Here is a 288,358-nt window from a genome sequence, read left to right on the forward strand (position 1 = left end):
ACAATCCTTCTGCCTCAGCCTCTAGGATACTAGGTTTATCAGTTTTAAACACTAGGAAAGATTCTCTTAGCTGAATATGGTGGTTCACACCTTAATCCCAGGAGTGTACAAGTTCGAGTCCAGCCAGAGATACATGGTGAGTTCCAGGCCACCCAGGGCTGCACAGTAATGTCCGACCTCAAAACACACAAACGAAACAACACTCCTATGAGTCTAAAGTAGGTGATTTTGGAGTCTGTATTAAATGTTTCTATTATTAATATTATATAAAGTAAATAAATGAGGTCATCATGTAATATTTGAAAAGATAAAATACTGCTATTTAGCTAACATTATCTGGGCAAAGACGGGTTATTTAAAACAGGTTCTGTTTATTATTCTCTATGCATATCACAAGTGGTAAGACTTTTTTTCTTTATTTTTTCAAACTAATAAAAAGTGAGTATACTACAAAAATTTATAAAATTTTAGTTTAGTCCTAGGGTTTCTTCCTTCCTTCCTTCCTTCCTTCCTTCCTTCTTTCCTTCTTTCCTTCTTTCCTTCTTTCCTTTCTTTTGTGAGAAAATGGAATGAACTCTGAAGATTTCCATGGGTTTCCGTTATATCTGTGTGTTTGGAGGTGAACTGGAGATCGAACCCAGGGCCTTACTCATACAAGCACTTAACCACCGAACTGTTATTCCTAGCCCTGGGCAACTGTGATCTCAAGTCTTAGACTCTTCCCGTCTCTCCAGAAGCGGTTGTGTGACTCCTTCCTTTCATTTTCTTTTCTTTCCACAAACATTTGAGGAGGCTCACACTCTGCAGGCTCCTGCAGCTCAGCTGTGTTGGTTTAGGAACAGAGCAGTCTAGCAGATCCCTGTCCCCTGCCTACCAGATGCCACCTCCCAGCCCCCAGCTGTCAGGACCTAAACAGTCTCCAGACATTGCCAAAGCCACCCCACCCCCACTAGGGAAATGGATGTCTAAATATTGAGTTTAAATACATAATTTTTTCTAAAATTGCTATTCCTAGGTCAAGTTAGAATTATCAAGCATTCCTTACACTCTTTGCTTTTTCACTAGGGAGCTTCTGTGGTTGAAAAGAAAGGCAGATTTTTTTTTCCTCATTCAGAATCTCAGGGTGGAAGAGGCCAGGACCAGAGCTCCCCAAAAGGGAAAAGTCCCTAATATCCCATAATGCATTTCCAATTAATTACGCTTTTCTCTATGACCATTTCTGAAAGGCATAATGAGTTCAGGATGTCAGAGACTGTCTCATGGGGGCAAAACAGAGACAGCATTTTAAGGTCCCAAGAGATATAAGCCTTTCAAGTCCATGAGTCCATTTTTGGTTGCTTTGTAGATGTGCAGTACAGAAACCCTGGCCCTTTAAACACAAAATGTCTTATTTTGGTATATGATTTTGTGGAAGGAATAGAATGGAAATTTTTAAAGAGAAAAAAGGATATTCAATTAGAAAATATTAAATAATTATAAATTGATTGTTTTTCAAAATTATTTAGAGAGAGAGACAGAGGGAGGGAGCAAAGGGAGAGAGAAAGAGAAAAAAGGGGAGGGGAAGGGAGGGAGAGAAAGATGATAGTGGTTATCAGAGGCCTGTAGCTATTTCACATTCAATTAGACTGTTTCTTTAATGTGTTGCCACCTTTAAACTATTTCAGTGTTTTCGATGTGCCAACAGTCACCGTATCTCTTCACTTAGCTGAACTTATTGAATAATTTCACAAATAAACTTTAAGGTTTGTGGGCATTGCAGAGTTCAAGATAATTTTAAAACAAATTTATGGGTTATTTTTTAAACAAATTCATGTTTTTGTTTTGTTCTAAACAAATTTATGGGGTTTTTAAAACAAAAAACCCCATAAATTTGTTTTTAAAAACCATACATTTGTTTTTAAAAACCATAAATTTGTTTTTAAAAAAAATCAAGATAATTTTAGAGTGCACCAGTGAAGTTTAAACCATGCTTGGCCATCACGTGGTGGGGAGGTGGGAAGGGCGGTGGGAGCCCTGACTGCAACTGAACTAAGTACACACTGCCACCTAGTGGCTATAAGATTTTCATGCTCACTAGAGAGGAATAACATGGTCCTCTCCCACGATGGCCGGCTGAGGACAGTGAATCAACATGAAGCAGACATGGATAAAGGAAAAAAGGAACACTTGCCTCGTAGTACTATGAATAGCATTGCAAATTCTGGAAATTCCCATTGATATTTTCTTTGTTTTTCAATGGAATGAGATAATAGTTAAAAATCTCTCATCTTGGGTTGGAGAGATGGCTCAGGGGTTAAGAGCACTGACTGCTCTTCCAGAGGTCCTGAGTTCAAATCCCAGCAACCACATGGTGGCTCACAACCACCTGTAATGAGATCTGATGCCCTCTTCTGGTGTGTCTGAGGACAGCTACAGTGTACTTATGTATAATAAATAAGTCTTTTAAAAAATCTCTCATCTTCCATTCACTAATGTCAGAAATTAATTAATTCTTTAATTTTATCTCATTATTTTTGTGCATGAGTGTTTTGCCTGCATGTGTGTATGTGTACCCTTCACATGCCTGGTGCTCAAGGAGGTCAAGAGAGCCCGTAGGATCCCCTGAAATTGAGTTTCAAATGTTTGTGAGCTCCCTGGTCTAAGTTCAGAAACTTGAACCAGGGTCCTCTACAAGAGCGCCAAGTACTCTTAACCACCAAACTAACTCTCCAGCCTAATTTTACTAATTCTTAAGATGGTTTTTTAGCAAATGCGCATTTAAAACAACCATTTTTGTGTCATTTCACTGTGGGGAGGGAGAAATTTTGTTCTATGTATGTGAACCTCGGTAACATGACATCATCAAAGATCCCATCCTCATTGTACTCAACTGAAAAAAATCATATATTCAAATTCTTATTACCTGCCTTCAATAGCTGTTCACAATTTCTGTCAACTGGGGAAGTTTTTCTTCTGACAATATTTCCAGACAAATGCGGGAGGGAGGGAGACCTTATCACAGCAATTCCAATAACTGTACTTCTAACTTCCCCCAAATCATTCAACATTTCATTCAATTTCCAAGATATAAAACCTTCAGATGTTTCCATCTCGAGGGTGAATGACCTCATCTCTCGTGCATTCTGCTGTTGTGTTTTTGACAACCTGAGTGGGCAGAGGGAAATCCCTTTCCAAAATGGAGCTTCCCAACCTTCATTTTTTCAAAACATTAAATATCTTTATTAAAAGTTTTGAAGGGGCTGGAGAGATGGCTCAGTGGTTAAGAGCACTGTCTGCTCATCCAGAGGTCCTAAGTTCAATTCCCAGCAACCACATGGTGGCTCACAACCATCTGTAATGGGATCCGATGCCCTCTGGTGTGTCTGAAGACAGATCAGTGTATTCATATACATAAAATAAGTAAATAAATCTTTAAACAATAAGCAAAACAAAACAACTCTCACATGGTGACAGGAGCTCTCCAGGGGCCATGACTGGAGGGGTGAACAGCAGTACAGTTGAAGACCACCAGGGGGCTCTGCTGTGTGTCTCCTTTATCCCAGACAGCAAACCTCACCACGCTGCCATTAGCATAGCCACAAGGACGGTCCCGGAGCAGCTCCTCATTCACAGTCCTCCATGTGCTCTGCTGAGTTGGGGGTGGGGTAGAGGTGAGGGTAGGGGTGTGTGGGAAGGTGTGGCACTTAGTGGAAGATTAGCCTTAGAGATTGAAACAAGAAGGAGGGACTCTGTGTTGTGAGGTTGAATCCAGGATTGATACCTCCCAAGACACATTATCAAGAGGATACTAAGGAGGCCATCATGCCCATGGTGACAAAGTAACAATCTGCCCCATAGAAATATAAGAAAATGAAAACACACAAACACACACTATGTACACACATACACTCATGCACACAAACAAGCAGTTGGGTGACACAGCATTTGGAAGAGAACCAGACAGAAACTGCCAAGGATGCAAGAAGTTCTAATAGAAGCTTTAATAGAATGCAAAGGCCAAATAGAAAAATTACCTAACAGCTTCAGTAACAAGTTAGATCAAGAAGAAAGAAGATAACAGAGCTTGAAAACATTTTGAATTGTCAGTGTCAGAAAGAACAAAAGAGAATTTTTAAAAAAGCATGAAGAGAAATGCAAGAGCTTTGAGATACCCTTAAAAAACTGAAATCTCTAAATCATTGGCATACCTGAAGGAGAATGACTATCAGTTAAGGGCATAGAGTCCCTTTTTGGTAAAATAACTGCAGAAAACTTCCCAAATCTTGGGAAAGATATACATTCATGTACAAGAAGCAATTAGGACCTCAGACATGCCCACAGAAGTACGTCATCTCCAAGGGCAGAATATCAAGTAACATTCAAAGGAAATGCATTAGATCAACAGCAGGTTTCTCAGAAGGAACTCTAAATGCCAGGAGGACATGGAATGATGAAAGAAAGAGAATGACAATCAGTCGAGATTATTGTACCCAGCAAGGGTGGGCTTCATAATGGAAGGAGAGGTGAATGCCTTCTATGACAAGAATAAGTAGAGAATTTATGACAACTAGATCAGGATTACAAAAAGAGAACCCTATACCCAGGAGATAAAGAGACTAGTAAATATCATCAACAATGTGAAAGAATCCTCTAGAGAAAGAGACATGTCAATGAGCATTCAGAAAGAAATGTTGCTAATATGTTAAACCATCAAATTTACAAGACCGACAGAAAGAAGCAAACTATTCAGGGCTACTTGAAGAAAATGTCAGGCTGAGTTGTAAATTTTTAACTTTTATAAAAACAAAACACTCTTAGACGTAAAAAGGAGGTTTAGGCCCCAGTGTAATAGTGGTGATTTTAATAGCAAGAATAACTTTGAGTAATTCTGAGAAAACATCCCAAATTTCATAGGAGAGCACAAAATACTTCAAGTTGCCCAGGAAACCATAGCAAAGCCATAGTGGAGCCAAAATAAGACATAAGACAAATTCCTGAATATTGGTATAGAATACCTAGATAATACTTCAAAAGGAGAAAACAAACAAACCCAAGAACTAACAATTGGAATTACATTCAAAGGTTCTGCCCAGAAAGCAGATAACCTTCACTCTGACAACCTACAAAATGAAGGTCTGTGGTGGTTTGAATGAGAATGGCCCATGTTGGCTACTTAGTCCCAGTTGATGGAACTGTCTGGGAAGGATGAGGAGGTGTGGTTTTGTTGGAAAAGGTGTAGAAGGAGTGGGGCAGACTTTGAGGTTTCAAAAGACTATGTCCCCAGTGTGCTTTCTGACCCCTGCTTATAGTTCCATTTGTGTGCTCTTAGCTGTTCCTGATGTCATGCCTTTGCTCTGCCATCATGGACTCAAAACCTCTGAAACTGTAATCCTGGTTAAAAACTTTCTTTTATATAAAAAACAGTTCCATTATCTTTGGCAAATTAGGTTGGCATGAGCCTGATGCAGCTGGTAACATTGTGTCCACAGTCAGGGAAGATGAATCCTGGTGTTCAACTTACTCTCTTCATTTTTAAGAAGAAAAAGCCAGGATTCTGCCCCAGGGAACAGTGCCAGCACAGGGGTCCTCTGTGAGAGCAGCAAGTGCCTACTCTGTGATGCTGTTTGCTAAGAGCAAACTAATGAATAGTAGAGAGACCCAACTGTCATGGGTAGGAAAATCAGCAATTACATTACAATAAGTAGACAGGACGTGCATGAGAAGGGAACAGACTGAGAGGGTGTCTTAGGGTTTTACTGCTGTGAACAGACACCATGACCAAGGCAACTCTTAAAAGGACAGCATTTCATTGGGGCTGGCTTACAGGTTCAGAGGTTCAGTCTATCATCATCAAGGTGGGAGCATGGCAGCATCTGTGCAGGCATGGTGCAGGAGGAGCTGAGAATTCTACATCTTCATCTGAAGGCTGCTAGCAGAATACTGGCTTCCAGACCGCTAGGATGAGGGTCTTAAGCCCACACCCACGGTGACACACCTACTCCAACAGGGCCACACCTTCTAATAGTGCCGCTCCCTGGGCTGAACATATACAAACCATCACAGAGGGATGGACATACAGACAAGGGGAAACCAAAGCACAGTACAGATGAGGGAAAATTTCCCTGCTCTGAGATCTGACGGGTGTAATGGGGAAAACACAATATCATGCAGCAGGCTGCCTTCTGAGAGACTACACACAAAAGTCCAGACAGTAGGATGCATGGCCCTAAAGGTGGAAGAAGAGAATAGCAAAGGAGAGGCCCCGATGAGGGCCACAGATAGGGACTGCAAGGGCTCTGGCATCTTTGTCACTGATCCTGATCATTTCCAGAAGGCAAAAGGCAGTTGTGGATCATGGAAAGTACAGAGTGAACTAGATCCCATCCGAGGGCTGAGAGATGGCTCAGTGGTTAAGAACACTTGCTGCTCTCTCAAGGTTATGTTCCCAGCACCCACATAGAGTGGTTAACCGCAGCCAGTAACTTCAGTTCCAGGGGATTCAATGCCGTCATCTGTACACCTGTACACATGTGGTGCGCCCCACCCCCACACACTCAGGTACATGCACATGAAATAATAAAAAAATCTTTAAATATACATATTCAAAAGTAGGAAGACCTCCCCCTCCCCAGCTTCAGTAGAGAGATTTGACTGAGGGGAGCATTCCTACCGGAGGAACACACGCAGACAGCTGTTGGAGCAAGGGCAAGAGCAAGACACAAGGTCACGCTGTGTTGGTTTACTGCTTTAGACTCCTGTCTTTTCACTAAATGCTAATGGCAGCTGAGGTGGGATCTTTGGATGATGACTGGGCTCTCATCACCGGCACTGAAGGAATGCAAAAGTTAGTCAGAAGGGAGTCACTAGAATATAGCCCTTCTGTATCCTGTGCATCTGGGGAAGGGAAGACTCCCTCTTACACAAAAGTAATTCTGTAACAGCAAAATGTCAGTAGCAACAGAGTTTCATTCCTGTAGCACTATCATGGGAAGACCAATTTCTCCTAGACCAGCTGAGGCGTGAGCAACCGAAGGGACGATACATTGTGACAAGACGGCCATGCCTGTGAATCATAAAGGCTTAGTCATAAAGGCTTAAGCAGTCCTCACAAGTCCCCTCACCATAGGACGTTCTGGGCTATAACCAGATACGAGCTTGGACATTTTAGTGTCTAGAACTGCAAGAAGTAAATTCTTTGGCATAGTCTACCTTGTCTCAACTGCTCAGTTATAACAACAGTAAAAACAGTAAAGAACAATTTCATTTTTTAAAAAAAGAAAAAATTCTTAGTAATAATTTTTAACAACTGTATGATATTTCATTTCATATTTAAGTTTTATTTCTGAACATTAATGCAAGTTTGTTATTCTGAAATGAGTGGGATTAATATTTCAGTAAGATGATGCTTGCCCAGAGTTTAAAATATTTTCATAAATGTGGTTTATGCCAGCTTCATACAGTAGATGGCAGAAGAGATACAAAAGGAAAAAAAAATTGGGCTGGAGAGATGGCTCAGTGGGGCTGGAGAGAGACTGCTCTTCCAGAGGTCATGAGTTCAATTCCCAGCAACCACATGGTGGCTCACAACCATCTGTAATGAGGTCTGGTGCCCTCTTCTGGCCTGCAGTCACATATGCAGGCAGAATGCTGTACATAAAATAAATAAATAAATCTTTAAAAAAAAAAAAGTCACCACTCAGACTTGAAAGGTGCGGTTACCAACATCGTGTGTGTGTGTGTGTGTGTGTGTGTGTGTGTGTGTGTGTGTGTGTGTGTGTACCCATGCACATGTGTATATCTATGAGCACTTTTACTTTGTTTTAAGTAGCCCCTCTGTATTTCAAGTGTCCTAAAGAGAGCACACTTTAACATATGTCCCTGCGTAACACGGACAGTGAAGGCTGAAGTCTGCTTTCCACTGTAAGGTCCCCTATCTAGGCAAAAGGTCAAATGCTCCAGAAGGCCGAAGCTAAAAATAAAGCATGGCTCTTCAGGAGCTGCAGAAGTTATTCAGGGGGAGATGAGTCACACCAAGACAGTGCCCCGCACCCTCCATGCACTGGAGTAACCCTTCACCTGGGAAAGCAGATTGGTTCTTGCAAAAATAGCTTTAATTATAAGACTAACTTCATTCATATGTGGGACAGTTCCTTTCCTATGCCACCTTCTGTCCCAAAGGCCAGCTTCTCCTGGACATCTGAGGTGAAGCTACCTGCTGTGCATTGACATTGCTCCCCAGGGAGAGCAGCCCAGAGATGAGGCATTGTAAGAATCCAGCCTGTATGAAAGCCTGTCAGGGAATTTGGTAGGACTCTGGAATTTATAGGAATGGTAATGGCCAACCCAGAGGGGCAGAGCATGTGTGTGGGAAGGGTTTGTTCCTGATCCTTTCATCATTGCTTTTCTGGAAGCTTCTCAGGAAATCCAAGTAGCTAATACCAATTGAACAGTTTATAAACTCAAAGGTCTCCAGAAAACAAAGAAAAAAAACCCCACCAAGCACTCTTTTTTTTTTTAGTGAACAAAGCATACTTTTTTTCAAGACCAAAATGAAATTATTACTCTTTAGCCTGAGAGAGTGAGCTGGAGTGTACCTGTACCACTTTCCCATATAAATCACATTTGGGTCTTTACATTATTTCTTCTTAAGGATCCCATGGGCTGGGATGTGGCTCTGTTGGTAGATGGCTTACCCAGCATGCATGAAGCCCTGGGTTGGACCCTCGGCACTATATAAACTAGGCACTCCAAAGCAGAGAAAGGAAGAACAGGGGTTCAAGGTCATCTTTGACTACATAGTGAGATTGAGGCCAACCTGGGCTACATGAGACTGGATGTCATTTCTCCTGCTCAGGAGTGCCAGTACCACTCAAGGATCTGCAAAGACCTTGTTCCAAAGTAGAACTGGTTTCACAAGGTTTTAGAGTTACAAAACAAGGCATGTGTCAAACACATTGGCTTACAGCAAGGTGGGGAGATCTTTGCTTAGGTTTCAGCTGCTGTCTGTTGACACTGGTAGGGTTGGTGGATGCTATAGTCTGTCAATACATTCAAGGGGATCACATGATGGTCATAAAGATGTTAGTGCAGATACAGAGGTGGGCAATGAATGCCTATTAAGAGATCTATTGGGCAGGTGTCCCCCAGAGCAGCGGTTCTCAACCTGTGGGTTGTAACCCCTTTGACAAACTTCTGACTCCAAAAATATTTACATTATGACTCATAATAATAGCAAAATAATACTTACAAACTAGCATTGAAAATAATTAGGGGTCACCACAAAATGAGAAGCTGTACTAAAGTGTCACAGCAGTTAAAAGGTTAAGAGCCACTGCTCCCAGAGGAACAGAACCAATATGTATTACAAAGGGAATTCTTTTGATGAGCTCACATAGTCTAGGCTGGGTAGTCCAACAATGGCTGCCTGCATGTTGGGGAGCCTGCTCAGCCCACCAGCATGACGCCTCTGCAGTCCCAATCTAGTACTAAAAGCTCACATTTCTGGAGAGCTGCTGATTTCTGCATACAGCTCAAGGTACACACAATGGTTTATAATCTGAGTGTATTCTGTGGCTTCCACAACCCTCAGCTTCAGCGGTGACCATCAAATACCTTCCCAGCGTGCCTGTTCCACTCGGTTTCTCCATGATCCTTGTGGGAAGACTCCAGCTGCCTCCATCTTGCCAGTGCGTGGCGTCTGTCCTTCCGTGTTGGCCTTCAGGATGTGCAACGTTCACCTTCACTAACCAAAGATCATGAAAGCCCTCCACATTTTCTTCCAAAAGCTTTGTTTTGGGTTTTACATTTGTCTATGTTTCATTATAAGTTAAGTTTTATAGGGTATAAAATACAGAGCAGAGTTGTTTGCTTAGATACTAGGTAGCCAGATATAGGTGTGTTTGCGAGCGGGTCGGCTAATAACCTTGTTGTTGTCTAAGGACCCGCGGCTCCGTTTTCGACGCCATGCTTTATTGAGTTCTGTAGCTCTAGAATGACTTGCAAGTGGGGTGGGTTTGTTAGTTCTCTGACTTAATTCTTCTTTTTCAAAGATGGCCTGTCCTTTCTCTTTCTATGTGATTGTAAGGTCAGCCTGTCCATTTCTAACATAAGAAAACAAACAAAAGCACACAACGTGAAGAGGTTTTTTTATTCGTCCAATAATTTTTACCCTTTTAATTTAGGTGTCTTTTCTTTGTTTTACACCGTTGCTTTGTCTAGAAGCAAGATAGATACCATGGCTCTTCCAGAGGTCCTGAGTTCAGTTCCCAGCAACTACATGGTGGCTCACAACTATCTGTAATGGGAGCCGATGCCCTCTTGGTGTGTCTGAAGACAGCCACAGTGTACTCACATACATAAAATAAGCTTGTTACTCTTAGAAAGAGAGAGAGAGAGAGAGAGAGAGAGAGAGAGAGAGAGAGAGAGAGAGAGAGAGAGAGAGAGAGAGAACGGAAGGAAGGAAGAAGAAAGGACATTTTTCCAGGTCTTAGAGTCATTGAGTCTTTCCCAGTAAGCACGATGTTAGCTATCAGTTTTTCACAAATACCCTTAATCTAGCTGAGGAATTCCTATTTTATTTCTAGTTTGATAAGGATTTTTACATTAACATTATAAAAGGTGCTGGGGGCTGGCAAGAGGGCTCAGCAGGTAAAGCTTGGTGCAAGCTTGACATCCTGAATTCAATCCCTGGGCCTTACTTGGTGACAGGAGAGAACCAACCAATTCCTGAAAGTTGCCCTCCTTTGACCACCACACTTGTGATGTGACACAAGCAGGTGAGTGTGAGCACACACACACACACAAATACACACATATACATACATATATACACATACATACACATACATATACACACATACAAACACATACATACACATACATACACACGTATGTACACACATACATATACATACATAATATATACATACATATACACACAAATAAATTTAATAAAATGTTTGTAACAGAAATAAATACTGGACTTGTCAACAGCTTTTCCCATGACTTTTGTAATTTTTTTTTTTAGTTTGTTAGTATGATTAGTTAAATGGATTAATTTTCTAATGTTAAAATAAAACTCGAATTCTGGCATTAACCCCCAATTGACCATGCAGTGTAACAATGTAATTTTTACTCAGTGTGCTGTTAAGAATGCTTGCACCCATGTGACCTTCCTCTAAGTACCTATATCTGATTTCTGAAATCAGGTGTGATGCTGTCTTCTGAGACTAAGCTCGGACTTAGCCCTGGATGACGCTCTCAGAAGAAACTGCACCTGCTCTCAAGGTCCCGTGTTCACCTCACATGTAAGGCTATGTAAGGCATGACTGTGGCGAGATGAATGGTGTAGGTCAAAGCCAAAACTGTCTTGAGCTATCTTTAGTTCCTTTTAATGGCCACTTTGTATCTCATCTCACATTCCCAAGACTCCTAGACAAAATTCTGAGAATGTGTCCTTATGCTTGACACACCTCTAACTGACACCAAATTTAAAGCTAGACATCTGCTGAAGATGACTCTTAAATTCAGTAGATGTCCTGTCTGCTGAGTTTGCTTACCTGATGTCTTGCTTTTTGCTTGTTTGTTTTGAGACAGGGTTTTTCTGTGTAGCACTAGCTGTCCTGGAACTCACTCTGTAGACCGAGCTGGACTCAAACTTAGAAATCTACGTGCCTCTGCCTCCAGAGCGCTGGGATTAAAGGTTTACGCCACCACTGACTAGCTTCCTACACATTTTTGTGTAAACCTACGTATTTGTGGCCTTCTATTTTGGGCCGATAAAAATTCATTTAGGAGGCCTGCTGGGATAGGTCAGTACTTGCTCAGAACAAACATAAAGACCTGAGTTCAGATCTCCAGCATCAAGTAAAGAGCCAAGCTTGCTTTTAAAAAAATCACAGTGCGGGGAGGTAGAGACAGGAGTGTGTATCTCTGGGGCTTGCTGGTTAGTCAGTCTAGCCTATTGGAGAGCTCCAGATTCCCTGCAAGACCCTCAAATTATAAGAAAATGAACAATTTAGGAAGATACCTGACATCGATCTGTGACCTCAAAATGCACCTCCCCCCACACACATGCATGTACACACACACACACACACACACACACACACACACACACACTCATACACACGTACACACGAAAGGTTCTTGTCAGGAAAGAAAAACAAAGTCATATATCATATAACCCTTTCTGTGGTCAAATAAGTCATTCGGGGTAATCTGTGCTCTTGGGCCATGGTTACTCGTACTTGATTCAGGACCAACCATTTTCTTATTTCAGAGCACAGTATTTTTCATGGACACGCCCACTTTGGGCATTTAGAAAGACTTCCATAGAACTTACGATTGCTCACTTATAAAAATATGTGGTAGAATTCCTGATGGACACATCTAGGCCTGGGGTTCTCTTTATGGGAGTGCATTGAGACACAAGTTCAGTTTATTATACACTACCACATGGCCACAGGGCCATACTGCTATACAGCCACAGGGCCACATGGCCACAGGGCCACAGGGCCACAGGGCTACACTGCCATGCAGCCACATGGTCACAGTGCCACATGGCCACAGGGCCACAGGGCCACAGGGCTACACTGCCACACAGCCACATAGTCACAGGGCCACATGGCCACAGGGCCACAGGGCTACACTGCCACATAGCCACATAGGCTTCTTCTTCCCCAGCAAGCTTCAAAAGTCCTCTCGTGGAATTGTCCTTTCCACATATGTTTGATTGGCAGGGGCTGCCTTAAAAACTTTTATTGCCCTTTAGCATCTGCAGACAGTGGTGGTGTCTTTCTCTCCACAATCCTTTTCTCCTCCTCTGTGATCTTTCTGGCTATTAATCAACCTAAGTGATCTCAAAGAATAGCTTTTCTTTGTCCTGATATCTCTGTTATCTTTGGGTTTGGTTTTATGTGTTTTAGGGTTGTTTATTATACAGGCTGGCTAGGAACTCACTGTTTAGCTCAGGCTGGCCTCAAACTCTGTGAGGCCTGCATTGTGTTTGAGATCCCAAGATGCTAGACGTGTCAAAGTTATGGGATATCTTCTAAGGAGGGCTACAGACAGAGAGTAGAACCAGCCCAAAGGAGACAAATATGTTGCAGTCAGCAAAACTAGAAAGGCGGAGCCATCTAAGCCCTTCAACACCAGAAACAGAATGACAGGATTTGGAGTTTGCCCTGCTGGGTTTCGGTCTTGCTTTGATCCAGTATTTGCTCATGCTGCTCCAAGTACTCCCTTTTGGAACTGTAATGTATACTCTGTGTCATTGTATGTTGGAAGTATGTGATTTGCTCTTTGATATTCCGGGGGTTACAGTGAAGAGATTGCCTTAAGTCTCAGAAGACTTTGAACATTGATCTTTAAAACTATGTTGTGACTGGGAAAGATGAGGACTTTCGAAATCAGACTAAAGGCATTTTGCACTACTATATGGCCAAAAGCCTATGAGGGCCTGAGGGCAGAATGTGATAGTGTGTTTGAGAATGGCCCTCGTAGGCTTTTATATTTGAATGATGGATCCCCGGTTGGTGGAACTATTTGGGAAGGATTGGGAGGTGTGGCCTTGTTGGAGGGGGTGTGTCACTGGGGATAGACTTTGAAGTTTCAAAAGGCCACATCATTTCTAGTCTCCTAGTCTCTCTCTCTCTCTCTCTCTCTCTCTCTCTCTCTCTCTCTCTCTCTCTCTCTCTCTCTCTCTCTCTCTGCTTCAGGTAAGGACACAGGCTCTCAGTTACTGCTTCAGAGCCATGCCTGCCTGCTGCCATGCTCCCCACCATGATGGTTATGGACTCTGGAACTGTACACTCCCCAATAAACGTGTTTCTTCCACAAGTTGCCTTGGTTATTATATCTCATCACAGCAATAGAAACAGACTAAGACAGTGGGAAAACCAGAGCAGAGATTTTTAAATCTCTAGTGATGGATTTGCTTATTTATCCTTAGAAACATCAGTTTTTAATTTAGAAACATTAGTTTTTAATTCTCTCTCTCTGTCTCTCTGTCTCTGTCTCTCTGTCTCTCTGTCTCTCTGTCTCTCTCTCACACACACACACACACACAATCTATTTCTCGTTATATATATAAAGAGAGATGGGACAGGCTCTCATGTAGATGGCATCAAACTCAGTACATACTTCAGTACACGAGGATAATCTTGAACTTCTGATGCTCCTGGCTCTACATCCTGAATGCTGGTTTACAAACTCCTGCTCCCATTTAGTGCTGGAGATGGATGCATCGTCTGTGGCCCTCTAGTGGTCACAATAAATAACTGATTCTTTGACAATTTTCTTCCTTCAATTTTTTCTCTCTCATGTATTACATCCGACTGAAGTTTCCCCTCCCCCCCTACTCCCAGTCTCTCCTGAATACCTCCCATCTCTCACAGATTCTCAGATCCCCCCCATTTCCCTTCAGAAAGGGGCAGGCCTCCCAGGAATACCAGCCAAACATGGCATATCAAGTTGCAATAAGACAGCACATTCCCTCATGTTAAGACTGGATGAGGCAAATCAGTAGGAATAAAAGGGCCCCCAAAACAGGCAGAAGAGTCAGAGACAACCTCCACTCCCACTGTTCGGGGTCCCACAAGAACACCAAGCTACACAACCATATGCGGCAAATTTCTTAATATTTGTTGTATAATATGATGTAGCAGAATATAAAATGACATCATGGTCCTGAGGCATCCAAGACACCCAGCAAAGCAGTATGCATCTAAAGTAATTAATAATATTACAGTTATTATATTTGATATTAGAAACAGTGGTTTATATAAGATAGCCATGGTAAGTAGAAGCTTCAAGGACATCCCTTCTAGGACACATAGAAAGCATGAGATGGGTTCAGGTGTGGTGGCTCTTGACTGTAATGCTAGCAGTTGGGAGGCAGAGGTAGTCAGATCTCTGTGAGTTCAAGGCCAGCCTTGTCAACACAGTGAACTCCAGGACAGCCAGAGATGCATAGTAAGACTTTGTCTCAAAACAACAACAATAACTACAAAAGAAAGCGTGATTGAAGAAATGAAAATGTAAAACGTGTCATTATATCCTCCACAATATTTTTGAAGTGTTTCAAAATAAAGACAAAAAAAAATCTCAGTGGCCATGAAAAGTGGAAATACTTCCAATTTCATTATTTAGAAGAAGCATCAACTTAGATGTTCTGCAGGGAGAATGTGGTGGTTTGCAGAGAACTTACCTGAAAGACAGAATGGCTGAGTCAAGAGAGGAAAAAGATCAACCAAGCCAAAGAAAGGCCGGACCTGATCTCCCAGTTCAATGGGAATGGACTGTAAGGCAAACATTCACTGTTGCCAATAAACAAGGGGTTGTAGTTTAATGACAAAATGTCAAGTCTGCCTAAAAGATATAACAGCTCACATCTCACATGACTTCAGGTCTAGACAAAGTTTCAGGATGTGTAAGGACGGACAGACGGCTCAGGGGTTAAGAGTAGTCGCTGCTCTTTCACAGGATGTGGGGTTGGTTCCTGGCACCCACATGGTGACTTACAACCAATATAATCAGTTCTAGGGATCCTGTACCCTCTCCTGACTTCCATGGGCACCAGACACACGGGGTACACATATACACACACAGGCACTTAAAATAAAAATAAGTAAATCTTTTTTTTAAAAGTAAGGAACATTTGACAGAATGCCAGAGAGAAACTGAGTAAGTAACTATGATGCTTCAAGGTGGACACGGGGTATGGAAAAGAGTATTTCTGCCAATTCAGTTACTCCAGGTCTTTATGATGAAGTGCTACCCGCCTGCTTCATAGCACTGTACCAAAATTATGGTGGGCTCCAGTTGCTCCATTGCTACCAAGATTTTGTTTGCTTATTCATTGAGACAGGGTCTCATGTACCCCAGGCTAGCCTGGAGCTCCCTCTGTAGCTGAGGATGACCCTGAACTTCTGATCCTCTTACCTTTGCCTCTGGAGTGCTGAGATTACAGAAGTGCCCCACCATGCCCATTTCAGGTAGGTAAAATTCGAGAACCACTAGGTTGGAAGATGACGTAATGTATTTTCCTATGCATTTATTTAGCAAATATGCTAAACACCCATTAGGTTCAAGGTATTGTGTTGTTGTTGCATAAAAGCAGCAACTTGCAGTTGTGTTTATACTTTGTCTATTTAATAGAAATGTATGGGCTGGAGACTCATAAGAGGAAGTAGCCCAGTTTCTCTCTCTCTCTCTCTCTCTCTCTCTCTCTCTCTCTCTCTCTCTCTCTCTTATTATCTTCTTAAATAAATGTGCTGATGGAATGAGGAACTGTATAGAAGTTTAAAATTCTGCCCGGTCTTCAGTATATTGCCTTTTATAAACAAGGAAACGCTACCAACAGGAAAGAATATTGATTGATTCTTCAAAAGGCAACTTAATTTCCATTAGAGATTCATCCAGCTGACTCTCCACCTTGCCTTTTCTCTCCTGCTTCCCAATGAGTGACAGCTACATCCCAGGGACTTCTACAGTGCTGAGACTAGGAGGGAGGGAGGGAGGGAGGGAGGGGGGAGGGAGGGAGGGAGGGAGAGAGAGAGAGAGAGAGAGAGAGAGAGAGAGAGAGAGAGAGCGCCACATGGTCTGGAACTCTAGCTGCCCAGGCTGCCAGGTCCTCATGCCTTCAGTCACGGCTCCATCAAGGTCACTTCTGACACTTTGCTCACTTCTGGGCATGGCTCTTCTGGGTAACGGGTGTCCTTGGATACTGAGTGTTACTCTGTTGCTTCTGCAAATATGCTGGGGCAGGTGAAACTTCAGGGGCCATCCAGGGCCTAGTACACCAGCAGACTACATGGCACATGTCCAGAATTTGCTCCTCTGAGCTCCTCCTATTCCTGGATGCTCTCCATGGGCTGCATCTAATTTGGCCCTACAGCCAAACCAGCGAGCCTTTTCTCCCTGGTGTCTTGCTGCCTTCTTTGCCTGGAGCAGACCAGAGCGCTCTTCTTTCTCAGTGACCCCCCATCACTTTCTCTCTCTCTCTCTCTCTCTCTCTCTCTCTCTCTCTCTCTCTCTCTCTCTCTCTCTCTCTCTCCTATCCAGGTCTGGAAATCTTTGAATGGATGGGTAAGCAGGATGTTTTCCCTTTGATATCCTATGACATATTTATTGTCTATATATATTTTTCTTGATTTAAAAAATGATCATGCTAATAATAAAATACATTCTTTGATTTCTGGGCGTTTTATTTTTGCTGCTTCACTGATACAGTGTCTTGATGTATGAACAAAGTCTCCCAGAGCAAAGAGACCATATGATGATAGTAAGAACCTTCATAAGACCAAATTGTTGTTCTTTGCTTAAAAAGGAAATCCCTGATACTGTGTGTGAAACATTCGTTTATAATAATAGAAATAGAATGTTTTGCATGAAACACTAAACAGTGGAGGAACCAGTTCAAAATGTACTTGGAAAAGTCAGTCAAGTAAGATCTAGGTAGCTTCTCTCACAGGGCTGTGTGTCAGCAAAGCCAGGGGATATTAGCTGGAAAGGCGCTACTGTAAGGTCAACCATGCATACATTCTAAATACACCTGTCTTGGATAAAGCAAGGAGAAGGTCACAAGATCCATAGGAAGATCCCTGGGGAGAGGGAAGCTGTATGCCCATCTTGAGGAAGTGCAAGGTCTACCAGTATTAGCATGGGTTGGCATCTAAGGCTGAACAGCTTCCTTGCTACCTTGTCTCAAGGAACCCATGGCCAGCCTGACTCAGAAGGCCTTCAGAGAGCAGTTTCTTTATTATAATTCTTTATTATAATTCAGGGTGTTTCCTGGCTCTCTCTTGCCCTGGTTAATATTTACACTCCAAATTCTTTTAACGGAATCTTTCTCTTCTTTTTCATAAACATTTTAGAAGACATTGAAAATAGACGTTTTGGAAGCTAGAGAGATGGTTTAGCATTTAAGAGCATGTGGCCAGGCAGTGGTGGTACACACTTTTAATTCCAGCCCTCCGGAAGCAGAGGAAGGTGGCTCTCTGAGTTCAAGTCCAGTCTCATCTAGAAAGTGAGTCCTAGGACATCCAGGGCCACACAGAAAACCCTGCCTCAAAAAACAAACAAAACAAACAAGCGAAAGAAAGGAAGGAAAGACGAGAAGAACATGTACTGCTCTTCCAAGAAGATCCAGGTTTGTTTCCCAGCACCAATGTCAGGGAGCTCACAAACACTGATAACCAACTTCAGCTCCAGGGGATCTGACATCTTCATCTGGTCTCTAAGAGCACCTGCACTCAGATTTGCACATGCTGAGCTCCCCGCTACACCACATACACACAATTTATAGCTAAATATTTAGAGGAGTACAGAGATGACCCAGTGGTTAAGGGAGCTTGCTCTTTCAGAGAACCTGAATCGGGTTTCCAGCATTCACAGTGGGTGACTCACGATCTCCTATAACTCCAGCTACAGGGGAGCTGATATCCTGTTCTGGTCTTGAAACACACACACACACACACACACACACACACACACACACACACACACACACACACACACACAGCCTGATGGTTTGTATATGCATGGCCCAAGGAGTGACACTATTAGAAAGGGTAGCCTTGTTGGAGTAGGTGTGGCCTTGTTGGAGTAGGTGTGGCCTTGTTGGAGTAGGTGTGTCACTGTGGGTGGGGCTTTAATATCCTCATCCCGGCTGCCTGGAAGGCAGCATTTTCCTAGAAGCCTCCAGATGAAAATGTAGAATTTTCAGCACCTCCTGCACCACGCCTGCCTGGACACTGCCATGCTCCCACCTTGATGATAATGAACCTGTAAGCCAGCTTCAATTGTCCTTATAAGAGTTGGTCATGGTGTCTGTTCACAGCAGTAAAACACTAAGGCACCCATGCACGCGAACACACACACACACACACACACACGCACACACACACACGCACACACATTAAATTAAATTAAGTTAAAATAAGTAAGTTGTCCCTGTATCACAATCAAGACCATTCGTCCCAAAGCACGACCACAGCTTCTATTTGGATTCATGTCCTACTCCCTGGCTCAGCCTTGCAGGCAGCATGGCCTGTGCATCCCTGCTGTGGGCTCCATCCCAGGCAGTGACCACCTTCTGAGTTCTAGATCATCGGTGCCCTGCAGAGCATTTGGGGACTGGAAGCAACAGTCAATAATGCTGATAGGTGAAAAAGGGTGAACTCTCCTCCATTCTTGGTGGGATTGCAGACTGGTCCAACCATTCTGGAAATCAGTCTGGAGGTTCCTCAGAAAATTGGACATTGAACTGCCTGAGGGATCCAGCTATACCTCTCTTGGGCATATACCCAAAAGATGCCCCAAAATATAAAAAAGACACGTGCTCCACTATGTTCATAGCAGCCTTATTTATAATAGCCAGAAGCTGGAAAGAACCCAGATGCCCTTCAACAGAGGAATGGATACAGAAAATGTGGTACATCTACACAACGGAATATTACTCAGCTATCAAAAACAATGACTTTATGAAATTCATAGGCAAATGGAGGGAACTGGAAAATATCATCCTGAGTGAGCTAACCCAATCACAGAAAAACACACATGGTATGCACTCATTGATGAGTGGCTATTAGCCCAAATGCTTGAATTACCCTAGATGAATAGAACACATGAAACTCAAGATGGATGATCAAACTGCGAATGCTTCACTCCTTCTTTAAAAGGGGAACAAGAATACCCTTGGCAGGGAAGAGAGAGGCAAAGATTAAAACAGAGACAGAAGGAACACCCATTCAGAGCCTGCCCCACATGTGGCCCATACATATACAGCCACCCAATTAGACAAGATGGATGAAGCAAAGAAGTGCAGGCTGACAGGAACCGGATGTAGATCGCTCCTGAGAGATACAGCCAGAATACAGCAAATACATAGGCGAATGCCAGCAGCAAACCACTGAACTGAGAACGGGACCCCCGTTGAAGGAATCAGAGAAAGAACTGGAAGAGCTTGAAGGGGCTCGAGACCCCATATGAACAACAATGCCAAGCAACCAGAGCTTCCAGGGACTAAGCCACTACCCAAAGACTATACATGGACTGACCCTGGGCTCCAACTGCATAGGTAGCAATGAATATCCTAGTAAGAGCACCAGTGGAAGGGGAAGCCCTGGGTCCTGCCAAGACTGAACCCCCAGTGGATGTGATTGTTGGGGGGAGGGTGATAATGGGGGGAGGATGGGGAGGGGAAGCCCATATAGAAAGGGAGGGGGAGGGGGAGGGGGATGTTGGCCCGGAAACCGGGAAAGGGAATAACATTCGAAATGTAAATAAGAAATACTCAAGTTAATAAAAAATAAAAAAAAAAAAGAAAAGGGGTGAACTGATAAGTGCCATTTAAATTCTGACGGAGAAGAGCATGAGAGAACTGACTACATGAGGAGGTATAGAGTGAACATTTTATACAATTATTAGGGGAGGAAGGAAGGTGGGGTGAGATGGCTCCACTGTTAAAAGTAGTTATTGCTCTTCCGGAGGACCTGAGTTCAAGTTTCAGCACCCACATCAGACAGCTCGTAACTACCTGTAGCTCTAGTTCCTGCACACATCTGGTACCCATCAATTCCTGATGCCAAACACATATATACAAAAAGAAAAATGAAAAAAGGTGCTTATTGTAGTTTCACCTGAAGTACTTTGGTTGAAACTCATAGTTTCTTTTTTAAAAAAAGATTTATTTATTATCTATAAGTCCATCATAGCTGTCTTCAGACACACCAGAAGAGGGCATCGGATCCCATTACAGATGGTTGGGAGCCACCGTGTGGTTTCTGGGACCTCTGGAAGAGCAGTCAGTACTCTTAACCACTGAGCCATCTCTCCAGCCCAGATACTCATAATTTCTAAGTCCTGTATTATCGTGTGTGTGTGTGTGTGTGTGTGTGTGTGTGTGTGTGTGTGTGGCAGGGGGGTTGTCTTTTCATAGGGACTTTACCTATATAGGCCATTATAGAAAACCTTCATTCTGTTATATGATGCATAGTATTGAGGAATAACTCAAATAAAGCTACTCTCAGCAAGAATCATGGGAAGGTGTTCATTCGTTTGTTGTGTCTAGAGCAGTGTGGTGTGTGACTGCGTCTATTACCGACCATGGCCTGAGTTTGACTCCCAGACGTATGTTTAAAAAAAAAAAAAATGAAAGGCAGGCAGGCATGGTGGCCACTTGAAATCATAGGGCTGGAGAATCAGACACACGCAGATCCCTTGGGCTCTATAGCAAATCATCTTAGCCTACTTGGCAATCCTGGACACTGAGAGACCCTATTACAAAAGAGAAAAATGGTAGGTGTACCCGAGGAACGAACGTCACCCAAGTTGTCCTCCGTGCAGCACGGGTAAATGAATGAATGAATGAATAAATAAATAAATAAATAAATAAATAAATATTTTAATCTGCTTTGTGCCAAATTGACCACGTAGAGCGTTCTGTGCAGCTGGAGAAGAGGCACAGAGGCTCAGAGCACCGCTTTCTTTATCTGGTGGACCTTTTCTGTTCTCAGTTCCCAATTTGGTAAAAGAGATTCTGTACAATTGCTGAATGAAAACAGCAGCAGCAGCAGCAGCAGCAGCAGCAGCAGCAGCAGCAGCAGCATCAACAACAACAACAACAACAACAACAACAACAACAACACCCCCCCAAAGGACAGCTCAATACTTCATTATCTTTTCTACAGAGCTCGCTGCCCAGCCTCCAGGATATCGTGAGCATTAGAGAGCACGCCCCCATCTTATCTGGATGCTTTGTCCGTTCTGAGGCTGGCAGGAGGCCACGGAGCACTGGGGCAGGCTGGGAGGGAAACACATGTTCTGCCTTGCTCCATTCTCTCGCTGCTCTGTGTAAGTGATACCCGAGTCTTGTGATTTCAGGCAGCCCGTGCTCCTGAGGGCATCTGAGGCCTCTCTTTCCTGAGAAAATCTGCAAGGACAGGGTTGACACTGCTGGGCTTCCGTGGAAATCCTCTTGATTCCAGCTATGCTCCTCCCCCCACTGGGGGCGGGAGAGGGAGGAGAAACATGGTATCTCCGACTCAGAAAATAGCAAAGATTCTGCTGAATGCAACCAAGATGACACGCTTTCTGAATTAATTAATTAATTAATTGGGCTTGCTTATATTCGAGTTAAATGTCTGTTAAATTTTTCCTTGCGCTGTTTCAGTACTAGAGCAGCTTAATAGTAAAAAGTCGAGACATATCAGCTTTTTTTTTTTTTTTAAATCTTTGGTTTGTAGTTCTCCCACAAAGCATAACAATGAAGGAAATAAACCATAATATGGAGATCTCATTAATTTTAAGTCATTGTATAACTTAGTATATGGCAACCTAGAATTAGTCTCTAATGACAAGTAATAGGGGAAAGAGATACCTACTTAATAATTAATGTTGGACGCTGCAGAGGTGGCCCACAGTCAGGCGCCTGACTGCTCTTCCGGAGGATTCGGGTTCTGTTCCTAACACCCGTGTGGCAGCTCTCAACCATCTTTAACTCCAGTTCCGGGGAGGTCTGATGCCCTTTTCTGGCTTCTTTGGGAACTGCAGGCATGTAGTGCACGGAGATCCACCAATACACGTAAAAATCAATAAACCTGTTTTTAAAAAATGATGTTGGGATATCCAAGAATGGTGTAGAGAAAAAGTAAAATTGGATCCGTATATCCTTATCATAATGTTTTTCATTGGTTTGTGTTAAAACTTATTATGTAGGTCTGACTAGCTTGGAATTTGCTATGTAGACCAGGCTGGCCTTTGAACTTACAGAGACGCGCCTGCCTTTGCCTTCAAAATGCTGGCTTTAAAGGTATGTGCCAGCAGGTACAAACATGTGTTAGATACAGTACAAATAACTCAAAATGCTTTTACCAACATAGAAGAAAAGTAGACTAATATACCAATGAGTACTCAATAATCTGTTTATAGAAAATATTTTATACTATTTTATATGTATAGTATAAATTTATTTTATAGCTAAATAAAGTGACACTAGTAGACCAAGATAATAGAACAAAAAATCAAATAAGAAACCAAAATAAAAACTACTCAACATATTTATTGTCTCAAGTATATAATTATATATAATATAAATATTCTGCTTCTGTGCCTATGTTCAAGGAAGACTAAAACTTTGCGCACACACACACACACACATGAAAGAAAAGAAATTCTGTCAAGTTGAAATGCATCATACACACAACTTCATCACAAAATCATGAAATGCCACAACCAACTAAGAGATGCTCGTTTAGGGCAGTGTTGCAGTAGGAACTATGACAAACAAGACCACATTATATGTAGGACTGGTGGGTCCTATTTCTCAAGAATAATTTATTTTATTTAGGTATGGGTATGTGTGAGAGGTGGTAGTGGCAGTAATGGTGGTGGTGGTGGTGGGTCAGAGGACAACTTTCGGGAATCAGGTCTCTTTCTATCATGTTGGACTTGAAGATCAAACTCCGACCATTAGGTTTAGCAGCAAGTACCTTTATCCACTGGTCCATCCAAGTGGCCCAAGAATACCTATTGAATTATTTCAAGTGCTACAAAACTTTTAAAATACCCAAATGTATCCATTCTGTTTGGGGATACTATTAGAAGGAAAGGAAGAAAAGGAAGGTCTTTCAAGAGTGTTTAAGTAGCAACAGTTGTTTTTCATTGCTACAAATAAGCAACATCTCTATTGACCATGAAGTCTATCCTACCTCGAGATTTCATCCCTGCAGACCAGTGTTCATGCTACTAGAAAGTACTCGGCACACTACCAAAGGAGAAAGGTAAATACCAACCTCCAAAACCTTTGATCAAAAATGGTGACCTGCCTGCAAGATACGTGGCACAGAACTTGTGGGAGCAACTAGCCACTATTTGATTTAAGGCCCATTCCATGAAATGAGACTCATACCCAACACTACTTAGGTGACCAAGAACCTGAGACTAAATGGGCCAAGAACCTAGGAGAAAACCAAATACTACTGTTCTGCTAAACATAGCCAGAAAATGACTCTTAATGACATTCTGTTGGTAGTCATGGATCCATTCCTCTCTCAGCCATCCATTATCTGAGAAGCTTCCTCCTGCAGTGGATGGGAAAAGATTTCAGAGACCCAAGCCAGAAAATATGCAGAGCGAGCAACCTTGGAACACTCAGCCCTAAGTGGAATGTCTCCATAAATCCCTCCCCTCAGGGCTCAAGGAATTCTTTGAAAAGGGAGCCAAAAAGAATGTAGGAGCCTGAGGGGATGGAGGGCACGAGAAAAGCAGGTTCCTCTAAACCAACATGACCCACACACGTATGAACTCACTGTGAGTCCGCACTGGGTGGGGCCCCAGAGCTGCAAGTAGTTAGCACAAGCTGCCACTCCTAACCCAGATGCTATAACCACTTGTAAATGAAAATTTAGTTTTCTCCTAGGGATTCTCACTGGGGAGCAAATCACTCTCAAGAGCAGGCTCAGCAGGAGATGGTCAACAGATTAGAAACTCAAAGGCATCTTTGGAAGTTAGTGTTAGTTTTCTCTAAAAGGAGACTCAAGGGGGAGCAAACCACTCGGAAGAGCAGGCTCAGCAGGAGACAGCAAAAAAGAAATTCAGGTGCCTCTTTGAAAATTAATGCTGAGTCCCGGCTCTTTCTTTCTTCCTTCCTTCCTTCCTTCCTTCCTTCCTTCCTTCCTTTCTTTCTTTTTTGTTTCTTTGTTTTTTTATTTTTTAAACTTTAAGGTCCTTTGCATATAATTATTAGATCTCAACTCCAGGGCAAAAGGCTGTCTGAGGTGCCTATTTAACCTATATATCAAAGCAGACCGGCTACCAGGTTCTCCCAGGATGCTCAGTCCTTATCTGTTACAGGGTCCTTTTGGTTGGCCTACCCTCACCCCTATCATAGACTTATCCTGCCCAGGGCCTGGAGTGCCCTTCCCACTATAATCCAGCCAGTTTGGTTACCTGGCATTTTTCCCTTCTACCCTCCTGGCCTCTGGGTCTGTTTCTCCCCTCTCTCTTTCCCCTTTACTCATAAGGCTATCCCGGGGTCTTGTTAACCCTGCCCCTGGCCATGCTTTTCCTCATGTCTACAATAAACCTTCTCCTTTACCATACCTAGGAGCAGTCATGACTTCCTTTTCTAGTTCTTTCATTCAGTTATATCATGGTTTCTGGCTTAGTGTTTTTAATGGAATTCCTATGCATGCAGACATGCATGTTTCTTGTGCTTTTTCCTTTGACTCTTTTTCTTCTGTTCGTTCTGCCCTATTCCTACTTGTTTTGGTTTATTATTGTATCTTACATTGTTCCGTACATGACTGACTGTCTTCTAATGATCTGGTGTGGATCTGGATGGGCATGGGAGAGAAACTGGGAAGAGTAAGGGGAGGGAAAACCATGATCAGAATATACTGTATGAAAAAAATATTTTCAATAAAAGAAAAAAAGGTTGCAAATTTGCTTAATAAATGGAAAAATCATATGCATATAAAAGCAAATAGGTAGACAAGTAAGCATTGAAAGGAAATGGCTTCGGTTACTGCTCAATATTAATAGAGCCAAATGGAGTAGATACACAATTATAACTATGACTAATATGTAGATTATATTGTCTATGGAAGTGCGGTGTGAAACTGTGAGGGACACACTGAACTTCACAGTCCTTGGAGGCGGCTCAAGGTGATACTTGTGTTTCCTTTAGAGGCCACACTTCCTGGTACTCAGTGATTGCTCAGCTGGTGTCTGTTGAAGGAACACAGGGATGTCTTTTGTGTTTGTCTATGCTGAAGTCTTCTTTGACCTCTAGCAACATTGTAACAAGTTCTAGCCTTCTTTCTCCCTAACTCTAACGGGCCCCAACTGCAAATAAATACATCACCTATGTGTTCCTGGCATCCGGCCAGTGACCTCTGCTCTACTAAGTCTTTAGGCTCTGAGGGATACACAGTTGCAGCTCAATCAACACCTAACACGAAGTGTGCATGGATCAGCAAACATTTAAAAAGACTGCCTGCTTTGTCAGATGTCCAAACGAAGGTCAGCAACTGTGGGGAAAGAACAGAGTAAGAGGCTTGAAGTTAGAAAACAAAAACAAAAACAAAACAAAACAAAAAACCAAAAAAAAAAAACAAAAAACGAATTGCCCTCATTCTTGTGGAAGAGACTGCAGTTTGGAAAATATGCAGTTATATTTGAACTGTCTTTAAAGATGTAAGGGAAACTAAACCTCACATCCATCTACTTTAAAAAAATTAATTGCAGTTACTTTCCCGGGATTAGATAGCGCCTAGGCTCCCCAACCTCAAGCTGCCTATTCCAGAGGCAGACACAGCCAAGGATTCGACCTTCCCGAAAGGCTAAGGGCTCTGATCCTTAAGAAGCCACCGGAACCATTCTGCACAGAATATGGTTGAGATTCCATTAAGAGCAGAGCGTTCTTTCAAGCCCTTTAGAGGTCTGTCTACAAGAGAATCCCAGGAGCTGAGAGATAGATGAGGGGCTAATAAAGGAGTGTCTTTTCTTTAGGAGTCCTCGGCTGTGTCCGTGTTACAGGCTGAGTTAACACATCCACCTAGCCACACATCCACATTCACTGCCAAAACGACTATCCACTTAGCGTCCTTGCATTCCGCTTTTCCCGTTGATGGCGCAGAGTGCCGGTGCATAAATATTTCCTAACAGATTGAATGGTTCAAGGATTGAATGGAGAGAAGTCGGAGACAGGACCTTGCCCAATACTATGAGGCAATAGCGGCATAAAAAGATGTTAGTATGTATTGGGGAGGAGTATAATTTATTTGCAGAAACGCAGAACACTGCAGAGGCCCGAATCCAGGCAGCGAGCTCTAGTTGGAAACGCCCTGACAACGGGGAAGGGGTGGAAGCCTGAAACCTTCTTGGCCAAAAGCACAATGGTGCAGGATCGAGGTCAAAGTGCTTCTTTCTCTTGAAGCATCGGCCCGCTCTCTGTCCCCAGGTCGTCCCCAGGCTAAACCATCGTGAGCTATAAATACAACGGCCCACATGCAGCAGAGACATAGTGTTCCCTCGGCTCCCTGGGACAGATAACATGAATTTGCCCTTTAAACGTCCCAAGCTGCAAGCACAGCCCCCAACCCACCCCAAGCTCCCGGAAGCGTCTTCGCCCCCAATGCCCTCTGCAAAGAAGGGGGATGGAGAGGGGCTGTCCAGGGACCGGCCCAGCCAATGCGCGCTGCGCGCACGCCGGGGTCCCTCCTCCTCTCGCGAGACGCGGAGCCGGGGATATAAGGAGGGCTGCGGTCAGGCGGGCGGTCCCTTCGCGTCGTGCAGGGACGGAGACCGGGTGGCGGTGCCTGGCCGGGCGTAGGCAAGAGCAAAAGAGCGGCTCCTTGCAGACTGTGCGCGCCCGGCTTTCAGCATGGGGGATCAGGCTTTGAGCTTCCTTAAGGACTTCCTGGCAGGTGGCATCGCCGCCGCCGTCTCCAAGACCGCGGTCGCCCCGATCGAGAGGGTCAAACTGCTGCTGCAGGTAAGGACGGCTGGGGGCGCGAGCGGGGCGCGGCAGGGCGCGGGGATGCGGGCGGGGCGCGCGCGGCAGGGCGCAGGGATGCGGGCGGGGCGCGGGGATGCTGTGGCGCGGGCGCGCGCGACGCTGCGGAAAATCTGTGCTAGGCCGCAAGCCCGGGGCCTACACGAAGGAGAAGGTGCCCTCTACGCAGATACAGGTCCAGCGTCAGTGACAGATTCCTGGTGTCGGGTGGCACCCGCGTTGGGGTGTCTATATATGGAAACCCACCCCGAAGCCGGTCTACCTCGAGCCAGATCCTGCGCCCGGTACAGCAAGCGGCGTTCCATCCAAGGCCTCTTAGACGGGCCTCACCCTTTGGCCACATCCTTTGCACCTTGTTATCTGCATCCACCTTTTACAATAGGAGCATCCGATTAATCATTGACTGGGGATCGCTCTGTGTCGCGTGCACTGCGCTGTAACTCGACATTGATTTCATTCATCTTTCTATAACCTCTGCGAGATACGAATCAACCTTGGCCTGTATTCACGAATGGAGACACTGAGGCAGAAATTCAGAAACAATATTCAGGATAAATTCAGATCACCTTAGCCATCTTGTCCCCATGTAATTTTCTCCCTGGTCCTTGAAGGGCCAGTCCTCATCATCTGATCTGTCCCAAAGGCAAACGCTATTCAGTGGGGGCATAGTCATTTGGGCATTTAAACATCAACACGAGTGCTCCAACAGATTGGCCACAACAGTAGTAACTCAAAAATCGCTTACCTGAATTACCTGCTTGAAAAATTTCAGACACCTACTGCTAAGACAACCTTGTCTCAAGGGACATTAGAGAGAAGCAGGGGAATTGTCATCTGATCTCCATGTTAAGAGCCCTTGAGGACTTCCAGAAGCCTACAGGGAATTTCCCTCGAATACCCTCATAATGACTAAAAATTGCATTGCTTTTTAGCTTAGCCAAGTAGCTAACATTTACTGGTGTTTTCTTGATAACTGATTTCCTGATACATTAAAAAACAATTGGAATTCTCTCTTGTCTCTTGAAAGGGAAAGATGGGGGAGAATCCCAGACATGGTAGCGCACATTTGTAATCCCAGCATTTGGGAGGCTAACACAGGAAGATCTTTGAGTTCCAGACTAGCCTGGGCTACATAGGATGACTGTATTCTTCAAAAACAAGAAAATAAAAAATTGAGGAAATACAAATCTTTTCCTCCATGTCTTCTCTTCTCCCTGCCTGTCCTACCTCCCCCACCCCCACCCCCAAACTAGGTCCAGCATGCCAGCAAACAGATCAGTGCAGAGAAACAGTACAAAGGCATCATTGATTGTGTCGTGAGAATCCCCAAGGAGCAGGGCTTTCTCTCCTTCTGGAGGGGTAACCTGGCCAACGTGATCCGGTACTTCCCCACCCAAGCTCTCAACTTCGCCTTCAAGGACAAGTACAAGCAGATCTTCCTGGGAGGTGTGGATCGTCATAAGCAGTTCTGGCGCTACTTCGCTGGTAACCTGGCCTCTGGTGGGGCAGCTGGGGCTACCTCCCTCTGCTTCGTCTACCCACTGGACTTTGCTAGGACCAGGCTGGCTGCCGACGTGGGCAAGGGATCTTCCCAGCGTGAGTTCAATGGGCTGGGTGACTGTCTCACCAAGATCTTCAAGTCTGATGGCCTGAAGGGTCTCTACCAGGGTTTCAGTGTCTCTGTGCAGGGCATCATCATCTACAGAGCTGCCTACTTCGGAGTCTATGACACTGCCAAGGGTGAGAGAGGGTCTTTGGAGTGGAAGGAGAGGGGAGGGGGTATGGCGAGAGGATTCTGTGTGGCCTGTCTGTCATTCCACAATGACCTTTGGTCTATTTGCCTTTCCTACCTCTGAGCTAACCTGAGTTCTGAGGAGGCGATGTGATTTGGATAAATCAGTAAGCCAAAGAGCCTGTGTCCCATACTGGTAAATACTGTGGCTTTGAACTACTCAGAGGACACAAAGCCTCCCTCTAACCCAACAACTGTTACTCGGTTGAACTGGAAGCGAGCTCTGTGTCAACAGAGCTGTAGCTTCCTTGGATTAAGGGAAGGTGGCAGCCAACTTTGCTTGGTTACCTGGTTGCATGTAAGGGATCTTTGGGAGGAGCTTGTGGAAGGACAGGGTATGGAGTTGGGTTGGTAGCCTTGTCTTCCCTTCATTTTACCGTGCTGCTGAGAGAAGCACCTGATAGCCATTTGCTTCTTGGCTCTGCTCACAGGGATGCTGCCAGACCCCAAGAATGTGCACATTATTGTGAGCTGGATGATTGCCCAGAGTGTGACAGCCGTGGCGGGGCTGGTGTCCTATCCATTTGACACTGTCCGTCGTAGGATGATGATGCAGTCTGGCCGGAAAGGGGGTAAGCACGAACTCCCCAAGTGTGAATCTTAGCTTTTATCCCCAGAGAACAAGCACTTGGAAGTGCCTAGAGGCCTTGTGTTTTCCAAGTCGAAAGGCAGAAGTTTCTCTGTAAGGACTGCAGAAACGGACACTATAATTTCTCCTTTAGCTTTTTTCCTTATGGGATTTCTTTCTTCTTATTAAAGAAATTGTAAGAACGTAATGAGGTTTTTTTTTTAGAGCTGGCCCCTAGGTATTTAGCATTAACAGCCTGGGTGCATAATCAAGGGCAAAGAAGTAGTTGCCTGTACACTTAAAACCCCTGTTCGCCTCTATAGTGACTGGAAGTGTAAGTGAAAAGGATGTTGGCCTGACCCATCCTGCTTTGTTAGTTTCAGCTTTATAGCTAAAAGCATGAAACTGCCATTCTTAAAGTTAACACACACACACGCACACACATGTACCACCCCCATCCCACCCCCCCATGCACATGCACATACCTCAAATGTTGGGATTTTGGATGACCCAAAAGTCAGACCTTTTATTTTTTCCTCCCTAGTCTTGGGGCCTCATCTGAGACCAGGGCTAGTTTGCTCGCCCATAAAAAGTTATCCAGTGTGACAGATACTCCTTCCTCACACTGCCTTCCAGCTTTAGTCTGACCGGCTGTAAGCTGGTTGATCTGAGTTTGAGAATGAAGGGTACTAGAAGGCAGCTTAACAGTTATTGGAGGAGGAAAGGAATCCTAACTCGCATTTGTCTCCACAGCTGATATTATGTACACGGGGACAGTTGACTGCTGGAGGAAGATTGCAAAAGATGAAGGAGCCAAAGCTTTCTTCAAAGGTGCTTGGTCCAACGTACTGAGAGGCATGGGGGGTGCTTTTGTATTGGTATTGTATGATGAGATCAAAAAATATGTGTAATGCTCAAGTTCACAGGTTCACAGATCCATTGTGTGGTTTAACAGACTATTCTTAAGGAAATAAAAAAAGACAGATCATGGATAAAACCAGACCATAAGGAATACCTCAGAAAAATGCTTCATTGAGTATTCATTTAACCACAAAAGTATTTTGTATTTATTTTACATTTAGATTCCCACAGCAAACAGAAGATAGCTTATCATACTTGTTCAATTAATTAACTGAAGAACTGATGCTGAATAAGTAACTCAATGTGACTCATTAATAAAGACTACTCAGTACACTCCATCTCCCTGAACTCATTAACGACTAACAGATTGAATGCATCAATGCATGTTTTCTAGCAGGACACATTTGTCAGTGACTCTGGTGTGCATGCCCTGTACTGAACACGTTATAGGTTTCAAACATAAGCAGGTCGTGTACTGTCTTAGCACACTTGCTGAAGGCTCAGATGTGGTAGCATGAACAGACCTCCCCTAACTGACTTTCATACAGTCCTTTGGGACTCTGAGCCTTTGCTGAGCTTTCACTCACAGGGGTAAGAATGTTGCATGCTTAGGAAGTGCTCTGGGGTGTTTTTTTTTTTGTTTTTTTTTTGTTTTTTTTGTTTTTTTTTTTTTTAGTTCCTGCACAGAATCCTGATTCCTAGAAATTTTCAAGTGGATGATATTCATTGTCTCGGTTTGGGCTGGGATAACAAAGTGCCACACATTGACTGGGTCATAAACCAACCACTGTATTCCTCATTGTTCTGAAACCTCAGAGTCTATGAGGATCAGTTCTAGTGAGAGCCATCTGACTTCCAGATGGGTGGGCCAGAGCAAGAGAGCTCTCTGGAGTCCGTCCCTCTAGAAGGATACTAATCCCAGTGACAGCTTCACGCTCACATCTAACTTCTTCCTGAAAGCTCTGACTGCTAATCCTACCATCTTGAGGGTTAGGGGTTGGATTCCAGGGCTGGGGGCGTGGGTGGGGATTCACATCCAACTTCAAGTTCACAGAGTCAGTTATCAGGCTAGTTAGTATTTAGCGCTAGGAGCCTCTGAAAATGACCTTGCCTTGAAGCTTAAGTGGGGGAGAAATTGAAACAGTATTGTTATGTAGTTTGATACAGTTAACCTAGATTGGGAATAAAAAAGTGTGTGTTGGGGGGGGCGGTGAGACAGGGGAATGTTAGGAGGACTTTGAAAGAAAATAACTATCTAGGTATACAAAGTATCTGCTTGTGCTTTCTTTCTGTTGTCAGTTTAAGAACTAGGAGAAAAGCTATTTGGATTTGACACTAAGATTTGTGAGCAAGAGAAAATAGGAATTTCAAGGGTAGGACATACAGGGAAATGGCTCAGGGCTAAAAGCACTTAGTGCTAAGGATTCGGGTTTAGTTGCCAGCAACCCCATGGGAGCTCACAGCTGTCTGCAACCCCAGTTCCAGGGATCTCACACCCTCTTCTGGTTTCCTTCAGTCCAAGGCACACTATGTGGTGCACAAACATGCATGCAGGCAAAACACTCAAATAAAATACAGGGTTTTATTATTTCAAGTGGAAAACAAGTGCTGGACAGGGAAAAGAGCAGATACTGGGCAAAATTTGGAAAGCAGGCAATTGTCTGCTTTCTGTATTAACTGGTAGAGCTGGGATTAGGATATCCAGGCCTTTCCAATTAACTCCTTCCTGTGGGTCAAACACTGGCTGCTTTGGTTTTGCCAGAGCAACCAGGAGGGGTGTGTGGGTGGGTGTGGGGTGGGGGGGGCTGTTTTCCATATCCAGAGTTACATCTAATCTCAGGCTAGGCCTCTAAATGGATAAAAAAGATTGGAAGATCTGACAATCCAGTCTCCCAAGGACAGGGAGCAAATAATGCTGCTCGAGCCCTTCCAGATGCATTCTTTACAATCTAGAATGTTAAGTGATGCAAACACAGACAATAGGGCAAATACTTTCGTATCCCATACCTAAGACTGCTGCTTGCAATATTTCCAAAGACAGGCCATGAAATGTGATTGGGGTCTGAATGCAGTGAACTAAGGATAGGTCATTAGAGGCCCACCAAGAGCCAAATTGTTTTCTAGCCTGCCCTCCCTGGCATTCATGAGGAGTTGAGTGAGGAACTGGCTGCGCATCAAGCAGTGCACACACGGTTTGCACATGACCCAGTTACAGGCATTCTGCCTGCTGTAGTTAAACCCAGTGCTCTTTGCTTCAAGAGTCCTGCTGAGCTGCTGCTTCTATAGCCATTCACTCAACAGGAATTCCTAGAATGAGGCCCGTGGCTCAACATCGTGACTAGGCAGGAAGGGGAGGGCAGGCAGGAAGGATTTCCTTTTGGTCCTACTACTGCACCGTCCAGGCACAAAGCTCTCAAGCTGGAAAAAGGGGTCACATTAAGGTGAAGACCTAGAATTCCCAGCCAGACTAAGACTCCACCTCTGGGAGTCTCTTTAACCCAGAGCCATAATAACTAAAGACACTAAAAGATAAATCTTTTTAATCCACATTCGATTTTCAGTGTCTGAGTTGTAATTCTAGAGGGAGGTTTATTCTGCCATATCAGGAGGACTCACAAGGTAGTAAAAAACCAGACTCTAACAAGTTGTCCTTGGACCTCATTACATGTACACTGTGGCACATGCATGGCATCCCTTTCCCCCATAGTAAATTAATTGAAAAAAAAAAAAACCATAGAGATGGCTCAAAACCTTGAATTTCCATTATGGGTTCCAAACAGAGAACCTGGCGCTGAAAAGATGGCTCAATGGCTAAGAGTACTGGCTGCTCTTCCGGGAACCTATTCAGTTTGAAGCAATTTACAAGCACCTGTAACTCTGGCTATAGGGGACCCAACACTGGACCCTGGTCCCCCTGCATGCATATGGTGCATATACTCACCTACACTCAAGCACATGTAAATAAAAACAAAAGACACGACAGCAACAATCATCAGAAGCAAAAGCAACAGAAAACTGAAGTAACCAATGTGCCATCAAAGTGGCATATTATTTCAAAAACTGGTGCCAAATGCAGCAGGTCAAAAACTATGCAAAGGCTTTGGCATCTGTACTGGCTGGCTTTATGTCAACTTGACCCAAGCTAAAGTCATCAGAAAGGAGGAAACCTCAATTAAGAAAATGCCATCTTAAGATCCTGCTGTAGACAGCATCTTGTAGGCCAGTGGCTCTCAACCTTTCCAAGGCAAGCCTTTTAACACAGGTCTTCAATGCTTAGTGACCCCTAATCATAGAAATATTTCACTGCCACTTTTTGTAATGTGAATATCTGATATGTGATATGATATGTGGTGCTGGTACGGCTTGTGATCCACAGGTTGAGAACCACTGCTGTGGTTTGGTTGTTTTTCCTTGGTTAGTGATTGATGGGGGAGGGCCTAGCCCATTATGGGTGCTGGGTTCTAAAAGAAATCAGGCTAAACCAGCCATGAGGAGCAAGGGAATATGCAGTACTAGTTCTCTGCACCATCAGTTCCTGCCCCTGGGTTCCTGCCCTGCCTTGACTTCCATTCTTGATGAGGAAGAATAAGCTGATTAAACCCTTTCCCCCCAAGTTGTTTTGGTCATGGTGTTTCCTCACAGGAATAATAACCCTGACTAAGACACCCTTTGACATGGATGTACCACGAATGATTTGAATTCAGTCTAGCAGTAATGAGGTAAGCAAGGTGTGGTAGTTTGAATGAAAATGGCCTCCATTGACTCATGTATTTAGATGCTTGGTCCCTAGTTGTGAAAGGGCAGCATAAATCCCATTTGTCTCTATTTAAAGATCAGACCTTAGAAGGCCAAAAGACACCAGAGTTAGAAATAGACCAAAAGTCTCAGAAACTAAGTCGTAAGACACCGACTCTAAGAACAGATCCTAAAATCTAGAACAAGACATAAACACCTCTCCCAAAGAACAGCTTAGAGATAACCACAAAAATGGAGAAATATCTTATCTCAAAATGGACCGCCTACACTTGCACAGACCTGTTTCATCATATGGTTAAACATTCATGACGTGAGAATGTAGACCACTGACCACCTGTGACTCCCTAACACCCACCAGTAAAATTTTAGATTACCTAATCCTTCTAGAGAGTTCCTGATTCCCTATAAAAAGGCCTGTGTGCCTTTGTCAGGGGTTGCCATTTAGGAGAATGATTGACCCCCACATGTTGGTTGTTTCTGCAGAATAAACGCTTTTTGGTTTTACTTACTGTCTGAGTCTGGGTTCTTCCTTTAGCAATTTTCAGACCCTTACATTTGCTGAATGGGCTGGGAAGTGCTGGGGTCCCCTTGACTCAATAGTAGAGCATTTTTTTTGGAGAGCAATTGACTCTCCACAGGTCAGTGAGTTGGGACACACCTCTGTGTACTGTGTGTCTTACCTTTGTCTTGTTCTGAGTAGACCTCTGCCTTGTTCAGTGTGGGTGATTTCTTTTGTCTGCATAACCTAGAGGCCAACCTTCTGTCTGGGGAGGGGATGTCAGAGGACGCTCCCCAGGCTGCCTCAGTTGGAGACAGAGAGCTCCATTCTGACATCTGATGCAGTCTTGGTGGAAGCTAACAGGTTCCCAGCAGGTGGAGCCCCTCAGGGATGGGCCACGTTGCTGTACCCTTCAGTTGGAGACAGGACCCTCTGATTAGCAGAGCCCATTTTGGGGAATAGGTTGCCATAGGCTTCCTTCTGGTTTCTTTTCTGATGGGCAGAGCCCTTTTAGGGGGAATAGCTCCATCACCTTCCTTTTAGTTTCTTTTCCTGAACCCCTGTAGGTTTGTTTTCATATTTGTGTTTTATTTGCTTTTTTATTTTCTAGTCCAATCACACTTCAAGGACTTTCAAAATCCTGCCTGGGAATTTGGGCTTAACTCTACAGTCTGGGACTCTACAGTTTTTTTTGTTTTGTTTTTTGTTTTGTTTTGTTTTTTTTGTTTTTTTTTTGTTTTTTTTTAAAATAGGAATAAATGGCCAGCTTTCAGTGTGGGATGGCCAGAAGGAGACACTTTCCACTCCTATCTACTTGGTTAAAGATATTGTGTATGGAAATCCTGGGTACCCTGACCAGGTTCTGTTGTACAAAACTGTTTGACAACATCCTAAGGCCTCTCCTACCTCCTACCCCATTGATATCTTACAGGTCAAGGAGATGGAGCAGCCCCCCCCCCCCATTCCTTCCTGCCTTATTACGGTGCACGCCCATCCCTTGCAAATGGCAGGAGCCTATACAGGGCCCTGGGGAAGCGAGAGGGAACATGTTAGCCCTCTCCCACACAAGCACACACAACAGATTCCACCATAGTTACACTGCCCTTGCAGGCGATTGGCCCCCGTGACGAGCAAGGCAGACAGTACTAAAGGTCTATACAACTAGAAGATGCAAAATCCTGAAACCCTCTGCCCTCATAGACATATCAGACTTTATAATGGTGACGCACAAGACCACTTGAGATGATTGCCAACAGCTCTTACAGGTGGCAGCCCAGCAACTGGTGCAAATGGCCCGCCTACCACTGTACAAGCCAACATTGACACAGCTTTCCCTTTGGTCCGTCATGACTGAGATCCCAACAATGCTATGGGCAAAGAGAGGCTAAAACTCTTTCGACAGATTTTTATGAGAGGTCTCCAGGAGGCTGCTAGAAGGCCCACACATTTGTCTAAAATAAGACAAATTACGCAAGGTCAGGAGAGTCCAAGGACATTTCCCGAGAGGTTACTAGAAGCCTACCGTACCTATGTACCTTAGACCCAGAGACGAGAAAATCAGTCTAGTGTAAACACGACAGTCCCTGAAAACTCCAAAGGCTAAAGAGATGTGAAGATAAACACATGACTGAGCTCCTGACCAGCAAGAAAAATCCTTACCAACAGGGAGGCGCCAGAGGAGAGGTGGACTAGGGCACTCCCCAAGGTACACTAACAGCAGAAGAGACCTTGTCACACAAGGATGGACAGCTTGCCTAAGTATTGTGGCAGCTGCTGCTTTCCTGGTCAGGGACACAGATAAAATTATCACGGGACAAGAACTGATTATAACCACCCCTCACGCCACCAAGGGAGTTCTCAAAAACACCGAGATTGCCGGATATCTAATGCCTGGTTGGGACATTATCAGTCCCTGCTCCTAAACCCACCCCACATTAAATACCACCCTGCCTCCACCTTACACCTGACTCCTCTTCTCTGAGCCTCCTCAACAGCGCTGAGCCACGCCCAGAGCCTAAGGCCAGACCTGACAGACTGTCCTCTGGCCTGATGCAGACATGATCTACTTCACAGAGGAGAACAGCGTCATTCAAGGAGGAACCGGGCATGAGGGAGAGATGGCGGTGGCTCCTGAGTGTAGTATGGGCCTCACCTCTACCTCCTGAGACTTCTGCTCAAAAAACTAAATTATTTGCCTTGACTCAGGCCCTGAAACTGTCAAAGAACAAAATTGCTAACATCTACACAGACAGCCGATATGCCTCTATATATAAAGAAAGGGAATTGCTCACTACAGAGAAAAAGACTATCAAAAATAAAGACAGATTATGGGCCTGTTAGAGATACTATGGCTACCCCAAAGGTAGTGATCATCCACTGTCCAACAATAAATGTTCTAGTTAAACTCATATTAAAATGAATCTCTGTGGTCCATTTGATGATTCTTAATATAAGCCCACTGAGACACCTCAATGATTTGAGATGGGCCTTTCTCAAGGGGGGAATGAAAGGGCGACATAAACTCCGATAGTCTCCATTTTAAGGACCAGACCTGATTTCACAAAGGGCCATAAGACAGCAGTTTCAGTGTCTTATGCTGTCACAAGTGTCATAAGTCCTAGAAACTAAGTCGTAAGACACCAGCTCTAAGAACAGACCCTAAAATCTAGAACAAGACATAAACACCCCTCCTAAAGAACAGCTTAGAGATAACCACAAAAATGGAGAAATATCTTATCTCAAAATGGACCACCTACACTTGCACAGACCTATTTCATCATATGGTTAATCATTCATGACGTAAGAATGTAGACCACTGACCACCTGTGACTCCCTAACACCCACCAGTAAAATTTTAGATTACCTAATCCTTCTAGAGAGTTCCTGATTCCCTATAAAAAGGCCTGTGTGCCTTTGTCAGGGGTTGCCATTTAGGAGAATGATGGACCCTCACATGTTGGTTGTTTCTGCGGAATAAATGCTCTTTGTTTCTACTTACTGTCTGTCTTAGTTAGGGTTTTATTGCTGTGAACAGACACCATGACCAAGGCAACTCTTATAAGGCCAACATTTAATTGGGGCTGGCTTACAGGTTCAGAGGTTCAGTCCATTATCATTAAGGCGGAACATGGCAGCATCCAGGCAGGCATGGTGCAGGAGGAGCTGAGAGTTCTACGTCTTCATCTGAAGGCTGCTAGCAGAATACTGGCTTCCAGGCAGCTAGGATGAGGGTCTTAAAGTCCACACCCACGGTGACACACCTACTCCAACAGGGCCACAGGAATAGTGCTGCTCCCTGGGCTGAGCATATACAAGCCATCTTACTGAGTGTGGGTTCTTCCATGATTTTCAGACCCTTACAGTTTGTGGAACTGTTTTGGGAAGGAGAAGATGTGGCCTTGTTGGAGGATGTGTGTCACTCAGCATGGTCTTGGAGGTTTCAAAAACCCATGCCAGACCCAATCCCTCTCTCTCTGCCTCCATCTTGTGGATAGGATGTAAACTCTTGGCACTCCAGTGCCATGCCTGCCTACTGCCATGCTTTCTGTCATGATTATCATGGACTAACCCTCTGGAACTATAAGCAAACACCTGATTAACTTTCTTCAGGGCTACTCATCTATATCCATCGTTCTTCTCATTTTACCATTTGATTGCTGACACTGCTCAGCCCTGAATACAATCAAGTAGGAAGTCTGCCCATCACATTATTCTGTGGGAGGTGCTTCTGGGGCTCTTGTAATGAGTAGGGATTAGTTAGCAAGTAATGACCAAGGCTGGGGCATAAATGGCCCGGCTTGATATAAGGCTAGGGGCCGTGAGATACTTTGTGTCCGGGAAGTAGTTATGAAAGACAGCCGTCGGAGCCAGCAAGATGGCATGATGGTAGAAAGCAACTGCCACGTACGTGGGACGACACTGAACCACATTCTTGGTGTGGTCCCCAGAACCAACATCAAGGTAGAGGAGCGAACTGACTCCACAGACCGTCCTCTAACTCCCATACATAAACCACAGGGCACAAGAGCAAGCAAAAGCAATAGCTAAAAAAGAAAAGGCATTTGTGTGAAATGTGCTTTCTGAACAAATTCTATTTTATACAATAATATCAATTTTTTTCTTATTTCTTTTCTTTTTTTAGGGCAAACATTAAGTAGCAATTAGGAGTTATGTTGGTTAGAGCTGCTGCCCTGTAGCTCCTCCAGCAGCCATGACTTCACTGGCACTGCCTGGTGAGCTAGGTTTCCAGTGCCAGGCACTGCCTGCCTCCTGTTAAGAGGGTGCAGTTAGTGGGTCAGGGGTCTGCTGGAGAGACATGCCACTGCCGCAGCCGTGTGCCACGCGGGTCATTGCTGTGGATCACGGCTGGGTAAGGCTGCTGGGTGGGCATGTCCTTTGGGAGCTTGACTGACACCTTCTGGAACCATGAAAGCCGGTCCTCGGGGAGGAGGCTTCCAGGTTCGTTTCGGCTCAGGAGCCTCTGGGCCTGGTGTCCGATGGCTGACCATGTGCAACAACTGGTCTGAAGTACGTTGTGTTTTCAGCAGTAGACGCTGACCTTTCACCTCTAGAGGACAACTTGGAAATCATGTCTATATTTGAAAATCAGAATGACCCGACCTACTACAAGCCCATGGTGCTACGCATCCTTCGTGTGTACAGAGGAATGGCACACTGTGGGAGCCACAGGCTCTTCAGGTGGCTTCGGATTGTTTGTTTGAAATATGACCCATCACCATACAGCATGGGCTAGCCTGGAACTCAGTGTAGCTGAGGATGACTTTCAACTTCTTGACCTTCCTGCCTACTGGGCTTATGGGCTGGGAAGGTCAACTCCTACCTTCAGCCCAACGGCATCCATCGTTAAAGCCGCTTTAATGATAAAGCACCCAGCACTAACAACACTCATTCAAGTGCCATGTCCTTTGTATTGTAAGCACCATAACAACTTTACAAACTGAATCAAATCATGTGGTTCAAAGAGATGCTGACCAGGACTGTCATTTTTTTTTTTTTTTTTTTTTTGGTTCTTTTTTTTCGGAGCTGGGGACCGAACCCAGGGCCTTGCGCTTCCTAGGCAAGCGCTCTACCACTGAGCTAAATCCCCAACCCCCAGGACTGTCATTTTAAACAAACTTTCCCAAAGAAATATCACATTTTCAAAAATATAACTAACTGCTAACTTCATTCTAATAGTTTTGTAGGGTTATTTTTTAAAGGTTTGTTTGTTTGTTTGTTTGTTTATATAAGTACACTGTATCTGTTTTCAGACACACCATAAGAGGGCATCAGATCTCATTATAGATGGTTGTGAGCCACCATGTGGTTGCTGGGATGTGAACTCAGGACCTCTGGAAGAGCAGTCAGTGCTCTTAACCACTGAGACACCTCTCCAGCCCCATAAAGTTTATTTTAATTCTAAAAAATATAAATAAAACACAGAATCAAAACTTGGTTCTCTTTAAATCTTTTATTTCTTCAGTAAGCCAAGCTAGTTCTTCATGCCTAAAATATGACAAACTAGAACAGTTTTTAAAAAGATGGTTTAACAGTTTCTTGCTAATCTTTGTTCATGAAAATAAGCAACTCAGCCATTAGCAGTGAGCTCATTCGCTGTGCCGGTGTACAGACATCTACACGCTAAGGCCTTGGCATGTATGACGATACGGTTTTGCGTTGCTAACCAGGGCAAAGGTGCATCTTCAGCTTAGTGTGATCTTAATACTTTGGAGTTGCTGCATTGTATCTGCAGATGAGAAGCAGACCTATCACAATCACCTCTCAAAGCCGCGAGTCGCGTTTCTGATACTTGGGTTGAGCACAAGTGCATGATGTTATTAAACAAGCAAGCCATAGAGTGTTAACTGGAATAGCAGTTAGAGCAGGTTTTGATGGGGACTGAAAGAGTCAGTTGGGGAGGATGAGGTAGTAGCTACTCCTTAAGAAGTAATTTTAATAATTTGAAATCTCACAAAAACTTACTAGAAAAGGAGATAACATTTGACAGAGATGAAAACAGTTCTCAGATCTGTCTCTAGGCAGCAGACCAGCACGCTTTCTAGCTACAGATGTGGGCCTTCCAAGTATGCTTGGTAAGGACCAGCCAGCCAACCATGCAACAGTGCTAAGAGTACATGTTTGTGTTGGTGAGGCTGAAGAGATTAATGTACTCATGACTCCTCCATTGCAAAGGCTTCCTAATCCTACCTAACAGTACCTTGACGTCCATCAGTGAGTTCTGAGTATAACTCCTACCCATCTCTACAGTCACCAGATCTATGCACCTACAATATAACAAGCTAAATTGCTTTTAAAAGATGGTTGCCCTTTACTTGAGGTTGAATCCTTGTCATCAGTAACACTTAGTTAAACTTCTTCCAAACAGTAAAAACTAAGACATAAATTAGCATTTAAAATCAAATTCTAGTTTATCTATGGAACTTGGAGAGACCAACAAAAATGTGCCTAGGCTAATGCCACTGTGAACATAGAAGGTTTTACATATACAAGTTTTTTTCCCACAAAAATCTGCTTTAAAGTGATTCACTACTGAGCAAATGCCAAAATGTTGCATTTTAAATTTAAGTTGTTACAAAAACATTAAAAGGGGTATATAGAGCAGGTACAAAATCTTGTTCACTAAAACAAAGAAATAAATTGTTATAGAATGTTACAGTCCTCCAAAAGCAGCAGAAAAACCCTTAGTCGTGTGTGTGTGTGTGTGTGTGTGTGTGTGTGTGTGTGTGTGTGTGTGTGTGAGAGAGAGAGAGAGAGAGAGAGAGAGAGAGAGAGAGAGAGAGAGAGAGAGAGAGTGTATGTGTGTGTATGCTATGTATATCAGCATTGTTGTGGTCTCACCATTTCCTACCATCACTGCTCTATCTGGAACACCATCCATTAAAGTGAGACTAACAATGTGTGACCTGGTGCTTGGTAAGGGCAGTCGGCCTCCCTGCTACGGAAGGCGAAGCAGGTGTGGCCCACATGCTCCAGTGCTGAGCACTGAACCAGACAGATCTCTCTGTGGTCAGGGAAAATTCATATTTTAAGAAAAGCGTGTCATTGAATATAAAAGGTATTTACTAAAGGCATACTGACAAGACCAGCAATGAAAGGCTATGACTATGAAATATCACACACTTTGTTCTACAAAAGAACAGCCTCTAGGTTGACAGGAAAATATTCTAGTTTTTCATAGTCAACTATTTCACATCTGTGGGTCACTAGCAAGTCCATGAGGATTAACAGACCTTCAAACATGAGACTGAAGACTGGTGCTTCCAGGACTCAGCTAAAGCAAGCCAAGGACATTCACTAACATTAAGGCAGTAGCTGTGACCAATGTGTGATTAGTTTCTTTCTTGTTTGTATTTGGTTTCTCTAATCATTTCTTCCTTACTCTAAGCATTCTATTAATACAATAAATACACAACGACAGCACACACACTAACAGTATCATTTCAAACACTGCTCTAACACACCCTGGTCTTCAAGCTGGGAATGTTGCTCCCTGATCCATAAACACATGCTTTTGTTAATGATGCAAATGATCTGGATCCAAACCAGTCACAAGTCACAAGACTCGAAGCTGTTAAAGCCTCTCTCTTGCCTCAGAATCCTTAAGGGTATTTTACCAGACTGCATATAAACATGAAACAGACGCTTCTAAAGTGAACCCCTCATTCATGGGGTGAAACGGTTTGGAATAGATAATCAGACTTAGGGAGAAGCGTCGTTAGTCAAGCAAGAGCTGCACTGATACAAGCTGCTCATGCTCCTCATCAAGACTACACCAGCTTCTCCATGAAAACAAATTTCAAGTTTTTTTCATTTGGAGTGGAACACTCACATAAGCAAGTGCTGACTCGTGTTACAGACAGTCTAAAGCAGACAGAAGCATGAGGCGCTTAAGTTTACAAGGTAAAGCACCTTAACGCTTACAATAACTGAAACTCATATAGATTAAGAACTATATAGTGAGCGTCTTGGTTTCAACATGGATTACCACCACTGCTGCTTTGTCAGCACAACAGCTGAATTCCTATATCGAAGAAACATTCATGCATACACCTTTCTCTATGAAATAGACATATGGCTCCTATAAATATGCCACTGCATGAAACACTGATTTTACATCAAAGTGTCTTTTGATAACAATTTGCACTGAATAACAATAAATTATACTCATTGCTGTATAAATTGTTGGAAAAGTATGACAGATGTTTGCAAATAGTTATAGTAGTACAGAAAAATACATCGTTAAAACAGGACCAACAGATGAACAATGTATATCATAAAAAAAGGTTTTACAACCAAGCAGTACGAACATTCGGGGGTTTCGGTCTTAGCAAAAAGCCACTGGATGTGTCCAACACTGATCGATCAGTCTTACAACTGAGACCACTGGTTGCACTGGATGTCCTGGAAGCTCCTCCTGAACATAATACACAAAGACAAAAAGTGGTCAAATATTTGAATCAAGTGCACAAGACTTTATCCGGTAAAGTTCATTTCCTAATATTAAGTCCAGACTGGCTTTCCCTCCTCATCCCAGATGGTCTAATACTCTAGTGAATGATTCTCACAGACTTGTGCTTTCCGATTCCTGGTGGGGCTTAAAGCTACTACTATGAGTCAGGTGAAAAGGCCGGCACAACCATTCATATGCCTACTTGACCAGTATTTTGCTATTCTTAAGGCATGATACTAAGTATCAGTTACCAGAATAAGACTGTATCTTAAGTCACTATAAATACATGTTTTAAAATGAGTGATGACCAGTCAATAGCTAAGTCACATGAGCACTGACAGATTATAGCCCTACCAGAGTTTCCATGTTCCTTTAGTAATGGCTTACATTTTTAAGAAAAAGTAGTTTAGACTCCATCAGCTTCTGTTTCTGAGCTTCTGAATGTTGTTGTATACCCAGCATTAAACTCTTACATCTCTAGGGTAGAGAAGTGGCTAAGCCTTTAACATTTTGCAAATGTTACAAGGGGACAAGGTATTAACAAGAGAGTGTTTCAGCCACATCCAAGTAGCCTAGCGATGTGTTCTTTAAACACACATACTGACACTGAAAGACCCTCTTACAGGATCTGAGAAAGTACTGCTGTGTTCACTTGTTTTGTCTTTTGGTTTTCTCTCTGTGCTACTATTACTTATGTACATACATGTACACAGAGTATGAAATCTGAGTAAAATGTAAAAATGTGCCGGTGAGAAATAAAATGCATTCTAAATGTTAGCATTTTAAATCTCTATCATAAGAACATAAATTACACTTTTCATTTTTAGAAAAGATAAAGGACAACAATGGAGTAAAAAATAGTTTTTGATATTCTTACTCAGTGGGCTGTAATGGCCAAGAGTAGATCTCACTCGTCTGACGGACGGTGAAGGGTTGAGGTAACTGATATTCCGATGGTAGTCCATCAGCTGTTCAGAGCGTTTCATGCCAACTGTTGGCTTCACAGCTTCAAGCCGTTTCAATAAAGCCTTCATACAAAATATCAAAGTTAATACTAGATAAATACCAATGACTTCTAGAAACTCAAAATATTCTATAACCCGAAATTCACTAAGGGAAAACAGTGTAAGAAATTTTTCTTACCTGGGCTGAAGAAGAACTTATACCTACTAATTATATTCTAAATATCTGCCCATATACACACAGATAAGTGCAATCTTCTCCCCTCAACAAGGAAGCTTTGCTTTGCAACAGAAGAGACCATTACATAAAACCACGACCATTCAGAAAGCAGAGCTCTGGAGTCCAGGCCTAACAGGTACATCTACAAGGCAACTCAAGGCTCAGGGGACACTGCTGCAGATGGGTAGAAAGACCGAAAAGCAGAGACACTGTCTCCTATCTGTGTCATGGATAACAGACGGGACAACATGAGATGAACAACAATAATAAACACACCAACGTGAACAGGGGAAAGCCCTTGAGGCTTTACCCTAAACCAAAGTGAGCAACTTCAGGAAGCTGAGCATGGGCAAAGTAGTCTTCTCCTGGGCTATCCAATACAAATACAAATGGTGAGCCCTGAAAACACACACAGACACAGACACAGACACAGACACAGACACAGACACAGACACAGACACAGACACAGACACACACACACACAGACACACGCACACGCAGACACACATATATATTTCCTAATTTAATGAATTTATCTAGTTGGGCATATACCTTTCCTCTTTAAATTTTAAGAAAACTGCAGTGCTTATTTATCAGAGGTAAACACTAAAATAATGATGAATATTAAAATTTAAAATGATTTTCTAATTTAAAATGATTTTCTAATAAGTAACACACCAGTATCCTTACTGAACACTCTCTCGCTAAGTCTATTTTTGTCTCTCTGAGGAAAAGGGATACATATCATGTTTAAATGGTAACGAAGAAATCCATTCATTCATCCAACTCTCCATTCATCCATCCTTTAACAAGGAGATTTCAAAATTCAGGACTTAAATAAAACTTTGGTCACTGTTTGGGAAAGAGTCTTGATGTAACAAACCACAACTCAATCTTACCCTAATGGGTCTGCCAAGTATGCAGAAACGTGGGGAAAGAGAGAGGATCCAAGGCAACTGTCCAGATCCAGGGACTATAGCTTGTACTCTACACCAAGGGTAACACAGTGAAGACAGACACAAGCCTGCAAAGACTAGGAGGTGCTGGAGGAGGCTGCGGCAGGAGATAAAAGGTTTCCAGGTACAAAATCAACTTAGGTAGCAGGAATGCATTTTTAGTGTTCTGTATCATAGTAGAAAGACTATCATTTATTTAAAAAAAGTTATTGACTATGGGCTATTAGAGATCTGGCTCAAGGGTAAAGGCTAGACTTTTTACTAAAAATATAAAAAAATTATTGAGAATTTTTAAAGAACTGGAAGAGAGAAGTCTGAAGGTCTAGAATACAAAGAAATGTCTGTAAGGAGATGAAAGTACTACCTGTGCTAATTAATAATTACACACATGCTTACATGCCAACAATCACACGGACTAGGTGTACATAGTACTACCTATGCTAATTAATAATTACACACATGCTTACATGCCGACAACCACACAGACTAGGTGTACATAGGCTCTGTTTCTTAGCCAATTACTTGGCAGATATGTTAGAGCTAGAATTAAAGTAAAATAAAATATAGTAGCTATAACATTGCTTAAAATCTAATGAAGTAAGGATTTTTTACCAGTAATATTGTGTTGTATAATTTTCTAATTGGTTGACATATAACAGTATATCATCTTCAGATTAGGTTATAAATTATATGACAACTAGCAGTATCTTATATTTTCTACTCTTTTATATAAAATGAAAGACATTATGACTGTTTCATAGATCAAAATTATAGAATGGTTCTTTAAATTCCAAATTATGATTTATAAAACTATAGAATTGCCATTTAAATCAGACTCCAAGAATGAATTTTAAATTAATTTATCCAAAACTTTGGGAGGAGAAAGTTGTACTTTTTAATGTTTAAGGCAAAAAGTGTTCTTTTGTTATACATATACATTATAAGATGAACACAATTGTTCTATTCAACATATCTAACAGTTACCATTTGTGTATTTGTGTGTGTGTGTGTGTGTGTGTGTGTGTGTGTGTATATGCACCTGTATGTGTGTTATAAGTGAAAATTATAGTCCACTCTACTGTCTACCAGGTTTCAGGTATGCAAGCTCAGAAAGTTCTGGAGCCCTAATGGATAGCAATGACTACAGGTGAAAGGTCATTACAAAGTAACAAGTATCCAAAAGTCTGGACACTAGAGACAAGGGTCTCTCATGTTTTCCTCAGCTGGAGTAATAGTGAGTTATAGTCAGCTTCCTGTCTGCCACGGAAGGATGATAACCTCAGAAAGAGAAAAATAACATTAAGTGAACTATACGTTATTTCAAGATCTTAGTGTAAGGTTCTGGTCATCCAGCAAATTCAGAATTTTCACTGGTTGTTTTTAAGATCTGAAACTTTTAAGTTTATGAAACACTACTTCTGATTTAAAACTCTTATGGGGGGAGGGAGGGAGGCAGACAGACAGACTGCGAGAGACAGAGATACCTTAAAAAGCAAAATGATAAAAAAAATGGGTAAAAAATGTGGTACATTTACACAATGGAGTACTACTCAGCTATTAAAAACAAAGACTACATGAAATATTCTTAGGCAAATGGAACTAGAAAATATCTGCCTGAGTGAGGTAAGCCAGTCATAAAAGAACACACAGGATATGCACAAAAGCTTGGAATACCTAAGAAAAAATTCACAGGTCATATGAAGCCCAAGAAGAAGAAAGACAAAATGTGTATCTGTGTTCTTCCTTCTTAGAAGGGGGAATAAAATACTCACGGGAGGAAATACAGGGACAAAGAGTGGAGCAGGGACTGAAGAAAAGGTCATCCGGAGACTGCCCCACCTGGGGAATCCATCCCATATGCAGCCACCAAATCCAGTCACTATTGCTGATGCCAAGAAGTGTTTGCTGACAGACATCAGATATGGGTGTCTCCTGAGAGGCTCTGCCAGAGCCCTACTGATACAGATGAGGATGCTTGCAGCTAACTGTCAGACTGAGCCCGGGACCCCAATGGAGGAGTTAGAGAAAGGGCTGAAGGAGCTGAAGGAGTTTGCAAACTCATAGGAAGAACAACAATATCAACCAACCAGACCCCACCAAAGCTCATAAAGACCAAACAAACAACCAACGAGTACACATGGAGGGACCCATGGCTCTAGTCGCATGTGTAGCAGAAGATGGCATTGTCCAGCATCATAGGAGAAGCCCTTGGTCCTGTGATGTCTCAATTCTCCAATATAGGGGAATGCCAGGGAGTTGAGGTGGGAGTGGGAGCATCCTTATAGAAGCAGGGGGAAGAGGAGGGGCTATAGGAGAGGGGAAAGGGATAACATTTGAAATGTAAATACATAAAATACCCAAGAAAAAGAAAATTTTTAAAAAATTTAAAAATGAATTTCACTTAAGTTGTAGAGTCTGCTCCTGGGCACTTGGGGGAATCTTATTTCACCCCTAAACTGCTTCAAGCATGCCCTGCCCTTCTTACCGGAGGGAGGGAAAAAACCTGACACATGATTAGAAGACTGAAATAATCTCACTAGAAAACCAGTATCCTTACTGAACACCCTCTCGTTAAGTCTGTATTTGTCTCTCTGAGGAAAAGGGATACATATCATGTTTAAATGGTAATGAAGAAATCCACTCATTCATCCAACTCTCCATTCATCCATCCTTTAACAAGGAGATTTCAAAATTCAGGACTTAAATAAAACTTCGGTCATTGCTTGGGAAAGAGTCTCTATGAACAAGCACGCCCTCTGCTGGACAAAGCTGCACTTTATGATTTACACACATTTTCTATCCTCCTCCTTTCCTTATTGCTGCTGGAGACTGAATGAGCGACAACACTTTAATATCTCTTCTACACTCCCTTGATTTATTTGGATATAGTATCTAAAGAGAAGAATGCTAATACCTGCCCACTGAAAGAGATGATAGATACTGAAGTTCAGTAGGACATAACACTTTGCTTTGAATTCTAGGACTCCGTTTTAGAGCCTTTACCCCTGCACAGTACTTGTCTTTAATCATGCGGCTCTTGACATCCAACAAGTTAATATAAATACTGGAATATAAATGCTTTAATGATATGCCAAACAAGGACCTTGTTTGTTCATCTACCAGCCACAGACATAGCTACATGCATGCATGTTTGTGTGTGTGTGTGTGTATGTGTGTACACATGCATGTGCTTATATTACCACCAGCCAGCAAACAGATTAAAATGTGTATTAGCTCACACTGAAGAAAACTTAACGCCAAGATGGCTCTGTGACTAGGAGTTGGGGACAGGTGCGATAGCACTTGCACAAAGCTTGTGACCTGAGCTTGATCCCAGAACCTACATGGTCAAAGAAAAGAACTGACTCTTCAAGTTATCTTCTGTCTTCCCATCCACGGGGTGTGTGTGTGTGTGTGTGTGTGTGTGTGTGTGTGTGTGTGTGCGTGTGTGTGCACGCGCGCACGTGTGCACACATGTGTGTTTAAATAAACAGAAAAATAAGGGATTAGATATAAAATAAACATATAAAACAAAGACAGAAATAACCAGTTAGGAAACATGAAAACTATATACAATAGCACAAACATATAAAAATACACAAGTTTTAAACTCATCAAAAAGAGAAGTCAAGCTATCTATCTCATCACTAGTGCTGGTTACATTTTGGCAGTCAGGAGTCTGTGCGCTGGGGCTGTGGTTCTGATAGTTCAGTGACAGCATTTCCAAGACCTGGATTTGACCTCCAGCACCAATGAAAAATCAAACAAAATTAAATATAGCAACATCATATGTAGCTCTGATGTGTAATAAGTTACACTGGAGAAAATACCTGTTCACATGTTAATTATAATGTATATAGAGCAAAGAATAATAAAATATTGGTAGTTTCCCACTCCTAGAAAAATTTCATTTCTGAAGCCGTGTATGGTGCATACTTTTGATCCTACCACTCTGGGAAGCAGAGGCAGGTAGATCCCTGTGAGTTCCAGGCCAGGGACAGACAAACCTTATTTCAAAAAACAAAACAAAAAACCCAAATCATTCCTGGAGTTATAATGAGAGCTGTAAGTAGAAGAGGCTGACGGTCTTCATCTCTGAATATTCATATGAATATAATGCATATTCAGACACTAATGGCTGGCATTTTCCACCTGTAACTCCAGGAGCTTTAAAACTCTGTGCACACACCTCTGATGCCTGCACTGGGAAGGAGGAGCAAGAGGATTAGAAGTTTAAGGCTAGCTTCGGTTATACAGTGAGACTACATCTCAAAATCAAATCAAATCAACAACAAAAAGTGAAACAGGATTACTACTATCTCACCCAGCAATTCCAGTTTTAAACACTTGAAGGAGATGAAGGCTGTGACATGAATAGACAGTTTCATGTCAGTGTTCTTCTGTAACAGACAGGACATCAACTGCCTAGAGTGTCCACCAGCAAATGGAATAAGCAAACTGTTAAGGCACTTACAGTGGGATTTTACTCAGCTTTCAAAGTTTTGATACGGGCTGGAGAGATGGCTCAGTGGTTAAGAGCACTGACTGCTCTTCCAGAGGTTCTGAGTTCAATTCCCAGTAACCACATGGTGGCTCACAACCATCTGTAATGGGATCTGATGCCCTCTTCTGGTGTGTCTGAAGGCAGCAACAGTGAACTCATACATAATAAATAAATAAATCTTTGAAAAAGAGTTTTGATACAAGAAAGTTGGAGAAGCCGTTCACTAATGAAGAGCACTTGCTGCTCCCACAGAGGCCTTGGCTGGAGTCCTCGGCACCCTGTGCTGACTGACGGTCACCTGTAACTCTAGTTCCACTGATCCAGTGCCCTCTTCTGATTTCCATGGACACCAGGCATGAACGTGGTATACATTAATACATATATACATATAGACAAACACCCATAAGCATATAGAATAAATACATCCTAAATTATTTTTAAGTTTGATACATGCTACAATATGATGCATTTTGAAAACACATTGAGTGAAATAAGTCAGCTACAGAAAGAGAAGTATTGCACGCATCCACTCACATAAAATACCTAAAACCGACAAATTCATAAGACAAAAAGTCATTCAAGGACCAGAGGGAATTAGGAATTGGAAAATGTTCTAGTAAAACAAGATAGTAAAACTCAGTTCACTGTAATCATAAAGTAGGTATGGTATGCAAATTATAAAATTAAATTTAAGCTGTTTTTAAAAAAAAATCCAAACCAGATAACCTAACCCTGAATCTGTGCTCTGCCACCTGCTGTCTGACCTGACTGTACTGTGTCCTACTCAGTATCTGTCTCAGACACGCCGGGCCACACTACATGAGGATTAAATGACCTAACATCTGCAGAGAGGAGTAAGACTGCCAATTAAAAGAGGCTTCATGGCCTGAGACACCGCCGGAACCTGAAGGAACAGACCGGATAAACAGTTCTCTGCACCCAAATCCTGTGGGAGGGAGAGCTAAACCTTCAGAGAGGCAGACACGCCTGGGAAACCAAAAGAGACTGCACTCTGCACACATCTCTGACGCCAGAGGAAAACACCAAACGCCATCTGGAACCCTGGTGCACTGAAGCTCCCGGAAACGGCGGTGCAGATCTTCCTGGTTGCTGCCGCCACAGAGAGCTCGTGGGTAGCACCCCAAGAGCAAACTTGAGCCTTGGGACCACAGGTAAGACCAACTTTTCTGCTGCAAGTGACCTGCCTGGTGAACTCAAGACACAGGCCCACAGGAACAGCTGAAGACCTGTAGAGAGGAAAAACTACACGCCCGAAAGCAGAACACTCTGTCCCCATAACAGGCTAAAAGAAAACAGGAAAACAGGTCTACAGCACTCCTGACACACAGGCTTATAGGACAGTCTAGCCACGGTCAGAAATAGCAGAACAAAGTAACACTAGAGATAATCTGATGGCGAGAGGCAAGCGCAGGAACCCAAGCAACAGAAACCAAGACTACATGGCATCATCGGAGCCCAATTCTCCCACCAAAATAAACATGGAATATCCAAACACACCAGAAAAGCAAGATCTAGTTTCAAAATCGTATTTGATCATGATGCTGGAGGACTTCAAGAAAGACGTGGAGAACTCCCTTAGAGAACAAGTAGAAGCCTACAGAGAGGAATCGCAAAAATGCCTGAAAGAATTCCAGGAAATCATAAATAAACAAGTAGAAGCCCATAGAGAGGAGTCACAAAAATCCCTGAAAGAATTCCAGGAAAACACAATCAAACAGTTGAAGGAATTAAAAATGGAAATAGAAGCAATCAAGAAAGAACACATGGAAACAACCCTGGATATAGAAAACCAAAAGAAGAGACAAGGAGCTGTAGATAGAAGCTTCACCAACAGAATACAAGAGATGGAAGAGAGAATCTCAGGAGCAGAAGATTCCATAGAAATCATTGACTCAACTGTCAAAGATAATAATGTAAAGCGGAAAAAGCTACTGGTCCAAAACATACAGGAAATCTAGGACTCAATGAGAAGATCAAACCTAAGAATAATAGGTATAGAAGAGAGTGAAGACTCCAAGCTCAAAGGACAAGTAAATATCTTCAACAAAATCATAGAAGAAAACTTCCCTAACCTAAAAAAAAAGAGATATCCATAGGCATACAAGAAGCCTACAGAACTCCAAATAGATTGGACCAGAAAAGAAACACCTCCCGTCACATAATAGTCAAAACACCAAATGCACAAAATAAAGAAAGAATATTAAAAGCAGTAAGGGAAAAAGGTCAAGTAACATATAAAGGCAGACCTATCAGAATCACACCACACTTTTCGCCAGAAACTATGAAGGCCAGAAGATCCTGGACTGATGTCATACAGACCCTAAGAGAACACAAATGCCAGCCCAGGTTACTGTATCCTGCAAAACTCTCAATTAACATAGATGGAGAAACCAAGATATTCCATGACAAAACCAAATTTACACAATATCTTTCTACAAATCCAGCACTACAAAGGATAATAAATGGTAAAGCCCAACATAAGGAGGCAAGCTATACCCTAGAAGAAGCAAGAAACTAATCGTCTTGGCAACAAAACAATAAGAAAAGCACACAAACATAACCTCACATCCAAATATGAATATAAAGGGAAACAATAATCACTATTCCTTAATATCTCTCAACATCAATGGCCTCAACTCCTCAATAAAAAGACATAGATTAACAAACTGGATACGCAACGAGGACCCTGCATTCTGCTGCCTACAGGAAACACACCTCAGAGACAAAGACAGACACTACCTCAGAGTGAAAGGCTGGAAAACAACTTTCCAAGCAAATGGTCAGAAGAAGCAAGCTGGAGTAGCCATTCTAATATCAAATAAAATCAATTTTCAACTAAAAGTCATCAAAAAAGATAAGGAAGGACACTTCATATTCATCAAAGGAAAAATCCACCAAGATGAACTCTCAATCCTAAATATCTATGCCCCAAATACAAGGGCACCTACATACGTAAAAGAAACCTTACTAAAGCTCAAAACACACATTGCACCCCACACAATAATAGTAGGAGATTTCAACACCCCACTCTCATCAATGGACAGATCATGGAAACAGAAATTAAACAGAGACGTAGACAGACTAAGAGAAGTCATGAGCCAAATGGACTTAACAGATATTTATAGAACATTCTATCCTAAAGCAAAAGGATATACCTTCTTCTCAGCTCCTCATGGTACTTTCTCCAAAATTGACCATATAATTGGTCAAAAAACGGGCCTCAACAGGTACAGAAAGATAGAAATAATCCCATGCGTGCTATCGGGCCACCACGGCCTAAAACTGGTCTTCAATAACAATAAGGGAAGAATGTCCACATATACGTGGAAATTGAACAATGCTCTACTCAATGATAACCTGGTCAAGGAAGAAATAAAGAAAGAAATTGAAAACTTTTTAGAATTTAATGAAAATGACGGTACAACATACCCAAACTTATGGGACACAATGAAAGAAAGCTGTGCTAAGAGGAAAACTCATAGCGCTGAGTGCCTGCAGAAAGAAACAGGAAAGAGCATATGTCAGCAGCTTGACAGCACACCTAAAAGCTCTAGAACAAAAAGAAGCAAATACACCCAGGCAGGAAATAATCAAACTCAGGGCTGAAATCAACCAAGTAGAAACAAAAAGGACCATAGAAAGAATCAACAGAACCAAAAGTTGGTTCTTTGAGAAAATCAACAAGATAAACCCTTAGCCAGACTAACGAGAGGACACAGAGAGTGTTTCCAAATTAACAAAATCAGAAATGAAAAGGGAGACATAACTACAGATTCAGAGGAAATTCAAAAAAATCATCAGATCTTACTATAAAAACCTATATTCAACAAAACTTGAAAATCTGCAGGAAATGGACAATTTCCTAGACAGATACCAGGTACCGAAGTTAAATCAGGAACAGATAAACCAGTTAAACAACCCCATAACTCCTAAGGAAATAGAAGCAGTCATTAAAGGTCTCCCAACCAAAAAGAGCCCAGGTCCAGACGGGTTTAGTGCAGAATTCTATCAGACCTTCATAGAAGACCTCATACCAATATTATCCAAACTATTCCACAAAATTGAAACAGATGGAGCACTCCCGAATTCCTTCTATGAAGCCACAATTACTCTTATACCTAAACCACACAAAGACCCAACAAAGAAAGAGAACTTCAGACCAATTTCCCTTATGAATATCGACGCAAAAATACTCAATAAAATTCTGGCAAACCGAATCCAAGAGCACATCAAAACAATCAACCACCATGATCAAGTAGGCTTCATCCCAGGCATGCAGGGATGGTTTAATATACGGAAAACCATCAACGTGATCCAGTATATAAACAAACTGAAAGAACAGAACCACATGATCATTTCATTAGATGCTGAGAAAGCATTTGACAAAATTCAACACCCCTTCATGATAAAAGTCCTGGAAAGAATAGGAATTCAAGGCCCATACCTAAACATAGTAAAAGCCATATACAGCAAACCAGTTGCTAACATTAAACTAAATGGAGAGAAACTTGAAGCAATCCCACTAAAATCAGGGACTAGACAAGGCTGCCCACTCTCTCCCTACTTATTCAATATAGTTCTTGAAGTTCTAGCCAGAGCAATCAGACAACAAAAGGAGGTCAAGGGGATACAGATCGGAAAAGAAGAAGTCAAAATATCACTATTTGCAGATGATATGATAGTATATTTAAGTGATCCCAAAAGTTCCACCAGAGAACTACTAAAGCTGATAAACAACTTCAGCAAAGTGGCTGGGTATAAAATTAACTTAAATAAATCAGTAGCCTTTCTCTACACAAAAGAGAAACAAGCCGAGAAAGAAATTAGGGAAATGACACCCTTCATAATAGACCCAAATAATATAAAGTACCTCGGTGTGACTTTAACCAAGCAAGTAAAAGATCTGTACAATAAGAACTTCAAGACACTGAAGAAAGAAATTGAAGAAGACCTCAGAAGATGGAAAGATCTCCCATGCTCATGGATTGGCAGGATTAATATAGTAAAAATGGCCATTTTACCAAAAGCAATCTACAGATTCAATGCAATCCCCATCAAAATACCAATCCAATTCTTCAAAGAGTTAGACAGAACAATTTGCAAATTCATCTGGAATAACAAAAAACCCAGGATAGCTAATGCTATCCTCAACAATAAAAGGACTTCAGGGGGAATCACTATCCCTGAACTCAAGCAGCATTACAGAGCAATAGTGATAAAAACTGCATGGTATTGGTACAGAGACAGACAGATAGACCAATGGAATAGAATTGAAGACCCAGAAATGAACCCACACACCTATGGTCACTTGATTTTTGACAAAGGAGCCAAAACCATCCAATGGAAAAAAGATAGCATTTTCAGCAAATGGTGCTGGTTCAACTGGAGGTCAACATGTAGAAGAATGCAGATCGATCCATGCTTATCACCCTGTACAAAGCTTAAGTCCAAGTGGATCAAGGACCTCCACATCAAACCAGACACACTCAAACTAATAGAAGAAAAACTAGGGAAGCATCTGGAACACATGGGTACTGGAAAAAATTTCCTGAACAAAACACCAATGGCTTACGCTCTAAGATCAAGAATCGACAAATGGGATCTCATAAAACTGCAAAGCTTCTGTAAGGCAAAGGACACTGTGGTTAGGACAAAACGGCAACCAACAGATTGGGAAAAGATCTTTACCAATCCTACAACAGATAGAGGCCTTATATCCAAAATATACAAAGAACTCAAGAAGTTAGACCGCAGGGAGACAAACAACCCTATTAAAAAATGGGGTTCAGAGCTAAACAAAGAATTCACAGCTGAGGAATGCCGAATGGCTGAGAAACACCTAAAGAAATGTTCAACATCTTTAATCATAAGGGAAATGCAAATCAAAACAACCCTGAGATTTCACCTCACACCAGTGAGAATGGCTAAGATCAAAAACTCAGGTGACAGCAAATGCTGGCGAGGATGCGGAGAAAGAGCAACACTCCTCCATTGTTGGTGGGGTTGCAGACTGGTACAACCATTCTGGAAATCAGTCTGGAGGTTCCTCAGAAAATTGGACATTGAACTGCCTGAGGATCCAGCTATACCTCTCTTGGGCATATACCGAAAAGATGCCCCAACATATAAAAAAGACACGTGCTCCACTATGTTCATCGCAGCCTTATTTATAATAGCCAGAAGCTGGAAAGAACCCAGATGCCCTTCAACAGAGGAATGGATACAGAAAATGTGGTACATCTACACAATGGAATATTACTCAGCTATCAAAAACAATGACTTTATGAAATTCGTAGGCAAATGGTTGGAACTGGAAAATATCCTGAGTGAGCTAACCCAATCACAGAAAGACATACATGATATGCACTCATTGATAAGTGGCTATTAGCCAAAATGCTGGAATTACCCTAGATGCCTAGAACAAATGAAACTCAAGACGGATGATCAAAATGTGAATGCTTCACTCCTTCTTTAAAAGGGGAACAAGAATACCCTTGGCAGGGAAGAGAGAGGCAAAGATTAAAACAGAGACTGAAGGAACACCCATTCAGAGCCTGCCCCACATGTGGCCCATACATATACAGTCACCCAATTAGACAAGATGGATGAAGCAAAGAAGTGCAGACCGACAGGAGCCGGATGTAGATCGCTCCTGAGAGACACAGCCAGAATACAGCAAATACAGAGGCGAATGCCAGCAGCAAACCACTGAACTGAGAATAGGACCCCCGTTGAAGGAATCAGAGAAAGAACTGGAAGAGCTTGAAGGGGCTCGAGACCCCATATGTACAACAATGCCAAGCAACCAGAGCTTCCAGGGACTAAGCCACTACCTAAAGACTATACATGGACTGACCCTGGACTCTGACCTCATAGGTAGCAATGAATATCCTAGTAAGAGCACCAGTGGAAGGGGAAGCCCTGGGTCCTGCTAAGACTGAACCCCCAGTGAACTAGTCTGTTGGGGGGAGGGCGGCAATGGGGGGAGGGTGGGGAGGGGAACACCCATAAGGAAGGGGAGGGGGGAGGGGGATGTTTGCCCGGAAACCGGGAAAGGGAATAACACTCGAAATGTATATAAGAAATACTCAAGTTAATAAAAAAAAAAGAGGCTTCATATCCAAATGGACACATGAAAACTAAATAAACAAATAAAGGTTTGTGACATTAGTAATTCCAAATTTTCACAAGATGAATCAAATATGGTTAACATGATATACAGAAGGCTACTGTGCAAGCTAGCTCATTGCATCAAAACTCACTTCAGTTATTTTAGTAGTACCTTCGCTCTGTGTGGGGCTATGTTGGGGACAGAGATGATGATAAACACCTAAAATCTGTTACCAGGCCATTTTATACAGACACACACTGGTGATGAAGCATGAGGGTCAGTTTTGGATCTGCCTTAATTTCAACAGCTTTTTCATTCTTCTTTGACCTTATAAACCTACAGAAGTCCGATTTCAGTTTACAACTCTATTTGGTTACGAGACTACCTAGGTTTGGCTCAGGCACTTATTTTGGGTAATTATTTAACCCTGTTAGGTTTTAGTTTTTTCATGGCTATGATACTTTTTAAAAATGCCTACCTCAAAGATTTGTCACGATTCAGTAAGATAATATGTGGAGGATATTTAGAACAAGGCCTAGAAAGAGCTCAATATACAGCAATTACTATGAGATGAACTTTACTGAGAAAAATAAGATACACTATACTAGCTTAAGTGTGAAGATTTTCAAGTCTTGTGTATATATTCTTTAAAATATCAAAGTAACTATTTAATTCAAAACTATGAATGCTGCACTCATTTCAAATTGAGTGCCAAATTTGACATATTCTAGATTATCAATAGATCATGTAGAATTTGCAGGATAGTGGGGTAAAGCAGAGTTAGCCAGTGACTGCATACATTACAGAGGATACATGTATCTGATTCCTGGGTACCATTTCCTCTAAGTGTACAGTGGCTTAACTGATCTAATCAGAGAACAGTGAAGCTTCAGTGTTTTCTTTTAATGACACCTAAATAATCTACCAGTTAATAAACACACATTGTTAACATCTAGACAATTCATGCCACGTATATGTAACTGCATTATGTAACTGTATTGAAAAGTTGGTCGTACTAGGGTTTTCTGTAAGCTGTCCTTACAAGTCAGTACACATGCACTTGCTTTGATGACTCAAGGATGTTGCTTACCATATTTTCTCTTTCAATCCTTTGCTGTTCCCTCTGTCTGTTGAGAGCACTGTGATACAACTTAGGTGGATGGCCGAGCGATCTTCCAGGAATTGTACTTTTGTTTCCTGGTTTTTCAGCCTGTCTTGACAGTTCTTTCAAAAGCCTCTGATTCTCCCGATCAATCTGTCTCACCTCTTCTCTTGTGAAAGAGTAGTTTTTCCTAGGTATTATTGAAGGCTGCTCAAAGTGATGTTTCTGTGGTCCCTTTTTATCTAACTGCAGGAAAGCTATACAAGGGAACAAAAGGGACAATGGTAAACAAAACAAGTACGATGGGCCATGCTTTCATTCTTAATAGTAGAAACTAAGTTCACACAACATAGGAAGTGAGTTAATGACTCATTTGTATAGGAAAAGTTTCAAGTTTTATAATTGCTGGGCCCTTTGAGCATAAAAGCTATGCAAGCCGGTATTCAAAGCAGACTATGTCAAGGTGTGTGACACCAGTTTTTAGGAAGGTAACTTAACAAAAACCCACTCCCGCCACGTCTGCTTTGTTTTCTACAGCAGTTTAATAATGAGGGACTTTAGGAAACTCTAAGTTTGAGTGCACTGATACAATAATTTTACTGTTCAACAAAAACAACACATCCTTGGCAATGACTGAGGGAAGAAATGGCAAAAATAAATTCAGACTAGTCTAGAATTAACAACTTAATCTGAATGTATCACACTATGAATATCGTGGGTTTTAAAATTGTGATTAAGTACTTCTGTGAATGCCAAAGATTCTATTTTGTATTAAGCATAAGCCCAAATGAACACACTATATAAAAGACATTTCTAGCCAAGAAAAAAATTTGCACACGATGATTACCAAATGATTTTTGTTGGGCAGTGATGGGAACTGAACCTAGGGTCTTGTCCATTCTAGGCAAGCACGGTACTGCTGAGCTATGTCCTCTGCCTGAAAGGAATTTTAACATCATGCTTAAAAAGTGTTAGGAAAATCTTCACTAAGCACGACTATTACCACACACTTGTGAAAAGTTTTTAAAACCACCGAGCTTGGGGAATGTTTCTACTTCAGCATATACTAGAGTAGCAATATATTTATCAGGTTACCAAGTGTAGTTTTGCTTTGGTATTATAGTATTTTTAAGATTAAAAAGCCCTACTGTTTTGTGTGCATGCCTGTGCACATTAGAAGAGCCCAGTCAACTCTGTGGAGGTGGCTTTCTCCTTCCGCTTCAGATTCCAGGAGCTGGACTTCGGTTGTCAGCCTTGTCCAGCAAGCAGTGCACATTGCCCAGCCACGCCTACTGTCACCTCCACAGTCCTTACGACAGTCTCTCTCAAAGTAATGATTGTTGTTACCTCACAAAAGCTATTCCTCTTCACATGTCTAGTTTAGCACTGGATTCTGTCCCACACAGTGCTGGAAAGGGGAGTGGTATTTTTAACTTCTGTTTTACAATGGGTTTAATCCAATCACTTGGGCAAATTAAGAAAAGCAGAAATTTTACTTACATTTATACCAAAGGCCACAAAAACTATTGAAAATTATAGGAACAACAAATAAAACAGGAGCTTCCTCTTTAAGAAAAAATATGAAATTAATTGTTGATAATGGCAGTTGAAAACCACACCAAGTAAATAACAAAACTTGAATGATTGCCCATGTTTTAAAAACTACATATACATACATTAAATTACCTCCCTTCTAATAAACACTTATTTTATAATTTTAAAAAGTTTCTATGCTAATTTAGCTATATATGGAATTCTTTAGAATCTCATTCTAAATGAGATTAAGCTACAGTTCCTAATGATACTTTTTAAAAGTAAAAAAAGCAACAGTAAAAAAAAAGTTTAGCTCATCAAACAGCTGCCTAAAGCAGTCTTTAAGCTTTCTTTCATTGAAAACAAAATGAAGCAGATGGATAGTGCTTATTTCTTTTATTATTATTTACTTATTTTTATTTATATGAGTACATTGCACCAGAAGAGGGCATTAGACCTCATTACATGGTTGTGAGCCACCATGTAGTTGCTGGGAATTGAACTCAGGACCTCTGGAAGAGCAGTCAGTGCTCTTAACCACTGAGTCATCTCTCTAGCCCTAGTGCTTATTTCTTGATAGCAGGTATTACTGACACTTAAAGTGACTGTATACTAATTGGCATCAAACATATAATCAAAGTCTTCACATAAAATCTAAAAATGAGGGCTGGAGAGATGGCTCAGCGGTTAAGAGCACTGACTGCTCTTCCAGAGGTCCTGAGTTCAATTCCCAGCAACCACTTGGTGGCTCACAACCATGTAATGAGATCTGATGCTCTCTTCTGGTGGGCCAGCAACAGTGAGCTTATTAAATACATAGAATAAATAGATAAGTCTTTGAGTTAACAATTTTGTATTTATATCTATCTAAACTTATATGTTTACAAATGCTATTTTCTCCTGAATTTTCCTGTGTGAAGCAATGCCACACAAAGTCCTCAATCTGTTTCAACCTAGAACCATAAAGACTAGTGGCATCATTTAACCCCACTTCATAGAGTACTGAAGTATTGTATGGGGCTTTACTTTCATTGCTACTAAAAATAGAGACAACATTTTAAAACGTGTATGTGAAGCTACCAGTGGGAATGTTACGGATGTTGTCTGCACTCCTGCAGTGTTAGTCCTTTTCAGCAGCTCTTCCAGGGGGGCAGGAGGTGAGTGGGGTTGAGTCACTGACAGCACAGCTCTGCTTTGCCTCCTAGCATCTCACAAAGCTGACAGCAATGGTCGTGTACATGTGCAGCGTAATCTAATTCTAGCACTGGAAGGTGGAGGCAGAAGAATCCCAAGTTCAAGGCCATTCTCTTCCACACACTGAGTTCCAGACTAGTCTGGAAGACATGAACCAGTCTCAAAACAAACAACTGTCCTTATACAGACATGGCCTCTGGAGAAAAAACAGCAGCAGTTACTTTTAAAGCTGATTGAAAGAAAAAAGATTTCTTTTAAAAAGCCAACATTAACAAGTTATAAGATCTCAATTTACAAGATTTATTATTTGCCTTCTTAATTAACAACTTGTTAGATGAGAGATTTTGTGACATCCTTTTGTGTTTCCTTTCTTTGAATGTTGGATTCTTACAGCTATAACCAACAAAGTACAGTCAAAATGGTATGTGACATATCTTTAGATATAAACTTTTCTAAAGATTCACTTTATTTTTAAAACTTTACATGTGGGTATATGCTTGCATGTATGCCTGTGTCCTATATTCATGCCTGGTACCCTGTGAGGCTGGAAGAGAGTGTCAGGTTTTCTGGAACTGGAGTTAAAGATGGCTGTGAGCTGCTATACAGGTGCTAGGAATCAAACATAGGAGCCCTAAAAAGAACAGCGAGTTGAGTCATCTCTCCAGTCCCCAAGATTCATTTTATTCTTATTTATGTGGATGTGTATGTCTGTTTGCTGCATGCATGCAGGTGCCCATAAAGTCCAGTAAAGGTATAACAGCCCTGGAGGTGGAGTTATAGGAAGTCATGAGCCCTGATATGAGAGGTCTAGGCCCAGTCTGGGATTTCAAGGCTAGGGGCTCTGTAACACACATGAATGCACATATGCGCGCACGCACGCACGCACGCACCTATAAAAGTATTCTTTATTCTCTCTGGTGTAACTGTTGTCTCTGAAGCTTACTGTCTCCTCCTGCTACCCTAGGCCTAGTCCTGGAAGCTTCCAGCCTCTGCACAATCTAGGCCTAGACGTTTTCGACCTCTGAGACTTTCTGCTGAGCAAGCTCACCCTTCTTAGTTCTTGCTGAGCCGACTGGTTGGTTAACTCAGCTATTCTGGCTTTTCAAACTCCTCTCCAAGCTGGATTTAAATTGGCTTCTTTTGGCCTCTGAGTGAATTGCTCTGCTTGGCCTCATACTAACTCTGGTATTATGTTCTAATCTTCTGGCTCCTTCTCATTCTCTGGCCTGTTCTCTCTCTGCAAGCTGTCTCTCTATAACTGCCCTGGTAAAACTGCTTTCCTCCTTCTCTTCTCTGCACTGCCCCTCAAGCAGCTTCCCTTTCCTCTCTCTTCTAGTGAGAGTTGGGCATACCTCGTTTGTCAAATCTTTCTCTGATTCATCACTCTGTCTGCCTGCCATCCAGTTAGACATCACTCTCAAACATGGGTGCTTCCTTCTACAAACTAACCTTACTTTCACTCTTTGGGATTAAAGGTGCGCACTAAGAGCATATCAGTATTCCAGCCAGAGAGACTAAACATGTGTGTTAAGGGCTGAGTCACACCACAAGAAATGTTTTTTTTTTTTCAGTAAATAACACAATCTAGGGATTCACGGTGTGATAAAAGATTCTGAAACACACACCCTTGTGCTGGGATCCCAGAGCTGTATATACATGCCTGAGAGTAGCTGGAGGCTGCCATAGGATAGACCACAAATCATTACTAGGAAGCCACATACAGGAACTCTGATCCAATCATCTGAATCATCTGAGGTTGCTGCTTTATACAACTTGAATTTTATGATAATTTATTATCAGAACAATAGTAACTACTACAAAGTTTAATACAAGGAAATGGAATGCTAATGGAGCAAACCTAAAGTCAGTGGCTCTAGGTTTGAAACCTGATGGGCAATTAGAGCTGGAAGAGCCTGGAAAAAAACCTGTTAATAGGGGCTGGAGAGGTGACTCTGGCTCAGGGACTAGAGCTTGGCTACCAGCACCCATATGTAGGCTCACAACTATATGTACGGTTAGTTCCAGGGGATTCAACGCTCTTCTGGCCTCCTCTGAGACTTGTTCACATGTGTTACACACATATGCACACATGCCCACAAAGCACTCATACATAAAAGGAAAAACGGTTGTTGATGAAGCCCAAGAGAATGAACTGGCTGTCTAGCAGCACTGCTATGGCGACAAGGAAAATGGCATACTGGTGGGTTTGGGCTAAGACATTTTAGTAGGATTTTGAAAATATAATGGCTTACATTATCCATAGTAAGATAAGGAGAGAAATATGATCTAAACCCAGGAATTGATCAGTTTTCAAACAAAATATAGAGAAAATGTAAGAGACAGGACTTATAGGGTTCAGAGTTAAAACAATCACTCCTCCCTTATCTCCCCCAATAGAAGATGTTCAGAGTACTTAAGAGGTTTACTCACTGAACAACATCTGAAGAATCTTGGCTGAACCTGGACCTGATTTAGGTTCTGGATCTTGAAGTTGAGGCCATCTTTGGATGTATTTTGTATATGGGAGAAAGAACTAGTAGTGGAGAGATTTTTAAGCTATTTCTATAAACAATTTGACAGTCTATTAAAAGGTAGGGTACTTGTGGAGCATGGCTCAAACCCTGGGTTTTATGGTTAGCACAATGTAATACTTTGCATGAGTGTATGCTTGTAATCCTAAGGTTCAGGAGGAGGAGGCAAGGGCCAGACAGTCAGGGCTATACCAGCTACAGCCTGGCTGATACGAGACCCCATCTTTAAAAAAAAGAAAGAAAGAAGGAAAGGAAGAAAGAAACAAAGAAATGAAGAAAGAAACAAAGAAAGAAACAAAGCAGGGTCTGTGGCCTACTTTAAATCTGGGAGGTTTGTAATCATTTCTACAGACACTGGGCATAGTGGTACATGCCTATAAACCAGCAAATGGACTGCAGAAGCCAGAGGGTTACTACAAGTTCAAAGCTAGCCTAGATCTACATAGCAAGTTTTAGGTTAGTTAAGTCTCACAGGAAGATCCTATCTGAATGAAGCCAAACAAACACAAAAGGATTACAGGCCTCTAGAGACTAAGTCACAAACAGCTCTGAGGTTTCTGTATTTTCTGGAAACACTATGCTTGGAGCCCTGAGTATGTGGAATAAGTCTAATTTCCCTGAGGCTACCATGCTTGAAGAAGCTAGGCCTATGTGAGGAGACAAGCGACAAAGACACTGTGAGAGGTGTCTCTGGTTAGCAGCCCTAACCTCCTGTTTGTACCAAGTCCAGGTGTCTGACATGTAGATAAACAAACGCTCAGACAATTCTGTCCCAAGGCACTGAGTTACGTCTATGTTCTATTCTACAAGTGCTAGGGTAATTTTTTCTGTAGCAATAGTTACCGAATATTTTATCCTTTAAAAACACAAACAAACAAACATGGACGCATACTAGAGACAGAGACCTGTGGATCAAGTGCAGCCCACATGCACAATTAACACTAAAAAATACTTTCTGGTGCTTTGGTCTGATTTTTAATCCTCCTTAGTAGCTTGATCTTCATTAATTTATTGTCTAGACAATGTTACATTTTTAGTGTCACTTGGCTTATATACTAAGATGAAACACCCTTTTTTGTGCCCTTTAGTATTTTTCACAACTGTTTTTGTACTAGTAGGGTTGATACTTCTAGTTCTTCTTTTAAAAGAGACATACCTTTGAAAACCCTTCTATTTTCAATCTTCCTAATACGGTTTTGGTTGGATTTTTGTTGATTTATTCTCTCCAAGTATAAATGGTATTTAATGAGTACTTAAAATTATCATAACAGAAGCTGTCAAAATTACTGGGATTTTCCTTTTTACTGTAGCAAAATAAACAAAATCCAAATTTTACTATTCTATTTTTATGTGTACAAGTCAGTGATATTACAATTCATTTTTCATAATGCTGTATGTTGGAAAACTAAAATTCATAATGATAAAAAAGCCAAGTAAACAAAGCAGCCAGCAAATCTCTGTCCTCCTTTTACTAGACCATGGAAATTGAAATTCTGTTTCCGTGAGTTTGACTAAGACCCTCACATAAATGGAATCAAAGGGTGAAATGTAGGTTGATAACATTATGCAGGTGAAGACAGGTACAGGATAGAATGAGGCCTATCATTGGATGAGAAGGAAGGAGGTGGGAGAAAAGTTTTAGAGGAGGAGACTGGAGCAAGAGAGAAGGAGCAGCCGAGAGAACATGGCAGCAGATGTTGAGATTTCACTCTGAACATTTGTAGGTTGTTTTGATTATTCTTAAGGGATGGATGTATAGAGGGCTTTATATGTCTAGATGAATAAATTATCTTATCAATTGGATCAGAGGTTATTGTGTTGTGTGTTCTTTCATGTGGCTATTTGAGTTCAAGAGAGTGTGTGGTGGATAGAGACACTGGGCCACCACAGAATTGGGATGTGTATGTCTGGCCTGGTGGCAACCTGCCTTGGGATCTAGATGAGTAGAGAGATTGTTGCCAGGCTCATAGAGTAGCCATCGGAAGTGTGATATCGGATGGAGCTTAGAGGATGAGAAGCTTTGTTGACTGAGATGAAAATATTCAACAGATGCCATGTGTGCACTACGGTGCTGGATCTAGTGTGGGATAAAAGAAACTGTTTTAAAAATTTTACGGCAACAACATGATAGCTAAAGCTCAAGTTGGGGTCTCATTTAATAGGAGCTGTCCACATTAGTTTTTTGAGATGGCCTCTCACCTGGAGTTCATTGATTTACTCTAGGCTGTCTGGCCACAGAGCCCCAGGGAACCTCTTGTCTTCCCCATTGCTGGAATTAGTATACCAGCAAAACATGCTCACCTTCTCTTCAGTCTCCAGTGTTTGTCTTTTCAAGACTTACTTTACTCAGCACAGTGTCCTCCAGTCTCAGTCACACTGTAGCATGGACTAGCTTTTTCTTCCTTTTTAAGACTGAATAATATTTATGATTCAACTTTTTAACACAACCACAATGTCTTCTAAGTTAAAATCATTTACTTTATTGTTTGGCCTTTCTTCCTACAGCTTTTATAAAATGCGCCCTTTCATTTTTTTTTCTTACCTAAAATAGGAAGTTAACATTTTTTCTAAAAATGTCTCTAAATTTCAGAATACAATCACTAGTACAATAATAAATTATAGCTCCATTTTCCTATACATTCTTAAATTTTTTGTTTTGGATTCTTTATAGTCCTAAAGGTTAAGACACACTAATGTCTCCATGGGTTACATCTGCCAGTATTTATTATGTAAAAAACTAATAGTACAAAACAAACAAACAAAAACCCAACAACTATTTACTCATCCCTCTGTCAGTAACAATTATATGTCAACATAACATTTCTATAAAATAGAGTCTGTAAGACAACCAAGTTCTATCCACAGCACCTACATGGTAGAGGTATGCAATGATGACCGCACATTTTCCTCTGACCTATACACACATGTTCTAGCACATTTGTGCTCATGTGTACACACATACATACAATAAATACATGAACAGAATTTAATTTTTAAGTTAAAAATGTGTGTGAAAGAGTGTAACAGCTTTGTCATTTTCAAATGCTTCGCTGAACAAAATATAGCTGCTTCTGCACTGTGCTTTCACTGTCATGAAGCCCCTTGGAGACCCCACTCATTATATGTAGCACACAGGCAATGTAGAAAGCAAGTTAGGGTTTCTTTTCTTAGTTACAATAGCTTTGTCTTCATAGATCTCTCTACAATCATTTAGTTTTGCTTAAAAAATCAATTCTCAATATTAGTTATCATAACAAGGATGTGCCCCCTCTGTTGCCTTTAGCTTTTTTCAGAGGCTTGGTAATAAATACTAGGTAACATGTTAGAGGGATTAACAATGTCAACCTTCCAAAATTGCATCTACTTTACTGAGTAAATACCCAATTCAATACTGTTTCACCATGCTAGACTCTATTGGGATATTTGCTTATATCCTTTTATTAAACTTAATTTATATTTAATAAAGAGATCAACCTGTGGTGCCAGGCCAGGCATACTGGAAACCAATCATTTCAGCACAGCCAGCTCTTTCTCACGGGTAGTAGTAGATCTGTTAAATATTTCCTGTAATTCCTCCATAATATCCACACTGGTATCTTCATAAAAACTTATAACCAGTTTCTTCATTTCTTAATGATTCCTTAATTCTACTTTTTCCTCTTTTACTTTTCTTTTCAAAAGTAGAGAGAAATTTTGAGGCTATATATTTCTAACATGTCTTTATTTGGCCCTTTCAGAGTCCTTTTAAAGTGATCCAACTTATAGACAAAGTATCAAATGTATCTTTAATCCAGTCTGTTCAAGTCCTTAAATGCTTACCAAATATATAAGACTTGTGATATAATCTAGTATCAAAATGTGTTTACTGCTCCTCTTTAAGCCCCTCAATGCCTAGTCAAGGATTTCTAGACCAAGGTTAAATATCTGATTCCAGGCACAAACTTTGGACATTGCAGGGATGGAAATTCCCCAAGTTAACATCCTTGTACAGTAAGAGGACGAAATTGTACCACTCTTTCATGTTCTCTTAAAATTACATTTCTAATACCAAGCTACGTTGATCTATTAATTTTGAGTAAACACCAGAACTCTCAATCTAGACTGGACTCAAGCAATTTATATCAACTACCACATCCTATAAACAGTTACTATCTAGCTCATGGACATGTCAATAACACTAAAAGCCTAGAGCTCTGGATTTCAATGCCCAGAATTGCATCTACTTTACTGAGTAAATACCCAATTCGATACTGTTTCACCATGCTACTGACTATATTGGGATATTTGCTTATATCCTTTTATTAAACTTAATTTATATTTAATAAAGAACAAGCTCTCAAACTACTATTTTACAGTTTGCTACATTCTTTAGTATGTGGACATTTGCCTATTGTAACAATTTATGAAATTGTTTACTCAAATCTCATTACAGGAATTGGCAAGTTTTTCTCTTCATCTACCTAAGCCAGTGAAAATGTTTACATTAGGACAATGACACAGTGTGTTGAACTCCTCCTTCAGATGTTTGCTAACAGGATCATTTTCTATCAGGAGGTCTTTAAACATGTCACACATTCCCTATATTAAGTGGATTTATCTTTCATGAAAGTAAAGGAAGGTTGGGGTTGGGGATTTAGCTCAGTGGTAGAGCGCTTGCCTAGCAAGCGCAAGGCCCTGGGTTCAGTCCCCAGCTCCGAAAAAAAAAAAAAAAAAAAAAAAAAAAGAAAGTAAAGGAAGGCTATGGATCAACTAGAGAAGCCAAAGCAGCATAGAAAAGCCCATTTGGTAGAAAATGAAAGTGATAAAGTAGTTATGAGATGAATGGAAAAGAGGCCCAGGTGGGGCAGGGCTGGTAACCACTACTACCATGCCTACTACCGTTTAGGTCCATGGGGCAAATACAGACAAGTTATGAGGATCTTGAAAGTTTCATGTTGTCAACTGAATAATAATTTTGGAAAACTTATGGAAAACATAAGATGTACCTTATGTAATGGATTAGTAGTTTGAAACATTTTGAAGACTTCCCTTGGTGCACTACTTTTCATGGATTCTAACAGCAGATATGTTAATTAGCAAAATGTCCCCTTTGTTACAAAGTACTTTTGGCTGTGGTGGTGCATGACTTTAATTCCAGCCCTCAGAGGGCTGAGGCAGGAGGATCATAGACATTCAAGGCCAGCCTGGGCTATGTAGACCCTGCCTACGTCAACAACAAAAGGCCAGAAGAATACTTTATTAACAAGTTTCTTACATTAGGGCTTGGTAGTGTACAGCAAAAACTGAAAGCTGAGTCTGTCTCACAAAGAAAATTTTCCATAGCATTTCAACTGTAACTGTGGAGAGTGTTCAGGAATAAGGTGGGGGTAGTTAATTGTTGTTCTCACTTAAAAATTAGAAATATATATGTTCTTAGCATCTGGCTAAGTTTAAGAAATAGCTTAACGGTAACAAAGATGCCTTATTTATGTTTGAGTCTAATATATTCTTATATGTATGGATGTTTGTAATATATGTACATGCACCATTGTACAGGCCTGACTAACAAGGCCAGACGGTGTTGGATCTTCTCAAAGTGGTTATGAACTGCCATGTGTATATGGAAAGTAAACCCAGGTCCTCTGGCAAGAGCAGCAAGTGCTCTTAATCACTGAGCCATCTCCCCAAATCTGAATGTATTGTCCCGTACATCAGTGTGCATACAGGGAACAGCATGCTGACCCAGAACTATGAGCCTCTGGCAAGTAGAACTGCCATCAACACTGGGCCAGGTGAAACGTTCAGCCATCAGGGTTTCAGTTACCATAACAGAGTAGTAGTCTGAATGGGATCCCAGGATGTTCTACATGTACACTAAAGTTAAAGGAACTGAGTGAACAAACATAATTACCCAGTCTGCACCTATTTCTATAGTCCTCCATAGTAGATCTGGGCCTTGGAACTCTCACCCTGACTAACTTCAGCAGGAGTCTGATTGGCTTCGTATGTCTCTCCCCATGGTCAATGACTGGTTCAGGAGTGAAGACTGTAACCAAAGCAATTTGGGGACTATAACGAAGTGCAAACTGTCTGAAGATGCTTCCTTACAAAGGTTCTGGTGCTTTGAGAGGGAGAGGAAGTGTTTTTCTGGACACTCATGTCTGAAAGTGAACAGTGGATTGCAAAGCAGATATTTACTGGTAGGTGAAGAGTGAAGACAGGACTGCCTCAGAAGAGTACAAGGTTCTTTGAGTTTGAGAATTGAAAACTAATCTGAAATTTCTAGTCCTATTGATTTAATTATCTGACAATTCAAATGATATTCCAAGTTTTTTTACAGTATAATGGAATATATCTAGAAAGTTACTAAAATATCAATCATCCCAAAGACACTGACTAGAAAAACCTGTGCATATGCATGCATAGCACATACTACTTGAGTCTAGTTAATATGCAAATTAAATATACAGAAGTTCAAACGTTACCTTTCAACAGATGATTAAGGTCCATTGTGTCATGTAAGACTTTTTGCTTGGATCTACGGTCTAGATTTGCATCTAACACTGATGATTTTGGAGCAAAATTCTGTCCATGCTTTTCTTTCCTTTTGGCTGATTTCAGACATCTTGAATCATTCTTTAAAGCCTCCACATCCTCATACACATCCCGGCTCACATTTTCTTGTCTTTTAACTTTTACTTTTTGATTCTGTGATTGGCTCAACTCAAATGGCTGGGCAGGGCTGCTGTCTGGAGTTGACGCGGGAGTTACGTCTGTTACGTTGTCTTCTGACTCTGCATTATAGTCACCTGCCTTCTGTTTAGCACTTGATTTTCTTCCTGACTTACACTTCTGCTTTGGTGATGAGGGGGTTACACTAGAAACTCGTTTCCCTGATGAACCTGAATCAGGTTTATTTTGCATGTCAGATCCTATATCTGAGCAGTCTGAGCTTGATCGTGAAGATGAGGAAGACAGAGAGGAGGAACTGGCTTTGGAATACTTCTTACTTGTGTTGTTCTTTTTTAAGTTACTAGAGGGCTTCGCTGACTTAGACCTCACGTGGTACTTCTTCCCATCGTCACTGCTTTCCTCTCCATCTGTGTAGTAGTCATCCTCACCTTTCACAATTTTAGGAATTCTATTTGGAACAGGCAAATGTAGTTTATTTCCTTTTGTGGTATCACACAGTTTTTTTGACCTTGAAGAAGTCAACAATGAGGGACTTCTTGTTTGTATAGGGTCATTTTCTACATGTTGTTCCTTTGAGGGAAATTTTGGTTTCCTTTCATTTCCCTTCTGAGTAAGGTAATTTTCCTTTGTTTGTATCCCAAGTTTCACGTTCACATTTTCTGTGTCATTATCTATTTTCTCTTTAAGGTTATCATTTTGTACTCCAAATTTCAAGTTTAAATTTTTGATGTCCTTATTTATTCCTTCCTTAAAGTCATCATCATTTTGCTTGTCAAAAATGGAATTACTTTCACATTTCTTTGTGTCTTCAAAATCACTGTCAAAGAAAGAATGGTCCACTTCACCTTCTGAGATATCGCCAAACCGATCCATGATGCCAAAAGTATATCTGAAAAGGGGGTACAGCCATCAGACCAGAGTGATTTCCAAACACTTCTCATTTTTACTTTCCCAAAATGAGAAAATGCTGGTAGTAAACAAACAAACACTATTAAAAAGTAAACCAAGTTTGTGAAGTCATGATGGAGTTCCAGGGATATCAAGTGATATAAAAGTCTCAGAATTCACAAGAAAACAATAGTTCATCAGGGCAGGTATATCGAAGACAGTAATATTTGAACCCGAAGGAAAGTCTCCCATCTGTACAGTACAATTACAGTTTAAAAGAAGACAAGACAAATGGTGTCTTAGTCACGGTTCCTATTCCTGCACAAACATCATGACCAAGAAGCAAGTTGGGGAGGAAAGGGTTTATTCAGCTTACACTTCCACATTGCTGTTCATCACCAAAGGAAGTCAGGACTGGAGCTCAAGCAGGTCAGGAAGCAGGAGCTGATGCAGAGGCCATGGAGGGATGTTACTTACCGGCTTGCTCTGCTTGCTTTCTTACAGAACCCAAGACCACCAGCCCAGGGATGGCACCACCCACAGTGGGCTGGGTCCTCCCCCATTGATCACTAATTGAGAAAACGCCTTACAGCTGGGTCTCATGGAGGCATTTCCTCAAGGGAAGCTCCTTTTTCTGTGATAACTCCAGCTTGTGTCAAGTTGATGCACAAAACTAGCCAGTACAAATGGCTTTTAGCCATTTGTTTTTGTCAGTACAATAAAATATCAAAATAAGGAAAGATTTATTTTTAGCCCATGATTTGATCCTCCATGGCCAGAAGGGTGTGACTGAGCAAAGCTGTTTAACTCATGGCGGCCAAGACGCAAGCAAAGGTGTAAGACAGGTCCTTCAATGACACTCTCAGCCAGTCATCTACTTCTTCCCATCAAGCCTCATTCTCTAATTTCTACCACTAACCCAGTGACTTTATCATTAGGTTGAAGCCTTGACTTAACGGTCCCGAGAATCTCCTTAGACACACCTATGTATGCTTTGTTAATCTCTCTGTATCTCTCAATCACATCAAACTAGTAATCAAGATTAATAATCTTTTTTTTTTTTTTTTGGAGCTGGGGACCGAACCCAGGGCCTTGCGCTTCCTACCACTGAGCTAAATCCCCAACCCCATAATCTTTTAATAATACACAATCAGATAAGCCAGTTCAATCACTGATTATTCTGGGACAAATAAAGGAACCAGTCCGTGAGCTTTGGCATTTCACCACTTGTTAACCATCCTATTCTGTTTTTATTCACATACTGAGGAAGAAGCACACAGAGAGCTGTGACACCTAGTCAATGTCCCCTATCCTATCTCACTGAGCAGCAGAAACCCCAAGATACATAACAGGATATACGACTAGCTTCCAAACAAATTTCTGAATGTTTAATATCACAAGATATAACTCAGGAAATATTACTGCAGAGGAGTATACATGATTCAATGTATTAAAGGGGGTCTGGTATGAGACACTTTAACATTGGCAGCAATCTGTCTAATATCAAAATGTACCTCATCATTTACTTGACCTGCAGGTTTATACATGCCTATAATGATATTTAAAAGGTCATATAAAATCTTACTAGCCCATATGATTAGAACTATACTAAAATCATTTCCATAGAGTTATAGCCTTTAAAAGTATTTCCTTACTTCTGTTACCATGGTGACCTAAAAGCAGTATCACATTACTGATAACCTTGATTTCAGGCTTTAGTTTCTAATCATATTTTCCATTAAATACAAAAAACAAGAAGGAAGGAGCTGAAGAGATGGCTCGGTGGGTGGAGGAGCCAGGTCTGTTTCCTGACGCCTACTTGATGCTTCACAACCATCCTCTAACTCTAGTTCCAGGAGATCCAACATCCTCTTCCGGCTCCTTACACAGAGCACACACACATGCATTCAAGCAAAAAAATAAATAAGTAAAATAGACAATAAAACAGAGTCCCTGGAGGCAGCTGGTGTTGTTACTAGAAGCAAAGAAAAATAAGCATTTTATCAAAGGCTCCGTCTTTTCCCAGCAAGCGTAATAATCGAACATGCCTGTAGTAATGGGAGTAAAGTCAGTCTGCCCTTCTAAAAATACCTAGGACAGATTAAGGGAAGTTAATGGGAAACTTATTTGGGCTCATGGTCCATCACAGAAGGGAAGGCTGGGAGGCAGAGCTGTACATCTCATGCTGGAGAGAAGGCAAATGGCTGCGATGATGGCAGGCTCTTGCCCTCTGCATTCTATTGGTGGGGTTGCTTTAAGCAGCCTCCCACACTCACGATGAGTCTCCCTCTTTTGGTCATCTCCAGAAATGCCCTCACAATTATACTCTAGGTACTTACTAATCCAATCAAACTGACAATTAAGGTTAACCATCTCTAAGTTTAAAAAGCCTGATATTGCACAAATTAAAAAATACATATATAAATGAAAATTTCTGCAAGAGCTCCGAAGTCCACAATAATATTCAAAAGGGAAATATAAATGTTATGTTGTAGAACAGGTACACAAACGTTTCCATAATTAATATACAGCCAATGAGGCAAGACTATGCTTACTGTGTTTAAATAAGTTCAGCACAGTAAATTAGGCACTAGATTATGTAATGTATATCCTACAGAAGCCAGGACATACTGAATAAAGTTTTATTTATCGTTAAGTGGCCCTACAGCCCAAGGGAAGACATGAGAATAAGTACGGATATGATTTTAAGAGTAATTACACTTTTAGCAATAGCAATGTAAGTGTTTCTAGTACTTATTCACACATTTGTATCACCAAAGTAACTTTTTCTGTCTTTAAGGTCTTGAAGCCTTCTTGCCTATTAGAAATAAACTTTGATTTTTGCTTTGTTGAGACATGATGTCACTATGCAGTCTTGGCTAGTCAGGAACTTGCAATGTAGACCAGGCTGGCCTCAACTCAGAGTCTGGCCTGCCTTGGCCTCAGGAAGCTGGGATTAAAGGCATGCACTACCATGCAAAGCTAGACATGAATTCATTTACTTATTTATAATTTGCAGTGTTGAGGATTAAACCCAAGGTCTTGGGCATACTAACTAAGCTCTCTACCTCTGAGCTTCCTGCCCTTAGACTTGTAAAATGTTGCCTGAATCTATCTTTAAATGCTTAAGGAAATCTGATTGATTAAACATGTAATTTTATAAGAAAGTGTTTAGAATGGTTTCCTTGCTAGAATTATAGGTATAATTTGTTAGGTATTTGAAATACTTAAACATGAAATATAATTTAAAATTATAAGGACAAGCAGGTTCATAAATATCACATATAATGTCTAGGAAAGTTATTATTTTATAAGCTAAAGATTAATAAAAGTACAAATTAGTTAAAAGTTTAGCAAAAACCTAGATTCAAACAGAGGCACACATCACTGAGACGCAGTATGGTATGAAATTCATACCTCTATTAAAATTCAAGATGTTAGTTTCAAGATGTTGGCATAGATTACAGCCTTCTTTACAAATTAAAAATCTGAAGTGTCGGGGGACTGGGACTATAATTTAGAGGTAGAGATCTTGATCCCTAGCAAACAAAGAGATGGAATCCTCTCAGATACTTAAGCGTAATTTCAGCTATCACATTATCTGTAGAAATATCAAAGTCTTTTAAGCATAAAAATAAAATTTAAGTTTTTAAAGATAAAGAAATCTCTTTATTTCTTATGAAAAGAATTAACAGCAAATGTAGATTAAATAAATATGTGTATATGCTATCTTTTTGAATATATCTTTCATTGGGACTCTGAAGCACTCATACCATCCAGAAAGAGGATACATTTTTATATTACTCTTTTTTTTTTCTTTTCTTTTTTTCGGAGCTGGGCTCTACCACTGAGCTAAATCCCCAGCCCTTTTATATTACTCTTATTCAAAGACCAGGGTAACTGTCACAAAGGAAGCATGGAATTGAATGGAGACTTTTCCATTCACAAACACATTTAAAGTTATCAATACAGAAACTCTTACTGTTGCTTCAAAGCTAACTTTATGAATATAAGTTCTTACAGTAGAAGTCAGGTGACATCCCAGAAAATTTCAAAGACTTGATATTTAAGTTCAAAGAAGAGATTTAATGTCTTCTTTACTACAAATATATCTATGACCTGTGGCAGAGTTGTCTGCTAAAGTCTTTGTACAAGGCATAGGGATATTAGCACCAGTAAACAAACAGAAGCATCTAGTGTGTGTGTGTGTGTGTGTGTGTGTGTGTGTGTGTGTGTGTGTGTGTGTGTGTATGTGTGTGTGCATGCACATGCATTAACTTTAAGAATGGCAGTTTCACACTTTTACCTATGAAGCTGAAATTAACAAAGCAGGATGGGTCAGGCCATTTCTCATTAGTTACAACTAATCAACATATATATATATGTGTGTGTGTGTGTGTGTGTGTGTGTGTACTGGATTAAGAATAATATAGATTAAGTAAATTGAAGGGATATAAATGTTGACTTGCTAGAAGAGATTCCACTGCATTGTAACATTTCCCATTGCTATGACAACTACAGTGTATATACAATAATAAGTGAAAATATGCTTTGTGATGAAAAAGGAGAAACTAAACCAGGCATACCCAGGCATAAAGCTCGCTCTCACAGTTTCTAGCGGTGTGACCCAGGGACATGTACAAGGATGCAGATATTACGCTCTGTAACAGGAATGAGTTACAAGTTGTTCTACTAATGTCGAAGAGGAAATAGATACGTAAAATATCAAGATCACATAAAAAGATACATTAAGATCTATAAAGAAATAGTGTTGAATTAAAAATCAGGACTGAATGAGCAACAATAAAGTAACAGTAAACTATGCTGCACTCTTCAGTAGGCACACATAAAGAAAGAGTCATAAACAATGGTTTGGAAGAGCACACATTAGAAATTTAGGCATATAAATATATAATAAAAAGGAGGGCCTAAAACTGAGGAAATGCCAGTTAGGGCAGGGTCCCCAGAATATTACTGATATCATTCTAGGCACTTGCATTAAACGAGTCAAAATATTCACTGAATAAATGGAAGATACCTTTATAACCCAATCTGTAGCTCCCCTCCTTAAATGTTATCTGTCTGTCTGTCTGTCTGTCTTTCTTTCTTTCTTTCTTTCTTTTGTAAGATAAAGACCAGAAATAGAGTTGCCTGTTTCCCTCCTCTATCATTTTTGGTTAATAACTTTGCAATTAAAATGGCTTTTATGTTTCCTTAAATTTCAAAAGACGAGTTTCAAAGCACAACCTATAACATTGTAAGCCACGTCAAAACCCAATGTAAGATAAATGCAGTAGGCCATGCTAATCATTAAAGCACAGTAATATAAAAATTGAAAAGTGCATGATACATTTTGAGTAATGTTTCATGAAACATTTCTATCCTTATATATATTGTTTGGTGGGCCTTGATATAAAACCTGTTTCTTATGGGGGGGGGTTCTCATTCATGAGTTTGAAATGTCACCGATCTATAGAAATTTGAAATTGTTACTAAATGGTAATATAAGAGAATTGAAAATTGAGTGGTACTGGAGTTTCAAGTGTTAAGGGCAATATTATAATTACTTCCCAAATGGATAGACCTGGCACTAAATAAACTTAAGAAAACACTGTACTAGCTCTAAAGTAATTTTCTTGAAATTGAAGAATTTCGTAGTAGACCAAAAAAAAAAATCATCAAATTATGAGATAGATTGCAGAATATGAAGAAATAAATGTATCTTAACCATAAACAAAAAGTCATTTTAGGACCACTGAGATCATTGGGTCATTAATTGTCACCAAGCCTGCCAGCCAGAGTTTGATTCCTTGGATGTACAGGATGGAACAGGAGAACTAACTCCTCCAGGTTTTCCCAACCTCTGCAAATACTAATGTATCCCCTGATTAAATTTATTAAAGAAAAAAAAAGCAATGGTTACAATAACAGAAGTTCTTATTAATGATTTGCTCAGAATCAGTACATCTTACTAACCGGCACGTAACATCTTACTGAAGTGTATGTTTAATTTTATGCAGAAGTAGGTTGGTTGAGATAGAAAAGCTTAAATAGCTTCAGTGATCCACCTGGGGGGAGGAGAGGGCATAGGCCTGCATTTATAAGTCTGGTGCTAAGATGGTGGGTCTTTAAGGATTTGCTGGCCAGCCAGTCTACTTCGTGAGTTCCAGGCCAAATAAGATCATTTCTCAAAAGAAATGGTGAATGGCACCTGAAATTGTCCTGTGGCTTATCTAATTTGTTTCCAGGGTCCAACGGCAGAACCTGAAGAGAATAGATTTGTCTCAAACTTTGCCTACAGTAGTCTCCTCATCAGGCTGGATAGAGTTGGCAATGTGCTTATAAGCCAGATATAAGAGAAGCTGAATTAGGAGGATCATCTGAGCTCTGGAGCTAGGGACCATCGGCCTCTGAAAAAGGGGAGAGAGAATAGGATGGGGGCCAGAGGGAGGTATAGCCACTCTTACCAGACTAGGTACTCCAGATGTCTTGTTCACCTTTACATCCACGGTGTCTAAAAAAAAAAGACCTACAACAACTAGGTAAACATTTAACGAATGTTTATCCCACCAAGAGGTCTAGAGACTTAAGGCTCAGCCCAGATTCTTGATCTTTGCTTCCAATGTAAACAGAACAAAACCGTCATGTTTCCAGCGTATTTTGATAACTTTCCTCTCTCCACATGAGAGTTGGCCCACTGCCCAATGTATGTCAAAATTCTAGTGTTTATATTAAGAATTTCTACAGGGCAAGAGTGGCCATACGCACATAAACTTAATTTCCGGGAAAACTTATCTGACAACCTCCCCCCCCACCCCATCACACACACCAATTGCTACTATTCAGCTGACATTCGGGAATAGGCAAGAAAAATTGTAGTTCTATAGGATCGTTAAGAATATCTTACAACACATCGGTAAAGGGTAAACATCAAATGACGGTTCGTGAGACCATAGCAACCCTCTGGTGGGTTTCTGTCAAAGCTACCTGGAAGTTACTTGGATAAAGATAGCAGTGCTTTCACAATACGCCAGAAAGAATACACAAATCACCTGCCATTAAAATGTCATTTTGTACGTTTGTGGTAGTCGATATGTACATAAGTGGGCCCCAGATTAGGTATAGAAAAATATCGGCCCAAACACCTGATTTTCAGGAATTTGTGGCTTCGTCCACGACCTTAGTCAGTACCCTCTTCGGACTCTGGGATGTAGCAGTCAAAAAGACAGTTCCTCAGACCTGTGGGTTCGGGTTCAAGTGCCCGGAGAGGGGCAGCAGTGAGCTCGGACCCCGACTCCACGCCTCCTTTCGCGTCCTGGGGGCCGGGCTACCGTTTTTTTGTTTTTGTTTTTGTTTTTGTTTTTTTGTAGCGGTTACCACGTCCCCCTCCGGGCAGGCGAGGCCGAGGTGGCGGCGGCGTCTAGGGCTGAGGACAGTCTGTGTCCTCCCGTAGAGGTTTGGCGGTACCCACCCTGGGTGCTCGCCTCCGTCGGGCACCGAACCGGGGAAACGGACCCCGAACGCAGAGGAGGGCGTCTCGCCCGCTGGAGACCGACCGGATGCGGAAGCCCGTGAGCCGCTCACCTGGGAACTGTGGCCGCTACCGACTCTCGCGCCGCGCCGAGCGTTCGGGTTCTCGTTCGCTCTGCGCACGCGCAGCCACACCACATTTCTCCCTCCCACGCGTTGGAAGCTAGCGGAGACTCGCGCACACGTGAGCGCGGGCGGAAGCTCCTGGGGAGAGACTCAGCGGAAGGGGAAAGGCGGGGCGATCGCGGAACGGAGTCTCTGCCGAAGATGGTCCTGGCAGCGCTCCTGTCGTCCATAGTTCCAAGAGACCCCGTCACAGTGATGAGGCCTGCACTGTAGGGGCGACAGCTTCTCGGCAGGGCCTCGAGAAGACTTGGGGGCTCGTGGAAAGGAGACCGCCAGGGCCTCCCTGCTGTCCAGGGCATCACCTGCTCGTACAGCCACGACGCTGCGGTAGGTTTAGACATCTGGGATGGTTTCCTACAAAGATGCTGTAATCTTGTAATTCTGTAACAAGACGACAATAATAAAAATGAAGGGCGACTGTGTGTTCGTTCGATTTTATTTCAGCAAAACGCTGTTCACATAAACCAGTCCTGGTGGCGGATGTCTTTAATCTCAGCACTTAGGAGTAGAGGGAGAGGGATCTCTGTGTTCAAGGTCAGCCTGTTCTACATAGTAACTTCCAGGCTAGCCAGGGCTGTATCGTGAGGTGTGTGTCAAAGGGGAAAAAAAAGTTCCAATTCAAGCATAGTTAATGTGCATCAGGGGCAGGTAACCTATGAAGGATGGCCCTTATGATGATGGAGATCCACTTTAAGCAAACTAAAAAATGATCTCTACAGACTGTTAAGTGCCCTAATTTCTTGTTGACACATCAAAGGGTCAGGAATGCCACCACACTCCTGATCTCTATCCCCTAATCACCAGAGTACACGGATATAGTACTTTATATGGCACGGGATTTAGCTGATGCAATTAAATTTACATTATCCAGGAGCTCACTGTGTAATCAATCACTAGGGCCCTTATAAAAGGGAGAGGCAAAAGCTTCCAAGTCAGTTAGTTGTAGGAGCTGTAACACAAAATGGTTGAGTGATGGGTGGAAGAGTCAATGAGCCAAAGAGTGCATGCAGCTCTGGAGAGCTGAAAAGAGGGAAGAAATAGATTCTATCCAGAAAGAACTCAAATCCACCTTGAATTTAGATTTCTGACCTCCACAACTCCCTAATCCAAATAAATGAGTTGCTTTCTACATCTAACTTTGTGGGCGTTTGTTACAGCCATGGTAAGTTCTCACCACTTACATAAAAGTACAAAGCAAGCAAGCACGGACTTAATTAACATTGTAGCCCAGGGTCTACCACTCACTGTACTGTTTTGTCAGAGCCATGACAGAATATCTAACACAATGAGGAAAGATGTATTTGACTCACATTTTTAGAGGGTTCAGTCCTTCATGGCACTACAGAGCAGCAGTTCATGTAATTGTAAGGTTGGAGAATCTGGCCTACATGAAGAGGCCAGGCCAACCTCTATAGCGATACCTCTAGTGACCTTCTTCCACCTAGGCCCCACCTCCTGCCTTTCACTGCCTGCTAATAATGCCAGCATATTATGAATCCATCAAGGATCACCCCATTGATGAGATCAGAGCCCACATGATGTCTCTGGAAATGCCCTCACGGACACACCCAGAGGTGAGCTTCATTATGTGTCTAGGTGTTTCTAATCAAATGTGTGGGTATGATCACAACCACAGCTATCAGACTTAAGAAAGAACTCTTATTTGGAACAGTATTTTTTTTTTTTTTGGTTTTGATTATTAACAATTTTCCATTTTGTTGGGTCAAAGAAAGTATTTCACTTAATTTTAACTAATGAAAATATTTTGTCACTGATTCCCAGGGTAGATATAAAGTATTTGAGTAGACATTTCTCCAAAGAAGATACAAATAGCCAGCAGCTCAAGAAAACACTGAGTATTATGGTTTGAATGAAAATGGCCTCTAAATGCCTGTATATTTGAATACTTCGTCCCCAGTTGGTGGAACTGTTTGGGAAGGATTAGGAGGTGTGGCCTTGTTTGGAGGAGGTGTATCACTGGCTCATATGTTTCAGTACTTGGTCTCTAGCTGGTGGAACTGTTTGGGAAGATTAGGAGGTGTGGCCTTGTTTGGAGGAGGTGTATCACTGGCTCATATGTTTCAGTACTTGGTCTCTAGCTAGTGGAACTGTTTGGGAAGGATTAGGAGGTGTGGCCTTGTTTGGAGGAGGTGTATCACTGGCTCATATGTTTCAGTACTTGGTCTCTAGCTGGTGGAACTGTTTGGGAAGATTAGGAGGTGTGGCCTTGTTGGAGGCATGACACTAGCTTTGGAAAAGGTCTCAAAAGACTTGTACCTCTCTGCCTTCTGCTTTTGGATTAAGACAGGAGTTGTTATCTGTTCCTGTTGCCATGCCTTTGCTCTGCCATCATGGACTCTGAAACTGGGAATCCAACTAAATGCTTTACTTCATACGGTGCCTTGGTTGTGGTGCTTTGTCACAGCATAAACAAAGTCACTAAGACACCACTCATTAAGGAAATGCACATCAAAATCAGTGAAGGCCTGTGAGATGATCATTTCTGGTAGGTAAATGTGCTTGCCAGATGACTAGAATTAGATCCCAGAACACAAAAAGATATCCAGGGCCAGGGAGACAGCTCAACCGGTACAAAGTACTTCCAAGTCAAACCTGACAACCTCAATTTCTAGATTTCATGGTGGAAGGAAAGAACTGGCTCCTTAAAGGTACCCTATAACCTCACAACTTTTCTGTGACATATCTGTGCTTACAAAGTTGCCCTAGAACCACAACTTCACTGGTACCCCTGTATCCACACATCAAGAGTACAAAGATCAAACAATGCGGTATGCTTTAGCCCCACTATTTTAGAAATACTCTTGCAAAAACTAGAAATAGACAACAAGATCAAGATGGACAAGACTCAAAGAAATTGGGAGTCTTTTACACAGTTGATATGTAAAACAGCAGGATAGGAAATTCTATGCTAAATATAATTATATGAACTAACAATCCCATTTCAGAATATATGCCCAAAAAAATTCAGAGCAGTGTCTGGGACATTTGTACATCCAGATTCATAACATTATTCTTCATAATACTCAAACTATAGAAACAACCCAAGTCTATAAACAGAAAATGTTAATACAAACACTTGCATACATGCAGTGGAATTTTACACAGCCACAAAAAGGAAGGAAATCCTGATGCATGCTATGACATGAAGTTTAAGAGAGGATGCTAAATGAAATAAGCTAGTCAGAAAAGACAAAGACATGATTCCATTTCTAAGAGGCTGAGGATAGTGTAATTCATGGACACAAATCAGAGTGAGTGTGAGGCGGTTCTGGGGAGGAGGGGGTGGTGAGTTGTTTGACGGCAGAGTTTTTGTACAGCTGCCTGGTAGAGAAAGTGTCAGACATGGATAGTTACAATATGAATGTATTTACTGCTACACTGTGAAGATGGTTACCATGGTAAAATTTCTGCTTTGTGTATTTTACAATAAAAGCAATTGATTTTTAATAACGATTCTCTTGGAGACTGAATTTTTTTTTTTTAAATCTTGGTTCATTATGTGTCCTTCAGGCATTACAACAAATCCTATAGTGTATCTTCTCTCTCACAGTTCTGGAGAAAGGAAAGTCAGAGTTCAAGGTGCCAGTAGATAAGGCACCTTGATTCCTGGTTCAGAGATGGCTTCTCTGTGTCCTCTCACTTGGTTTGAGAGTCATGGCAAGTAGGTGTCTTGTCTTTGTAACAATTATTTTTCAAACGTTATTTTTAATGATGGTTTTTAAAACGCTTTAACCTCCTTTTAGCCCACCACCCACAAGAGGTAGTGGAGAAGAAAGAATGTGGGGAAGTGGACCTGTTAAAAGGTTCTGTGGAACAAATCCCGTCTGTGTTGTCTGGAAATCAGCAGTTCAGATCACAGGTTAGTTAGCAGCAGCAACAGCAGCAGCTCGATTTACTTGCAAACACCTCACAGAAATACCAGGTCAGCAACAGTGGTGTCATTACTTAGCAGAGAGAGAGCCAGGCCTCAGCCTAGGCATGTCAGCAGGAGGGACCAGCAGGAACACCAAGAGAAGTTTTGGGCTATGCCTCAGCAGAGTGAAGATCAGCGAAGATGTGAGACCCACAAGCATTGCACAGCTAGTTCTAAGCAAGCTAAACTCAGCCTCTGTCACTGTCCGTCGAGTCCTATTCATACCCTCCAGACATCACCCGTCCTCCACTGGTCTTTTGTCAGCATGTGTCTTTTTTTTTTTTTTTTTTTTTTTTGGTTCTTTTTTTCGGAGCTGGGGACCGAACCCAGGGCCTTGCGCTTCCTAGGTAAGCGCTCTACCACTGAGCTAAATCCCCAGCCCCATCAGCATGTGTCTTAACACATATATCTGTCTCAGCTGACACCAGTCTGCCAATCAGCTTGAGTCAGTGGAAGCAGCAAGAAACTATAGCACACTGCCAGAAGTTTGGTGGTTTTTTTTTTTTTTTTTTTTTTTTTTTTTTTTTTTTGGTGTGTTTCTCTCTTTATGGAGTCCCGACAAATGCAGCTCAACTACGCACCGTAAGGCAGCCCAATACATGAGTGCTGTTTAGCAAAGAATCCTTCATCACGTGTCCTTTCACGTACTTGCTTTAGCAGAACATCCTCTCTCCTGTGTGCGTTTTGGTGAAACATTCCTTCATGTGTTTGCGTTAGCAAAACACCTTCCAACACAACTGACTTTCTCCCAAGAATCCTGAAGTTTCTACTTAATGTCTTCTCTTTCTTGAGGCAGGGTTTCATAGAGCTCAGGTTATCTTCAAACTCACTATAGCTGAGGATGGCCATGAACTCCCGATCTTCCTCCTCTCTTTTAATTCTAGGATTTCAGGCTTGCCCCACCACACCTGTCTCATAGCCCCTTAGATTCTTTTTAACTTTGTTTTTATTTTATGTGTGTGAGTATCTTGCCTGTGTACAGTGCCCAAGGAAGCCAGAAGAAGGTGTTGGATGCCCTGGAACTTGAGTTACAGATGCCAGGTGGTATGGGGAATCTCACCCTGGTCCTCTGGAAGAGCAGCCAGAACTCTTAATGGATGAGCCATCTCCATATTCTTTCAGCTAATTCCCTTCCTGTAGCCACACCTTCCAATAGCTAATCATGGGCTTTAGCACAGGTATTTGGAAGGAGACTTAAAACATTCGGACCATGGTGATCGATTTTTCTCTGTCCTCAAAAACTATAGTGAAGTAGCGTGTAGAACATTCAAAAGTTTAATCCATATGCATTTTGGGGTCATATTATCAAATAGTCTCTAATGTTGGATATTAAAGGCCAGTTTAGTTTACAATTATTAGTATAATTTAGTGAAAATATTAGTGTATTAGTGAGAATTAAATTATATGGCTAGGATAGATTTCAGAACTGGCAAACATAAATATCACTTGTTTGTGTCTTCTGATGTCATCCTCAATAGGAGGGGACAGATGATAAGGATTATAGATTCCCCAGGGGGCAGAAATGGGAACTAATATATTTTTAGTAACAAGTCACTAGACTCTACCGACCTGGGTGGTCCACCAAAAATTCATTAATGTATTTATTTAGCCAAATTGTGGTAGGTCATTGAAAGAGTAAACAGATGGTTATACTTACTAGTAAACACCCATCATGTAGGGGGCAGGGGTGGTGGTGGTGGGGTTGCTCAGTGGTTAGAGCATTTGTCACTCTTCCAGAAGACCTAAATTTGGTTCCCAGAGCCCACATCTGGTAGTTTATAATGCCTATAACTCCAGCTCTCCATGGGATCCAATTTCTCTTCCAGCCTCTTAGGGCACTTACCCTGCCTCAACACACATATACAAAAACATAAGCATTAAAAGCTGGCCACCTCTCCACTGGAGACCCAGGCTGGAAGAGCAGAACTTGCAACTGAGCCTAGCCTGTACCCCACTTCTCTGACTCATACCCCACATTCCTTATGTGGAGGTAGTTTATTATGAAAGATGATTGACGTCATATTCTCTGGATTTCAGTTTTAGGGTAGATCTTTGGTAATTATTTGTCCTGGTACAAGCTGATAGAGCTTTCGGTAATTTAAAATATTTCTTTTTAAAGATTAATGACTTTGGATAAGTTTTCTCCCCTTTTTATTTAAAATAGATTCTTTTTTCCCGTAATATATCCTGATTGTGGTGTTCCTTCCCTCTATCCCTCCCAGTTCTTCCCCACATTCCCTCCCATCCAGGTCTCCCAGTTGAAAAGAGCAGTCGGTCTTCTAAGAGACAATAATAAAAGCCAACAAAATCAAAGATAATAAGACGAAAACTATCACACCAAAGTTGGATAAGACAAACCAAGAAAAGGAAGAGAGCCCAAGAGAAGGCACAGGAATCAAAGATTCACTCATTGGCTTCCTCAGGAATCTCATCAAAACACTAAAATAGAAGCCATGATATATGTGCAGAGGACCTGGTACAGGCCCTCACGCAGGCCCTGTGCGTCTCTGAGTTCATATGAACCTTGCCCATGTTGATTTAGAGGGCCTCGCTTTCTTGGAGTCCTCCATCCAGTCTGCTCTTTCTTTCTGCCTCCTCTTCTGAGGGAGTTCCCTGGGTTCTTAGAGGAGGGATTTGATGGGGACATCCCATTCAGGCTGACTGTTCCGAAATCTCTCTCACTCTCTGACTTTGCATATGTTCTCAATATGAATAGTTTTACTTACAAATATGGAATGCCACTCACTATAGTTTACATATGTTCTAAAATTGCACTTAGAGGTTCACTGTCCTGTAAACATTTCTAACACATTCTTAGACAAAGATCAGTGATGCCCACTTGCTTTGTTTGACATTTAAAAATGGTCATTTCCTCCTGATCTTCATTGGGAGTTTGACCAGAAGTCATTCCCATTTAGATTTCTACAAGATGATGAAGAGTGCCTTATGCCTCTATTAGAACTGGTCAGAATTCACTAACAATAAAAATATATAGGTAAGATATTACTTTTTAAAAAAAATTAAGACAGTACACTGTAGCTTGTCTTCAGACACACCAGAAGAGGGCATTGGATCTCTTTACATATGGTTGTGAGCCACCATGTGGTTGCTGCAAATTGAACTCAAGACCTCTGGAAGAGCAGCCAGTGCTCTTAACCGCTGAGCCATCTATCTCTTCAGCACCCAAAACATTATTTTTTATTTTCTCCTTCAGCCCTTAAGGCTGATAGTCCATGGGGTTAGAGAGATGATTCAGCAGTTCAGAGCACTTATTGCTTTTCCAGGAGACCAAGGCTTGGTGCCCAGCTCCTACACTGGGTGGCTTAAGTTCGCAGAGACTAGATGCTCTCCTCTGAACTCTGGCCTGGTGCATAGATACCCTGGTGCACACCTACACTCAGGTCCATACACATACACATACACATACACATACACATACACATACACATACACATACACATACACATACACATACACATACACATACAATGTATATAATAAACCTTTTCTAAGGAACTGTTAGGACTTCACAGTGACTACCGGAAGGGACTCTTTGACTCAGATTTAAGTGACTCAGATTAAGATGAGGCACTGATTTTGTTCCTCATTTTCTTCAATGCCTTCTGAGGTCAGCTCTTCCTTTGGGTTCACGCATGCCAGTGATCCTCCTGTGCTATACACAGTAGAGGCTTAACTCTACTTATGAAGTAAACAAGAAGCACCAGGCTGGCCTGGCAGTAAGTGTGTGCTCTGAGGCAGTTTTCAGACAGTGGGTTTGCGCAGGCTCCAGCCCTGCATTACTCTTGGGAACCATGCTTACTATGGCAGGGTCATGGTCTTCAGTTACAGAGTTGGCATGCAGCAGATGTTAGGCCAGTTTCCCCTTCTAATTATACTCACTCCTCCCATGCCAGGGAAACAAGCGTGCTTCTGTTCTCACAGAGCAACACAACTGGACATTCTCTAGCATGGCACACTGGTCTTAGACTCAGGGGTTTATAAAAGCCTGGTTTTGCTCCTTTGTAACGTGAGGTGATAAAGTCACTGAGTTCTTCAGAAAGGCTGAGCTACAGAGGTGACTGCAGAAACTGAAGGGAGTCTCATGTGTAGAGACAGACGCCAAAGCCTAGTTCTAGTGTCTGCTAGCTTTGCGAGCGAGTCAAGTACCTCTGGTGCCTCGATTTCCCCATTTGTCATCAGGCTCGACAGTATCTGTTGGGGTGGAGATGAAATGTCCAGAGCTTTTCCCTGTAGTCACATTTGGTATGAGAGGTTCATTATCTTTATATGTTTTCTTAGCCCGTAGAAAAGAATGAAATGTTCCTCGAATGCCAATTAATATTAAAAGCAACAAGCTTGGGGCTGGAGAGGTAGCTCAGTGGTTTAGAGCACTTGGTGATCTTACAAGGGGAGTCAGGTTCAGTTTCCAGCATCCACATGGTTGCTCCTATTTCCGGTTCTGGGGATTCCATGTTCTTTTCTTGCTGTGAGCACCACATGCACATGGTACACAAGCGAACACATGCAAGCAAAGCACTCGCATAAAATAAAATTAAAAAAAATCTTTCAAAAAAACTTTAGAGGGGTTGGGGATTTAGCTCAGTGGTAGAGCGCTTGCCTAGCAAGCGCAAGGCCCTGGGTTTGGTCCCCAGCTCCGAAAAAAAAAATTTTTAGAAACATACTTGTCTTTAAATAGTTATAAAAACAATTCACATAAACACTACATTCTATTAGAATTAAATGTTAGGGATGACTTTTAAATCTATGACTTGGTCTTCCACTTGGAGGAATTTGTTATGATGACCTGGAAGGAAAACACGGGTGGACTGTTTATGTACACCCGTGTCTTCTCTTGAATAATAACCTTTTGTGTTATACTTCATTTTAAGCAGGCAAGTACTTTACTTCATGACTGTTTTCTTTTCCCTTTTTTGATGAAATGGCAAATACTTATTATGGATGAAACAATCCCTTTACAGAAAAAAAAACAAAAATAGTATAGCTGTAATATATAACACTATATATAACACTGCATTTTAAGGCTTATTTTACTCATCTGCCACCTGGGGCACTATCAGTCAACATACTAGAGACGCTGCAAATATTAGGCTGCACACCTTTGATTCCAGTACTCTGAAAGCAGAGGCAAGCAGATCTCTGAGGGAGTCCAGACTAGCCTGGTCCACATAGTGAGTTTCAGGATAGCCAGGTTTACACAGAGAGACCCTGTCACAAAACAAAATAGTACAAGTTAAAGAATTTGGAATTGTTCATTAAAGTGTCATGGGGAGAGGTCCTAGGCTCCTTATCTATCAAGTTCCCCTTCTTTTCTTATTTCATTCCTTTTTGTCCTCTCTACTCTGTCTCCCTTCCCAGTGTCTTCAGAAATTCTTATTTTCCACCATTCCTCTAAGACAGTCAACACCCCGTATGGTCTTTGGCAGCCCTGTTATAGTATTGAGGAGCATTTGGACATTTTCTTCTCAGCAAACATCGTCTGTAGACTACCGGCTGCGACTAAGATAGGAGAGGGAAATATGTTCTCTCAAAATTATTTGAACCAGTTTCTTTTGCGTGGGTAACAGCTTTTGTACCGAGTAGTTGTTGGCAACAAAAACACAAAATCGGAGCCAAATCGATTATGGCAGCTGTGTACACTCTCTGGCACCAGGAAGACACTCTGGGAGTCTTTCCATAAGTAAGTGGGAACCACAGGCTTCACTTAACTCCTTCAGTTTTGTCTTAGTCCCTATCCTTGGGCGGTGGGGTCGGTTGTAAGAAAGAAGTAAAATTGAGGATCAGGGACAGTATCAGGTTAATCAGAGAGTTAGAGGACAAGGGCCGGTGTCTGGTACCGGGATGTAGGCAAGGCGAGGAGCGAGCGGGGAAAATAAGGGAGCACCTGAGCCGAGCAGTACTCAAGCTTCTGACACCTGCAGCAAAATTTTCCACGAACAGACGCGGTCCCCGGGGGGCGGGGGTGGAGGCTCGGGAAGTAGCGGGGTCTACTGCGATTGGTCGCGCCCCTTTCCGGCCGCCCCCGCCCCCGGGTGGGCGGGGCGACCACGCCCCACTGTCAGTCAGCCGCAGGTCCCGCCCCCGCCCCCGCGCGTCTCAAGCCCGTGGGGCTCCAGTCGCCTCGCGGTCCCGCTACCTGGGCACGCCAGGTCGGCGGGCAGCTGCGGGCCCAGCGCGGGGCGGCGGCACCGAGGGGGGCGCGGCGGTGTCTGTTGGAGCGGTTCCCGCGCAGGGCCGCCGGCGAGGGCATGAGCACGGGCTGCCCTTGCCTCGCGAGCGGCGGCGGGAGCGGCGAGGCGGCCGGGCGCCGCGCACAGGCCACGGCCCGGGGCGGCGCCGGGGGGCAGCGGGCCGGGAGATGAGCCTGTCGCCAGCGGCCCAGGAAGCAGCATGCACCGCGATGCCACCGACAGCAGCGGCGCCCGCCGCGGCCCCACGTCCGCCGCAGACGCCTGCCGCGCTGCCCGGGGCTCCGCGGACGGACAGCGGACGGCGGACCGCCCGGGCGGGGGCTGGCGGGGGCCCGCAGCCGTGGCGGCCCTGGCCGTGCTGGCGCTGTGCTGCCTGGTCCCGGGCTGGGGACCGGCGGCGGGCACGGGGCCGGGCGCGGTACTGCTGCGCCTCAGCCTGTACCTGAGCTGCGCCGCGGCCGCCTTGCTGCTGGGGACACTGGTCGCGCTCGTCTGCTGGAGCCCGCGCGCCCAGCCGCCGGACTTCGCCTCTTCCTGGAGCCGGCTGGCGGCGGCCGTCCGCTGTCCGCTGCGGGTGAGTACCGGTCTCGGCTGCCTCGCGTGCCCGCGGCTTCGTGCGCGCGCAGATCCTGGGGGGCTCCCGCAGGGTGGCCCTCCCGCATCCTAAGCCCGCTGAGGACTGGGCGGCGCGGGCTTGGCCACGCGCGCGGTTTTAGGCTCTGTAGTTACTCATCCACCATCCTCTGCACGCAGAGATCCAGGCAGGTCTCCGAGGTTGAAGTTGGTGAGTGCTGGCGAAAAATCGCACACAGCACCTACAGGAGGAGGCAGGCTTCGCTCTCAGTACTGATGATTCTGTTGGGGTTTTCCATCTGTAGTGTGTGGGAGATAACTTTATGATGGTTTCCAGAAGAGAAAACTTGGTTGGGTCACCCAGTCCGAGCTCACTCAATGGGCCCTGTGTACTTCACACCTGTAAGGTCTTGTTTTCCTCCATGTGGGTTAAGTGGTAACGCAGCTCAGTTGGATGTCTGATTTGAGGGGATTGGGGGACATGCTCACTAGGAACCACTGTCTTTTGTTAAGAGGAAAAGCTGACGTCAGTGAGGTGTAGGACACCAGGGTTGTGGTTATGTAGGGATATATAGGTTATGTTGTGGAATGCAGTTAAGAATTTTATTTTCAACGTGCTTTGCCCTCCTTCCTAACGACCCCATGTTTGCCTAAAATCAAACTTTACCTCCAGTCTGTTCATAATAACCCTTTAAAGGGACCTTCATTTTACCTGAACTTGGCTGATTGACATCTTCATAAAACTGAAATTGCCCGAGATCTAGGGGGCGTGGGAAAGGCGGTTGCTCAACTTCATAAAAACGTTTGTTAGAGTGACTTGTGTCCCCAGAGTTTGTATTTGCTTATGGCACGAGCCGTTTATTTCTTTCTGGAAAAGCTTTCTACTCTTCAAAATGACTTTCCAGAGCTTGCCACTTCAGAATGGCCTTCTCCCTCATTAGACCCAGGAAACACATAGGCAGTCTCAAAAGACTAGAAATGACTGTTCCACTTAAAGGCGTTGATTGGCTGTACATTTTACTCTTGTAACTTAGAGTTGGTGAGTAGATGTGTTCTACTCTTTTCCCAGTTCTAATAAGGATCCAAAAAGTTTACCAGTTTGTTTTTAGACCTATAAGGCACACCACAGTTCTTAAATAGTATACATAAGAACTTCTACTAAATTCAGTTTTATAATTGAGCATCTTTAATAAACCAAGTCTTACATATTCTAGAAGTTTGGGTTGAATTAGCAAGTCACTTAAAAGTCCTGTTCACTGCAGATTATATTCCTGTGGGAAGCCAGACAGTAAATAAGATACTTTTGGATCGTGTTTATAAAGCAGAAAGGAAACCAAGAGTTGAGTGGTTGGGTGTTAATGCAGGTGAGGGAAGGAAGTGCAAACGGTGGGGTGAGGTTCAGAGTTGTGATATCATTTACTCATCAGGCGGGGTCCCCAACCTCCTCACTGTGTGCATTGCTCCTCAGTTGCCTTCACAGTGCATACCCTCAGATCTCCTGGGTTTGTTTCTGAGTAAGGCACAATTGAAATTATCATCCAGAGAAATGATTTTGCAGGTGAATTAGGGGGAAAAAAAACCAGCACTTGAAACGTGATAGTAAGACAGCAAGTGCAATCCTGACTTCAGGTTACAGAAGGGGTGAATTTTAACCTGGGGAAAGGTATTTCAACTTGAATCCCTGTGACAGCTTTACCTAAGGTCATTAGGAAGTTACTTTCTTAGTTGTAGATCATTTCAACTTGAGGGGCATGTAACTCACAGAATATTCAGGTTTTCTTACAGATGATGTTTAGTCTAGCCCTACTGCTGGCTGTATTTGCAGAAATCCCAGTTTTTGAAGTGATTGTTCTCTTTATGAATGGAAGGCTGGGGAGCGTAGACATGTGGCGTCGTGTAAGATATCTGGGAGTTCTGTGGGAGTAGCCTAGAAGCTGGACCACACAGGTCATCTACCATATGTGGAGCAGGAGGCTGGTTAACAGTTAACCAAATGGAGCTAGGGTAACAGTGAATACCCAGAAATTCAGATTCAGATTTTAAAATGATCTGTTCTTATGCAATGCACTTTGAATGCTTAACATATGGGCTAGATAAAAATCCTGCCGTCTATCCCATTTTTCTATCCCATCCCTCCCACCTCATCTCCCTCGTTGGTTTCCTTCTGTGGAGTAAAACAAGACAAAACAAAACAAACAAACAAACAAACAAAACACACACATTGCTAACAGCAGATAAAAACTTGTTTTGTTTTTTGGAGGCCGAGGCTTGCTATATAGTCCAGACTAGCCTTGAACTCTTTTTTAAGAATACTTAAAAAAATTGTATATATGGTGTTTGCATGTATGTGTGTATACATGTATGTGTGGGTACACTGCCCTAAGTCCAGGCCAAAGGTCAACAGTTTATGTCTCCATCAAGTTGATTGATGCTCGAGTCCTTTGGGACCAGGAGAATGGTAGTCCCTCAGCGTTAGGAAAATGAGGAGGAGGGGATGGCAGACACCAAGGGAACAAGGAAGCGAGAAGACGGATGCACCTGTGAACTCACAGAGACTGTGGCAGCACGTACAGGCCTGAACAGGTCTAAGCCAGATGGTTTCCAGTGCCAAGAAGGGATGTGGACGTGAGCCCCCACTCTCAAAGGAAAATTAGTTTTCTCCAACAGAGTCTCACATTTAAGGGCAGGCCTTATGTCCACTGTAGATGGCCAACACAAAGTAAACTTAATGGCATTTTTGGAATTTTCTTTTTGTTTGTTTGCTTGTTTGTTGTTTTGGTCTCACAGTACCTTGACTGGACATTTTATTAAAATAAAAAGCCTTACAGACCTTTTGTTTATGATTATGGTTTCTGATTTTGTTTTTATGGGTTTTCTCTCTGTGTTTCTTATGCTTTTGCTTTGCCTCATTTTCCTGTTTGTTGTTTTCTGTTATTCTGGGTTCTTTGATTTTATCATATCTTATTATTATTTTAGATGCCCATTTTTATTCTAAGGAGCAAGAGAATAAAAGAAAGGTATGAATTTGTGTGGGTTAGTAAGTGGGGAGGAACTAGGAGAAGCTGGGGAGGGAAACCATAATCAGACTATATTATATCAATAAAAATATTATTAAAATATATTAATATCAGACTATATTATTTCAACAAAAATATAATTTTTATTTTGTATATGTGGCATATGCATGCATGTGTGTGTGCATGTATGTGTGGGTGCACTAGCCCATGTTGAGGCTAGAGGTAAACAGTGATGTCTTTCTCTTCACATCCTCCTCCTCTGCCTCTTCCTCCTCCATCATTGAGATGGGGTCTCACTGAAGCTAGAGCTTCCCATTGGAGCTACACTGGCTGGCCAGTGAGCCCTGTCTCTGTCCTCTGAAAGCTCTGTCTTTACAGAGTGTATGCACCCAACAAAGGTGATGGGGATCTAAACTCAGGCCCTCAAGCTTGTACAGAGTTCTCATGCACAGCCTGGCATCCTCTGGCCTCTGGCCTTGATCTTCATCTTCTGAGGATTGGGATTGTAGGTGTGGACTGTCGCACCCGGTGAAGGAGGCTCGTCATGCTTCTGGATGCTTCTGGATGCTTTGTAGTGTGCTCAGTTGTAAACACCATGTAGTTGAGATCTGTAACTGACACTTCTTTGTTATTATCCCCTGTACCTAACAGGAGTTAAAGGGTGCCCAAGTGTTTACTGATGATAATTAGGAAAATTAAGTTTATTTATGGTCATTAAATCTGTGCTTTTCCTTTTCAATTAATCTAATACCTAGCGAGTATCTTAGATGTGTACAGATTTTGGATTTTATATCAGTAGGAGCAACTACTGATTAATAATAATAGCTTTCATCCCAGAGAAAAATTCTGTCTCAACTGTCTGTTGGTAGTTTTAAGAAGTACAGAAGCCTTCTGGATCAAGAAGGTTGACCCCAAAGTTTTGAGAATAGCTGTCTGGGTCCTGTAGGGAGAGTTCTTAGCCCAGTTTTGCTAGGAGGGCTGGCTGTCTTGGTATAGTGTTCCTAGTCTAAAGTGTAGTTTGGTATTCTGCTGACCATTTAACCTGTTTGGATTTGATCATTCATTAGCCACAGGTGCTGGACAGTTCAGACTTTATCCTTTCGTGGGAGAAGGGACACAGCTTACATTTTGGTGAAATAGATTTCTTTCAATTTTCTTCACCTTCTCCATTTCAGACTCTGGATTTTTCTCTTTTTGTCAGATACAATTTACTAGCTACTTAAAAAAAACTTATCGGGGGCTGGGGATTTGGCTCAGTGGCAGAGCGCTTGCCTAGGAAGCGCAAGGCCCTGGGTTCGGTCCCCAGCTCCGAAAAAAAGAACCAAAAAAAAAAAAAAAAAAAAAAAAAAAAAAAAAAAAAAAAAAAAACTTATCGTAAGTTGGAAATTTTATAATAGTGTATGTTTATAGGGAACTCAGTGTGGACTATTCTAATCTGATAAGCAAATTAATCTCCATTGTCTGAAATACTTAATGTTTTCTATTTGATTTATACCATGTGAAAATGAATAAGTAATTAATGGGGGTTGGGGGCCATATAGCAAAGTCCACCGAAGTTTTGCATAGCAGCATATGGGAAACAGTAGCATGTGGCTGTTTAGAGAAAGAGCTTGTGGAAGACTGTAAGGTTCACCAGACAGAAAAGTTGAGAGTTTGTCAAATCAAGTCATCAAGCATTTCTAAGTTCTGATCCTGCTGGTTTTTTGTTTTTTTGTTTTTTTGTAATTGTTTTGTTTTGCTGGTTGTTGTTGTTGTTGTTGTTGTCGTCGTCGTCGCCTCCTGTGTTCCTGAGTGCCAGCATGCATATGCTCTCAGTAGATGGATTTGGTGAGAACAAAGGTCAATAAGTCTAGATGGCATTTTTAGGTTTGAAGGTTCAACCAGCTTCCTAGCAAAGACGGGGAGCCTTGCAATAGCAGCATTGAGAGCTCGAATTACTCTCTCTCTAAGTGTGTGGCACTGTGACATTGGGGAGGATCCAGAGGTAAACAAGAGTAGTCCCTGTCCAGCCCTCTCAGACCGAGTGGCATTGACTGGACAGAAAGGCAGATGTTTAGAGACACAGTGAGGACATTCACACAGCCATCCTCTGCTCTAGTTGGCTTGGGTCAGGCTGCTAGGATTCCTAAATGGGTTCTTTTACTAATACAAATGTTCTTTGAGTGAAGCAAACTTAATTTAGTTACTTGAGAGGAAGAGGAAAGAAACAGGAATGAGAGAGACTATACATAGCCTCGTTGTGGCTTTCCTTCATTATTCTAATGTGATAAGCAATCCGCAGTAATTTGATAACAGATAATGTCGTAATAATTTAACCTCCTTACTCAGGACACTTTTCACCTTTCAGCTAAGGGAGTTTGAGTCATCGTGACCAGTAGGAAAAAAAATGGCTTTTTAAAAAATGTCTAGTAAATCATTGGATTGATAATTGGTTTACAGAATACCAATGAAAAACTTTTAAATCAGAATCCTGCCTAAATGTTTGTGGCATAGGGATGCTGCATTTTAAATTCAGGCTGTACAGAAGTTTGGGTATACTTTTTTATAGATCACACCGTCACGTGATTAATAAAAGCGAATGGAAGGATAATGAGTGTGCGTAGGGAATCTTTTTTCATTTTATAAAGGCAGGCACCAGTGGAGTTGCTATCTATTCTTCTAGATATATTTTAACATATAAACTAATACAAACACACATTCAAGAAGCTTTTGATACCTGTCATTTCATGGTCTGTGCACAGTGATTGCACATGCAGAAAAAATACTTTCTCTGGCCTCTCGTTAGGAAGGAAGTTAGGAATAACGATAACTTCAAAGTAGATTGAACACAAGGAACATAAAATGAAATGCCAATCAAAGCCAGCAAAGATATCCTAGGAAATGAGGAAGCTGTATGTGAATTCAGCAGTGCTTTCCAAAGGGAGCACTATACATTTTCATCACTTGGTAAAAGGCTCCAGAAAACTGCTTCAGAGACAGAGCATTGGCCCATTTGAGATTTGAGTTGTTGGTGAATATATCAGATGAGTCACAGGAGCCAAGATGGGAAAGATAATCTTGGCCTTGTGGAAGTCCTTAAGTGAGAGTAGAATCGAAGTTTCGTGTGTAGGCCCGGCAGCTTTTGCCATTTTCTGAGTACAAGAGTGATAACATCAGAGGTAGGCTCTAGACATGCCCAGTGGAATGTGATTAGGCTTACAGTGAGAATGGCCGGAGCAGTAACATCATGAAGATGAGGCTGCTGGCCCCCAGTGGCTCAGACTGAAGTCCCAGTCCTCCAAGGCCTGAGCAGATGATCTGGAAGTTGAAGCCAGTCTTGGTTACACAGTGAGTTCAGGCTAGACCACCCTGAGCTATAGAATGACTTCTGGTCCAGGAAAGAGAAAATAGTCAAGGTTTTTACTTGGCTTTATTAAATATCACTAGTTACATGGCAGATAGGTTTGAGAAGGTCGCCAAGCATTCTGCTGTTCATTTGCTAGTGACTCAGTACCCAACAACCCTCAACATCTCTCTGTCCTGGTTAGTTTTGTTGTCAACCTGACACACCTGGGAAAAGGGAATTCAGTTGAAGATTTGCCTTAGCCAGACTGGCCTCTGGGCAGGTCTGGGGCATTTTCTTGATGGCTACTAGATATGGGAGGGCCCAGTCTGTGGGCAGTGTCCTCCCTGGGCTGCTGGGCCAGGCCTGTATAGAAAGGCAGTGGACCATGAGTCTGGAACAGCCTGTAACAGCATCGCTTCATGGTCTCTGCTTCAGGCCCTGCCTCAGCTTCCCTAGTCTATGTCCTGGAAACCTAGTATATCCTTTCCTTTATCACAAAGCAAAAGGCAAACTAAAAAAAAAAAAAAGAAAACCAAACCAAACCAAAACCACCCCCCCCCAAAAAAAAAACAACAAAAAAAAGCAAGCCTCCGCCTACACTTCAGTGTGAAGGCTGAAGTCTTGAGGTGTGGTTGTCCTACACTGAACCTTCTTACTTCTGGTCACTCTGTGTTTATTTCCAACTCTAGAATCTTAAGCGGCTTTTTGTCTGAGTAGTACACAGTGATGTCACCTTGCTAATTGATGTTGCTAGCTTGAAAATGCTGTAGGGTTCATTTCTAAACCATATCACATTGGGGTAGACAGTGTCCTAGATTTTCTTTAAAAATGTATGTTTTCAGTTGTACTGAAAAGCTGACTCAGCAAGTTTCCTGCAGAGGGGACAGGCTGCAGAACATGAAGAGTGTCTGTTGAAGGCTGTTAGCGTTCGGATGACTGCATAGAAAGCTGATTTTTTTTTTTTTAACAGCAATTGGAATTTGAAAAGAGAAAAAAACCCCGCAAACTCAACTAGCTTAGCAAAGTAGTGTTGGTTGGTCAGGTGCAGAGGGCAAGGGTACATCTTCCCTAGAGGCCTTCGGAATCCCCTGAATGACAGGTGTGGGTCTGAGTCACACCCTGCTTGAGCCGTGGGTGCCTTTCTATAGTTTATCCAAACGTGCTAGAGCTTTCCAGAAAACTTCCTGCATGTGAGTGTATTTTGGTGGACTTGGGATCACATGCTGCTTTTGGAGAAGGTAGCTAGGCTTTTGAGGTATACTGAATCCTACCCCAGGGCTAGCCAGCACTTATCAGCTCCTTTAGGTGTTGACCTTTTCTTGTACATTTATTGGCCTGGGGATTCCCATGCCTGATAGCAGGAAGCTGGATGTAAATAAAAATTTATTTAAATTTAAAGTAAAATGCCTCTGAGGACTAGGAGGAAACTGAATTGTACATTGTCAAAATAAGATGTGACTTGTCTGTGTTAGATTTAATAAGTCTTCTATCTTACTGTTTAATACACCTTTTGGAAAATTAATTTGCAGCCTCCATTTCTTACTTAACTAGACTAATTGTAGTTGTCCCTGTCCTCTGTGTGGAGTAGTAACGAATATCTGTAAGCTTTGACTGCTCATCTTCTGACTGGACCTTTAGCCCCTCCCCTTTGACCCTCACCCCTCCTCTTCACCACTACCCCATCCTTGACCATCTACATTTCTGTGAGTTAGTTTTTCAGTGTCTTCAGTTCTTGCTTGATGCGGAGCCTGGGGGAAAGGGCATTTCTGGGTACTCCACTGCCTCCTTCCTAGAACTGCAGATCCTGCTGCTGCTGCTGCTGCTGCTGCTGCTGCTGCTGCTGCTGCTGCTGCTGCTTTTCCTAGGCTGCTTTCCTGCTAGGTCAGAGACAGGAAGCTGTTTCTATCACTCAGCACACTAAACAAAGAAAGTTAACCTGCTGTGTGGAAGTTGGGGAGTTTGCACTTCTTGGGGCAACAGTTTCTTTTCTGCTCTTGGCTTCTCTCCATCTCGCCTGGATCACTCTAGAATGTTCCCTGGCCTCCAGCCTTGAACCCTGGCAAAATAAGTCTTCTCACGGAAAGTGTCCTCCTCCTGTGCAGGGAACCCAACAAATGCATACCCTAGGGCTTTCTTTAGTCATGCTACACGGGAAATGAACGTTTTTGGTATTCTAGAAACTACCATGTGCTTCTTTCATTTTCCCACCAAAGGATGCTTGTTCATCTCTGTCCTTGACTTTCGGTTTCACTCAACCTTTCTCTTTCCAAGATCTTTGATAACTCAGAAAGCTGATGTGGTTTTCAGCTTTCAAGTCTGTTTTGCAGTACCACTGAAATTCTATCAGTCTCACTGGCCTCTCCCACTAACCATCTCTACACTGGAAACTCCCTCAGGCCCGTTTATTCACCTGCCTTCTTGGACATTTCTCATTAGTAGCCGCTGTAATTTGTGAAAGACATCTAAGACCTCCTAGATGAGTGAGGCCTCTTGCCTTCCTTGTCAGTGCCCAGCACTTCCACAGGTCACGTCCCACAGCCTGAGCTCCCTGATGTCTTGGCAGATCTCTCCTGCACTTGGTCCATGACCCCGCATGCTACCCATTTCTTTCAATTTCTCACCCTACCACAGCAATGGCAGCAGCTGAGATGGTCTGTGTGCCTCTGGGTTGTCTCCTTCTTTAATTATACAAACCCATGCAGAGCAGCTTCTTGTAACTTGTTTAATTAAGGCCTGTCAGCAGCTTCCTGTTGTTATTTGCAGCTTCAGTCTGGACCGTTGCAGTTACTTCCACTCTCCCTGCCCGAGCCTCAGTCCTCGGTGTCAAGCTCCCTGTGCTTCTGCCTTCAGCACTGCTGTCTGTCCCATTACCTGTTCTCTTCTTCCTTCAGCCCTCGCATTACCCGGGTAAAGACCTTTTCCCTGGATTTACATGTCCAGTAGCACCGAATACTTCTTGTGCCTATCACAGCTTATCCTGACAGGGTCTCACTATATATCTCTGCTGTCCTGTAACTCATTCTAGAGACCAGGCTGGTGTCGAAATGAGAAATCCACCTGCCTCTGCTTCTTGAGTACTGGAATCAAAGGTGTGCACCACCACACCCCACTCACAGCTTTAATATTATGCCATCTGGGAGTAGTCCCGTGTCTTTTATGGTACCCCTTGTACTCTAGGCACAAAGTCCCCTCTGTTATCTTTAGTATTTCACTAGTGACTTGGTAGATGAAGGATAAATGCTTTTAGAATGAATCAGTACAGCATAGAGTTTTGAAGTTAGCATTTTTTCCGACTTTGAACCACAACAGTAAGCTGTATACTCTTACAGTTCTCTGGTAAAAGTCAGGTTTCCCACACTCTGATTCATTAAGGGTTAATTTTGACAGCCACTTTCAGGTTTACCACAAAAACAAACAAGAAAGGATCAGAGGCAGGATTGGTGACTGTTTGGGGGCAGGGTTCATGCTGTAGTCTATGTAGCCTGGAATCCTCAGGTTATCCAGGATGTCCTCAAACTCAAGGCAGAAACTCTACCTCAGCCTCTGCCTCCCCAGTGCTGGGATTAAAGGCATTCACCAACACCGTCCAGCTCACACGTTGGATTTTATACCATCTGGGAGCAGTCCCATGTCCTTTATTGTTAACCCTTGTACTCTAGGCAGAGTGCGGATTGCTAGGCATGGACTGTCACGCCTGCTGATAAGGTGTGCGGTGAGCATGATTGAGTGCTATAACCGCTTCCTTGTTTTTAAACTTTAAAGTGGTTTATCATTGTAAGAAATAACACATAATCAGGGTAGGGCTCAGGGGAAGGTCCAGCACCGTTTCACTGTCCACCTCTTGGCTCTCCCTTCTCATGAGTCAGTTCGTTCTTGGGCTGTTGGTCAAATGACTGCATCAGTTTTAGGTACAACAATTCACAGGATGAGAATTGGGAGATGCAGGAAAATGATTGGAACCAGAAAATAAAACAAAATAAATAAATAAGCAGCAAAACAATTCCTAGAAATGCCCCTGGCATTGTTCCGCTCACATCTTACTGGTCAGGTTTGGATCAGTTCCCATTTCCAAGAAACTGCTGGTAAGGCTTCCAAGATTTCTCAAGATTTCTCACCGCCTTTGGACAGTCTGAGCAAGGAGACCAAGGCATTAAAGTAATGGGCACTTCACCTCCTGTGAGCGCTTCCCATGACCAGCATCCTCCTCTGTTCACGCACACTCACTCCGATCACCGGCTGTTCCTGATTTTATCTCTGTGTGGCATCCCTGTGCGGCCTCAAGCTCACAGGAGGCCTTTGCACCCATCCTTAGTGCATTTGGTTCTGCTTGAGGGATGTGCAAGTCCCGCTTTCCTCCTGTCTAGTCAGTTTTGTGTTCTTCATTTCTGTCCAGTAAACATTTTCTAAGGTCAAGAGAGGGCAACTCCAGCTTAATTCTAGGTTTCAGCTTGTGTATCTGAATGGATACAGGTGCCATTTGTGTAGCTTTGACATGGTGGAGGTAAGAATGTAAAAGTTTTGGCCCTATATTTTTTGACATCCCTTGGGTGTGGTCAACTTGTATGTATTAGGTCTGCAGATGTGCAGTCTGTGGGAGAGATAAGGGCTGAACAAGAATTGTCAGAGGGGAATTGGTGAGTTGGTAGTCAGTCGTTGAATAGAAGGGAGGTGGGCAGGCAAAGGATGAACAGCCTGCTGAGGGGTGAGAGGAATGGGTAGAGACTCAGGAGAGGAAGACCCAGAGATGATGTGTGAGAGAGAATAGCCAACAGGATCACAGGGTGTGATATTCTAGGTCTGTGCCAGGATAGTATGGGGCTCTAGGCAAAGAGGTGAAGGTAGCTTTGGATGCAGAAATGGCATTCAGATTGAAGAGTGGGGGGTGGGAAGTCTAGGGATAGTCCGTGCAGCGCACAGTCCAGAGGTGGGCTGAGGAGGAAGGGAGAAAGGCAGCAAGGGAAGATAGTAGTGTCATACATTACGGGATTGATAGTCCTTTAAAAATACTTTTAGACTTATTTATTTACTTATGTGTATGAGTGTCTTGTGTACATGTGTCTATATGTACTTGTGTGTGTGGTACTTTTAGAGGTCAGAAGAGGGTATCAGATCCCCTGAAACTAAGTGAGCTGGCATTGTGGTCATGTGGGTGCTGTTGTCATTTTTCTGAGATAAAGACTTCAGAGGAAGGGGCTGGAAATCTCAGAGGTAGGGGCTGGCCAATAGAGCAGTGCCAGGGGAATAAGGTCAGAGCATGTGTGGACTGAACTAGGCTTGAGACTCGTTGGGGAGGGGTGAAGTGAGAGCACTGTCTCAAGCCTCAAATATCTTGGTAAGTGGGAAGTGAAAATAATTATTGAAGGTGAGGAAGATGACATTTTATAGAAGTTACTTCCTTTTTTAAAAGGTTGTTTTAAAGGAGGTGGTAAACAATTGGACATAAGTGGGTGAAATGACAGCAAGAACATCTATTGAGCCCTTGCTGTCTACTAAGCATCAAACTGAATACCAATTTACTCCTCTCAGTCACGAGGCATGTATTATTACTCCATTTTATGAATCAACACACAGGTTTAAATGGATTAATGACATCCCAAATCTGACAGCTAGATGAAGGGCTGGTGGCTCTGGGTTCTTCATGGTATGACAGATTAGACGCAAGCATATCTGCTAGTCACTTAGATATCACCTAAGCCATGGGAGGCACTAAGACCAGAGAGGATCTGAGAGCTTCAAGGGGACAATCATTGGGATTGTCCGCTGTCCCTTGTTGTGCCAGAACCTTGTGAGTGCCTACAGGAATGGGTGACTGAGAGCTGAGCACTTGAGATGAGGGACGTCGGAATAGAGCCAGTCAAGGCACTATGTGGCTGTGATCTGACCCATTGTTCATATGGTCCAACTTATTTCTCTTGTCTTTGAAGGGGTTGCTTCTCAAAATCCTCTGGTAAAATGTCAGTGGGGTGGCTAAGGAGATGGCTTAGTAAGTAAGGGGTGATTGCCACTGGGTTCAATCCTAAGGACCTACATGGTAGACAGAGAGAACCAATTCCTGCATGTTGTCCTCTGACCTCTACACACACTTGTGAAAAAATATCATGTCGTTAGGGAAGATTGCATTGCATGTGAGATGAGGGAGTGAAGAGGCTAAGGTTGGGTCCAGTGGAGGTTGCTACCTCTAGGCCACTTTGCCTGTAGCCATCTCCGGCTGTATCATTGGCATTTAGGAGATTTATTTGTGCTTTGGAGCAATTTCACTCATTAGGAGCAATCAAAGTTAGGTTTGGGGTGGAGTCATAGTATAATTTTATAATTATAAGAGCTTTGAGTTCTACAGATTGGTGGCTTCGCTGACTTTCCTTATGTGCCAATTTAATGATTTGATCTGCTACTCTGCCCTTCATCCCCTCTCATGGTCATTAAAAAGATCTTTGTGATTTCCACATGTGAGGGAAATTACCCGATACTTTCAGAGTCTGGATAATTTAACATGGTGATCTCCAGTTCCATCTATTTTCCTGAGAATGACATGATTTCATTCTATTGTGAATATACCACGGTTTCATTATCCATTGTCTACTGATGGATACCTAGGTTGGTGCCATGACCTGGGTATCATGAATAGTGTTACAGTTAACACTGTAAACAGATTTCTGATTTGTATTCTGACCTCATTGCTTTTGGATAAATACCCAGGAGTGCTATAGTGGTAGGTCTATTTTTAGTAATTTAAGGAATTTCCGTACTGATTTCTGAAGTGGTTGGGTTAAGTGTATGGGGATTATTAGTTTGTGGCTTTTGTTTTAGCCTTGTTAAAACTTCTAAGAATGACTGATTCAGCTTTTGTTTCTAAACATTTTATAAAACAGCTTTTGATGTAGGTACTGCATTTATTTAAAATTACCTCTGTTAATTAATCTGCTTTCCTTTGCATTTTTTGGTGTTTGTTTGTCTCTCTGCATGGCCTTGGCTTCCTGCAACTCACTTAGTAGATCACTCTGGCATCAAACTCACATGTCTGCTTCTGCCTCCTCCTGACTGTGGGATATAAGGTGTGTGCCACCACAGCCTAAAATGGTTAATGATTTGTGGATGGTATTGTTAAGTGGGAATTCTGCAGAAGAGGAGCTCACGGTATCTCCTCTGTGTGCATAATGAAGTATGCACATACGTATCACTTCCAGTGTCTAAAGGAACCTAAGTTGAATAATTTTTCTTCTTTGAGGCAGTTTTGTTTAGCCCAGGTTATATTTAATTAGTTAGAATAATCTGACATCTAATCCTCCTACTTCCCCTTCCGTGGCTGAATTCCAGGCATGTGGCCCTGTAGCTGATGTTTGTACAGCTGGGGATGGACCCTAGGACTTTGTGCATACTAAGTGTAGATGCAAAACCACAGCTCTCATCTTAAAGAGAATAAAAAATAGCTTATTCTGGAGCCATTTTGAGTGAGTATGGCCTGGGAACATAGACTTGGGTTACCCTAAATTCCATGTTCCAATGTGTTGATGGGTATGTCAGAGAGGTGGGTACAAGGAGTTGGGAAGAGCTTTTCTATAGGCCTAAGATGCTATCTGAATTCTTAGCATTTGAATTGGGGGAAACTAGTATTCTCCTAAGTCAATAGATTATAAAATGGTTTTTAATCTATTGTCACAAGATACTGATTCTAATACAGAGGTGGACAAGGAATGACTGTTTCAGAGGCCAGAACTTAGCCCAAGATAAGCGTACTTAGCCTCTGGACCTGAACATGTTTACCTCCACAGTTCTGACATTCTAGTCAGCCATCAGTCTCTGTGGGTAAGACAGATTCTGTTTTACTTCATAGTCAGATGCAGCTTCTTTCTAGGAGTTTTTGTTCCCATTGTAAAGCACTTGACCAATTGAGCTACAATTACTCAGCCCATAGATGAATCTTTTGAGGTTCATCTCTCAATGTATATGATGAATCATTGTTTTATGTTAAAATAAATTTATGATTCTTGTCTGGACCACTTAGGAGTGTTTCTCAAAGTGGGGCCCAGGGACTTGAGAGATTCTTTAGAAATCATTGTTAAAGATACTTATTCCAAAGATTCAGAAATTTGAAGAGCTGGGAGAGCCAGTTCACATCAGGGGTCTCACTGCTCGGGAGCCTGAGGCAGAGGGATTGATTTGAGGCCAGCTGGAGCTATAGCAAGTTCTAGGCCCAAAATACACAGAGAGGTCTACAAAACTGTGTCCAAAGACCTTTCCCCAAGTACATCTGGAAAATTAAATGCTTTCAAATAGTGGATAGGGGCTTCCTGATGTCATAGTGAATCAGGGAGAAAAGAACTCACTAGGCTGGCCTGATCTCAGAGATCTGCCTGCCTCTGCCTCCCAAATGTTGGGATTGAAAGTACCCACCACTCCTGCCCTAGTGGAGGTTTTTTAGCCCTTTATCTAGTCAGAGGCAGAATTGCTCCTGCGGAAAGGCCTGTCTAAGAGGAAGATTTAGTCTGGATTTCAACATATTTATTTTAGTTAGGAAGGGAAGACTTGGTAGTTAATATTTAGCTTTAGGCCGGTGTTGCCAGTTAGAAGGGATTCCACCCTCTGTAGTAGGTTTAGCTGGACTGTGCTTTGAGGTTTGTCCCTTCTCAGTGTCTAATGTCTGCTTGTTATCAGGTCTGCTGCTAAAGAGGACAGTTTGCTGTTTCAAGGCATCTGGGAAACAGGCCTCGTTGAGTCTGATTAACAAGGGGAGCTTCCTAACCAGGCACGAATATTTTTATCACGGGCTTCTATTTAAAAACCAGCCAACCAATTAATAAAATGGTGTTGTGGTATTTTATATCAGAAATAGCATATAAAGTTCTGGGAAAAAGCAGTTCTGTGTGACTCATCCAGTGAGGCTGGCTATCATTTAAGTTCAGGGAGAGATGAGGTTATGTAATATATGTCAATATGTATAAATTTCAAAAATTCTTATGAAATACTCTTAGAGATTCAATGGATGTTTGAGTAACTTCCTTCCATGAGTAAAGGGAGGTGCTGAAGAGTGAAGAGGTTTCTGGAATATGAAGACTATTGAAGTGGTTAAGCACTCCTGACGTGCAGTGGCTTATTAGCTACTTGATTATGAATGTTTACCAAGTATAGATTAAATCCCACGAGCACAGAAAATGCAGTTGATTTGCTGCTGTCTGTCAATGTCCAGCTAAGTGCCAGGCAGACAGAGTGAGTCCTTGGTGGTTATCAGATGACTGAACAAACTGATGGGAATGTGGTTCACTTTACGGAAACCCAAGACTGCCCCAACAGTCTCAAATAATGTGAGTATACATGACAGAAGAGAGGAGCAAAGTCGAGCAACATTTTTTATTGATTTTTTTAAAATTTACATTTCATATGTTATCCCCTTTCCCAGTTTCCTGTCCATAAACCCCCATCCCACCCCCGGGGCAGCATTTCTATCACACAAACCTTTCCAGGAACTCAGAAAGTTCCTGTCAGAGATCTTAGCTACTTTTTCCTAAGCCAGTTTGCTTTTGAATTTTTTCTCTAGCTCCATTATCCATTCCACACTCTTTAATTTCTATTCGTTTTATATTACTGTTGCATGTTATAGTTTTCATTTCCAAATAATGGACTTAAATTCGCGTTAGTCAAGCAGAGCATGTTTTTTAAGGCCCTTCAGATTGGTATGTAAGAAATAAAACATGCTCCTTCCAAGTAAATCTGATTCTTTCAAATACATTGGCAAACATTCCTAAATATTATCAGCTTATCTTAAAAATCTATCCATATTGAATAGCTTAAAGAAATTTCGCCTTATTGAGAAAACTCTTTTTCTTAGATTAGTTACTGAGAAGTATTTCTAGAGACATCTGCTTGTGACAGTTAAACCAGAAAGCATGACAGGGATGTACAAGTGGAAGCACCTGCAAAGAATGCCTCTGCTTTGAGGACACGCACGCGCTCTAGGTTGTGGATGGACAGATATCCCCAGTTACTCACATGGTTTCTGCTCGGCTGGAGAACGTCTGTGCTCCTCCTCCAAGCTCCGCCGCGCTTGGTGTTCAGTTTCCCCTTAGCAGGTGGAGACTTCTTGAAGCAATTCTTTAGTTCTTATTATTTTATTTGAGAGAGAGACAGACAGACAGAGACAGAGAGACAGACAGAGACAGAGAGACAGACAGAGACAGAGAGACAGACAGACAGACAGAGACAGACACCGACCAGAGAGAGGAGAGGGGAGAGGGGGAATGTGAATGTGGCTTCATGTCTGCCACAGTGCATTTGTGGAGTCAGAGAACAACCTTGTTGTCTGTCCTCACTTCACCTGTTTGAGACCAGGTCTGTGTTTTCCCACTGCGTATGCTTGGCTGGTCTGCAAGCTCTGGGGATCCCCAGTGTGTCCCTCTCAGCCTCCCATCGGAGTGCTGGGTCACACATGTTCATCTCTGCCTGTCTGGCTTTTATGTGTGTGGCTCAGGTCCTCACATTTGTGTTGAAAACTCTTGTTCCCACTGAACAACCTCTCTGGCTCATAGGAAAATCCTTTAGACATTAAATCCTTCACTAAAGTTAGGATACAAATCCACTATATATTTCATAAACACTTAGCATCTTTAGAACATTTCTGGTTGCACTTACAGTAAAAAAAGGAAGTATTTTTTAATTTAAAAAAGGAAAAGACGTAGAAGCAAATTAAATGTAGAGTAAGCAGATAAATTATGGTATGTCATGCAAACATTATATTCCAAGTGTTCTTTATTATGAAAGCAATGTTTTTAATTCAATACTGAGTCTAAAAGCCAAATATGAATAGATTGTAATTTCTTTCAAAAGTATGCAAATGAGGGTGGTTGGCTGGTTCAGTGGTAAAGTGCTTGGCACGCAAGCATTGAGGGGCCTGAGTCTGAATCCCTAGAACCCATGTAAAAGTCAGGTGTGATGGTGCATGCCTGGAACCCCGTGCTGGGAAGGGCAGAGATAGGATTTCTGAGGCCGGCCTGCTAGCCAGCAGTCTACCTGAATGTGCAAGCCCCAGTGGAGTAGAGACCTTGTCCTGGAAGTAAGGTATGAGCAGTTGAGGAAGGCTCTGCATGCTGACCTCTGGCCTCCCTGTACAGATGTGCACACACAAACAACACGCACAAAGTGTGTACAGGAAAGGTGCCATGATGGTTTACATGCCATCTAGCTGCTGCCGCCATGCATGTGTATTCTTCCTGTTAATGCTCATATTGACCCTAGTGCTGAGCTAGGTGCTATTGTTATCTGCTTTACAGATAAGGAAACTGAGGTACAGAAAGGTTACTTGCTCATAGTTATAGACACTGACTCCAAGGAAATAGACCAAAACACCTTTGGATAAAGGGATGTTGCTCAGTTCATTCTTTTGCATCCATAATATATTGGTGGATTTGTCCCTACAACTCATGAAGCTGAAAATAACATTTGAAAATTTATAGCCTGTTTGAAATCTAGAGACGTATCAGTATGAGGGATTTGTAGATTTTATTTCAAAAATAACATTTCTTTATACTTAAGACAGAAATCAATCTTGTTTAAGAGGGGAATGTGGTATACTGTTGTACCATAGTACAGTGGCTGAGCGTGTGACAACGATGGGCCAGGAGAAAGTGTTTTCCTTCTGTTTCTTCTCTTTTCTTTCAAATAAATCTGCGTTGCATGGATTGCTCTCACATTCTGGGCTCATCCAAGCAAGTAGCTAGGATGATAAGCTTGTACCATTGTAATCTGTTTAGAAAAATAAAAAGGGTTGTTTTCATAGCAATTTTCCTTTTCTGTTGAGTGTGAGTGGGTGTGTGAGCGTGTAGGTATCAGGGAAGGCTTCAGACTTTTCTGTTGAGTGTGAGTGGGTGTGTGAGTGTGTAGGTATCAGGGAAGGCTTCAGACTCCCTGGGGCTAGCGCTGCAGTTTGCTTCAAGTCACTTGACTCAGTGCTGGGTGTTGAACAGCAGTCCCCTGCAAAAGCAACAAGTCCTCTTAATCCCCGGCCTTCTCTTCACCCCTCACCTCCAAACGGGCATTTTCAAAGATTCTGTCAGCAGGACAAGTGGTACAAATCTCAGCACTGGGAGGCTAAGGAGTGCAGTCTTGAGTTCCAGACCCATCAGGGCTATATACCACGTCTTTTTAAAAAAAGTTTCCATCACAGTGAGGCGGTAAGTGACCAATGAGGTAACTGACCTGATCTAGACACGATCCACTGTATGTGCATGTGTGGAAACATCACACAGGACCTTAATGTGTACTTTGTTTATGCTCTTATGTTATCAGTTAAAAAATACATTTTAGATGCAGGCTGATTTCTGTAGGTTCAAGGCTAGGTAGGGCTAGATGGTGAGGACCTGTCTCAAAAAACAAACACTAAATCTTAAGACTCCATAAAAAGAGGAAATTTTATACATACCACTACCTTCTATCAAGACAAAAATAATTATCACTTAGCTTATGTTTTGACAATTTTCTTTTATGCCAAGGAAAGCAAGCTCACTAGGAAGCTTTAGCTTTAAAGTCCAGCTTTAGCTAAACTGGCCTTTGTTACAGCAGCCTTGGCTCTTAGGCTTTAGCAACAGGAAGAGAAACTATAGTGCATCTCCAGGAAACCTGTGTCTTCCTCCCTGTAAGTGTAGCCACTGAAGGCAGAAGGTCTGAGGAGTGGGGTGTCTGTTGCCTCACCCTGCCTGCCTGCTTTCTACTGGCTCTCACTTCTGTCATTGTGGTCCCTTTGGATCCATTTGCCTGCCATCCAAGCAAACAGGAAATCCTGGCTAGCTAGCTGGCTCGCTTTCTCCTCCCCCTCCTCCCCTTCTGACGTGGTGCTCAGTGTGCGCAGGGAGAACTGTGTGCTTGCCTATGCTCCCGGTCTTTGTCTTCATCTAATGAGATGGCCTTTCACGCTTTCTAGTCTTTTTGTTCCTGCCTGGCAAGATATATATGGCTTCTTCATTTCTTTGGTTTTGAATTCATTAGTTTTGAGGTCAAGGTAGAAATGATTGTTTTGAGAAAAGTGAGAAAGCTGTGGGATCATAGGAGATGGTCAGATACTCTGAATCCATGGAGAGACAGCCCTGTGATACTCCAGTACAGGACTGTGTTTGTTTTTGTAGGACAGGTCACCACTGCAGTAGCTTCAAGGACACACCCATCGCCTCTGAACTTTGTGCAGCCTTCCCTTCCTTCCTTTCTCTTTCTCTCCCTTCTTTTCCCTCACCCTCTGTCTGTTTGTGCTTGGTTTGTCTGTGGCTTAAGTAGCTCAGGCTAACTTCAAACTAGCAACGTAGTCAAGGATAGCCATCTAATGCGTCCACATACTAAGATTATAGTCATGTGTCTCTATGCTTGACTGTTTTTTAACATAAACCAAACTGGAGTACATTGGAAAACACTTGAAAATATATGTGCACAATAAAAAGGAGAGGCATTTATTTACTAGAGTAGCATGGTGATGGGCAGGAGAGGAATTAAGTCATGATTGGCTTCAGAGCCACCCAGAGAACATGTCCCTCTTCCCAATTTGTGTAGGCTAGGGTTCAGACAGCTCCTGGTAGTCTAGTGACTAGTGGTGTTGGCATGCCCAAATTTCTCTGCAAGGGTTCTATGGGTGCTTTCTCTTAAGATGGTATCTCTGGCTGGGCACATATAGACAGTTTGCGTGTATCATGGCTATTGACTTAGAACCTGTTATGTATTCAAGTTTCTGCTATACTGTCTGTTCTTGATTCTGAAGATCTACTTACACGTATTAAAGAAAAGCTTTCAGGTTTTGGCCTGACTTTGGAAAACATTTTTCTTTTTAAATTATATACATACATACTGTAACTGCCTTCAGACACACCAGAAGAGGGCATCAGATCCCTTTACAGATGGTTGTGAGCCACCATGTGGTTGCTGGGAATTGAACTCAAGACCTCTGGAAGAGCAGTCAGTGCTCTTAACCATTGAGCCATCTCTCCAGCCCTGGAAACCATTTTTCACACTTTTTTTTTCTTCTTTTTCTTTTTTCTTTTTTTCGGAGCTTGGGACCGAACCCAGGGCCTTGCGCTTGCTAGGCAAGCACTCTACCACTGAGCTAAATCCCCAACCCCGGAAACCATTTTTCAAATGTGCAATTATATATTGGTATCTCTAATTTTTTTCCTCTAGAGAAGCCTGTGTGTAATTAAAAATGACCTTGGTTAGTTTGAGGTAGTTTTAAATCTTAACATGAAGATAGGTTTCATTTATTTTAGTGAAATGAAAACCAAAATATATTTTAATAGTGGCCCGGCCTACCAAAGCTTTTATGAATGAATATTGTGATATATGAACTAAAATGCCAATGCAGAAGTGGACTATCAGATTCCATTTGAAGGCCATCTGAGATACAGCACTGCTTCAGTGTGAATTTTCCAAACGAAAGGACCATGTAGTATGATGTTTGGGGTTTGGGTATGAATATACATAGATAAATAGATATTTCTGTGTTACATGTGTTGAGATATTCTTTTAGAGTATTACTTATATTTTGTTCGTATAATTTTTTGTCAGTCATCTTCTATTTTAAAGTCATACTTATTTTGTTTTTGTCTTCCTGTATAACTTTTGCATTTTGTGCCTTACTGTAGAGAGGCCTTTGCTGTCTCAGGATTATAAACATTTGATCCCAAATTTTCTCATTATTATTATTTTTTAGTTTAAGAAAATGTTTATCTGCCCAATCAGTTTCAAGTTATAAATAAAGCGTGACTGTCACATCCCCCCATGTAGGAGTACAAAACTACCCCGTTATTATTTGTTGAACAGTGTGCTGGCTATGTTTTATGTTAGCTTGATACAGGCTAGGGAGGAGGGAACCTCCATTTAGAAAACGCCTGTACCAGACTGCCTATTCAGTAAATTTGTCGAACATTTTCTTGATTAGTGATTGATGAGGGAGGGTCCAGCCCACTGAGGGTGGTGCCACCCTGGGCAGGTGGCCATGCGTTATGTAAGACAGCAGGGTGAGGGCAGGCCAGTGCCCTGTGTTCCTCTGGGCTCTGCAGCACTTTCTGTCTCCAGGCTCCTGCCTTCACTTCCTCAGCGGTGGAAGTTTTGAGCTGAAATACCCCTTTCCTCCCAGAGCTGATTGTGGTCCTAGTGTGTAGAAACCCTAACAGAGACAGATGGTGTTATCTTTCCCTCATTGACTTATTTTTGTTATGCTTTTAATTTTTATAAATAGGCGACCTAGCTTTATAGTTTTGTACTATTTACAATATTATAATATTTAGTTCTTCTTTTCCTAAACATTTCTTAATTAACCTTGAAAAGTCCTTTACTTTTCTAGAGTAAGATTATAGTCTCCTAAATTTTGCCTTGGCTTTATCTTTATTTGTAGCTGATGCATTCAGTAATCTCTACCTTCTCTTTGCTCTCGTTTCAGAGCCCTGTGTATGGAAATCCACAGGAGACAGCTCAGGGCAGAAGAGTGGTCATTTCTCACAATATGGATCGAGCTCTGAAAGACGGTGAGCATGGCCTGGTTGCTGTGTAAAGCAGTCACTGTTGTCAGAGGGAATTCGTAATCTCTGGTTTATCTATCCTTCCTACAGCAGGAGGACTTTTTCACAAGTTTCTGTTTGAAGATTGGGTGCATCTGTGTTTTGGTCAAATGGAAGTGGTTTAAATGTTTACAGAGTAGAAGTTCCAGGTCCCACGAAGCTAACTAGCATAGGAGAGATTGATCTACAATATGAAGTGCACGTGTGCTGCTCTATTCGCCAACTGGTCTCATTCTAGACACTGCCTGGCGGGTGTATGTTAGGGTCGGTGGACTCAGTGCGCTCAGGAACAGATCAGTGTAAGGAGGGTCAGTGAGCGATAGCCTCTCTAGAGTGGAGAACATGCAAATGAGGTTTGCATGGAAAGGCCTTAGGAACAATTGCAAAGTACACTATGGTATCTAAATATTAATGTTCATTAATATTAACGTGGAGATGCCATGCAGTTTGAAGATCAAATTACATCTTTAATGAGTATTGAAATCAGGTTTCTAAACATTGATTTCAGTTATTAGACATGGAGAAAGCTAAGAGGGATTGGATAATACACAGATAAGTACTTTTTATTTGGCATAGTTCACAGAAATATTTAAATCTGAGGATGAGTACAACAGAAGTAGAGATGTAGTTTGAAAATTTGAATTTTTGAATTTTAAAAACTATCATTTAATATTAGTAATGTTTCTTTTAGTGATGAATATAAAATGAATATAAATGACTTTTCTAAGATTTGCTGGATTTAAAATTTGACTTTTATTATTCAAAACCTCATGGTTTTGCTGGGTGTGGCAGGGCACGCCTTTAATCCCAGCATTTGGGAGGCAGAGGCAGGCAGATCTGCATAGTAAGATTCTGTTTCTACAAAACAAAACAAAACTTTAAAACGAATTTTATTTTCGCTTATGTGTGTGCGTGTGTTGTGTGTAAGTGCAGATGTACATGTACCATGCTGTGATGTGGAAGTCGGAGGATAACTTTGGGAGTTCATTATTTTCTTCTGCCATCATGGGCCCTGGAAATTTAATTCAGGTTGTCTGACTTGCACAGTGAAATGCCTTTAATCACTGACGAATGTTGGAGGCTCTGTGCCAATTAGAAATATTTGTTTTTATTCTATGCACTTGCGTGTGAAGACCTGCATGTATGCATATGCATCACATGTGTGTCTGGTGCGTATGGAGAGCAGAAGAGGATATTCAGACTCCTGGGGCAGGATTTACAACTGTTGTGAACCAGCCGATGTGGGTGCTGGGAGCTGAACCTGGGCTCTGCCAGGGCAGCATGTACTGTAAACACCGAGCCAACTCTCTAGTTCCTGCCCCAACTGTTGATTTTTCTTCACTGCCTTAAGATCCCCTCCCCCTGCAGAATTGGTAGTTGTTGCATATAGGAAGAGTAGTCTGATAGAGTGGAATCGTCACCTGTGTGGTGCTGAGGCGAGGCTCGCTGGTTTAGAGCACTGGCTGCTCATGCAGAGGGCCTGGATTTGGTTTCCAGCACACACCGAGTGGCTCACAGCTATCTGTGTAACTAGTTTCAGAGGATCTTACACTCTCTTCTCTGACCCCCATGGGCACCACACATGCACATGGTTCACAGACAGACATGCAGCCAAACACTCATACATATAAAGTAAAAATAAAGCTTTAAAAATGTTTAAAAAATTTCACTCTACAGACTGTGTTTTAACCTTCTGTTTGAAAGCTGATTGCTGTCTCATTGTCTGCTGTGCCATGTTTTACTTGCTCACCCACTGATGGGCATTCGGGGTACTTCTATTTGGGGCCATTGTAAATGCCAAAACCATGGTGCCTTTTGAATTTTGGAAGACCTAAAAATGTCTTTGCAGTTCTTTGAGCATTACCCTTTCTTTTCTCTTGGCTGGGCCAGTTTGTTTCAGCAGCCTTTGTGTGTGTGGGCTTAGGAAAAAACTGAGGCCTTGACAGAAATAAGCGACACATTGCCCTTAGCAGTGGCTTCTTCTGAAAGGAAAGTGTCTTACAAAGCCTTTGCGTAGAAGCTTTGCCTAATTATTTGGTATTTCTTAAAGCACACTTGATGGCTTGCTTTCTTTTTTAAACTTGTTTTTTATTAATGTATCACTTATATATCTCAAGGAGATTCTGTGTGATAATTCAGTTTATTGTACGGTTGGTACTAACTTAGTCCAGCCTTTTCCATTCGGATAGTATTCTCTGTGCTACCCTGAGGTTGACGTTTTTTGGATTTTTCTCTTTTGTAGCTCAGCTTCTGTTATCTGTTAGGCAGCATTGTTAAGCAGCTCCTTAAGAATCAAAAGTCCTTTGTTCTATGTAAGATGGTTTTTGGGAAATTGAACATCACATCCTCTACCAAAATGAGAGCTGCTGGCTGCCGTAACAATAGATTTTGGAGTGCATTTACCCATTTGGCAGCAGTGAATAAGAACAGGCACAAACAGGCACAAACTAGAATCACCGTGTGAATTTATGCTGACTCTAGAACTGTGTTGGGAAAGCTGAGAGATTATAGAAGCGTTTAGAGACAGCCAGAGTGAGTGCAGTTTGTGTCTTTGCAGTATACTTTCTTTTTCTAACCCATAGCACCAGTATATTTATTTAGACCACAGTGAGGAATAGAGACTTGGTGTTGATGAAGACAGTCTGTGCTCAGGAAAGCTTAAGTGACAGCGTGTTCTCCATGACTGCAGCTGTTCACCTGCAGTTGATGTGAACCACTCAGAAAAGATGTAAAAATTATCCCGAAGCTAATTTTAACTAGATAATATTGTTCCATTTGCCTTTATAAATTTATGTCATTGCCTTTGAAATGTATCATTTAAAACAATGTAATCAAAGAGTTCAGTGAGGTCAATCGTGTGTGTGGTGCAAATATAAACATGTCCATCGGGAAGGACTGTGCAGCTCAGCGCAGGTGAGGAGTTCCTAGTGTCTTTACATACTGAATTACAAGAACAAAAAGTAGATGTCAGCCGGAACAGCAAAACCGAGCTTCACAGGCTAGAAGTGAACTGTTGGCAACCTGCTGGCAAGGGGGCGGGAACTGGTGTGGTAGAGCATGGTTGCCATGGAGACAGCCAACTGCTCTCCAATGGACTTGAGGCCCGCTTTTCAGGAGGGAAGTTAGGCTCTGAGTTCTCTTTTAAAAGATTTTAGTAAGTGGGCTGAGCGATCACACAATTGGTAAAATGTTTACCAAACAAGCATAAGGAGCTACCATTCAGATAAAAGCCAGACTCAGTGGCATACGTCTCTAATCCTTGTACCTCACTGGCTGGTGACCCTAGCTAAATCAGAAAGCTCCAGGTCCAGTAAGGTGCCCTGCCTGTGTTTAAAACAAAGTGGAGAACAAATACGGGAGACAGACACTGCCCTCTGCCCTCTACACACAGCATGGGCATATATGTATACAACTTCTTGTCCATTTTTGTGTTTGTGTGGGTCTGTATAGCTAAGCAATGTTTATTTCAGAGCATGTTCCAGTGCCAGTCACACTGCCATGTTCCCCCCCTTGTTGGTCATGCGCTAAACCTGTGACACTGAAAGCCCGCCCCCAATTAAATGTTTTCTTATAAAATCTGCCTTGGTCATGGTGTCTCTTCACAGCAGTAGAGCAGAGAGTAGGCTAGCACACTGAGCAGAACTTACTATAAAGTTACTACATCTTCTATAATTTCACTTAACTCTCTGCTACAACCTGAAATTAACTTTTAAATATCTTTGTGTGTTAATGATAGGGGGACATCCATCATCACACAGGTCTGGAGGCCAGAGGATACTTTTAGGAGCTTCTTCTCTCTTTTCGAAAACCTTGTTGAAACAGTCTCTTGTTTCTTACTTTTTTGCAGTCTTAGTTGGCCTGGTGAGTTTCTGACCAATTTTTCTGTCTCCTCCTTCTCCCTTGGTGCAAAAGTGTTGGCATTGCAGATGTGTGTCACAGCACTCAGCCGTGACCTGGGTACCAAGGATCAGACGCAGTTTGACAGGCCGGCATGGCAAGCACTTTAGCCACTGAGCATCTCCCTGACCCAGAAATTGAATCTTAACAGAAAGGAAAAGTGTTCTACTTAGTGTATGCTTAGGCTTCAGAATTATTAGTTTAAATTTATGTGGTATGAAAACTCAGTTTAGTGCTCGCTTAGGCAGCACTTGTGCTAAACTTGGAACGATACAGAGAGGTTAGCATGGCCCCTGCTCAAGGATGACACGTAAATTCGTGAAGTGATCCATACTTAAAAAGAAAAGAAAAGAAAACTTAGTTTAATACAAAAAGCAAGGGATCAACCAAACAGTGGACTCTCAACTGCGACTATTCCTTGGCATTGCAGACGAGGTCCTTAGGAGATCATCTAGGTTTTGTCATCTTAGTCGACTAGATCTGCACTGTATGACTGCCTGTTGGTCAGCTCTGTTGCTTTTATTGAGTTTGTCTATATGTTGGCTTGAGCAGAACCTCTTTCCTAGGATGTCTGTCCGTGCTGTGCCTCCTGTTGTGCTTTCTAGAGGAAGTTTACAAAGTGCTGTCTGTGGCTTATTTCTCCATATGACTGTGATTTAGAGAAGTCAGGTGAACAGTGGGAAAGGACACTGATTCTTGTTCTCTTGTCTGCCACTCTTACTGCTGTCCTTTTCTGCTCATGCACATGGGGGACCACGATGTGCAGAGAAGGACAGGAGGGTGGCCTTGCTGCCTGCACATTATCTTCCCTCTAGCCTCAGTTTCCTGACTGCTCACTTGCTGTGGAGGAACCCTGTTCTACTTGTTTGTCACTAGGAAATGAGATTATAGTCATCTTGGTCCAGTTTTCACCTTAAAGCCTTGTATCTGGCCCAGAAAATGTCTCTGCCTTCTTAATGGAATCACTCAGTTCAAGATGAGGTACAGCGACTGCAAAAGCTAACTAAGTAGCTTAACAGCGGTCTGATCAGATGTCTGGATGTTAACGTAAAAATCCTGAGAATCCTCAGAGCACATCTGTTGATGGCTTTTCCTCATGTTTGACTGTTGCTGATGTGGCCGCCGGTTCCACCTTGCATAACAGAGCTATAAGATGCTGTTTAATGAACGGTTGGAGACTGTAGTAGCATCTTCCCCGTCTTTCTCTTTGGAAGGTAATCGTTCTCAGCCAGAAGGTAACAATGAAGCCATTGGAATCACCTTTTCACTTAAGGTTTGGCGTATGTAAATGCCAACAACATTTTTATGTTTCACGTGTGGTTTTTTGTTTGTCTGTGCGGCTGTCTGTCTCTGACTATCTGTCTTCTGACTGTTAAAGACAGGGTTTCTTTAGATAGCCCTCACCGGCCTAGAACTTGCAATGTAGATCAGTCCTCCGACTCTCAGAGATCTGCCTATTCTGTCTCCCAATGGTTGGGATTAAAGGTGGGCAGTACTCTACTAGGCATAGAGTAGTGTTTGAAATAGAAAAGCTTTGAGAAATAAGTGATTTAAAAATGCCAGTAAGCTTTGCGTTCTTGAGCTGAGCAGTATTATGTGACTAAATATGTCTCCCCATGCCACTTGGAGGTGACATCATTTATGCCAGATGTCGGTTTACTGTTCAGAAGTCCTTTCTTGAGTATACTCACATTAACTTTACAGTCTTTCTGTATTAAGTAAAGTGGTGATGTCTATCACAGACAACTAGTAGACCTACGATGTGACTTTTGAGCTCCAACAACTTGAATGTTCATTTGTGATTGTTGTAACTATAAAATATGCACCAGATTTCAAAGCATGGTTTAAAAAGTAATGAAAATATTTAATTTTAAATGAGGCTACTTAATATGAAAGTATATTATATGAAAGGAATGTATTATTAATTTTACCTGTTTTTAGTCTATTAATATGGGTAGCAGAAAAATGTAAAAGCACACATACATATTTTCATGTTTCTAGTAGATGGGACTACCCTAGAACTAGAGGTAGTCTCCAAGTTGCCCAGTGCAGGTAGCTGGCCACACATGCTGACTGTGTGGTGCTGGGTTGTGGGACCGTTCTTGTATTGTTGTTCGGTATTGTTGGGGTCTTACTAGGAGACAGAATACTGAATCTCTTATGGAACTGAATGTAGCGAATCACAGTCCTGAACCATGGCTTAAGTACTAAAGGGTAAAGAACTCTACAAAGATTATAGGTAAGGAGGCAGGGTACCTTAGGATGGAATAAACGTGACAGAAGTGTCTTTTCTTCATGTGAGCTTAGGGGTCTTATTGGAGAAGCATGACCTTGGCCTAATCGGCGAGTGAGAAGATTACCCAGTGTATTAATACATAGTGTATTCTGTGTATTTCAGTACGTCAAGGGCATCAAGATCAAGACTTTACAACTAGACTGTATGAGACCTGAGACATTCCATTTTAACTTGAATCAGAGAGTCTCTTGATCCTTTCCCTTGTTCAGTGTCCTCCCCACCATGTTTAGACAATGAACTGCCTCGATGTTTGCAACTTTGACCCAGCTTTGCTCATTCCTCAGTGTTCGACTACAGTTACAGAGACTACATTCTCTCCTGGTACGGCAACCTCAGCAGAGATGATGGGCAGCTCTACCATTTGCTCTTGGATGACTTCTGGGATATTGCCAAGCAGATTCGCTACAGGCTGAGTCACGTGGATGTGGTTAAAGTTGTCTGTAATGATATTGTAAAGGCTTTGCTCACTCACTTCTGTGACCTGAAAGCTGCTACTGCCAGGTAAGTGTGTGACATGGTGTTTTAGTTAGGGTTCCATTGCTGCGAGGAGACACCATGACCAAGCAACTCTTACAACAGCAAACATGTACACGCGGCTGCTTACAGTTCAGAAGTCCAGGCCATTCTTATCATGGTAGGAAGCATGCATTGTGCAGGCAGCCGAGAGTCCTCATCTTGATCAGAAAGCAGCCAGGAGAAGACGGTGCCAACTGGTCATACTTGAGCATATGTATGAGACCTCCAAGCCTTGCCTCCACAGTGACACACTTCCTCTAACAAGGCCACACTCCTAATAGTACCACTTTCCATGGGCCAAGCGTATTCAAACTCTACAGTCAGCAAACCTTCCCTCTTCCTCATTAAAACATTCCTCATTTTGAGGAGATAAAATGAGGTAATACTTTAGAATGGTCTGCCTGCTTGACTTGGAATGTAGACATTTTGAAGAGAAATAGTCACAATGTAGTGAGAAAGTAGGTTTCTTAATTACTTTGTGACAGAAAATTGCCTTATAGATATATAGATATATATAGATATAGATTATGAGTAATTTATGCAGTATACTAATGATGAGCTAACAAGTGCCATTCTGAACTTACAATATTCTGGGTACCTAAAAATGAAACAAATACACTATTTTATAGTGTGATGTAGAATCAGTGAGCTTAGAAATTTGAGGAAGAATATAGCTCATATTTCTTTTTGTGTTTCTGTTAAGAGCTCAATTGAATCACAGTGGCCTGAAAATTATTCTTTAAAGAGAATCCCCCTGTGGGTGTATCTTTGCTTTACGCAGCACCTTTTCTTACAAGCATGCAGTGCATTCTACCCTCCCTCCCTGTGCCTGCCTACCTCGCTGTCACATCTCTACTTGGTAGTCGTTTGCTCCCCTAGAGCTTCCGTGCTGGGGAGTCATCATGATTTTATGGACTATGTGAAGAACTAGAAACCACAAATGAAAGATGGGATCTTTGTCTTCCTGAGACCTAACTCACTTTAGTATGATTCTCTCCAGCTGCATCCACAGTCCTACAATCAACACAACTTCATTCTTCACGAATGCAGTTCAGAAGTTTGCATTGTTTGTATATGCCACATTTTCTTTATCCATTACCCTGTCATTTGCCTCTAGATAGGTCCTATAGCCTAGCTATTTTAACTTTTTATTATGTTTTTAACTCTTTGCAAGTTTCCATACATTTATAAAATGTATTTTAATCAGATCCATCTACCATTACCTCTTCCCTCCCCCATGTTCCCCAGCCCATTCCTCTCAATTTTATGTCCTCCTTTTCTTTTTTGTTTTGAGATCCATTAGTGCTACCCATAAGCACGGGGTATGTGGCCATCCATTGGGGTTCAAGCAGCTTACCAGCAGCCATGTCCCCAGAGGAGAGTCACTTTTCCTCCATCCCTCAGCAGCTGTCATCTGCTGCTCCTCCAATAGAGGTGGGCTTTCACTATGAGTTGTGAGTGCAGTGGCTCTGTCATGTCTGGAAGCATTTTGTAGCTCATCCCCACGTCCACTGGCTCCTTCCTTGCCCTCCTCCCATAAGGTCCTGAGCTTTGGGTGTCGGGCAGTGGATACAAATGGCCCACAAGAGCTGAGCACTCAGTCAGTTATATTCAGCATTGTGACCAGAAATGAGTCTGCATCCACCTTCACTGCAAAGAGAAGCCTCTCTGACCGAAGTTGAGAGCAGCACAAATCTGTGGGTGTAAACAAATATTTAACAGCATGGCCATTTAGTAAAACATCAGTAGGTTCCCACCAAGACCTAAAACTTCCCTAGTCTTGGGCATCTGACCAAGTTACAGTACCAGGCACAAAAGCCTTCCTGTGGAGCAGGCCTCATAGCCAGTCTGAAAGCAGTCTGTTGTGCCCATAACTGTCATGTCAGTATCACACCAGGGTACATCTTGCCTGGAAGGTCAGACTTTGTAGCATGTGGGCCCACAGCTAGATGTAATCATTGATGTCTTTTCTCTCCCAGCAACCTGCACAGCACCTCCCAGCACTCCAAAAACTAGTCGGCAGGGAGAGTCTTCTAGTCAGGGAGGCTCGTTTCTCTATGTCCTGCTTCCAGAGTGAACGGTGGCTTCAGTGGTAGTGTCCTTTCATTGCTCTGCTGGGTAACAAAAGTAATGGTGGTAGCCTGCCTTACCCTGAGTGCGTCTGGACCCTGACAGTAGCTCAGTGAGAGGTGCCCTGAGCCTGGCAGTGAGATCTTCAATTGATGGCCGATGCCTTCGGGGAACACTGTGTCTACTTGTCAGTTATACTCAGCATTTTATCCATATTCCCCTTCAATGCATGTAGAAAATAGTGGGTTTCTCTAAGGCTTCTTCATGTAGCTAGTTTAGTCTCCCTGCCTTCTCCTCTCCCCACTTTTCCTATCTCTGCTCTAACTCTTTAACTCTGAGTATAGCCTCCACACTTTTCATATCACCAGTGTTGTGATTTTTCCTTGTGTTGGAAAATCATGTTTCTACGAAGCCTTTTTATGTACCTTTTATGTTTGTTATGCCACCCCACCCCTAATACCTCATTTCCCTCTGTCCCATCTGCTTCCATGTTTCTTCTTCTCTACTCTCATTTTACCTGTATTTTACCATTTCCCCTTCACTTAAGACACTCACCCTCAGTGGCCTGTTTCTAGTCTTCCTGGCCTGCTCCAGATCGAACACAGCAAATGATGCCAAGTACGACTGACGTGTGAGAGGGAACATATAGCACCGTCTTTCTGGGGCAGAGCGGTCACTCAATATCGTGCTTTCCAGTCTGTCCACTTACCTTCAGAGCTCACTCACTTTTACAGCAGAGTAATATCCAGTTGTGTTATATACCACAATATCCTTAAAATGCATTGGCTGATGGGCAGCTTGGTTGATTCTGTTTCTTAGCTATTGTGAATTGAGCTGCACTACAACTTAGGTGTTTTTAGGGTGCTGTGGAGAGCAGTGATGTGCATTAGGTGTGTCTAGGGTGCTGTGGAGAGCAGTGACGTGCATTAGGTGTGTTTAGGGTGCTGTGGAGAGCAGTGACGTGCATTAGGTGTGTTTAGGTGCTGTGGAGAGCAGTGATGTGCAACTGTTTGTGTTCTATGTTGACTGTAGTCATTTGGACATAGGTAAGAGTGATATGTTGTTGGGTCGTATGGTAGATCTAAGCTTAGGTTGTTTTTAAAGATATTTATTTATTTAGTGTGTGTGTGTGCATGTGCATGCGTGCACGCACACTCAGTTCTTCAGGCTTGTGTGGCAAGCACTTTTACTTGCCGAGCCATCTCCTGGGCTCTGATTTTTGTTTTTTGAGGAACCCCCACACTGACATCTTTATATTCCCACCAGCACTGTGTCAGTAGTCTGTCTGTGTCTGCTCTTGCTGCTCGCATTTCTATTACATGCTTTTCTAGTGACTGCCATTCTGACTAGGTCGAGATGGAATCTCAGTGTAGTTTTAATTTGTATCTCTCTGATACCTACTGATGTTCTGAAAACTCCGAGGAACATAATGTTAGCACTTGTGAGCTCTTAATTAGAGAATTGGTTTCATTTTGAGAAAGGTGTGTGTGTGTGTGTACCTGACTTTGGAGGACTTTGGCAGGGCTATTTCTATGCTTAGAACAAATCACTTTCCTGGGCTTGTTAGTACTTTAAATTTGCACTACGCTCTCAAGTGAGTGCAAGGATGATGAATCTGGGCCCATGGGACTTACAGAGTGTGGTCCACAGAAGTGAGTAGCTCTGCCCTTTGGGTCGTGCAGTTGTTTGGCGTGGCTCTGAGATGACGTCAAGATTGCTTATGCTTGGTTTCAGGAACGTCAGTCTTGGCTTCCTCGTGAGCTCAGGTTCTCCTCTCAGGAGCTCTGCGCTGAGTTTATCACATGATGGCCGCTGTTCTGGCCGCACACTGCCCTGGCAGTGCACTGGCCGCTAAGAGTAGCAGCTATCCGTTCTTACTCACTCAGTTTCTCCTGCTATGCTGTCTTCTCTCCCCAGGTCTGCCAGCCTTAGGCTGCTGAGGCCAAAATCCAGAGCCATTACATTCCTTCTGCGTCCCCACTGTTACCCGCTTGCTGCTCCTGCACTTTGCAAGCTGTTCCAACTGGGATGCATAGTGAGAAGTCCATTTCGGTTGTGCCTCACTTTCATAAAATGGTAGTCTTTTAGCTGTGATAACTGATGGTATTTTTTCCTGTAACACTTTTATTTAAATGTCATTTGAGACTAATTCAATTTTATCATCTTATTACTTAGGCACAGTCTGTCAGAAAAACATTACCATAGGACCATGATCCTTAGAATTATTTATCTGAGCATAGCCCTATAATCTTTAAAGCTACCAAACTTCAAGCAAACTGCTTTTGTTCATGTGGTCCACATCTAGTGGTGTGCTGTAGCCACCCTGCACTGGCAGGTGACAGATGATGGCATAGCCCCTCACAATTCAGGCCATTTACTCTGTGGGATGGGGAAATACTTCCACTCGGAATTCTGTCCTGTGGAAAACTGATTGCCAGCCTCGCTTATTGTTTCCATTACATTCATCAGTATTTATAACTTCAGATATTTAAGCCAAGATGCTTTTCAAGTACAAGTTTACATTGTGTTCTCTTTGGAAAATCCTGCTAGTGATTTTGGAAATCCACTTGTGAGTGAAAAGAGAAAAATGACATTTTACGTGGTAGCAAAATAACAATGAACGCAGCGTTGGCCTTGCAGGTCCCCTAAAGGGACAAGGGGAGCCTCTCCTGCACCTGCTGTGTGTTGTGAAACTACCTTCTGGCAGACAGTGTGTGTGGTTAGAAAGTGAAACAGGATCCTTAGGCCCTCCCTGTGGTCTTGGCAGCTTATGTCCTCCTTTAGGCCTTGGAGTTTTTTCAGTGTGTAGTTTCTGTGGTGCCCATCAGCAAAAGTATCCCAGGGTTCTGCCCAGCTAGCAGTCACCAAAGTCTCACTGGAATTCATAGGGGCTTGTTTCAAAGTGCTCAAGTTACACTCATTAGAGGACAGTATTTTAAATGTTTATTTCAGCTAGAAGAAATAGATTTAGGAGAAAGGGACACATGGTTAGAGAAACCTAGTGTGTTTATGAATATCTGATCTCAACATAAGAGTATGTCTTTTCCTGAGGTGTGTACGCGCTTCTGAGAGCTGCTGTAGGAGACGAGGTCAGCGCCGTCGTAAGAGAAGCATGAGAATGGTGGAGAGGACAGAGTCTCTGCTAGAAGTGCTGACCCTTCAGGCTTGGAGGGCTTTTCAGTTTATTTCATTGCCTTTCCCTGCATCCCAGACTGGCTTCCAGTGAACCATGTAGCTGAACTTCTCACCTCTCGCCTCACCTCTGAAGTTACAGGTGTATGCCGCCACCTCAGTTTAGCTGTGTTGGGTAGCGACCCCTGGTAACCTCTGAACCAGCTGAGCTACAGGCCCCTCGTTTTCCATTCCTTGTTGCCTTAGTTGATGATAAAAATGTAGGGAAAAAATGAAGAGAGATCTCTACCCGTATTCTCTACAGTTGCAGATGCTTGAAAGAGTGGCAGTTACTACTAGCACTGCTCATCTGGGTGGTTTGTTCTGGAGAACAACTGTTACCGATGTAGCATTATAAAAAGCACACAGTCAGACGCACACAGTGAGCGTCATGCCTGTCTGGCAGCTCTGGGTTCTTGTCCTGTAAATCTCACTGGTGGACAGGTCTCTGTGGGCTGCAAACTGATGTGGGTGCCTGGGAAGCCCACCCTTGAGTTGGTGACTGTCAGGAAAATAGTTAATTGCAGTAATAAAGGAAAGGCATCCTTTGCCTGGCTGCTAGGTGGTGGTTGAAGGCAGGTTTCCAGTCAGCCAGTGCTTATTTCTAGCCTGCCAGTCTGCTGCTGCTGTAAGCCAGTCCAGCTCACATTTAAAGCCTGCTCTGCCTCCTCGTCCTTTGTCCTGTCTGTCTTGTCTCGGTGTGGTTCAGAAAGTCTAAGAAAGATTGCCTTTATACTTTTAATCCAATAGCATTTTTAAAATTTTAACTCTCCTTACAATCTATGTTTTGTGTGCTTGTGAAACATGGGCTTCTTATTTGAGGGAACGTCTTTATTCACATATTTTCTTTCTTTACTTCTGCCGTGTTTTCCCCTGTGCCTTTCAACCTCGGACTATAGTGTAGCCTAGCACAGACCCGAGAGGGAGACAGGTGGAACAAGAGCTGGTTCCCCCATTTATCACTTCCGTGACTTTGTTCATCCCTACTGTCTCAGATCTTCATTTCTTCGCCTGTACAATGGTAGTGCTCATCTCTCCCTCTTGGTGTGGGTGGGAGGGTCAGCTCATACTGTACCTGTGAACCATATCAAAGTTACTGACCTCGTCCCTATTCAAGGAGTGAGGACTAGAGGTACTAGTAAGGACTGCAGTGGTTGGCCAACACCACCAGAGGCAGGATGCTGCAGTTGGTTACAGCTCACCAGAAGCTGGGTGGACTTGCTCACCCCTCGTGGCCATGCTTTGTGAGCCCTCTCTGTTCACAAACAGTACCAATACTCACCTCCTAAAGGTGTCACTGAGGTGAGTGTCCTGCAGAGTTTTCAGAGAGTCTACGGGAATCAGGTGGGAAGTGGTTTGTACAGTGAGCATATTGGGCCAGCCCTCTCTGGTGTTGGTTTCTTAGTTTTTCCCTAACTCAGCTATTAGGAAGGAGGGAGATTTGTGACACTTTTATGAACATTCAGGGCCCAGCTGATGCATAGGCTGAGTATTATCTAAAGAGGCTTCTCTTGTAAAAGTAGATGTTTTTGCTGTCTTCCCCCAACAAGTACCAACCAAATGTGTATTTGAAGGATTAGCTGTTCCGGGGCTTGAGAGGTCCGAGGAATAGCATCTCAGTCTTACTGTATGGAAACAGTGGCTCCAGCTAGCTTAAAATGAATGGAGATACCTGCAGGGTCCCACCACACCCAGGCTCTCAAGCAGAGTTAATGCTTTACTATTGAGCTGCAGCCCCAGGCCACTCCTTTATTTTAAAAAAAAATTTAAAGAGGATCTTAATAAGTTATGAAGGCTGGCATTGACTTCATTCTGTGGCCCTGGCAGGCCTTGAACTCACAATTGTAGGCGTGGTATCATATCTTGTTGGTTGGCTGTTTTGTGTTTTTAAAAGACAGGATCTTACAGCCTAAAGTGAATCAGAACTACCTCCTGAGTACTGGTATAGCGCACCACCGTGCTTTCCTTCAGATACCGTTTAAAAAGTCAGCATGGAGACCAGAATGTAGACTATCTAGGATGCATGTAGCCTGCATCTGTTTCAAAGGCAGCCTATAAATGGGGCACAGCAGTGCATATCTGTAGTCCCAGCACTGGGAGACAGAGGCGGGAGGACCAGGACTTGAGTGTTATTCTAATGCTGCACAACAAATTCAAGGTTAGCCTGGGCTACAAGAACCCTGTCAAAAGTAAATCAATAAAAATAAACATCAGCAGAGGTGCTCATATAGAAAGCCTTACTCAGAAAATGTCTTCACGTCACTGGCTTTGCACATTACGACAGAATTCTTCTGGGTTATTACAGCAGGCAGAGAAGGAAATTGTTCTTTTTTTTGGTGTACATCTTCCAGTTAGTTCACTCTCTAGTGTAAGAAGTCACAGTGGACTCTTGAGAGGCAGGAATTGTAAAGATACCAATGTGCACTTCATGATTCACTTCCTGTGTAGCCCTTACTGTGTTCTGTACTCTAGAGCATTTGCTCAGTATCGGCCTCTTGTTACTATAGAATCTTTGTCACATATCTGCAGTAATACATAGTAGGAAAATTACCACTCCAAGATGCCAAAGAAAAGAAAAGGTTAGACTGATCTTTCTGCTACTCTTCACTCTTCTGAGTCCTCCACAATAGTGGTTCTGGGGTGACCTAGTGCTGACAGGGACCCATACCACGGCTGCAAAGTACCTGGGAGCCTCACCCATGTGATTTGCATCGCTTTGGGAGCATTAAGCAACAGACTCTTTCTCCATAGAATTAATCCAGACTTATTATCCTACAATTTCTTCATAAAAAAAGTGGCTCATGATACTTTATGCTTTGTTAGTTTTAAAAATGACGCTGTGAATCACATTTGAGACAAATTGTTTCTCCTCTATTTGGGAGGGTGCCGTCTTCCATCAAGTGCACAGCTCCATGCGGGTGTGCATGGAGTGGGGAGGGAGAAAGGAACGTCTACCTAGCCAGCAACATCAGCTGAGTCAGTCCCTGTGGTCAGTGGCTGACAGATGCCAAAGCCTGATTGCTTTCACATCCAACCTTTAATCTTCGCACTCAGGAGGAAGAGGCAGATGCATCTCTGAGTTTGAGGCCAGCCTGGTCTACAGAATGAGTTCCAGGCTGGCAAATAAATAAGCAAACACAAGCAAACAAACAATAAATGAGATTCATCTGGAAACTTGAAGGTTGTTTAGTTAAAGAAATGTACATACCATTTTGAATTGTTACTAATGTTTGGAAGTTCTTATGACCTTTCATACTACTAAAGGTAGTTATCATGGTTGCCTTTGAAAGTACAGGGAGGCCACATTGTTTTCTGTTGTTGTGGTAAACACTGACCAACAGCAACTTGGAGGAGTGGTTTATTTGGTTTACACTTCCTGAACTCAGTTTGAGGGAAGTCAGGCCAGGAGCTCAAGAAAGACCTCAAAGCAGAAACTGAAGCAGACACCATGGAGGAACACATTTTAATGTCTGGCTCTCCAAGACTGGCTCAGCTTGCTGTCTTATACACTCCAGGATCACCTGCTCAGGGTAGGCATGGCACATTTGCTCCATTGACTGGAGATAGAGCGTAGTAGTTAGAGCCCTTGTGGCTCTTCCAAAGGACCCGGTTTGATTCCCAGCTCATGGAGACTCGCAACCATCTACAACTTCAGTGCCAGGAGATCCAACACCTTTTCCTGGTCTTCTAGAGTACCAGGCATGCATGTGGTGCACAGACATAAACACAAGCAAAGTATCCACAAACCTAACATGAAAGTAACTTTAGAAGTAGAAAAGGAAGGACAGAAGGATGGAAGGATAGATAGATGGAGGGAGGGAGGGAGGGAGGGAGGGAAGGAAGAAGGGAAGGGAAGGCAAACCCTCACTTAGCTACCCTCTTCCTGGGTGACTCTAATTGTGCCATGTTTACCAAAACTAACGATGACATCATACATTCATTCACTGCAGCACAGGCTGTCCAGATCAATCCATGTTTAAGGAAAGTATTGATTATTGGAACTTCTGAGGAGGCAGCAGTTATTAAAATCAATGTGTTGCTCATTTGGATTTTTTTTACCTAATAATATGTAATTGAATTGTTTCTGAACATCTCTCTCTCCTCCTCCTTTTCTCTTCCTCCCTCTCTCTCTCCCTCCCTCTCTCCCTTCCTCCCTATCTATCCTTTTATTTAAATTTTTTAATCTTTTTTACAGTCCAGTCTTTATTCCCCTCTCAGTCTGCCCTCTGACTGTTCCTCATACTATACCTCATCCTATACCTCCCCCCCCACCCCCTCCCCTGTCTCCAAGAGGATGTTCCCATCCCCCCACCCCCACCTCACCAGACCTCTCCATTCCCTGGGGCCTCCACAGTCTTGCCAGGGTTAGGTGCATTTCTCTTACTGAGTCCAGACAAGGCAATCCACTGCTGTATGTGTGCTGGAGGCCTCATATCAGCTAGTGTATGCTGCCTGGTTGGTGGCTCAGTGTCTGAGAGGTCTCAGGGGTCTGGGTTAGTTGAGACTGCCGGTCTTCCTATGGGGTCACCCTCCTCCTCAACTTCTTCCAGCCTTTCCCTAATTCAACCACAAGGCTCACTATTCTGGGTCAGAGTTTTTGGCTGTGGGATAGTAACCCCACCCCTCCACTTGATGTTCTGTCTTTCTATTCTTTCAGACATGAAGAACAGCCAAGGCCTTTTGTGTTGCATGCATGCTTGAAGGACTCACACGATGAAGTAAGATTCCTTCAAACGTGTTCTCAGGTTCTGGTGTTTTGCCTTCTCCCTTCGAAGGATATCCAGTCTCTCAGCTTACGTACAATGCTCGCAGAGATTCTCACAACAAAAGGTAGACCACCAAATTAATCAAATTAATTAAATTAATTAAAATTAATACCACCAATGTGATGACTGTTTAAACAAATGTGCTATATCCTATGATTATATTTCATAGAGCATTGTGCAGATCTTATGTATTGCAGACCATGTGGGTTGTAAGGGAGTTTAGACATTTCACATTCTCCTCTCACATAGCTTTGGCCATACTTGGTTTGAAACGTTTTTATCTGTATTTAAAAATTCATATCTATATTGCTGATGCCATTAATTTTGACATAGGAAAAAGCCACTCTTCATGTATGTATGAGACATACTCATTTGGAATAGATTTTGAGTTATCTAGGCCAGTAGAAATACATTAAGAATACCCACACATATACACAGAATCTCTCTCAACGTTCACTTATACTTTTTCTTTAAGTTTCATTGGTAGTGTTGCTTTTGTGAACTTTTAATAAACATTAAGTACTATATTATAGCATAATGAATGTTTAAAATTATTTGTACAGCTAAATATTAATAATAATAAGAACTGGAGGAGCGGCAGGGAGATGGCTGTGGTTAAAACACTTGATGTACAAGAATGAGGACTGCAGGTTGTCAAAGCCAGGTGTGTCAGCACACTTCTTAACCCTAGTGCTGGGGCACAAGACACCGTATCCTAGGGGCTCGCTGGCCAGCCAGTCTAGCCAAAATAGAGCTCCAGGTTCAGGGAGAGATGCTGTCTCCAAAGAGTACTTGGGCAAAGAGTGATGGAGAACACTGGATGTTGACCTCTAGCCACCCCATGCACTCATACATTCACTATAAGGGGAGTGGGCGTGCATACAGACATGTGGAAGAAAAATGACTTAACTACAAATAGTGATTAAACACCCCTCTATATGATGAGGATGAGGATGAGGATGAGGATGAGGATGAGGATGATGATGATGATGATGATGGCGGTGGCGGTGATGATGATGGTGATGATGATGATGGCAGTGATGATGATTACGGGGATGGTGATGGTGACAATGCCTCCCTTATTTGTACTCATCACTGTGACTTACTAACCACAGACAAAAGGGCACTATAAACTTAGGACAGTGGGTTTGTGATGGTGTTCCTGACTTAACTTCCTCCCCAATGCCTGCTTTGAACAGTTGGGGGAATGTCGACATTCATGTTTTTGTAGACTAAACTGGTGAAAACATAATGAACTTTACAAAAATGAGGAAAAATCAGAGTTCCCTTAGCAATGTGAGTTCCAGAGGCTTCCTTCCATTGTCTTTTCACTTTTATTCAAGTAAGCACTGACTGTCTACACTGACTTACCCAGAGGGAGACAGGCAGCTCCCTGTGTGTGTGTGTGCACACGTGTGCACACACGTGCCTGTGTGGACACACACTGTAAAATGCTCACTGATGATAATTCCCCCCATCTGGCTTGTGGACAGTGTTTCCCACATACATTTTCACTTGTGTGGTATGGAATTCATTATTTAGAGAGGAATTTATTTTTCAGTGGCACTTTCTTTTCCTCCCCTAGTCTTGAAGCCGGTGGTGGAATTGCTGAGTAACCCTGATTACATTAACCAGATGCTTCTGGCGCAGTTGGAGTATAGGGAGCAGATGAGTGGACATCACAAGAGAGCCTACACGTACGCTCCTTCTTACGAGGAGTTCATCAAGCTCATCAACAGCAACTCTGACGTGGAGTTCCTGAAGCAGCTCAGGTACTTCACCTGCCATTACAGCACAGGAGGACACCAGCTGTCATCCCTCGCCTGGCTAGGCCGTGTGTGTGTGTGTGTGTGTGTGTGTGTGTGTGTGTGTGTGTGTGTGTGTGAGAGAGAGAGAGAGAGAGAGAGAGAGAGAGAGAGAGAGAGAGAGAGAGATCAGTAGTTAATGAGAATGTTCTTTTCAGGGAACTGGCAATAAAGGCAGTTCATAATTTTCTTACTTTGTGACAAGTGCATTTGTTCAGCTTCTCTTCAATAGTGGAATTGAATTAATTTTTTAAAGCATTAGGTTTTAGGTAATAACAGCTTGAAAACTCTTCTGCTATTAAAAGGACCTGCATAGCTGCTCAGAAGCCTGCATTTAAAGGAGAGCATGGTTTTTCCTCATTCTTCTTCCTTCCCTTCCCTTCCTTCCCTTCCTTCCCTTTCTTCCCTTCCCTCCCTTCTTTCCTTCCCTCCCTCCTTCCCTCCCTCCCTCCCTCCCTTCTTTCCTTCCTTCCTTCCTTCCTTCCTTCCTTCCTTCCTTCCTTCCTTCCTTCCTTCCTTCCTGTCTCTGTCTCCCATTACTGTTTTGTTCCCCTTTCTAAGTGAGATTCAAACATCCTCACTTGGACTGTCCTTCTTGTTTAACTTCTTTGGGTCTGCGGGGTGTGTCAAGTGTTTGTAAGTATGTGGGTTTATTTCTGGGTCTTTGATTCAGTTCCATTGATCCAGCTGTCTGTTTCTTTACCAATACCATGCAGTCTTTGTTACTATTAATCTGCAGCACTGCTTGAGGTCAAGGATGGTGATGCCTCCAGCAGTTCTTTAACTGTTTAGGATGGTTTTTGACTATCCTGGGTTTCTTGTTTTTCCATATGAAGTTGCGAATTGTTTTTTCAAGATCTGTGAAGAGCTGTGTTGAAATTTTGATGGAGATTACATTGATTAGATTACAAATAGATTGCTTTTGGTAAGGTGGACATTTTCATTATATTAATCCTACTGTTCCATGAGCACAGGAGATCTTTCCATTTGATAACTTCCTGGATTTCTTTCTTCTGGGACTTGAGTTCTAGTCATATAGTTCTTTCACTTGCTTGGTTAGTTACACCAAGGTATTTTATGTTATTTGTGGCTATTCTGAAGGGTACTGATTCTCTAACTTCTTTCTCAGCCCATTTATTGCTTGTATAGAAGAGACTACTAATTTCTTTGAGTTAATTTTGTATCCAGCCGCTTTGCTGAAAGTGTTTATTAGCTATAAGATTTCTTTAGGAGAAGTTTTGGGGCCCCTTATGCACAGACATGCCTGTAGAGGTGCAGTAGGCTTCCAGACACCAAACACATTGGACCAGGAAAGAAAATTCTCCTGTTATACAATAATAAAAACACTAAATATACAGAACAAAGAATTTTAAAAGAAGCAAGGAGAAGGGGGCAAGTAATATACAAAGACAGACCTATTAGAATTACATCTGATTTCTCATCTGAGACTCTAAAAGCTAGAAGGGCCTGGGCAGAGCTTGCAGACCCTAAGAGACCATAGATGTCAGCCCAGACTACTAAACTTTCAATCATCATCGATGGAGAAACCAAGATACTCCATGATATAACCAAATTCAAAAAATACCTTTCTACTCATCCAGCCTTACAGAGGTATCCTGTAAGGAAAACACTGACCCAATGAGGCTAACTATATTCAAGAAACAAGAAATAAATAATTTCACACCATTAAAAATCAACAGAAACACACACATTCAACCAACACAACATCAAAATAAAGGAAGTAACAATCATTGGTAATATCTCTCAACATCAGTTGACTCAACCCTCCCCCCCAATAAAAAGTCACAGGCTAACAGAATGGATGCATAAACAGAATCCATCATTCTGCTATATACAAGACACACACCTCAGCAACAAAGACAGTAATTAGCTCAGTATAAAGGGCGAGAAAAGATTTTCCAAGCAAATGGACCCAAGAAACAAGCTGGAGTAGCCATTCTAATATCTAATAAAATAGACTTAACAACTGAAAGTAATCAAACAATACAGGGAAGAACAACTCATACTCATTAAAGGAAAAATATACCAAGAGGACATCTCAATTCTGAGCATCTGTGCTGCAGATGTAAAGGCACTCATATTTGTAAAAGAAGCATCACTAAAGCTTAAATCATACACTGAACCCCACACTTTAATAGTGGGATAACTTAACAGCCACTCTCACCAATGGTCAGTCATTGAGACAGAAACTAAACAGGGCAATAATGAAACTAACAAAGGTTATGATTCAAATGGATCTAAAAGATATATAAAGAACCTTTAACCCGAACACAAAAGAATGTACCTTCTTCTCAGTACCTCACAGAACCTTCTCCAAAATTGACCATACAGTCGGTCGTGAAGCAAACTTCAATAGATACAAGAAGATTGAAATAACCCCATTCATCTTACCAGGTCACCATGGATTAAAGCTAGACTTCAACAACAACAGAAACAACTGAAAGCCTTCAAACTCACAGAAACTGAACTACTCTCTACTCAATGACCACTGGAACAGGGAAGAGATAAAGAAATTAAAGACTTTCTAGAACTTAATTAAAACGAAAGTACAATATATCCAAACTTATGGGACACTGTGAAAGCAGTGTTAAGTAAGAGGAAAGTTCATAGCACTCAGTGCCCTCATAAAGAAATTGGAGAGTTCTCATATTAATGAATTAAAAGTACATCTGAAGGCTGTAGAAAAAGAAAAAAAGAAGCAGACACAGGAAGAGTATATTAAAGAAATAATGAAACTAGGGACTGAGATGAATCAATTAGAAACAAAGAATCAACTAAACCAAGAGCTGGTTCTTTGAGAAAATCAACAAGAGAGACAAGGCCTTTGCCAATCTAACTAAAAGGCAGAGAGACATTACCCAAATTAACAAAATCAGAACTTGAGAAAGGAGACATAACAATGGACACGGAGAAAATTCAAAGAACCATTAAGTTTTACTTCAAAAGCTTGCATTCCACAAAATTGGAACATTTAAATGAAATGGATGATTTCCTACACAGATACAAATTGCCAAAGCTAGCCACAGTTAGGTAAAGCATCTGAATCGTGATGTAACCCTTAAGGAGGTAGAAGCAGTCATTTAAAAAAAAATCCCAACCAAAAGGAGCCCTGGGCCCGATGGTTTAGTGGAGAATTCTGCCAGACCTTCAAAGAGCTTATGCCAGTATTCCTCAAACCATTCCACAAAACAGAAACAGAAGGAACACTGCCAGGCCCATTCTATGAGGCCACAGTCACCCTGATACCTAAATGACACAAAGACTCAACAAAAAGAATTTCAGGGGGCTGGAGAGACTGCTCTTCCAGAGGTTCTGAGTTCAATTCCCAGCAACCACATGGTGGCTCACAACTATCTATAATAAGATCCAATGGCTTCTTCTGGTGTGTCTGAAAACAGCTCTGTGTACTGTCTCAATAAATAGAGAGGAGGGTGGGAGGGAGAGAGAGAATATGAATCAGATCGTAGAAAGAAAAAAGATGAATATTGATGCAGAAAACTCAATAAAATACTTGCAAACTGAATCCAAGAACACCTCAAAGACATCATCTGCCACGAATAAGTAGACTGCATCCCAGGGTTGCAGGGGTGGCTCAGTATACAAAAATCCATCAACACAACCCATCATATAAACAAACTGAGAGAAAAACCACATGATCAGCTCACTAGATGCTAAAAAAGTGTTTGATAAAATCCAACAGACCTTCCTAATAAAAGTCTTGGAGAGAGCAGGGATACCAGGGGCACACCTAAACACAATGAAGGCAATAGACAGCAAGCCAATAGCCAACATTAAATTGAATGGAGAGAAACTTAAAGTAACCAGTATAATCAGGGAAAAGAGAAGGCTGTCCATCCTCCCCTTATCTATCCAAGGTAGGACTTAAAGTCCTAGCTACAGCAATAAGACAGCTAAAGTGATAAAGGGGATGCAAGTTGAGAAGAGAGAAGTCAAAATATCACTATGGGCAGATGATAAGGTAGCATACCCATGTAACCCTGGAGGGGCTAGATAATGGTCCTGTGAGTAAAACGCGTGTGTACACGTGTAAGAATGGAGGTTGGATCCCCAGCACCCATATAACATCTGAGTGGCCATGGCAGCTAAGCTGAAGTCTCCAGAGGCAGCATGCCGAGGGCAGAGACTGGGAATTGTTAAGCAAGCAGGATGGCCAGGTCATCCACAGTGATGAGCCCTGGGCTTAGGGAGAGAGCCTACCTCAGCATATGACATGGGGAGAAATTGAGAAAAAACCTGACATCAACCTTGGGCTTCCACTTGAAGACGTGAACATGTATGCTCCCACACACGAACACACATATAGACAAACATACCTAACATTAAAAATATATGCATGAAAATGCCACAGAGAAAACTATTTTGAATGATAACAAAAATTAATTAAAAATCATTTTGTTTTGTTTTGTTTTCCTTGAAGACTGGCATATCTACTGTGGGGGCACAGGAATCCAGAATTGTTTCTAGTCCTTTCAGCAAGCTTGGCAAAGAATGATGGGAGAAAATACTGTTGCATGCATTTTTCTTAATGATAGTTGTATGCATCAAGAGTTACCTTCTGTCTGTTACGTCTGTCTTCTCCTGGAGCTATGACATAGCTCTCTGGGCTTCGTTGCACAGAATTTCAGTCAGTCATTCTTACATGTGCTGGGGATCTTTTGTCTGTGAGGGATGAAGCTTAACCTGGGAACAGAGCAGGGACTAACCTTTGTTCTCTGCATCTTGTACAGACGATCTGCAAAGATCACCCAGCATGATTGTAAGAGCAGGGACCTCTCCCTTTGCTTCAAAATGTACATAATGTTATGCACATGATCTCTCTACTTGGTTAATTATCGTTTGATATAAAATGTCTCTCCACTTAAGGAGCAGGTCCTCTTACTGTTGCCAACTGTCCAAATCCCTATTCATTAGATGCTTTGTCTAGTTGACAGTGCTGAGACTTTCTGACCTGCGACTCTAATGGAGCTGCTTTCTTTGATCATAATGGGAACTCTTCAGCTGTCTTTCTGGTACAATAGAGTACTCTGCTGTCTGACTTTATTAGTGTTTAGGCCACTGTATAAATACTAGTCTCATCCAGACTGAAGAACGCTGCCTCAGGCAGGGAGTATGCTCTATTTAGGCTAAGCAGCTGATGAAATCATTTAGTTTTATGTATCACGTATTTGGGAGATGATGCATATTTCCTGAAGGAAATAAAGCCATTTGATTCTTTTAGGCTAGAGTGCATTTAAAAGATGAAGTAAATTAAACCCTTTGAATGGTATTTATAGTTTGGGGATAATTTGGTTATTATGCTTTTAGAATGTTATTAGGATATTCCCATGAAATTATTAGAGCTAGAGACACTTCTTTCCAGTGCACTGAACTAGTAACCTTTAACATTGGCTGTATTCCAGACTCATTTGAGCTTTACTAAATGACAGTCCGAGCTTTACTAAAATCCCTCTGTCCTTAGAGCTCTTCCTTTCCATGTCCTCTAGGATCCAGGAATTTCAAGTGATGATGCTGTGGTCAGACAGGGCGAGACTGAACTTTTCATAGTTTTCTAGAAGTAATGATCAGTTCTACTAACTACAGGAGCCAAGAGTGTGAATGGCATCTCAGCCACAGGATACTAGGAAACGTGCATTGGTCTCCCACTGCTGCAGTCAGTGGGGAGATCCCACAGTCCAGGAAGTCAAACCAGAGCTCAGAACGCAGGTGTAGTCATTAGTGAAGCCCAACCATCAGGACCATACTAGGGAAGCAACTGAATGATCCTTCATTTTGAAGATAAACAGGAGTCCACAAACACACAGTAAGGGAGAAGTGTGAGGCCTGCCCTTAAAGAACCTTCAGCAAAGGAAAGGACAGATTATGCCCCTGGACAGCATCCAGTGCTGTCTGTATTGGTAATTCTCCAGTGAATTTGTAGAATGTATCTAATGAAATAGATTTGTTCCTCAACTGAAAAATGCAGATACCCAGGCTTTATGCCAGGAATTTATGTAGTTGGTTTGGCTCTTGTCACTGGGATAGAACAATACCTGAAATAAGCAATTTAAAGGAAGAAAGACTTGTTTTGCTCCAGTTTTAGTCAGGGGTCCTTTGTCTCTGTTGCCTCCAGCAATGCCTGGTGAGGCAGAACATTAGGGCACAGAGAACATGGTGGGGCAAAGCTGCTTACCTCATGGCAGACAGGAACAGTGAGTGGAGGGACAGGGACAGGGTATATTCCTCAGAAGCATGGCCCTACTTCCTCCAACCAAGTCTCATCTCCTCGAGACTCACCACTACATTAATCCCATGGCGAAGCTCTAGGTCTTCAGAGTCTAGCCACCTCTCCACAGCACCGTCATCTGAAGACGAAGCCACATGAGTCTTTTCAGCCATTTTCTATATAACTTGTAATGGAGAGGAACGGGACACGAGTAGTTTAGAAAGCTCCCAGTGACTGCAACTCATATTGAGAATCCTTTTAACTTAGCATACTTTCCCACATGCTATCACTCTGAAGTTTTGGCTAGACAAAGTGTGTGACTCAGTGTGCACCAATTGGGTAAATGGCAACACTGTCAAGGTGTAAATTTTCTTAGGGCCATTGATGCTGTGATGAAACACCATGACCAAAGCAACTTGGGGAGGAAAGGGTCTATCAGCTTATACTTCCACATCACAGTTTGTCATGAATGGAAGTCAGGACAGGAACTCAAGCAGGGCAGGAACCTGGAGACAGGAGCTGATGCAGATATCATGGACGAGTACTGGTTACTGGTTTGCTCTGCATGGCTTACTCAGCCTGTTTTATAAAATTAACTTATTAAATAATTAACATCCCAAATGCTGCTCCTACTCCCAGTCCCTCTCTCACAGAGTTCCCTCCCCCCTTTTCCTCTGAGAGAGGTGTGTTCCTTAACCCTGGCACATCAAGTCTGTCACATTAGGCACCTCCTTTCCCACTGAGGCCAGACAAGGCCACCGTGAAGACTGAGCTGTTTGTCTGCTGCATAGGTGCCTGCCGTGTCCAGCTCCTGTATGCTCTTTGGTGGTGGCTCAGACTCTGGGAGCTCCCAAGGGTCCAGATTTGCTGTCAGTGCTGGTCTTCCTGTGGAGGTCCCATTCTCTTCAGGGCCTTCAACCCTTCCCCCAGTGCTTCCATAAGTGTCCCTGACCTCTGTCTAATGTTTGGCTGTAACTTCATCTGTTTCAGTCCTCTGCTGGGTAGAGCCTCTCAGAGGTCAGCCATGCTAGACTCCTGTCCGCATGCATACCAGACTATCATTAATAATGTCAGGGATTGGTGCTTGCTTATGGGATGAGCTTCACGTTGGTCCTTCCTTTGGTCTCTTTTCCATCCTTGTCCCTGCATGTCTTTTAGATAGGACTAATTCTGGATTGAAAGTTTTATGGGTGGGTGGGTTAGTGTTCCTATCCTTCCTGATCCTGCCACTCAGCCTGTTTTTTATAGAACCCAGGACCTCTCAGGGATGGCACCGCCCACAATGAGCAGGGCCCTCCCACATCAGCCATTAATTGAGAAAATGCCCTACAAACTTGCCTCCAGCCTGATCTTAATTGAGGCATTTTTCTCAATTGAAGCTCCCTTCTCTCTGATGATTCTAGCTGTGTCAAGCTGACATAAAACCAGCCAGCACAATATTGTCTGGACATGTCTTCTTTTTACCATATTTATTGTGATGGAACAAAGGAATCTTTATCAATGACCTCTCAGGTAGACTTGTTTAACATTAGTCTTGTCTGCCAATAAACTCCTCATTTGGGGCTAGGACATACATTAAGGTGAGGGGCGGTTCTGTGCTGTGAACTGTTCAGCAGCTTGCCTGACTCATACTCACTAGATGCCAGGAATACCCTGCAGCTGCAACGATGAACATTGCCAAATGACCGCTGTGCACACTGCTGCCCTTGACTGAGAGTTACCAGTTTAACGACATGAGTAAGTTATTACTAGATGGAATTAGACACAGCTCAAAATCCAAGAACCCCAACCACATGATGATGACTTTCACAGGGTAGTGTTGCCTCCCAGCTTTAAGGTGGCCTTGACAATGACATCTGAAGGTGAAGGGATTCAGGGTAATTAGCACGCTAAGTTGTGAGTGAGTGTCACCACAGGCTCACTAGTGTCCAGAACCTCACACTGCTACAGTGCACTGTCTGTGGGGAGAGCACATAGGGTTGATCTGTTAGCACAGCACGGGTTGAGTCTGTAATTCAGTGTTAGTGATGGGAAGCCTCACATGTTGTACCGCAGCATCCCACAACTCACTTACCTGATATAACTGGACTCGTGAATGATTTATCTGCGTCCAGCTCTCCTGCATCCTCGTCCCTAAGAGGCACTGTTTTGTCCTTTGTTTTTATGAATCTTACGTGTGTATGCACAGGTATAAGCAAATGTTTATATGTTATGGAGGCCAGAGCTTAACTTGGGTGTCTTGTTCTTACCTGAGACAGGGTCTCTCATTGCCTTAATTAGGGTTCTATTGCTCTGAAGAGACACCATGACAAAGGCAAGTCTTATAAAGGAAAACATTTAACTGGGGCTGGCTTACAGTTTCAGAAGTTCAGTCCTTTGTCATCATGATGGGAAGCTTGGGAGCATCCAGGCAGACGTGGTGGTGGAGAAGGAGCTGCGAGTCCTACATCTTTATCTTCAGGCAGCAGGAGAAGATTATATCTGTATGTAGCTTGAGCATTAGAGACCTCAAACCTCACCCTCACAATGACTTCAACAAGACTACACTTACTCCAACAAGGCAACACCTCCTAATAATGCCACTTCCTGCGGCCCAAGCGTTCACAAGCACATGGGCCGCCTGTTCTAACTGGCACATTCTGAACCGAAGCTGAGCAGTGGGCCCAGCTCGCTGCCCCTGAGCACCTCCATGTCCTGCCTCCACGCTTCCCAACTGTGTGGGAACAAGTATATCCTGCCCCATCTGGCTTATGCTAGAGACCCAAAATTAGTCCCTTCAGCTTGTGAAACGAACACTTTACCCACAGAGCCATTTTCTCGCCTGAGTTTGACTTTACTGTCTCACTTCATGCAGCACTTGTCTGTTTGCCATATTTCACTGTAGCACAGTGTCTTCCAAGTTCATCTGTTGTCACCAAGGGCAGTATTTCCTACTTCTCTGAAGCTAAATTGTGTAGGAGGCATTTGTGATTGCCATGGCTCTCAGCCAGTGCTTTCTCATCATCAGGCAGCTCAGAGGTCCTTTATTGTCCACAGTGACAGCCACCACATCCTACTTGCAGGGACAGGTGAAAGGCAAGGATAGAAGGTGGGACATGTTTGCCTAGGGTGTTTCTTAAAGAAACTTCTGGAAGCTACTATATCTGGCTAAAAGATCTGGTGTTGCATAGCCATAGACCCACTCTTTTTAAATGAAGGGTTTTATTACTAAGGAATAAAGAATGGATATGGTGTAAGCCGTTAGCTATGTGTGCTACCATATCATATGCTTATAACTCAGTGAGACAGAATAGCTGTTTTTCCTGATAGCATTAGAACAATACCACTTTTTTGAACTGGACATTTGTCAAACTTAAAGATATTTCAAACAAATGCTCACAAAGGGAGAAGCTTTGCTGTGTTATCTTGCATGTGTTCACTGTCTACCATGCAATTCGGCACCGGGCTGTGCTCCTTATAGCCATCATCTTAGCTGGTTGATATAACCATGTAAATCAGGTAATACTGTGCCCATTAGTGGTTTAAGGAAGTAAAGTGATCTACCACCCATCTCAGCCAAGATCATGTCGTCAATACATAGTGCTAGGGTCTGACCTCAGGTCTACTTAACTTTAAATCCCATGTTAAAGCCGGGTGACCTGCTAGCAGATCGATAGAAGGCATCAGTGACAAGGCTCCAGCCTCTGGGGATCACTGAGTCTTCCGTGGCACTGAACCTTTAAGGGAGCAGTGCCATCAATGGTACTGTCACCTGTTGTCCAGACAGTGGAAGATGCCAGGGCGTCCTCAGCAGAGGAGCCCTCGGGATCACTTAGGTTGTCAGGCTTGTCGGCTTGGCAGCACCATCCCTGACTCATTTGCTTCAAAGAATGAGTCACTAAGAGCGTCAAAAGACAAACTGTTCAGAATATTAGGTGTACCCATTAAATGTTAGCGACATTAAATGTTCTTAGTCTAGCCCATTAATATGTATTGACTCTCTACTGTATGTTTAATATCAACCTGGGTGCAAGAAGAGAAGAACAGGCAAACCCCTGGGCTTAAATTAAGTGCAAAGAAAAAAATTTCCCCTTCTTTTCATAGACAGAGCACAATATTGTCTTGGGCTCAAAACTGTGTCAGTTTTTAGACTTCCATGACTGGTTACACAATGAGTAGACATCATTTTTATTTGCTTATTCGTAACACTGTGAGGAAGTGGGACTCTTTAAACCAGCCATGTAAAATGGTAAATGAATAGGTCCTATTATCAGGCAGAAGAGAGCTAGGATTTGAGAGAAGACAGGCTTTAATGTGCATTATATGTTACCTGTAAGACTCAAGAGAAGGCATGAGGTATATTACTTCTGTTTCAATAGATCTTCCTCCTGGGAGGTTGCTTTCTGGGAAGGTGCAGAGCAAGAGCCAGGAGAAACTAGCATAGAGGTTGACCTGGCTGGGGTCTGTTTCTATTGAGGGCAAAAAAGCACCTGGGTTGATGGGAGTCCAGATCCTGGTCTGCTGTGGAGGGACAGCAGCTGGCGTGTGGGTTGCCTGTGAGGACATCCTGAGCAAGGAAGGGCAGAGTAGAAGTGGAGGGGGAGGAGTTCCAACAGAGGTGCTCAGGTGCGTTTGGGTGGGAGAAGAGTGGATGTTTGAGCCAGTGCCATGATCCATGGGTGAGGAGACATGGAGCTGACAGCAGACGGAAGAATAGGAGCACATTTAAGGATGTGCAAAGGTCAAGCCAGAGGGGCTTTGAGATGGATGCTTACTAACAGACAGAGCAGGGTTTTCAGAAGGGGAGGGCACTAGTGCAGAAACGGACATAAGCATAAGGGTATCCGGGAGAAGGTGAAGCAGAAGAGAGGAACCGTTTAGAAACGTTTTCAAATGATTCATAGTTGACCATTTTAATACAGCTGCCCTACTGTCCTTCTGCCAGCATTGTAGCAACCAGAGGCATTGACACAGTTATAAATGTCTGCAGTTATAAATGCACATATCATCTGCATTTTAAGAATTAAGGTCTTATAAACATTTATTTGCATGCATTTTAAAGTATAAATACTATTGACTGAATGCTTTTCCTTGAATCTGATATATCCCCAGAGTGTCCTGAAGCAGAGACTGACCATATTGGTGTTCATTTGTGTCTGAAGCATAAGGAAACACAAATTTTTGTTGGAAGCAGTTTTGATTATTATTTCTGTTCTGTTTTGTATAGAACTCCTTACAATAACATGTAAATGATAGTTTAGGTTTTTTTTAAGTGGGTTGGGGGATCCAGTCTGTTAAATCATTTCTTATGTTACACTTCAGATTAGAAGCTCTGTGCGGATGGACACCGAGGCTATTTTAGACATCTGGATTGTAGCATACGGGGAGGTGTTTGTAGGCACACTCTGGAGCTGAGCCATAAGTCGGCGTGTTCCTGCAGTAAACTTCAAACCCAGATTAAATGAAGACCATGGCTAGGGAGTGGTAGACTCTGTGGATCCAGGAATGCAGAGGATTCTTAAGCTATTTCCTCATCCAGTTAGCAACTTGCAGAACAAATGCATAAGGAGCCATTTCTGTGCTTTGTCATTATGTGGTGAAATGAGGGCAATTCCACCAGAAAACTATTATCCATAATAGCGAGGCTTCAACTTGGAAAACAGCCTGAATATATAATCAGCCTGGAGATATTTTCTGTGAGTGTGTATGGAGTTCTCAAAGAGCCTTCTGGTTGAGATGACATTTGGCCATGGGACAGGTTCATGCAAAGTGACCTATAATTAGCTGGTTTTTTTTTTCTTTCCTGCTTCCCCCAACACCAATGTAGGAAGCAGCCTGAGAGAGTCCATAAGGGGCTGATTTGATGGCTTAGGGATGTTACTGGAGACCTAAGCTCCGCATCTCTTCCTTAGCATGTGGTTTTATGGTCCCTGAAGGGTGGCGGCGCCTTGTGTCCCTTTGTCCAGTTACATCCTGGCTTCCCACAGGACTGAACTAGAGAGGCAAAGATAAAATGTACCAGGGGCTGCTCTGAATCTGTCCTGAGAATGCTTCTGGAAGTCCCTCTCTCTAACATTTCTGTCAGTCTCCTCTATTTGAACACTGACTGTCTCATCCCTCACTGCTCAGGCATTTGGGGCTATGCATGTTGCTGTCCTTGATAGAACTGTGGTAGCTGTCAGTGTCTGCCACAGTCTAGAGGTGACAGGGCGTCAGTGCTAATGATAGCTTGCTTTTGTCATGGTGAACGCCAGACATCAGTTCCATATTGTGTAACCAAAGAAATAAAAAGGTGCAGATTTGCCAGGACTCTGTAAATAGCTTTAATTTTGATGAATGTGTGTGTTCCTTTGATTTTGATGAAAAGCTGAAGAACGTTACATGATTTTGACTCTAATAGCCAGCCAGTGGTTGGTTGTTTGGTTGATATAAACTGGGCCTGTGAGTGTCATGTGTGTGCTCTGTAACTAAGCATTGTCACCAGTCCTCTGGTCTGTTTTCATTTTGAGACAGGGTCTCACCAAACTTCCCAGGCTAGCCCACTACTCACTTATAGTTCAAGCTAGCCTCAAACATGTGCTCTTCTTGGATTAGTCTTGCATAATCAGGCTTGGGCAGAGTTAGTGTTTAAAGTAAGAACTAATGCTAAATAGTGGTATTGTGGAAAAACTTTAAACAAAGTTGTAAATAGAGGCTATGAAACTTAAGACAATTCAGTTTGTTTAGGGAAGTATCTAGTAACCACTGTGTGATTCTCAAGAACTTCATTTCTAAGGCAGATGTGGTGGTGCACACCTTTAATCCTATCACTCAGGAGGCAGAGACTGGTGGCTCTCTGTGAGTTCAAGGCCAGCCCAGACTACATAGTGAGACCTATTAAACAAGAAAGAAGACAAAGGAGGAGGATGAGGAAGAAGAGGAAGAAGCACCAGAACAACAAGAACAACAGCAAATAACAAAGCAGCAACAACAACTGTATTTCTAAAACAACAGTAATGCCAACAGAAAACAAGAAAAAACAACAATGACTGTATTTCTAAAACCAAATTAAATATATTTAAAATAGCCACAACTGTAGGCTTTCACCTGTCACCTAGTATGACAACATTTCTTTATTTTCCCTGCGAGAGGTCCTCTCACATGTATGTACCCTGTGCTCTAAGCTAATGGCTCTTGGCTTTCCCAGTATTAGAAGTACCAAGGTAGCTTCAGGAAATTATCCATACCTGCATTCCCCAGCAGACGTCCTGCCATTAAGGGTCTAGAAGAGTCTTATGAGAAGTAATGAGGAAATACTGCAGGGCCGTGGCAGCAGGCTGGCGGGATTAGGCCATCAGTAGACCATCTGCACTAGAGAAGCTCCTCCCTCTTGAAACTCCAGCTCAGCCAGTGCATCCTCAGGTCGCCGAGCACTGCAAGTGTGGATGAAGGATTTTTAAATACATATAGCTACAAGTTACCATATATTGTTAATATTTATATTGTAATATTTACATGATATATGAACATGAATATCATATATAATGACTATATAATTATATATTATATGTTTAATATTTGTATATATGGGATAGAATATGGGGATTGTCCATGTAATATGAGAGCTCCATCACAGCTACAGCCCAAATCCTAAGCTTTAATATAATTAAACTTAATAGCTACAAATTGTATCATCTTATTGGAAAATAAAAATTTAAGAAATAAAACCAATTGTCTCTAGTTACTGGGGAAGGCTGACTAGACGAGTTTAACGTGACCCTCAAAGTTGTACATGACCTTGAAGTGTTTTCAGCCGTGGGGACAGGTAGTCATGGTCTCTGTCAGAATAGAGTGACTCTTCCATGAGGGCCTCAGAAATGATTAGCATGTGGTGTAGTGCCTGATCTTTTATATTTTATAGGTGTTCTCCATTAGGATTGTTTTGGTGAATTTTGGGGCCTCATCACTCCTGTGCTATTTGTTTAGCATAAACAGAGTCTAAAGGTAATTCTGAAAATAGCATTTTCTTCCTATTGAACCTTTTCTTTCTCTCTTTTAAAATCAGGTATCAAATTGTAGTGGAAATAATCCAAGCAACTACAATTAGCAGCTTTCCCCAGCTGAAGAGGCACAAGGGTAAGAAGCAATTTGTTTTCTCCCAGTGTGTGTTTTTGAAAGGTCCTCAGTTTCCCCAAGTCAAGTCTTTGTCACATGTGGAACATTGTGCTGACTTATATTTTAAAAATTTAAATCTATTAAAACAATGGTCTAAGACAGTAGTTCTCTTTAGTACAGGTTTTCATGTTGTGGTGACCCTCAAACGTAAGATTACTTTTGGTACTGCTTCATAACTGTAATTTTGCTACTGTTATGAATATAAATATCTATCTGATATGCAACCCCTGTAAAAGGGTCCTTCAACATCAAAGGGATTGAGACCCACAGGCCTAATATCATTAAAGAAAATAAAATCAATCTCATCCTGACAAATAGCTGTACTTTCTTCACATACATGTTGAGGCTAGAGGACAGATTTGTGTGTCATTAGGTACTTTCTGCCTTTTGGGGCAGGGTGAGGGTAGAAAGGGCTTTTACCTGTCTTGGAGCTTACCTAGTGTGCTGGCTGGTTGGCCCCGGGATCCATCTGTCTTTACTGATGGTCATGGGATTACAAGCCCACACCACCAGCCCAGCCTGTGTTACGTGGGTTCCAGGAATCAAACTTAGTGTTTGTGCTCTCCAGGCAAACACTTTAATCTTATAAACCTATAAAGCTCAGCATGGCCACAGATCTTAGAACTAAACTTGACTGACTATAATTTTTATTACAGTCCCTGTGATTTTCATTACTATTTCTGTCTGAACTGTGCCCTCGATAGCGACTCCAGTAGGTTAGTGTAGTCTTGTCCATCAGGTGTTGGGATTGTTAAGATTTCTTCCTCTCTTTACACTTGTGTTTTAGGTTTTTGAAGAGCAGATATGTGTGCTCAATTGTTCTGTCTCTTGGTTTATCTTCAGATGAAATAGGTTCCCCCCGGACTTAACCTGGGGAGATATGGGTTAGGAGGATGGCTTTTAGTTCCTTGTAGCTTGCCTGCTGCTCCCACACTTCCCCCTTCCTCCCTATGAATGTGAAGTTGGAGGACATGTCAGTATCATGCACAGACATGTATAGCACAGAATTTACTATACACAGGAAAACCTCATTTTCATATGGAAGAATAGACTTCTAAAAATTCCCCAGGTCTGTCCAGATCCTGCTAGGTAGTGGTATGCTGAAAGAACGAACCATCCTTGTTGGGGCAGAGACTTTAAAACATCCTGTTGTCCCAGTTTCTAGTCAGTGCCAAAGCAGAAAGAAGCTTGGCTGGAGAAGTGTGCACTTGTTCCCTCCAGTCACTCACAGAAAGTAGGAGTTCTGTGCAAAGGAAGCAAGGACGTGCAGACGGGGAAGTGCACAGGCTCTTGACCTCAGCCCCTAAGGAAGACCATGCATGCACAGCGTGAGAGTCTTTCTGTGTACTCCTCTGTGATAACAGTCCAGCAGTGAGGCAAGTCTCTCACCAAGCTGGAAGTCAAACACTAAAAAGCCACAAATGTTTGAAGAGGTGGTAAGTGCTTTGGAGAACAGTGTGTCTGTGTGGTGGATGAGTCAGCTGGTAGATCCAGCTAGAGCAGAGGCCGATTGCATCTTTAGCAGTAACATGAAAGACCTCATGGTGAACTGAGGCTTTGACCAGGGACTTGAGAGTGCCCTCTGAACAGAGTAACCCTTAAGGCTGAAGCTCAGAGATCTGAGGGAGCTGCTGTTGATCAAAGGAGACAGGCTGCAAGAAAACATCCAGGTGTGAGCTTATGAAGGTTCAGTAGCCATCATGAAGGGCCCTGCTGGTGCTGGAGAGACTTGGAGGTTACTCTGAAGGAGGAAGCCTTTGAAGCCTGTGATAACAGAACCTGTAAGGAGCTTGGTTGTGTTCCTATTCTCATTGTTCCTGAAGGGAAGTGTTTCACTCCCAGACAGCTTGACAGACAGATATTTTAAAGAATGTACTAGATGGGGTCTTTCTCACCACCTTCACCTTTTCTGTGAATTCCTTGTTGCCATAAGTTGAATGGAGAAACTCCTCTCTCATTGGGTTACTTTAGTTCCAAGTTATGCTGTTGAGAGCAGCATGACAAAGTTTCTCCCCCACTTTGCTCCATGCCATCCTAGTTGGAAATAGGCTTTTTGTGCAAAGTATCCATGTCGTATATGCTACCTACCTGCTAGTTACTTAGTGGCTGCATTTGTTGACATTGACTATGCATTTGTTCATGTAATGTTTTTAAAAAGAAAAGATGATTTATTTTTAACCCAGAAGACCAAAAGTCAGTGCAGTAAAACATAAATCTTCAGACATGGGAAATTCTAATTCTTTCTTGGGGAGCTTTTTCTTAAATTAAATTTTATTTTTTTTTTACTTACTCACTTTACCTCTCCCATTGAGGCCAGATAAGGCAGTACAACACTTACTAAAAATGGCTCCTAGGCAGGAGAGTAACGATGATGACAGTTTTATAACAATGCTTTGTTTTAATGTATCTGCTTCACTATTGTAGTTAATGCCTTTCTTTGCCTAGCATTTAAATTAAGTCCTGTAATTGTTTGAAATGTAAAGACAAAAGAAATATATATATATATTTCTGTGTGAGTCTTCAGAAATTCCCTGGGGACTTAGAAGATATTTATCACAGATAAAGAAAGGCTGTTGTAAGAGGCCATCTTCTCCTTGCTTTACTTTGTCCGTCTTTAGTTCTTGTTTTACTTTCTTGTCTAAATCTCCTGTTATTGTAATAAATTATAGTGGATTAGAGCCCACCTTGATGTTGTGTAGTGCCTTAATTCCAGGCAACAATAAACAGTAAATTTGCCTTCAAAAATTAAAAACTTAGTGTGGCACAAAGGAAATGAAAAGAAGCAAGCCTTGTACCTGCACACATTTAATGCCAGCACACTGAAGGCAGAGACAAGTGGATCTCTATGAGCTTGAGGCCAGCCTGGTCTATGATGAAAGTTCTAAGCTAGTCAGGGAGTCATTGGAAGACCCTGCCTGGCTGGGGGGTTGGGGGATGAAGAAGGAAAAGGAGAAAGAAGAAGAAAAACAAGAGAAAGAGAAAGGAGGAGGAGGAAGAGGAAGAGGAGAAGGAAGAGGAGGAGGAAGAGGAGGAGGAGAAGGAAGAGAAGGAGGAAGAAGAGGAGGAAGAGGAGGAAGAAGAAGAGGAAGAGGAGGAAGAGGAGGAGGAGGAAGAGAAGAAGAGGAGGAGGAGGAGGAGGAGGACTGGGGATTTAGCTCAGTGGTAGATGTAAGTGAGCTTATATCTTCACAAAATGTCTATATTAATTTCCACAGTACTCTTATTTAAAACACATAAAAATAGAGATAACTGTGTGGCCAGCAACAGTACGTAAAGTGAAGTATATTCATGTAACTGAATGTTAATCAGCGGTGAAAAGTAATGAACTTTGGAGGTGTGTTGTAAAAGAACTCAGATGCAGAAGGCCCTACGTTGTATGATTGTGTTCATGCAGGACGTGCAGACCAAGCAGATCTGCAGACAGTAGAACAGTAGAGTCTTAGTTTCCTAGGGCTCTTGGAGTGGCTTAAGATGCATGAAATTGAAGGGGCATATAGAAAACATTCCACATTATGTCAGTTGCATCTGAATTTATATTTTAAATAACCATTCAATTGCATATAATTAAAATAAATGGGGGAAATGTGTCACGTATTGGATTATGGTTCAATAAAGCTATGTTAGAAACAGAGTGGGTACAGACTGAAGCTTCACAGTGAAGTTGTCTTAAGTAGGGCTGGCCTATTCCATAAAGGACAATAAGGGAAGTTAGACATTTCTAGTTCCAGTCCTTATCCAGCGACTGAGCACTAAGCATGTAGGAGTGGCTGGCAGGGTCTTATCTCATGGCAGCTTTTGCTTCACGGGTTTCTCCTGTAAGTTTTGATCTCTGTTCTGACTTCATTGACCTGCTCTGTCCAGCTTGGCTCTTAAGCAGATGCTCTTCTTGACCGTGAGGGCTCTACGTTTCAACTTGCTTAGAGCTAGCTTGATTAAATGAGGTGAGGGTTCAGCAGTTGATCTCCCAAGCTCGTGGAGCTTCATGGCTCCCGTGGGAGTTGGAGCAAGGAATCCACTGAAGGCAGGCAGAGCTTTGGAGGCTTACAGGTTAGTGAGGTGATTCCAGCCCTCCTGTAGGGATTAGAGCCTAGATATCAGGATGTGGCTTGGCTGCAAGCATGAGAATTAAATTGTGTGTGATGAGAAAGGTATCATAGCAAACTCACAAATAGCGAACAGTTTGTTTCTGGTTTATTTTACTTGGCAAACTTCCCCCAGACTTTATTCACTCAAGTAATGGATAAATATATGCTGTTTGGATTTTCCCCACTGCTTACCTTAAGCACTTGTTGGTCTTAGAGTTGGAGGAGGTTGGCAAGCTCTGGCCAGCATAGTCACAACTTCCTTTGAGCCTCACTTTGGGGCCATCTCCATACTCTGCCTGTTGGAGAGCATTGGACATTGTTGACTGCTCGTACAGTTCTCTTCGGAAGTCATGATTGTTTAAAAATCTATAGAGATCTTGTGATATCACTCAAACTATTTTAAATGCTATGTGGTCTTCCCTTATTTTGACACAAATGTTCTGTTCTATGTGCCTTCTGCTCTGCCTCCTGCCTTGTGACCCAGCACTGCACTCCAGCCACGTGGGCTGTCTGGCTCCCGAGCTCATCTTGCCTCTCCTATCCAAACAGTTTGTCATACTCTGTTTCTATGTCACATGCTGCTAGCTTACCCTATCACTCTGCCATTGTATCTGTTACACTTACTATCTAATCTCTCCTCTGAGCCCAATGCGGCTTCCTATGATTCTGGGTAGTTAAGAGAGCCCTTGAGATCTAAGATGCTTTATATCAGCAGAGAATGCCCAGGGATCACTAGGAATGGGTCTTCCTTTACTCAGCCAACATTTCTCGAATGCTTCTGTGTATTAGGTACACAGCAGGTATTAGGTATTAGCAGGGCAATGAATAAAACTGTCCCTGAACTGAAGGAGGTCATAGTCTAATGATAAATGCAGCAAACTTACATAGTCAGCGATGCGTGCACATCGATGTGTGCCTAAAGAGTAACACTGAATGGAGCCATAAAGGTTGAGCATCTGCCAGTCCCATTGGGTCACGTCAGGTTGATAAGTAGATGGTTCACCATGCACATCGTCAAAGAGAGAGTAGTGAAATAGCCTTCGTGTTTAGTCTGAGTCATGTGACGCTGCGTGGTGCTTGGCGTGCAATGGAGAGGCAAGGCTTGATAGGAAGCAAGAGCTGGACCCAATGCCTTGACACCCTCCTAGTAAATTAGGGTTTAATCCTGTAGAGCCTTGGTTTCAAATGACTGTCTATATCCCACGTTCACCTGGAGGACTTTGTGGTACTCAGATGACTTGGTTCTACTCCAGAATTCCTGGCCCTGCAGACCTGTGTGAGCCCCAGGAGTCTGCATGCTCCTATGTCTCTCAGTTGCTGCTGCTGCTGCTTCTGAGGACCCTACACCCTGAGAAGCATCGCTGTGGATAGAACAGAGGAATCTGCAAACTCCAGTCTGCAGCTTAGTACCCAGCACTGAGCTTTCTATTCACGCTTAGCCACAGCAGCCAGAGCACTTGAGTTTTTTTTCCTTTTTTTAGAATCTGAGGCCTAAATGACAGTGTTTTAGTACAGATAGGACACACAGTGCATCTTCCTGTGGCTGTCAGCTCTGGTAGTAGTTTCCCCTCTGCTGTTCTGAATCCTGAATGTTAATAATTACTTTGGAAATGTATATGTGCACGCTGCAACACTAGACAGAAGGAGGCTCTGCAGGCTTCAGTACATGGATGGGGCCTTCTGGGGAGGAAATGGCAGCTTCAGGCACCTTAGGATGAGGCTGTACCAGGTCCGTGGGCGCTGCTGTCTCCGCTGTGCAGTATGTGGCCTTGCTGTTGACCTGCTGTTGTTTCTGCTTCTTCCACAAGTATAAGCTCCTCTGCACTGGAGACACTTGAGACTCTGGCATCTCAGGTGGTAGGCTTGATAAGGTAGCCCTGTTTGTTTTTTATTCAAAAGAACATAGCAGCTTCAAGTTGAGGAGGAAGGCAAATATTCTTGGCAGCTTTAATTTTCAGAGTTTGTGACGATGAGCTGCCGGAAAACACTGTTAGTCTCGTACTAGGAAGGCAGCTTGAACCAAAGGCCAAATCCTAAGTCAATATTTCCGTGTGTCTCAAACCCTCTAACAAGAGGCTGCTAATGGGCTGGTTTCTCTCTGTGTCTGTCTCTGTCTCTGTGTCTGTCTCTGTCTCTGTGTCTGTCTCTGGCCCTCTCTCCCTATGTGTATTTAAAAGTGAATGTTTTATGAAATATTAGCATTTACAAGTGTATGTTTATTTAGATACACCCATAAGGCATCTGGTATGTACTAGACTAATTTGAAGCAAGCTATATTAATTAGCTTTATCTTTACACAAAAGGGAGTTCCAAACTATTTTCCCTCCTTTTGAAAATTTCTGTGTTAACTAACTCTGGTTAGTGCTACTGTTATCCAACATAGGCCATTTGGAAACCACTTTGAATCAGATGATACTGTCTTCTCAGCTCACTATGGGCACACATCCATGGCATGCATGGGCACTGTAGACCTGCGCTCGCTCTGCCTGTGACTTAGGTGCTAGGAAGCTGCCTCTCTCCTGACAGTAAGTGTGCTTTAGGATACTGTGCCTGACATTTAAATACTGATGTGTTCAGCCTGCCTTGGTACTATTTTATGCATTGCATGTAGTGACTAAGTGGGGCTCAAAGGAAGTTGTGATTATGCTGGGAGCTGAAGGTCTCCAGGGAAGATGTACAGAAATCTTACGTAGACTGAGAGAAATCAAACAGAGATCCTAACCAAACACATTATTATTCATTTCCAGAGCATGTTCTAACTCCTACAGGCATAGTTGCCACGTCCCGGGGTTATTTTGGGTTTTAAATTCAGTGGTCACCTCTGTCCTAGATTCCTCAAGTATTTCTTGCATTGGTGAGTGAACTGTGTCAAATGTGGTTGAAAGCCCGATTTCAGTACAGCTAACATTCTGATGAGTACGGTGCTTTCTCTAGAACTGCAGTTCAGGAGACAGGATCCACCTACAGTCATTCTCTTTGTATAGCAAGTGCCCTTACCACTGAGCCACATCACCTGCTCTCGTTACCTTTTGCTGCATGATATACTACCCTGACTTAAGGTTTCTATCACTGTGATAAAACACCATGACAAAAATATCTTGGGGAAGAAAGGATTTGTTTTAGCTTACATTTGTAATCCAGCATGAAGAGAAGTCAGGGTAGGAATCACGAGACGGGAACTGAAGCTGGGACTATGGAGAATGCTGCTTACTGGCTTGCTCCTCCACCAGCCCAGGGATGGTGCCTCCCACAGGGAGCAGGGCCCTCCCACGTCAATCAAGAAATGCAACACAGACTTGTTCACAGGGCAATCTAATGGGTCCGTATTCTCAACCGAGGTTTCCACTGTCAAAATGACTCTAACTTGTGTCAAGTTGACATAAAAATGCTTCTCTCTCTCTGTGTCTCTCTCTGTCTCTCTCTCTCTCTAACACACACACACACACACACACACACACACACACACACACACACACACACACACACACACAGAGTAACATCTTTCTCTTGCTCGTGAGCCTGTACTGGGGCAGGCTTTAGGGAGGAATTCCTCTCTTCTGCTTAATGTGGCATCAGTATGTAGTTCACACTCAAGATGGTGGACCATGAGGTGCCAAGTGGGTGCTGAATGAGTGCCAAAGTCTCCGTCAAGCCAAGATCTGTGGGAGTCCAGGTCCCCAATCCGTGACAGATGTTTCCATGGAGTGATTGCTCAGATCCCAAAGTATGGATGCTGTGGGGCAGGTGGATGTCATGCAGTGTCACAGAACTTCAAGTCAGCAGCCTTTAATGATCTAGCTTTGGAAGTCATAGTCACTTCAACCATGATGGTAAGCCTACTCTACTCTAAGAAGAGAGAGCATATGCCCTGCTTTCCATGGGGACATTGCTAGGAATGACATTGCAAAAGGAGTATGTAAGGCAGAAAATAATGGGGCCATTTTTGGCAACTATCCAAAATTGTAATCTTCCACAAATTCAGTCTTTAATATTCTTGATCCAGTAATTGACTTCACTTTCTCCATTTGTGATTATAGCCAAGTTGTAGAAGCCATACTTAATTCCTCTTTTATTGTTTTAAATCCTGAATAATTTACCCTTTAGTGTTTCTGTTGTGCACTGGCTCTGTAATCTTCAAATGCTTCAGTCCTGTGCAGTGTCATTGCCATGAAGGTACTTCTGGCCACCATTCCCTCCTAGCTCAGCCTTACCATGACAGTCTTCAGTGAGCATTCCTTCAAGCCAAGTCTTTCACTGTCTGATCTTTTTGTTGTCGTTTAATACTGCTTCATATGTATCTGATAAAATTTGACTCATTCGTGGCCTATATTCTGGCTAATCTATGTCAGCCTGACATAGGTAGAGTAATTTTGGAAAAGGAGACCTCAGTTGATCAATACCCCAACCGGATCGGCTTCTGGGCAAAACTGTGGTGCATTTTCTTGATCATAACTGATGTGGGAGGCAGAGCCACCCCAGCGCTGGTGGTCCTGAGTACTGCAGGAAAGCAGGCTATTCAGGCCAGTAAGCAGCACTCCTCCATGGCCTCAGCCTTGGCTTCTGCTCTGGCTTCTTTTGAGGACTGGCTGAGACCTGAGAGTTATAAGTGCCATAAACCCTTCTGCCCAAGTTACTTACGGTGTTTTACTGCAGCACTAGGGAACCCTAATTGCTAACAGGCCACGGGATCGCTATGACTGACCAGACCTTGTGGTTTTTTGAAGGATTGTGGGAGTACTTGTGCATCTTTGGTCTAGAAAAGCCATGGAGTGCTCAGAGCTAGATGAGCTGTGGGAAGTCAGAAGACAGTGCTGAGAGTGGTTGATGATAGAGACTTTGGTGGGGAAGCTTTAGAGGGAAGTCCGAGAGTCCCTTGGGACACTGTTGGAGCTGTATGGTATTTTGGATCAAGAACCATTAAACTAGATCCTTTGCTTTTTTCTGAGGCAATCAATACTAGTAAACTGGGGCTGAGGAGGCAGTTATGATTAAGTAGAGGCCACTTCAGAGGACATGGAGACTGCCTCTTACGCTCACTAGCAGCCACAGTTGGTGATGTGTCAAAGTTTCCCAAGTGGTACTGGTTCTGAAGGCATAAAGTGGCCATAGAGAACAGATGAGAGCTTGGCACCATGTGGCAGGGCTGGAGTCTGTGGAGAGAGAGAGAGAGAGAGAGAGAGAGAGAGAGAGAGAGAGAGAGAGAGAGAGAGAGAGAGAGAGAGAGAGAGAGATTGGTTGGTAATGAAGGTGCAGTCTTAGTTGCAGTAGAAGGCCCAGAGCTGAAAGGGTCATGGAGAAGAGTTGAGACTTGGCACTGTGGGCAGGGTCAGAGTCCCTGAAGAGAATTCTAAGAGAGGCTATTAGTGAAAGTACAACCGAGATGTAGCAGGAGACCCCAGCATTTTAGAGATGCCAGTATCCATGGGATGACCACCAAGACAGTAGCAGCCATGGAGTGGAGCTGGCCTGAGCCTAGATGACAAGCTGTGTGTGGTATGGATGGCAGGCCTGAGAGGTGGAGCTAGCTGTCCAGCCCTTAAGAGCTCAGAGGACAGGGTTGGGGATTTAGGTCAGTGGTAGAGCGCTTGCCTAGCAAGCGCAAGGCCCTGGGTTCGGTCCCCAGCTCCGAAAAAAAGAAAAAAAAAAAAAGAGCTCAGAAGACTGTGAGTGGTTCAATCACTCGATATATTCTCTCTCTCACAGAGACCCATCTCCCGTGCTAGTGAGTGCTAGGATTAAAGGCATGGCCACCACCGCCCAGCAAGCACTGACTTCTTTACACTGCTGAATTTTGCTTTTGCTTTGATGCAGTGATCCCGTGCCTCATTTCTTCCCTCCTAGAGTAGAAAATATTTAAGGTATTTTTGATTTTACAGGAACACACGGTTGAAAGACCTGTTTTAGAACAGTTTTATCATTTTATAGAAAGACTGGATATTTTAGAGAAAGTACAATTGCAGAGAGATTTTAGATTTTTTAAGAGAGTTTTGAATATTTTAAATAGATGTTGCACTTTGTATATATTTGAACTTATAAAGACTGAACTTTTAAAGGTTTTAGTATTTTCATACTGTGTTAATGATATCCATAGAATGATCTTGAGGATAAACAAGGAAGGCTATGGCCTAACAATGATGTGCAGGTGTACGATGAAGTAAGCCCTTTCCTCCCCGAACTGCTTTTTACCCGGGTGTTTAATGACAGCAGAAGAGACCTAACCCAACCCCGAGACACCCAGGTGTTTAATGACAGCAGAGGGAACCCTAACCCAACCCCGAGACACCCAGGTGTTTAATGACAGCAGAGGGAACCCTAACCCAACCCCGAGACACCCGGGTGTTTAATGACAGCAGAGGGAACCCTAACCCAACCCCGAGACACCCAGGTGTTTAATGACAGCAGAGGGAACCCTAACCCAACCCCGAGACACCCAGGTGTTTAATGACAGCAGAAGAGACCTAACCCAACCCCGAGACAGCAGACTTCTCAGAGCCCACTCAGAGCCGAGGTACTTTTGAATTGAAGAATGGAGGTTTTCCCCACTGTCTTTTGGCTCCTGCCTACTTCAGATTGATTTGGATATGAGCTCCATTTGCATCTGCTGTGCAGGGTCCTGGAGCTCTGTTCCCTTTCCTGGCCCAGTGTCCTTAGGTCTAGTCCTGCTCATTCTTCTGTCTGCCACATTCTATTCATGTTTGCACAATGTAATGTCCTTAAGAAAGCTTAGGCTAGACCTTTGTCAAAACATTTGAGGGTAACTGTAATTTTCTTTATGCCCATATTATACTCGTAGTTGTTGCTACTGCCTTTGGCTTTGATTTTTTTCCTTGCTAGACTCTAAAATGTCCCCTGAAATAAAACAACCGGTCTTAAATCTCCAAAGTCAAGCCAATGTCTAACAGATACACAATGAATACTCAATACATGCCTATAATAAAGATGCATGAATATCATATTCATATGTTCACAAGTCAACTTCTGAGTGCATGTGTGTGTGCATGCGTGTGTGTGTGTGCATGAGCACGTGTGTGTGCATGTGTGTGTGTGCATATAAAGAGAGATTTCATAAACATTTTACACTTGAGTAAGGTTTATAAATTGGGTTTTGTCCTTGTAAACCTGTACATGCTTCTATTGAATTCTCATCTATTGAATTCTCATCTATTGAATTCTCATCTGTTGAATTCTCATCTGTTGAATTCTCATCTGTTGAATTCTCATCTGTTGTATAAAATTCAGCAGTCAAAGCCTGGTGTGGTGGCGCAGGCCTTTAATCGCAGCACTCAGGAGGCAGAGGCGGATGCATCTCTGTGCTAGTGAATTCTTCACAGCAGTCTTCAGGCCAGCCAGGGCTCCATAGTGAAACCCTACCTCAAAACTAAGATTAAATTAAGTTCAAATAAGTTAAAAAGCAGCACATTAAACGCTGGCCTGGCTCAGACTGTTATGTTTCTTGTCTCCTGACTGATGACTATTCCTCTTATTCAAGGTAAGGAATCTGCTGCCATGAAAACTGATCTCTTGCGGGCCAGGAACATGAAAAGGTACATTAACCAGCTGACTGTGGCAAAGAAGCAGTGTGAGAAGAGAATCCGAATCCTGGGAGGTCCTGCCTATGACCAGCAAGAGGACGGGGTCTCGGATGAAGGGGAAGGGCCTCAGAGCCAAAAGGTAGACCCTGCAGCTTCTTGTCTGGATGCCTCAGTTTGTTATAAACACAGTGTGAGCACATGCATGTTCTTCTACCACTCTAGCATTTGAGACATGTCCCATTGCTACAGACAGGATTACACTGTTGGTTTCATGAGTGAAAGGCCATGTGACTGGGTGTGCTTGACTTGTGTGAGTGGCAGTTGATGATGGGGCAGGTGCATGTGTATATGTGTGACATGCCTGTTCTGCTCCTTCTCTCCACTCACCCCACTTCAAGAGAAAAGTTCTGTTCGTAGGCTAGGCATTTTGTGTTGCTTATAAGATATGGACTATAAAGGAACAGTTAGGTTGAAAAGTAAGAGAGAAAAGGACATGCCCTGTGTCTTCATCAGGGTTCCTATTCCTGCATAAACATCATGACCAAGAAGCAAGTTTGGGAGGAAAGGGATTATTAAGCTTACTTGCACGTTGCTGTTCATCACCAAAGGAAGTCAGGACTGGAACTCAAGCAGGTCAGGAAGCAGGAGCTGATGCAGAGGCCATGGAGGGATGTTTCTTACTGGCTTGCTTCCCCTGGTTTGCTCAGCTTGCTCTCTTATAGAACTCAGGACCACCAGCCCAGGGATGGCACCACCCACAATGGGCTGGGTCCCCCCCCCTTGATCACTAATTGAGAAAACACCTTACAGCTGGGTCTCATGGAGGCATTTCCTCAAGGGAGGCTCCTTTCTCTGTGATAACTCCACTCGTGTCACGCGACACAAAAACTAGCCAGTTCTCCTTGTGAACACTAAAGAAAAATCTGGAGAAGCTAATACTGATGTCAGACAAAATAGATTTCAGAATAAAGAATATAACCGGAGATGATGAACTTTATATTATGATAAAGGAATCAAGCCATGGAGAAAACACCAACACCAACAGGGACTAATAGACATTTCCAGGAGAGTCGCTCAAAACAGAAGGGTATGTGCTTTTTCTCTCCTTCATACAGTAGGCAACCACTAAGAAGAATTATATTGGTGAATGATAAAATTATTTTTCCTGAATCTAAAAGAATTAATACAGAGATTATTATCTGACCACAGTAGAATTAAAATTAGAAACGAATGGGAAAAGATCTAGAAAATTCCCAGATGTTTGGAAATAGAAATAACATATCTAAGGATTCAATCAAAAAGGAAATCATACTTCAGCCGTGAGACCACAGAGGAAAACACCTAACTCCATCTGGGACCCTGGTGCACGGGGGTGGGGGAGGTGAGGGGGTGAGGGGGAAGGCAGTGCAGGCCCTCCTGGTTGCCTCCCTCAGGGAGAGCTCAAAAGCAGCCGCCTAGGAGCCACTTCAGCCGCGGGACCACAGATAAGACGAACTTTTCTGCTCTAAGGGACCTGCCTAGTGGACTCAGGACACACAGAGGCAAAATTCCTCTGGGACCGGACACTTCTGGTTTTTAGCTGAAGTCGGAACCTCACTAAACCCCTTGGGAGAGAGAGAGCTCACCTCCCGGACAGGTGGGCACTCCTGAGACTGCAGAGCGGGAGAGCCCACCAATACTGCCCACCCCTGCCCACATCCATGGCCCAAGAGGAAACTGTATAGGGCGTCTGGGAACCAGAAGATAGAGGCACCCAAGCGGCAGGTCCCGTGTGGTCCAGACACCACCCTGATCTGAAGGGACCCGATCAAATACTCCCTGCACCCAAATCCCGTGGGAGGGAGAGCTAAACCTTCAGAGGGGCAGACAAGCCTGGGGAGCCAGAAGAGACTACACTCTGCCCACATTTCTGACTCCAGAGGAAAACACCTAACACCATCTGGGACCCTGGTGCACAGGGGGCGGGGGAAGGTGGTGCAGGCCCTCCTGGTTGCCTCCCTCAGGGAGAGCTCAAAAGCAGCCGCCCAGGAGCCACTTCAGCCCTGGGACCACAGGTAAGACCAACTTTTCTGTTCCAAGCAACCTGCCTGGTGGACTCAGGACACAGGCCTACAGGAACAGCTGAAGACCTGTAGATAGGAAAGACTACACGCCCGAAAGCAGAACACACTTTTCCCATAACTAGTTGAAAGAAAACAGGAAAACAGGTCTACAACACTCCTGACACACAGGCCTGTAGGATGATATAGCCACTGTCAGAAATAGCAGAACAAGGTAACACCAGAGACAACCTGATGGCGAGAGACAAGCACAGGAACCCAAGCAACAGAAACCAAGACTATATGGCATCATCGGAGCCCAATTCTCCCACCAAAGCAAACACTGAATATCCAAACACACCAGAAAAGCAAGATCTAGATTTAAAATCACATTTGATCATGATGATGGAGGAGTTCAAGAAAGACATAAAGAACTCCCTTAGAGAAATGCAGGGAAACATAAGTAAACAAGTAGAAGCCTATATAGAGGAGTCACAAAAATCCCTGAAAGAATTCCAGGAAAACACAATCAAACAGGTAAAGGAATTAAAAATGGAAATAGACGCAATAAAGAAAGCACAAAGGGAAACAAGCCTGGATATAGAAAACCAAAGGAAGAGACAGAGACAAGGAGATATATATATGCATCACCAACAGAATACAAGAGATAGAAGAGAGAATCTCAGGAGCAGAAGATTCCATAGAAATCATCAACACAACTGTCAAAGATAATGTAAAACGGAAAAAGCTACTGGTCCAAAACATACAGGAAATCCAGGACTCAATGAGAAGATCAAACCTAAGGATAATAGGTATAGAAGAGAGTGAAGACTCCCAGCTCAAAGGACCAGAAAATATCTTCAACAAAATCATAGAAGAAAACTTCCCTAACCTAAAGAAAGAGATGCCCATAAACATACAAGAAGCCTACAGAACTCTAAATAGATTGGACCAGAAAAGAACTCCTCCCGTCACATAATAGTCAAAACACCAAACGCACAAAACAAAGAAAGAATATTAAAAGCAGTAATGGAAAAAGGTCAAGTAACATATAAAGGCAGACCTATCAGAATCACACCAGACTTCTTACCAGAGACTATGAAAGCCAGAAGATCCTGGACAGATGTCATACAGACCCTAGGAGAACACAAATGCCAGCCCAGGTTACTGTATCCAGTAAAACTCTCAATTATCATAGATGGAGAAACCAGATATTCCATGACAAAACCAAATTTACACAATATCTTTCTACAAGTTCGGCCCTACAAAGGATAATAAATGGCAAAGCTCAACATAAGGAGGCAAGATACACCCTAGAAAAAGCAAGAAATTAATTGTCTTGGCAACAAAACAAAGAGAAGAAAAGCACACAAACATAATCTCACGTCCAAATACAAATATAACAGGAAACAATAATCACAATTCCTTAATATCTCTCAACATCAATGGACTCAATTCCTCAATAAAAAGGCATAGATTAACAAACTGGGCAATGAGGACCCTGCAGTCTGCTGCCTACAGGAAACATACCTCAGAGACAAAGACAGACACTACCTCAGAGTGAAAGGCTGGAAAACAACTTTCCAAGCAAATGGTCTGAAGAAGCAAGCTGGAGTAGTCATTCTAATATCGAATAAAATCAATTATCAACTAAAAGTCATCAAAAAAGATAAGGAAGGACACTTCATATTCATCAAAGGAAAAATCCACCAAGATGAACTCTCAATCCTAAATATCTATTCTCCAAATACAAGGGCACCTACATACATAAAAGAAACCTTACTAAAGCTCAAAGCACACATTGCACCTCAGACAATAATAGTAGGATATTTCAACACCCCACTCTCATCAATGGACAGATCATGGAAACAGAAATTAAACAGAGACGTAGACAGACTAAGAGAAGTCATGAGCCAAATGGACTTAACAGATATTTATAGAACATTCTATCCTAAAGCAAAAGGATATATATTCTTCTCACCACCTCATGGTACTTTTCTCCAAAATTGACCATATAATTGGTCATAAAACAGGCCTCAGTAGATACAGAAAGATAGAAATAATCCCATGCGTCCTATCAGACCACTACGGGCTAAAGCTGGTCTTCAGCAACAATAAGGGAAGAAAGCCCACATATACATGGAAGTTGAACAATGCTCTACTCAGTGATAACCTGGTCAAAGAAGAAATAAAGAAAGAAATTAAAGACTTCTTAGAATTTAATGAAAATGACGGTACAACATACCCAAACTTATGGGACACAATGAAAGCTGTGCTAAGAGGAAAACTCATAGCTCTACGTGCCTGCAGAAAGAAACAGGAGACAGCATATATCAGCAGCTTGACAGCACACATAAAAGATCTAGAACAAAAAAAAGCAAATACACCCAGGAGGAGTAGAAGGCAGGAAATAATCAAACTCAGAGCTGAAATCAGCCAGGTAGAAACAAAAAGAACCATAGAAAGAATCAACAGAACCAAAACTTGGTTCTTTGAGAAAGTCAACAAGATAGATACACCCTTAGCCAGACCTACGAGAGGACACAGAGAGTGTGTCCAAATTAACAAAATCAGAAATGAAAAGGGAGACATAACTACAGATTCAGAGGAAATTCAAAAAATCATCAGATCTTACTATAAAAGCCTATATTCAACAAAACTTGAAAATCTGCAGGAAATGGACAATTTCCTATACAGATACCAGGTACCGAAGTTAAATCAGGAACAGATAAACCAGTTAAACAACCCCATAACTCCTAAGGAAATAGAAGCAGTCATTAAAGGTCTCCCAACCAAAAAGAGCCCAGGTCCAGACGGGTTTAGTGCAGAATTCTATCAGACCTTCTTAGAAGACCTCATACCAATATTATCCAAACTATTCCACAAAATTGAAACAGGTGGATCACTACCGAATTCCTTCTATGAAGCCACAATTACTCTTATACCTAAACCACACAAAGACCCAACAAAGAAAGAGAACTTCAGACCAATTTCCCTTATGAATATGACGCAAAAATACTCAATAAAATTCTGGCAAACCGAATCCAAGAGCACATCAAAACAATCATCCACCATGATCAAGTAGGCTTCATCCCAGGCATGCAGGGATGGTTTAATATACGGAAAACCATCAATGCGATCCATTATATAAACAAACTGAAAGAATAAAACCACATGATCATTTCATTAGATGCTGAGAAAGCATTTGACAAAATTCAACACCCCTTCATCATAAAAGTCCTGGAAAGAATAGGAAATCAAGGCCCATAACTAAACATAGTAAAAGCCATATAAAGCAAACCAGTTGCTAACATTAAACTAAATGGAGAGAAACTTGAAGCAATCCCACTAAAATCAGGGACTAGACAAGGCTGCCCACTCTCTCCCTACTTATTCAATATAGTTCTTGAAGTTCTAGCCAGAGCAATCAGACAACAAAAGGAGGTCAAGGGGCTAGAGATCGGAAAAGAAGAAGTCAAAATATCACTATTTGCAGATGATATGATAGTTTATTTAAGTGATCCCAAAAGTTCCACCAGAGAACTACTAAAGCTGATAAACAACTTCAGCAAAGTGGCTGGGTATAAAATTAACTCAAATAAATCAGTAGCCTTCCTCTACACAAAAGAGAAACAAGCTGAGACGAAATTAGGGAAACGACACCCTTCATAATAGTCCCAAATAATATAAAGTACCTCGGTGTGACTTTAACCAAGCAAGTAAAAGATCTGTATGATAAGAACTTCAAGCCACTGAAGAAAGAAATTGAAGATCTCAGAAGATGGAAAGATCTCCCATGGATTGGCAGGATTAATATAGTAAAAATGGCCATTTTACCAAAAACGATCTACAGATTCAATGCAATCCCCATCAAAATACCAATCCAGTTCTTCAGAGAGTTAGACAGAACAATTTCCAAATTCATCTGGAATAACAAAAAGACCAGGATAGCTAAAACTATCCTCAACAATAAAAGGACGTCTGGGGGAATCACTCTCCCTGAACTCTAGCAGTATTACAGAGCAATAGTGATAAAAACTGCATGGTATTAGTATAGAGACAGACAGATAGACCAGTGGAATAGAATTGAAGACCCAGAAATGAACCCACACACCTATGGTCACTTGATTTTTGACAAAGGAGCCAAAACCATCCAGTGAAAAAAAGAGCATTTTCAGCAAATGGTGCTGGTTTAACTGGAGGTCAGCATGTAGAAGAATGCAGATGGATCCATGCTTATCACTCTGTACAAAACTTAAGTCCAAGTGGATCAAGGACCTCCACATCAAACCAGATACACTCAAACTAATAGAAGAAAAAGTGGGGAAGCATCTCGAACACATGGGCACTGGAGAAAATTTCCTGAACAAAACACCAATGGCTTATGCTCTAAGATCAAGAATCAACAAATGGGATCTCATAAAACTGCAATGCTTCTGTAAGGCAAAGGACACTGTGGTTAGGACAAAACGGCAACCAACAGATTGGGAAAAGATCTTCACCAATCCTACAGCTGATAGAAGGCTTATATCCAAAATATACAAAGAACTCAAGAAGTTAGGCTGCAGAGAGACAAATAACCCTATTAAAAAATGGCGTTCAGAGCTAAACAAAGAATTCACAGCTGAGGAATGCCAAATGGCTGAGAAACACCTAAAGAAATGTTCAACATCTTTAGTCATAAGGGAAATGCAAATCAAAACAACCCTGAGATTTCACCTCACACCAGTGAGAATGGCTAAGATCAAAAACTCAGGTGACAGCAAATGCTGGCGAGGATGTGGAGAAAGAGGAACACTTCTCCATTGTTGGTGGGATTACAGACTGGTACAACCATTCCGGAAATCAGTCTGGAGGTTCCTCAGAAAATTGGACATTGAATTACCTGAGGACCCAGCTATACCTCTCTTGGGCATATACCCAAAAGTTGCCCCAACATATAACAAAGACACGTGCTCCACTATGTTCATCGCAGCCTTATTTATAATATAATATAATAGCCAGAAGCTGGAAAGAACCCAGATGCCCTTCAACAGAGGAATGGATACAGAAAATATGGTACATCTACACAATGGAATATTACTCAGCTATCAAAAACAATGACTTTATGAAATTCATAGGCAAATGGATGGAACTGGAAAATATCATCCTGAGTGATGTAACCCAATCACAGAAAAACACACATGGTATGCACTCATTGTTAAGTGGATATTAGCCCAAATGCTGGAATTACCCTAAATGCACAGAACACATGAAACTCAAGAAGGATGACCAAAATGTGAATGTTTCACTCCTTCTTTAAAAGGGGAACAAGAATACCCTTGGCAGGGAATAGGGAGGCAAAGGTTAGAACAGAGACTGAAGGAACGCCCATTCAGAGCCTGCCCCACATGTGGCCCGTACATATACAGCCACCCAATTAGACAAGATGAATGAAGCAAAGAAGTGCAGGCCGACAGGAACTGGATGTGTAGATCTCTCCTGAGAGACACAGCCAGAATACAGCAAATACATAGGCAAATGCCAGCAGCAAACCACTGAACTGAGAACGGGACCCCCGTTGAAAGAATCAGAGAAAGGACTGAAAGAGCTTGAAGGGGCTCGAGATCCATATGAACAACAAGGCCAACCAAGCAGAGCTTCCAGGGACCAAGCCGCTACCCAAAGACTACATGGACTGACCCTGGACTCTAACCTCATAGGTAGCAATCAATAGCCTAGTAAGAGCACCAATGGAAGGGAAAGCCCTTGGTCCTTCCAAGACTGAACCCCCAGTGAATGTGATTGTTGGCAGGAGGGCGGTAATGGGGGGAAGATGGGGAGGGGAACACCTATAGAGAAGGAGAGGGAGAGGGGTTCGGGGGATGTTGGCCAGGAAACCAGGAAGTGGAATAACAATTGAAATGTAAATAAGAAATCTCAAGTTAATAAAGATTAAAAAAAATAAATCATAAAGAGAATTGATAACTGTTCAGTGCAGTGAGCACACAGTGTTAATATCTGTGAAACCGCTAAGCTAACTCCTAGGACAAATACACACCATAATGTCTGCTGCATTCGAAAGTGGTGTAAGGGCCCAGCCACTTCAATCATATGACTTAAAAGAACTAGAGTGACGGAAGGAGAGACAATGGAAATTCTACAAGAGTGAGAGATAGAATGCCTCACATGCTGCATGTGAAAGAAAGTATCTCAGAAAAATACCGATATAGACAAAATATGGGGCACAGAGGGAAAACGAGAGAGCCTTAAGCAAAGGGCAGTAGGAGCTGGGGAAGGGCCCAGCCACACACACAGAAATGAGAACCCAGGTTTGTATCCCTGGTGCCCACACACATGAAAAGTTGGGCGAGCAGTAACATCTTCCAGTAATCACATCACTGGGGGAGCCCAGGCAGACTACAGTCTGGGCAGCTAAGTTTAGCCATAGCCGAGTGCCAGGTTCAGAAACAGACCCTATCTGAAAAAAAAAATGTGACACTGACCAAGGAGGACACCCATCATCCATCTCTGGTCTGCACAGTACACTGCACACATGCACACAAACACGTGTGCATGTGCCCACATATACACACATAGAAGAAGGACAACAGTAGACACCTAAGAGTAGATGACAGCATCTCAAAGGAGAGTCTCCTGAATACAGCATACATCACTTTCAATGAAGTAGATTAGTTAATTTAAAATTAAAAAAACTAATAAAAATGAACAAGAAAAAAATCTGAATAGCCTTAGATGTGTTAAAGAAAATAAATTCAGAATTTAAAATCCTTTCCCAAAGAAAATTCTAGGCCTAGATTATTTCACTGGTGCATTCTATGAAACCTTTAAAGAGGTAAGTGTGTGTGTGTGTGTGTGTGTGTGTGTGTGTGTGTGTGTGTGTGCGTGCGTGCGTGCGTGCGCGCGCGCGCGCCTGTGCGTTGCCTGTGCACACACGTGCCCTCCACGAAGCACTTACTCTTCCACTGTGCACCAGCACCTACCCCACTTGACACCAGCTCTAACGGACTCCTAGCACATGGCTAGTGCTTTCATTCCTACGCTTATCTAGAACGCCACCTCTGAAGTTTAGTTTCACACACCAGTATCTTTTTTATATACCAATATCTATTTTCTTAAAAACTCATGATTCAGTCTTCTGCTCAGTTTTGTTTCTTGCTGTGATTTGTGATGGCTGTCGTGAATCTACATGAAGGAGGGACAGCCTCCTTATTCTGCAGATCCAAAGCAGCCGAAGCCTAGTGATTGAGTAGAAGCTCACTGGATTGAAAGTTTTTATTGCCACGTGAAAACAAAGAAATCTTTATCTTGTTCTGATCAAGGATCCGACCCCATTCCTCTGCCCTCCTCTAGCACACACAAAGGATAACCAATGGAAAGATCGAAGAGTTCAGAAAAGATAAAGGGGGAAGGGAAAATTAAAATATACAAAGCTTACACCTCAGTGCCAACAGTGCCTGACTGTTCCCTCGAGCTCGCACATCAGATCATTTCATCCGAGGATAAACCAAAATGAACACTACTGAATGTAGTCTAGGACTCTGTATGAATATATAGACAGTGGTTCTGTGCTTCCTTCTCTTGTTGGAATAGTTGTTGTCTTGTCTTCTACAGCCCAAGTTGACATGAATTCCTTTCTTGGAGAATGTAGAGTTGAGATTTTTACCTCACTGCTCCTCTGGTAGGCTTTATGCGTGGTAAAAACAGGTGTTAGTATATCCAAGAATTACTGAAGTTCAAATAATCTACAATATTTTGCTGACTAGCCTCTTTTGTGGGAAACTTCTGATACCGAAGTAGATGTAAAAAGGAAACTTTGTTGAAGACTCAGAGTAATACAAAACTGGCATTTTTGAAGTTTTCATTTTGAATATTCAGTAAATAATTTTCTTTCATTAGTTTCCAGAAATCATTTTAATAATATATGTCCTCCTTTCTGCCTTTATGCCTACATTCCAGACAAAACAAGGGCTGGTGGAAGAAAAGTTTAGTATGTATTGACTTTTTGCATGTGATTTTAGAAATATATTAATGGTGGCATTTTACAATATTTACAAATTGCCATCATGTTAATTTTTAAGAATTTCAAAATGAAAGTTCTACTTGTGTTTTCATTCCACCTATTAAGCATTATGTGGATTATTGATTTAGACTTAGGGAATGGGTGTTAAATGCCTTCTAAGTTAATCTGTGGCATTTCTCCTAATTGACGCATCAGTCATGATGAGGGAGGGTCATTTGCTTCCTCTTATTATAGCAGTCCCTGTTCCTGGTTGCCCCTCGATGGCTCAGATAGGCAGTGTCTTCTTTTTCAGTGAGTTTACAAAATAATTAACAAAAATGGAAGAACTGACTTGGCAAAGCACATAGTGGAATTTTAGGAGCAAATTAAAATTCAATAAAACAATAATTCACATAAGATTCATCAGTGACTGTGGTACTATAAACAAAAAAATCAGGATATAAATCTGTTTATGTTTTTCCTCAGCTATATAAGATATGATAGGACACACAAATGACAAACCATTAAGACTGTAGGCCTTTAGTCTTTTATGCATTTCTCTTCATTGTTTATGAATGGTAGCTATTGCTTTTAACATGATAGATCATTGCATTAGGACAAGGACTGCTATCTGTGTCCTGATATCAAGTACATGTCAGATAAGTCTTTGTTGACTGACTGAAAGTTTAATATAAAATTAGTGATTTTTGAGTATCTGCATTTCGAATATTCAGTAATCTACAATTAAAGTCATGATATGATAGATATTTCCTCTTCTGAGGTATATTACATTGCATTGTCTGTGACCTGAAAATGCACTTTCTCCTGAATGTAGACGTTAATCCGAGGAAGTCAAAAGCAGACTGGTTTGTGAAACTTTATCTTTAGAAAACCTTCTGGCCTAGGGTTTCTATCACCAGGACCATGACAACTCTTATAAGGGCATATTTGATTGGGGCTGGCTTGCTGTTCAGAGGTTCTGTCCATTATTGTCACGGAAGTGTGCAGGCAGACATGGTGCTGCAGAGATAGCTGAGAGCTGCACATCCAGGTTGGCGGGCAGCAGGAAGAGAACAGTAGCTTGAGCATTTGAGACCTCAGTGACACACTTATTCCAACAAGGCTACACCTTCTAATAGTGCCACTCGCTATAAGCCTGTGGGGTCCATTTTCATCCACACTATCTCACATTCTTATATTCTTTTAATAGATTCTTCAGTTTGAAGATATTATGACCAATCCTTTCTACCGAGAGCGCTTTGGAACATACATGGAACGGATCGACAAGCGGGCTTTGGTTGGCTTTTGGGAGTCTGTGGAACACCTGAAGAATGCTAACAAGGTAGTGCACTTACGCGTTAAGGAATATTATATTAGCTAATGAAAGCTTGCATGCTAGGCAGAATATCACCTTCTCCATGATGCTTTAGGGTAAGTATACACTAAAGGAGCATTGTACATCAGGATATTGTAGCATACCTCAGCCCATTATAGCAAATATTTTATAGAAGATGCTTTTGACTGAATAGTCAAGGAGAAATATTTACAAGTGCACCAAGAGACTAGCTTTTATCGTTTTAATGATCTACTAGAGTGTGCACCCATCCATGTTGCTCCTAAAAGACTGTGTTATCATTGTCACCTCAGCCTTGTCCCCCTGCTCTGTCATCTTGTGTATCTCACCACCATGTGTAATCTTCATGCTTTTTATCCCTTCTGTTTGTGACGACACTTTTTACTGTCATTTTTTTCTTTCTATTTCATGTAAAATATGATTGAATAAAGGACCATGAACGTTTTTGGTTCCCAGTGCCTCTTAAAGCAAAGAACCCAGTAGGTTGTGCATTGCAGTTTAACGTCGCAGTCAATGCTGCAGAATTAAAGCATGTATGTACATGTTTGTATAGGTAAATATGTCTAACATGTATAACATGTTATATTCGCACATAGCATCTGAGTGATTCATTAACATAAGCGCAAAGAGCATTTAATTTCATTTGCAGATGAATGTTGCTAGAATAGAAAACCAAATGAAGTACCTGATCTAGCACTCTGTGCTTAGCAGCTAACTTCAGTCTCATAATATTTTAAAGTCCCAGGAGGACTTTCCACTTCTTCTTTCCCAGGCACACATTGCCATTCGTTATCAACATAACCTCCAGCCTTGACTCCAGGTACCTTCTGGCTGCTCTAAGAATACTGTTAAGAGTAATCTAAAGAATCTTTCCAAGTTCTGAGTATAATTTAAAAATAAAAGCATGATAGCTTCCTCCCAAGAACCAGTTTGATCTGACATCTGGGTAAAGGAGTAGTGGTCATTAAGTTGCCATCTTTCTTTCTTTTTGCAACTTTCAGAGAGTTTGTCTAGTGTTCCTAGAGCAGCTGGGGAGCATGTGAGGACCGTGTGCATGGGAAGAGAGGGTTGTATTTCTACATTAGAGCACAATGACCTGCCCCGTGCACATCTCAGGTCTAGGCTGCCCCATGTGGATGGGGACAGTGGAGTTGCTCTAAGCATTAACCCTGAAGAGTACCTGCTGTGTTATTTATTTATTTATTTAATGTGCACTGTCGTTTTGCCCACATGTATGCCTGTGTAAGGATGTCAGGTCTTTGAGTTACAGACAGTTGTTAGCAGCCACGTGGGAGCTGGAAATTGAGCCCTGGTCCTCTGTAAGAGCAGCCGATTCTCTTAACTGTTGAGCCTCTCTCCAGTCCTGCCCCCACCCAAGTGTTTTCTTTATATGTGACTATTCTACTGACTTCTTTCCAGGTGAGAATTTCTTTTCATGTTGGTAAGGCAAGCACTTCCCATTCTTAGATCAGATAAAAGTCAGTAAGCCTTTTAAAGTCACACCTCTGTGAAGTTGAGGGATCTGTTGCATAAGAAGAGTTAGTCTTACTCTTAACTTACTTTCCTGTTAGGATCCAAATATTGCTGCAGGAAGATCCCAGACTCAAGTAGTATGCAAAAGTAAAGAACATTTATTCTGCAGAAATTACTAGCATGTAGGAGCAATGACCAGAGGGGCTTGTAGGCCCATTTTATGCAGGGCTGGGGGAATTTTCCAGGAGGGTTAGGTAACCTCTAATGTGATTGGCAGGAAAGCAGTGACATTAGTACAATTTTGATTGGTTGCTAAGTTGGTTTCATTACAATTGCTGAGACCTCTAAGAATTTTGGAAACCTGCTTAGTTCTGGCCTTATCTCCTCCAGCTAGGTATCCCACTAGCTGACTCTGTTCTAGACTTACCCTCCCTGAGTCACGGCCATCACTGATCAATGACCTGTTGTCAGTGGCTTCCTCTGAGGAGCCCAGTTTTCGTCCTGGGGAATTGAACATTTCTATTTCCAAGGTTTTGGACCTCTCATTCTGTAACACTTTGCAGGTATTAACTCTCAATTTGTATTTGTCCATTTTAAAGAAGTGGTAGCTTTATTTCCAGGTCTGCTGTTTCCTCTGGACCCTGAGCATGAATGCAGAAGGCTGCACATGAGTCTACAGTTCCAGTGTACATCTAGACACTGTCCTTCTACCCTTAACTTGCAGAAAATGTAGTGTAAAATCATTTCTCTCAGAGACTATATGCCTTACCTTTCCCTCTTGTCATCTTCCTGTATTTCCAGAATGAAATTCCACAATTAGTGAGTGAAATGTATCAGAATTTTTTTGTGGAAAGCAAGGAAATTCCTGTGGAAAAGTCACTTTACAAAGAAATCCAGCAGTGCCTCGTGGGAAACAAGGGTATCGAGGTGTTCAGCAAAATCCAAGGAGATGTGTACGATGTACTGAGGGATAGGTATTACCCCTCCTTCCTTGTCAGCGACCTGTATGAGAAGCTCATACATGAGGAGGAGGAAGAGACACCTGACTCTCAGCTTGCCTCGGGGAAGGATGAACTGGTGAGTTACAGTTTCCCTTCACAGCCATTCTTCTGCCTCAGTTACTATGCTTGTGTAATGACCAGATACCTGACAAAAGTTAAGGAAAGAAAGGTTTGAAATGATTAAAATGTAGGGAAAATGTCTCTGTATGGTAGAATTTGTTTAGTTGCTATGAGCAGAATGAAGAGAGTCACCCCCAGCACGTACAGGAGCAGCAGCAGCAACAGAGGACCCCTGCAAGTCACCCACCGGACCACACACAGTGCAGCTAGAACTATAACTGACAGTAGCATCCTCTCTTGTGTGGCTTTGCTTCTCATGAAAGACCAAATGCTTAAGTGAGGACATGTGATAGTTACATGTCATAAGTTACATGCAATAGTTACATGCAATAAGGAAGATCATCCTGAAAGAAAACCAGCTTGTTTTTCTGGCATTAACCATACTTTCATTTTTTTTTCCTTGACCAATTTAATTTGCTGTTTGCTGCAATTAATTGAAAATCATAAAAACCAGTGTCGGGGAAAGTTAAGGAGAAAAGATCAGAAGAGAAGTTCCAAGTTGGTCCTTGCCGTATCCACGCATGGATAAGTAATCTGTATACTGATAGCCAAGGCTTTCCCCAATTACGTTGCATATGCTAATTACCTGTAAAATGTCTGCTAGTTTGCATAATTCATTTTCAGAAGCAGCACTGAGCAAAGTGACACTGAAATCCTTCTAGTAAGTCAGATTTGAATATTTTCTAATTAATTTTTTTATCATGTTTCTACTTCCATCCCCCATCTCCTTCCAGATTCTTCCAACCTCTCCATATACCACTGTAAAGGTCTTGTTGTCTCTCTACACTGCTGCTCCCCAAGACACAACAGAAAGGCTACACACACACACACACACACACACACACACACACACACACACACACACACACACACACGAGATCTCTAAACAAACAGGCAAAAGACCAATAACAGAAAAATATGCATAAAACAAAGCAAAATGAAGTTAAAAGTCCACAAAAATACCATGAGTTTTTAAATTTAGACATTTAAAATAAATTTAAAAATATTTATTTTAAAGTACTCTATAGTACTGTTGGAAGGCTGGGGAGGGTGATCTCTGTTTTGATGGGGAGAGAAAGGGGTAACACTTTTGATGCTTCCCTCAGCCCATAGTTCCCTTGGTCAGCCATTTGCGAATCGATCCATGGGGTTCCCCTCCCCTGTTTGGCTGTTAGATGTTTTTCTTTTCTTGCATCTCATCGCCTGTTATGTTGGTTCCGAATCATTTGACTCTTGTTTTTGCTGGGGAAGGATAACAGCCTTCCGAAGGTGCTTCTGCAGTGTTCTTCCCTTCCCAGGAATCTGGGATCTGGGGACTGTTATATAGTAGGTGACTAGTGACTTTCTGTCCCTCTAAGATACATTGGTCTCCTGTCTCTCTTCCAGGGTTCAGGAGGTGAGGCTGGTGAGGAGGTTGTAGAAGGCACCAGTGGGGTCAGTGATCCAGCCAGCTTTGCTGTAATCAAACTTCGAGAGCTAAGTGAGAAACTTGAATATAAAAGGCAAGCTCTAAGTTCTATTCAAAATGCACCAAAACCTGATAAGAAGGTAACTGTCTTGCTTTCAAGGTTGTCTCTGAAAGTGTCTTTGATAAATAGTAGTTTTCAGTTTGTGCCGAGAAGTGTCAGCTTCCTTAAGAATTGTAAGCAGGAGCAAGTTCCATTGTTAGTTTGTTGCTTCTACAACTTAGAGAACATCACAAAATAATGAAAACAAATGTTTTGCCAAAAGCCAGCAGGATTGACAGTTTGAAACCATTAGCAATTCTGCGACTCCTGTTTTGTTGGTTCCAAATAATTAGATTCTTCTCTTTGTTAGGGAAGGAAAAGGAACTTAACTGTTTTTCTGCAGTGTTTAGGGACTGGAGAGCTGGCTTGGCAGTGAGTAGCATTTGCTGGAATTCCTTGGACCCATAGGGTGCCTCCCAACTATCTACAACTCTAGTTCCAAGGGATTGTGACACTCTCACCTGGTGCCTTTACTGTAGGCACCAGGCACGCACACACACACACACACACACACACATAGAGTGCACAGTTGCACATGCAGGCTGTCATACATATTATATAAAATAAATATGCATTTAAAGAATTAGCTTCAAAAGATAATATAAACAGGTTGGGGGCTGGCAAGATGACCCGCGGGTAAGAATACTTGCTGCTGTTGCAGAGGATCCGGGTTTGGTTCCCAGAACCCTTGTGGCAGCCATTGCCCCAGGTACAGAAGATTCGATGCCTCTCTGACCCCTGTGGGCACTGCACACATGTTTGCAGGCAAAGCACCCATATACATCAAAATAAATAGATCTGTTTTTAAACAAATGTAGGCAGTGGGGCTAGAGAGGCCTTATGGAGTAAAGTACTTGCCAACAAGTGTGAGAGCCAAGCTTGTGTTCCCAGCACCCATGTAAAAGCCTGGCATGACATGAGCTGTCTGCAGGAGGCAGGAGCTGTGCTGATGTGACCCTTGGGCAGATCCTGGGTGCCTGCTGGCCAGGAACTCTGCTCAGAAGAGAGACCTACTCCCAAAATGAGGTGGAGAGTGACCGAGGAAGACGCAGGTGTTGACCTGTGACCTCCATGTGTGTAGTTACACATGCACACATTTGTACCACACACACACTTTTTTCTTTAAAGAGCATCTCACGAATTGGTATTGTCTTATGCTTTGTTTTTATGTGTTTTTGGAGTTCAACAATATTTTTAATGCATAAGTGTGGTTTGTTCTACACAGCTCTCCTCTTTGCTGAATGTTCGAGGAAAGCAAGTTTGAGTAAAACAATTTGAATGAATCACATTGGGATTTCTTCTTTGGTGGACTTTAATAATTTGTTCATGAATATTGAAATTATTTTATAGTAGGAGAGTGTTTCTGAAACAATATTGTAAAACAAAACAAGATAATATAAGAGGGGAAAAAGCTTGGAAGTTGCTTTGATTGCCCTTGATGGCACCAAAGAAAGGAAGCAAATCGTAGGTTTCCAGAGTCATCATAAGAAATAGATTTATTTTCTTCCTCAACATGGAGCCATCTCCAGTGAGTGTGTGTGAGCATGAGAGCCCTGCAGTCTTCCCTGGCATCTCTGTCATGATGAGTAGCACGAGCTGGCACAGTGGTCTGCATCTGGACTCATGTCTCTTCTAGATTTGCCACATGTTAAATTAAAATGTCTCCAGGAAGCCGTATGAACGAGGACGTGGAGAGTATTCAGTGAGTTACTGTTTGGCCCTCAGGTAGCTGAGAGACATCTTCAGCCTTTCTTGAGAGAATGTCTAATAACCATGAGCTAAACATTCTGAGCTGTAATTACATGAAGGGATTCTCTAGTGGTTGGAGGCTTCAGTGATGTGGTGGCTTAATTTGTACACCGGTCTCTGACCCTGGGGAGGGCGGTCCACATTTCCTGATATTCACATTGTCCCTGGGCTGTGCAGGGAGCCCTCTTCTCCTCACAGTCATGTTTGGGGATGGGGGCTCCATGAGGAGCCTCATCAGCTTTAAGCCATTCATGTTAGGAAACATAAAATATGTAAGGCATGTCTAACACTGGGCATTATTTATTTACTTATATTAACGTCGAAAAGACTTTGGTAATCCAGTAACTCAGAGACACCCAGAAAACTCTTACCAGGATGTTTTGTTTTGTTTTTCTGAGTTAAATATGAATCAACCTTTCTGTGCATGTAACTGCAGTCTTCGCCTCACTTGGGGCTTGACTTTAACACTGTGCCTTTCAGATCTCTTTACCAACAATATCATTAGCTATTGCATATCAAGTTAGCCCTGGTTTTACTGTATTTCTCTAGAGAAATTCTGATCTGAAGCAAACTGTAGGTTGTCATTGGGAGTAAACCATTAACTGGGAAGAGTTCTATAGGAAAATCATGGTGTTCTGCTGATCACTGTGAAAAGCCAGCAAAACATCAAGCTGGCAAGATGGCTCAGTCAGTAAAGTGTTTGCTGCACAAGCATGAAGACCTAAGGTCAAATCCCCATCCCTGGGTAGAAAGCTAAGCATGATGGTGTACACCTGTAACATACAGTACTAGGATTGCAGATAGACACATCCACAGAGCTCTCAGGCCAGCAGGCTGCCCAGAATGGAACGATGACCTCCAGGTTCACTGAAAGCCCTTGCACTGTTGCAAAAATATAAAAAAATAAAAAAAGCGAAGGTTGTCTTTTACACACACACACACCCCCCCCTTAGGTCAGGCACCACAGTACCCCCAAGATATCTGCTGGATATCTTAATTCTCAGTCAGCAAAGCGTCTCATCCACTCTGCTTCATCCCATATCACACTGCCAAAGGCCTCTCTCTAAGCCTGGCAGCAATCTCTCTACCTATCTAGTTCCCAAGGCAGGTTTCCATGCCAGAAACACACATCTCAAATCTGCATATGAAAGAACACACAACACAGTAACCTTTGATCCAATTGATAAGATATAACTGCCCACCTAAACATACGAAGCCCAATACACATCCATCCCTTAAGAACATTCATAACAACCTGTAAAGGTACAGCGTGGAATCTTAACGTCACCCGCCATATTGTCCTGCTGCGGCTTCTCTCCCTCTCCCTCCTGTCTCTTCCTCCTTTCCGTTTCTCCCGCTCATCCTTCCTTCTCATCCAATGATAGGGCTCCTATCCTGTACCTGTTCCTCACCTGTATTTTACGAATTCAATGGGGAGAAGTTAATGGTGAAGTCACCTGAGTCCTGAGTAACTGACTAGGCCACTGTCCTTGGGGCAGTGGAATTAGTATCAAAATACAGATAACTCCAGGGCAAACCACAACATTGCCCTTAGTTGAAAAGACACCTGACTTCAGCTTCTGGCCTTCATGTATATACAGTGTCTCTGTAACAGTCTGCCCGAAATCCACAAAAATCGCTCATGTTACAGCTCTATGAAAATAAAACCATGGCCTATTGATGGTGACATCAAGGACAGAGGCAAAGAGATGGTGCTCCCCTGGACACAGTGCTCCCCATGGACACGGTACTCCCTCGGACACCACTCTCCCTTGGATATGGTGCTCCATAGCCTTCTGCCACAGGAAAGGAAGCTGCTCTCTGTAAACAGCAAGCTTACATAAGCCTGTGGCATGTCTTATGAAAGAGACGTGACATGCAAGGAAAGCAGACATAGCCTTTAAGATATAACCTGTGTGCTTTTCCTCCGTTCCTCCTTTTACCTTTGGCTGCCGTAGATACTTCTGCTGTGAACACTGCATACAGATACTGCCTCAGTCATGTCCGGTTCCTTCAGATACATACAACTGCAGGGCTCCTGCTGATGGTTTCTCCTTTTTTTGCAGACCCGACCACACTGTTCTTCAGGGCTTGTACCACTTTACAGCACAGAAGGGTTCCTGTCTTTACCCTTCATTTTTTCCTCTCTCCCCTTCTAGTGTTTGATGGTCCTCATCCCAGGAAGGGGACCATGTACTTTTGACTTGCCTTTCCTGATGGATTAGTGCCACCTGCCATGTTTTTATGGCTTAGTAGCTGCAGTTTATATATTCTGTTTGAAAACATGTGTATGCAAGTGTGTTCCCCACTCTTAAAGTAGGTTGTCCAGTGTCGAATTTCAAAAGTTCTCTTTATGTTCTGACCATTAAAGCACATAACATATGTTGTAACATCGAGTATGTTATATGTAGTATTCCCTCCCATTCTGTTCTTGGCCTCTTCACTGTTTTGATAGAATTTAAAAAATAAAATAAAAAGAAGTACCTTTTTCTGTTCTTTTGTTGCCTGTGCCTTTGGTGTCCACAAAAAATTGCAGCTAAATCTAGCATTGTGCTACACTCCTATAATTTCTCTGGTTTTATTTTGTAAATTTTGTGCTTTTGTCTCTGGGCCGTTCTCAGTCTTGGGGTCCACCACCCTTCTCTTGCATGGGATGTCCAGTGTTTTGTTGCCATTTGTTGGAAGGCTTTTATCCTCTCACATGACTGTGGTTGAGTTTTTATTTAGGGCTATCGACTCCACTGATTGGTCTTTATGCCTCACCTTATGCCACTCCCACCAGCTTTAAGTACTGTAGTTTTGGAAGTTTGGAACTCAGGAAGTGTGAGTCTTCCAACTTTGTTCTTATTTTTCAAAATTCTTTGGGTAGGGGACTTTCTTGAGATCCCATATGAACTTAGGGATGGAAATTTTTGCATTGAAATTATGATAGTGATTACATTACATGCATGTAGTACACTGGGTGATGTTGCTGTCATTGTAACAATATCAAGTCCTCCAGGTCATGAACTTAGGATCTCTTTGCAAATATATGTCATGTTTAATCATTCTTTTATTGATGTTTTGTAGCTTTACTAATAGAACTCTTTCATTTCCTTGGCTAACTCCTGAGAATTCTACTCTTCTCGGTGCTATTTTAAGCGAAGCTGTTCCTATTTTGGACCAGTCCTCATTAGAATTCCACAGAAGCACGGCTGTTTTGTGTGTTGGTTTTGCATGCTGCTACTGTGCTGACTTGCATAATCTCTGAACTGCTTTCATAACTCCCATTGTTTTTCTTACGGTAGATTATTTCCAAGCTGAAGGACGAAATACTTGTGATAGAGAAAGAGTGCACAGATCTTCAGCTGCACATGGCGAGAACAGATTGGTGGTGTGAGCACCTGGGCCTGTGGAAAGCCTCCATCACCAGCGCAGAGGTACCCTTGCCGTCCCCCTGCAGAATTAGGACGCACATCTGAAGCGCACCCGTTCTTCTAGTTACCCTCATCCATTCCCTTCATCCCTCTATGTGCACTCTGGTCTGCTCTCGCGTGAGTGGGGATCGTCCACCTCTTCATGGTGTAGATCTGATCTCAGTCAGTATTTCCATATTTCCATAAAGTATTTATGTGAAGTTAGAGATTATAAGAAGTGAGAACTGAAATCGTCTTTTATTGTTCCATTTTGTTCACATAGATCTCAGCTACAAGGTCTTTAATAATAAATATTTTTTTCTCTTGTTATTTGGTTCTTGGAGAGGTTTGAAGGATATGCTTTCTCCCCTCTCACACATTTATTTTTTCGGTGTGTGCTAACTGTATAAAGTAATGGATCTCATTTTGGTGTTTCCACACACGCATGTAATGTGCTTTCATTAATTTTACCCCAACTAGCTTTCTCGTTCCATGCTCTACCCCTGTCATTTGACTATAAAGTAACTTCCCTTAGGAAGAAAGAATTCATAAGCATTTACTGCATAGTTACTGCCGACATCCGTACTCCTCCCCTGAGTCAGGTGGAAACCTGGAAGAAACAAGTCATGTCCACCATGCTTTACACAAATGGCAAGGCTGCGCGTGAGCATGGCGGTGGAATGTTCTCAAAGTTCTTTCACGTGGCTTATCTATGCTCCTCTCCACCATGTTTCAGCAGCTTGATGGCTAAATGAGAGAGAGATGGAGAGAGAGAGAGAGAGAGAGAGAGAGAGAGAGAGAGCGCGCACAAGGGCTTAAAACTCAAAATGTTGTTTACTCTAGATGAGGCAAACATGAAGCATGTTCTCCAAGTACTGCTCTGTAGCTCTAACAGTGCGAGGGCCCATCAGTGCCTGAGGGTATTGGTAAGCACCCCCATTAGCCTAGACTGTGAGGGTGGAGTGAGGAAGGCTGTGCTCAACCTCAGAGCTGCATCAGCATATTAAAATCTTCCAAATGCACACAGTGAGAGGGGAAGGCAGCCTCCCAGGAAGTACTTTCCTCACAAAGCAGTGGGCTCCAGTAACCAGTCCTTATTTCAGGAGGTGGCCGTGGTACCCTGATGATCACTGTAAAGATTAGGGAAGTAGATACAGGGGTCACAAGGAAACCCTGTCTAAGTGTTGACATCATGCCAGATGACCCTGCCTTTGGACACTGCCTGGCCCTCTACCTAGGTGTGTGGAAAGGTGGCTGTTCTGACTGGGCCTCCAGTTCCATAGTAGAATAGTACAGCAATCCTGCCTCACACGGTGCATGTACTGCCTACGAAACCTAGTGTCTCTTTGCTTTTCTCTTTGAGTCTTCTCTAATTTATGATATTAATTCAGGCTTATATTAGTGTAATTGCCCCCCCCTCGCGCGTGCGTGCGTGTGTGTGTGTGTGTGTGTGTGTGTGTGTGTGTACATTGTGTAAAGTTGTCAGTAAAGAACCCCCATCACAGTAGCTGTTCTCTGCTCATTGTGTCACCAGGCCAGTGTGTCTGCATTCTGAGAGGAAAACGAACCCCAAGCTTTCATTTACTTCCAGGCTTATTCAAGTTATTGGCACGGTCCGGGGGTCCTTTGTTGCAAGCCTGAGGTCTCCACTCTCATCTCTTGCTGGTTTCCTTCTAATCTTTCTGACTTCGTTTTCTGTCTTGTGACAGAAAAACTGTTTCTCATGGACTCTTCTGATTTAGACCTACTCAGATAATGTCCCTTATTTTAAGATCTACAGTGCCATATGGCATGATCTAATGGCCAGAGTAGGATCCATCTTACTTAGAATCTCAGGGTTCATTGAGCACATCCCATGTATGGCATAGCAGAGAGGAAAATTACGTGTGTTGACAGGGTTGCTAAAAATTTGCTGAGGCATCTGCTTATCATGACTTAAGTTTCTGGGTTCTTTTGTTTTGTTTTTTACTCTAGGTGACAGAAGAGAATGGTGAGCAAATGCCTTGTTATTTTGTCAGGGTAAATCTACAAGAAGTTGGAGGAGTTGAAACTAAAAACTGGACTGTACCAAGAAGGCTCAGTGAGTTTCAGAATTTACATCGGAAACTTAGTGAGGTATGAATACTCGTGAACACAGACTCTCGAACACAGGGCTGTAGAATTTCTGAGCTGAAGAGATTTAAGAGCACATGCCATTCATGGAGGAAATGGAGTGCTCTTCCTGCTTGTTCTTGATGCTGGTGCAAAAGCGTTTTCAGCCCGGCATTTGGAAATGACTCATAGATCAAGCAATCCAGTTCGCAAAGGATGGATGCTTTTCTGACTTTCATAGTAAATTGCTATGGAACCCCAAAAATGTAAGAGCCCAAGGGTCATCTAGGGCCGTAGATGTAAGCTTCCTGCTGTAACCGTCTAATGGCTGTGTGTCAAAGCGATAAGAGGGGAATGGACTCTGGGGTTAGCAGAGTGGAGTGGCTGAGAATACCTAGCCAGAGTGCTCAACCAGGATCCTAGACCACCATTTCCTGCTTGGGAGGATTAAGGAAATAAATGCTGCATAGCAAGAAGAAGACTGTGGTACACAGAAAACACTTTAGTGATTCTGAGAATTATATTGTTTTTATTTACAAATATTATATATAGATGTAGATGATATAAATGTTCATCATGGTCAAAAAGTTTTGGAGGCCACCAATCTAGGTCAGTTTATGTATTCGATAGTTGGGGGAAACTAATTCCAGTGTTTAATTGACTTTCAGGGCGTGTGCATAGTAGCCAAGTCATGATTAGAGCCTAGTTTATTCTTTGCACTTTTCCTCTGGCAATTCCACCTTCCACGGAAGACAGCTTCCTTCTACCACAATTTCAGCCTGAGTTTCAGGCCATTTTTCTCTTTCTCAGAGTGAACTAACACTGGAAAAGCCATGGTTACTCTCAGGTTTCTCTTTTGCAAATGAAAGGTGTCTGCTTCCTTTAACTTTGTCTCAGGGTAATTTCTAACACTCTTAATCAGGCCTTCCGTCTGCTAACTTTTCAAGTACTCTTAAAAGAGTGGCAGCCAAAGCTTGAGTGTCATGCATGCTACCGTGTGTTTCAGTTTGGCTGTGGTCACTCCTTGAGTATGGAAAACAAACCTTTGTCTCAGTAGGAATAACTGAAGCAAAGTATCAGCTAAGCTTGTTAATAAAGACAAAAGAGGTGGGGTTGGGGATTTAGCTCAGTGGTAGAGTGCTTGCCTAGCAACCGCAAGGCCCTGGGTTCGGTCCCCAGCTCTGGAAAAAAGAAAAAAGAAAGAAAGAAAGAAAACAAAACAAAACAAAACAAAAAAAAAAAACAAAAGAAGAAAAGGAGTTTAACATAAAATGTACTTGCAAAACAAATGTTCCCGAAACATAGAAAGGTAATCCTACAAAAGCATTGTGTGAATGGAATCATATAAAATCCATGTTTGGCCACTGACTTGTCCCCCATCGTGACTGATAGCGGGAAGCATCTTACCTGTCCCTTGCTGCTGCAAGTCCCTGTCCAGTGACATCTGTTAGCAGTGGAAGCAGCTTTCCAGGTCACTGCCCACTCGCTCCTCCAGCACTCTGGAGAGCCCTGACAAGGATGAAGCAGCAGCACACACTGTACATCTGCACCGTCTGACTGTTTGTAGGGCTCCACCACAGAGGGAAGCCTGCTGTTGTTATTTCATTACTACAGAGTATTCAGTCTGTGGTCTGTCTTGGGAAGCAGTCACTAGAGCTACAACCTATGTGTTCTTTCCCCTTCCTTCCTTCCTTTCTTCCTTCCTTCCTTCCTTCCTTCCTTCCTTCCTTCCTTCCTTCCTTCCTTCCTTCCTTCCCCCCTTCCTCCCTTCCTTCCTTCCTTATCTCAAAGAAGTTAGAAACACATCTTACAGTAGAAAAGCGTGTGTTCTGAGCTTCCAGCCTTGCATAATGGGTTGTGCGCTGTGTGTGCCCGCCCAGTGCCCAGGACCGTCCTGTTCTGCCAGGCTGTTTGACCCTGATTACAGTGGGTACGTTTTAGCGGGGTGTGGTGATGCACAGCAGTAATCCCAGCATTAGGCACGCTGAGATAGGAAAGTCACAAGTTCAAGGTCATGGCAGGGTGGCACAGAGGAGTAGACCTATTTGCTTTGTTCTGACTGTAATTATAAACTTTCTTAAGATTAAAATGTAGATTCAAAAGAATAACATTTAATCTTTCCCCCTACAGTGTGTCCCTTCTTTAAAAAAAGTCCAGTTGCCTTCTCTCAGTAAGCTGCCTTTCAAATCTATAGATCACAAGTTCCTGGAAAAGTCAAAAAATCAGTTAAATAAGTTTTTACAGGTAAGCAAATGGGAGTTTTGGGTGTAAGGGTGAGATATATTTGAAGTTAAACTGTCACTATCCTAGAGCTTGCTAGTTTGCTCTGAGTTTTCCCACGGCACTCTCAGTTTATATTGTCAACCCCACACACCTCCCCTTCACCACACTTGCCCTAAAGATGACCCTCCCCCCATCATACTCATCAGCAGCTGATGGCTTTTTCTGGTTTCCTTACTTACAAGCCTTCCCTCTTATGACACTGGATTAAAAACACATATAGATATTACCGATCTATATTATAGCCACATTAGCTCACACGCAAGCTTGATTTCTGACAGTGTGTGCTGGAGCACACATTTAATCCCAGCACATGGGAGATGGAGGCAGGTGAGTTTCTATGAGTTCAAGTCCAGTCTGGTCTATATTGTGAGTTCCAGGCAGCCAGGGCTGCATAGTGAGACCCTGTCTCAAACAAAACAAAACAACAACAACCAAACCCTTGGTTTATGCTCGTTCTTTCTCCTAGGCCAGACAACTATGTACAGACTGCAGGACTTCAGAGCTTAAGGACCAGTCCTAGCAGCTACATAGCTGTGTAAACTGCTGCTCTCTGGACTGGGCTGCCGCTCTAGCAAGGACACTGTATCTGATTACCTGCTAGACAAAGCCTCCATATCTGAACTTAGTCATTAAAGGTTCTTTGTGGTATCTATGCATAATGTGCAGGTTTTAAGTTGGTGAATTATAGACGAGTGAATTAAAGTTTCCTTACAAAATCAGTAGCTTGAGATCTTTGAGTTGTGTGCAAGATAAGAATTTTCATGGCATCAAGCAATACTAAGCCCTGTCTGCATACTGTCTCCCACAGGCATTTATTTATAATTAAGACCACTGACTAGCATAGTTTATTTCTGATAGAAAAGGCAGCCCTTTGCTTGCTTGCTTGCTTTGTTTAGAAGTGTGGTGAAAGTGAGGCCATGACAGGGTCAGTGCTGTCTGGTTTGCTTCGTAGCTCTCAATAGCCCAGGTAGTTTTCTGTGCAGGAGTAATTAATCCTCCTCCTTCCTCCACAGAACCTGCTTTCAGATGAAAGACTGTTTCAGAGTGAAGCACTTTATGCCTTTTTGAGCCCTTCTCCTGACTACCTCAAGGTCATTGATGTGCAGGGGAAAAAAACCTCCTTCTCATTATCTTCATTCTTGGAAAAACTTCCTCGTGATTTCTTCTCCCATCAGGAGGTGAGTAGTCCCGAGGGAGGCCACGTCTGTCTAGTCAAGCAGGTAACTTTCTGAAGCTTGTTTGAGAGAAGAGGTGCTTATTGAAAGGCAAATGCATCTGTTTTCAGTGATCACTCTCACATTTTAGATGTAAAAGGATAAATGACAAGGTAAGTACATGGACTGTGAACAGGAAGTGCTACCTCAGCAGGGTCCTCAGGATGGGGAGCACAATAAAGGCCATCAGGAAGAGGTTGGGCTGGGACTTGGGACTGAGGGGTCTGGGAGGAGGACATGTCTGTGGGCAGGTGTCTGTCGTGTGCTTCTGGAAGACAAGACAAAGGTTATGGCCTGGTAGGGCTGAGGAACATGTAGAAGCAGGAAGAACCTGGCAGCAATGTATATGATAAACAGTCACTGGAGAGACAGCAAACATATTCAGTCTCATATTCTGAACCTCAGACTTAAAGTATGTACAAACCTCTAAAGCCCTTGTTTGGCTGTCTAGCAAATTAGCAAAATCTGCTTCTTTATCAGGAGCGGTTTGTTGAGTTTGCACAGAAAGAGTGACCATGGACAAGAGTGTGGTACTTAATTGTATTCTGAATTGGGAAGAGAGATGCCCACATCTCTATTCAGTCTCAGTGTGAACCCTATCTTTGAGGCTCTTCTAACACCTCCTTCCTCCATGCCTGCTTTGGCCTGGCTAGCTTTTCTCCGTCACACTGTCGTAGGCATGAACTTCTGATGTATAAATGATCTATAAATGACTTGGTCACTGTAAAACTGTTCTCTAAAGTAAGTGTAGTAGTTGCTTTTTGAAGTATTTAATGTTCCTGGACCAGTGAGAAGTTTTACAGGACTCCTTGTGCTTCCAAGAAACTCTCTTGGATGGCTCACCAGATAACAGCCAACATCCCATAATTAGTTTTGTGGCTAGGTTAACTACCTTGGTTTTCTTTTTAAAATTTTATTGAAGAATTTTCATTTGGTATATTTCGATCATATTCTTCTCCCTCCCCAACTCCTTCCAGACCCTCCCCACTGTCTTACTCACCCAGCGTCACCCTTCCCAAAATAACAAACAAACCCCCAGTTCCCTGAATCTTGAAAGGGATTTGATGATGACATCCCATTAGAACTGAGTGCTCCAAACTCTCTCACTCTGCACCCTGTCCAGTCCTGGGTCTCTGTGTTAACTACTCTCTACTACAAGAAGAAGCTTCTTTGATGGGGGAGAGTAAGGCACACAAATCTGTCATTAGGAGTCATTTTATTGCCATGGGTTTGTTTATTTTGTTTTTTTGTTTTTAAGCTAAGTAATAGTAGTGGGTTTCCCCTAAGTCCATGATTTTTGGCTTCCTTAGCAGCATCAGGTATGAATTCCATCTCATGGAGTGGGCCTTAAATCCAATTTGATAGGGGGTTGGTTACTCTCGTACCAGTTGTACCACTGTTGCACTAATCTATCTTGCAGGCAGGTTACTGTTGTAGATCTCAGGCTTTGTAGATGAGTCATATTGATGATTATCTCTCTTGCCTGGTATCATGCAGAGTATCTTCTAATACAATAAACTTGAGTCAGTAGTGATGAAGCTTCAAGTTAGGTACCAGCTCTGTGTTCAGGTCTATAAGTGTGGTCTTCACAGCAGGGCCTTAATCAGGTTGTGGGGAACAGCCAACAGCCTTGGTACCAGCCTGTGATGTTCAGGGGTGTCCCTGGGGCCTCTCTGGCCACTGACCCGACAAGATGCAGTCCGTTTTGGCTCTAACTACTTTCAGACTTGAGCGCGTTAAAGATACTAGAATAGCAGTCTTCAGCTGTCTTTTCACTGCTTGGTCTTTGGGCATCACTTCACCCTGGCTTGTGAAAACTGCCATTTCTGTATATGTCAGTCTCCACAGACCACTGTCAGCCACCGAGTCTGGGCCTCATTGCACTCATGTGCCCCAGCCTGGTGCTGACCTAGAAGAAGGCTTGAATTGAAATATGCTGACATGTAGATCAGGAAATGAGACTAGCTACCCTGTATGGTAGATGCTTGAAGCAGAACTTTAAAAATACCTCAATTACTTTAAAATGCACATATTTTAAGAGCATTGAATTAAAAAACCATTTTGGTTAAAAGTCTTTCAAAATGCAAAAAACATCTCACCATCTTTGGAAAACCGTATTACATTTCCCTGATTATTTAAAGAGTTCCCCCTCCATGCCCCACCCCCAGCCCCAGTTAGCTTATTTCAAGCTTTGAACCTGGCTGTGAAGTCAGGCTGTCCCCTGAGGGTGGACAGTGATAGAGTAAGGGTAGAGTGGGAGTGGGCGGCCTGGAGCCTGTACTTAAATTCAACTGTGTTATCCCGGGTATGTGATCTGCTGCCTGTGATGCTGCTTATCTGTCCCCCAGGAGGAGATAGAAGAGGACAGCGACCTGTCCGATTACGGGGACGATGTGGACGGGAAGAAGGACGCCTTGGCTGAACCGTGTTTCATGCTCATCGGGGAGATTTTTGAACTTCGAGGAAGTAAGTCTTTGATGGGCAGTGGGATTGATTTGTCGTTGTCTGCTCCACGTGCGTTTGGTTCATTTGTATTCACGTGTTCATTCATCCGAGAGGACTTTACAGACACCTTCAGGTGCTACACTTCATCCTTGACGCTGAAGGTACAGTCTTAGGTCAGAGAACTTCTGTATTCCTGAAACTTGGGGTCCTGGTGTACTCGGCATTGTGTTTCTCTGATTTAGATAAAGAGAGAATGCTTTGAACTGTTTTCCTAGGACGCAGTATACTTTCATTGTCTCATCCCCAGAACTTATTCAAAAAATGATTTGCATAGCCTATGATTAAAGGTGCAGCTTTGATGCCAGGGTAGTGTTGTGGATATATATCATAGATCACAAATGTATATGGTCTATGATATATGAAGGTTGAGTGTAGACAAATTTCAGTAACTAAAGTTAGAGCTAAAATAAACGTTAAAAATGGAGGCTAGTTAAATTGCTTAAGAAATGACCATGATATAATAGCATTCAAATATTAAACTCTTTCAGATGAAAGTATTTTAGCCTTGCTGTAATTTAGGTTCTTTTAAGATAGTTGTTGATCTTTAACTTGATTCAGTATCATCAGAAAATAATAGTATTACACTCAGTCTTTTCTTCTTCAATGAAATCTTGCTTGTAAATCTGTGAGTCTTTCCATGTCCCCCAGAGCTGTGGACAATGAGAGTGCAGCATCCTACCCGGTAGCATGTGTCCCAAACTCCAAGAGATGAAAACACTTCGTGACTGTGGTCCCTAGGAGGACTCTAGATGCTGGCATTTTAGCCTGCTCATCCTCGACTGAATGTCTGTTGAGAGAGCATGCTTGGTTTTGTCAGTGACATTTCCTGAGGAATAAATAGAACGTCTAGATAACGAGATGGCATGGCTGCATTGCCATCAGCAACCTCCACAGGCAGCGGCAGCTGCCTCGGGGCTTTGAACACACACGATGTTAATAGGTATCGGGTTATATGGGCAGGTGGGGCAGGGAGCTGAGGAAGGACAGGGCAGGTACTAGAATGAGGGGACAGTGATGGGAGGGAGCTCAGTGATGGGAGGGAAGCATGTGTGCTTCCTCCATGTGTTTGGTATACAGAAGGAGCTCATAAGGCAGAGTTTTATTTTAAACTCCTCGGCTGTCAGACTTTCTTCCTAGGCATTTGTGATCAGACCTGCTGGCTATGAATTCTCTCTCCTGACCTAGAAAGGCCAAGCAAAAAAGCTACCATCATGAACAGAAATGTTCATTCTGGCTTAAAGGCCAGCCTAAAATAACACATCTACATCCTTGGTGCTGTTTCAGACAATTGCATGCAGAAGTGCCAGGTGTCTCTGAAGCACAGCTCCGAATCCAAGGCTTGACTTTAGTTGGGGATGTTAGTTTTTTTAACTAGGCATTGAGATTCATTCAGAAGTTAGGGCTGAACTTAGATAATTTGGTTTAGTATTGAGTCTATACCAGTTGTTGCTCTTGTGTAATGAAAGGGTCTTTGAAAATTTATTCCTTTTAATTTCCCCTACTAGATCCAGATGGCCTGAACTGTTGACTCCATTGTTACCAAGTCTGGTATTTTTTTCAAGTCTTCCTATGTTTGTAGCCAAACTTTCAAGGGCTAGAGATGGAAATAGAAATTTTAAAAATTAGTTTATATTAAAATTTATGAACATAAAAATATCATTTTCCTTTTTGGTTTACATTGATATTCTACAGCTATAAAATATCTGTTAATAATAAAAGTTATGATAGGAAGAATCCCTCATGCACAGAATATACCCTTAGTGACTGTCTTAATGAGGGTTTCATTGCTGTGAAGAGACACCATGATCAGAGCAGGTCCTATAAAGGAAAACATTTCATTGGGGCTGGCTTACAGTTCAGAGGTTCAGTCCCTTATCATCATGATGGGAAGTATGGTGGCACACAAGCAGGCATGGTGCTGGGGAAGGAGCTGAGAGGTCTACATCGTGGTCTGCAGGCAGCAGGAGACTGTGTGTCACTGTTTGAACATAGGAGACCTCTAAGCCCCCTCCACAGTGACACACTTCCTCTAGCGGGGCCACACCTCCTCCAACAAGGCCACACCCCCCCCAACAAGGCCACACCTCCTAAAAGTGCTGCTCCCTATGGGCTAAGCATTCAAATACATGAGTCTATGGGCATACCTATCAAACCAGCACAGAGGCGAGGACTAGGAATACAGGCCCACTTTAGTCCCCTCCTCTCCACACGAGGGACCTGAGGTTGAGCAAGGTGATGTTACAGGAAAAGAATTCACACATGCTTCAGGACCCTGGACCTAAACTCCTCCTTTCTTGCCCCGATTTAAACACATGAGATGTAAAAGTACAGTGTGCTGACCTAGAGTCTGCCGAGGGAGCAGCAGAGCGTCACTTCACTCACATTTGATAATGTCTGGCAACATTTGATACAGACATTTCTCACCAAGAGTCCTTTGTCAGGAAACTGGAAGCAGAGAGCTAAGCAGAAGTGTCCAATAGGAGCTGTGCTGTGTGCTGGCGGGGACTGGCATGCTGTCCACAACCCAGGGCACAGGAAGTAAAGTGTTACCTCAGCTCCTCTGTAGGCAGAAGAAAAGAGGGGGGAAACCTTAAATCTCACCTCTTCATTTGCCTCCTGAAAAGTGAAACCTTCTTCAGAGTTTCCTGCCCAGACATGTGCTAACTCAGCCCCAGTCTCCAGAAAGCAGATCCTGTGATAGATGCTTAGATTCAGACTGAATTAAAGGACAAGCCTGTATGCCTTGTTGAGCTATGAAATTGTGGTGCTTATGATGTCCTATGATAATGTTCTCTTCTGGCTTATATTTTAGTGTTTAAATGGGTGCGAAGAACATTGATTGCTCTCGTTCAGGTCACATTTGGAAGAACCATCAACAAGTGAGTTGTACAAAATTACTGTTACCCTTTGTCTGAACAGTGCATTGCCGTATGGTACAACAGTCAATGGATTTAAGGAGACATATCCTTCCTTTGTATTTTGATTCTGTTACAATGCTGAGGCTGGTGAGAACGCAGCGTTCTGAATTTCTCTAGCAGAATGCATGGCGAACAGACGACAAAAATTTGAGCTAGCTCCAGCGTTCATTTTGAGAGTGGAAGAAGCATTAAAATGTCATTCTTCGTGTGTGGACATCCATGGTGGAGAGCTGTGTCTAGCACAAGTCTTTAGTAGAGTCTAAAATGCATCTTAGTATCCGTTCATGTAAAGTATTCGCATAAGTAACCTCCCGTAGGACGGTGTGAGTTGTCCATAAAGTGTGTTCCCGGGCCTGCATGAGAACTCCTTGTCAGCCGGTGTTGTTTGCTAAGAAGCCAGCTTCAGAGATTAGTGCTGCTCCCATCTCAGTGGGGAGGAGATAAGTGAAAAGACAGCATGGCTTCCTGAGCTCACCCCTGTGCTGTTCTGTAATGCTAACCAGCTTCTTGTCCTGTGACCTCACCCTGTTCCTGTCATCTTTGTGCCTGGAATTTCCAGCTGCCATTGTCAGGTTCTTTTCAATAACTGTCCAAAATAAAATAAGTTCAGGAGATTAGTTTTAGATTTTCTGCAGAATACAAGTGTTAGTGAATGTTTTGAAAGTAAACCAGTTTGTATATAATAAAGTAAGTTTTGAGGTGAAAATATTGATTTTTCTAAGTAAATAATTTACTGTTCAGGGGGCTGGGGATTTAGCTCAGTGGTAGAGCGCTTACCTAGGAAGCGCAAGGCCCTGGGTTCAGTCCCCAGCTCCGAAAAAAAGAACCAAAAAAATAAATAAATAAATAAAATAATTTACTGTTCAATATTGGTGAGATAATGTAAGCTACTTATATTATTGAAAGCTTATACAGTTCTTTCAGGAACTACTATAAAGAAAACTTATTTTTGTTGATTTATATGTATTCCTGGTGGTCACAATAAACATTTACTTTTATTTCTTTTAAAATAATTTTTTAAAGATTTATTTTATATATGCCAGTACACTGTAGCTGTCTTCAGACACACTAGAATTGGGCATTGGATCCCGTTACAGATGGTTGTGAGCCACCATGTGGTTGCTGGGAATTGAACTCAGCACCTCTGGAAGAGCATCAGTGCTCTTAACCACTGAGCCACCTCTGCAGCGCTCTGTTTTATTTCTAAAATTAAAAAAAAAAAAAAAGGTCAAGTTGTCTGTCAGAGGCTTGCTTAGTTAATTTAGTGCCCTTGGATTGGAGGAAGAGCCATTTAATACTTCTTTTATATCTTGGGGAAACTTCATTATTGCTGACAGGCTTTAGATAAAGAAATTCCCAGGTGCCTTCTCTCTCCTCATACTTGAGCTTGCTAATGTATTTCCTTGTCAGATTCAACAGACCATGTGCTCTCGCCATGATCCTCTACTCACACTGGCTCCTGCTCACAAAATGAGCAGCTGTGTCTGTGAGTGGAGAGTTCCTGCACGGAGCTTGGGAGTTTCTTATAGAAACTTTCGGGTTGTTCACGCCAGTGGGCTTGTTGTGTGAGGGAACTGTGGAGCCTCTGGTACGTGCTATGTTTGCCTTCCACAAAGGCCAGCACATCATAAAACTAAGTCATAATGCTTGTCAGCCTCTTGGCTTGAAGCTACCATGGTCTCACAGACTTGGTTTGCTTCAAAAGCTTTTGGATGAAAGAAGGAAAATACTTAGGCACTGATCTTTCCTAAGAGTTGCCTAATGTTCAGTCACAAATTGAAATTTCTTCATGTAGTGCAAGTGGTTAACCCAGAGCAAACCTACAGAAACCGATGTATGTTACCACCAGCATAGAGAGCTTTAGTTTTCTCAGGAACACAGACAGGAGGTTGGCCATTACTTTTTAAGGTAGAAGTCCTTATAAATAGATAAGCTGTTGTCTTTGTCTAGATTTGAATTGCAGTATATTTTGTCATGTTTGGTTTTTCACTATGAAACAGGTAATTTGACTCAGTGTTTAATCATTTTTCAAAATTAATTGATCACCGTGTATGAAGTGATGAGCTTGGAACATCCATTCAGAGATGTCACCAAACCCTTGTTTACTCTTACAAATCTGACTGAGCTGCTGGGCTCCTACAGAACTTTCTGATCACTCTTGGAAGTAGTTAGTATGCCCTGAGCCTGGGAATCTAGGGGGTCCTTGTCCTTTCTGGTCACTCTCCTTTTCAGCCTGACAGCTACTTCTGGGCTCTTTGAACAGTGTTCACGTGTCTGTTGCTAAAGTTTGACGTATGTAGGATGGCATAGGAGTCTTAACTAAGTAAAAGCCATTTCTGCACAACTGTGCAGGTCAAGTGTGTTTCATGTTCGTGACCCTTTGGAGTTACTTTGATAGTACTAGATCTTTGAAAGGCATCCTTGCTCCTTGCCAGTGAGCATAAGGTGCTTTCTCTGGGTCAGAATATTTTCCCCAGGCCTGTCTGCTACAGTCACCCTAGGAGGGCTGGTAAAAATGCATGCTTCTCCTTTAGGACTTGGGGGCCCAAGGAGGTTTCCTTTCCATCAGCCTCAGGAGGTGGACTCACACTTCTGATTTATAAGGGTGATGGAGGAATAATTAGTGTCCAGGGGACTTAAATCCTCAGATAAATCCCAGTCTTCTCATCACATTGATTGGCAGGCAAACATTTGGAAAAAGAGGGTGCCATAGAAAAATGTGAATCCCATATTCTATATGTGTATGAAATTCTTAAATAAAAAACAAAAAAGAAAGAAAGAGAAACAGAAAATACTGTTAACCCAACCCCAGCCATGAGTTGGTCATCCAGTATTGCCATTGCCAGCGTGAACACTAACTTTTATAGCCACAGTTTTAAAATAGATTATTCATCAAACACTTAACCCAGGCTGTATCTTATCCCACCCATTGACAATTGCCTCCTGAGAACACAGTATATAGTTTTTAAAGACGTCATCCAAGCAATATTTATCTCTTCAAAGGCAAATCCGGGACACGGTGAACTGGATCTTCAGCGAGCAGATGGTGGTTTACTACATTAGTGCTTTCCGAGATGCTTTCTGGCCAAATGGGAAACTGGCACCACCAACAAGAATCAGAAGCGAAGCACAAAGTCAGGAAACAAAACAGAGAGCACAGCAAAAACTGCTTGAAAACATTCCAGGTGAGGCCTCAGCCTGAGAGCGAGCTTTGAGAATGTTGCCACTGAGAATTTGTCTTCCCCGCCCCGGCATCCATCTCCCAGGAGACTGTATCTCATCACCTGCTCAGAGAGACACAAACCAAATGGGGGCTTTTCACATCAGAGATGCTTAGAGCTAAGGTCACACTTCCTGCCTTAGAGATGAGGCTAAGTTTACCAGGAACCTTTACGAGTATGCTTAAAAACATATATTTTAATTACTAAAACAAGCAGTAGCAAATGCTAAAACTGCTGTACACGTTCAAGAGGACGAGCTAATTCTGTCAGGCCTGCACGTTTTACTTTCTGTGTGTTGTACAATAGCACTTGAGGACAGGAACAATATTTTCAGATCCTAGGATACAAAGCACTCGCCAGCATGATGCCTACTATTGTCAACTTGACAGGAGACAATCCTCTGGCCTCTGGGCATGCCTTTGGGAGATTATCTGGGTTAGGTTAATGAAGGTAGGGAGACCTACCTTAAGTGTAAGTGGTGCCTTTCATGGGGCGAGGGTCCTCCTGAAGGAGAGAGTGGCTGAGCACCAGTGTCTGCTGCTCTCAGTGTCAGCCTACTTGGGCTCTGGCTGCTCTGTGAGGCAGAATTAACCTTTTCTCTGTGCGCTGCTTCATCAAGAGTGTTTTATCTCAGGTAACAGGAAGTAACAAACACCTAGCATGTGCACAGCCCCGAGTTCAGCCTCAGCAGTACAACAGGACAAGTGCAGTGTTTTCTTTTCCCAGATACACTTCAGAGCCTTGTTGGACAGCAAAATGCCCGCCATGGTATAATAAAAATATTCAAGGCGCTGCAAGAAACAAGGGCCAACAAGCACCTGTTATATGTGAGTAAATAGGTCCCCAGAGGACTCGCTATTGGATTGTATATTTCTGTTTGCATATTAGGATAACTCAGTTCTTCACCTTCTGAATTACCTTTAGCCCTGCATCATTTTTGTCTGTCCTCTCATTTGAGCGCATGAAAGGGGACGCGGCCGTGCTCAGCAGACAGTCGGCTCTTTGTTGGCTTCTGAGTTAACATCTCTGCACGACTGTGTGCTTTCTGTTATTTCAGCAAAAGAAGCTGTCTTCTGTTCATTTTTCTGATTAGAATTACCATCGACTAGGTGTGGGAGGGCAGGCCTACAGTCCACGAACTCAGGATAGAGACCCATGTGGGCTACCTGACGTCTTGTCTCAAAAACAAAACAAAAATAAAAATAAAGCAAAACCAAAGAATAACATACCAACATTAAATAACCAACATTAAATAACCAACATTAAATGTGGCAGACGGTTGGCTGTGTCTAATACGCATGGGATAAATCGGGTTTGTGTAGTCTGGTCTCCTTTTGGGAGCCACTTGTCTACTGAGGATGAGCTCAGGACTCTCGGTAGATGCTTCTCTCAGACAGACAGTATGACTCATCCTTACTGCCTCTTCTCTGCTTTTCTTTCTGGGCAGGTGCTGATGGAGCTGCTGCTGACAGAGCTCTGTCCTGAGCTGAGAGCTCACCTGGATCAGCTGAAAGCTGGTCAAGTCTAAGACTGCACAAAGCAACCGCCAGAGAAATGTCTGTGTAAAAATAGACATTAAACATTTTCCTCTTTTCCACAGAGGGCCCGACAAGAACCATACTGATTTTTATTTTCATGCCTCCCTCTAGTTTTATGCCAAGTGAGCAGAATCAGAGGGAGAGGACTGACGCTGTGGTAGGCAATAGAAAACAGACTTTAAAGCTCACCATGCTGACTGAAATACAAATGTTAATATGTGATAAGAACATAGGAAATATTTTAAATATTTATGAAAACAGTTTTGTTGTTAAATGACAAAGTCTGAATATTGTACAGTTAATCTCCTCACTGAGGATTCTGACCATTCCTGTGTCTCCCGTGTATTGAAGACCACTGTTGTGCAATGCTTGGTGTAAAGTTATTGTGAAAATTTTATTGTTTTTATTTTTACCAAAGATTTCCCATAGTTTGAAGCATTTGAAGCAATAAAATACAAAAAAAGAATCACAGTGCTCAAAAGTAATATGGCTCGAGTTACCGAAAGAGCTTCGACCTGTGCAACTCAGATTTGCTGAAAACCTTTTCAGAGAAAGCATTGTCCACTGAGAACTTCTGCAAGAAATGTAAAATTTGCTACCTGATTTTTAGTACATGAAAGGCCAAATTGGTGAGACACTGAGGAGATAAGATGTGAGCATTAGCCTCAAAGACAGGGAAGCAGAAGAGGAAAGTTGCTTCATGGAGTTGAAAATCATTAGATCCATAAGTCTTTGCACTATGAGGGTGTTAGGTGAGATTCAGGGTCTGGACTATTCCCATGATAGGGGACCATGGCCGAGTCACTGAATCAATATTCTTGGGCTTTGTCATCTGTTAGGCAGTAATGACTATGCACCATTCTTTCTCTAGTTTCTAGAAATACCAAAAGCAAAAGGCAGAACTGCAATCTGAATAAAACAAAGCAATAGGCTTGTTATACTAATAGCTCACAATGGACAAGTTCTTGATGGAACACTGTTCCGAAGGATGGATGATGAACACAGTATAGGTTTCATCCTCCAGGGTTCTAATCATAGCTCTTCGGTCTCTTTTCTCAAACTAAGATGGTAAGACTTTAGACACAACTGGGGTTGGATATTTTATGCATGAGAATTGTCTTTCAATGAAGTATTGAAAAGACCATTTAGAGTAGATTCAGGGAAGAGAAACAATGAATTGGCCAATGTATCATTTGCATAATTCCAACCCCTCATTTAAACTCTAGGTGTTGAATTTAAACTGCATAGAAGAAAAAGATGCTCTTAACTCCTCTGTCTCTTTATGGCAAAGTCTGATGATCAACTGTAATGAACCTAGAACTTAGGGCTCTTTTTTAAAAAAGTAGTGAGTTAGAATTCTCAGTCATCTGAGATAAATACTAGCTCCATGCACCAGTGAGTGTGTGTCCCAGTGGGAGCTTGTACGTGCCAGGCCATCAGCTTCATGGTAACTACAGTAAGTACACTGAAATGTGTAACACTCCACATTGGATTCCCATTCAAGCATGGCATATTACCAAACACAATACCTGTTGTAGTGATTCGGATGAGAGTGTCCCGTTAGGCCCATGGATTTGAACAGTTAGTCCCTAGCTGGTGTGCTGCTTTAGAAGCATTGAGTTGCTAGAGAAAGTATGTCACTGGAGGCAGGCCTTGAGAGTAAACAGTTCTCATCCCACCTGTACCCCATTTCCCAACTGCTCTCAGTGCCAGAGTGAGCTCTGAGCCTCCTGATCGGCCACCATGCCTTCCCTACCCCATCATGAACTCTGACCCTCTGGACCATAAGCCAGAACACACCCTTTCTTTGGTAAGTTCCCTGGGCATGGTGTTTTATCATAGCAACAGAAAAGTAACTAATGCACTCCTTACACTTCCAGCAACTTTGGAAACATGCTTCTTTTCATTTTGCTATTTTCAGTGTTAGCAAATAAACTCGGCCTCACACATGCCAGGCCAAGGCTTTTGCCCTGGGCTACCCCTCCCTCCCTGAGACTTGCTTTCTTTTTATTTGCTGGCGTCTTTCTTATTCTGGGGATTGAATCCTAGGCCTTGTTAGGTGCCTTAGTGCCTTGCAGCACGACTGTTGATTTTAAACATTTTCACTGTATTTTGAGACTGGGGTCTTGCCAAATTATCCAGGCTGGCTCCAAATTTATGATCCTCCTGCATCAGCTTTCCAAGTAGCTGCACTTACTGGGTACCACCACACCTCACTGCGACCCACACTTTTCTGACACAGAGACAGCTTCATCCTCTTGCTTCCAGTGGTGGTATATTATTAGTTTCTATTCTGTTGTGATAAACACTGTGACCACACATGTTATAAGGAAAAGGAGTTATGTTCCTCACAGTTCCAGAGAGATGCTTCATGGCAGAGAGGCAAGCACAGGGAGAGCAGGAAGCTGAGATCTCACATCTCCAATTAAAAGCCCGAAGCAGAGTGAGCTGAAAGTAGGGTGGGTCTTTTGACTCTAAAGACTTGGGCCAGTGACAGTAAAACCCTCCCCAGACAGCCCACCAGCTGGGATCAAGTATAAGGGACCTATAGGGACTGCTTTCGCTTCAGCCAACACAGCTGGGATCACAGGTCCGTACCCATAAGCCTGGCTTGGAACTCACACTAATGGCAGTTGTAAGAGCAGGCTTCCTCTTGGGTGGAGGAACAAGTACATTTCCCTAAATGCACTGCTATTGTAAATTTTCATAGCTTTAGCATAGTCCTGTTATAGCTGGGAACAGTGGTGGGATGCTCGGTAAGGTCTGCCTTTCAGGAAGCTAGAGCAAAAACCATCCACCCGTCCATCTACCCACTCACCCACCCACCCATCCATCTATTCATCCACCCACCCACCTATCCATCACCCATCCATCCATCCATCCATTTTATACAGTGTCTGTCTATACAGCCCTGGCTGTTTTAGAACTCACTATATAGACCAAGCTGTCCTGGAACTCACAGAAATCCACCTGAATCTGCCTCCCAAGTTCTGGCATTAGAGGTATCCATCACCACACCTGCCCTTAAAGGATTTATTAGAGACAGGGTAGGGTTTCCTAGGAGAACTAGAGCAAAGTCAGCTGGGAGAGAAGTTGAAGCTGGTACTATAATAATCCTATGCTAGGCTTGAGATGTTGAGCAGGGTGTTGGAACGGAATATAGAGTATTCAGTAGCTCTTACACAGGACAAGGCTGTGTTTCCAGGTTGGCTTCAGATGGTAACTTTTGGGGAGGATACAGAGGTGTACAGTTACAAAGTTCAAGAACAGAACGTATGCAAGGATATAACCAAGGCCAGGCTTCCCGTTCTGCAGCGGCTCTAGCGGACACCACCATATTCAAATTCCATTGTCTCACAGTAAGAGATTTTGTTTTTATTTATCCGCTATTGCAAATGACATTATATGGCTCAATGGTTCAGAGCACTGGGTGCTCTTCCAGAGGACCCAGGTTCAATTCCTAGCAACCACATGGTGGTTTGCAGCCTTACACACCTCCAGCTCGTGTGTGTGTGTGTGGGGGGGGAGTGGTGTCGTGCACAAATATACATGTAGGCAAAACACCCATACACAAAAATAAAATTTAATTTTTCAAAAGAAAATGACATTGGACTTATAAAATAAAGTCATACCAGCTAATATGCTGACAAAAAGGGGAAATAAGATAACCTTAAAACCTATTGATTTAATACATTTCACAAACATGGCACTGCACAATGTAAAGCATAAATTTTACTGTTTTCACTGTCACCTTTGTCTTTAGTAGATTTCATTGACAGTAAGACAGACTGTTTCTAATTATATGTTCTTTCTTTGTTTCTGAGAGAGAGTCTCATTATATGCCTGGCTAACCTCAAACCCAACAGATAATCCACCTGCCTCTGCCTCTGCCTCTGGATTGCTGTCTTGCCTGCTAATTTAATTTTTATACAACATTTCGATGTCTGTCACAAACATAAAGAAAAATGTCTGCTAATTAATTTCATAAGTATTTAGAAGTTTCTTCAAAGTGAAGGAGAGCGTATCAGACTGAAGAGAAAATCTACAAAATAGGAAAAATTCTTATCAACTAATAATAACTTTATTTTTCTCGGAGCTGGGGACTGAACCCAGGGCCTTGCGCTTCCTAGGCAAGCGCTCTACCACTGAGCTAAATGCCCAACCCTAATAATAACTTTAATATCTATGCTATACAAAGAACTACAAAAATTAAACAGTAAAATCCAGAATTATCCAACCAAGTAGATGGGCAAAAATAACTACATGTTGCCCAGCTGTATCCCTCCTAGGTATATGTGTGTGCCTAAAGGGTCACAGAGATAAGCATCCATATTTATCTCTGCACTATTCAGCGTAGGTAGGAAACACAACCAGCTCGCATCTTCATTCACAGAGGGCTGGAGCAAGGAGACTGAAGCCAACTCAGTGAGATCTGATGCTCCGTAGTGCAAATCGACATACTTTCAGGAAAGTGGATAGGACTGGAAGTCATTATGTTATGTAAGACTCCGAAGGGTAAACCCGTGTTTTCTCTAACATGGAACCAAGATTTGAAAGTGTGTGTATGTATAGAGCAGTGTTTGTATTTATCTGTGTATGTGTTTATAGCTCATGAGATTAGCTGGGCAAAGGAAAGAGGCTCAAGGGGCGTGGCTCAAGGAGGGAGACAGTGAGGGAGGGGCTACTGGTGGGGGTGAGATCCTAGGGAGGGAGGGACAGTGAGAGAAGGTGAGACCAGAGTATAGGGACACAGGTGAGGATGCCATGATAAAATCCATTTCTTTGTGTGCTAACCTAAAACATTGTTTAAAAAAAATCTTTTATAAGTAAGCTTTCTTAGGCTAGATTATAAAACAATATTTAGATGTCTTTTTTTTTTTCTTTTTTTTCGGAGCTGGGGACCGAACCCAGGGCCTTGCGCTTCCTAGGCAAGCGCTCTACCACTGAGCTAAATCCCCAACCCTAGATGTCATTTTTTTTAGGTTAATACTTTTTATGAGATTTTCCTATATTTTATTTTGTATAGAAATGCTTCTTAGATGTACAAAAATGTAGAAAATGAATTCAAACAAAAGCTTATTATATAATTCTTCATCTAGTGGTCTTAATGGTTTTGCACATTAAATTAAGATCTTTGAGGGCACATTTAGAGGGACTAAGTAATATTTTAAAATTTATAAATTAGCCAATTATCTATAAGAATCTTTAAGTTATAGAAACATCATACACTTACTACAAAAAGGATTTAAAAGTCCAATCGTTAAATTTTCTTTGGCCTTCATTTAATTTTCTGAAAAATTTTAGATGACTAAATATATTTTAAATTAGCAAAATTCATAAAATTAAATGCTAAAGAAAACATAAGAATTAAACTTTCAAATCATGCTTTTAGGTTGGCAGCACATGTACTGTGTGGAATCACGATACTCAATCTTTACTAAGTAGTTTCAGACACTGCATTTAATAAGGCAAAGAGGTATTTGCTCTTGGCATGTTTTCAAACTCAGTACAGTTCAGGCCACTCTATAGTCTCTGAATCTCTTCCCAGCAATTTGGTTGGTGTCTAAATTTTAGTTTGTAAAAATTACAGAATACAAATATAATAACAAAACTAAAATTTCTGTGAAATACCCTGGATAATACAGCAGGATACAGATGTAGCCGCTGTAAACACACACACATTGTTTCCAGTTAGAATTGGTGGTCTTTGTTGAAATGCTTTGTGGTCTAAATTCTCTGGTGAATAAGTAAGGAGTGAAGTTCATCTGCCAGTGTAGGGTTCAGACGGCAAGCCTGAGAGAGAAAAGAGTAGTTGATAAAATCTCATTGCTTGGTTCTTCTGTCTTTAAAAATAGACAAACAAACATAATTTTAAAATTAAAACTAAAAACAAGAATTATGAAAACAAGAGGAATAGACATCAATTTGGTCTCAATTATGTAACCAGCCGAATCTATGATGATCTTATTTAAAGTATATCGTGATAAGGTGCGTGCTTGTAGACTGTCATGTGCTTGGCGGACACATCAAAGGTTGCTCTCTAGCACAGTCACATCTTGAGGGGAAATTGCCTTTCGGTGCCCAGTCTCACAGGCTGTGTTTAGTTGTCTTCTGAGAGGAAATGTTTGTATTTACTCTGAGACAGGGAAATCAAAAGCTCCTTCTTTGTATTAAGCTGGCATTTTCCTGCAGGTACTTTATAAGCATCACAGGTCCTAGGAGAGTACACGATGCTTAGAGAAGCCTAAAGCCAAGTTGAGCCTAACAGTGAGTAGACCGGACAGAAGCCCTGGCCTGCAGGTCTGCCATCTCACTGCCCTGCCTTTGGCATAGCACCAACTCCCTCCCTCTGCCAACCTCATACAGCTTCCTCATGATCGTCACTTCACCAGTATCCTCCGAGGTATAGGATGGCCTAACTGGGTACCGTGTTCTACTTGCAGTGATGGTTGGTACCCAGCAAGGGGGCTGCTGTCTCCCAAAAGGTAGGAAGCAATTCTGATATTGCTATGGTTTACTGATTTTCCAGGATATTTATAACAAATATCAGGTCATTCTAAACTAGATGTTCTCCCATACTTAATCTTCAAAGCATATGGATAATCTAGAACATTAAGTTGTATTGGTTTTGGAGATTTATAGTGCAGAAAATATTTACATTTTTAGAAAAGTTACTTTGTTCACACTCCTTACTTGACATGATGGTGTGGTAGTAAATACCCCCAGATATTAGTTATATTTGTTATTTTGGAAATTTGTTTAAAGCACAATAGCTTGGGGTTTCTAAACTGTGTGCACACTAGAATACTCTAGAGAGCTTTGGCAGATAATGGTGGTATCCTGCTCCCAGAGACTATAAATTAATTCTTCTGAAGTAAGGCCTGGCACTAGCCTCTAATTCCATGATCTTCAGAGGTCACAGTGGCAGAATGGCCATGAGTTCCGGGCCAGCCTGGGCTACACAACAAAGAACCACATATGGAGTTAATCCTAATGCCATTCTGATTTGTGCTGGTGACCATCATGGGCCACAGGCTTGCATAGCTTCCACTGCAGTTATTATTGCAATGGCCCATGCCAGCCCCTCCCAAAAGTCCTTGATCTGAAAGTGAGCTCATGGGTCAACAAGGGAGAGGGTAAATGATTACCTCACACTCATGAAACTTTGTCATGGGGGTATTACTTTAAAACCTTCACTTAATAACAATAGGAGAGTGAAGATATAGGCTTAAAATGTTTTTCGTTGTTAGGGTTTGTTTGTTTGTTTGTTTTGTTTGTGAAGACACAAATATTGAGGCCCTGGGGTAATGACAGACCTTTAGCTGCTTGCTGGTGGCAGCAGATTTAAAGGGAATAATTTACATCAAAATGGGACTTTTATCATCTGAGCTTAATTAAATTGACAAAAGTCTACCAGAGCTATGTGCAACCTGCACAGAATTTCTCATGGACAGTTTATCCGCCCAGTGATTAGAAAACAACCCCAGAGAGCTATTTTCTAGTTAGGAAAATTTCTATTTTGTCCCCAAACTTACTTTAGAATAATAGTGCTTGGCAGATGCTTCGTCTTTTGTAATGCCCAAGCCAAGCTGGAGACACCGCGCATAGTAGAAAGACGCCATGGCCATGCCTTTGCTGATAAACTCTGGGAGACAGTCTGTGACATGGGCTATCATGGGGATGTCGTGAACCTCATCATAGTCTGCTATCCTGAAAGGTTGTAAAATTGTAACTCTTAAAAGCATATCAAACATGGTTTATGTTTGCACAGAACAACGGATGAGAATTCTGGGCTTAAAGTGCTGTCCCTGCCCCTTTGAGAAGTTTGCTGTGTGGAAAGTTTAATGTAACCTAATCTGCTACTATGGAAGGATGGACTAGATCACAGCTTCCTTGTGGAAATACTCATAGGGATTATCCATTAGGAAGATACTTTTCTCATTAATATCGTAAGCATAATTATCATCTTGTGGATAAATTGACAAAGGGTTAAAAAGAATTCTATATTCCCTATGTAGGGGCAGAGTCCCTTAGTGACTGTAGTCCCTAGGGAATGTGTATTTTAACATGAGCACAGCCATGTCTGGAACTCCAAGGCCTTAGACCTGTGGGACAATTGGTAAAGCTGTTAACAAACTTGGCCCAGGCTAAAAAGACAAGGTTTCCTCAGGAATCCAAGTATGAGTGTTTATGGATGACTAACTGGTGTGTGTGAACACTAGCAACTCCAGCATCTTCTGTCTCCCAGATGTTTTCAGCTGGAGACTTCTCTGTTCAGATACTTCCAACCCACACAACACACAGCAGTTTTAGCAGAACCCCACCAGATCCCAGCTTCATTGCATGTGTGTCTGTCCTTTTTCATTTCCTCGCTGTCTCTGCCCAGGATCCCAGGATCCAAGCTTGTAGTTGTCTCTTGCTACTATGTGGGTTCTTTGTTCCACCCTTCTCTACCCTTCCTGCACCCTTCCAAACTCCTAACACTGTTAGAATAAAAAAGGACAGGATAGAGAGGAAAGGAAAGAGGTCCCTGAATAAAGTCAGGGGCTCGAAAGGGGGCAACGTTATTATTACACTACTTCCTGCTGACTAGGGACGTTGAGTTCCTCGGGGCAAGTTTGATCTTTGCCATCAGGATATCTAATTTTTTCGTCTTTGTGCACAACTACTCAACAAACTTTGACTAACAACAACCAACCAACAAATCTCCTCTTGGGACACACGCATTTATGTGCCCTCTGAAAAGTACACAGAATTCCAAGCATCACATAAGCACAGAAACTGTCTGCAGCTGGCAAAATCATGCCCCTATTGGAGCGTGAGGCAAATCATAGCTGCTGTAGACAATTTGAAGAAGTCTCATATCCCACACCTGGGATATGGCAAAAACAATCCCCCCACCCTGGTGTGTGTGTGTGTGTGTGTGTGTGTGTGTGTGTGTGTGTGTGTGTGTGTGTGTTAAAGAAACTATAATTCCAAAATTGTCACTATACAAGCCGTGAAAAGCATGGAATCCTTGAATCAGACACTGAAACTTCAACCTTAAATCTAGAATCTCACACATGTTTACTTTAACACTATAAGAAGCTAGCAAATTTATCTTGAAAAAATGTGCAATAGAAAAGCCAGCTTTTGCAGACCTTACATAAATATTCAGACATGTGAGAAGGAAATGCAGTCACCTTCATTTTGCTACAGTGTTAAGGGGAGTCAGAAAGTGAAAAATTCTAAAGATTTTAAAGATCTCTTTAGTCTCAGGAGATGGCTCAGCAGACAAAGGAACTTCCTACCAAGCCTGATGAACTGGGTCTAACCAACCCAGTGGAAGGATCCAACCAACTCCCTTATATTGCTGTCTGACTTTCACAAGCATGCTTTGTCATACAAGCATGTGCACACGGACACACACACACACACACACACACACACACCCCAAAGAAGTTGATATAATAAGAATTTTAAGAGCTGTTGAGAATGTCAGCCAGGAGGAGCACTAGCTAGGAGTGTTGGAGGTGGGTGGCTCCTCCACTGGTGCCTGGAGGGTAAGGTGTTCAGGAGGGGAAGGGAGAACTGCTCTTCCTTTCTTTCCTCTTCTCTCAATCTGTCACTCTCTTCGGTTAGGATGGGAGCAAGACTGGGATACAGATCAGCACACCCAGTCTAGTGGCCACTCCAGATTGCCCTGAACTGGTTTTCTTAGTCTGTTATTGCTTTTGTACAGCATGGATAAATATATGTAGGAAACAGAGTGGAGCTTTATGGACTTGGCAAAGGTCCCAAGAATTCATAGAACATTTGTTTGGGTGTTAGAACAACACCACCACTTTACAATTGTGAAGATTTTCCAACCACACAGTGATGGAGCTTCCCGAGAGGAGAACATAGAAAGAGACTGAGACTGCTTAATAGGTGTGTCTAAAGTTGTGCTAACACTGAGAAACCCACTCCAGCTTATAGCTCTGAAATCCTGAAGGTGAACTGTACAGAATTGTACTTTCCAATATGTCGTATCTAGCCACACTGGCTATTCACTTAAAACTTAACTAGTTTAAATTTTCAGTTCTCAGTGGCATCTAAGGTCATGGAGCAGCTGTCATTTCAACACTACAGGCCGTTTTCTCAGACAGATCTAGCATAGAACACCAACTAGTTAATGCCAAGATAATACCAAGAACACCAAGGTAAGTACCTCTAGCTTGTCATTCAAACATCACTGTGGCTCGAAACTGTTCCCTGCAACATTCAGGTGTTGCTAGTGTCAAGATTAAGAGGTGCTTAATCTTGACCCTCATTCAGATGGTCAGTGCCCTTCTATAAAAGCCACACTGCACATAGAAGGGGAGGGGGAGGAGAGGGAGAGCTTGCCCTTTGACAATCTGCATGAGGACACAGTATTCTTCCCCTCTGGAGGAGGCAGGCTTCACCAGCCAGCAGAACTTGTCAGCACCTTAGTTTTAGTCTTCTTAGCTCCAGAAATGTGAGACAATTTCTATCCATTTTAAACCACCCATCTGTGTAGGTGGGATAGCAACACAAAACGAATTCAGAATCACCTTTTGGAAAACGAAACACACTTGGTAAAGAACTTCATCTTGTAGTAGTACTCCACAAGAATCCCCTGGGCATAGACATTCCCTCGTTCAGCTGCTTCCCGTAAGCAGTGCAGGGCGGCGTCAGTGTCTTGGCGAATTCCCTGTCCGTAAAAGTACATGAGACCAAGTGCACCCTGGGACTCCAGATTTCCATTGCCACAAGCTTCCGAATGCCAGAAAAATGCCTGAGAAATCACAATTTCATTTTATTATCAGCATGATGAAACTAGAATTCTAGAAAGAAAAAAATTCTAATTATAATTGTATAATTATTAGAGATATCGCCAGGAATTATCTACAGGGTTTCCCTGGACTATATGTACACACACACACACATACACACACACATACACACATGGGCATGGAAGCCAGGTGCTTTAAAATTCCAAGATGAGTTTCACAGGTCAGCACTGTTCCTGGCAAAGGAAGGTCCTCTGTCTTGGGTTTCAACTTTGTGAGTTGGTCAGAGTAAAGCTGGAGAAAGTATCAACTAGGAACTAGGGTTTGCACATGCAAGGAGGTGCACTCACAAATCCCCACTGATGCTAAGGAAGAGCTAGAGCTTGTGTGTGTCTTCCTGGTGCTATGACCAAGCACCAGACAAGAAGCAGCTTCAGAAAAGAAGGCTTATTTTGGCTCACGGTTCCCTCTGTCAGTGGTAGAGAAGGCTTGGCAACAGGAACTGAGGTAGCTGGCTGCTCACATTGCCTCTACATTCAGGAAGCAGAGGAGGGGTAGGGGGTGGAACCAGACTATAAAACCTCAAGCTTTACCTCCTTCTACTTCCTCCAGTGAGGTTCACTTCCTAAAGATCCCACAACTCTCCAAACTGGTGCCACCCACCTAAACCAAATGTTCAAATGTAGGAGTCTATGGGATCATTTCATATTCAAACTACAGGAGAGTTCCGGCTGGATCTCAGCGGATACTGGCTGCTAAAATCAAAGACAACTTAGGCTGAGCATCATTGTATTTGTTACTTTTCTCATTTTGATGACCAAATACATGACATGTAAGAGAATGGTTTATTCTGTCTCACAGTTTGAGATGGGTACCAGACCACCATGAGAGATAGTCACAGAGGCAGAAACTTCAGAAGGCTGGTCACACTGCAACCCCAGTAGAAAGCAGAGAGATAGACGAATGTTCTTACTCAACTAATGTGCTAATTCTATCGACTTTTTACATTTACTCATTTGTGTGTGTGTGTGTGTGTGTGTGTGTGTGTGTGTGTGTGTGTGTGTGCATATGCATGTGATGTGTGGGAGTTGGTTCTCTCCTTTCTCATGAGGGTTCTGAGATCAAACTCAGGTCATCAGGTTTCACAGCAAGCATGTCTAATGCTGAGCCATCCCTATGGGCCCAGCTTTCTTGTTTATGTGGTCTGAGGGTCTAGCCTAAGGAATAGAACCACCCACATTTAGAGGAGGTTTTCTGATGATGTCATCCCAACCTAGATAATCTCTCACACATAAGTGCTTTGATCCTTGGTAATTGTATATCCTGATTAATTACCACTTGACCATTTACCTAATACTGAATCTGACTTAAAGAAAGTAGGTCCAAGTGATTGTTGGAACATTCCTGGCTGTTACCTGCCTTTTAGGAATTTGTCATTGACCCTTCACTGACCAGTAGGACTCACCCCTCCATTTCCTTTCTGTAGGGATTTCTTCCTAATCATTTTTGTGAGAGTATATTTTGTCAGAAGCACAGGGGCTTTAGCTTTTAAATCCTTGTGTGTTTTACCCACCAGTGATATTTAGTACTTCCTTAAATCAAAGGAAGCCTTACTTTACTCATGCTCAGATGAGTCTGGCCTTATTTCAAGGAGAGTCCTCTTTTTCTGTTTCTATTTTTCAGTTTTGCCATGTCGTACTTTGTTTATGTTACTTTCCTAGCATACAACAGGTTCTTACACCCATAGTCTCCTTTGGTAAAAGCAGGAAAGGCAGAGACTCTCCACACAGGAAAGGTTTGAGCTGAGCTTTGAGACTCAAATTTGATTGGGCTTTGAAATTCTGAGACAGTGCACACTTCTGGGTATGAAGAAGCACTGCCAGGAGGGAGCGCTCGTCTCTGGTGCATAGCTGCAGTGAAGTGAGCAGGAAGTTGCTCTGTCAGATATTTGTCAAGATGACTGAAAGCCTGACACAAGATCCTTGAGTGTGAGCTTCACCGTGTGTAGGAGACGTTAGAGATACACACCCCTGCCTACTCATTCCACAGCGTCTTCTCGGGAGAGAACTGGTAAAAGAATTATTAATCTAGATATACTGCTAGCATTAAAGGAAGAAGGTTGAGGTGTAGTTCAGCATAGGTGAGGCTGGGATTCTGCCAGTACCAAAATAAACACAAGTTTTAAATGGGACTGGACAGTTACCTTTTCTAAGTCTTTGGGCTCTTTCATTGAATAAAACAATCCTAGAATACTTTGTGCCTTCACACTAGCTTTTGGGTTTCCATTGTCAGCAGCGTAAAGCCACAGTCTGAAAGAGACAACAAGGGAGGTTAGTCTTTGGTTGAGCATTTTAGCAGCACAGACGCTTGACTTGAGGGAAGATTACCTCTCCGCTTCCTCGTCGGATCGCTTCACGCCTTTTCCTTCAAAATAAGCTCTTCCGAGGTTGTAAGCAGCAGCAAATTTCAAGTGCATTGTCTGGGGGCATGAAGAATCAAGGATTTTCTTCATATAGCCCACTCCTTTTTCCTTCCACAAAGGAAAAGAACAAACAAAAACACTAGTTTTTACTTTTACTCAAACTGATTGTCTTTCTTCCTATATCACATAGCGTTCAAGTATTAACATGGTGGGTACAAACTGCAGCTCTATGTGCATGAGTATGCTTGCTCTGGATTTTCAGGGATTAAGGAAGGTGAAGATGAATAAAAATAAGTGTTGTCAGGCCTTCCTGTGGGCTGCTCTCACTCTCACCTGTACTGTGGGCTCACTAGTGACAAATGTCAAAAGTGAAAATGTCAGTCTTCATATGACAGCTGCATAGCCACACAGCTGGCATTTTAATTATAAGTGACAAACATCTCCTTTGGGTAAAGACACTTGTAAATAAACTTATTAATCTGAGTTTGATCCTTAGAAGCCACATAGCGGAAGAAGAGTTCTCCTCTGACGTGTGTGTGTGTGTGTGTGTGTGTGTGTGTGTGTGTGTGTGTGTATAAATATACCATGCTGCTCTTGCAGAGGACTTTAGTTTGATTCCCAGCACCAAGTTGGTGGCTCATATTCACCTGTAACTCCAGGTTCAGGATATATATTGCTCCCTTCTGATCTCCATAGGCACCTATGGATGTACACACACACACACACACACACACACACACACACACACACACACACACAATTAAAAATCTTATTTAAAGGTCAAAATGAAAGAGCATCACTAAATCATTCCCTTTGACCACCGTAAACTCACCTAAGTTGACAGTTCCTCCGTCAACTCCCTTCTCTCAGAATCTGCCCCTTCAGCCTTTGCAGTCCAGACACTGTGTCTATTCCATTGCCTTACTACTCTTCAGAAATGACTGTGCTAGCTAAACCGAGTTAGCTCAACTGCTGGCTTTGCACAGGCTCCTTCCTGACCAGGCACCACAGTGTCAAGTCATTCTGGGTCTGCAAAACTGTTCATCTGATTTTGTTTCTTGATCCTTTGTCATCATTTAAGTCACTGCTTGAATGTGACTCCTCTGTGTGGCATTCAGTAATCATTGTGTCAATGCAATGCCCTTTGGTTTATCAACCAGTACCTGCCATTTCAAACCCTCCCACAGCCCCAGGTTTGTTCTTTTGGCCTGGATGCTAATCCTGGGGGTAGGAGGACAGAGCAAACAGCCCAAGGCTGAGACCTGAGAGAGGAGGTCTGTTGGGAACCTTGGGTTTAGTTGGTAACACAGCTGAACCATTTTGGAGAGCACACAAGCTAAGTTGCCAGGGAGCCATCTTCTCACATATTCTGAATTTTACAATGCTGTTTTCAGTCTCTCCCATTCTGTTGCTCACCCACTGAAACTGTTAATGGGTGAATAAAATCTCCACATCCTCAGCCTTATCTTCACTCTGTCTGCTTTCCCTGCCTAAACTTTGTGGTCCCATGAAGGGGCTCTCTTTGGTAAAGGTAATACATTGAATCTCCCAATATAATATTAAATATGTATAATATTAAATATATTACAACACTAAGTATGTTCTAATAGTAAATACATTATAATACTAAATATGTATAATGTTACATATGTTATAATATTACATATATTTCAGTGCTCAAATATGGAGCTGGCCTTGTTTTTCATTCTTTGAGCTCCATCATTTCCACCATAGGAATATACATAGGTATAAGATAAAGTAACTACCGTATAGTTCAGAGAACCTACAACTTTTCTAGTTCTATCATTTTCCTGGTCACAGGTTAGCCCCCAACATCAGCAGGAAAGCTCTGTCTCAGAAGATAGACTCTTTAGTAAAGTTCCTTGAAAACCCACTGAAATTAAGACCATGATAACAGTATCAGCCCTGGCCCACAAGGTCAGATGTTCACCCAGTCTGCTATATAGATCTGATATGTCCATATGGCAAAGAACAAAACAGACCAAGCTCCTGACTTGTGAAGCTGTGTCCCTGTGGGGGATAAAGAAATTAAAGAGAAAACAAATCCTTAAGTAGCCATTGCAGCTATGAAGACATAAAGGGTCTATTTGATAGCCTAAGCACAGCAAGCTTTTAAGAAGAGAATATCTCAGTAATTACCGGGATTAACAGGAGGCAAATGAAAGAATGGTGATGATGCTGTGTGGGAGAAAGATGAGACCAACCCACCTGTCTTTAGGGGAAGACAACGCCAAAGAGAACACATAGAATGAGGCAAGGACTGGGCAGGAGGGAGTTGGTGAGGTTTTGCAGACTCGTGAGACTGCTCAGCCAGGAAGCAGTCCCTCACAGATAACAGAAATGAACAAGACCTGATTAAGGTTGGTGGTTTATTATCGCTTTGTTGAGTTTAAACTGTTCCTTTTTTGATAAATTCTTTCTGGTTAGATATGAATATTTTAAAGATTTTAGAAAGATGTGCCCACCATTACCGTAATTTCCGTAGTACTTATTTCTAAATTCCATGTTAAATGACCCTTTAACGGTTGTAATGGTTGAACATTGATATGATTTCAGTGTAAACAGGCAGTACTGAGTTAGGAAGCACAGACAAAAATAAAACCAGTACTTAGAAATCATTTTCATTCTAGAGAATGACATGGAAAGTTGCATAGTTAATGTGTCATGAGTATGTTATTGTATCGGCTTGCTTCCTCACCCATAATTCCTCTGTTAGGTCTTCTAATTCTTGAATAATTTTGATAGCCAACTGACTGATAGCTTTTTCCTTCGATGATAGCAAAATACAAAAGCAGCATATAGAATGGCAAGAGAGTGAACATCATACCAGGGCTTGAGACTTTTAACCATCTTTTGTTTTACATTTCACATTTCTATTTCATTAGTGTATGTATGTATATATATATATGGATAGATGAATAAATGCATGTATACATGGATGTATGTGAGGGGCAAGCACATGCCATTGTGTGTGATTGTGTGTGTGTGTGTGTGTGTGTGTGTGTGTGTGTGTGTGTGTAGATCAAAAGACAACTTGGAGGAGTTAATTCTCTCCTTCTACCATGTAGGTCTCAAGTCAAGGGAGGACAGTCCCATGAGACAGACTTGTTTGCTTGATATTAAAATGTTGGAATAAATCACGGAGTAAATATGTGTAGTGCTCCCCTAGTCCTCAGCAGCTCATCTTACTGGTGATCAGCTTGCTCAGATGTTTTCTGGGGGGAAATGTAATACTGCTCCCCAAAAGCTACTTTATTATTTGAGTCATGAAATATCGATGAAGTGGGGATGTCTATTTTTTGCACCTTAATTATTTTACTTTATTCAGTTCGCAGAGCTGGAATGGAACTAGAACATTACATGGGCCAACAGCTCTACCCCTGAACTCCCAGCCCCTGACTTCAGTAATTTAACCTTATTATAACCTTTAATGGGTGGTTGAACTGGAACCTGCTTCAGAGAGTACAGTTAGGACATTCATTCCATTGAGACTGAAAGCCATACTTGAGATGTCTCCTATGTATAATTTTCAAGCCACTAAGTGATTTATTTATCTCCAGCACTGTTAGTGGGCAATTGTCGGTTACCTATATATTTCCATATTTTACTTAATATGCTGACTTGCCTGATAAAGCTGGATTTCAGTTACTAAAGGATGTCTCCCAACTATAATCAAGTTGCTTCCTCTGTCTAAACACCATTCTTTCCTGCTATGCTAAAAAGCGTAACCAGGATGGTTCAGTTTGTGTCACCTGTTTGATGAAAACCTCCCGACTACACCTTTGTGTTCGGCACTTATGTCTACCTCAGTCCACAACACAGCTTCACTAACAGACTGCCTCAGACTGCCAGTCCCTTTCTCACATGTCTTTGATTATGTGGTACCTCCCTCCGACTGTTTTGACATCATTCATAATGTTTAGGCATTAATGACTGAGCAAATACTACATTAAGCCAATGAAATTAATCTGTTCACAATGCTAAGCATATAACTCACTGGCTGTGTATTAAGTCCTCCTGACCATGTGTTTGCTGGGAATTGAACTCAGGGCCTCTGGAAGAGCAACCACTGCTCTTAACTGCTGAGCCATTTCTTCAATTTGTTTGTCGTTTTAAAATTGTTTTAAATCACATACTCATGTTTATATGCACATGTGTTGTGGGTGTTTGGTCATATTTGAATGTGGTGCCCAGGGAGAGAGGATGTCGGTTCCCCTGGAGCCGGAGATACAGGTGGTTGTAAGCTGTCCAACCTGGGTGCTGAGAACTGAGCCTAGATCCTTTGTAAAGAGCAGCGTGTGCTCACAATCACTCAGCCATCACTCCAGCCTCCTTTAAGAGCAGTTTAAAAATGACTATAACCTCTGTGAAGGATACTAAAGCACAAAGAAACACTACTGCTTCAAGTATTAATTGGATTATATCGATTTCTAATTGGTATATTTTAAGATGACTTGGATGTGGAATTGGTATATATCGTATGGTCTTTTTTGCAAGTGTTGATGTATATAAATAAGCATGTGTATGTGTGTTATGTGTATATGCATAGACACACAAACACATGTAGTACACATACACAGTTCTTCTTGTCCTCAGTGATTGGTTCCAAGACCTTCAAGTCATGGATGCTCAGGTTCCTATACAAAGTGGCATGATGTATATAACCAAGATACATCTTGTCATATATTTTGTTATTATAGATTGTTTATAAAAGTACATACAGAAAACTTTAATTCCATTTCCATGTTTTTGATTGCTATTATTTCTTAAAATAAAATTTTACTGTAGGTACACAGCTGCTGTGGTACACGTATGGAAGCCAGAGGACAAGGTTTACATCTTAACTCTCTTCTTTTACCCTGAGGTGTAGAGATTGAATCCAGGCTGTTTGGCTTGCTGGGTGAGCACTTTTACCCTCTTAACCAGGTTGTAAACTCATGTTATTTTTTAACCTAAGAATTTTGGGAGTACTTTGTCAAAAACATAATCTCTGCCATCATATTAATACTTATAATTAATTGCATAAGAATAGTAAGTATTCACATTTGATGGTAGAATTTAAAGGGATTTAATTCCCAGTTTCTGAATCTTATCCATAAACATATAGCTTTGTAATCTTTTTTTAAATAAGGGAAAATATTTTCAACAGCATGCTGAGAGCTGATGATGGCAAGGAGCCTTTTTGTGGTGGATTACAGAAGTTTATAAATGACCCTCAAAAACTCACATTGTGCAACTAAGAAAATGTATGGCAAATCAACAATGTAACTTCTCAGGCAAGATGATCAAAATCTCTCCATGCACAATGCTTGTTTTCAACTTTGACCTCTCAAAAGTTAAAACTACAGACATTTGTACAGTACCTAAGAATTCTTTTATGTAAGTTGTATGTAAAATTCCTAATGGGAGAGTTGACGGGCGAGCTATCATCTTTCCCGGGAACAGAGAAGGGCATGTTGTTAATCATTGAGAATCATGCTCAGAAAAGAGATCTGAGTGTTTGCTCTTCCTGGACCACAGTAAAGTGGACTCAGCAGTAAGCTGTGTTCTTCAGGAGAGATGAAATGGTTTCAAGTAGCGGTGGATGTTTCTCTCACTAGACCTGCTCCCCATGTGAACAAAACTTAGAGGCAGTGTCAACATGGAGGCCTTTCTGAGGGAAAGACAGAGTATGCCTGTAGTAGTTGGAGATGATCATTCAAGTTTAAAGACAAAGAGGCTGATTGCTTCTGACAGTTGAATCTAGTTATGTCAAGAAGCTGCTAGTTTAGATTTGGAACTGAACAGGGACAAAGTGAGAAGGGATCAAAAGAAATTAACTTTGTCTTTTATATATGTGTGCAGTGGTATCAATATACATCAGAATACCACAAATGAAATATTAATATGTAAAAATTGAGATTTTTAAAATACATTTCAATTGCATCAAATAGCCCATGAGCAGTGAAATCTTCAACACTATGGACAAAGCGATAACTTACAGCATCTGCGACAGTCCCCAACCCATCATAATACATCACTCCTAGCTGATAAATTGCCTGATGGTCTTTCTCCTGGATTTCTTCAAATTGTGCTAAGGCTTCTTCGTACCAGCCCTGAAAGCCACCAAGAGTATTTCATTTTATTGTGCATTTAAAGTGAGCCAAACAGAAGCACACAACGGTCATTTATGCCTAAGGATACACAGACAGTTAACAAATGATTTGGCCATATTGGAACTGAAGGCCCAAACTGAGAAGACAGTGTCTTAGGCCATTGGTCGGCGCCATCTCAGAGAGTTGTGTACACAGGCCTTCAGAAGATATTTACTTATAAAGTAAGCGAAGGTACCAATATGAAAAGGTTAGAGAAAACACAATCTGTGACTAATTTCCTGAGTACTCAAGGGATCATGAGGGACTGGGGGCAATCCTTTGGAATCCAATGAACAATTGAAGCTCTATTACTGGAGCTGATATGATACACAGAAGACTGTGTTATGTCTACCTATGGAGCTATCCCCCCATGTGGATAAATAAGGAAGTGGTCTCCTCATGCTGTATAGGAAATATGAGAAGCTACTTTTCATACAAAATAATCAGGGACTTCAATTATTGTTCATATGCAAAATAGTTCAGATATCTCCTTAACCATATATCTGTGTGCCACACCACAGACTGTGTGATTTCACAGAATTTCTCTGGCATAAAAGTGTAAGAGACTCTCTTAAAAGTGTGTTTGGACCATCTTCTGCCTCTGCTTTGTGTGTGCGATGCTGGGAGTGGAACCTAGGGTCTTGTCAGCCCTATCCAACTGCTCCATGACTATACCAACAACCCCACCAATTAAGTCCTAACAATACAATGCAAAAGAAAAAAGAAAGAAAAGATAAAGACCAAAAAACTACTGGTACCTCTTCAAAATAGAGTTGGCCTCTTAGAAAATATGCCATAGCATCCCCTTTTCTTATCCTTTCTTTCAGGAACTGCAGTGCTGTATCCACCAAATTAGCATGGCGGTAATAATCTAATGCAGAGAGGGAAAAACTTTGTTAACTGTATGATGTGAAGCCATACGTGATACTGAATTCATTAGATGCTGTTAATATAAGTTTCTTTCCACCTTCTAGTTCCCAAAGTGTAGCTCAGAGAAAGAATATAACCTAAGTAGAATCACGATCACAGCACCAACATACACCTGGCATCATCAAGAAATGCTTATTGCGTTTGAGACCAGGGTTCATGGCCAGGTAGGTGGCCCAGGGCTGTCTATGCACTGGGCAAAGCTGTCTGTGAGGGAGTTAAATCCTTAGCCTGAGCCAACCTTAGAACTACTAATCAAATGAGCTGGCGGTCTCCAGTTTAGTTTTTAAAGCTTACATAAAAATAGCTTTAAATATCCATTTGAAGTAAACACAGTGTTGCACTCTCTGAGGGAAGCAACATCTGACATCTGTGTTTCAGAATGAATCCTAAAGTGCTGAGGTGAACATATAATCAGGCTTGAGTTGTGAGGCACCTGCAGGGTCACTCTGCTGTCTGAGTAAGGTCACTAATCTCCAGGAAAGCCAGAAAGGAGGTCACATTAACCACCTCCTGGACACCAGCCGTATGGTTTTGGTTGGTTTGTTTTGTTTGTTCTAGCATACATGGGATTTCAGTAAGACTGTTTTCCAGGCAAGAGTTAAATACTCAGATTCACACCAGGCTTTTCCTTCTTCCACTGGAAGAACGTTTGTTGCTTAGCAGCGTACTGAGATAGCGAGAAAGGGTTTTTGGGCAACTTCTCACTGGTCAGTTTCATCCCGTTTCCACAATATGGATCCTGTAAACAAGAACACATACGATGATTACAATTTCTTCTCCTAAAAAAGCACAAAGAGGACTTCACAGAACCCATCACAGAAGCGTCTGCCCCGTATTGGCTGGCCAAGGGACCCTGAGCTAGCAACAAATTCTGTCTGGCTGTGGCTTCGCGCATGGCAGGGAGGCCTGTGATCACAACTGCTGCCACTCAGGGCTGTTCCTGTGACCAAGGACCTTCTTGTTGCTCTTTAACTGAGGCTGGTCAGAGTAATCCAGTCAGATTACATGTGTCTGTTTACCTGGGAACACACTGTATTTTAGCTCTGTTGCTCAGTTTTCTCTTCCAGTCTGTATGGGATTGCCATGTTACCGGATGGATCACCACTGTATGGTAAATCAGAGCCTTCATATAAAGTGTAGGGACCACCTCATTTGGGTTGAAGGAGTCCAGGTTGGCCTAAGCTGAGAGGAGTAAAGACAGCAAACTCTGTTGTTGCTATGCTTTTTTTTTCTTTTTTGACCTTTGACATTCTACTGTTTCAACTTGCTTCCACCAATCAGGAGCCAGCTCTCAGGCAAGATCTCTCTGATTGGTGGTCTAAAGAAGCTCTTAAGAGAAACTTTGTGAGATTGGAAAGCCGTATTTACATATTTACAGGAGACTATTTTAGAGTGGGACTCAAAAAAAGAGAAATGGTTTGCTACGTTAGCAGAAAAAAAATTCACTGAAATGTCTGTATGTGGGAGGAGTTAATTAAAAGCTAATTTCTTTATAGTTTGAAAAAAAAGGGTCTTAAAATGTCCTTTCCTTGATATACAAAGTTAATGGGCCTGGCATGGGGGCAAAATGTCTTTAATTCCAGCACCCAGGAGGCTGAGGTTAGCAGATATCTGTTAGTACAAGGGCAGCCTGGTGGACATAGTGAGACCCTGCCTACAAACAAGAAACAAAGTTACTGGTTACAGGGCTGCAGAGATGGTTGAGCAGTTAAGAGCACCAAGGTTTAGTTCCCAGGCACTCACGAGGTATTTCACGAGTGTCTGTAATGCAGTTCTGGGGAATGGATGCCTTCTTTTGCTTTATTCAGGGACTAGACACATGAGTCTAGTATATCAATCTAGTCATGCACATACACACATGCAGGCAAACCACTTACAAACATAAAATAAAATGAAATTAATTGAAAAAATACCAAAGTGTTTCAAAAGGATGTGACTACTAAAGAATATAAAATTCCCAATAAATGAAGCCATATGTGATATGTGTGTGTGTGTGTGTGTGTGTGTGTGTGTGTGTGTGTATATATATATATATATATATATATATATATATATATATATTCCAAATAAAATGACAGCCAGCCAACTGCCACTCACAAACTAGATGAAGAGATTTTATTTCTCTGAAGACATTAACACAGTGTGCTACTATCCAAAAAGGTTTGAGCAGTGGTTCTTAACTTTCTAATGCTGTGACCCTTTAATACAGTTCCTCACGTTGTGGTGACCCCCAACCATAAAATTATTTCATTGTTACTTCATAACTATAGTTTAATACTGTTATGAATTGTAAGTATCTGATATATAACCCCAAGGGATCATAGTACAGTGGTTGAGAACCACTGGATTAGAGAAACCTGGGTAAATTCAAGGAAGGGCATCAGATATTAAACAAAGCATAAACAGCATTTAACTCATAAAAACATAAACCTCATTTAAACTCACATTATCTTTTCTGGCTACAATACTGCTCATGATTTCTGTTGTTTTAGTGGCTTAAAAAGAAGTATTTCACAGGATCTGAAAAAGAAGAAAAAATTCATCCACCTTCTACAAAATGTCAGGTTTTTTTTTTTTTTTTTTCTAAGTACTGATTCCTGTAAAACTTGAGGAAATGGAGATCGCTTTTGAGCACTGTTGAAAATAGGAAACTGTCAGGGCAGGGAGCTGATTTACCTAATCTCAAATGGCTGGTTAGCAGGGGCACCCTACCCACCTATGCATTATTTTACCTCTTAAAACAAAGGCGGAGCAAACGTAATTTTTACGATATGTCAGAAACGTGTGCCTCCCACCTTAAGAGGTTGGTCTTTCTGTGGAAATCAGTGCTGCATGCTCTCATGTTTGTACCCTGGATGACGAACTGAAAACCCGTGGTGAGAAGCACAAGCCTTGCTCCTCAACAGTACTGCGAAAGTGAGCCTGCTGCTGGGTTTGGGGACTTTCTCTGAAGTTTTGGTCCCCCACCCATACTGTTCATCGCAGCTATCTTTCCTACTTTTCGACTGTGATCTCTCTCTCTGAATTGTCTCATAATAACTATAAATGTTCTCCCACCCCAAGGCCTGATCATGGTCCCTATAGTCACAAGGCTGTCTCTAAGAAAGCTTATTTCTGGAGTAATTTCTGCTCTGATTTCTAGCAGGCAGAACTGCTAGAAGAGAGTAATTTAGATTTAGTACTTTTTAAGATGAGAAGACTGAACTAAGAAAAGATTTGAAATTTGAGAGTATGCATTTATTCCGTCAAATTTTGACATTAAGCATAAAAATGATCAGAAGCTTACCAGCTGTGTGCCTACTATGTTGTGAACTTAGGACATCCTGTTACAGAAACTGGGCATTCATAACACAATTGGAAAAGAGCCTGTGATTTTGAATTGTTTTTTAAAAATAACATTTATTTATTTGTGTGTGTGTGTGTGTGTGTGTGTGTGTGTGTGTGTGTGTGTGTGCGTGCATGAATGAATGCAGAGGTTGGAGAACAAAGTGTAGGAGGTCAGTTGTCCCCTTCTACCATGTGGGGCCTGAGGTCAAATTCAGATGTTAGCTTGGCACTAAGTGCCCTTACCCACTGAGCATCTCCATAGCCAGAACCCGTGACTTTGTGAGGAAGAGTGGGTAAAACACATACAACATTCCCTTCTTGGGTCCTCTTTAACCCCTCTCATGCCTGTGAAGTCAGCTGCTCTGAGTGCTAACTGACAACCTCTTTCTGTAGATTGATCCTTGGTAAGTCATGAGTCTGGCAGACAACTTAGACCATTGTCCCATTGAGAGAGGCAGTCCATGTGGGGCGCCCCTGCACATTCTTGCTGAATGCAGGAAGAATGAAAAGTTCTTCCTTGAGTCTTTCTCAGGCATGTGCTTTCAGTTAGTAACCTTAAAGAATAAGGTCAAGTGTCTGCATAAGCTTAGAATGACTCTCATAATGCTGTCTTCTGGGTGTATCAGTATCTCAGGGGCCTTTTGAGTCACCTCTGTGAAAACTGGGGACCAGGGTGGGCTGCGGAACTGTCTCTGGCTCTAGTATCATGCTGACAAACCTGGGTGTGTTGTTTACAGTGAGTAATAAAGCCATCTGTCTCTGACCCCGGAGTCTGGTCTTCTGGCAGTGCCCATGAGACAAACTAGTAACAGTCACGTATCAACTAAAAATATCATCTATCCACAAGTGAGAGAAAGTTAGAGAAAATCATCCTCACTGGAAACTCAAGACAGTAATGAAGCAAGCAGTGAGTATCATTTTCTTTCCTTTCCAGAAAAGCCCATTTATTTAGAGGACTTGCTCCCATGCCCTTCCTTTGGGGTGTGGCAACTTTACATCATTCTCTGAAATGAGAAGGAAAAGGTAGGAGTAAAGATGTCTATTACAACCCCCTAAGCTATAGTAAGCATTCACTGAGAGTCAAATATGGTCTTCCTTCAATTTTTTCCAATTTACATTGTATTCGATGAACAATTTACCTTGTGAACAATGAAACCAATGAAGATGGAGTATATATTCAGAAATCTTAATGGTAATTGCAAAAATAGAATTTTCGTCCAGGGGTTCCTGTTTGGAAACCTGTGTTGGCCAGTTATGGCTGACAGATTCTTTTAAGAGTCCAGTATTGGGTGTTGGAGCAGGCACAATGAGCCCAAGGTATGGGTGCAAAAGTATTTCCCAGACCAAAATTAAGAGCCACTGTAGACACTGTAGACAGAAAGAAGTAGGTGAATTCTCAGAGACAGAACTGTGTCCCTCAGAGGGCATGGGTGTCTTTATGACAATAAAGAGGTTACCTGGTTTTGCCTCCAGGGTCAGTTGAGTAGGGTCATATTTGGATAGAGTTCAAGGGAACAGCTCACTATTGGAGATATATGCTTTGTGACACTACAGTTCCTCCCAGACTGGCCATGTGAGGTGAGGCATCAGTGACTTATTTTCAGTTGGGCTCTAATTGCTTTTCTGAGGCAGCACAGGTCACTGAGACCAGCTTCAAGCAGTCTGAGTCTGTTCCACAAGGGAGTTTGCTTCCTATTTTTAGCCTCCTTATTTTTGCCCTTTTCCATCAGGGATTAATCCTAGAGCTCACATATTAGGCAAGTACTGTACCACTGAGCTTTTATCAGCTCTTTGCTTGGTGGATTTCACTCAACACCCAATGGCAAATACAAGTACATGTAATTTAGTGATTCTATACATAGAATATATAGAATGTTTGCATAGAAAAGCTCATCTGTTGTTGTTATGAGTACATGGTAAAAGGTGATTTACTTTTAGAGATCTGGGTAGCGAAGTACATGAATAAAACTCTTTCGTATGGAAAATTGTTCCTCAGCTTCCCAGTGTAGCAACAGCTAAGCACAGAAGCAAGACAAAACTCTGAAGCAGCAAAGTTTAAATTGATCTGCTGTTCTAGAGACTATGAGGAACACATCAAGCAGGGACACTCAACTATATAGAAAACAACCCCGAGAGACCCACAAGGTTGCTGTCCCTGCCCCAGTCCTTAGACCATTCACAGGTAACAAGGTTGCTGTCCCTGCCCCAGTCCTTAGACCATTCACAGGTAATTCCAGTTGTCTTTAGCCATCTGGGGATGGTGTCTTTCTCAGAGAGGTCACAGATTGCAATTTTAGAGCAAGACGGAGAGGGGATGTTTGATAGGAGGAAAAGGTGGTCTTCGGTTTGAAACTGGGGGTTGGGGTGGGGTACGATCCTGCCCTCACTGTTCCAGCTTCAATCTGAAATGACTTCTCCTGAGTCACACTTATCAGCTTGTTTGAGAAAGTTTCGAGGTAGAATCAATATGTCCCTTTGGAGCCTATCTTAGGTGTATTTTATTGTTGGCCCTCCTCCCTCCACCCCTCCCATCCCTACCTAGTCTACTTTTCCTATAAAAATTTGAATCTTATTACCCCCAAGAAAAATGAGGAAAATGCATGCATAAAATTGATCAAAGCCTATAGCCCACAGATATTTTTTTAAAAATGCACCTCATTACAAAAACAATTCTTTGTTTCGTACCCTGTCAAGCTCTGTATCATTTGATCCTCTGGACTTTGTACAGTAAATTTTCAGGAAGGTTAGGTAGTAATGGAGCCAAGATTTGAATCTAACTGTGTACCACTAAACAAATCAGTCACCAGCGTATAGTGTGATGACAAGGGTGTAATCAGTTCTATAATAAAAGATAACTTTAGAAGTTCTAAACACTTGGCAATTTTTTTTCGAAGAATGTTCTACTTTCCAATTCCTTTGAGTAGGAAGCAGAATTTCAGCAAGGTCTGAGAATGGCTAGATACAAGTAATTTCTGTGCATAACTGCAATGATATTTTTTTGCCAAAGTCCAATTTTCTCAGAAATGTACACTGTCAATTATACCTGCATATGATAATTTAATGATTAAAATGGTTTATTGCTAGGTCTATAGGTTCATGCTTCTAATCCCAGTGTTCAGAAAGCAAGGGGCAGGTGTTCTCGAGGGATCTAAATACAGAGAATCTCTCACAAAAGGCAAAAACAAGAACAAATAAACCAAAATCAGATTTATTAGATGATTTGGGAAATTCAACGGTTTCCTTTAAAATTGGATATTGTTTAAAGTACTTAGGAAATATACTTAGAGCAGATTTTGAGCAGACTTATCTTTACGTACTGATTTTCATTTGGTTTAACTATTATTTGACTCATAAGATCAACATTTTCTTTTTCTTCTCTTAGACACAAAGGTTAATTTGAATGGGATGCTAATATTTCACCATATTTGAGTTTTTAATTTGAAAATGTTTCAAGTTAGGTTAAGCAAATTGTATTTCAACTATATGAACATTTTATTTAAAAATTTCACAGTACGACGGGGTTGGGGATTTAGCTCAGTGGTAGAGCGCTTGCCTAGCAAGCGCAAGGCTCTGGGTTCGGTCCCCAGCTCTGAAAAAAAGAAAAAAATTCACAGTACATGTGTGTGTGTGTGTGTGTGTGTGTGTGTGTGTGTGTGTGTGTGTGTGTGTATGCACGTGTTTTTGAGGGTCAGAGGACAAGTTTCTCTCCTTCTACTGTGTGGACCTCAAGGTTTGAACTCAGGTTGTTTAGCTTGATAGCAAGCGCCTATATGGACTGAGCCATCTCGTTGACATTTTATGTGCTATAGATGAAAGAGCTAGGATGTATTAAACGTGCAGTAAATGCCCTCTGATAAAATAATGGGAATGAGAGTTGGCTAAACAAGGAAAAGAGATTAATAAAAAGGTACATAAGCTTAGCTACATTTTAACTTATGATGCATTAAAATATTAAAATCTACTTTTTTCATGTACGCTGAAGCAATTTAGTTAGCAGTGAGCTGTGAGAGTTTATAATTGTCTCTTTCTTCCTTAAGTCATAGACTGATGCATGAGTAGGTTGCTTTAAAAGAAGTGTGACTTTTTAAATGCCCATGAAAAACCCTGGTGTAGAATGACATTTCCCCATCATTTGTGCATACATGTTCATGTGGGTGGTTGCTAGTACACACATGCATGTGGGTGGCTTGAATGAGAAGGGCCACATGGGCTCATGTGCTTGATTGCATGGTCCCTAGTTGTGGAACTGCTTGGGGCAGATCAGGTGTAGCTTTGTTGGAGGAGATGGGCCACTGGTGGGGTGGGGGGGTTGTTTAAAGTTTCAGAGCCCACTCCATTTCCAGATTCCCAGTCTCTCTCTGTCCCTCCTCCCTCCTTCCTTCCCCCCTCTCTTCTGTGAGATATACACTCACAGCTACTGCTCCAGAGTCATGCCTGTCTGCCTGCTGCCATGGTGGTCATGGATTGGAACCCTCTGAAACTGTAAGCCCCCAATAAATCTTTCTTCTATAAGTTGCCTTGGTCATGTTGCTTCAAAGCCATAGAAAAGTAGGATAGTGTGTGTGTGTGTAGGACAGAGGTCAGCTTTGGGTGTCTCCAATTATTTTTTCTTTATTCTTGATAATTTCATTCATGTAGTCAATGGAAATGATTACATTCAACTTCTCCCATAATCTCCTTCACATATCCCCTTCCCAACATCATGTTGTCTTCTTCTAAATAATACACTAAATCCACATTAAGTGTTGCCTATGTATGCATGGGTGTGGGTCCGTCTGATGAATCATAGGAAACCTAATTAGGGGCCATACCGTCAAAAGAAAATAAAAAGAATGATACCCTCTTGAGTATTTATAAACTGCTAATAGCTCTCCAGCAATTGGTGGGGCCTGAAGATAACTCCCCGCCCCCAAACTTATACTGGAATGTTAGTTGTCTTGATCTGGTATAGCTAAGCACAGCAGATGAGTGTGATAACCATACTCTGTCCAGCAGTCAGCAGAACTCCTGTCATCTTCCTGCTGATACTATTTTAACACTTCTTTGCCAACATTCCCAGAGCCTTGGCAGGGGTGGTGGTGAGGAGTAGGTAAAGAAGTTGTTTTATGGATGAGCATTGAGTAAACTCCAAGAAGACTTAGGTTATTACATGAAAACTGCAATGGAAGGCATGGAGTACCTCTGGGAGACCTCAGAAGTCTCCAAAAGTATATGGCAAAACCCCATTGCTGAAGATAACAGACCCCATGGCTGCAGGGCAGAGAGACACCAATCTCAGAGCTACTGGGAAACTATCTCCTGCTATCTAGCTTTCACAGAGACAGAAGGTGCAGTGCAGTCTGCTGGGTGAGAAAAGACATGAGTGCTCTTACCTAGTGTTGGACTCCACATATGTCAATACCTACCTGGCCAAGCAAGCAAGCAACATGTGCCCATCACTGCAACAGTGGCACAACTGTTATGGGGTAACTGCTTTCTGATTGGATCTGAAGCTGGTTCCTCAGGAGAGAATATCATATTTGGTACTGTAATCCTGGTCAAGAGTCCATGGATGGGGAAGTCATGTGCCCTGAGGTAGAATTTGCCATTGTTATTTTCTTAGGCCAGGTTTTTCAAATAGCCGTGTGTGCTTGTGTGTGTATTTGAGAGTAGGGTCAATCTACCAATCTCAGGGATTCTCCTATGTTTACCCCCTACAGCTTTGGAATTTCATGTGCTGGTAGCTGACCTTGTTTGTTTTGTTATTTATGTGGGAGCTGGAGACTGAACTCAGATTGGTATGCAAATTACATTACAATCTTATAAATGGTCAAATTATACACATATGAATATTTGACTATCATATTTGATTCGTACTGTATCATACACCTATACAACTAAAGTAGAGTTAAATACAATTTTTTTCCCAGGCAATTAAGAGCCATGGGTGGAAAAAGTTTTAAGAAGCCTAAGATTTTGGATCACCACAACAGGCAGTGTGTCTTATCAAAGAAATATTATTGGTTAGTGAAACTAAATGGTTGAGAAGTTTGTGACTATTTGGGAGAACTGTGTCTACGATAAACTTGTTCTTTAAAACCAGCTTCATACTGGTTGAGATATCTTCTGTTACAACTATTGAAAAAGAATCCTTATTAAAATGGGAAACCAAATATTTAAATAAAACTTCCTTAGCGACGATTTACAGGAACAAATAAATTATACATTTTATTTGAGGTATAACCAGATGTTAATAGTCTCTTACCTTTATGTTTCCCCTATTAACATTCCCTTTACCACAGTCAGAAGTCAACAGGGTTCATTACCAGGAATTCACGCTTTGTAGTTATTACATTGTCATGAATTTTACCAGTAGTGCCGCGTTTCCGTTTTAAAATCTCACCCTAAACTGTTGTTTCCTCCGGTCTGTTTCTCAGACTTTACTCACTTATGACCTTGAAGGCTTTGAGTAGTATGAGCCAAATATCTTGTGAAGAGTCCATTTGATTCGGTCTATCTGACGCTCTAATATAAGTTCTGGGTTTTGGTGGAGCCCTTCTCATGTCCTAGAGCAGGCATTCAAGGGTTCGTGCTGTCAACCTATCACTAACCTTAACAATCACCTGGCCTAAATAGTATCTGGCTTTTTTCTTCATTGTAATCTTTTGTTTTTTCCTTTTCATATTCCTAATAACCAGAGTGAGGGCCATCCTTGGCAAACTCCTTGTATTTACTAGCTATTTCCGGGCCCTGGGGACATGTGACAATGGCTGGCTTATTTCACAGGAATTGGCACCCTGCTCACAAAGAAGCTGGCAGCACTGGCTGATAATTCACTTAGTTTGGGAGAGCACCTCCTAAGGTAAACCTCTGGTCAGAGTCCCATCGCCAAGACCTCTAACGCCCCCGCTGAATCCCCTTCCTAAGCATCTTGAGGCGCGCGCGGTGCTATAGGACTTGAAGCAGAAGGAAGCTCTTTCCGGCCAAGGTGGAAGGGGAGGACGCGGGGCCTGCAGGGTGGGTCCCTCTTTTCCCGCTACGTGCGTGCTTGCAGACAGAAGCCCCAGTACAGGCGACTTCCGCTTCTCCAGAGGGATAAAAGGGCTTGACTCCACCCAGCGGTACGTGCCTAGTTCTGCTCGCGTCATGGCCGCCGCCGAAGCTCAAAGGCCAGGATATCAACCCTCTTCACCCATGGCCTTCACTGCGCATGCGTGCCCACGACCCCCTGGGCTTCACTCCCAGAGGGCGGACCCAGGTGGGTCATCCTGGCCAATCAGCTGGCATGCCGCGTAGCAGGCTCCGCCCCCTCTCCATCGCTCTGGGTTCCGGGCTACACGTGTCACTGTTTGGGTACGTGAGGCCGCTGCAGGGCTGGGAAAATCGAGCTGTGGAGAACTGGGCGGTGGGGACACTCCTAGGCTGGGGAGCGGCGGGGAGGGGCCACCGCCCTCCAAGTCCCAGAGAGCTTTAAATTCTGCTGAAAGGGGGCAGTCCCATGCACTCTTACCGACCGGTTTCGCCTCGCTGAACTCCCGGGGACACTTGTCATCTGCTTTAGGGGGCGATGCTGTTGCTTAGCTGCAACTTGGAGGTGAGACTCTCACCCCTTTACGTCCTGCAGGTTAGATCTCCCAGAGGTCTGTCTTGGGAGCTCTAACAAGCGTGACGCTGGGTGACAGAGCGCTGGGTTACCAGGTCAAACCTTGTCTGGTTTTGTTTTCTTTTCTCGTGGAGGGTGGATTTTTCAGCTCAGAAGGCTCAAGCAAGACAGGACGGTGACAGTCTGTTCTTTTCCTGCAGGAGGATGGCCTTAAGAATTTGCTGGAGACAGGAGCATCAGTCAACGCACCCCCGGATCCTCAAGAGCAGTCGCCTGTTCACCTAGCTGCAGGTGGCGGCCTTGCTTGCTTTCTTCTCTGGCAGCTGCAAACGGGTGCTGACCTCAACCAACAGGTAACTAGGTAACCGATTGTTGCTATGTACAACCCTCTCCTCCACCCAGTGTTTGCACAAACATTTCCCAGTTGCGGGTTTCAGTTGGTATAAAGAGCCATGTAAGAATTTCCAGGAAAAACATACTGCAAGATGGTAACTTGGAACTTGTTTAGTATCCACATTAATAAAGCAAAAACAAGCCATGGGATTACTTTTTTTTTTTTCTTTTTTTCGGAGCTGGGGACCGAACCCAGGGCCTTGCGTTTGCTAGGCAAGCGCTCTACCACTTAGCTAAATCCCCAACCCCCATGGGATTACTTTTAATAATTTAATCCAATACTGTTTTAATATGTAATTATATCAGCAGTGATTGAGATGCTATTTTATTTTGCTTTCCTACCACAGTTCAGTGTGTATTTTACTTTTATGGCATAGTTCAATAAGTCTACCCACATTTCAAATGCTCCTTAGCAATAGGTGGGTACTGGCTACTCTCACATTGTATAGTGTGTGTCTACAGGACTTTTAAGAGTACTTGCTTTTTGTCCAAGTCCCATCAACCAGGAAATAATGTGTGGGAGACATGTCTACCATCAATTCTTTGAGTAGTCTTCATCATTAGAGTGTGATGAAGTTTTCAATTATAAACCTTTGCCTTCTATAGAACTCTAGTTTGCTGGCAGTCCCTTAATTTTTAATGTATGAGAATATGGCTACTGGTTTTTTTTTTTTAATGGAAACTTTGTATTAGCACAGCAAGAGAACTTTGTCAAAAATACAATGAAATGAAATAGTTCTATTGTTACAAGGTATTACATTGCCCACTGGCTTCTACAGAATGTTTGGAGACACTAATGTGCTGTCTTATCCTACAGGATGTGTTGGGAGAAACTCCACTCCACAAGGCAGCCAAAGTTGGAAGCCTAGAGTGCCTTAGCCTCCTGGTGGCCAGTGATGTCCGGATTGAGTGAGTATAAAGTCAGTGGCTTAAAGCTTTGTGTTTTCTTGGATTAAACTAATCAGACTCCTAAAGCCTAATTATACATGATCTTACAAATAATGCTTGCCTAACTGGTAATATAATGTTATCTTTCCAGTAATTGAATATTATCAAATAGAGTGAGCGGAAACAGATCCTTGACATTCAGAGGTGCAAACCTTCATGGCAGATTCTACTACAGTTTTAGCTTAGGAAGACTCTTCCTGTATAAGTTCTTGTTGGCTGTTTATTGAACTGTATGGTTAAATATAGTGAACTGAACACCAAATACTCTTGCCATTCAGATTCTTTCAATAGTGAAATAAGATAACGGAATAAAATACAACACTAGAATGCCCACGATATGCAGTGTGCTAGCCACCGAGCTTACAGCAGTGAACAGAATTTAATTTCCCTGAGCTTTCTTTGTCCCATCCCTGTGTGATGCCTGTGTATGTTCATGAGAGTGTGAGACCTCTTTTATCCTGTACCCAGTGTTGATATGTTCTCCAATTTTCTTTATTAGAAAAGTAAACAATACTCTTCACTTAACTCAATTTTTGTCTAATTTCAGCTTATGTAATAAAAATGGGCAAACAGCTGAAGATCTTGCTTGGTCATGTGGCTTTCCAGAATGTGCCAGGTTTCTAACAATGATTAAATGTACGCAGACAGCAAAATCCTCACGTGAGCACCCCGAGGGTGACCCCTATGCTCCTGTGCTGAGACAGAAGCGGAGTTTCAGAACTATGGAGAGCAGAGTGTTGAAGAGAAAGTGTTGGTAAGTGCCTCACAGCTGCTGCCTGCTTCTCCTTCAAGGATATCTTTTCTGGTATAGGTATTGTTGCGCTTAATGTTGGCATTCTGATCTAAGGTCCGGTATATTTGTTTTTTTAAATTTTATCATTGGTTATAGTTACTACTTACCAGCTTCTAGAGACTAAAAATTTGTCTTGTATGGTAGGAATTTGGGGAGAGACCTTCTTTTAAAAAGGTTTTAAAGGTTGTTTGTGTGCTTGTGAGTACACGTATTTATGTGGCAGTGTGTGTGTAGGCCTGGAAAGGACATGGGACCTCTTGGAGCGGGAGTACAGGCCAGGCATTTGTAGTGTGTCTGGTTTGCTGCTTGGGAGCTGGGATATAAATTCCAGTCCTTGTGATTATACAGGAAGCACTCCTATCAGTGAGCCATTTCTCTGGTCCCCTTAAAAATGTTTTTAGTCTCAACATGTTTTTTTTTTTTTCTCCCCAAAACAGATGATGTCTTGTTGGGCAAGAGGAGAGAAGAGGCTTGAAGACGGGCTTCACTTCAGACAGATCTATAAGCCATTGCTTTGGCTTAACACATGGCTACACTCCTGAGGAGGAAAGCTTTCTTCCAAGTGAAGAGAAATTCATTCATGCATGTGTTTACATGACTAGTATTTTGGATGTACATGTTTTGTTATTTAACTTATTAAAAGAATATTCAAGGAGTTAAATTTTCTGTGCACTCTTTACTATTTAAATTAAATCACAGCTAAGATTTAATTTAAAATTATGCTTTTATTAACATTGGAACAGCTCTTTTATATTTATAGTCTTGACACCAAGGTAATTTAAAGAGCATTTGGTCGTTGAGGAAGGCATAAGTTGTAGTATGCATCCTTGTTCCAAAAGTCTGGACCCTTCCATCCACACCAGCCCTAGATTTGGGAGAAAGGAGAATGAACACTTTACAACACAAGACTCCATGATAGAAACTCAACATCAAGTTCTGTCAGCAGGACCTTGGCATAAGACTCAGATACTAATGTAATCCAAGAATTTTCTTTTTCTTTCTTTTTTTTAAAAAGATTTATTTATTTATTATATGTAAGTACACTATAGCTATCTTCAGACACAGCAGAAGAGGGCATCAGATCTCATTACAGATGGTTGTGAGCCACCATGTGGTTTGTGGGATTTGATCTCAGGACCTCTGGAAGAGCAGCCAGTGCTCTTGACCATTGAGCCATCTCCCCATCCCTCAAGGATTTTCTAAGACAAGAAAAATAGCTTTTCTATCCTGTGCTAGACAATTACTAGGTTGTTCCTGAATAGGAAAATGTTGCTATTATAAAAGAAGTTACATTTATTTATTTTGTGATTGTGGAGGCCTGAGGACAACTTGGAAGTTGGTTCTTGTCCACCATGTAGGCTCTAAGGGTCAAACTTAGGTCATCAGGTTTGGCAGAGAGTGTTTTCATAGGCTGAGCCACCTCACCTACCTGTCATGAGAATTAACTGGCTATAAATCATTTATATTCCATGCATTCTATGTCAACAAATACTTCCAAATCTGCCTCAACTTCCAATCTTTAGAATTATGATACACATATGTGAGAAGCGACCATATCTTCATATGCCTGGTATTTTGTTTATCTATTAACTGACCCTAGAATTATTAAGGATGTATGTGAATTTGTACATGAGATGCTGGTCCTGGAACTGGATTTACAGGGGTTGTGAGCTCCATAAAGTGTACACTGGGAACTGAACTGAACTGGGAACTAAATTTTGTTTCTCTGTGAGAAGGGCAAAAGCTATTAGCTGCCCTGTTGTCTCCCCATCTGACTTTAAAAGTGAGAAAGTTTATTCTGCTCTCTGATTTTAAGACATTGATGAGACAATATACAACGGCATGTGCTATAAGTCCTGTAAAGGAACTTTACATAATAGAACTTACATAATAGAACTGTAAAGTGTTCTATTATGAAGTTTAGTAAATAGCAAAGCTTTTATTAACGTAGAAGTACTGCTGTCAGGATCACTGCCCTGGCCCTGTTTCTTGGCTAACTGCCGTCTTTGGCCTTTGCCTTGTGCCTTGCATTTTTGTGACAGGGATAATTACCTTTTCCAATATAACTTGCAGGTCTTCAGCACCTGTATAGTGTGGGTCTAGAATTAGGAATTTGATCTGCCCTGTAGTTTCATTCCATGCGACTCCTAGTATTGTGTGAGCCAATACTCCTCCCCCTGGCAAAAAGAAATATGTAATAGGGCATAAGTTAATTCTGCTTATTCAGCTCAAACAGCTGCTTTCCTATTAGTTGGCAGCATTATAAGAGACTTGGATATTATAAAAGACCATGATAGTAAATATAAAGATAAGATTACACATTTAATGACTGCTACATATGGAAATATGTAAAAAAATGCTATGACTATATCCATAATCATAAAACGTTTACATTCCATAAGATTTCTTAAAATCCACTGAGAAAGGCCCACCAAGAGGCCCGAGTTCCCCCGTGCGGTAGGATCAGTGAGGGGCCTCTTCCAGCCGACCCTCTTGTGCATCGGAGCAGGTCTGCCCTTCTCCGACTCTGCTGACATCCACTTACCTCCACTTCTTACACACTAGAGTGGTTGATCTTACGCTAGTTTTCAGAGTGTCATATATCTTTAGCTCAGTTAATCAAATCTTTTTTTTTTAAAGACATTTATTTTATTTATATGAGTACATTGTGACTGTCAGACACACCAGAAAAGCATATCAGGTCCCATTACAGATGGTTGTGAGCCACCATGTGGTTGCTGGGATTTGAACTCAGGACGTCTGGAAGAGCAGTCAGTGCTCTTAACTGCTGAGCCATCTCTCCAGCCCTCAAATCTTATTTTACAAAGAAAACCCAATAAAGGTAAGTAGTAGTAGTCATAAAAGCAGCCAAGTTAGTGGCAGGGTCATGATTTATGATGCTTAGTCAACCAGCTATCGCCTTTTTAAAATTACTACTCTGGACTCTCTAATTGTTCAAACATGGTTAATATTTTCTTTTTAGCATTTATTTTTGGTTACCAATTCCTTTTTGCATCTTTATTCTTTGGAAACTAAAATCCAAAGAACAGTGTATATAAGTTTACTTTTAAATGCTTAAATTTTTATTATATGTGTGGGTGTCTGCCTGCATCTTTGTCTGCGCACCATGTGATGCACTGCCTGTAGAGACCAGAGAGGCACTGGATTTCCTGGAACTGGAACTACAGATGATTGGGAGCCATCATATAGGTGCTGGTGAACCCAGGTCTTCCGGAAAAGCCACTAGTGTTCTTAACCATTAAGCCATCTCTCCAGACCCAATTCTAAGATGCTTAATATGACTTGTTTTTATGTAACATTAAAACATTCAAATTCATTTCACTTGTTCTCCACTCTGCCAAAGAACCCAACATGTCTAAAACACCTTACCAATCATTACTGGAGTGCCCACATTCTGGAAATGGTTGGCTAGTTCCCGTCCTTGAGAAGCCATTTCTGAACCTTGACTAAATAAAAAGAAATCATCTTAGATCAGATAACAGTTTTCACGTAATGAGTTTGGGGAGGGGGGCAATACCTCCACTCTTTTTGTTGTGGATCTTGAAAAAACAAATTAAGTGGTAGAGACCTGATTCACTGTAACTTAAATCAACATAAACTTTAAGTTGTTAAAACTACTAACTGGAGAGAAAACAAAAACGACTTTGGTTTTTTGCTTCTGGAGCTGCATAAAGGTTCTGGCTTTTTAACATGATGAGATTGAAACTGGCCACTTTGTCATTTTCTAAAGTCTATGTTTTTTCCGTCTTTAAATTAGGATCAATAACACCTATCCCATGTGTAGGCTAGGGGAGCTTTGAGGACTAATTTGCTTTTCTGTAAAAACTTCAAAGTGCTTTCAGGTACACCGTACTTGAAATCACGGAGTATTTGGGTATCATATGTACTTTTCACTTTTGAGAAGAGAAAGGCAGAAGGAAGAGCACATATATTCCTCAAAATTCCGAGTTGAAAATACAGGGAGTGAAACGAATGTGCTATCTCTAATAAGAGTAGAGCTGGCAGCACACTCCTTTCCCCTCCATGAAAGGTTAACTGGGAGCTCACACTGATGCTACTGCCATCACATCTGAGCCTCAGATTGCTATTTGAAAGATCAAATAAAAAAATCCAAAGTAATTTCATATCATTAAAAGTATAAAACATTGTAAGCTAAATTATCAGTGTAACTATTACTTTTGTGAACGAACCAGGTAGTGTCAAACCTGGTAAGCTCTAGGCTGAGCAGCTAAGACAATGTTTTAATGTAACAAACCATTCTTTAATTTCTTAAACCATGTATTCTGTGAGTGTTCATGTGCCATAGCACACATATGGAGGAGACCCTAGGGACTGACTGGGGTAGTCAGGCTTGGTGAAAAAGTCTTTTGCCTCATCAGCCCTAAACTTAAATTTCTAAAAATAGTTTTTTACTACATTATCTACCATTATTTCTTACTGATTCTTAAAATTCCTATCGTGAGAGCAAACATATTTATAATACTTGGACAACAGATACTGCTACTGTAGTTATAATACAAGACAGGTTAAAGTCTTGTCTCAATAAGCACAGAGTAAAGTAAGCTCACGGAAACACAGTCTCTAAAGATTTAACTTATTTATTTAACAAAGTAGAAGAAAATTCATTCCCAGCTGTTTTATGTTGTGTTCAGAGTTAGATAAGGTGAGATCCCCAGAGTAGCTGGCATTAGACATAGCCAGAATCCTCTTCTGGGGTGACAGATAAGGCCCCCCAAACTGCCTTGCCCAGTACTTTCTGAAGTGTCCTCACCTAATTGACAGCCATGATGTCCATAATCAAGGCTGGACATTGAGAGAAGTAGAGGGACACCAGGTCTCCATGCATACTGAGTTTTGTTTTCCTCTTGACCATGCTTGGTTCCAAGTCCCCCACTGCTCCCTCCCTATGGGACTGGACCCCTGGAGACACTGCCCTTTCTCCTTCCTCCCCATGCAGCAATCCATTCTGGCTCTTTCTTTGGGGCTTTGTAGGCTCCAAAGCACAAGTGCAGTTCCCCAGGACTGTCAGCCTTGAGGGCTGATCTGTTACAGCTTGGGGAAGAGCCGAGACTTATCTCCTGGGGGATTCTGGTGCCGACTGCAATGATGTCACATACAATTCATCTAGCAGAGTAAGTATTTTATAGTATATGAGAGAATGGAGTATAATGTTTATGCTGATGAAATCAAAACCTTCTTAAATGGATGATAAAACAAGTTATGGTCACATAAATGGATACGTGATCATTTATATTTTCTCTTTGTTATTAGAATTGTAGAAAATATAAGGTGAATATACTATTTTTACATCTGTTGGCTTATTTACATCTTAGCAAAAAAAAAAAAAGAACAAAAGAAACACATAATGGTCAGTGATCAACATTTGGCTTTCTCCTTATTAGACTTTCAGAAGATTTAAACATTTGTAAACTATATTTTGTATCTCGAACTTTACCCAAAGATAATATATTTCTAAGTTTCCACATGTAGAGTAAAATCAGTTCTAGAGAGTATATGTATACAAAACAGCTTGTTTAAAACAATGAATTTATAAAGCAAGGAGATAACAAAGAAAAGCAATGACTGGCAATAGGGAGAAAATGTCATTTTTCAATTATTTTAATAAGAGTTATAAACTGTTATGTGTAAACGATGGATGTGGTTCACAAAGCATACTTACTTGACAAACAGTATTTTGGAAGTTACACCGATCAGTTGGTTTAGTACCAGCTGCACTTCAATAGACCCGATCCATTGCCGTGATCCAACAAATGTTGCTGGTTTGTCACCGGCATCAACTAGAGCCTTTATGTATCAAAAAGAGAAAAATCCGTAGTAAGACAGCTACTAAAGTTATATTTAGGGCATTTTGATTACGAGTAAAATAACATTTCTTTTCAAAATAAAAATAAGTCTATGCCATAGACTTATTGATAATAATTATCAATGACATATTAAAAACCAATAGAGTATACAATTGGTTATAATTTAAAATGGCAAGTTGTGTACCTGCTGGATTTCCCTGTGTGTTGGAATGGCCCTTTCTGTGTAACCCTGATGTCTGAACCATGAGCAGACCGTCTGTAGTGACCTGTAAGCACAGCCCCAGCCGTTGTCGTCCACCCGATTTTGCATGTAGTGATGATAGGCGTAAGTGCCCTGGACCATGCAAATCTGTGAAGAGGAATGACGGAAACCATGAAAGGCAGAAGTACACACTCTGTGGAAATGTTTACTGTTTTGAGAACTGGACTTTTACTTCTTACTGGTCAGTGCTTCTGAACCTGTGTGTCGAAATGTTGCCTAATTAGCATCATTGCAAAACACAGGTATTTACATTATAAATTCATAACCGTAACAAAATCACAGTTAAGAAGTAACAACAAAAATAATTTTATGGGGCTGGAGAGATGTCTCAGTGGTAAGCGCTGACTGCTCTTCCAGAGGTCCTGAGTTCAAATCCCAGCAACCACATGGTGGTTCACAACCATCTGTAATGGGACCCGATGCCCTCTTCTGGTGTGTCTGAAGTACAGCTACAGTGTACTTATATGTAATAAATAAATAGATCTAAAAAAAAAATAATCATATGGTTGGGGGTCACCACAACCTGAGGAACTCTACTGCTGTCAAAGCATTAGGAAGGTTGAAGACCCTTGTGAAAATACCTTCACAGAACAATGGCAGCATAATATTCTTTTGGCTTTTTCCTGTAAGTCCAGAGTCCTTACCAGTACAGCCCCACAGAAACCAACCTAGAATATGTGTGTTCTGAATCTACAAGGCCAGCTCCCACACGTTCCCCTTATTAATTTGTTAGTTTCAGATATGCCAATGGTTATCTGATCACGAAGCCTTATGCTTTTCTTGACTGGAATATCCTTTTCCCAATTAGTTTTACAGCATGAACCCTGCTTTCATTTCAGTCTCTCTTCAAACACCAGAAGCCTCCCCTTTGCCGTAGCTAACAACCCTCTCCTGCCTTCATGTATGCACACATACGCATGTTTAAATTTCAAAGTTGTTATGGCTATTCCAAACATAACTAGTTATGTTTTTGGATGACTGCCTGCCCATACCAGCATGTGGGTGATGCCTGAAGGAAGAAAGGAACTCATAAGCAAACAGAAAGAAGCAGGTCCCACATGATGGGACACAGGGATGACGTTCCTGCAGTTTTATAAATCTGCCACTAAAGTGTGTGCTAGTGATGCTCATAGTATAATGCTAAAAGTGAACATTACTACTGACAAAACAGACTTTTAAAATTATTTTATTGATTCTTTGTGAATTTCAAATCATGCACCCCAATCCCACTCATACCTGCCCTATGTCCTTGTAAAGATGCTGCTTGTATTCTAATGCTAGCACTGATTCCTCAACAGGAAACTATCATGTACACAAGTAATGCCTTATGAACCTTCTCCCCAATTTAATGGTCAATAAAAGGCTAGAGCCTGTGGCTGGGCAGTGGAGGGGGAAGGTGGGACTGGAGGCTGGAGAGGGAGTTGCAGGTAGGGAAGAAGAGAGAGAAGGTAGAGAGGAGGAGAAAGATGTCATGGGTTAGGAGTCAAGAAAGCACAGCCCTGAGGGTAGCCGATTGGAGTTAAAGAGCATCAGAAGAAACAGAGTAAGTAATATGTTAATAGCATAGAGGCAAGATGTCTGCCCAACTCAGGTGCTTATTGTAAACATAAGGGCTGTGTGTGTCTTTAATCCAGGAACTGATTGATCAAAGGCAGGGTAGAGACCCTGGATTGAGATGAAATATTTTCTACAACAAGAGTGAGACAGAATAAGATAAATTTTAGAAACAGAATGTTGAGTGAAAAAGCAAGTTGTAGAAAACTACAAATACAATGGTCTGTTTTTATAAAACTAGAAATGAAACAAATATTGCTAAAGCAATGTATACCTTATAGGGACACACACACACACACACACACACACACACACACACACACACACACACACACACGACGCTCTTAGAAGTGGGAGAGAAGAATGTGTTCTGTGCAGCGGTCCTTTAGTAGACAGAAGTCTGTCCCAGGACTCAATGTAGACATAGAACCTTGGACACTTAGGCTCTTTATGAAAAATGGTACAGTGTTTTTTTTTTTAATAACTCATGCATATCCTCCCTTGTACTTTAAATAGTCTCTAGATTATCATAGATATCATAGATAAAACAATGAAAATACTTTATAAATGGCCACTGTATTTTCTAGGAAATCAAGGCAAGGCAAGAATGTATATATTCAGTGCAGACTTGGTTTTTCTTCAAGTATTTTTGAACTAGGATTGGCTGGATGCACATATGGGTAACGAGCAGATATGGAGACTGTGTCAGAGTCATTCACCTGGGACTATCTGAGGAGGTAGTGAGTAGGCATAGGCATAGAGATCAGTAATGCTGTTTACGAACTAAATAGAAACTCCTAGTTATCCATTTGCTATGCTGTGAAACGCTGTGTATGTGTTCATCCATCAATGTGTATATACTCACATGTGTGCGATATATAAGGTCAACTATTGTAAATACTAAAATTAAAATACATTTTGTAACATGGATAAGGAAGCTGTTTTATTGTCAATATCAATCAGCATGCACTTAGGACTTTACAATCTCCAGGCTTTTTTTAAAGGAACTATTAAGAATTTAAAATAAGTAATAGGATGCCATACATACATGGAGGAGTTCTAAACTAGTCTGAGAGGAAAATATTTAAGCCAGGAGCTTGTAGAGGGCTACTAAGAGTTTTGTTGTGACATTATAAACTCCATTTCCTAACCTATGACTCTGTGGTAGTGCAAGATTTTAACAATAGTTTACTGGGACTTCTTCCTGTCTTTTCAAAGTAAGTGAAATCATTTAACACCTCTAAATGCTGACTCATGGATAGACATAGAATGGCGGGTGTCCAGCTAATGCTATTTCCAATGGAATCTGCTCTGTCTACAGCCCTTGCCGATAGGGCTGTTGCTGCATGTATGTGTGTACTGACAGGTAAGACCAAAACTGGGCTTCCCAGTTCTCTCTCACAGTTACCATAGCATTTACTCATTTTGATTCTTAAGATTCCCTTGCAAAGCTCCTGGACACTCATAATTGTGAATCACAATTTCTTTGGAATGTAAATTGAGATGCACACAGTAAATTCATCGGTCTGAGCAGAGGATGAAGTTGCAAATGATGCAAGCAAAACAGCTCAAAGATGAAGAGGAAAAGGCTATACACAACAGGAGCAATGTAGATACAGAAGGTAGGAGCTGACAAGGAGAGAAAGGGCACCCAGGAGCCACAGAGAAAGCAGCAGCAGGCCAGCAAGGAGCCTACCAGGTCACTACGTTGGTCTGTTTCTAAGAGGTCTTGCTATCCGTGTGTTCACTCTTGGGGGACAATGAGATTCTTTATAGTGGCCTTCATGTATCCTTAATTTAATGCCTGTCCTCACTCTGTGCCAGTCCAGTGATGTAAGCTACTTATATTGAGTCTATCTTTGCATCCAGATACATGCGGTGCAGCATAGAAAGCCAAGCATCTTAGCCTTGCCCATACTGTGGCCTGGAAGACCTTAATTTGCAGGATTTGTCAGCTGCAGAATGAGAAGAAAGGAACAAACCTTTAGAGAAATCAGAGAATGTTATGTTAGTAAGAGATGTGTGGTAAACTTTGATACTCATAAACCTTTGATGTCATTAATTACTGCTATCTTTTTTGAGGCACTGTCTCCCTGTCTATCCTGGAACTTGCTAAGACTAAAGCCCGGTGAGCAACCACTCTCCACTAATTACTTTTATTCTTTTTTAAGACTTTGTGTGTGTGTGTGTGTGTGTGTGTGTGTGTGTGTGTGAGAGAGAGAGAGAGAGAGAGAGAGAGAGAGAGAGAGAGACAACAGCCTAAGATCTCCTAGAGCTGCAGCAGCTATGAGCTGATTGTTGTGGTTGCTGCAAACTGAACTCATGTCCTGTGGAAGAACAGCAGTCTTAACTACTAAGCCATCTCTTCACCCACCAATTACAGCTATCTTACATGATGTCTTTTTATTTTCATTTTTTGTTTTGTTTTTCAAGACAGGATTTCTCCAGGAACTTGCTATGTAGACCAGGCTGACCTCAAACTCAGAGATCCACCTGCCTCTGACTCCCAAATGCTGGATTTAAAGGTATGCGCCAGTCCCTTAAATGAGGTCTCACAAAGGCTTAAAATAGACAAGTGATAAATTATTTTTTTAGGGATGACACACAACATGAATCAATTCTCAAAAACGTCTCTTGAGGACCAATCCAAAACAATGAATGACAATGATTAATTAACTCATGAAAACTAGTCAGACTCACCATACTACCCTCTATGTTAGGTGGGCTCAGGTAAGCATGCGGATTTCTAATATAGCCATCTTTATATAGTTCATCCGGAAAGTGATAAGCATTAATCCTTTTGAGATAAGGTCTGTCATGAGGCAATTTGAAGAGATCATGTAACTCCTAAATAAAATCAGAATCAATAGACAAAGAAAACAATTTTAGATTGTTAGTTAATACAGTCAAACTCAAGAATTATAAAACAGAAAATACATCGGGTATAAGTTTTAAAAAAAACATAACTTAACTCATTAAGGCCAATGGATAAATAAACTGAGACCAATTTATAATCCTCTAGTAGGAATCAGAAGGGAAGATAGAAATATGAAATTACTGGCTAGAATTGGGGTTTTTATAAATCAGAAATTATAATTTAAAATGATATATCAAAGTATTTTGGAAAACCATGTTTAGAATACTTTTGACATGTAAGTGCAGTTATTAAATACAGAGAAGATTAGTGATTGGAAAACAATTACAATGTCATAATTGGAAACACTGACTAACGTGTATAACGTGTTATTTTCTCAACAGCATAAAAGCTTACAATACTTATTCTAAATGTCTGGCCAATCTCCAACATATTCTCATGGTTTCAACAGGTTAGCTTGTGTAGCATCTGAAAATCAATTTATCTCCAACTTTTGGAACAGTAGAGAGGGTTCGTGCTATTACTTCTCAGGAGCAGAGTTCTGGACATAATTTAATGAGGTCCTAAAGTCAGATCCTAAAAAAGCAGTTCTTCTGTTGATAAATCTCATTCCTGTAAATGCTGGACAGGTCTCTCTAAAGCTTCTCTACTGAAACTTAAATGACCTTATTTGTGGTCTCCACATTACCATGTGCAATCAGAATAAGTACAGACTCCACCTTCCTCTGTACTGTATTGTCACAAATCGGGAGGAACAGAGGGAAAAAGAAAAGAATTTCTTAACATGGGGTTGGGGATTTAGCTCAGTGGTAGAGAACTTGCCTAGAAAGCGCAAGGCCCTGGGTTCGGTCCTCAGCTCCGGAAAAAAAAAGAAAGGAAAAAAAAAAGTTTCTTAACATCTATCAGCTACTCTAGGCATGTAAACATCTTTCCATTTCTATTTTTCACTATAAAAAATGATAAAATTTCATAATTCTATTAGCCACACAGAGTATCTGAAATTAAGTTGTTACACGCTGTACTAAACCAGCGTGCTTTCATTACAGAAAAAAAAAAATCATGAAAGAAATTAGCTCATTCCTATACTTTTAAATTAAACTACAAAATAATTTACATTTATTGCAAATTATAACTAAGCAGGAAATGAATAAGAGACTCTTTTTTCTAGTAATAATGGTCTGTCATTACCTTTCTATAGGCTTGTAGCTGATCATCTGGGATTCCGGATGGATATAAAACTGTTACGAGATTCTTTCCCCCTGGCAATAGAAAGTGCAGTGGTTCAGGGACCACAATAGATGTTCCTTTCATATATCTCAAGATGCATTTTTCCACATCAACTAGCTGATTAAGAATTGCATCCACTAGAAGTTTGCGCACTCTGTGGGAGAAGACATGTGAGTGAATTAACAAAAGGTGTGATGTTTAGCATATGCCCTGAGTGGCGTAAACACTACACTGCCAAGACTTGTCAAGCAAAGTCAAAGTGACTGTGTTTGCTCTGGGTGGATAAAGGGAAGCCTCAGTTTCAGCATGCTGTCCTACTGCTTCCAAAGAAATATTGAACTCTCAGTGACTCTTAGGTTGATAACGAGAAGTATATCACAGCAAAGGCAGCCCATCACCTCGTATATGATTCTTAAAAAACCGAGTTCTGATTACTTTATAAAATAGGTCCTCATTTAAATGTGGCAGTAATACTATGAAAAATACCTACTTTCCCCATGTTTCCTCTGGAGCAACGGACACAACCGCATCGATTGGCAAGCTCATATTAATGTAGTGGTGTTCTTCGTTTTCCCTTTCGATGATGGGGGTTACGGCTCCCAGAGGGGTCGATATTTCCAGCATGAGGTCTATATTTACTATTTGTTGCTATATGGACAGATAGTAAGAGTCAGCTTGTGGAACATTCAACACTGAATAGAAAGGTAAACGGAGTTTAAAGGGTGATATATAAAGCTAGTAACTGTAGGAAACCCCTTTCTGCTTCAGAGTAATCTGCATGACTCTAGAGTAATTAGTAAGCAAAGATGGACACAGACTATCCATGTTTATTAGTACAGAGCTGTGTGTACAGATCGCTGGGTCATTATGTTATTCTCCAACTTTCCCTAAAGAAAAACAAAACAAATAAAACAAAATGCCACAAAAAAAGTTGCTTAGCAGGTGGACTTTTAAGTTTGAGGCTAGCCTGGTCAATGTATCAAGTTTCAAGCCAACCAGAGTTGCAGAGTGAGTTCTTTTCTCAAAACAACAAACCCACCAAGCAAAGTACCAAACCAAAATACTACGCACCCCTGGTATAGGAACATTTTGAAACTACGTTCTGTTTTGAACAAATTAGCAGAGAATTAGAAATTAGAGAATGCTCGGAGCCAGGCCTCTCACGCAGATTAGTCATGAACTTTGTGTAGCTGAAGTGAACTGGACGCAGAAATACAATTTATGCAGGTAAACATGCATATGCATGTTATAAATGTGTGCCTCTATGTGTATGTAAACATACATGTTTATATTCTCCAAGGAGAATGGCTGACCAAACTGGAACGGGGAAAGACCCGTCTGGGATAATTCATGGATGAAAGTAGGGAGCACCAAGAAGAAAATCTCGAATGCATACTAGAGTCATCTTGAAGAAGCGTGTATTAACCAAGTCTTAGGAAACATGAATGTCAAAATAGCTACTAATGGAGACTATAGAGACCGCTCAGTACTGCTTAAGATGAAGGTCCCAGTTCAGCTTCCAGAACCCACACTGGATGGCTTACTGTCACCTGTAACTCCATCTCCAGAGGGATCAGACGCCTCATGTCTCCATGGCCACCTCGATTCACACACATAAAGCCACACACAGACACACACAGAGACACACAATTAAAAAAATAATAAAACAAAGTCTTTAAAAAACCAAACTAATTAATGACGGCCACAGATTCGAATCCACTCTGTAAGTCTTCATCTTCCACCTCTACCTCAGGAAGGAACCAGTTATACAATACCCTAGTTTACAAGACACTAAAAAGAAAAGCGGGAAGCTTGTTTGTACACAGAAATGCCAGGCTCAGAAAAATCTGTGTCTCAATCATGAGATTAACATTGTTATCAGTGGGGTACTGGTCCCTGTGTTTGGTGGCTTCCTCGGTTCTAAGAGCAGAAGGTTAGGGTTGGGGCAATATGATGAAGTATGCCCTGCAGCCTCATGCTCTCTCCCTGAGGTATTAGATATAACGAAAACACGGTACTTTACAGTGTATAAAACTGGCGAACATTACGAATAGGTGATGAAAATTTCAACATCACCCATGTAAAATGCATTGAAAGCACCTGCTTGTTTAATATGATAGGCTAGGTCACAACATAACGTCTATAATATGTCAGCTAATGATACGAGGATCTAATCAGAAGCAAGCACAAAATGAATCCACACTGAGAACATACTATTGCATGTACTGCCACGTACTCCTCGAAGGGTAAACTCCTTTTATTAATTTTCAAATCGTTATCTCTAAGCCATGTTGTTTTTGTACACTTCACAAGTACAAAAGCCAGCTTATCAGTGTATCTCAGCGGTGTCTTAAATGGAACCCAGACCAAACTCGTCTGCCTCAACACGTAGGCTGATCTTTGCCGTCAACTGGATCATCTGGAAATAGGAAACCCAACTGGAGAATTGCCTCGATCAGACTGGCTTGAGGGTATTTTCTTCATTGCCAACTGATGTTGGAGGGCCCAGCCCACTGTGGGTAACACCCCTGGGCAGGTGGCTCTGGGTAGTGTGAGAAAGCTGGCTGAGCATGAGCCAGGAGAGCAAGCCAGTAAGCAGCTGCCTTCCCTCAGTGAAAGCCTGTGATGGAGACCGGTAAACCAAAGAACCTCCAACCCAAGTGGCCATGGGATTTATCAAGGAAACAAACCGCAACACCCACCTTCCATGTCCACTCAAGGAAGGAACTTGTTACGCCACACCCAGTTAGTTCCAATAGCTCGCATTGCGCTTCCTCAGTGTGTCTATGGCAGTGTTGACTGCCAACTTAGACTCTAAAATCACCTGGGAGATAGGCTCTGGGAATGCTTGTTGGGGTGGTCTGGATAGATTAAACAAGATGGCACCATTCCCCGCATGGGCCCCGGCCTGTATCCATAAAGGGAACTGACAAGGAAAACATTTATTGTTCTCTCCTTCTAACCGGATTTGTTGTGTTCCTGCTTACGCTCCGACCCCCAACCCCGTGAGCTAAAATAAACTCATCAGTTTGGTCAGAGTATTTTATTGCATCCCTAGAAGAAGCTAAGACAATGGTCAGGTCTTACCACTCTCAAATGCATAACCAGTGACTTAATGTCTCCTGTGCGGCCTAGGAAAACATTGCAGTGGTAATAACAAAACCCAGTTTTGTTTTTGCAGGAGCAAAATAAGACTGTCAAAAATTACATACTGCAGCAAGAAAAAAAGCTTAGATAGGTAAAACATTTCCTGGCTTCAATATTCTAGGAGGGCAAGACTAAGTATCAGCCACATCTTGCTTAGCTCCAAATTCAAGGATTTAATTTTTCTTTTTTAAATCAGTAGTGAAAACAAGATTAGCTTACCATGTCGGTTAACTTTTTGTCTTTCTTTTTCATGAATTTTCGCTTTGTATCCTCCTCTTGATCAAATCTAAAATTTTGATATACAAAGACATTTACAAGTACGATACTGTGCTGTGACAATATCTTCAGAAACTCTTTAAACACTCACTGAATGAGGTCCACTACACTCTTACAGGCAGAGCTGTCAGTCAGTTCTCCCGTGTTTGCGTCACTGTTCGGCCAGAGGTACACAGAGCTGTTGCAAATTCTGAACACAAGAGCATCTGAGGAGAGCTTGGTAGTCAGGTCATTCAATACCTGTCTTAGTGCATTCTTGATAAACATTTCTAAAGGAACAGTACAAGAGTTAGAAAGACCGTAACCTCTCAACATGAAGGTTTTTATGCATGAGATGAAGTAGAAGACAGTACGTGTGACTCTCAAACACCCTCCCTACTTTTCAACCACCACCACAATTTCAGCCTTTTTATCTTTTCGGTTCTGAGACCATAAATTCCATGCAATGGCTTTTAGTAAATTTCTATAAAAACTTACAGTCAATAGGAATTTTTTATTGTCATTATAAAACTTTCATTGCCTCGAAAAGAAACCCTGCTTTTCTCTGCAGTCTTCATGGCCCTCACTTCTCATTCCTCACCTTCCAACATCTGTGGTTCTAACAGCACAGACGGCATTTTCAAAACTGATGTAATTTACCATCAGGGAGGGAGTTAGCTGCTGTCCTTCTGACCTCACGTTCTCCTGTCCTGTTCTGACTTTACTCCCCTGTTTCAGACTCAACTAAGTGCTCGTCGAGTGTCTGAACCCGATGTTGCAGTGGTATCTTGGGAGTATCAAATGCCAGCCCCGACTTTCCACACTCCCTGGACACTCTTCATCTCAGGGTTTGGCATTAGCCTCAGCCAAGAGCTAGAAGACATCCTGGAATTTGCTTCATACAAATCATGCTGATTTTCTTTTCCTTTGAATTCTGTCTAACATTCCAATTAACTACAGTATTTAAAGGAGTTTGGTACCAGAACATGGGTAACACACAATCACAACTCTGTAATACACTTACAAGAACTGTATTTACATTGTGTGACAATTTTCAAGACATCCCTAAAGGTTCAAAAGGAAGGTTAAATCTCCTAATTTACACAGAGGTGTCCTATGAGCTGCTAAAGGAGTTAGAATATAATATCGGTTGAATCCCATTTAATTTGAGTTTATTTTTCTTATCTCATTAACTCATTTTTCTTGGCAAAATGGAGGGATTATACACACACACACACACACACACACACACACACACACACACACATATATATATATTATAAATTCTACGATAAAAGATGTTTTGGAACACATACCTTTAGGAGGCGCCAGCTGAAAAGCCAGATCGAAACCACCTCTTATTCTGAAGAGGATATCCATAGATCATAGTTTGGGGAAACCACCTGGAACAAACGAAACCACGCTTCCCTTAAACGCTAAGACAAACTCATCTTCATATGAATTAGAATACACTTCAGTTCGGACATGGCATTAATTAGATTCTTCTACTTACTTCATGAGTTAATTTCTTACATTGTGAACACACAACAACCCCTGTAAATTCTTTTCAAAAAGTTTTCAAACCTTAATCCCATACTGATGTTCTCTAGGGACACTTGGGAGGCCAAAGCCTCCAGATTCTGGGACAGCATAGGGCTGTCCCAGGCACAAGAACACGTAAAGGCCTCCCCTGCTTCCTTCCATGGTGACTACAATGTGAAAAAGAGGCTCAGAACCACTGCAGTCAGCATTAGACCCTTGATGCATTCAGCAATGACATGAAATCATCAGTGGTAAAAATAAACTAGTTTAAGAACATGACAAGAGGGGGCTGGAGAGATGGCTCAGTGGTTAAGAGCACCCCGACTGCTCTTCCAGAGGTCCTGAGTTCAATTCCCAGCAACCACATGGTGGCTCACAACCTTCTGTGATGAGATCTGATGCCTCTTCTGGTGTGCCCGAAGACAGCGACAGCATACTCATCTACATAAGATAAATGAATCTTAAAAATATAAAAAAAACCCAAACTTGTCAAGAACACTGAGTCTGACTCGGAGAGACTGCAGCTAGGCCAGCGGGAGGAAAGAACTACCGATGGTGACAAGCTGGAAGAACTCATCATTGGAAAGGTCTAAGAGCGATTTCACATAGAAAATACACCATTAGATACAGGATGTGAACCTAACTGCAGCAATGAGAAGAGCACAGAGCCGGAGAGAGTGTTAGAGTTTACTTGGCGTGCACAATGGTTGCCACTGACAGAGAGGGAAAAAAGCATCTGCAAAATGGAAGAGACTAGCAGTTCTTAGCTTGGATCCATATGTTGAGTTTCAGGTAACAAATGATATATATAATAAAAGACCTGTATCATAATGTGTGCGTGTGTGTGTGTGTGTGTGTGTGTGTGTGTGTGTGTGTGTGTGTGTGTGTGGTGGGTATCTTGAGGAAAGTTTTCAAAGATTTTATCAAGTTCTTGAAATATGTCTTGAACACTGAAGAATGACATTACACAAGAACCTGTGGTGCTGTGAATGAGAATGACCCCCAGAGGCTCATGTTTAAATTCTTGGTCCTGAGCTGCTGGAACTGTTTGGGAAGGATTGAGAGGTGTGTCATAGAGGCTGGCTTTGGGGCTTCAGAAGCCTCCCACCATTCCTACTATGCTCTCCGCCTCCTGATTGTGGATCAAGCTCTCATTTGCAGCTCCAGAGGCTTCACCATGACATGCCTCTGCTTACCCACTCCTCCCCATAGGCATTAACGTTGGAACTGTTACCCCAACTAAACTCTTGGTCAATTACAGCAATCCAAAAGACTCTAACACAGAAGAACCCTGTGATGGTTTGTATATGCTTGGCCCAGGGTGTGGCACCCTCACCCTAGCTGCCTGGTAGCCAGTTTTCTCCTAGCAGCCTTCAGATGAAGATGTAGCACTCTCAGCTCCTCCTGCACCATGCCTGCCTGGATGCTGCCATGTTCCCACCTTGATGATAATGGACTGAACCTCTGAACCTGTAAGCCAGCCCCAATTAAGTGATGTCCTTATAAGAGTTGCCTTGGTCACAGTGTCTCTTCACAGCAGTGAAACATTCACTAAGACAAACTCTATTCTGAAACAAATGAGCTAGTACTGATACCTACTGCATTAATGACCGAACATTGGGCATATATTGCCTTTGATTGTCAGAACATTATGAAGTAGGTACTGTTGCAGCTTTTTATTTTGCAAATTTCTTGTCACATTTCTGCAGGAGTGACAGCTTTTATTTATTCTATACACTGTAACCTGTTCAAAGTACAGCACATGTCCCAATATCACTCCACTACATTCATTCTAAGTAAACAATGAAAGAGGTTAAAACATAACGTGGTCCATTTATTCTACTGTTGTTTATAAACAACCCTCCCAAAAAAGACTAGAAAATACTGTGAGCACTACCAGTAAGAAGTTTGATAAATTTAGAATACACTATTTGAAGAAAAATACTTACATAAACTGAAGATTGAAAAGATAAGCAAGTATTCAGATACTTACTGTATGATTTTTTGGCTAACATAATCACTTGTGTCTATTCTGTAAATTCGGAAAAAAGATACAGTACTTCCCAGGGTTATTATGACAACTCCTTAAGAAATTGTATGTGAAAGCACCAGGGTCTCTTTAGGCGTTTAAATCGTGATCCTCTATTTAATATAATATTTATGTATGTGTGTGTAATATTTAAGCTGAAATCTGAAGGGTAGGTAGCCCCTAAAAGAAGCCTTAGCAAAAAGACCAAAACAAAAGACCACTTGGACTATGACCCAATTGGATCACAGCAAGGACAGAGGTAAAAGATGTTAAAGACGGTGATAATACAGACATTCAGAAGTAGAACCAACGGATTTGATTATTGATTGTGTGTTCTTAAGGCAAGGCAAGTTTGTTAAGTGTTTGGTGGGCACAAGGAGGGGTGAGGTGGGTTATCAACAGAGATGGAAATTCTGAAGGAAGAGTGCTGCGGGGAAAACAGGAAATGATGAGCCAGCTTTGTATCTGCTGAGTTTGAATGATCTATTTAAATGGAAGCAATTAACTAGATTTATGAATTGGGTTCAGAGAGAAAGCTCAGAATATAAAAGCTGAAGAAGATAATCATCTAAGGTACAGATGGCAGGACCTGGCTGAGCTAGAAGACCGAGGGAAAACTGAGAGGGTTGTGCCACGTAAGCGAAAGGAGTAGACTATTTTAAGGAAGTTAGGCCTAGTTTTTCAAAATCAAAAGCTCTTTTTCACAGGTTCCAAATATGACAGTGTCTTACTGTCAAGAGGCACTGACTGACTCGGTGCGCGTCGCGTGACCAGTGCTGCTAAGGCACAAGCCGCAAGAGATCCAAGAGAGGCAATTTTGCAACGTGACTTTTGGTCCCTCAGGAGCAGATCCTTTTAGGGGCCTGCTCCTAACGGTTGCCGAAGTCCTAGAGGTAAGTACAGGAAGGTCACTGGCAATCAGAATCACTTACCAGGAACCACTGGCGAAGGCAAGAACACCTACTTCGTGCAAGCCAGGGTCGTCCCGGAAGTGACGTCAACGCCCAGGCTCCAGCAGACGGACTACAATTCCCAGAATGCCCCACACCAACCATCTCGGGGCGTACCACCACAGAAACTATTCGCCGATGAAGGGGAAACAAAAGGTTTGGTTTCGAGAGATTTTATTGGCCGAGACTTTTGTATTCTAAGGACTTTCTTCCATCTTCGCAAACGCGCTGTGCTGACTCGAATGTTTTGAGGGCCTCCAGGAGTATGTTGGGAATGGTTTCTTCCGTTCCCACGGCAACATGGCCTAACAAGCGCCAGCTGCAGCTTGTGGAACTGTGCGGCGCGCGCCTCTGCAGCTGTGCCAAAGGCTCAAGCCCGGGCACAGGCGCGTGGCCCCAAGCTCTTCAAGCTCGGCGGTGGCGTGATCCCCGACCCGGGATCTGATCCTGGTTGTGGAATTGATTAGGTGCCTTTTTGGAGAGGTGACTCGGCCTCGCGGACCTGGGTTTTCCTTAGCTACCTGCCAACTTCAAGCCACCTTTCCCTAGAGGGAATAACTTAGACATCAGTTCGTTTATTTTCTGCAGCTTCTCCCTTTAGCCAAACTTTCTTTTTTCTTGGCATAGAAAAGGATTTATTGAGTAAAGTGCAAGGACGTAGTGGGCAGGGCTTTAACAGAAGAACCTTCTTATCCAAACTTTTTGAAGGGAACTTGCCGTATTCTGCTTGAGTGGAAAATCGTCTGCTTGAGACGATTTTCGTGTCTACTTGATTGTAAACCAAGATTTACTCCTATTAACGTCTGTTCTCCTAGTTCTACCTGATCAGAAGGAGAGGGTTGCAAAGCATTTTTTAAAATGTGTGAATAGATGCTTTATAAGTCTTACTTAAGAGTTTAAGGTCGGGACAAAGTTGAAGGCATTGGCTGTGCAAGCCCTGGGGCTACACTGGTAAATAACTAAAGGGGCTTTGGGGTTCTAGCCACCCTGGAGGCTAGACCAGAGGTTCCCTCAATTCCAGGAGTTTCATTCCAGTCTGGGCAGCGTTGCCTCAAGAACGTAGTGAAGAGGATTCAAACTCATACCATGGTTTCTAGCTGTGGAGCCATCAGTTCAATGGGGAAAATAAAGAGTGCCTACTCCACGAATGTTAGATGGCCGTTCGTGAGGTGTTAAACCTGAGAATCTCGAGGAGAAGAGAACAAATCCATGATTGTCCAATTAAAGCAACCTGTATTTTGGGGTGTGCCCCGCCTGTACCAGCCTGCTGGCTGTCTCTAAATTGGAATTCAGAGAGCATCCCTTGCCAGCGCCTTTATGAGGTCCTTTCTATAGGAGGGATAAAGTGTTCACAGGAGAGGGAGAGAGAGAGAGAGAGAGAGAGAGAGAGAGAGAGAGAGAGAGAGAGAGAGAGAGAGAGAGAGAGAGAGAGAGAGAGCTGTTTTACATTTTAAAAACAAAAACAAAACCAGAAAGCAGTGAAAGGGAGGGAACAAAGTTACACCATGTGAATGGGTAGCAAGTTTAGTGTAGGTTGAAAGACATTTTGCAGTTTACATAGGAAGTAACAGATCCATCCTTAATTCCAAATAGAAACCTCAGCTTGGAAGGACTTAACACAGGACAAACAGGAACGTATTCTTTAACTACAAATAGAAACCTTAACCTGTACAGGACAAATAGGAACTCATTCTTAACTGTTTTAACAGCAAACAGAAACGTTAACCTGCAAAGTATATTGTTCCTGGTTTGGTCTCACAAAGGCTATGCACAAGCCGGTCTGATGGGGATTAGAGAGGTGGTATCTAAAAGAAGTGAACAAAACAACCGATCCAGAGACTCAAAATGATTGGGTTTGACATTTAATAATCATTCTTTTCATTCAAAACAATTTCCTGTAGTTTTCAGTGTAAAGTAGGATTTTGCTGTAAAAGAAGATCTAAGATCCTTTGTGAAGGTACCACCCCAAGAAGCAATCATGCCGATAGAAGGCGGGAAAACGGATATGGAGAGGATTGGCCTCTTCAGTGAGATGGAATACATCACAGTGGGCGACAGATATGTGTCACCATTTAATCGTGAGTTTCTTTCGTATTTTTAAATACTTGAATAGCATGTATTTCCAATACAAAAATTTAATTATATGCATAATGTCTTAGAGTTTTACTGCTGTGAGCAGACACCATGACCAAGGCAACTCTTATAAGGACAACATTTAATTGGGGCTGGCTTACAGGTTCAGAGATTCAGTCCATTATCACCGAGGCAGGAGCATGGCAGTGTCTAGGCAGACATGGGGCTGGTTGGAGGAGCTGAGAGTTCTACATCTATTTTTTTAAGATTATTTATTTGTTGTATATATGTGAATACACTGTCTCTGTCCTCAGGCACACCAGAAGAGGGCATCAGATCTCAGTATAGTTGGTTGTGAGCCACCATGTAGTTGCTGGGAATTGAACTCAGGACCTCTGGAAGAGCAGTCAGTGATCTTAACCGTTGAGCCATCTACGTCTTGTTACAAAGGCAAACAGAAGACTGACTTCTAGGCAGCTAGAGTCAGGGTCTTAAAGCCCACACCCACGATGACACACCCATTCTAACAAGACCACACCTATCCCAACAAGGCCACATCTCCTATTAGTACCACTCCCTAGACCAATCATATTCTAGCCTCTCCCTCCCCCCCCCACACACGTACCTCTGGCTGCCCTGGAATTGCTATGCCTTGAATGCACAGAGATCCACCTGCCTCTGCCTCCAGAGTGCTGAGATCAACCATGCCTGGCAATATTTATTTCTAATGGTACATATTTTAGAGCATTAAGTTCTAATGATATTGTGACACTGTGACAACTTGTGATATTGCAGCAGAATTAGGAAAAACTTAATTTTATAAGAGCTCATTTTATAGGGCTTCTTTACTTTCACTTATTTACAATTTTTTTTAGATTTATTTATTTATTTTTATTTTATGTCCATGAGTATATTGCCTGAATGTGTGCCATTTTACCATATATATGCACTGTGCCTGAGGAGGCCAGAAGAGAGTGTTGGATCTCCTGGAACTAGAGTTACAGATGATGGTAGCTACCCTGTGGGTGTGAGGAAACAACTGCTTGTAACCATTGAGCCATCTCTCTGGTCCCAACCTTGTTTATTCTTCATGGGTAATTTTATTTCCTTTCATGGTAACTTAATTCTAGAATAGTGGACATTTGGCTGTTTAATATTTTATTTGTCTATTTAGTGTGTATTTGGCTGCATGTATGTCTGTGTACCAAATGTGTACTTGGGATCCATGAAGGTTTTAAGGGGATATCAGATTTTCTGGACACTGAGGTTCTGGGAACTGAATTCAGGTCCTCTGCCAGAATAAGTGTTGTTAACTCCTGAGTCATCGCTCTAGGGACCCTAGTCCACAGAAAGTGGTTGAATCCACGAAGGGTATCCATTATCACTTGTCTGAAAAAACAAAATGCTCATTGAACATCTGAAAGATCTCTTTGAAAAGCCATAATAAAAAAATCTAAATTAGCTGAGTGTCATGGTCCATTAAAGCAATCCTAGTACTTGGGAGGTTGGAGGCAGAAGGATTGGGAGTTAGGTCAGCCTGGACTGTAGGACAACCAGTCTCGAGAAAAAAGAAATGTAAGCATATGCTTTCAAAGTCCCCGTTGAGGTTTTGTATATTAAAAATTACCTGATATAAAAACATGTCCAAAGCATACAATTGACTAGAAAAACGAGGTATAGAATCATACATTTATTATGCTATGCGCTAACAATGAAAAGGTGGTAAACAGTATCCGTGACCATATCTACACATTCACTGGGCAACAAAATTACTATCATTACCTGTGAAAGGGAAATGAATAAGGAAGCACAGCAAAAAAGCCTCATTAAGATGTTTATATGGTAGAATGTGAAGTAATATGTACAACCTTTAAAAAAAATTGAGTTAACAAGAGACTATGATTTCAAGGCCAGTCTATTCTACATTTGAAAATTCCAGGCCAGCCAAGGATCCATAGTGAGACCCTATTTCAAACAAACAAATAAACAGAATGCAAAAACAAACAGGGACCAAAAACTGGTCTACTAAAAGCAAACAAAAATTTAAGTTACCAAAATTGAATTCATATTTCAGTAGCTATAAGTGTACACTTAAAAAAATTCTTTGCTGTTAGGAAGTTAAGGCCTTCAAGATTCAAATTATGAAAATCTACATATTCACAAAAAAGCAGCTGTTAAACAAATACCTGGACTATGCTATTTGGTTGTGCAAATATGAGAGTTAAAAGTTTACGATCTAGGCGCATGTTGTGCTGTTTCACATCTTTATTAAGAAAGTAAGTGTTGGAGACATTCTGGGCTCTGACCGGACATGGGCCCCTAAGCAGAGACAAGGTTTCTCTGTGTGGCCCTAGCTGTCCTGGAACTCACTGTTCACCAGGATAGTCTTGAACTCAGAGAGTCACCTGTCTATAACTCCAGAGTGCTGGGATTAGAGGCTTTTGCCACCACTGCGGCTGTCAGCTGTCATCGTTGTCACTTAAAGCTGTTTAATAAACTGAGGAGAGGATTGCTTCTGTGTGAGCGTGAAACTCCCTCCATCACACAAAAGCAGTGTCCCCTGCTGACCCTGGAATGCATCTAGCAGTGACCCCTGCTAGATGATCTTTTTAAGGTCTCTTTCAGCTCTGAGGTTCAGAATGTTTAATACTTCACCCCAGTCCTGCATGATGGTGTATGCCTATAATCCTAACTTCCTCCAGAAGCCCAGGCAAACAGGTCTCTGAGTTCCAGGTACGTTGCGGCTACACAGAGAAACCCTGTCTCAAAAACAAAACAAAACAAAACAAAACAAAACAAAACAAAACACAAAGAAACAACAAAACCACCACCACCAGCAGCAGCAGCAGCAACAACAACAACAACAACAACAACAACGACAAAACAAACCAGGTTTAAAAACAACAAAAACCCCTCTTCAGTCCAAATGTTCATTTTCAAGAAAGCTTCTTAGTATGATCACTGTTGTCCGTCATGCAGTTTTTAGTGTTTTACCAGTGCAGACGCTTAATTGGCTTATGGTTTCTGTTTTAGTTCCCTTTAGTTAAGATTGAAGTCGAGGTTATGATGCTCTTTGTCTTTGAAGGACCCTTCAATGAGGCTGCAAGCAAAAATAGACAGATGCTCCCTGGGGGGACCAAAGAAATGTCCAATCTCCAGGCAGGGTACTTTGATCCCCAGTTCGCAAGGATTTTTGAAGGGGAAGGCTACCTGAATTTGAATCAAGTGAGGAGACAGTATATGATGGCAGAAGCCAAGAAGAACCTAGGCAAAGCCTTCATTCCTAGTAGCGGAGAGAAAAAGCCGTAAGTACTTTGGGGAAATGTCTTACCAGTCGGCTTCGACTTTCTCTAACTCAGAGTAGATGTTTTCCTATAGGATTCGATTGCTACCTATGATTGACTTGGATGGGGACAGTTATTTTGGGTGATACAACTGACAGGTAATTTAAAATAGATCTTTTTGTTTATTTATTTTTTTACTATCTGGGTTACCGGACTCTACTGTTTTGTATAATAAAAACCAACTGAAAAGTTTGCAAAAGTAATATGGGAAAATGCCTAGGAAAGTACCATGTTTGTGCTTTTGTGTATTTCTCTGCTTATAAAAGTATAAATAAGAATGTGAAATGAGGAGAAACCCTTTTTTAGACAAGGAAAATAATTTATCACTGTTATGTTATTTTTAAAACCTGTTATGATAACAATCATAGGATTTACCAGTAGTTGAATTATGGCAGCTGTCAGTGTGAAAATTCTTTTTTCTTTCCTTTCCATTAAGCCACAAGACTCTAGTATATGATAGAGCAAAGATTTAAAATACGATTTTCCATTCGCACTTCGTGAGTGTGATGTCCTCAGTTTAGAATTTATGGTAGGTGAGGACTGGTCAAAGTCTAACCTCCTGCTTATTTACTCGAAATTTGTGAAACTTCATTTCTGTAGTTCCGACTTCCATCTAACTGGCACTCTTTTATAAATGTAATATTTTGTTAATTCTTTGAGAAATTCATATATTTTTAATCATATTTGTTCTCCCCCTCCCCTCTTCCATTTCTCCACCCCTTCACCCCAACCTCATCTCCTCTTTTCCTTTTCAAATAACCCAAGGGGTTCAATGTGTGCTGTTCATATACTCCTGGGTGTGGGGCCATCCACTGGAGCATGGTGAACCCACTAGGGGCCACGCCCTCAAAGGAAACCATGCTCCTCTCCCAAAAGGCATTGCCCGTCCATAGCTTCTAAGTCAGCTCCGTCCCCGTCTGTGCTACCAGGTTACCGGCTTGATCTTGCGAAGCTCTCGTACAGATAGCCACAAACACTTTTGAGTTCAGGAGTACAGTGGTCCTGTTGTGTCCAGAAATGCCTTTTGCTCTGGTCCTCCCCGACCTCTGACTCTGACAGTCTTTTCCTCCTCTGTTCTGAAGTGGTCCCTGAACCTTGTGCTGAGGGGTGCTACAGATGTCCCACGTGTGGGTGAGCACTCCACTGATGACTCTTCTCTGCAGTTGTGAGTTTCTGAGTTAACCAGTGTCCGTGGCAGAAAGAAAGGTCTCTGTTGATGTCTGAGAGCTGCACTGACCTGTGGATATAGAGGTAGAAATGGAGAGAGCAGGTTGATTCCTCGTATATTTAGCAGAGTGCTTGTAACAAACTCATCTCCAGGAACCGTGAGATTCCTACCCGCCATGGGCTCTTGGCTAGATTTACTCTACCAGGCATGTTTCCATAGTGGAGTGAGAGGGCCTTGAATCAACCAGAAATCAGTTGGTTACCCCTGTGGATTCACATCACTGTTGTACCTGTGGGCAAGGCTTGCCACACTGCTCTCTAGTGTAGCTCACAGCTGGGGGAGTCTGTTGATGACTCTGACCACAGCAGGCTACACAGCACTTTAGGTACTATGAGAGCTAATCATTGGGAAGGAAGATTCCTGGTCAGTAGCACGTTCATTTCTCCATCTTTTATGATTCATATATATTCACCAGTAGGGCCTAAACTATCCAGTTCTAGTGAATATCCAAGAATAAGGCCAATAGCCTGTATTGTTTGACTAAAAAGTTGAGGGGAGATATTCTATATCTGGCATTAGACCTTTTATTTGACAACCTATAGCTTCTTAGAGAAATATTCTATATCATATATATTCTGTATAAATTATATAGTATATAATATATTATAATATATGTTATATATAATATACATACACACATATATACATGTGTATATGATTTTAGTTGTAGTAACCCTACATAGGGGTGAAATAGATATGAATCATAAAATATGGAGAAATTAACGTGCTTGTCAGTGACAAGGAATCTTCCTTCCCGATGATTAGCTCTCATAGTACCAAAGGCACTACATATGTAGCCTGCTGTGGTCAGAGTCATCAACAGACTCCCCCAGCTGTGAGCTACACTAGAGAGCAGTGTGGCAAGCCCTTGCCCACAGGTACAACAGTGACGTGAATCCACAGGGGTAACCAACTGATTTCTGGTTGATTCAAGTCTCTCTTACTCCACAGGAGGAAACATGTTTGGTACGGTGAATCTTCCAAGATTTCTGCTTTTTCCAATCCTTTAAAATAAACTTGTGGTGAAATGTATAACACGGAATTTGACATTTTAATATCTTCCTTTAAAAACCTCCCAATGGCATTGAAGAAGTGGATTAGGAAGCTATTATGGAACCATCGGCGGCCCTGTCCCATTCTTTAGCGCTCAGATAAAACCCAGGGACAAATATCAGCCACCGGGGAAGAATTTATACACCAACCCGGGAAAAAAAGGAACTGGATACGGGTAAGATATTCCCAGTACCTTTGTGTAGTTTATTGTGAATTTACAAAATCATCTGAGCTCTCATCCACTGTCACCTATTCCTTTTTTTTAGTTATGCCAATGTTACCATAGGCAGGCAGCTTTCACACTCTTCTGACTTGTACGATGCAGCGAAACAGAATTTTAAGGTAAAATCGTATGTTCTAAATGTTTCAACCTTTATTTGTTCAACTTTGAGAATTAACTCACAATAAAATTTTATTTTGTTCTGTCTTTTTGATCACTGGGGTATCTGTGTGTTGACAATATTCTAGGCCAGCAGTTAGTAAAATAAAGAGAGTCTGATGAAACATGACCATGGTCTAGTAAACACAGGAGTCTTCAAATATTTTTATGTGAGTCTGGAGAGACGGCTCAATGGCTAAGAGCACTGTCTGCTCCTCCAGAGGACCCGACTTTGAGTCCCAGCTCCCAAAATGCATTTCACAACCACCTGCAAATCTGGTTCCAGGGTATCCAGTGCCCTCTTCTGGCCTGTGTTGGCAACAGGCATGCAAGTGGTTAACAGACATAAATGTAAGGCCAAACACCCGTGCACATGATATTTTAAAATTGTGTTTGAATAGCAGGCTTTAGATGAGTGTTAGCATTTCTGATGCGAAGGCCACACAGCAGGTCAGTGTAGTCAGAAGTCTTTGAGGGAAGAGCTTGGTAGCTCATTACCTGAAGGCAGAGGGCTAAGAACTCACAAAGTTCTAAGGGAACAGGATACAAAGCTAGGGGAGACTCCAAGGGGAGGGAGAACCCAGAGAACTACAGTCTGGGCCTGTGGCTCAGGGTTTCCTTTGCTGTGGTAAAACACTGATAGCAGCGTGGGAGCAAAGGCCTTATGTAAACTTACAACTGGTCACATGCCAGCACTGAGGGACATCTGGGCAGGAATTCGAGTGGGACAAGAACATGGAGGTGAGAATGGAAGCCGAAGCAGACGCTGCTTACTGGCTTGCTTAGCTTGTTTTCTTGGAGTCCCCAGGAGCAGCAGCAAGGGTGCCAGCATTCATGAGCTCCTGGATCAGTCATTAATTGAGGAAATGTACTTCAGACTTGCCTACTGGGAGTCTTGTTTGTAATTGAAGAAAACCTTTTTTTTTCATGTAAGATGTTTTGATTATGTTTTCCCCTCTCAAAATTCCTCCACAACCACCTTTTCCTTCTACCTACTCAATTTTGTGTTCTCCCTCTTTAAAACAGTGGTTCGAGACCTGTGGTTTGAGACCTCTTTAAGGTCACATGACAGTTATCCTGCTTATTGGATATTTATATTATAATCCATAACCATAGCAAAATCACATTTATGAAGTAGCAACAAAATCATTTTATGGTTGGGAGTCACCACAATGTAAGGAACTGTATTAAAGGGTCACAACATTAGGAAGGTTGAAAACCACTGCTTTAAAACAAACATAAAACAACACGCACACACACACAAAATCTAAGAAACACACAGACACCCAGACCCACACAGAGAGACACATACACAGACAGATAGACAGACAGACACACACACCTCTCAAATCAACAAAAATGGAAATAAAAATAAACAAGCAAAAGACCAGTAAGACAAAAAGTACCTAAACAAAGCAACATGTGGCAAAAAGACTGCAAAAAAAAAATCCATTGTGTTTATATTGTATTGGTGGACAACTCCTGGGCATGGGACCTACCCTGGAGTGTGGCTAACAAACCCAGTGAGACCCCACTGGAGAAAACTGGCTTTATCTTTGCCAGCAGGCATCATGTGCTGATAGCTTCTGGGTTATGGGTGGGAGGCCATGTCCACCTCCCCTGTCACTGCTGGAACCCCATCTGGCCTAAACCTATGCAGGATGAATGCGTACCATCACAGTATCTGAGTTCTTAGGAGTATCAGTCCTGCTGTGTCTGGGAGACTCCGTTGCTTTGGAGTCATCCGTCACCCACAGCTCTTATAATTTTCCTCCCTCCTCTTCTGCATAGCTCCCTGAACCTTGACGGGAGGGAGGGCTTTGGTGAAACATTCCATTTAGGGTTGAGTACTCCAAAGCCTCTTTGCACACTGTCCAGTTGTGGACATCTGTTTTAATTATAAACCACTAGAAGAAACTTCTCTGATGAGGGCTGGACAAGGCACTGATTTATGAAAATAGCAATATGTCATTAACAGACATTTTATTGCTATATTCCTTTAGCAGAATTGATGCTATTGGGTTTTCTTCTAGGCCTATCTAGATTCTTGGTCACTTTGGCTGTGTCAGGTATGGATCCCATCTCATCCAATGCTCCTTAAATCCAATCAGAGAGTGTTTGGTTACTCCCAAGACATTCGTGCCACTATCACTTTCACATTTTGGAGGCAGATTGCTGTTGTAGGTCACAGGGTATGTAGCTGGGAGATATTGATGAAGACTAAGGATGAAGGCCTGTTGATTCTCCTCCCATGGCATGCAGAGTGCCTTCCAGTACTGTGAACATTAGTGGAGTAAAGCTAGTAGTTAGACACTAGCTTGACTTCTCAGTTTTTGATGTCCTATGTAAGTACTGTCTTCAACCATAGGGCCTTACCATCTTCAACAATAAGGCCTTACCATCGTGTCATGGAGAGCAACATATATAGCCTTATCAATAGCTTCTATTGTTTGGGGTTTTTCACGGGACTCCCTTGGCCAACATCTCAACAAGATCTTCATTTCTGGTGCTGGAGATCATGACAGCATAAGATGTCTAGTTGGGGCTTTGTCTCCCCAGTTATTCGTTGACTCCATTTAGATTTCTTTCAGATATGTATGAATTTTAGGAAGTATCTATAGTAGTGTGTTTCTCTATGGCTTTTCAAATGGCCTATGGTGTTCATTGTCTCTCCCTTTATCCTTTTTTACCCTTCTATCCCTCTTTAATCTTATCCTAAGTTCCCCTTCATCTCTCTACTACAATATATTCTATTTCCTTTTCCTTGAGAGCTCCTCTCCTTTCTGCTAGTTCCTTACTAGGCACCTAACCTCTGTGGTTATTCAGATTGTAGCATATGTATAAGAGGCTTAAAGGCTACCATTCACATAGAAGAACAAACACATATTTGTCTTTTGGGGTTAGTTGCCTTGGGATGATTTTTTTTTTGTTCTGGTTATCCATTTACCCGAGAATTTCATATTGTCTAACAGATGCATATATTCCACTGTATAAATGTACCACTTTCTCATTGTCCATTCATCAGTTGATAGACATCATGGGTGTTTTCAGTTTCTGGCTATTATGAGTAGAGCAGCAGTGCACATGGCTGAGCACGTGTCCTTGGGTAGGATGAAGTGTCCTCTGGGTAGATGTCCAAGAGCAGTATAGCTGGGTCTCAAGGTAGATCAAGTCCCAGCTTCCTAGGGATGGCCACACCGACTCCCCTAGCTTTCACGCCTCTCATGATGGACAAGTGCTCCCCTTACTCCATGTCCTCATCCCATGAGATGTCATTTGTTTTATTGATCTTGGTCATTCTGACTGATGTAAGATGAATCTCAAAGTAATTTGAACTTTTTTAACTTGTGTTTCCCTGGTGACTAAGGATGTTAAACATCTAAGTTCTCCAGCCACGTGTCTTTTGAGAACTCTCTGCTTGGTTCTATTCCCAATTTTTCAATTGGCTTATTTGTTTTCTTGGTGTTCAGGTTTTGTACTCCTAGATATATCATTTATATACTAATTCTTTAATAGTTTTATAATTGACAAAGATCTTTTCCCATCCTGTAGACTGCTGCTTTGCCCCATGATCATATGCTGTACAGAAAGATTTCAGCTTTATGAGGTCTTATTTGTTAATTGTTGTTCTTAGTGGCTGTGCTGTCTATGTTCTGTACAGAATACCCTTTCCTGTGCCAAGGAATTTAAGTCTATCCTGTTTCTCTCTTTTATCAGAGTCAATGTATCTAGTTTTATATTGAGGTCTTTGATCCACTTGGAGTTGAATTTTGCACAGGGTGGTAAATATGATCTATTTATATTCTACATACAGCCATCCCTGCTTACCCAACATTTGTTGAAGAAGATGTCTTTTCTTCATTGTGTACTTTTGGCTGCTTTGTCAACAATCAAATGTTTATAGGTGTATGAGCTTACGTCTGAGTCTTCAATTTGATTTCATTGGTTGATGTGTCTGTCTTTATGCTACTGTATATTATTATAGGGCATTTTCACAACTGAAAGCATCTCCTTCCAAATGATCCTTGCTTGTATCAAGTTGAGATAAATCTAGCCAGCATAGCCTTCTAATGTCTTCTCATGAGCACTTTAATCTTATTTAAATTGTTCCTGTTCAGTTTGTTAAATGATGAAACATCAAATTTCATGTGTGTAAAAAATGAAAAAAAATCAACATTTTATCCTTCTAAATCTGTATTTCACATTTTTTTGCTATTTTATCAAGAGCTAGCAATTTAAAACTTAGTTCTTCCACATAGAGAGGATTGTAATATAAGACTGAAAAAATAACTTTCGTTTTGCTTGAGTATTAGGTACTAGAAATGTTATAATGTAAGCACTAAGTATTTTTTGTGCTTAGAACTAAAACCTGATATTTACTAAGGGCCAACCATGTGCCAAATGCGTTCTCTACCTAATCCCATGTAATCTTTGACAACATCAGGGGAAATACATCTTGTTTACATTCCAAATGTGACACCAAAGGTCAGCAGTTTCCTTTAATTCTTGAAAAATGCCAAAAAAGGAGGAAGGAGCTGGATGCTCAGGACTATAGTAAGGACTTGTTCAGGTGATAGATAAATAAATCTCAAGTAAATTCTGTCCAAAATGGGAGTTGCACTTATTCATCAGCAGGCGTGTTTCCTTCTTTACTTCTTTTCTTTCTCCCTTCCCTTCCTTTCTCCCCCCTCCCATCCCTTCTGCCCTCCATTCCCTGTCTCACTTGTTCCCCCCTCCCTCCCTCCCTCCCTCCCTCCCTCCCTCTTTCTTTCCTCCTTCCCTCCTCCCTCCCCCTCCCTTCCTTCCTCCCTTCCTCCCCCTCCCTTCCTTCCTCCCTTCCTTCCCTTCCCTCCTTCCTTCCTTCCTTCCTTCCTTCATCCTCCTCCTTTTTTAACTATAAAAGTTGAACATAAGGGAATATTTTCAACAGTACCACCCAGTGGCATGTGTTTTAGAATCTGCACATGTACAATTAATTTAAAAGGTGATTTTGGTCTTGAATTGTGTCTAACTTTCAAACTCTTTAATTTTCAGAAAGAAAGTGAAGAACACCATCGGTTAATGAAAGGGTCACCTTTCAAGCTGCATCTTCACCCAAAGGACTATTTTGATACTAACCCTTATTTTTTAGAGCATCCTTTACCTCCACTGAGGAGAGAGGAAAAGAAGGAGTCTTCTGTAAAGCCCTTTAAGCCCTCCTCTCCTGGCAAAAAGGTAAAACTTTTGAATGAGAAGTAATTGAGCATTATAAAGAAACACAAGCTCAAGCAGAGTGTGGGAGGACCATGTCTGTAATCCCCATCCTTCTGTAGCTGAAGCAGGAGGATTTTGAGGTTCAAGTCTAGCCCAGGCTATGTTGGAAGACCAGAGGGAATGAAGGAGGGAAATAGAGGGTGCTGGGGGTGGGGAGAACCTGTGTTTTGCTGTAAAATTGTTGAGGTGCCCATGTAAGCCTTTCTTTGTCTGAAGATTTATGAGATCATATAAAGCCGCAAAGCAGTCTGGGGAGATGGCTGTGATGAGCTGAAGTTGGGTCCCCAGCACCCAGGCAAAGCTGAGCCTGGTAGCATGCTCATGTAACTTTGGTGATGGGTGTAGGGTTGAGGGAGGAGACAGGCTGATCTGAGGAGCTTGCTGGCAGCTAGTGTAGCCAAGAATGCTGGCCAGCCAGTGTAGCCAAGAATGATCTCCAGATTTAGAGAGAGCCCTGTCTCAAAAACTTAAGGTGGCACTCGGAAAAGGAAGACGCCTAATATCAATGTCTGACCTCCACATGCCCAAGCTTTGACAAGCATAGCTGTGCACATGAATGCATGCGTGCATACCTCATGGATGCATACATGCACGAACACATGCATGCACACGCATACACACATGCACGCACACACACAACAGAGCCACAAAGCATGACTGGACTAAGAAAGACGTTACAGTGAAACAATTGCTGTTTGCTTCAGCTATGTTTGAATTTCCAACGAAGCTGTCACGTAAGTTTTGAAACAATGAAAATAATTGTTTCCTGCTGCTTTTTTCAGAAGCTTCTAAGGGGCGAGAATAAAAACAAAAGTGCTTTGACTGTTCATGAACATTACTTGAACCTTGGCCTTTCTGTTTCTGGCAGACCTTTCTCATCTTGTTGTAAACTCTATTAGCGTGCATCTGCTGGTTACATCGGGAAGATGTTTTTATAGACTAAGAATTTATATATTGTTGTCCTTTGCATTGAAATACTTTCTCTAGTCTGTGGTATCTATGTTTGCATGAGTGTCATGTACATGCAGGTGGAGGGCACTAGAGGGTATGGGATCCCTGGACACAGAGTTCCAGAGAGTTGAGAGTCACCAGTGTGGGTGTTGGGAAGAGGACCTAGGTCTTCTGCGAAAGCAGCCACTGTTCTCAGCCACTGAGTCATTTCTCTAGCCCCAAAGGGCTATCTTTATAAAGTCAAATTCTCACTTTGGAGAATATATTTCTTAATTTATATACCAGCTGACTGGTCTATCTGTTTGTTTCTTCTGTATCACTTTTAGTTGCTTTTATATTTAATGTTAGATAGTCTAATCTTTTTCTTACTTCTCTTTAAAATAGCTAAATGGACTAATGTTAATTCTATACGAATCCAGACTTATTTTAAATCCCCCAAACAAAAAACCTGTGCTAAAGGGCTTGGAAGGTGACTCAGTGGGTAAGAACATGTCTCTGAATGCATAAGGATCTGACTTTGAATCCCTAGAACTCATGTAAAAAGGCCAGGCCATAACCCCAGCACTGGGGCATGGAGACAGGCAGATTCTGTCACCAGAGCTTGCTGGTCATGCAGACAGCTGAGGAGAAACAGTGAGCTTCCAGTTTAGTGAGGGAACCTGTCTCAAGATAGTAAGTCAGACAATTATAGACAAAGACCCCTAATGCCCCCATCTAGTCTCTGTATGCTCATGTGCACAAGACTACAAGTTCAAATGCACACATCACCCCCCACCACACACACACACACACACACACACACACACACATACACACGCACACGCACACCCCTACATGCTCACAAAACCTCTGTGATACTTCATTAGAAAATTAAATGTTTAGATTTTTACTGTATTAGCATATTTATAACTTGGATGTTCTGATCTAGGAGCTAACTGTTTACAAAGGGTCTCTTGGTGTCTTTTGAGGAGTTTTTGTAGCGCTTTCTGCTCTATATCACCTAGGCCCACACACTTTGTATTTGTTCCTAGTTACTTTAAGGAAATATGTGCTGCTTTTTAATTATTTTGTTATCAAGGGCCATAAACATTAGATCATCTTCCTCCCCCCACCCCTGGTTTTACTTGTTATGAAAGATAACTAACAGTAATATATTCCTTAGAATCAGTTTCACTTGCTAATGCTGTTGGTCTTTGCATATCATATACATTTTGCTTGTTAGTATTTTATTAAGAAGTTCTATAACAGTTTTCTAATTAATGAGTGTGTCTGTCTGTGTGTGTGTAAGTATGTATGTATGTATGTATGTATGTATGTATGTATGTATGAATGTATGCATGCATGCACATGTCTATGGAGATCAGAAGAGGGAGTTGGATCCCCTAGAGGGGAAGTTACAGGCAGGTCTGAGCCACTGGACTTGGGTACTGAGACCCAAACTTGGGTTTTCTGCAAAAGCAGTATGAATTCTTTGTAGACAACACATCTGAAGCCACCCACGTTTCTTTATTTCCCTTCTTCATTTTTCTTTTCTTTCTCCTCTTTCCCCCTGCTTCTTTCTCTCTTCTCCTCCCCACCCCATATCCCATTTTTGTGGTACTGGGTATCAAACTATGACCTTGCACACACCAGACAAAGGACCGTGTAGGAACTGCTTTCCGACCCTTTGCATCAATAGCAGAATTATTTTAAAATTCCTTGTTCTATTTGGTATAGAACACAGAGGCCAGCCAAGTTAAGTAATTATGGAGGCCTCGTCTCTTATTACAATTTAAATAGTACTGGCAATTTCTGCTCCTCACAAAGCCTTGTAGAGAGTCACATGGGGAGTTCTGGGCTTCACCTGCCTCAGGGCAGCTCTTTGTTAGCTCTCCCAATGCTTTCCCTCCCTCCTGCCCCTTACAACCTCTCTGTCTCTTTCTGGCCAATTTGAATAATTTGGGTTTTCTTAAAATTATTAATTTTAGTCAGATTTTAAAACTTACTAAAAATTACAAATTATTTTTTATTTTTGAAATTGTATATAAGTACTGATTTCCATTATTTATATATAAGTACCAATTTTTATTATTTATCTTATTCTTCAAGGGTTCATTGGGTGATTTTATTTACCATGTACAGTTTAATTTTTATACATTTTGAGTTTATATTTTTAAATTTGTTTATCTCTACTTTTCTGAAGCTTCCTTATAGCTTTTCAGAATAATCTCTGTGTTCCAAATGTGGAAGACATGGAAAGTCAGAAGAGTATCTGTCTTAGTTAGGGTTTCCATTGCTATGATAAAACACCATGAGCAAACGCATTTGAGGAGAAAATGGTTATTTCAGGTCACAGTTAATCCACCACAGGAGGGAGTCAGGAGGGACTGAAGCAGGAATATGGGATTTTGAATTAAGAATCTGTGGTTCTGGTCATCTGGGGTTGAAAAGCCAGCTGGAATTAAGAAGATGCTTCTCTCTCTCTCTCTCTCTCTCTCTCTCTCTCTCTCTCTCTCTCTCTCTCTCTCTCTCTCTCTCTCTCCTGGAGGTAACTCTGTAGAACATGCCAGCCTTAAGCCCACAGAGATCCGCCTGCTTCTGCCTTTAGAGTGCTGGGATTAAAGGCTTGCACCGCCACTCCCTGCTGCTGTCTCTTTTAATCAATGTTAATTTCGCAGCTCCAGTTAACCAGCATCATTGTTCCAGCAAAGCAAAGGTTTGGAATTCCTCATAGCACATTGGTCAATGCAATGCCCGTGTCCAGATTGCAACCGAATCTTGGAAGCACAAAACCCAGCATTTGATAACATAGTGCACAACCCCAACATCTCCTCCTTTTAAGTCCAATAAAAGGGTCTTTCAGTAACAATAATAACTATATACAACAAGAAAAATTATGAAACAACTATGAAAACTATCATGTAAGAATTACATTTATAATGTCTATTTGTATTTGGCAATGTAGGAGAAAGTTTTCAATTATCTATTTTATCTTGGTGAATTCAGAGTTCTATGCCTAAATCAATTTCTATCATAACTTGCATTACCAACCTAAAACATATCCTTAGACTTAAGCATATTTTCTCAAATCCTAAACAACTTAAGCCTTAATTGTAAGACTATAAGTATCGAGACTTCAACCCCATCAGAGACCTGAGAAGGAAGAAATATTATCTAAGAATGAAGTGCAGGCAAGCAGCTTCCGAAACTATAAAAATGTCAGAGAAAGTTGGCTGTCTGGAAAGTTACCCACAAATTTTTCTGAGTCATAGGAGTATCAGCCTTATGGCTCAGTATATCTGACAGACTTTTCTGTAAAACAGGAGTCATGAAGGACTTGACTATCTTTTTCTTGCAAAGCCTCGCAGTTGACTTCCTGCATCCGTGTTTGTCCACTTTGGACAGCATACTGTCAGCAGTTGAAGCAAGAGCAGCTTTACCATGCTTGAAGCAAACCCCATAAGGAGATTCTTTGATGTTCATCATCTTCTTTGAAGGGGGTTCTGACAGGAGCTGATATGTTTCAAGTTAAAAAAATCATAAAATGCCATAATCTGTAGGTCTCTGAGGTTTTTGAAGACCTTCTGTCTAGTATATCTGAATTGGCAAACATTGCTTGCTATTAGCTATTTACTATCTGTCCAACCTGGGAAGCATATTTCTGTTAACGAGACTAGTATCTAACATGATCCTGAGTTGATAGTTTGACTGCTAACTTGCATTTCTTAATTATGCTAAAGCTTGTAATAGCAGCTCCTACAAGGATTGGAACTTAATGTTGCATTTTGAAGAGTTACTTAGGTACAATGTCTCAAATTGGAGTTGAAAACATACATGCATATTTTGTTGTAGCAAAATATAACCTTAAATTGGCATCAAGATACAGAGATCCATACCAATGTAAGCTTGTTAGTACTCCGGGGTCTAAAAGTAGATTCGAAAATCATAAGAATCCCCTACGGTTCTTATATTATTCCCATATTCCCCCTTCCTTCCATCTCTTCTCCCCCTTTTCACTCTAACATTAGATAGGAGAGAGAGGAGGATAGAGGGAGAAAGAGAGAGAAAAAGAAATCCCAGAGTCTAACCACCTTACTGTTTCCTCCCTGACCAAGACCATTAACACTGAATTCCTAAAACAACACTGACCATTCACTACCCACAGGACAACCATAAAGATCTACCCCACCTTCTGGGAATGGGGCACAGTTCTCTTAAAATTGTTTACTGTTGATTTGGGGTGTCACTTTTCTTTTGCCCCCCCCCCGCCTCCAAATCGGGATAATAGTCAACTCAGCCTTATGAAAATTAGCTGTAGCATTTGTTGTCTGGTCTCTGCACGCTGAGAAAGTTGAGGGCTTAACTGAAGTCTGACTGGAGCAGTCTGTGAGGGTGGGCCAAGTGAGGTTACCAGCTTTCTTTGACGCTGTCTCAGAATCAGGTTTTATGTCATGATGTCTAAAGAAACTTGTATTCTAATTGGTACATATGTCTGAGCATCGTCAGTTTTAATTTGCAAAGGCATTTCCAAGATAGTCGTTATCTCCAATAAACGCTTAATCCTAAAATCATCCTGTTCAGAATTCAAAGCGAATGCCTGTTGGAGTTCTGAGCATGCATCAATACCATGGTACATCCACCTATGTGCATATCTCAGTTCTCCAAACTCTATAAAGCTCATAATTATCGTAGAACATTGCTCTGAAGTGTCATCATTAAGTAAAATCTGCATTTTTAACCCTCAATTGTTAGAGCATGAGACTCTTAATCTCAAGGTTGTTAATTCATTCGAGCTCTATATCAGGTGACATGTTAAAATAATTTGAGGAAGGGGGTCTGCCCTACTTCAGCCTATATAGCTCTGGAATAAAAGTCACAGAAACCTCATATTTTTATTAACAAGCTGTAGGCCTAGGCTGGGCAGGTTCTGAGCTCTACAACCCTACACCCCACTCATAGGCCCTGTGAAACTCACTGTTCGTGTTTTGCCTGGTTTGCTTTATTCCATGTGTGTACTCAGGGGGAGCCTCTCTTGGCCACATGCTCCTGGTCCATCCTGCTGCATGGTTGACTTCCTTTTCTCCCTCTCCTCTCTCCTCTTCACAGTCCCTACCTGAGACCCCCTCACTTAATCTCAAGTCTCTTCTTTCTCTCTCTTCTGCCCAGTCATAGGCTCTACCCTTTTACTATCCAATCAGAGATTAATGGGGAGCATTCTTTGTATCATGTTGGTTAATACAATGCCCAAGTCCAGATCAGAACCTGATTCTGGGGCACAGAACTCAGCATCTGAATACACAGTGCACAAGATCAACCCCAACATATCACTTTAGTGGTTCTTAGTTCAAAATGGCCAATGGCCCTGCCAAAGTCGTTATGGGTTTCTCAAACTCACTTCTTGAATGTCACAATCCAGGCCTCCATCTTTTCCACTGCTCTCAAAATTCTTATCTTCCAAGCTCCCACAGAATGGCCTGCTGATTTCTGACCACTCAATAGCCTTTTAAAGTCTAAGTTCCAAAATTCCTTTTATATTTCTTCCCCCAAAACATGGTCCAGTTTGTCACAGCAATACCCCACAGTCCTGGTACCAATTCCTACCTTAGTTAGGATTATTATTGCTATGATGACACACCATGATCAAAGCAACTTGGGAAGAAAAGGTTTATATCAGCCTACAAATCCTGCTGAGGGAAGTCAAGCCAGGAAACTAGGGGGTCTGGAGGCGAGGGGAGCAGAAGTCATGGAGGAGAGTTGCTTACTGTTCTGTTCAGCCCAGTTTCTTATACACGCTCAGACCGCAAGCCCAGGGATGGTACCTCTTACAAAAGGCTGGACCCTCCCATATCAGTCATTGATCAAGAAAATGACCAACAGGCCTCCTTATGGGGCCATCTTATGAAGCATTTTCTTGATTAAAATACTTCTTCCCAGGTGATCCTACCTGTGTCACTAGCCGGCACAGTATCTCCTCTGTAGGATGCATTTTCTCACGACCTATTCAAGATTTTTTGGACATTTGTGTTTCAGCTAATAGTACATACTAGTGTTAGTTCTCTCATGGGATGCTTCCTAAGGGTTCTTGAACATTCTGTGATAACTATGAAACAAGGACTTTGAAAACAGAAAACTATTCTGGATAATTAAAATATACACATAATTCTTTGAGAAAAAGTAAGTATGTATATAATTACTGTCTAGTTTTAATCTACATATATTTGGATTTAGATATTGGAGGAAAAGGATTCTTAATTAAATGGATTATAATTTCACAGAATTAATGGGTTTGGTTGTTTCTTCTTTGCTTCTTCTCCTTACATTACTGTGGATCAAAGCCAGGGCTTCACCCTCCATAGGCAAATGCTCTTCCATTGAGCTATATCCCTATCTTCACACACTTCTTCCTCCTCCCCTAACTGTTACCTACCAGCACACACAAGGTCTAGTTAGTAGAAGCCTAGGCAGTCTTCAAAATGATAATCTTTGATCCTCAGCTCTTGGCTGAAATTACAGCCATATATCACCAAATAAAATTATCTTAATGACTATATAACTGTCAAGTCAGTTTAACATATCCAAGTAATTTCAGTTCTATATCACATAGGTAGAAAATATTTGCATGAACTTCTCTTATTAGACACTAAGTATATTCTAGAGGAGACCACATTTTCCTTACACCATCTATGACCATGCTATTCCTTTGGGTGTGTGTGGGGGATTGCTAATGCCAAGCTCCCTACCTCTTTCCACAGAGAAATATAGCTTATGTTTGTCTCATTCCTTCATCAATAGGCTTACTAAATCACTAGTTGATAGCTTGATTAAAGTTGCAATAAAACATCCATGCTTGGTAACAGAATAGAACATTATCTTCTTCAGTCATTTTTATAGAAAACTACTAGAATCACAATGTTTGGATCCTACATAGTTGGCAGCAGAGAGACCCTTTGCTGGTGTTTGAACAGAATGAATAACTTTCTTTAAATGTAAAACCAACTCCATCAACTAGAAAAGTATATATGAACGTCTTCACAATGTAATTTTATAGAGGCATTTTACAAACTTATATTGAACTATCTTGTTTTTACTTATAGGCTGGTGGAATGAAAGCAGGAACATTTGAACCTTACCCATCACACTCAGCTGACCCTTATGTGGTGAAAGTGGGAAAGGTGATGCCTTCGAAAGGTGAAAAGGTTTTCCACCCACCAAACGGACCAAAAAGCAGACCCATTGAAAGTATAATGGCGCTGAATGTCAGAAGGTAGGCTTAGCTTATACTCACTCCGTAACCAAGAAAGATTATTTCTACCTTTTTGATGCCCTAACCAGTACAGATGGGTGTGAGCTGCCTAGGGGCGGGGGCTCTGCTGGGTCCTTTGCAAAACCAACAAATTCTCTGAGTCTTTGGTCTTCTCCAGTTCCATTGCACATAATTTTTAAATGGAAGATCTGGGCACAGCGGCTGGAGAGACAGCTCAGTGATTAAAAGCACTGGCTGCTCTCCTAGAGAACCTGGATCGATTCCCTCATGGTGCCTCACAACCATCCGTTAACTCCAGATCCAGGATAGCTGAAGCCCTCTTCTGGCCTCTGCAGGTACTGCATGGTTCATAGACACGTGCAGGCAGAGCACTCATACACATAAAACAAAACCTTAAAAACAAGGCAATACTAGGAAGCGCAAGGCCCTGGGTTCGGTCCCCAGCTCCGAAAAAAAAAAAACAAAAAAAAACAAGGCAATATCAGCATACTCTGTGTTGCTACCTCTGTTATGAAAGGTGTTCATTATGAGTCTCTTGAGACTCCCTGGATATTGTGCACACAGTAACATTTTCTGTTCCCCAGCAATCATGTGGAATCCTAATGACCCTTGAAAGTTCCAACTTTGAAATATCCACCTGTAAAATTAAGATATACTCTAGATAATTAAAAATATAAATATGATGTGAATAGAGATGTGTGTATATTATCAAATGTTATCTAGTTTACAGTATTTGGTAAGAAGAACTGAAGTCTGTGTGGCCATAACCTGCTATGTGCTCCCCCTTCTTTATTTAAATACATTCTTTGCTTCAGTTACATGAAATTCACATTATACCAACTGTTATTTAGCTTGCCTGCTACATTGCTAATAAGATGCTCATTTGCTGAGCAGAAACTGAAGGAAAGGCCATCCAGAGACTGCCCCATCTGGGGATCCAGCCCATACACAGACACCAAACCCAGGCAATAGTGCTGATGCCAAGAAGTGCATGCAGACAGGAGCCTGATATAGCTGTCTCCTGAGAGGCTTTGCCAGAGCCTGACAAATACAGAGGCAAATGCTCGCAGCAAACCATCGAACTGAGAACGGGGTCCCCATTGGAGGAGTTGGAGAAAGGATTGAAGGAGCTGAAGGTGCTTGCAACCCCATAAGAATAACAATGCCAACAACCAGAGCTCCCAGGAACTAAACCACCATCCAAAGAGTACACACGGACAGACCCATGGCTCCAGCTGCATATGTAGCAGAAGATGGCCTTGCAGGGCACCAATGGGAGGAGAGGCCCTTGAACATATCACTGAGCATTAGACCTTACAATGGGAGGAGAGGCCATTGAACATATTACTGAACATTAGACCTTACAATGTGAGGAGAGGCCATTGAACATATCACTGAGCATTAGACCTTACACTATAGGGATCTTTGCTCATGTAGCTGTAGGACTCTTATATTGTTAGACAAGATGTGGAGCTCGTTATTTCTTGATTGTAAACATCCAAAGCATTAATTACAGAAGGCCGTGTCCTCCTATTGCTTTTAAGCTGTGATTATTACGTGCACATTTATTTTAAACTTCATTAGAAATGCTACAATTAATGTCTTTCCCATGAACTCATCTTTTAAAATGTAACAATATTGCAATCACCTACAATGTAGTGCATGCAGATTTTATGTTAAGTAATCATTTCTCCAAATGCTTGATTTCAGACACACCAGAAGAGGGCATCAGATCCCATTACAGATGGTTGTGAGCCACCATGTGGTTGCTGGGAATTGAACTCAGGACCTCTGGAAGAGCAGTCAGTGCTCTTAACCACTGAGCCATCTCTCCAGCCCAATGCTTGATTTCAGTAGCCATAATATCACCAAATGGTAAATAGAAATGAAACCATGCAGTCTAGGCAAAGTCTCTTGGTTACAAGGCAATGTCGAGATGAAAGGTCCTCACTAGGTGAATATGGGGCTAATTCCAAGCTAATTTTGTGTATTCTTTAAAGTACTTTACAGATTTGTAAAGTGAAATAGATTTTGAATTAGCAAAATTAAAATATTCTGAAAGAACAAATTAAAACTAAGGCATTTGTCTAAGCAATTTTTCCATACACAGCCAGGGGGTAGATGTGTTATTTAGGCTACTGTGTTTAAGAATGGCGTTCTATGTGGGACAGTTGGCAGAGCATTGGATCTGGACATAGGACCCACAGCACCCTTATCCTGTGTGCCTTAGCTTTATCCTGTGGCAGGCCAGCTGTCAGGTCTCTGTCAACATCATCTAATAGAACATATAATGAAACTGGGATGGTTAAGTTCTCTGTGGTCTCGTCTCTCCAACAGCAAAGCTGAGAGTTTCCTGGTCCACTAGTAATATGTTTAGAGCAGAGAAGCAGCAATTGACGATCTCCAGCAACCCAGAAGCCTATTTGTGTGTTAGTAGCTTCAAGATTATTGAAGTCTATTTCTACTTGGTCGTAATCACCCTAAATCCAGCTTCACATCCTTCTATACTAATTTGAAAGCTAATAAACTCATGGATACTGGTAGTGAAATGCATGTCACAATTTTTCTGCTTCTTAGATTTTCTAAGTAGACCTGCTTTTAGTTCAGAGTTGAGTTTTTTGTTGTTTTGTTTTGTTTTTAAGTCGATGAGACTCCTTTGCTTGTTGGCTGGGGTTCTGAAGAGCTCAGTAACAGATTCCTTATCTGGAGTGTGTCAGAGCCCAAGTTTACCAGCACCACAGACAATTCATTGCTGTTGGATTTTATGTTATAAAAACATTAGTTTGGCTTTTTAATGAGAATATTGAAAGAATGTGAAGGTGTAGTATCCAGACTGGTAAGATTAAATGCACATTTCTTTTCCATTTTAGGGCACTAAATGTGAAGAACTACAAGAATGCCTCCTCTTCCACACTGGAAAAACAGCTAGTTTACTAGATCCTCTTGGAAGCGCAGAGAATTCACAATGTTCTGGAACAAGCAGCTCTGCAGCAGCTAAAGGAAATTTAAACATGAGGCTCAACTCTAATGTCCTTCCTGATTTTAATGCTTTTTAATAAATAATGTTGGCTAATGACTTAACTTGGGGTTGCTGACCTACATTGACATTTCTAGGTAGAATATACTCTTCAAAAAAAAATTGTCAGATCTTGAAGCATAATCCATGAGGAACAAAACTTTTCTAAAGAAAGAAGACATACAGCATTCAGTAGTTTCCTGCAAAACAGCTTTATTATGCGTTCTTGGACACACATCAGTCAAATATGACAGAGTTAGAGGCAGTGGACTGCTGACTGATGTCTTATCTCTCGACAACTTAAGACTGTACATTCCGTTCAGTTAGGATGCAGGTCTGACCTGGGTAGTTTTCTTATCCACCATCAGTGAGTGAGGACCGAGATAAACTTTTTAGCCAGCCATTAATCTGTGCTATGAAGCATCTACCGACATTGCTCGATACTTGTAACAAGGTTTGTAGATGTTAACTGGACCATGGAAGAATGAACTCATCTGACAGAACTCATTTGCGTAGGGAAGGACTTCCTGAACGGATCCCTGAAAACACATGTTTTAAGACCAACAATTCATAAATGGAATCTTATCAAACAAAAACTTCTATCCAGCAAAGGACATCATTCGAACAGAGAGGCATCTCACAAAACAGGACAACACACCCTTTATTTCCCTCAGCTCAGGTTTAGTAGACATTGCAAAAGAACAATGGGCTGATGCACCAAAAGGTTGCCTGAAACATAGGCCATTCCTGTCAGTGGAGGAAAGACAGACTTCCCAACCCTGGAAGGAAGGCATACCTTGAATAACACTGTATTTTGTGCCTAAGCACACACAATAAAGCACCAATCACTTGCCAGCATGTTTCTTGCTAATCTATCCTAACGATGAAAGTAATGACCTCCGTGCGGCACACGGGTGTTGTAAAAGTATAATAAATAATGAGTAACGGTGTCTTTTACCTTGCTAGCTCTGTACCGCGGTGTCCAGATATCTGCTAGATATTTTGGTGGAAACACATCCCAGCTGCACACGTTCCTACACTCAAAAATGTCTGTAACACCAAGGAGAGTGAATGCAGGCATATATTTTAGAAGTTATTAAGGTTAAAGAAAAATCTGTGGCTCCGGGTAGAGAGCTTAACAGATGGATATATTTTGGGTTAAACTCCTGAGTTTTAAGTTGTTTATTGGTATTAGAATTGATAGAAGGTGTTTAAGTTTGTTTTAAGGAGAGTAAAGAGATTATCCAAATCACATGGAGATTTTCATCTATGGTTCGGAACTTAGGGAAAAATTAGTCACTAACTCCAAGTAGAGAGTTATGATGAAATGTCTGTAACACCAAGGAGAGTGAATGCAGGCATATATTTTAGAAGTTATTAAGGTTAAAGAAAAGTCTGTGGCTCCGGGTAGAGAGCTTAGCAGATTGAGATATTTTGGGCTAAAGTCCTTGTTTGATGTGTTGCTTATTGATACTAGAATTGATAAAAGGTATTTGGTTTGTTTTATGAATTACACCGCTAAAGGCCATATGGCTCGTTGATGCCGGCTAGCGAGGGTTTGTGGTTACTTTTGATATATACCACAACGAATTCTCTTAACGTGGGCTCCACGGGAACTTTGGGATAATTTCCCGATATCACAGAGTACAAAAGCCTATCAGGCTCATTGTTTAGCTTACTTCCTTTTTAAAAAAAATGTTTAATATTCATGATGGGTGTGACTTTGAGTTTTATGATTATATTATTACTCTGGGAGAGAGTACAAGATACAAGCTTTTCTGGTTTCAGACTAAGGAACACAGTATTTTGGGAGAAAGATTTTGTCTTTGTGTTTTTAAAACCTGTGATTAGGCTCTGGAAACCTCACAGAGTCATACTGATCAGATTTGATAGAGGTAGACCGCCTGAAAAATTTATTCAAGAGAATCAAACAAAAAGATATCTCGATTCTAAACTTTTGTCTTGAGAGTTATATTTTACAGAGTGTGCCTACTTGGAATCCTGGTCTCAAGGACTTTCAGCTGGGTCCAGTCAGGACACATCCTGCTACAGCATTTGCTTCATTCTTCCTACCCCCTACCCCTAAGGATATCTCAATGCCCATGTACAGCTTGAAGAAGTTATAGAGGAGTCGTCGCCCCAATTCCCTAGACTTTGGGGGGCTGAAAGTGGTTATTCTAAAATTGTTTTTATGAGGTACTTAAAATTGGTTGTAATTTAACAGGGAGGAATTAGCTAGATTGAATTGTACAGTCATAATCTCATTTGGTAACTAAGCTGAAATCATATCTTTGCTTTGGTATAGAATTTATTTGTTAAAAGAGATTAAAAGTACAAGGTTTAGAGCCAGTCCTTCTATTGATGTCATTACAAACTTATGAGTTGATTACACATGTGAGTTAAGGGCCATTCTGTTCTGTGTATTTACAGGTTGTTATTAATGTTCTCAAGGGATGGATAGTACCGGGCATTGTATGTTTAAGTGGGCAATTATATCTTACCAATTGGATCTAAGATTATTGTGTTGTGTGTTCTTTTATGTGAGGGTTTGAGTGTATGAAAGTGTGTGGCTGGGATGTGTTTCCGCCAAGATATCTAGCAGATATCTGGACACCGCGGTACAGAACTAGCAGGGTAAAAGACACCGTTACTCATTATTTACTATTATATTTTTACAACAACACACGGGAGGGAAGTTGGGGGAGTAAAAGAAGAACTTCACACATTTCCTTTTGTATTAGTCACATATCCTTGAATTCACCATCTGGCATAACGGCTATAGCTTGGAATTTCGGGGGAGGATGCCCATCCAGTTTTAGCCTTTCCTGGCATCATCTTGCTTTCAACAGGGCAAATCCACAGGTCTCTGAGACAAAGTTCACCACAGGAAGGGAGGAAGAGGAGGAAGAGGAGGAGAAGGGGAACACTCATTACTACTTATACACCTAACAGAAGATCAGCATACTTCATTAGGGAAGCTTTTCCTTGCAATAGGTGGATATTAGCACAGAGACAACTGGGCAGTGTGCAGAGACTGGGGTGCTCAGCCCTGACAGGGGTGTCTCTATCACACTCCTCCTCTGAAGATTCAGTGATCTATGTGAAGGCATAGATCTATGAGAAGGCAGAGAGATTGTAAGGAGGTCTGGAGGTGGTAGATGACTCCAAGGGAACAGTGTCTTTCAGACACAACCAGGGGAGGTGCAGGCATGAACTCACAAGACCTGCACAAGCTCAAGTCCCAAAATCTCAGCACAGTCTCACCCTAGGCTAGAACCTGTTCCCCGGTAACAGCTGCTGGGTGAGAGGTCGTCAGTTTTCTTCAATGGCATGACGCTGGGCTTTTCAACCACATTACAGGGCAGGTTGCAAGCTCAGGAGCAGTTGGCCAACACAAAGTGGACTCCATGTGTTTAGTGGCTTTTTGGTTTTGTGGTTTGGTTTATATATGAGAGAGAACACGAAATTAGATGGGTAGGGTCTAGGAGGACTTGGGGGGGTGGGAAAGAACATGATAAAAATATACTGTATGAAATTCTCAAAGAATAAGTTTTTTAAAGGGACACACAAGGAGCAAGACATTCTAAAAGCAGCTGGAAGTAGAATGTAGTTTTTTGGAAATAGTACCAAGATAGCTGTTTCTATAGATATTGCTTGATTTTTTTCCCCTTTGTCTTTAAAAAAAAGTTATTTTATGTATTTACATTTCAAATGTTATCCCCTTTCCTGGTTCCCCTCTCCCCTCCCCTTGCTTCTAGGAGGATGCTCCCCTCCCACCCACCCACTCCTACCTCAGGACCCTGGCATTCCCCTACATTGAGGAATTGAGCCTTCACAGGACCAAGGGCTTCTCCTCCTACTGATGCCTGACAAGGCCATCCTCTGCTACATAAGCAGCTAGAGCCATGGGTCTGTCCATGTGTACTCTTTGGTTGGTGGTTTAGTCCCTGGGAGCTCTGGGGGGTCTGGTTGGTTGATATTGTTCTTCTTACAGGGTTGCAAACCCCTCAAAATAACCCTGAGATTCCACTTCACACCAGTCTGAAAGGCTAACATCAAAAACTCAGGTGACAGCAGATGCTGGCAAGGATGTGGAGAAAGAGGAATGCTCCTCCATTGTTGGTGGGATTGTAAGCTGGTTCAATCACTCTGGAAATCAGTCTGGCAGTTACTCAGAAACTTGGACATAGTACTACGTGAGGACTCAGCTAGACTACTTCTGGATATATACCCAAAAGATGTTCCAATATATAACAAGGACACATGCTCTACTATGTTCATAGCAGCTTTATAATAGTCAGAAGCTGGAAAGAACCCAGATGTCCTTCAACAGAGGAATGAATATAGTAAATGTGGTACATCTATACAATGGAGTACTACTTGGCTATTAAAAACAATGACTTCATGAAAGGCAAATGGACGGAACTACAAAATATCCTACGTGAGGTAACCTAGTCACAAAAGAACACACATGGTATGCACTCACTGATAAGTGGATATTAGCATGAAAGCTTGGGTTATCCAAGATGCAATCCACAGACCACAGGAAGCTCAAGAAGAAGACAGACCAAAATGTGGATGCTTTAGTCCTTCTTAGAAGGGGGAACAAAATACTCACAGGAGGAAATACAGGGACAAAGAGTGGAGCAGAGACTGAAGGGAAGGTCATCCAGAGACTGCCCACCTGGGGATCCATCCCATATGCAGCCACCAAACTCAGTCACTATTGCCGATGCCAAGAAGTGCTTGCTGACAGGAGCCTTGTATGGATGTCTCCTGAGGGGCTCAGCCAGAGCCTTACTGACACAGATGAGGATGCTTGCAGCTAACCACCACACTGAGGATGGGGACCCCAGGAGGAGTTAGAGAAAGGACTGAAGGAGCTTCTTGATCTTTTTATATGTAAATGTTGTAGTTCATACCAGCTATGTATATATGTATGTGTGTATAAATGACTGACACTAGCTACGTGTATTGGAACAAGTTAATCTTCTAGACTTCTCTTATCTGCACTATTTACCAGAAAGAATGCTCATGAAGACTGAATCAAAAGTATTTCCTAAGATGTAACTTATGCCAGAACAGCCTATTTCATCGTTATCCACCAAATAATTTGTTATAAGTTAACCTATTGACTTTTTATTATTTATCACTACATTTTCCATTATGGTATTTTGTTTAAAATATCAAAAACGAAGTAATAGTTAATGCTTATTATGCATCAGGAGCCATTCCGGGTACCATTCTGTTTAACTGTGTTTGCGGTTGTTACCCATTTGGTGTTCATGTAACAAAGGAAGAAATGGAGGCAGAGAAAGGTTGAATCTCATGTTCAAGGCAGTACATCCAGAAGAGGGAAGCCAGGCATTCTGACTGCTTAGAGCTATCGAGTTATTATATTGTGTTTCCAGACAAATTCTTCAGTTTTCAACCATTAAGAGGATTACTAAGGGTTTTCAAGTTACAGTGTCCCCTGTACAACCTGTGTTGAAAATCAAAGACTAGGTAACACAATTTACTTACTTGTAGACCATCGAATATAAGATACAAATTAGTTGACAGAAAAAAACTGAGAAAGCCTGCTTCCAGTTTTCTCTGTGGCATACCTTATCAAGGACATTGATTAGAAAACTATAGGAGAGGGGCAGGAAACAATAATTATTTCATTTAAAAATCGTCAAAGGAAATTTGCAATCCTTACTGTTTAGTGAGAGACACACAAGTTCTCGTTGTCTAAAGTTTTTGATGTTCAGCTTTCTGTATCTCTGTCTTGCCAAGTGACGGCCCAGCATAAGACTCTCTGGAATGATGGCACTGTTTTCATTTCATCATTCATTTACAAACACCCAGTGGCCACAGCATTCCAGGCATTGTTCTAGCACTGAGCTGTAGCAGTTAAATTGGAAGGATACACCTGGCATTTTACCGGCCAAGGGGTTCCTAATACTAAAATCGGACAAAGCCGTTGCCAGAAAATATATAAATCAATGCCCTTTTGTAGAAGAAATTCTAAATGGTGGATGTAAAGTTAAGCCCAGGAATATACCTTAAAAGAATAATAGTCTGGTAGGGCTTATAAGGGAGGTGTGTCAAACTTCACAGAACAATGTATTAAGGAGAAGAAAAAAAATTGCTTCAATTAATGGATGAAAAGCGTCTGACGAAACTCACCAAGAGATTATAGAGCCAAAATAGATTAGATAGTTTGGTCCTGGTCGGCCAAGGGAAAGTTTGTGCAACATTGGCTCTTTTGAGACAGGACAGGTTTCTCCCCTACAGTGTAACTTTCTGTGTGGCTATGTTGTGTGTGTGTGTGGATACGTGTGAAGGACAAATGCTAGCGTGCTTTGAGTAGCAAGCTCTCTCTACTTTCTGACTCAGTGCTCATTTCTCCCATTAGGTTTCCTGAAACCCTGAAAGCCTGACACTGGAGCTTAGAGATTGCTACCACCTTTTCTATAGCTCTTGACTCTCTACTGTAATTCTAATATCTATTTTAACACAACCTTAATCATGTATGAGGCCTTTGAAACCAGAGGTAAGAGTTACTACAATATTATTTTTATGGGGAAAATTACTAGGAAAAACATCTTTTAAAACAGTGATTTCTTTTGAAATTTATTTACATATCTTGGATGGAAGTCGTTGATATAGTTTATGTGGTATTCCTGAAAAAGAGAAGGAAATGTCTTAAAGCTGTGAACACTAAGTACATTTCTAACAAGTGTTTTCAAATGCTTCTCCTTCCCAAAGATGCTGTGTACACATCCAGTGTGTCTACGGAACAAAAGTCTTAAATGATTCTATTGCATAACAAATCAGATACAGTATCTTACAAAACTAAATTGTATTCATCTTTGTGTTCTTCTTTTAAAGATTTGTTTATTTTTTGTTATGTGTATATTCCTGTGCACACCTGTGGGTGCAGGTGTCCCTGAACGAGGATGTTGGATGCCCTGAGGCTGGATGTTGAGGCTGGGTGTTGGGTCTACTTACAGGTGGATGGGGGCCAGAATCAACCTTGGGTCCTCTACGAGAGCTGTACATACTCCTAACCTCTGAGCCACCTCCCTAGGCCCCTTTTCTTATATCTATACCTTGGTTAGTGCTAATAAGCTAATTAGAGTCTTAAAGACACCTCTACTTCTCTATCAGAATGTACGCACCTTTCAAGTCAGAAGCCAAAAGCCGGTTCCTAAGACTGGAAGCATCTTCATAGACATCGTAGTTGTCAAAATAAAATTTTTCTCTTCTTGAAATGTAAGTCGATTTCGATGCACTGTTGTTCTGACCAGAGACTTTCTCGCTTAAATTTATGTAGTCTCGCTGAAGAGTCCGCATCTCAAATTCCAGGGTGTTCCTCTCGTTTTCTATGCTTCTCACGTAGTTTTCCAAAAGTACCTTGTCTTCCGTGAGCCGACTGATGCTGTTTTCGAACTTGGTGTTTTCTTGACTGTGTTTCTTTAGCTCTTCTTTCAGAATCTGGTTATCCGCCTTAATCTCCATGACCATTTTGGACAACACCTCACATTCCTTGCTGATTTCTGCCAGGTTGTTCTTGTAAATGCTCGTCTCTGACTTGGCGCTTTTGATATCTTTCAGGAACTTCTCTTCCACGGCAGACCGGTAGGTCTGAATCTCCACGAGTTCTCGTTCCAACATCTGTCTGGCAGAAGCGGACTCTTGTAATGTTGCCTCCAGTCTCAGCTTCTCTGCCTTAGCTGCGTCCAGTATGTGAAGAAGCGACTCCTGCTCGGCGTGGGCCAGCTCCTCCTTCTCTTTTAGCTGCAGGATTTCCAGCTTGCTCTCTTTCAGGTCACCCTCCAGCGTGCCCTTGTCTTTCAGGAGTTGGTACATGTCTTTCTCCAGCATTTCCCTCTCATCTCGTGTCAGCAGCATGCTAGTCTTCATTGCTTCTATTTCTATAGTCATCCTACCGTTTTCGTTTTGCAGAGCGGCCATGTCACTTTGGGTCCTGTGCTCCTTGCCCTTCAGGTGGTCGATTGTTTCCAGCATCTGTTGCTTTTCCAGAGACAGTTGGCTGTTTTTCTCCTCTAGCATTTTGTGTTGGCCTTGGAGGACATTGTAGGTGCTGATGAGTGTCTTCAGTTCCCTGAGGCAGTCTTTGTTCTCTTCCTCCGCTTTGGTTAACTGGGACTGAAGAGAGCTCTTTTCTTCGGTCAGAGACTTCAATTGCTTTTCGTGGGTTTCCGCCTTCTGGATCAGGGATTGCGCCGTGAACACGAGGGGCTTCATTTTGGTCCTAAGGGCCAGGTTTTCATTCTCAAGTTCTGTCATCTTTTTCTGATACTGCAAGGATTCTTTGAGGTAATTCTGTAGGTACTGGATTTTGGCAACACACTGCTCAGGGACACACTTGTCTTTGGGTGTCTTCTCATTTTCAAACGTTACTGGTTCTTGGCTGATGATGAACGCTTGGCCTTCTTTGTCTTTTATTTTGTGCTTCCCTGGGTCCAGGACGGACAGAGTGTGCCTCGGAGCTCGGGAGTGAAATTTTAAATCTATAATATTCTTGCTGGTGATAGGGATGTCTTTATTTTTCTCACTCTTTTTCCCCCGGCATATTTCACTTCTAGATAATTTTTTACATTTCCTACAAAAATTCACGTGTAATTTTGACACTGTGTCCCTGAGTGGGAGTAGTTTGCTCACCAATGCCTCTAATTCAGAAATCCTCTTCGATTTGCTGTCTTCACTTAAGTTACCTTTTGTGTTTTCTTCCGGAATAAAACTAAGCTTGGCACTACAAATGGGGAATAGCTCATGTTTATGGTGACTGTGAGTCCTTCCATCCATCTGGAAATTGTGAAGTTCATTCGTAAGAGCCAGTTCCTGGTCGTTTGACTTCTGAAGCTCTTCTTTCATGTGCTTAATAGAGTGGCAAATGTCGTCTAAGTTTTCACAGAACTCATGCTTCAGGAAAGGGACGGTGGTAGTGGATTTATCCAGAATCATGGGAGCAGCTTGAGGTACTGCAGTCTGAGGAGGCAGAGGTAGAAACTGATAAAAATGGAAGCCCTTTCTGGTATGGGGCTGCTCTGAAGTGTTCACAGCTTTGCTGGGAGGTGAGTTACCTGCTGTAGTTCTCAGGCTCTCCACAGCTACCACGTCCTTGACCTGTGTCTGGGGTGGAATGTTTATGCTTTGAGAGAGATCAGTGCCACTGTTACTACTGAAGTTCTCTTCCATTGAATGGAGAGTCTTGGGGTTCTCGAAATGATTACTTTTCTTGGTACAAAGTATTTCTTCTTGTGTCTTGTTAGGCTGGCAGCAATAGAAAGCATGCTGTAAATATATTGTCATTTCCCACATGACCAAGAGATTAAGAAAATTTGTGGAAGATTTATGTGTACAACCATATTGATTATTTTACCTGCTAATCAGAAAAGTCTGTGAGTGTATCCCTATCTGTTTGTTTAACTGAGTGTCCTGGCTGGTTCTGTATGTCAACTTGACATAAGCTGGAGTTATCACAGAGAAAGGAGCCTCCCTTGAGGAAATGCCTCCATGAGACCCAGCTGTAAGGCATTTTCTCAATTAGTGATCAAGGGGGTGGGGGGTCCATCCCATTGTGGGTGGTGCCATCCCTGGGTTGGTGGTCTTGGTTTCTATAAGAGAGCAAGCTGAGCAAGCCAGGGGAAGCAGGCCAGTGGGTAACATCCCTCCATGGCCTCTGCATCAGCTCTTGCTTCCTGGCCTGCTTGAGCTCCAGTCCTGACTTCCTTTGGTGATGAACAGCACTGTGGAAGTGTAAGCTGAGTAAACCCTCCCTAACTTGCTTCTTCGCCGGGGTGTTTTGTGCAGGAATAGATACCCTGACTAAGACACTGGGCATGAACAAACTAACACCAAATGCCTTGAGATCCACAACAGAGTGCTTCAGGGCTGCCTTCCTCCTTAGAGGATGAGACATATTGGCCAACTTCTCAGTTTCAGAGGCAGAAACGTAGTAAATGTGTTTGCTATAAGAGATCCTCCTACATAGATAGGCCATGTGGGAATTCAAGAAACATGAGTGTTTCCACTAAGGGGCTAGTTGTTAGCCCTGGCTTTCAAACTCCTGCTTTCAAAAGGGGGATTCTAGGACCGCAAGCATCCTGGAAACATAATTTCCTAGTCGGCAGGGACAATATCGGTCACTCTCGTTTGGAGCTTTTCTGTAGTTTTCATCCTTGGTTTGTCAATCTCCCCTGGACAGGTAGGCTAACCAAAGTGCTTCGAACTTGCTTGGGTATTTTCAGCATCTAGATGAAGTGAAATGCCTCTTCCACCCTCTTAAAGGGGCAGTCAAATTCTACAGAACAGAGATCAACATACTTCTTTTAAGCTTCTCAGGACAGATATCTCCTTATCTTCATCTCTAATGCTCCCTTGTTCCTTTTTGTGAGGGATAGATAGATAGATAGATGATGGAATGTGTATATATATATGTGTGTGTATATATATATATACATATATATATATGATAGATAGATGATAGATGGATGATAGAGACAGACAGACAGATAGAGGTGAGAACCAGTTGTAGGGATACTTCTTAAATACTGGAAGGAGGAATGAGTTATTGGAAACATACCAAATCCTTTTCAGGATGCATGCTGAATATTAGATTTTTTTCTGAGTTAAGTTGTGGGTTTTCCACTTCAACAATACTTTTGTTCAATATTTCACTGATTTCAGACTGTACCTTTAAAAGATAAATTGAGAATGTTAGAATTTGAATTACGATTTGGGAATGTGTGTGTGCAGAAGCACATCATTGAAGGATATTTTCACACTTCCTGAACGTAAGAAGTTCTTTGCCATTAAGGGAACAGGTCAAACTTATTTATTGTAAGCACTGTCATTAAAGGACTCTTAAGAGAAGATTGTGTTTGTGATAAAATCAGAAGCTTCTGGTAAAATATTAAAAATTTATGAACTTATGTTAGTAATTTTAGAGACATTACTTTTTTACATTGTGGAGTAAATAAGACATCTTTGACATCTATTACAGAAGCAACGCATTTGCAGTTGCAGCACTTGCTACAGAGTTCATCTTCTACTTCCTGTATTGCGCTCAGTACAAGGACACTGGGTCAGAGCTGATGCCAGGCCATTAGGGACCGCGTTTGTGGTACACCTGCTGTGCACGCGCTCTTACGCTCCCTCTCACTCTCTGGATGTGGTCTGTGAGCCTGTGGTGTGGTGACACCAGTTCTGCCTTTAGCTGCAAGCGTGGGTCTGTGACTCAGCAGTGATTCTCTCTCTAGAGCGGGATGGTCGTGAATTATTTCTGAACCCATCTGTGGCACTCAGAGTCCCAGCAAGCGACCTTAGCATCGCCAGCTTTCAGAACAAAGTTCTCTCTCTTCCTCCCCCTGCTTTTCCTCCCCCCTCCCTTCCGTTTCCCCTCCTTCTCCAGACTTGAGTTTAGAAGGATTTGGAGCGTCTTCCAAGCCCTTCCCAAGACCTGGGATCTGACAACCCCTCATTCTGGAAAGCAGATCAGCGTGTGGCTGGGGCTTGCTCCTGAACGCTAAAGCCTTGATCATCTGAATCTGCCACCAGAAGGGGGCTGTTCCTAGGATCTTCAGTGACTTGAGGTGATGCAGTACAACCTCCCCACCCCGACCACTTTTGGGTTACAGTTTAAATCTAACGGAGAGAGTTTCTCTTTGTAGACCGTATGCAGGAAGGACTACTTGTTTATTTGCAGTGAGAGGATCAAGCCCAAGTCTCTGCACGTCCTAGCCGGATGCTCACTGAGCCACATCTGCCCCAGGCAGCCTTTTCTTTCCGCCTCACAGCCAAAAGGATAGGAAAATGCAGGTTACACCAAATAAAATTTCACCTGAAGCACATGGTCACCTCTGGTGTATTAAACTCCGACTCCACCTAACAACTGGCCACTGATAGGTTTAGAAGGTGGGTCGGTACCTGAACTAGGAGATTCGCTACACATGGACTACATCAATCATACCATGCTGACGTTCTGTAGAGTCTGCATTCGCAGAGCCTGAAACGACTCCAGCTGATGCTGCAGGACCTAGAATGAGAGTTAGCGACGCGTCAAATGGAACACTTCCAGGTGGCCGGACGCTTTTCAAAGGCCAGGATTAAAACAAACAAGCAAACAAGTGTGGCTTGTTTCCAAAAAAGGATCACATGACTCAGCTAACTCTCCCTTAGCGGGGCTGCTGACTCTGTGTATGCTCATAGACAGTTTGGAGACCGGGATTGTCTGGAATCGATGTGCGTGCACATGGATTTATTTTTGTGAGAATAGCGTGGGAAACCCAGGATTCATTCGGGAAGCGTTTTGCACATAATTAAATGAAACAGACTCACTTTCAATGCTGATTGTGGTTGGATTTGATTTTCTGGTTCTGATGCACAGCCATATTCTAAAGAGAAAAATGAACATGCGTCATCGAGTCCTAAATTTATCTTTGTACTTTTGCTCTCTGAGCGGGGTTTCTCTGTGTATTCCTGGCTGTCCTGGAACTCACGCTGTAGACCAGGCTGACCTCATCCACCTGCCTCTGCCTCCTGAGTGCTGGGATTAATGGCGTGTATCACCACTCCTCAGCTAATTTTCAATTTTATTTTGCAGAAGCTGCTACAGAGAGTGCACTCTTAACCCAGACAGTGAGAGCGAGAGATAACGAGAAGGGTTGTCACTTACATTATCCTAGTCACACATTCAATTTAAGGACAGCTCTCACCTTAAGAGGTACCTACCTGCGGGGACAGGGGGATGATGGAGCTAGTAAATGTGCTAGCTACTGGGCCAGACAGTCTGAGTACTGGAACCAGTGTAATGATGCAAGGGGAGAAGTGGCCTCTGCTTTTCAGAGTTGCACCATGGCATGAGTGGGTGCTGCCTTCCACCGTTTATTATGTAAAAAGAACTTAGATGTGTATGTTTGCGGGCATTGGTGCACATGTGCCATTGTGTCTGTGTGTGCTGTGTGTGTCTCTGTGTGTGTCAGAAGAAAACTTTCTACCATGTGGGTCCTGAGGATTAAACTCAGTCTGTCAGGCTTGGCAGCAAACGCCTGTACCCACTGAGCATCTCAGCAGCCCAAAATAATTTTTATTTTGAGACAGGATCTACAATTATGTAACCTAGGCTGGCTTGAAATTTACTATGTAGACCAGGCTGGTCTTGAACTAAAAGAGATCCACCTACTTCTGCCTTCTGTATGCTGGGATTAAAGGCAAGGGTAACCACACCTTGATATGTGTGTGTGTGTGTGTGTGTGTGTGAGTGTGTGTGTGTGGTGTGTATGTTATATGTGTATGTATATGTCTGTGAAAGTATGTAGATTTTTATGTGTGTATAGATAAGTGTGTGTGTATATGTTTGGTGTTTTGCAAAATTAAAACATTTATAAAAAAATTTACATAAGGTTATAGCAATGCTTTTATTTTGTAAGGAACCATTTTGCTTCTGAGTTATAGACTTTCCCCTTTTGTTAAAAAAAATAAAAGTGAACAAGTAATTCCTGTACCATGAAAGGTTTTTGGTCGGTGGATGGTGTAGGCCTTGTTATTTTGGGGGAATTGCCATGAGATGCTCTCCCTGACTCATGGAAACAAGATGCATTCACAGTGCATCACACTCGCCTCTTGTGCTCTCAAGCAAAGCTAGATAAAGAACAACTTGCATGCTCTCTTGGGGATAGTCTGTACACACAGCCCTTTGGATACAGAGTTGGCACACTTCCTTATCAAAGGTAGAGTCTTCGCAGCCTGCATTAAACTTATCTCCTCTTGTGGGAAGACCTTTCCCATTGGAGAGTCAGTGTCCTGTGTTCCTTTGTGCTGCTCAAATGGGCGTGCCCTATGATACCTAACCAATCTCGACACACCCATACCCATCTCTGTCCCCTCAAGACAGAGCATGGGGGGGGGGGGCTTGCTGCGCCAGCACAAGAGAACCGCAAGCAGTCCACTGATCTACTGTGGTTAGAGAGAGAGGCCTGCTGCCAGGGCAGAGGGGGCTGAGAGTCAGTGCTGCTGCTGATCTCGTTCACTTAGATTAGTCACTAAAGCCTTTCTCCTCCTGCTCAGTGGTTGATTATTGTATTTCCTCAGTTACTCCAAAATCCGCACATCGTGAACAGAGCTCCTCAGACTCCTCAGGATGTGAGACAGTGGGTGTCACAGGCATGGCATCCTCTCGGAGGTTGTTTATAGACCTACAGCAGAGGACAGATTATGTGGTATTTGTCCATGGGTTAGGTAGGTAACTTCCTTGCTTTAAAAGTTTTTAAATTAAGAAGTAAACACTTCTTAGCTTCCAGGGTGAAATGTGAATTATGATGGGATGTTCCTTTAGGCTGATAACATCTGTCCTCAGAGTTGGACTTGGGCTAAGTCTCCAGATCCTCTCTCCTGCTTTAGTGACCCATCAGATGGTGCAGACAGTGCTGGCCAAGTGTGGACACCTCCTTTGCCCTGTCCGTCCTCATCTCTGACGAGGCGACATTCGTCCAGAATGTGGATGCGCAGCCAGTGAAGAACCCTACCTTCCGTTGCAGCACACGGACAGAGAGCCTCTTGGATATTGTGCTTTTCTGACTCTCACAGGGAAACTGAGACCACGGTAGGAGCAAGTTTCACAGATTTTTAGACTCTAAACAAACCTATTATATGTAGGTTGATGTCTATACATAGGGGCTGGCACAAGTTAGGTTAAGGCCATGTTTGGACAGTAAAAATATAAGGTGGGAGAGAAGGGGAAAGAGGAAGAGAATCAAGATGGGGACAGAGAAGGACGACCCAAATCCGGGTGATCTTGGATTGCCAAGATAGTTATGTATATTTCTTAAGGGATGGATTTCTGTAGGCAAATTTATCTTATGTAGGTGGGTGGTTTATATCATTATCAATTGGTTGTGAGTTGATTGTGTGGCTGTATTATGGATTGAGAATTTAACATATAGATCTGATTGTTGGATTACAGTTTGTTGAGTCTTGATGTTACCAGGTAGCTGGAACCAGAGAGTTCATGGTTAATAGAGAGCCACCAGGAGAGATAAATTATGGTTAGCTCCATATGGCCACGGAACTAACACTAGGGACCAGCGTGGCACCTTGCAGCTCATGGATCCCCTGGGTCTGAGAGTACTTCGGGGCAGCCTGGAGCCGCTGAGATAAGATACCCACAGTGCCATGTGGCCCTATGGAGAGTGCAAGATACCCACAGTGCTGTGTGGCTCCACGGGTGACGGCGCCAGCGCCAGTGCAGGATAAAAAGGTTCCACCGGTTTTTTATTATTTACTGCAACAATTATGTACTCATAGGGGTCATGGAAAAAACAAACAAACAAACAAGCAAACAACAACAACAACAACAACAAAAACCCACCTAGAATCCTGCTATAAAGAACTGTTAATTTTAGATAACCCTTCAGTGCTCTCTCTCTCTCTCTCCCTGACACACACACACACACACACACACACACACACACACACACGCACACATAAAGCATGAATGATGTTGGAACATAGAGGATATAAGGGATGGGACCTCACTCATACACAATGATGAAAGAAATGTAAACTAGCATGCCTGTTACAGAAAATAGTATGGGGTAGGTTAAACCATTAAATTTAATCCATTAGAAGTAACTACCTCAAATACCTGGTAATCTCACTGCAGGTACACACCCAAGGGGAATGAAACTAGGATGTTCAAGAGGCATTTTCACCTGCAAGTTTATTGAGGCACCATTTACAACAACGAAGGGAGCTAATCAACCTTAGTGCCTACCACCTGACCACTGAAAAATGTGAGGTGCATACACAATGAGCCAAGACAGAAAATGCAATTTTATCCTTTAAAAATTCTGTGTGTGGGTGTTTTGCTTGCATGTGTGTCTGTGCACATGTGACAATGGGTCGTTGGTTACTGCGGTCTGGCAAAGGGTCTGAAGGACAGAAAGGGTGGTTAGTAGGTAGTTAGTAGGGGTGGTTATAATTGATAACAATTATATCAAAACGGTGAAGAATTGGATATCAAAAATTTCAAAATACTGGCGAAGAATTTGAAAGTTCATGACAAAAAAATGAGAAACAGCTGATGGGTTAGACACATCATTATCTTGACATAATCATTACATTATATTCACATGTACTTAAAGATTTCAATGTATATATATTTATATACACATATGTGTATATTACATATATGTATATGAGTGTAAATATTTAAATATGAGTGTTATACATTATATATGTATGTGTATAATTAGTATATGTCAGTCAAAATGACAATATATTAAGAAATATACCATGGAAGGGATTAAGAGCTTAAAAACATACATTTCCACTGTATTCTGAGTTGATTTACTCCTTTCCAAAAAGATGAGAAAAGTAGCCTATTTGCTTTCACACGTACTATCTAGCTCTATTTGCTACTAAGATTACTTCCATGCCCGAGTTTTATGAATCTCAAATTCTGTTCTGTAGCTGTAGTTCTCTCGAAGCTCTGTATCAAACCCAATAGTATCATGTTTGAGTAATGTAATCTATATAGTAAACTGCATATACTAAAGGGGAAGAGTAAACAATAGGCTCTTGAGACAGAACAATGGGATTTATATATATTGCTTCTCTACACATTTCCTGTCCATCTCTTCAGTTTTGATCATAGTATAATTCCTTGGTTTCTTGTCACACAAATATCTATTTAAACGTGACAACTCTGTTTACAAGTGCTATTTTCTTTGACATAATATAGATGATTCATTTTTAAAAATCTTAATGTGTACAGGTACTTTGCCTGCATAGATGTCTGAAGTGGAAACAAGAGTTCTTTGGAGAACTTCGGTTGTGTTGGATGGTGTTTTGCTGGGGCAAACACATGAAGAAATGTTTTCCTGAAGTGAATACAGGTGGAGGACTAAGGCAGACTTGTGAAGGAACATCTCACAGAAGCAGACACAGGAGATTTCTGCTAAAGCAAGCACATGAAAGGACATGTGATGAAGGATTCTTTGCTAACAATATGCATGTATTGGTTCATCTTACATTGTGTAGTTGAGCTCCATTTGTCAGGATTCCGCAGACGTGGGCTGATTGGATGCACATGGTGATTCAAGAGCAGGGCCGAGACAAGGCGTGTGGAGGACACTTGATGTTTGGAGGGTATAAACAGGACGCAACAGAATGACTGAGACAGAGCTTGACCTGCTGGTACAACCAGCTGTGCAGTGCTTGTGGGTCTTGAGCCTTCGCTGATCTTCGCTTTCCTAAGAAGCACAGCTGAACTTCTCCTGGCATTCCTGCTCCCTCCTGCTGAGTTGAGGCTGAGGCTGAGGCTGAGGCCTGGCTGTCTCTGCTAGGTCATGTCACCACTGTTGCTAACCCGACTCTACCAAGCTGGACTGCTGGTGTATCCATGAAGTGTTTGTGAGTGGATTGAGCTACCATTGCTCACTAACCAGTGAACCAAACTGCGGATTTCCAGACAACATATTGGGGAGTTGCTTCAAAGAACCATTTCTAAACAGGTCCACTTCCCTGATATCCTTTCCCACTACCTCTAGTGGTGGTGGGCTAGAGGGGAAGTTAAAGCATTTAAGAACCAATCATTAAAAGTAGGATTTGAAAAAATTAAAGTATGTGGTTGGTATTCCAGGTAAGAAGAAGGGTTAGATTCCCTGAGTTATAGATGGTTGCCCACCACCATGTGGGTGTTAGGAATAGAACCCACGTGTCCTTTGGAAGAGTAGCCAGTGCTCTTAACTGCTGAGGTGCCTCTCCAGCCCCTGTAGATGATGTCTTATGCTATCCTTTCCTGAAGCACAGAGATATATTTCTTCTGAGTTATCGATTCATGGACAGGATAGAAATTGGTGCAGGGGGGAAAACTTTTGGAAGTATGCAGAAAGCCTTTGTTGTGGGAGGTGGTGGAGGTGATCATATTGTTTATATTTTAAGAGAAGAGGAAAAAACACTATTAGACATCTCAAGCTGACATTGTCTATCAGAGATGTCAAGTGCTCCATTGGATATGCCATTTATGGATGGCAATGAGTGCAATGGACAATGTGGGTGTTGCCACGTAGATAAGGGCATTTTCCAGGGGAGAGCCCGATGAAGCACAGGTAAAATGGCTTCCAGGGAAGATGTGATGAAGAGATTTGCAGCCCCCGAGTGTGGGCAACTTTTTTCAACTTTCATCGTGCAATGGAAGAGGAGTAATAGTAGAATAGTGTTCATGCTAGAATATACTTTCCAAAAGAAATTTTTAATGTTTAAAATTACATTTACTCACTCTCTCTCTCTCTCTCTCTCTCTCTCTCTCTCTCTAAGGCATTACATTAAGTCACATGACACTGTATGATTCTGGAATTGGTAGGGGAATGAACAGAGATCCACAGGAGACAACCCAGAATCACAGCTTAGCATTTACTAAGTTTTTACTAAACCCATGATATTGGGAGGCGTTAGAGAGAGTGAAGCATACGGCCCGACCCCCCAAAGAATCTTAT

At 42.0% G+C, this 288,358-nt stretch overlaps 8 protein-coding genes, 2 long non-coding RNA genes and 1 other non-coding gene across 33 annotated transcripts in view; 5 read left to right on the top strand and 6 right to left on the bottom strand.

Annotated features, from left to right (window-relative positions):
* Window positions 1–6,548: 6,548 nt before the first annotated feature.
* On the bottom strand, window positions 6,549–7,271 carry LOC134482505 (uncharacterized). Its single transcript, XR_010058723.1, has 2 exons — window positions 6,900–7,271; window positions 6,549–6,807 (listed from the first exon to the last, which is right to left on the bottom strand). It is a non-coding gene; the product is annotated as an uncharacterized LOC134482505 (long non-coding RNA).
* Window positions 7,272–19,331: 12,060 nt separating this feature from the next.
* On the bottom strand, window positions 19,332–22,915 carry LOC134482507 (uncharacterized). Its single transcript, XR_010058725.1, has 2 exons — window positions 22,365–22,915; window positions 19,332–21,913 (listed from the first exon to the last, which is right to left on the bottom strand). It is a non-coding gene; the product is annotated as an uncharacterized LOC134482507 (long non-coding RNA).
* A 4,343-nt stretch (window positions 22,916–27,258) lies between these two features.
* Slc25a4 (solute carrier family 25 member 4) lies at window positions 27,259–31,054 on the top strand. The gene is made up of 4 exons (NM_053515.2): window positions 27,259–27,478; window positions 28,753–29,239; window positions 29,723–29,863; window positions 30,613–31,054. The coding sequence occupies exons 1-4, from the start codon at window positions 27,368–27,370 to the stop codon at window positions 30,768–30,770; spliced, it is 897 nt and encodes a 298-aa protein (NP_445967.2). The 5' UTR covers window positions 27,259–27,367; the 3' UTR covers window positions 30,771–31,054.
* A 9,376-nt stretch (window positions 31,055–40,430) lies between these two features.
* Window positions 40,431–89,513, bottom strand: Cfap97 (cilia and flagella associated protein 97). 5 transcript variants are annotated; one of them, XM_063275425.1, is made up of 8 exons: window positions 89,381–89,505; window positions 87,847–87,955; window positions 78,724–79,176; window positions 70,044–71,140; window positions 58,310–58,578; window positions 44,323–44,473; window positions 43,303–43,409; window positions 40,431–40,721 (listed from the first exon to the last, which is right to left on the bottom strand). In XM_063275425.1, exons 2-8 carry the CDS (start codon window positions 87,915–87,917, stop codon window positions 40,683–40,685), a joined length of 2,187 nt encoding a protein of 728 aa, XP_063131495.1. In that variant the 5' UTR covers window positions 87,918–87,955; window positions 89,381–89,505; the 3' UTR covers window positions 40,431–40,682. The 5 variants fall into 5 exon arrangements, with proteins under 5 accessions (XP_063131495.1, XP_063131496.1, XP_008769486.1 ...); XM_063275426.1 differs by lacking the exon at window positions 78,724–79,176; XM_008771264.4 differs by lacking the exons at window positions 78,724–79,176; window positions 87,847–87,955 and having other exon boundaries at window positions 89,381–89,513.
* On the top strand, window positions 88,840–192,766 carry Snx25 (sorting nexin 25). Of its 4 annotated transcripts, none has more exons than XM_224863.9 (19): window positions 88,840–89,512; window positions 111,257–111,341; window positions 117,852–118,068; window positions 127,982–128,154; window positions 129,676–129,862; window positions 144,163–144,233; window positions 155,847–156,028; window positions 167,141–167,272; window positions 169,559–169,834; window positions 171,265–171,426; window positions 176,423–176,554; window positions 178,505–178,645; window positions 180,752–180,865; window positions 181,918–182,082; window positions 184,467–184,584; window positions 187,436–187,502; window positions 190,545–190,726; window positions 191,489–191,589; window positions 192,210–192,766. In XM_224863.9, the coding sequence occupies exons 1-19, from the start codon at window positions 89,138–89,140 to the stop codon at window positions 192,288–192,290; spliced, it is 2,961 nt and encodes a 986-aa protein (XP_224863.6). In that variant the 5' UTR covers window positions 88,840–89,137; the 3' UTR covers window positions 192,291–192,766. The 4 variants fall into 4 exon arrangements, with proteins under 4 accessions (XP_224863.6, XP_006253230.2, XP_063132044.1 ...); XM_063275974.1 differs by lacking the exon at window positions 88,840–89,512 and adding an exon at window positions 89,634–89,722; XM_006253168.4 differs by lacking the exon at window positions 171,265–171,426 and having other exon boundaries at window positions 88,852–89,512.
* LOC120097653 (U6 spliceosomal RNA) lies at window positions 115,504–115,609 on the top strand. Its single transcript, XR_005495201.1, has one exon. It is a non-coding gene; the product is annotated as a U6 spliceosomal RNA (small nuclear RNA).
* Window positions 192,767–197,742: 4,976 nt separating the features above from the next.
* Window positions 197,743–223,690, bottom strand: Lrp2bp (Lrp2 binding protein). Of its 6 annotated transcripts, none has more exons than XM_006253141.5 (10): window positions 223,396–223,690; window positions 215,025–215,099; window positions 213,198–213,318; window positions 212,408–212,520; window positions 211,497–211,610; window positions 205,460–205,602; window positions 205,276–205,381; window positions 202,854–203,077; window positions 199,836–200,010; window positions 197,743–198,093 (listed from the first exon to the last, which is right to left on the bottom strand). In XM_006253141.5, the coding sequence occupies exons 2-10, from the start codon at window positions 215,052–215,054 to the stop codon at window positions 198,028–198,030; spliced, it is 1,092 nt and encodes a 363-aa protein (XP_006253203.1). In that variant the 5' UTR covers window positions 215,055–215,099; window positions 223,396–223,690; the 3' UTR covers window positions 197,743–198,027.
* Window positions 223,225–226,283, top strand: Ankrd37 (ankyrin repeat domain 37). Of its 4 annotated transcripts, NM_001108400.3 has the most exons (5): window positions 223,245–223,479; window positions 223,689–223,841; window positions 224,699–224,790; window positions 225,377–225,583; window positions 226,060–226,283. In NM_001108400.3, coding segments are annotated over exons 1-5 (480 nt in total). In that variant the 5' UTR covers window positions 223,245–223,452; the 3' UTR covers window positions 226,061–226,283. The 4 variants fall into 4 exon arrangements, with proteins under 4 accessions (XP_063131585.1, XP_038950567.1, NP_001101870.1 ...); XM_063275515.1 differs by having other exon boundaries at window positions 223,225–223,479; window positions 225,377–226,283; XM_039094639.2 differs by lacking the exon at window positions 226,060–226,283 and having other exon boundaries at window positions 223,230–223,479; window positions 224,699–224,801; window positions 225,377–225,411.
* Window positions 226,284–226,327: 44 nt separating this feature from the next.
* Ufsp2 (UFM1-specific peptidase 2) lies at window positions 226,328–245,378 on the bottom strand. 5 transcript variants are annotated; one of them, XM_039094640.2, is made up of 12 exons: window positions 245,292–245,378; window positions 242,105–242,191; window positions 240,901–241,015; window positions 240,753–240,819; window positions 237,877–238,034; window positions 237,348–237,540; window positions 235,985–236,131; window positions 231,653–231,817; window positions 231,324–231,448; window positions 229,013–229,089; window positions 227,675–227,799; window positions 226,328–226,487 (listed from the first exon to the last, which is right to left on the bottom strand). In XM_039094640.2, the coding sequence occupies exons 2-12, from the start codon at window positions 242,166–242,168 to the stop codon at window positions 226,401–226,403; spliced, it is 1,323 nt and encodes a 440-aa protein (XP_038950568.1). In that variant the 5' UTR covers window positions 242,169–242,191; window positions 245,292–245,378; the 3' UTR covers window positions 226,328–226,400. The 5 variants fall into 5 exon arrangements, with proteins under 5 accessions (XP_038950568.1, XP_008769487.1, XP_063131588.1 ...); XM_008771265.4 differs by having other exon boundaries at window positions 240,901–241,078; window positions 245,091–245,305; XM_063275518.1 differs by lacking the exon at window positions 245,292–245,378 and adding an exon at window positions 245,091–245,241.
* Cfap96 (cilia and flagella associated protein 96) lies at window positions 245,361–269,914 on the top strand. Of its 3 annotated transcripts, none has more exons than XM_006253170.4 (8): window positions 245,361–245,465; window positions 247,211–247,387; window positions 250,468–250,687; window positions 253,045–253,182; window positions 253,274–253,349; window positions 258,421–258,600; window positions 266,664–266,833; window positions 269,704–269,914. In XM_006253170.4, the coding sequence occupies exons 2-8, from the start codon at window positions 247,288–247,290 to the stop codon at window positions 269,768–269,770; spliced, it is 951 nt and encodes a 316-aa protein (XP_006253232.1). In that variant the 5' UTR covers window positions 245,361–245,465; window positions 247,211–247,287; the 3' UTR covers window positions 269,771–269,914. The 3 variants fall into 3 exon arrangements, with proteins under 3 accessions (XP_006253232.1, XP_006253231.1, XP_577523.4); XM_006253169.5 differs by lacking the exon at window positions 245,361–245,465 and adding an exon at window positions 245,601–245,776; XM_577523.9 differs by lacking the exon at window positions 245,361–245,465 and adding an exon at window positions 245,609–245,792.
* Window positions 269,915–270,042: 128 nt separating this feature from the next.
* Ccdc110 (coiled-coil domain containing 110) overlaps window positions 270,043–288,358 on the bottom strand; it is a 21,302-nt gene continuing 2,986 nt past the window's right edge. Inside the window, exons 3-7 of one of the 2 annotated variants that reach the window (XM_039094895.2) lie at window positions 282,201–282,256; window positions 281,833–281,898; window positions 280,447–280,557; window positions 277,016–279,134; window positions 270,043–270,388 (exon numbers count right to left, since the gene is read on the bottom strand). In XM_039094895.2, coding sequence (XP_038950823.1) covers window positions 270,354–270,388; window positions 277,016–279,134; window positions 280,447–280,557; window positions 281,833–281,898; window positions 282,201–282,256 — 2,387 coding nt within the window. In that variant the 3' untranslated portion in view covers window positions 270,043–270,353. Of the gene's footprint in view, window positions 270,389–276,454; window positions 276,518–277,015; window positions 279,135–280,446; window positions 280,558–281,832; window positions 281,899–282,200; window positions 282,257–288,358 lie in introns of those variants that run through there. The other variant, XM_039094894.2, reaches the window with a different exon arrangement.

Source organism: Rattus norvegicus, chromosome 16, assembly GCF_036323735.1.
Source record: "Rattus norvegicus strain BN/NHsdMcwi chromosome 16, GRCr8, whole genome shotgun sequence".
Classification (NCBI taxonomy): Eukaryota; Metazoa; Chordata; class Mammalia; order Rodentia; family Muridae; genus Rattus; species Rattus norvegicus.

Bases quoted from the DNA above. Each gene is read 5' to 3' on its own strand.
- Ufsp2 (XM_008771265.4), bottom strand. From the start codon at position 242,168: ATGGATATCCTCTTCAGAATAAGAGGTGGTTTCGATCTGGCTTTTCAG. The intron at 240,820-240,900 runs GTGAGTGTTTAA...TCAAAATTTTAG, and splicing joins AGTGTAGTGGACCTCATTCA to ATTTGATCAAGAGGAGGATA. The intron at 238,035-240,752 runs GTAAGCTAATCT...CTGTCCATATAG, and splicing joins ACAAAAAGTTAACCGACATG to CAACAAATAGTAAATATAGA.
- Cfap96 (XM_006253170.4), top strand. From the start codon at position 247,288: ATGCCGATAGAAGGCGGGAAAACGGATATGGAGAGGATTGGCCTCTTC. The intron at 247,388-250,467 runs GTGAGTTTCTTT...TTGTCTTTGAAG, and splicing joins ATATGTGTCACCATTTAATC to GACCCTTCAATGAGGCTGCA. The intron at 258,601-266,663 runs GTAAAACTTTTG...TTTTACTTATAG, and splicing joins CCTCCTCTCCTGGCAAAAAG to GCTGGTGGAATGAAAGCAGG.
- Slc25a4 (NM_053515.2), top strand. From the start codon at position 27,368: ATGGGGGATCAGGCTTTGAGCTTCCTTAAGGACTTCCTGGCAGGTGGC. The intron at 29,240-29,722 runs GTGAGAGAGGGT...CTCTGCTCACAG, and splicing joins AGTCTATGACACTGCCAAGG to GGATGCTGCCAGACCCCAAG. The intron at 29,864-30,612 runs GTAAGCACGAAC...TTGTCTCCACAG, and splicing joins GCAGTCTGGCCGGAAAGGGG to CTGATATTATGTACACGGGG.
- Snx25 (XM_224863.9), top strand. From the start codon at position 89,138: ATGCACCGCGATGCCACCGACAGCAGCGGCGCCCGCCGCGGCCCCACG. The intron at 111,342-117,851 runs GTGAGCATGGCC...CTCATTCCTCAG, and splicing joins GGATCGAGCTCTGAAAGACG to TGTTCGACTACAGTTACAGA. The intron at 182,083-184,466 runs GTGAGTAGTCCC...TCTGTCCCCCAG, and splicing joins ATTTCTTCTCCCATCAGGAG to GAGGAGATAGAAGAGGACAG.
- Cfap97 (XM_063275425.1), bottom strand. From the start codon at position 87,917: ATGTGGACCAGGCTAGTCTGGACTCCCTCAGAGATCTGCTTGCCTCTG. The intron at 44,474-58,309 runs GTAAGCAACATC...TTTTGTATGAAG, and splicing joins GGATTGAAAGAGAAAATATG to GCTTTATTGAAACGGCTTGA. The intron at 43,410-44,322 runs GTAAGAATATCA...TATTATGTTCAG, and splicing joins TGGCCATTACAGCCCACTGA to GAGGAGCTTCCAGGACATCC.
- Ankrd37 (XM_063275515.1), top strand. From the start codon at position 223,453: ATGCTGTTGCTTAGCTGCAACTTGGAG. The intron at 223,480-223,688 runs GTGAGACTCTCA...CTTTTCCTGCAG, and splicing joins TGCTTAGCTGCAACTTGGAG to GAGGATGGCCTTAAGAATTT. The intron at 223,842-224,698 runs GTAACTAGGTAA...CTTATCCTACAG, and splicing joins GTGCTGACCTCAACCAACAG to GATGTGTTGGGAGAAACTCC.
- Lrp2bp (XM_006253141.5), bottom strand. From the start codon at position 215,054: ATGAGCAGTATTGTAGCCAGAAAAGATAAT. The intron at 213,319-215,024 runs GTGAGTTTAAAT...TCTTGTTTACAG, and splicing joins TTGTAGCCAGAAAAGATAAT to GATCCATATTGTGGAAACGG. The intron at 205,603-211,496 runs GTAAGTTATCGC...CCTTTGTGGAAG, and splicing joins TGGGGACTGTCGCAGATGCT to GAAAAAGGAGTGGGCTATAT.